Genomic DNA, 288,358 nt, shown 5'->3' on the forward strand with positions numbered 1-288,358 from the left:
TGATTATCTGTGGGAGGGAAGAACGGAGTGGAGAGGTAGAAAGAGTTAAAAAAAAAAAAAGTAAAGATAGTATTTTTTTTATGTTAACAATAAAAACTGCATCTATAATATGGTGCTGTTTGTATGAAATGTGCATTTATATCCCCATGCATAAAAAATGTACAAGAGGATGTTTTCCAAAATACTAGCCATTTTAGTGACTTTTGCTTTTTTCCATTTGTGTCTGCGTTGCTCAGATTTTTACAATGGACATGGATTATTTATAGAGTCAGAAAAAAAATACAAAGGAAAACAAATAGCTCTTTTCAGCTGGGAATCATGTCAGATACGGAGGTGTGTTGCCAAGATCCCCCTTCTAGAAAGGAGCTGCTGCCCAGCTGCAAGACAGGAGGTTACCTGACAGCCTCTGGCTGTTAATTCCTTCAGGGACCACCTCAGCCTTTGAGTCAAGGTCATGTTCTTCTGCAGGTGGCCCCAGCCAATGGCTGAGTGTTAGAGGGGTAGGAGGGCCTGGCCATTTCTGCCCAAGGGGGAGTTTCTAATGGGCGTCTTTGCTCCAGAGCTCTCTGTTGGGCTGGTAGAGGTGGTGTCAGGTCTGTGTTGCAATCTGACACCTTCCTATGTCCAATCCTGCTTCCTTTCCTTTGCCTTAACAGGTTTTTCTCCCCAACAAACCTTTTACACTTTATCTCAGCATCTGTTCCCTAAAGAACGTGACCGACAAAGAAAAAAAGAAGGGTGTGTCAAGGAGCTGGAAAGCAAAGACTCAGACATTGGTACACCAATATTCATTGCAGTGCTATTCACAATAGCCAAGGTGGGAACAACCCAAGTGTCCATCAACAGGCGAATGGATAAACAAAATGTGGTATATCCATACCGTGGAATACTACTCAGCCATAAAGACAAATGAAGTTCTAATGGATGCTTACTGTTGTTAGGTGCCATCAAGTTGGTACCGACTCCTAGTGACCCTATGCACAACAGAATGAAATACTGCCCAGTCCTGCGCCATCCTCACAATTGTTGCTATGCTTGAGCCCATTGTTGCAGCCACTGTGTCAGTCCATCTCATTGAGGATCTTCCTCTTTTTCATTGACCCTCTACTTCACCAAGCATGATGTCCTTCTCTAGGGACTGATCCCTCCTGATAACATGTCCAAAGTATGTGAGAAGTAGTGCCGCCATCCTTGCTTCTAAGGAGCATTCTGGTTGTACTTCTTCCAAGACAGAATTGTTCATTCTTTTGGCAGTCCACGGTATATTCAATATTCTTCACCAACATCATAATTTGAAGGCATCAATTCTTCAGTTTTCCTTATTCATTATCCAGCTTTTGTAGGCATATGAGGTGGTTGAAAACGCCATGGCTTAGGTCAGGTGCATCTTAGGATAAACCTTGAAAATATAATGCCAAGTGAAATAAGTCAACAAACAGTGTTAGTCCCACTTATATGAAATACCTAGAAGAGGAAAATACACAGAGATGGTGTAACATGGTAACCAGTGTTTACCATGGGCTGGGGCAGGGGGAAATGGGGAATTATTGTTACAGAGTACTGAGTTTCTCTTTGCGGTGATGTAAAACTTTTAGAAATGGGATAGTAGTGATGGTAACACAGCGTGGTGAACGTCATCAACGTTACTGAATTGCACACTTACAACTAGTTAGGATAGCAAACTTTTTGTTATATACATTTTACCACAATAATTTTTTTAAATGAAGAACCCAAACCAAACTCATTGCCATTGAGTAAATGCCAACTCATAGTGACCCTATAGGACCGAGTAGAGCTGCCCACAGGGTTTCCAAGGCTATAAATCTTTATGGAAGCAGACTGCCAAATATTTCTCCTGTGGAGCTGGCTGGTGGATTTGAACCACTAACCGGTTGGTTAGCAGCCAAGTGCTTAACCACTGCTCCACCAGGGCTTCTTATTTTTAATGAAGGACTGTTGATAAAGAGTCTCAACCTGCATCAGGAGACCTGCCATTCAGTTTATTCTCTACCTCTTTCCTTCTTTCTAAGGACATATGTGAGTCTCAAATACCCTACATAAAATTCGAGAAGGTTGGACTGTATGGTCTCATTTTAATTTAGGGGACTTTATGAGATACAATCCCAAAGCAGGGCTGGGCCTTTTTGTGTGTGTATTTGTGTGAAATTTGACCTGAACTCCATTTCCTAACTACCTTCTTAGTTCAGACTTAACCTTTCAGACTCTGGACCTTCTGTGTGGTCTCTCAAGTTTTTTATCTTGGGCTGTCTCCCCCTCACGCAGTAGATGTCCCTGGAATGCTTCATTTGTACTAGGTTCTGAGACAAATGACTTGACCAAAATCATATAACTCATACATGGCAGAGCAGGACTTAAGCCCAGGTCTGCATGGCTCCTAGACCAGTGTTCCTTATACCGCCTCCAAGCTTGTTTTAGATTTAGTTTATGTGTCTTCAGAGAACGTTGGTGCAGCACAGAGAAGTGAAGTGACTTCCCAGAGTCTGAGAAAACAGGTGGAGGCAAGCACCCACTCCCTCCTTCAACTTGGCTCCAAGCGCTGGAGCAGACGAGCTTGCAGATCTGCAAAATTCAGCAGAGTCATGATTCAGGTCTCATGGAGTTTGTAATAATGGCCATCAAGGAACCCCCAACATGTTCCAGATGTTGTTGGGTGCCACTGAGTCAATTCTGACTCATAGCAATCCCATGTGACAGAGTAGAACTGCCCCCATAGGGTTTCCTAGGCTGCAGTCTTTACAGGAGCTGATTGCCATGTCTTTCTCCAGAGGAGCCACTAGGTGGGTTCGAACTGCTAACCTTTTGGTTAGCAGTTGAGTGCCTAAGTGTTTGTGCCATTAGGGCTCCTGAACATGTTCTAGGCAATATGCAAAAATATCGTGTCATTTAATTACATCTTGAAGACAGCCCCAGATGGCAACCCATTTCATGGGAGAAGAAACAGGCTCAGACACTAAGTCACTTGCCTAGAATTAAATACCACAAAGGCAGAGCTGGGGTATTTAAACCCAAATCCTTGCCATGAAAATGTGCAGCCTCCTTTTCTCTTGCTCCTGGGTTTGCAGTGAAAGGGAGTGCCAGCCACCATTTCAGCATGGCTGGGGCGGTAATTTGTCAGTCAGTGACGGCCTGGGGGAATCAGTTGGCTTTTATGGTCTGAGCTCAAGCTGGGGGAAGGAATCTCTGGAGCTCTGGGCCCCTTGGTTAGAGACAGCTCAAATCAGAGCAGCAAGGCTGCTCCTGAATAAGTTTTCTCGGAAACATCCCGGGTGGGCTGTGACTGCACAGCTGGGATAATTGGCTAGCCTGGGAACACCAAGAAAGACATTTATAGGTCCAGCTGCTGCTGTGAAATACTCTCCTGCAACCAGCTGGGCCAGATATCCTCAGCTTTTAAAAATCCCTGATCCCAGGAATTATTTTTGTTTAACTTGGTTGTTGGCGGGGGGGGGGGGGGGGGGGGGGCGGCGGCGGGGGAGGGGAGGGCAGTAGTAGAAGCGTCATTATGAGTTCAGGCAGAGACAGAAGCTGATTGGGGGGCTGTCCCCTTCTCCCTTCCTTGCCTTCCAAGCTCTGTGCTGGTATTTTCTACCTGTAGCCCCTTGCTGGGAAAAGTGATGCTTTAATTCAGAACAAGTGAAAAGGAGGCTACACTCGGCTTAATGAGAAGTGACCAGGGAACACACTGGATTAAGCAAGGGAGATTGTAAAGTGCTGTGTAAATATCAACTGCCAGACCGCTCGGGGTGGGAAAGCATGTGAGCTGGTAGGGAAGCAGCACCAGCTTCCCTGGGTGAGGCTGAGCTAGTGGCTTTGTGACCTGCTGAATTTAGAACTGTCCAGGGTTCTAGAAAAGAGGATAATTGGCCAGTGCTGACCTGCAGACCCACCTGGCAACCAGCAGCCAGATCTGGGGAGCTGCCACCCCCTTTAGATGGGGTGTGTGCTCTTGTGTTCCTCCAAAGCTTCGCCAATTTCAACTTCACTTAATGGTGTTTTCCTTCTGGCAAATAGAAGTATTTGAGTTTTGAACCCTGTATCTGGGATTCTTTTACAAGACCTTCAGTGTGGATGATTCTTACCCAGGTTTTTCAGTTCCTTACTTAAAGTTGAGCCTCCCTTCCAGCCTAAGAGAATGAGTCACTTAGGACCCTCCCGCATCTAACTCCAATGTCCCTTAGACTGTCTCACTCTTGAGAAGGAGCCAAGCAGAACTGTCTCCAAACTGTCATCTCATTTATGGGTGCTGTGCAAGCCTGAAACCCCAGGACCCCCATACTGTAGTCTGCCCCCATTCTTCTGCCCTGTGGACTCCCCCCATCCAATTTCCCCCAGTAAAACCAGAACTGGCAGTTTCTGAACAACCGTTTATCAGAAGTGAGGAAATAACAGCTTTTAAACATGGTTCTTATGCGTGAAGACTGTGATCAAATTCCGAACCATTTCCAGAAGTGCCCTTGGGGCCGGGGCAGGGGGGCGGGGGAGACGTGGTTTCCATGATAACAACTCCTTGCTGTCTCTTGTCTCCTATGTCTCAGAAGTGAAATGGATCTTCCCTCCCGATAGCACCGGAGGAAATTCAAGTACAAAAAACCAGCAATGACATCCACAGAGTCAACCGCACCACCTTGACGGGGACATGTAAGCAAATGTGTTGCCCAGTGACCATCACTACAATTGGGAGCCTTGCGACACTGTTCTTTTCAGATACTTTGTCCAGGCATTCCTGGGCCAGTGTAAAAATGGGGAGATGGGGGAACTGCCGGAGGGGAGGAAGACAGAAGTTCTTCCCTGACAGGGTTATAGTCTCTCTCTCTCACAGTATCTTGGGTCTTAAGTGCTTTCTTGGGAGTGATAAAAAACTAAATAGACAAAAGACAAACTATAAAATTAAAATAGGAAAGGCTGGGGAAGTTGGGGAGATGCTTCATGGATATAAAAAAGATAATATATACAAAGTACTTACAGGTCTCTGGTATGGAGAAAGCACTCCATATTAGTGATGACATTTATTATCATCTGATTGGCTCTGCCTCAGAGACTGCAATGCTGACCATACTGAACATCTGTTGTTGTTGTCGTTAAGTGTGGTCAACTTGGCTCCAACTTGTCGTGACCTTATGTAAAACAGAATGAAAGATTGCCAGGTAGCATGCCATTATCATAATTGTTTCTGTGTTTGAGCCCATTGCTGCAGCCACTGTGTAATCCCTCTGATTGAGGGTCTCCCTCTTTTTCACTGACCCTCTATTTTAATAAGCATGGTCTCTTTCTCCAGCAATTGTTCCTTCCTGCTGATGTGTCAAAAGTAAAGTAAGATGAAGTCTCACCATCCTGGCTTCTAAGGAGCATTCTGACTGTGCTTCCTCAAAGACTGATTTGATCATTCTTCTGGAAGTCCATAGTATATCCAGTGTTCTTCACCAATGCAAAACTTCAAATGTATCAATCCTTCTCCGGTCTTCCATTTTCATCGTCCAGCTTTCGTCTGCATATGAGGCAATTGAAAATACCGTAGCTTGGGCCAGGCACACCTTAGTCATCCAAATGACAGCTTGGCTTTTTAAGATTTTAATGCGGGCATCATTTGATTTGCTGACTGATGCTTCCATAGGTGTTGACTGTTGATCCAAGTAGAATGAAATTCTTGGCAACCTCAATTTCTTCACTACTTATCATGATATTGTTTATGGGCCTGGTTGTGAGATTCTGTTTTCCTTCACATTCAAGTGCAAGCCATACTGAAGGCCGTAGTCTTTGATCTTCATCAGTAAATGCTTCGAGTCTTCATTTTCAGCGAACAAGATTGTGTCATATGCATATCGCAGGTTTTTAATGAATCGTCTTCCAGTCCTGATGCTGTGTTCTTCTTCATATAGTGTAGCTTCCCAGATTATTTGCTCAGCATACAGACTGCATAAGTAAGGTGAAAGGGTACAACCCTGCTGTACACCTTTTCCAATTTTAAACTATGCACTATCCCCTTGTTCTTTTCAAATGACTGCCTCTTGATGTATGTACAGGTACTTATTTTGATTTATGTCCATGGTATTTTAAAAATTTCACAACAATCATAACTGGATATTGTTATTGCCATTTTAGAGATAAACTGAAGATCAGACTGGTTAAATAGCTTACCCCAGGGGACACAGCCTATTAGTGACAGAGCTTGGGTACAAACTTGGTTGTGTCTGACTCCAATGTCCATGATCTTATCTACCATCCTAAACCGTACCATCTTATTTGACTTGGGTAGAGAACAATGTTATGTCTGTAAGGAGGAGTAGGGAAGCTTGTGAATTCAAAAAGCAGGGGATATATCTGCTTACCTGTAATTTACCCCAAGTGCCTTTATATCACCAGGAATAGAGTAGATGCTCAGTATTTGTCAAATTGATGAAAGAGCAACGATTAACACAAATGAATGTATCTTTCTTGGTGGACTTTCAGGCAAGAGACATGTTTATATTGCAATTGTCTGATTTTCCTTCCGTGTCTCTGAAATGTGAACGCCTTAAGCACAGTGATAATGTTTGTTTTGTTAACTGTTGTATCTGCAGAGCTTCAGAGAGGGTCTAGCACGGAGCTGGCTAAGTAGATTTGATAAATAAATCAAGGAAGGAAGGAACAAGGAAGGACAGGTCAATGGATGGATGAATAGATAATAGATGAGTGGATGGATAGATTGTTGTATAGCTGGGTAGATCTGAAATGAAATGGTTCACCATGGTGGGAAGCCTCCCTCGAAGATCTGACCACCAAACAGGTAGCCAGGCTTATACAACATCATTTTACACGGAGACTTGAAACATGCTTCTACCAAAGATATCTGCTTTGTTTTTCTCTGCAGTGCTTATCACCGTCTCAACGCTTAATGCTTTACTCACATATTTTGTTTATTGTTTGCTATTCCAACTAGAGGAAACCCTGGTGGTGCAGTGGTTAAGAGCTATGGCTGCTAACCAAAAGCTTGGCAGTTTGAATCCACCAGGTGCTCCTTGGAAACTCTATGGGGCAGTACTACTCCATCCTATAGGGTCGCTATGAGTTGGAATCGACTCAACGGCAGTGGGTTTGGTTTTTGGTTATCCCAACTAGATACATGAAGATGGAGGTTTTGCCTGTTTTGTTCACTGTTTTATGCTCAGAGCCTAGAACAAAGCTGGCACATATTAGGTGTTCTATAAGTGTTTGGCATATGACTGCATGGACCAATTAACCTCCTTCTATGGACTTGTCCATAATCTTCAAGACTCATCAGAAGGCTGACCCCTAAGAAGCATTCCCTGACCACTAACATTTGCTGTGGTTCCCACCCTTCCCCAGAGGTGGTTGACGGATAGATGGATTGAGCCATTATCACCAACTATGCTTCCCCATACTCTTCTGCCTTGATTAAATGAGTCACATAAGTAAAACAGCTTGCACATCTAAAAAATACAGACTCCTTAGCCCCACCCACAAATGGACAAAATCCAAGATCTGGAGGCAGGACCCTAGAATCTGGATTTCAGCATCCCTCTGCCAGAAAATTCTGAGTTGCATAGTCCTTGAATCAACTTTGAGAAACTATGCAGAGTTTAACACTGGAACCTGGGGTCGTAATTGTTCAAGAATTTAGTCAAGTTCTCTTTCCTGAATTTATTTCTCACAACTTGAATTTGCATATGAGCAATTGATGATCTGTTCTGCAGTCAGCCCCAGCCTTGTTCTGACTGGTGATTTTGAACTTCTCCATCATCTCTTTCCACGTATGTAGTTGATTTGATTCTTGCGGATTTCATCTGGTGAGGTGCACGTGTATAGTTGCCATTTATGTTGTTGAAAGAAGGTATTTCCAACTAATAATACGTTGGTCTTGCAAAACTCTTTCATGTATCCCCAGCATCATTTCTATCACCAAGCAGTGTTTTCAAAATCCTGATCCTTCGTCTTTGTTTCCGGCTTTCCCATTCCAATCCACCAGTAATTACCAATGCATCTTAATCACATGGTTGATCAGTTTCAGACATTTGAATCATAGTGGTATTAACTGGTCTGCCTTACGGGCATATGGATATTATCCTATCACTGACAGAGTTGTATTTCAGGATAAATCTTGAAATGTTCTTTTTGACAATGAATGCCAGGCAGTTCCTCTTCAATTTGTCATTCCCGGCCTAGTAGACCATATGATTGTCTGATTCAGAATGGCCAGTACGGGTCCATTTCAGCTCACTAATGCCTAGGATATCAATCTTCAAGTGTTCCATTTTATTTTTGACAACTTCCAATTTTCCTTGATTCATATTACATACATTCTGTGTTCTGATTTTTAATGAATATTTGTAGATTTCTTCTCATTTTGAGTCATGCCACCTCAGCAAACGAAGGTCCTGAAAGCAGTAATCCATCCATGTCATTCAGGTCCACTCCACTTTGAGGAGGCAGCTCTTCCCCAGTGTTATTTTGAGTGCCTTCCAACCTGAGGGGCTCATCTGCCAGCACGGTATCAGACAATGTATGGCTGCTATCCATAAGGTTTTCACTGGCCAATTTTTTCAAAACTACATCGCCATGTTCTTCTTCCAGTCTGTTTTAGTCTGGAAGCTCTGCTGAAACGTGCCACCACAGTTGACCCTGCTGGTATTTGAAATACCAGTAGCATAACTTCCAGCATCACAGCAGCATGCGTACCACCACGGTACTACAAACTGACAGACAAGTGGTGAAGCTGAAGAAAATGTAAATAAGTCCATGACAGCCAAAGTACAACCTTGAGTTTATCCCACCTGAATTTAGAGACCATCTCAAGAACAGATTTGACACATTGGACACCAATGATTGAAGACCAGGATGTTGTGGGATGACATCAACAAGGATATCATACCTGAAGAAAACAAGAGGCCATTAAAAAGACAGAAAAGGAAAAAAAGACCAAAATAAATGTCAGAAGAGACTCTAAAACTTGCTCTTGAATGTAGAGTAGCTAAAGTGAAAGGAGTAAATGATGAAGTGAAAGAGCTGACCTCAAGATTTCAAAGGGCGGCTCAAGAAGGCAAAGTATTGTAATGAAATGTTCAAAGGCCTGAAGTTAGAAAACCAAAAGGGAAGAACGCACTTGGTGTTTCTCAAGCTGAAAGAACTGAAGAAAAATTTCAAGCCTCTAGTTGCAATATTAAAGAATTCTATAAGCAAAAAATTGAGCAATGCAGGAAGCATCAAAAGACGATGGAAGGAATACACAGAGTCACTGTACCAAAAAGAAGTGGTCAACGTTCAAGCATTTCAGAAGGTAACATATAATCAAGAACCGATGGTACTGAAGGAAGAGGTCCAAGCTGTGCTGAAGGCATTGACAAAAAACGAGGCTCTAGGAATTGACAGAATACCTTGTTGAGATGTTTCAGCAAGCAGATGCTGTGCTAAATGCTCACTCATCTATTCCAAGAAATTTGGAAGACAGCTATCTGGCCAACTGACTGGAAAAGGTCCATATTTGTGCTTATTCCAAAGGAAGGTGATTCACAGAATGCAGAAATTATCAAATAATATCATTAATATGAAACGCAAGTAGAATTATTCTGAAGATAATTTAAAAACGGTTCCAGGAGTATCTCAACAGGGAACTGCCAGAAATTCAAACCATATTCCAAGGAGAATGTGGAATGAGGGATATCAATGCTGATGTCAGATGGATCTTAGCTGAAAGCAGAGAATACCAGAAAGAGGTTTACCTGTGTTTTATTGACTGTACAAAGGCATTCGACTGTGTACATCATAACAAATTATGTCTCACATTACAAAGAATGGGAATTCCAGAGGGCTTGATTATGCTTATGTGGAACTGTACTTAGACCAAGAGGCAGTTGTTTGAACAGAACAAGGGGATACTGTATGGTTTGAAAGAAGGAAAGGTGTGTGTAAGAGTTGTGTCATTTCACCATACTTATTTAATCTGTATGCTGAGCAAATAATCTGAGAAGCTATACTATATGAAGGAGATCACATCATCAGGATTGGTGGGAGACTCATTAACAACCTGTGTTATGCACATGACACAACATTGCTTGCTGAAAGTGAAGAGGACTTTGAAGCACTTACTGATGAAGATCAAAGACCACAGCCTTCAGTATGGATTACACCTCAACATAAAGAAAACAAAAATCGTCGCACCTGGACCAATGAGCAACATCATGATAAATGGAGAAAAGATTGAAGTTGTCAAGGATTTCATTTTACTTGGATCCACAATCAACACCCATGGACGCAGCAGTCAAGCAGCAAATGACATATTGCATGGGGCATATTAACTGCAAAAGACCTCTTTAAAGGATTAAGGTATGCCTGACTCAAACCATGGTGTTTTTAATTGGCTCATATGCATGTGAAAGCTGGACAATCAATAAGGAAGACCGAAGAGTTGATGCCTTTAAATTATGGTGTTGATGAAGAATATTGGATATGACCATTCACTGCCAGAAGAAAGAACAAATCTTTCCTGGAAGAAGTACAACCAGAATGCACCTTAGAAGTGAGTATGGTGAGATTTCGTCTCACGTACTTTGGACACGTTATCAGGAGGGACCAGTCCCTGAAGAAGGACATCATGCTTGGAAAAGTAGAGGGTCAACAAAAAATAGGAAGACCCTCAAGGATTGCAGTGGCTGCAACAATTGGCTCAAACATAGCAATGATTGTGAAGATGGTGCGGAGCCAGGCAGCGCTTGTTTCTGTTGCACATAGGGTCACTGAGTTGAAACCATCTCTAAGGCACGTAACAACATTTCTCACAAACGGGCACCTGGCAACTTAGCCTCTATTTGTCATAGAATAGTTTGGTTTTCCTCTGATCAACAAGTACAAACTATGTCACGTGGATACCTTTTCTAATTACCAATGCCACACATGGAGGAGGGACCCACCAGGTTTTATGAAGCCCAGATCTCTTCTGTCATAAAGCTCTGAGTGCTCTCAAGGAGGGGGCCAGAGAGCTGGTTCTCAGAGTGGTGGTTTAAGATCCAAGGGCAAAGGTCCTGGGGGCCAGCTGATCTATTTTCTTGTGTTTGTTCATACACCGCCCCCCCGCCAAGTTGCCCCACCTTCAGTTTACGATGTGGGTGGTTGGGGTATTATGTTGGGAGGAAGCTAAATTTAGAATTAGGGCATCTTTCACTGGGGAAAGAATTTTTTTTCTTCTTTGTTGAGTTTTGTTTGGAAACTGAGTAGGATATCTTCTTCCCCCTCCTCTTCCCCTTCCTTCCCCACTTCCTCTTCTGTCTCTTCTCCTTCCCATCTTTCTCCTTTTCCTTCATCTCTTCTTCTGTCTCCTCATCAATCTTCCAGCCAAAATAAAAGAACCAAACCCACTCCTGTGGAGCCAATTCTGACTCAAGGCGACCCCATGTGTCACAGAGTAGAATTGCTCTGTAGGGCTGTAATCTTGGAAGGAGATCATCAGGCCTTTATCCACGGGGGTGGGCTTGAAATACCAACCCTTAGGTTAGTAAATCAATTAAAAAAAACAAAACCCATTGCGGTTGAGTCCATTCCGACTCATAGCTACCCTACAGGTCAGAGTAGAACTACCCCATAGGATTTCCGAGGAGCGGCTGGTAGATTCGAACTGCCAACCTTTTAGTTAGCAGCCAAACTCTTCACCACTGTGCCACCAGGGCTCCTTAGGTTAGTAATCAAGCACAAATCGTTTGCACCACTATTGAGCACTTACCAAGAGCCTTCTCTGTGTCGAGTTGTATAAGTATTGTCTCATTGAATCCTGACAGCAACCCTCTGTTACCATCCCCAGTGTACTTATAAGAAGGCTGAGGCTCTGAGAGGTGAAGTCAAGGTCACACAGCTTGTTAAGCAGCAGAAATGAGATCTGAACTCAGGTTGTCTGATACCAAACAAATCCTGTGCTTACAACCATGAAAAAAGGGCAAATAAACCCAAATGCCTACAGAGGCTCTTTAGACCACAGGGAGTGGGAATGGAGGGAGGGGGCTGTGTGAAATGGAATAGCCCCTGCCCTAGGTAAAAGAAGCCATGTTCCTCCTCCATCTTGAAGGTTGCCATGTGGGATCTCCTGCTTTTTCAAGAGAAGCTGGAAATCGTAATCTTTATGTGGAATCTCTTGATCTTTAAATGTCGGCAAAGAATTATTTTTTTTTAATTGTGTATCTGAAACATGTCTACAGGCTGTATTCAGCTTGCGGACCACCAATTTGTGACCTCTACATGAAGCAGTCACTAGCATGTAGCTCCCATGGGCGTAGAGTGTCATGATACTCATATATTGACCTGATTCTGCAAGTCAGATGGATCTTTGTCTTCTTCATGACTCAAAAAGAACCACAGTTGTATATAGGAGAGGTCCAGGTACCCCCAAAATGACATCTTTTAGAGCTACACTGACCAATGCAGTAGCCACTAGTTACATGTGCTTAATTAAATTTAAATTAATTAAAATAAATTTAATTAATCCATTAAAAATTAAATTAATTAAAATGATGTAATTATCCCCAGAACTTCAGAGAGGGTCTAGCATGGAGTTGGCTAAGTACAGTATTTTTACACAAATAACATGCACCTTCTATGTTTGTTTGGCAACCACTCTTCCCCACCCTCAAGAGGTATTTTCGTAAGCACATTATGCTAATTTTTTTACAGCAACATGTTAAAAAAATTGGCATCACGGAGCTTCTGAAAATACTTTGCAGGGGGGGCGGGTGTGGTTGGCAAACAAACATAGAAGGCATGCGTTATTTGGGTAAAAATGCAGTAGATTTGAGAAATGAAGAAAGAAGCAAGGTGGAAGAAAGAATTGATGATAGTTGAGTGGATGGATGGATGGGTGGATGGATGGATAGATGATGGGTGGATTCGGTTCTTCAGTGACACTAGCCACCTCTTAAGTGCTCAGTAGCCATGTATGGTTTGTATGTACTGTGTCAGGCAGCATATATATGGAACATTTCCATTATCACAGAATGTTGTATTGGATGGTGCTATTGAGGATCAGAGCCTTGCTTTCCCTTTTCCTCTGTGCCCTTCCTCCCCCAGTAAAACACCTTTCTGTGCCCTGTTCTCCTAGGGAACGCTTCTTTGTTGGCAAATGAGATAGTTCATGTGAAGGGAGAAAAGAAAATCATTTTATACGAGTTAAGAGTCTCTGGGTGGTGCAAAAGTTTAGGCATTTGACTACTGTGTGAAAGTTTGGCCATTTGAATGCACCTTGAGTCACCGTGGAAGAAAGACATGACAATCTCCTTCCAACAGGTCACAGCCTTAAAAACTGTATGGAGTGCAGTTCTCCTCCGAAACTCATGGGTGACCACAAGTCAGAATTCACTGGATAGCAGTTGGCTACTGGTTGGTCATGTGAGTTAATGGGAGAAGGCTGGCTAACCACCCCACCTTCTTCACTTAGTAAATATACCCTTTCAGAGACTTTTGCTGACCTCTGGTTTGTTCAGAAAAGTCATCCTTGGAAAGTGTCTCTGAACAGACAGAGGAGCAGCAAGCCCTTGGACAAGATGCTTTGCGAGCTCTCGGTGCCACCTGTCCACACCTGGGAACACCCACCCTGATGCTCCTGCTCCTTCTGCAAGGACACTACTGGAGTAAGTTGCTCCAAGTGAGTCCTGGCTCAGTGATGGGAAAGAAAATTTAAATGGGGGTTTTCAAATGCATTGAAGAGGAAAGAGTTCTCAGTGGGAGCGGAGGACAGCTAATAAAGGAAGACAAGTTGAAATGAATGATGATTCAAAAATGCCAGAGTTACCCAGCTTGTTATTTTTTTTTTTAAGTCTTCAGTGAGAAAGACAAAGTGGAGAAGTTGGAACGGTTACCAGACATGAAGAAATTGCAAAGAACAGTTATCAGCCAAGAGGTAATTAGAAGAGACTTGGCTGAGCCGGGGCGTCTGCAGGGTTGGCAAAGGGTAAGGTGTGGGTATAAAGTGAATCTGCCAAATTGCTCCATGATTCAGGACCCTGGTGAGTGGGAGCCAGACTATATGGGGAGAAGAAAGCCAAAGGAAGAGCTATCTTTGCAGAAAGTTTGCTTAGGATAGCCATCTGGAGTTGTGATGAGGAGACTTAACAAAGAATTGGAATGAGCAAGATAAAGAGAGATGAGTGAACCTTTTTGGGGTGGTACAGAACTAACTGCAAGAGACACAAAAGAGTCGTTCAGATGGAGATCAAAGTCTCAGCTTTATTAATGATGAAAAGCTCTTTTGAAGGACTAAACCAAACCAAACCCATTGCTGTCAAGTCAATTCCAACTCACGGCAACCCCATGAGATTTTCTTGTCTGTAAGCTTTATGGAAGCAGATTGCCAGGTCTTTCTTCCGATGTGCCTCTGAGTGGGTTTGAACTACTAACCTATAGGTTAGCAGTTGAGCACTAATTGTTTGTGCCACCTAGGGATCTTCTTTTGGAGAAGACAGCTTGCTAATACTCTTATGAGTTGAGCTTGCCGTCCATACCAACTTCAGACAAACCAATGATAGATACAAAGCTTGCTCTGCTCAGCCCAGAATGCACCTTCTCTGCAGTTGAGCAGATCCCAAGAGAAGGGGAAGACTGAGCTGAGCATGCTCAAATTCTTCTTCTAGATGCACTGATGAGGTGGGACAACAGGCCAGGAGTGTCACTCGCCTAGAGGTCTACCTATAGGAAAACATGAAAAGTGGAGAATAAGTGTTCCGCTCCCCTACCACCATCATTAGGATGTGTCAAGAAAATGGGGTGTTGGTTTTAAGGATATGAGGGAATCTGAACTGCAAAGTCATCAGAACCTGAAGAAGTCTTATGGGACTGCCTGGTCTTTGTTTCTCAGCTTTCTCATTACTAGATCCTTACTTACATGGACGGACTTACTGAGACCCTGATTTCGTCAACATCATGGTACCCTTTCACCGTAACCGATTTTTCCCGTGGACCCTGTGAGTTGGGTGATATCATTATTTATTTTATTTTATTTATTTTTGTTGTTGTTGAGAATATACACAGCAAAGCATATAACAATTCAACAGTTTCTACACGTCCCATTCAGTGACACTGATTACATTCTTCAAGTTGTGCAGACATTCTCACCCTCCTTTTCTGAGTCATTCCTCCCTCATCAACAAATTCGCTGCTCCTTGAGGTTCCTGTCTAACCTTTCAAGTTGTGGTTCTTAATTTGATCCCGTATAGATAGTTCTTAAAAGAGCATAATGCTCAAGGCAGACTTTTTTTTTTTTTTACTAGTTAAGCTAAACTATGGTTTGGTTTTGAAAAGACTTCAGGGGATATTTTTGGTTTGAAGTTTAAAAATTATCTCAAGGCAGTAGATTCAGGGGTTCAGCCAGCCTCTATGGCTCCAGAAAGTCTGGAGTCAGGTAATATTATTGTACTCATTTTTCAGATGTGGAAACGGATGCTCTGGGCTCTTAAACACCTTGCCCACTCAGTTCTGTGGAGAAGTTATGATTTGAACCCAGTCCTGTGCCCTTATCCACTAAAAAAAAAAACCAAACCCAAAGCCATCGAGTCGATTCCGACTCATAGCGACCCTACAGGACAGAGTAGAACTGCCCCATAGAGTTTCCAAGGAGCGCCTGGTGGACCTGAACTGCCGACCTCTTGGTTAGCAGCTGTAGCACTTAACAACTACACCACTAGGGTTTCCCCTTATCCACCACACTCTAGTATTTCCCCAGGACGGACAGATAGCCTGATTGCCCAGACTCTTTCCTTTTCTTCATATTAGGCTGTAAGAGAAGACTGTGGGTCTATAGGCATGTAGAGACTTGTCCTATCCAGCAGAAACTGAAACCCCACCCCCTTTTTTAGATTTGCCCGTTGCAGAAGTGACACAGGCACTGGGTGTTTGGGAGAGCAGCTCTGGAGTTGGCGAGAGCAATGTTCAAATCCCAGCCCAGCCAGTTACTTTCTCTGAGGCCTTGAGACAGTCATTTCTACTCTCAGACTCAGTTTTCTCACTTATAGATGGAGATTTTCCATTTCATAGGAATAGTGTAAGGATTCAATGAGATACTAAGAGTTAAACCCTTGAGAGTGAAGATTAAATAAATGTAAGAGGGAGTCAATAGGGAATGCTGAACTTTTTTTTTTTAACTTTTCATTTATTGTGCTTTAAGTGAAAGTTTACAAATCAAGTCAGTCTCAGTCTCTCATACAAAAATTTATATACACCTTGCTATGTACTCTCCTAGTTGCTCTCCCCCTAATGAGACAGCACACTCCTCCTCTCCACCATCTATTTTCATGTCCATTCAGCCAGCTTCTGTCTCCTTCTGTCTTATCTCGCCTGCAGACAGGAGCTGCCCACATAGTCTCATGTGACTACTTGAACCAAGAAGCTCACTCCTCGCCAGTATCATTTTCTATCTTATAGTCCAATCCAATCCCTGTCTGGCTTTGGGAATGGTTCTAGTCTTGGGCTAACAGAAGGTCCAGGGACCAAGAACTCTGGGGTCCATCTAGTCTCAGTCATATCATTAAGCCTGGTCTTACGAGAATTTGAGGTCCGCATCCCACTGTTCTCCTTCGCCCTCAGGGGTTCTCTGTTGTGTTCCCTGTCAGGGCAGTCATCGGTTGTAGCCAGGCACCATCTAGTTCTTCTGGTCTCAGGCTGATGTAGTCTCTGGTTTATGTGGCCCGTTCTGTCTCTTGGAAACCCTGGTGGCGTAGTGGCTAAGTGCTATGGCTGCTAACCCAAGGGTTGGCAGTTTGAATTTGCCAGGCGTTCCCTGGAGACTCTATGGGGCGGTTCTACTCTGTCCTATAGGGTCGCTATGAGTAGGAATCGACTCGACAGCAATGGGTTTGGTTTGGTCTTGGTTACTCTGACACATGTGGGCTTGCCCAGAGTTGGAGTCGACTCTCCAGCAACTTGTTTTTTCCTTTCCCTGTTAGAGCTCTTAACATATGTTATTGTAATGATCTGATAACTTGTCTGTCTTCCCAACTCCCAGCTAAGCTAGAGCTTTTCAAAACTAGGGAGCCACTCATCCAAGTGTCCCCTCACTTGACATGTACACCAGCACATAATAGGTGCTCCAGAAATGTTTCAGGAAATGAATACGTAATGTATTCATCGTCCATTTCTTTGTAACAAATGACCCTAAAACTTAGCCGCTTAAAACAGCACACGTTTATTATCTCAAAGTTTCTGTGGGTCAGGAGTCTGGGCTCAGCTTGGCTGTGTTCCCTGCCTCTGGGTCTCTCGCAGTCTACAATCAAGGGATTGGTTGGGGCTGCAGTCATTTCAAGGTTCAACTAGAAAGGATCCACTTCCAAGTTTACTCACATGGTCCCTGGCAGGATTCAGTTCCTTGCGGGTTGTTGGACTGAGGCCTCAGTTCTTCATGAGCTGTTGGCTGGACGCCTTGTTTGATTCTCTACCATGAGGGTCTCTCCACAGAGCATTTCACAACATGGATGCTGCCTTCATCAGAGTGATAAAGAGAGAACGAGAAGGAGTGCCAACAAGAGAATGCTAGCAAGAGGGAGCCAGTCTGTTGTAACCTAATCATGGGAAGGGGCATACCATTAACTTTGCTGTATGCTGCTCATTAGAACCGAGTCACTGGGTCCAGCCCACACTCAAATTGGGGGTAAGGTGGGGGTTGATACAAGGCTGTGACTATCGGGAGTCAGGGATCACTGGGAGCCAAGTCAGAAGTGTACTGCACTTAAAAATGGAGAGGATGGGGAGGGAACAGAGAAGAAGAAATAAGAAGGCATAAAAAAAAAAGGAAGAGGAGAGAAGGGGGTCAGTCAGCAAACACTGATTGGGTATCTATCTACTATGTTCCCAAACCCATTGCTGTTGACCCAATTCTGACTCATAGCAACACTATAGGACAGAGTAGAACTGTCCCATAGGGTTTCCAAGGCTGTAAATCTTCATAGAAGCAGACTGCTACATCTGTCTCCTGCAGAGTGGCTGGGGGTTTTAACCACTGACCTTTTGGTTAGCAGCTGAGCATTTTAACCACTGTGCCACCGGGGCCCTTAAGTAGGGTTAAGCACAGAAGTTTAGAATTAGAACACTGGCTTACCAATCCCCAGCTCTGCCGCTTACTAGCTATGTGAAACTTCTTGGGCAAGTGACTTAATGTCTCTGAGCCTCAGCTTCCTCATCTGTAAAATAACATCTCCTGCTGGGTTTGTTATGAAGATTAATTGAAATAGTACATGTGAAGTGCCTGTTATATGGCGAGCTGTCAGTAAGTAGCTAAATGTGTTCTTGTTGCTGTCGATTCGACTCCAATTCATGGTGATTTTATATACGACAGAATGAAATGGTACTCAGTCCTGTGCCATCTTCACGATCATTGGTATGTCTGAGTCCACTGCTGTGACTCTTGTGTGGTAACTTCTGACTTTGGGCTCATCTTTCAACACCACATTGGACAAGATTCTGTTATGTTCCATAGGGTTTTCATTGGCTAATTTTTCAAAGCAGATTGCCAGGTCTTTCTCCCTTGTCTTTCTTAGTCTGGACACTGAAACCTGTCCACCATGGGTGACCTGCCAGTGTTTGAATACCAGTGGCATAGCAACATGCAAGCTGCAACAGTATAACAAACAGGTGTAGTTAAATAATTGCTGTTTTTACTATCATTATTATTTCTGGTTTGGAGTAGGGGACATTACGGTTACCCTGAGAGATGGAGGATTTTTTAAATGTCAAAGTCATCTTCTTGGTGGCAAACTATGCATTCTGGCTCCTTTCCCTGGACTCTGACAGATGAGCAACGAGGACCTAAAAGTGACAGATGTGGCCATCTAGAATAGAATGAAAAGGAGAGGAACAGAGGGAGGCAGGGCTGAGGGATGGCCTGACAACACAGGGCATCGTGGTCAGTGGAGCCCCAGAGGTTTAAGGAGCTGTCTTTACAGAAATGTAACTCTGAGGCCAAGGTCAGGGCGGGTTCCCAGAATCTGCTTGGGGCATTGGTATAGCAGCTCTCATTCAGAAGGACAGGCTGACTTGGATCCCAAAGACAGGGGGGTCGTTGGAGGTCAGTGGAGTGTACATTCCTCCTTGTACCTTATTGTTATTCTCTGAAGAAGATGGTTGACCTGAGCAGCTGAGGGAGGAATAGGGCAGTTGGACCTCATGACTCCAGTGAATTGAGATCCTAAATGCTGGGATGATGTGGTCATGTCTTAGGTAAATTGGGAAGTAGGGGAAATTTGTTTTACTCATCTCTTACTTTACTTCCCTAAGCTCCTTTAGGCATTTCTATTCAGATAAAATGTAACTTCTTGGAGATTGGCTGCTAAATAAAAGGTGAGCAGTTCGAATCTACCAGCTGCTCCTTGGAAGCCCTAGGGGGCAGTTCTACTCTATGTTATGGGTTCGAAATTGACTCGACGGCAATGGGATTGGTTTTGGGTTCTTTTTTTTTTGGCAGTGTCTGATGTTCTTTCCTTTCTACTGCCTCACATCAAAACTTACCAGTCCTGGGTTACAGCCCTTCCCACGGATTCTGCTTTTTACACTGTTATCTTTTTTTTTTTTTTTTTTTTATCTCTTAAAGCAGCGGTTCTCAAGGAACAGTGCATTTTCAGTATCGACATTTCGTTGTTGATGTGTGTGTGTAAGTAAGTGTGTGTATATGCACACACACACATGCACACGCACACAAATATATGCGAACTCTATTTTGTCAGTTGAATATGTTTAACAAATTTTTAAATGAGATTAAAAAAAAACAAATAAAGAGGAAAAAGAGTTTAAAAAAAAAAAAGAGGCACAGACTACCATTTGAAAGTTGCAGTCATAGATAATTCATGCTTAGGTGTAAACGGCTTGCTAACATGTGCGTTTAGGAAATACCAAGCTCCTTCTATGTGTCAAGCCCTGCAAAACACTGGACCGGTGGAGATGAAGAAAACTTGATTTCTGACCTCAAAAAACTCACAGGCAAACAAACCGTGGTATGTCCACACAAAACCAAACCAAACCCACTGCCATCAACTCAATTCTGACTCACACCAACCCTATAGGACAGGGTAGAACTGCCCTCGTAGGGTTTCCAAGGCTGTAGTCTTCAAGGAAGCAGACTGCTACGTCTTTCTCCCATTGAGCAGCTGGTGGGTTCAAACGACTGACCTTTCAGTTAGCAGCCGAGCACTTAATCACTGCACCACCAGGGCTCCTTGCATATTACTAAGGGAAAGAAAAAAACCAAACCCATTGCCATCTAGTCGATCCTGAGTCATGGCAATTCCTTGTGAAACCAGTCTGTAAGTTATATACTGTATGGTTCCAGCTATGTGACATCCTGGAAAAGACGGAACTATAGAGAGAGTGAAAATATCAGTGGTTGCAAGGGGAGGAAAAGGGAGATGAAAAGGTGGAGCAGAGGACATTTTTAGGCCAGTGAGAAACTCTTCTGTATGATGTTGTAGTGGTGGACACAGGACATCAGGCATTTGTCAAGACCCATAAAAAGCCCATTGCCCTCCAGTCGATTCCAAGTTATAGAGACCCTATAGGACAGAGTAGGACTGCCCCACTGGGTTTCCAAGGCTGTAATCTTTATAGAAGCAGACTCCCGTGGCATGGCTGGTGGGGTTGAACTGCTGACCTTTTGTTTAGCAGCTGAACGCTTTAGCCACTGTGCCACCAGGGTTCCTTCAATACCCATGTTGTTGTGGTTGTTGTTGTGTGCCATTGAGTCTCTCCAACTCATAGAACTTCCCCACAGGGTTTTCTTTACGGGAGCAGATTGCCAGGTCTTTTCTCCCAAGGAGTCACTGGTGGGTTTGAACCACCGATCACTGTGCCATCCAGGCTCTTTCAAGACCCATAGACCAGGACAATACAAAGAGTGAACCCTAACATAAACTAGGGACTTTAGTTAATAATAACATATCAGTGTTGGTTCATCAATTATATCAAGTGTATCACACCAGTGTAAGATGTTAATAATAGGAGACACTTGCAGGAGGAAGAGGTGGTATTCGGGAACTCTCTGTACCGCCGCTTTCACATGGATGTCAGAGTAAAACTGTGCTCCATAGGGCTTTCAGTGGCTGAATTTTTGGAAGTAGGTCACCAGGCCTTTCTTCCAAGGCATCTCTGGGTGAACTTGAACTTCCAACCTTTGGTTAGAAGCCAAGCTCATTAACTATTTGCATTACCCGGGGACTCTGATAATGATCACAAGAGCTTCTATTTATTCAGGATCTCTAGTGTGCTAGTTGCTTTCATGCCATCTCATTTTAATCTTCACAACAACCGTGTAAGGTAGACACTATGATTCTCATTTTACATTAAAGAACGGAGGCTCAAGAGAGGAAGTAACTTGCTGGAGATCACACAGTAAGATGCAGACATGGGATTTGAATTTAGCCCTGCCTGACACCAAAACACATAGACTCAACCACTCTATGCCTTCTTCAGAGAGCTGTTAATGGCTCCCCACTCTTACCCATACACCCCCATACTGCTCGTAAGTGGAAGAGACAAGGAATATGACGGGAAACACAGCTGGGATCAAGTTGTCAACAGGTAGGGTTGCCAGAAAAAATATAAGATGCCCTGTTAAATTTGAATTCTCAGGTAAATAATGAATACTTTATTAGTTTAAATATGTCCCCTAAATCGCATGGGACATACTTATACTATGAATTTATTTGTTAACTGAAAGTCCTATATTTTGATTTGCTACATTATCAATAGCTCAGTGCATTTCTTTTTCCATTCCAACTGAAACTCTCAGAACCTCAGAGTGATTTGAAGCTCTTGGCTCCCAAGAAAACCCAAGTTGTCGCATTACGGAGCTGAAATTGGATTTCAGTGAGGCAGGTTGGGTTTGGGTTCATCTCCTCCCCTTCTGGCCCCTCCCCCAAGAAACCTTTCTGAGCAATCTATTCTGCATAAGAATATGATTCCTTGTACAGAGAATGTCATGAAACAGACCCCCACCTGGGCTGGATCCAACTGCCACAGCCTCCCTAAAAGAAGGAGGAGCAATAAGCATTCTAGATCACCCCAACTTAAGGATTCTACAATCGTGTGGGGTCTTTCAGACCCCTCTACTTCATCCCCAACTTCTCACTTCTTCCAGGCAGCTGAACCCCAGCTTTGCCTCCCATCCTGAGAATTCCTTTGTCTGCCTTGGCTGCACCTAAACCACTGGGAACTGGGAGGGAGTGTACCTTTACAGCACTTAACAGTCATAAGAGCTCCCCTTTCTTCTCTTCTCCCTGCTATTTATTTGACAAACAAGAGGGTTGTTTAATCACAGAAAGCAGGCCGAAGTGGAGTTTTTATCTTCAGCCATTCACTAAAGGGATCAAATCTGGGTTGCCTTTGAAAAAATGAAAAAGAGTGACTTCTTTTCCTTCTTCTCTCCTGTTCAATCAGCTTTAAAAAATAAAAATAAAATAGGCTTAAAGGGAAAATGCTTACAGCTTGGAAAAAACATTGACTGTTCTCTGTTGGTTAAAGGTGCACGATCAGAGCTTCGGGGCTAATGAAACCCTAATGCTGTTCTACAGAAGTTCTCTCTCTTTTGTTCCACCGTTTTTGTTTCTTTCCATTTTGCCCTCTGCATTGCTGGGCTGCTGAGAATTTGGGGCCTGACAGGCTAACTGAAATGTCCCTTGGAAGCATGGGCTAGTGTACAAGGAGAAAGAAACTATAGAGACACTTTCCATACATTGTCTATTTACATACATTTTCTCATATAATTCCCCCTAATTCTATCAGATAAATGGTGTTGTCCCCATTTTACAGATAAGAAAACTGAGGCTCAGGGATATCTATTTATATACATTATCTCGTGTAACCCCCTTAATTCTATCCGATAAACACTGTTCTTCTCCCCATTTTACAGATAAAGAAACTGAGGTTAACTGATACCTATTTACATACATTATTTTCATGAAATCCCAGTTCCATCAGATAAATTCTGTTCTTCCCACTTTACAGATAAGGAAACTGAGGCTCACGGAGAATAAGGCTAGATGAGGTCACCTTGGGGAGTCATGGCCAATGGGTAGAAGTTAGAACAAGGAGACTGGTGCTGCTGCTAACTTGAGTGACACTGACTGAAAGGCTTTGTTGACTCACCCTAGTTGCACTTTTTGCCTTCAGAATGACTCATCCTTACTCTAACACTATTAAAACCGAAGCTGCTATTGTAATGTGGATTTTTTTTCTTCTCTTTACGTGGGATGATGTAGAACAAATGGAAATCTTCCCACCTTCCTGACAGCTCAGAAGCAATGAGCTGAATAAGGCAACGTACTCATTGGAAAACAGATACCGGGTTCCTCCATACACAAGAGTGAATGACCTGCTGATGCTGGTCAATGCTGGAGTTGACTGACCCGACTTTGGAAAGATCTTGAGTCTTTGGATGGCAAAAATGGTTAAGTGCTCAACTACTAACCATAAGGTAGGTGGTTGGAACTCAACCCGGGAGCGCCTCTGCTTCCCAAAGGTCACAGTCTTCAAAAGCCACTGGGCAGCATGTGGGGTCACCATGAATCAGGATCAACTCTATAGCAACTGGTTTGGCTTTTGTTTTTTAGGAAGGCCCTAGGATTATAGCACATAGGCTACCCCGGCTCATCGAGTGATTAAAAACATCCACAGGAAACTGCTGGGGCAGGCTCTGAACCCTGCCTGGTGCAGTCGTTTCTCTGTCACAGATCTTTTCCATCATGATGATGATGTCGTTGTTAGGTGCCATTAAGTCAGTTCCGACTTATAGCAACCGTAGGTACAACAGAACGAAGCACTGCCTGGTCCTGCACCATCCTCACAATTGTTGCTGTGTTTGAGCCCACTGTTGCAGCCACTGTGTCAGTCCATCTTGTTGAGGGTCTTCCTCTTTTTCACTGACCCTCTACTTTACCAAGCATGGTGTCCTTCTCCAGGAACCGGTCCTTTCTCATACCATGTCCAAAGTACATAAGATGAAATCTCGCCATCCTCGCTTCAAAGGAGCATTCTGGCTGTACTTCTTCCAAGATGGATTTGTTTGTTCTTCTGGAAGTCCATGGTATATTGAATATTCTATGCAAATGCCATAATACGAGGGCATCTATTCTTGTCCCATTTTCCTTATTCATTGTCCAGCTTTCGTATGCATATGAGGAGATTGAAAATACTTTGGCTTGGGCCAGGTGCACCTTAGTCCTCAAAGTAACATCTTTGCTTTTTAACACTTTAAAGAGGTTTTTTGCAGAAGATTTGCCCAATGCAATATGTCTTTTGATTTCTTGACTGCTGCTTCCATGGATGTTGATTGTGGATCCAAGTAAAATGAAACCCTTGACAGCTTCAAACTTTTCTCTGTTTATCATGATGTTGCTTATTGGTCCAATTGTGAAGATTTTTTTTTATTGTGCTTTAAGTGAAAGTTTACAAATCAAGTCAGTCTCTCACACAAAAACTTATATACACCTTGCTACATACTCCCAATTACTCTCCCCCTAATAAGACAGCCCGCTCCCACCACTCTCTCTTTTCATGTCCGTTTCACCAGCTTCTAACCCCTCTACCTTCTCAACTCCCCTCCAGGCAGGAGATGCCAACAAAGTCTCAAGTGTCCACCTGATCCAAGAAGCTCACTCCTCACCAGCTTCCCTCTCAAACCCATCGTCCAGTCCAATCCACGTCTGAGGAGTTGCCTTCGGGAATTTTTCCTGTCCCGCGCCAACAGAAGGTCTGGGGGCCATGACAACTGGGGTCCTTCTAGTCTCAGTCAGACCGTTAATTCTGGTCTTTTTATGAGAACTTGGGGTCTGCATCCCACTGCTCTCCTGCTCCCTCAGGGGTTCTCTGTTTTGTTCCCTGTCAGGGCAGTCATGGGTTGTAGCCGGGCACCATCTAGCCCTTCTGGTCTCAGGATGATGTAGTCGCTGGTTCATGTGGCCTTTCTGTCTCTTGGGCTCATAATTACCTTGTGTCCTTGATGTTCTTCATTTTCCTTTGATCTGGGGGGGTTGAGACCAATTGATGCATCTTCGATGGCCACTTGCTAGCATTTAAGACCCTGGATGCCACTCTTCAAAGTGGGATGCAGAATGTTTTCTTAATAGATTTTATTATGCCAATTGACTTAGATATCACCTGAAACCATGGTCTCCAAACCCCTGCCCCTGCTATGCTGGCCTTCAAAGCTTTTGGTTTTGGTTTAGTCCAGTTGTGCTGACCTCCCCTGTATTGAGTGTTGAGATTTTTGTTTTCTTTATGTTGAGGTGCAATCTCTACTGAAGGCTGTAGTGTTTGACCTTCATCAATAAGTGCTTCAAGTCTTCTTGGCTTTCAGCAAGAAAGGTTGTGTCATCCGCATATGGCAGGTTGTGAATGAGTCTTCCACCAATCCTGATGCCACATTCTTCTTCGTAGAGTCCAGCTTCTCAGTTTGTTTGCTCAACATACAGATTGAATAAGTATCCATCACACTATGGATAATGACCTTGTCTGCAAGGGTCATAGCTTAAACTATAAAATGAAGAGTTGGATGGGGGACATGGATGAGTAGGAGAGAATTCAAGTGGTATGATCAGCTGTGTGAATCCATTCATTCATTCAAATATTCATGCAATCATTTAGTAATATTTATTGAGTCCCTACTATGTTCCAGGCCCCATGGGGGGTGTTGGAATTATAGCTATGAACAAAACAGATGCTATCTGGCTGCTCTGACAGATGGGTGGGAGGGTGAGTCAGGTGCGATGCAGGAAAGAAGAGTCAGGAAGGCCATGAAAAGTAAGCAGTTTCATTATGCTCACAGGTCCCAGAGATAGAAAGGCACAGCAGGCCATGATGCAGGGCCACTCGGAGGTGTACCAGGGACAAGGTAACAACAAGCTGGAATTGTAGGAGACAACTTATGTATGGCAAGCAATGTGGGGTTGGCTAGGTTGTGGGGACACCCTGGGGATTGGGCATTTTGAATAATTCTGCAGGTTCAAGGGACATAGGGACTGCCCCTAATTGTTGGGTAACTGGCCCTGAAGCAATTAGGATGAGTGGTCCAGGAGCCTGAGAACTGTACTGATAAGGGGAGTGATTGGAGGGTGGACTTAGTCAGCTGCTCAAGAAGGGGAATGGACCAGCTTCCAGCCAGAGCCTCAGAATTGTGTCAGGATGGCATTTTAAGAAAATGGTATTGTACTGCCCACAGGAGTATTTATCCTAACAGATGGGAGATGTGCAGATAGATTTGAGTGATAAATTACATTATTCATTATGTAATTACAGTGTGTGTCAACTGTTTTGAGAAGGGGTTATAGATGTGTGTAACGGGAGGGAGCTGACTTCATAGGAGAAGTCAGGCAAGTTTTCCCCAAGGAAAAGATGTTTTGAGTTCACACCTAAAGTACAGATGTAAGTATTAACTAGGTAAGGTGTGGATGGCTGTGGGGGTGAGAAAGAAAATCCCAGGCAGAGAGAACTGATGCGGAAAGATCAAGGGATCCACAGTGGTGGGTCCCCCTTCTATCACCACACACTCCACCACTGTGTTTGTGACAATCCCTTTCTTGCACAGAATGAGCCCCAATCAGTGGAAGGCTTAGATCCCACCCATAGCTCCTAGGGATTCCTACCTATCTGGGGATCCGGAATCCCTTTGAGAATCTGATGGAAACTCAATGTTTTTATCCCAAGATAATGCACATAGACATATAAACACAAGTTTTTGTTCCCCTCTTGGTTTCAGGGTGTCCATTGACTCACTTGATCAAGCTCCCTCTATGTCCTTATGTTTTGATGGTCAGTGTGGAAATTTTATCATGGGAGTTGCCATGGGTTCCATGCTTCTTTCAATGACTCTGTCTACTTATTGAAAGCACCTGCTATGTTCTGGGTACTTCACTGGGCAGTGGAGATGTACAGAGATAAACAAGGTGTCTTAGTCATGGAGTGCTGTAACAGAAATACCACAAGTGGATGGCTTTAACAAAGAGAGGTTTATTCTCTCACAGTCCAGTAGGTTGGAAGTCCAAATTCAGGCCACTGGCTCTAGGGGATGCTTTCTCTCTCTGTCAGCTCTGGAGGAAGCTCCTTTGATGGATCGGTCTTCCCTTGGTCTGGGAGTGTCTCTGTTCAGGAACCTCAGGTACAAAGGATGTGCTCTGCGCTCAGCACTGCTTTCTTGGTGGTTAAGACCGAGAAACACTGGAGTGCAAGATATGGTGGCTGAGTGGTAAGAAACATGGTTAGAGAAAACTATTGGCCTCTACTAGACAGGAGCAAAAGAGAAAGAAGGAAACCAAAGTCTCAGAGAAGAAACTAGTCTACAGAGCTGACAGTCTGCATGAGCCATGGCCTCATCTACCTTGAGACCAGAAGAACCAGATGGTGCCTGTCTACCACTATCGACTGTTCTGATCAGGGCCACGATAGATGCACCCTAATAGAATGGAAGAAAAGAACATGGAAATGAACTCGAATTCTTAAAAAGTCCGGATCTACTGGACCAGTTGAGACCAGAGGAATCTCTGAGACTATCGCCCTGAGATATTCTTTAAACATTGACCCAAAACCATCCCCTGAGATCACCTTTTAGTGAAATAACAGACTCACATACAAAATAAAAGATATTACCCATAAGTACGGTACTCCTTTAAAAAGCCAGCTACACGAAACCACAAGGTTAACAATTACTCTAAACCAAAGATGAGAAGAAAGTAGAGCACTGGAAACGGAACAACCAGAAGCAATTAAAGAGAATGCTGACCCATTGTGAAAAATGTAACTAATGTCACTGAACGATGTGTGTAGACATTGTCAAATGGGAACTGAATTTGCTGTGTAAACTTTCACTGAAAACACAATAAAATAGTCATGCACCGCATAACGTCCATTCCGGCAATGTTTGACTACATAAGCATCTGACTTACATATAACCCATAATTATGAACCAACCCCCGTAAAGCCTATTATATTAAAAATCCAAGGTACACACAATGGTTTGTAATAGCAAACTGGTGCTACTTTGCAATGTGCATAAAAACGTTATTATTATTAAAAAATTTATAATAATCTACTACTACCGTATTATTCCGTTAAAGAAATTTTAGAGAATCTGAAAGTGTTTCCTTAATGTTTTCTCTGCATGTAAAGATACACTACATACTAAGACAAACGTTTGACTAACTGACGTTAGACACAAACCATACCTGACTGTTCCAACTTACGTACAAATTCTACTTAAAGACAGACTTCGAGATGGAATTTCGGACCGCCTGTATATAATATGGTATTCACACACGGCCCAAATCACATAAAGTCCTATTTCACAGAACATGTCATGAACATTTAGTGATGCATGACTGTATTATTTAAAAAAAAAGGAAGAAAGATGGTTAGAGATAAATGTGGGAACCAGGTCTTAAAAAAAAAAAAAAGAAAGATGGCTTGAGATAAGTGTGGGAACCAGGTCAGGAGATGCCTTATGTGATCAGGTTGTCATGAGCAGACTTTGAGGAACTTTAAGAAGAGTAGTGACATGACATGTGTTATATCTTCATAAACGTTCCTCAGAAATGCTGAGCTATTCCTATTTCTAAGCCTTTGTAGTTGCTGCTCCCTTTTTATGGAACATTTTACCCCCAGATTCTTTAAATGCTAACTCCTTCACATTATTCTGATCTCAGTTCAAATGCTACTTCCTCTGACTGCCCCATAAAAAGTGGACCTTCTGGTCCCCTCTCCCCCATCAACTTGTTTTATTGTCTTATATCTCTTATCACTACCTGCAATCACCTTGTTTATTATGTGCTTGATATTGTCTCCCTCTACTAAAATGTAGCTCCATAAAGGCGGGAGACCAGTATGCCTTGTGTCATGGATTGAATTGTGTCCCCCCAAAAATGTGTGTATTAACTTAGTTAGGCCATGATTTTCAGTATTCTGTGGTTGCGCTCCATTTTGCGATTGTAATTTTATGTTAAAGAGGATTAGGGTGGGATTGTAACATCCTTACCAGGTCACATCCCTGATCCAACATAAAGGGAGTTTCCCTGGGGTGTGGTCTGCACCACTTTTCTCTCTCAAGAGATAAAAAGGAAAGGGAAAGAAGCAGAGAGTGGGGACCTCATACCACCATATCTTGCACTCCAGTGTTTCTCGGTCTTAACTGGGAATCAGAATCACCTGGAGGGGCTGTTAAACCAGAGTGCTGGGTCCCATCTCCACTGTGTCCAATTCAGTAAGTCTAGGGTGGGGCCTGAGAATCTGCATGTCTAACAAATTCCCAGGAGAGGCCGACAATGCTGGTCTGGGGACTTCACTTTGAGAACCACTGTTACACTCTAAGCAGGCTAAGTTCTGTCTTACCTCTGGGTCTTTGTACATGTAGAGTTCTTTCCCTGGAGTATTCTCTCCCTCCCCCTCCTCCTTGGCCTGGAAACCTCATATCTCAGGTCTCATTTTTCTCCAATTGGCCCAACACAGAGAAAAGCGCTCCTTCCACGTGTACCATCAGCCCTCTGAGCTTAAGCCATGACATCACTAAGCACAGCACAGAGTTGGTGCCAGTTTACTTGTCTGTCTCCCTCCAGTGCTAGACCCTATCAAGGGCAGAGATATTTCCTTACTGCTTGTTGAAACTTCAGCACTTGGCACAATCCATGGCACATAGTTTGTGCCCAATAAGTTTTGCAAATGTGCTATGATAATTAGAAAGGGTGGGTGACCGGAGTCACTTGTCTAGGAGTCGGGTATGCTTTCCATGGTTTGGGGCTAGAACAATATTAAGTGGGCCACTTATTATGAACTGTGGCCTCATTAATCTCATATTGACACTCACGGAGTGAGGGGTTATGGTGTTCTGTGTTGCCAGGTTCATTTCACCTCCCTTCCTTATTTACAAGTTTCTGAAAGCAGGGAGTCTGGCTATCATTTCTGAGTTCCCCTTCCTCATGTCTCAGAAGGCCATGCCTACTCCCAGAATCACTCAGCCTTGCTGCCAGCTGATTAGCACCATGTTCTTTGCATTTGAAGAGCTCTGGTGGTACCGTGGTTAAGTGCTTGGCTCCTAACCAAAGCGTTGGTGGTTTGAACCAACCAGCTGCTCTGTGGGAGTACGGTGTGGTAGTCTACTTCTGTAAAGATTCACAGCCTTGGAAACCCTATGGGGAAGTTCTACCCTGTCCTGTAGGGTCGCTACTCGTAGGAATCCACTCAATGGCAGTGGGTTTGGTTTTTCGATGCTTTGTGTTTGCTCAAACAAAATTCTACAGACTGCTCAAGTGCCTTGGACGCAGCATACCACAGGGTGAGTGGAGTGGGTAAGAGCTGGACTGCCTTTCAGCCAGAGCACAGTCACAGTCACACTGGGCACTTAATGGTGGGTTGCTTCCATCCCACTTGGCAAGTAGCTGCTCCTTTGAGCCTCGTCTGGTGCCCACCCTCTGCACTGACCTGATCGCTACAGCCATGTCCCTGAGACCCCCACTAACCTATGCCCGGCATCCATCTGATTGGCCAGCTCCATGCCATGCTAGCTGTTAAGCATTTTGGATATCACTCCTGGCTGAGAGCATGGACTCTGGGCTCAGAAAGATGAAGCTCTAGATCCAGCTCTTCCACTTACCCCCTCAGTGACCTTGGAAGGATACTTCCCAAGCCTCAGCTTCCTCAAAGGCAAAAGGTAGCCACCTCCTTGGGTAGTTATGAGGATGGAACAAGCTAACGCAATTGAAGTGCTTAGACCAAGGCAAGGCAGATAGTCATCACTCAACAAATGTTAATTTCTGCTATTATTATTATAAATATCACAAAGGCAGAAAAACATAGAGAAATTATAGAATGTCCACCCTGGGAGGACCCTTCATGATTCACGTGGCCAGGAGCTGCCTACCTAAATACCCATAGGATCCAGGGAGGCAATGTGTATGCATGAGAAAGCTGGAGGGGATACAGTTAGGAGTGGTGGGGTCTGTGGCAAAAGGGAGAACCTTTGCCTTAGTATAGCCATCCAAAGGAGGCCTGGTGGTGCAGTGGTAAGCTCTCGGCCGCTAACTGAAAGCTTGGAGGTTTGAACCCACCAACCACTACACAGGAGAAAGATGTGGCAGTCTGCTTCCATAAAGATTTGCCACCTTGGAAACCCTGTGGGCAGTTCTACTTTGTCATATAGAGTTGCTGTGAGTCAGAATTGACTCGAAGGCAAAGGGTTTGGGGGTGTGTGTGTGTAGTCATTCAAATTCACTACTATTAGGTACATTGTGGGCATCAAACAAAACACATCTGTAGGCCAGATTCATCCTGTGGAAAGCCTGTTTGAGACCTCCGAAAGCCTAACTCCTTCATTTCACAGGTGGGGAAACTGAGGCCCAGAGTTAGGACTGAGAGTTACTCAAGTTCAGTGAGAAGCAGGAATCTAATCCTTCAAACCCTTGGTGCATTGCCTAGCCTCATCAGAAGTTCTCTTTGAAAGAGATGCTGGGAGCCATGAGCTTACTGCTCAAGTTCCTGAATAATAAAACCCGTTGTCAGCGAGTTGCTTCTGACTCATGGCAGTCCCAGGTGTTTCTGGATAGAACTGTGCTCGTAGGGTTTTTAATGGTTGATTTTTTTGGAAGAAGATCTTCCAAGGTGCCTCTGGGTAGACTTGAACCTCCAACATTTCAGATAGAAAGTGAGCATGTTAACTGGACCACCCAGGGTCTCCTCCTAAATAATAATTGTAAGCCAAACCTATTGCTGTCAACCCAATCCGGACTCCTAGTAACCCTATAGGACAGAGTAGAACTGCCCCACAGAGTTTCCAAGGAGTTGCTGATGGATTTGAATTACCAATATTTTGGATAGCAGCCTGAGCTCCTAGGGAATTCTCCATAAAGTCTAATTGAGAGAGAATTTTTTAAAATAACATTTATCCTTTTTCTAATGACAAAATTCTATGACAAGTGTATTTTAAGGACTCCCTCCCCGCCCAAAAAAGTAAAAGAGAAATGTACCCGAGACGTGTAGTTGCATGACCTCAAACGAGTCCCTTCACTTCCTTCGCTTCAGAGAGCCACGGTGAAGATTAAATGTGAAAACATTCATAAAGCACTTGTAGAGATAGGGAAGACCAAGTGCTCCAGAAGTTATCCCGAGCTTAGGGGTTGTCAGCAGCTTGCATAGAATCCCGCTGCCTGTAAGGCAAACTGAGTTTCCAGGAGGAAAATGATGCATTAACAACTGCGGTCACATCACAACATTGACTATCGATTTGTTTGGTAATTATTTCTGCAGCATCCAATCCAGGGGCATGGTGGAAGGGAGAGTGCTGCTGCAGAGAGCTTTCCCCAAAGCCTCCAGCAGTAGGAGATGCCTGGCTTTCTCCTGCCTCCAGATCTGCTGTGTACCAGGGAGAATGAACAGCCTTGGTTTTCTCTCTCTTCTCTTTCCAAACCAAAGGTCAATTGCCTTTGTCTTCTGCTTCACAGCATCCCAGGAGAGAATTCTGTATTCCATTCAATAGAAAAGAAGTACCAGACAAGACAAAGCAAGCCACACTCAGGAGTTGCAATCTATCTTTAACAGCAAAAGGCACTTGAGGAGGCCTATAATGTATCCACACAAACATCCAACACAGGTACACACACACGCACACACGAGTAAATAAGGTTGGATACAACCAAAGAAGGGATGCTTTCAGATGCTTTGTCTTCTTGAGAAAATTACTTTACCTCTCTGTGCTTCCCTTTCCTTTTATGTAAAATGTGGCTGTTAATAGGACCTGACTCATAGTGTTGTTATAAGCATTAAATGAGTTAACGTTTGTAAAGTACTTAGACTAGAGCCTGGCACCACATAAGAACTGTATAAGCATTAGCTATTATTATTATTATGCATAATATATTGTTCTGTATAATACGTACATAGTTACATAACATATAGTCCTTTTCCCTCATCACTTGGCAGTTAATATACACAGTACCAGTAAGTGTGGTGTGAATGTTAAATTGTCATGTGTAAAATCAAGCCTTATTGCCTAGACGTCAGGGTAATATGAGCATGGCTATATACTGTATACAGAGTCTACTTACTACATCAACACTTACTGAGCACCTACTGTCTTCCAGCCCTGCCCTAGACAGTGAAGACCCAAATAAAAAGTAGACATAAACTGGGGTCTCAAATGCTAGCAATTAGCCACCTCAGATGCATCAATTGGTCTCAACCCACCTGGAGCAAAGGAGAATGAAGAACACCAAAGACACAAGGTAATTATGAGCCCAAGAGACAAAAAGGACCACATAAGTCAGAGATTACATCAGCCTGAGACCAGAAGAACTAGATGGTGCCTAGCTACAAACAATGGCTGCCCTGACAGGGAACACAACAGAGAACCCATGATGGAGCAGGAGAGCAGTGGGATGCAGACTTCAAATGCTCGTAAAAAGGCCAGACTTAATGGTCTGACTGAGAGCAGAAGGGCCCCAGAGGTCATGGTCTGCAGACCTTCTGTTAGCCCAAGACTCAAGCCATTCCCAAAGCCAACTCTTCACACAGGGATTGGACTGGAGTATGGGATAGAAAATGATACTGGTGAGGAGTGAGCTTCTTGTCTCAAGTAGACACATGAGACTATGTGGGCAGCTCCTATCTGGAGGGCAGATGAGAAGGCAGAGGGGGACAGAAGCAGGCTGAATGGACAGGGAGAATACAGGGTAGAGTGAAGGAATGTGATGTCTCATTAGGGGGAGAGCAACTAGGAGTGCATAACAAGGTGTATATAAATTTTTGTATGAGAGATTGACTTGATTTGTCAACTTTCACTTTAAGCACAATAAAAATAAAAATAGACATAAACTGTGTTTTCAAGGATATCACAGCCCATATTATGAAAAATAACTTTAAATAAATTAGAAATTACACCCATGGCTCAGAGGAGGCCCAAGGGAGGAAGTTTTCATTATGGATATGGAAGGGTAGGGATCAATCAAAAAGGACTTCTCAGATGATATGATTATGGAGTTCTGAGGGATGAATAGGAGTTTCTAAAGTGTAGAGAGAGGTCAGAAGGCACAGTGTTCAATGATTCAGGCAGCCAAGGAACAGCCTGGAGTTTATGGGAATATTATGAGTAGCTTGGAATGGATGGAAGGTGATGTTCAAGGACAGAAACGGGACAGAGTGGAAGGCAGGGACTAAATCACAGGAGTCTTGTGGGTGATGTGAAGGAGTTTGACGCTGTACCCACCAGGTTTGGGGAGTCAGTGAAGGGTTTCCAGCAGACGAAAGTCATGAGCAAGCCCACAGTTTGGGACAAATGCCCCAGAGGGAGTGTGAAGGATGGGTAAGCAGAAGTAGAATGCCAGTAGCAAAGAAGCCAGTTGGCTGGTGCCGTTGTTTTGGGCATCTCTTTTTTCAGAACCTGATGTTGGATAGCTCCCTTCCTAGCCCCTGAGATCCTGAGATTCTTTGAGTACGTTTTCATCAATGAAATCAATATGGTGGCCTTGGAAGTTCATGTCCTACCCTGCCAACTACCTACAAAATACCAAGGTGCCTATATTAAGGAAATACCTGAGATGTAGTCTTTGCCATTCCTTCAGGACAAGGCTGAAGGCTCTGAAAATAGCATGATTTATAGATGTGCGTCTATTTCACAGGCAGCTGTAGAGATGGACACAACCTGTCGACAGGATAGATGTGTGCGCACATTCACCTAACGTTACATGTTTTTTTTAGCCTGTTGCAAGAAGTTGGGGTAGCATAGAATTAGGAGTCTGGACTTCAGAGACCGGGCAGCACCACTTGCTAACCGTGCAACTCTGAGCAAGCAATTCTACCATTCTCCAGCCTTAGTCTCCTTATCTGTGAAATTCAGTCAATGCTAGTTCCTTTCTCATAGAGTTTTTGCAAGGATTAGATGAAGTAATGTTTTTCCAAGAGTTTACCACACATGGTGACTAGAATATACCTGCTAAGTCTAGCTATTATTATCTGGACGGTAATGCATGTATTTCTCTTGTAGAATCTTGGAATCCTCCAGTGAAACTTGGTTACTATGTAATCAGAGCATGGTTCTTTGTGAATTATCTGTGTCAGTCCAGGGGCATTTGAAACAGTGTATGTCAATGCTCTGAAAGAGGAACCGGAGTGAACACTAAATGGCAGAAAGTGAGATTCAGATTAGACATAAGGTAGGACATCCAAGACATGAGGACTGGTGAACCCCAACTGGTACCATCACTTTCTTTCCTCACGTTTCTACATGAAGATTCTACATGGAATGGCTTAGGATGATCCCATTTAAAGAAACAAGGGCAGGTGAATAGATCTCATTATCAAATTTCCCATTATCTCAATTATTATTTGAATCTTTTACTGTTCACTGGACTTTTGGAAGTAGGTATAAACCGTGAAGTTCCACTGATGTCCCTTGATGCTGGTAGATAATGGCTAGCCCTATGGTGCTCAGAGGAGTCCTGGGCACAGAGAGATGAAGGTGCTTACCTAAGGTAACAAAGTAAGGCCAGTGAGGTAGAATTTGAATGCCTTTAGGCGGAGGGGTAGCTGCTTCTCTGAGCTGAAGTTGCTGTCTCTGGATGCATAAGAATCTCTTCAGCTCTGGCTTTGGAGTGCCTCAGTTTGCAAATCTTGTAATCCCTCTTCGCTGGCCTCCCCTTTGTTCAAATGAAAGAGCAATGCCAATCAGGTAATGAAACACCCTCTATACATGGATGGTAAATTGATTTTATCTGGAATGCTGACTCCAGCCTTTAACTAGAAGACTGTACTGAGAAGGAGTCTGAGGCCATGTCCCAGAAACAGTGTCTTGATGGATTAGTGATGTCTGTCATCAGCATAGTAGAGGCTAAGAAGCAATTGTGGCACACATTTGCGTTTGCTTGCCAGCATATTGATAGGTCTGAGTTTATGGGGTAGGCTGACTTGCGCTGGGAAAAGAGAGAGCAATAGCCTCGGGGAATGAGACACAAGATGGTTATATTTTGATAAAGTGATGGAGCAACTGTAGTTAGAGTCATATTGGGGAAGTCAGACCTAAAGCCTAAGCCACTTTGATAAGTGGAGAGGGAACAAACATTAGGTAATGGGGACCCAGAAGGTGAACTAGTCTGAGTTCCTTCAGGGGAGGGACTGTCTTGTTCTTCTTTGGACCCTGCAATCAGTGAATGATTATATTGTACATGAACATGAACATGACCTGACTTAAGGTATTAACAGGTGATGACAGTAACAGTAATAAGAGCTACTATTTAATGGGCACTCACTATGAGCTGGACAGCATGCTAAGCCCTGTATAGGTAATATTCCATTTAATCCTCACTACATTTTTACAACACTATGAAGTGTGCACTAATATCTTCATTTTGCAGATAGGGAAACTGAGGCAAAGATTACTCACTAGCCCAAGGTCATTGAGTAAAAATGTGGTAGAGCTGGGCTTCATACCCTGCTGTGCTCCTAACCACTCAAAAATTGTGTGTGTGTAGAGAGAGAGACCCAGAGTGGTACAAACAGTTAATGTGCTCAGCTGCTAACTGAAAGCCTGGAATTCAAGTCCACCCAGAGGTGCTGTGGAAGAAAGGCCTGGCAACCTACTTCTGAAAAATCAGCCATTGAAAACTCTATGGGGCACAGTTCTACTCTGACACACATGGAATCGCCATGAGTCAGAACTGACTTGAGGGCAACTGCATATATGTATATACACATGCATATTTTTTTTTATGTATATATCTCCCTCTTAACCACTCGAATAATGATATTTTTAGTGACGTATGTCTCAGATGCTGTGCTATGACCTATGCATACATTCATTCCTTTAATCCTCCTAGCTAATCTTTTTAGCCATACAATTTTCAATCTTTATAGTACCTCCATGTTACTGATGAAGAAACTAAGGCATAGAGAATGGAAGTCGCTCCTTCAGCATCACATAGCTAGGAAATGACAGAGCTGGAACTTGAACCAGGCAGTCTGATTCTAAAGCCCTGAACTCTTTATCTAAACCATTGTGGGAGAGTTGATTCTGACTCATAGCAACCCAATAGCCTAGAGTAGAACGCTCCATAGGGTTTCTGAGGCTGTAATCTTTACAAAAGCAGACTGCTACATCTTTCTCTCACTGAGTGGCTGTCGGATTTGAACCCCTGACCTTTTGGTTGGCAGCCAAGCAGTTAACCACTGTGCCACCAGAGCTCTCTGAACTTTTTACTTGGGACTCCAATTAGAAGCCTCACCACCATGTGCTGCTCAGGATGTGACTGGTGGATACCAACCTCATGGATTTCACGTTCTGAACCTGGTAGCTCTAGTATCCCAAGGACCTCTGCCCTCCAAGAAAAGCAGAAATATTGTTTCTCAGAGACCTCCTTTGCTCCTTTACAGGATGACCTTAGGCAAGCCTCTTTACCATCCTAGACCTCAACTTCCTTGCCTTTAAAAAGGTAAGGGCAGCTTCTCCTCCACCTCACCTGGATGATGTGGGGCTCAAAAGAGGCAGTGTCCGGAATGGGAGCTTTATCAGCATTCTAGGAATTAAGAACAGTATCTGGGAGAGGTTGATTGATCTCCCAGAATGAGAGCCCACCTACCTCTCCCCTGAAAGCGACTCTGTTCAGACCCGAGGTGTCATGACTAAGGATGGTTTTAAATATTCCAGCCTTCTTAAGAAACCAACTCTCAGCTGCGTTTAAAATGACATCAGCTTCAGAAGGAAGTAGGACCTGACAGCCTTGGAAGAGTGCAGAGAGTGAGCAAACCTAGTCTCCACTTCCCTGCACTTCCAAACTCCTCAATCCTGCCAGCCTACCTCCAGCTGCTGCCCGCTTAAGCCAGCAGATGCATCTCTAGTTGTTGGCCAGAAGGGGTCGCTGCGAGCGAGCAGCGCTCTCAGGCAGTCTTAAGCTGGCACACAAACATTGACATACATACCCAAACCTATGTACGCTTCTGGACCCATACTCGGTTATTCGAGGGTTCTTTCTTCCTTCTCCTCTTTCACCTTATTCTCTCTGCTTTCTTTCTACCGTTTGTTCCCCTCCTGCTCCTTTCAGGAATTTCTGAAGTTCATGTTAGTGCCCGGTCCCTTGGACCCCCATTGTTATCAGCGAGAAGCAAGGGATTAAGCCGGCTGTGGCTGGCCCCAGTGCCAGGTGCTGCAGGGCCTTTAAGACCCAGCCAAGGCTCCTTCCAGGAATTTACTGGCCAGGGTTGGGGGAGGGGGCAGCAACTCTGATGGGGTTAAAGGGCTCCAAGGAGAGATGGGCTGAGGGATTTCGAAACCCTCTCTTCCCTTTCTTAATGAAACCCCTGGAGAACCAAAAGTTCTGCCCACACTCTCTGTGTCTGGGGTTTATTTGTGATGCTATCTCTCCCCTCACTGGGATTAGGATTGAACTGGGAGGGGATAAAAGGTGGGGAGGAAAGACTAAAAAGTAGCTATTCCCCTTGTAAACCTCAGATTTCTCCTTCAAGCCCCTCTCCCTAATCTCTTTATTTTCCAAAACGGACTCCTTTCCAGAAACAAGCTGTGCTAAGAAAAGTGCCTGCAGCTGAATTCCCCAAGAGTGGATGTGGACGGAGTATGTGTGTGCGTGTGTGTGTGTGTGTGTGTGTGTGTGTGTGTGCGCGCGCGCGCGGGGGGGGGTGGGGCCCGCCTTCCTTGGGGCCAGTCTAGCAGCGGGGACATTGGGCAGGCTGGCTGCGAGGCACAAAAGAGATGTCCCTTACGGCGCCGCATGGACAGATGTAACCTGCGCCCTTCTGCGGGCGGGGCCGCTCGGCAGATGGCGAAAAGTGGAATAGGAAGTGGATTGTCCATCAAATGGCACTTTCTAGGTGGCGATGATCTTGCGGGCCACCGGGGTAAAGGGGAACCCGGGGGGGTCCCCTTTGCCAGCCCTAGGCAGTCCCTTCCAGAAGTGAAGGGGGTGGGCTGTCTGAGGAGGATAGGTTTTTTTTTTTTTTTTTCGCCTCCCCCCTCAATAGAAGACCCACCACAGACTTCTAAAGAGCCTGGGAGGATAGGTGGCTGGCCAAGGAAGGCGGAAGGGGTGGGGGAGAACCGCAAGGGTAGGGGAGGAGAGCAGGCTGGGAAGCAGGATCCCCAGTCTCCAGCCTGGTTCAGTTCAGGGTGCCAGGATTGCTTCTTTGAGGGGTCAGCCCTGCAACTCCACCGCCGCAGCCCGGGTGACTGGCGCACGCCCCGCCCTTTCTCCTCCCAAGACCTGCGGGCTTTTGTTATGCAGATGGAAGCAGGAGGCTGAGCCGAGGGAGGAGGGGTTTGGGGAAGGAGGAGACACTGAGGGGGGGAGCAAAGTACAGCTCGCGCGACCAGCCTCCCCTTCCAACGTCACATTGTGCGAGAGACAAAACCCGGGCACGCCGGAGCTCACACGCGCACGCACACACACACAGACGACCCTGTCGCCTCTTTCCTCCCGGCGCGGCCAAGAAAGCCAGCCCTCCCTCCCTTTCCTAGGCGCAGTAAGCTCGGAGCGCAGGCTAGAGTCAGCCCAGAAGACCAAGCAAGGCGGAGGACAAGCCTTTTTCCACTACCAGTCTGGGCTGAAGTGTCCCATCCCCCGCCTTGAGCCCCGATCTCTCCTACACTTCCCCTTTGGGTTTCGCACGAGCTGAGCTGGGTGCGCCCCGTTTGGAATCCACGTTTCAGCACTTCGGACAGCGCCCGGGCTCCCGGGCCCCTTTGGGCTGGTTATGGCGAGCCTTCAGCAAGGCGAGAAGCAGCTTTTTGAGAAGTTCTGGCGAGGAACCTTCAAAGCGGTGGCCACCCCGCGTCCTGAGAGCATCATTGTCGCCAGTATTACAGCCCGCAAGCCTCTGCCAAGGTAATGATCTCCTTCCCAAGAGGGAAGACCTTGGTGGACCCCCTTTCTGGCCTGTACCCCAGAGCCCTGAGAGGTAAATGCTGGTGGCTGGGCCAGGGCGCCTGCCTTTTCCCGTCACTACTTGGTATCTCCCACGGGAACATGGGAACTAACTGCTTGTATGAGGTAGAAGCTGTAGACGAAGGACTGGTTCTTTGGAGAGGGGGACATTTAATAGAGAAGCAGCCTTTATTCAAGAGATTTCGTCTTCTTGGGTTAGGCGGTGCAGGTGTGGTATGACTTTGACTCTGAGAAACTTTTCTTGGTATTGGGGGGTGTTTTGAAAGAATGGTGGATTTGGGGTGGTGGTGGGGATCATACAAGGGAAGATGAGTGTTGAAGCATCTCAAACAGTGTTCAGAGATAGCAGCCCAGTTCTATACTCAGCTCAGGAGCTAGCGAGCTCTGAACGTTTTGACAAAAGCCCATATGCTGTTCCCTCAAATACACCCAAAACAGCACCCTCCTCCACGCCTTTCTGGCTGCTGCTGCGGCTGAATTCTCTCCAGCATCCAAAACCAGGACTCTGAGCTGGAGTCAGGGAGGGATCTTCCAAGACTGTAAAGATGATCTCGAAAGAGTTTTACTTGATTTTTCAAAACGGTCTGATTGCTTTGAACTCAGTGGTAAGAGACAAAAAAAAAAAAAAATCCTTGGCTAGTGGTGGAAATGGTGTAGGGGGAGGAGGGTCAGGGAAAAAATGAAAGGCTGACAAAAAGAGGGAGAACAGGATGTGGGGTGAAAAGGAAGAGAGGAGGTTGGGGAAAACGGAAGCGTTCCGAGATAGAGAAAACCCAATTCTTTTCATAAATCATTCCATTTAGAGGAGTTTGAAAGGGAGAAGGTTGTGCCCTCTGTCAGGGAAAATCAAGGCAGTATGAAAACTCACCGTTTGCTGGTATTGGATGAGTGGTTCAGCAAGAAGAAAAGAGAGAAGTGGGCCGGGGGGACTACTTGGGGAATTTATTAATCCTGGCAGGTTGCATTAGGGAGTCAATTGAAAACCTGTCTCAAAAAGTGCTTCAGACAGAATGCTTGTTCCGGCACAACTGAGTGTGAACTTTGCAGCAGGTGAGGCGTGGAGGACCGCTGGGGAATCACATCTAAAAAATTGGACGCAGGCTGGAGAACTCCCTTCACAGTTTGGGAGAGACCTGGCTCATACAGGTTTCTAGGAAAAAAAAAGGTGCCTCATATTGGGAATGGATGGGCTGAAAACAGGGTGGACCACTGGGGTGTAGCAGGCTGCACACATCAGCGGCAGGAAAGGCAGCCAGTAGTTATGGATGGGAGGGAGGGGCATTCACTGACAGACCAGAGAATGAGAACAATAATACCAAGTGCCATCAAAAGCTGATGTTTCTTTGCTGGCAATGAGGTTCTCTGTGGAGAGTCTTGACATCAGCAGTTTTATCTTCCTGGGCTTCAGCCATCCGTTCCACCTTTGGAGACCACAGACTGTTGGCAAATCAGGTGCTGTGTTTGGCCAATGACAATGCCCTTGCGGAAGGGTCTAGAGGAAATCTCAGTGGAAACTAGAAGTGTGGCAGTTAGTCCAGTCTTCTGTCTATTTCAGGGGTGCAGAGAGAGATCAGACTTTGGTGGTGTTTTTATGCCCAGTGCCCACGTTGCTTGGCACCTTCGCCCTTTGCCCATCAGTCAGTTACCTTCATGCCTTTTTCTTGCTCCGGTCCTCAACCATATGAATTGCTGACAAGGTCTTCCAACTCTCATGCCTTCTGTAGCTTTGTGCATATCTCCGTGGAATCCATGGGAGACTCTCAAAATATCTGCTTTTCCCCTCTCTACAGCTATCATCTCTCTCTTGGTGTGTGTTAATATCCTGGGTCTCCTTGCTGCTGGAAACTACCCCATCAGCCCCTGGTTCATGTCATGCTGGAAGGATCCTCTTCAATACTTCTGCAGCAGGTGTGGCCTTTCTGTAGAACAGATCCCAGTTTTACAGCTTTTACTCCTGGTTTGAGGTTGAAAGTGAGCAGAGAGCATTTGTATCAAAGTCCTCAGGAAAGGCTATACAAGGTTTGAGTGGCCTTTAAACAGACTGGCTATACAACCTGAATCATCCCTATCTCATCCAAGCCAGCCACATCCAGTGATGGTCAATTCCCATCTCCTTCCTAAGGTTCCATTTACTTAAGGGTGAAATTGCTATGTTTCCAAAGCTGAGCTCTCAGGAGGGAAAAGAATAGAAACACTGGCGTAGAATCACCTGGGCCCCATTTGCTTCCTCTGTAGGCAATCTGGAGACTTGGTCTGATCAGAAATGTTTAGTTCTGTGAGCAAGCCCAGCTCACAGTCAGCAGATCTGCCCAAGTAGTTGTCTGCAGGGAGGTGGAGGAGTGTCAGATGAACCACCAGCCAGTTCTACTGGTTACACGCTTAATATTTGCTTATAGATGAGGGCCACTCCCTGAAAGAACTTCTCCAGGACATTTTAAGTCTATCTCTGAAGATAATTTGGTACCAGAATAGAAGGATACTTTCAATGCCTTGATTTCTTAGAAATATGCATGCCCACTCCAGCAAAACCTCCCCTAGCCCATCTCCTCCTCCCCACCCCAGGCATACTTGATGAGGCAGTAGCTTTATAATGTATCAAATTGCAAGCAGATGCCTGACTCAAATGTCAGAACAGTATAGCAGAGTGGGAGGCAGTATATCACAGTGGCTAAGAGCTCAGACTTGCGCATCAGACAAACCTGAAGTCTTGTCCTGGCTCAACTAGCTGAGTGTCTTGGGCAAGCCTGCTTTATCTTCGAAATAGGAATAATAACAGTACCCACCTTGACAGTGGGTTGTGAGGACTGAGTTAGGTACAGCACTTGGCACAGTGTGTGGCATGGCAAATGTTCTTAATAAATGTTGGTTCTGAAACAAATAGCTCGGAGCTCCTCGTGGCCAAAAGGAAATCAACAATTCCTCCCAGGATTGGGTTCTCTATGCCATTTCTCCCTCAAATAATTCTGAGGATAAAAGTTTCAGGATTCCAACTTCTAACAGGCGTTGGATTCCATTGGCATTTGCACAACGCTATGGAATTAACATACATGAGGTAGAATTAGGGACGGAGATGGTCACATAATTCCTCTCCCTGAGAGAGGGTTAGCAGCTTTCTGATCTGGGGGTGGTGAGTGGTGGGGTGTGTGAATTCAGAGTTGATTAATATGCTCACCTTCTGGGGCATTCTTTTGGTTTGCATAGAGGTGATGGGGTAGAGCCAGCCTAGAGAAGGCGCAAACCCTTCAACAATCACAATTTTAATTCCTTGATTCTATCAAATCTAGACTGACTCTACGATTTTTGGACTGAACTAGGACACATTTGAGAGTGAAAGGGATTACTCTTAGTAATTATTCCAGAACGGAAGCCCTAACAGGGGCTATCTCAGGCTAACTAGAACACAGGATCGCCATATACCCTGTACCTGCTGGCAGAAAGCCAGCATGAATCAGTAAGACACCCAAAGTTGCAGCGAGATCCCGCACTTCCGCCCTTATTTTGTCCCTACCAAAGAAATGTAGTCATTTTGCCTGGCAGCCAATTAATTCTCACTGTTAATTGCTTAATCCAGAAAAGTTTGTACCCAAGAAGTTTCTGTTCAAAGTGAACCCTAGCGTCTGAAGCCACCTCTATCCACGATAAAGATATCATATTAATGAATAGTAGCTGAGGATTTAATTAACATGTAAAAATCATTTGAAATTAGCATACCAATTGTTTGTAGATACATGAGCATGAGTAAAGGGTTAGAAAAGTAGGCCCCTTGAATAAGCATTCTCTTTACAATTCATTTGGCAAGCTACTAATTTTCTTTGAAAATCCTTTTTATGCAGAATAGTCCAGAAGCCAGCTTCAGCCCCATCCCTGTCCAAAGGCTCATAAATTCCAAACTATTGGAGATTTTACTGCATAAAGGGAAAGGTGGCCAAACTATAAGGCAGGAAAAATGCCTTTGAACCATTTAATTCCAGACTCCCCTTAGTGCCAAGAAATCAGTTAGCACATTTGTGCTGACTCCATCCTCAGGAACAGGGTGAGGGGCTGCTGGGAGCCGATTTCCTGACAGCCTGTGGCTAAGAGCCAGTGGACCAAGGGTCATGGAAAATGCTTGCCCTGAAGATGAATGAGTGTTTTTCTCTGGGAAGGGTGTGTTGTTGTTTGGGTCAAACCTTTGTCCTTCCGAAGGGTGAGATTTGTTGAATGGGGCACAAGGGTCAGTGGGGGACCTTATCTGATACTCTGCTGTGTTCACGTGGCAAAAATGGTATCTTAGAAGACTAGGGTGTGGTAGATATTCAAAGCATGTTGGGTGCATTAATTTAATGAGAACCTGTGGTCCAAAACCAGCAACAGATTCCCATTTTCCCAGCTCCACCTCCAATCCTGACACACTGGGATTCTGATCAACGCCATCTGAGAGACACTCAAACTGCAAACAGATTTGACTCATGCTAGTGTAAGGGTGAAGCTCCCTAGAAACAGATATCTCTCTGGCTGGGAGAGTAGACATGTGAGCTGCTATGGAGCAGGGGCATGGATTAAGTGCCACCTGGAAATGCCTTGGAGACCCAGAGTCTCTGCTAACTCTACCTTGACTTCAGGTCAACAAAAGGGGGAAATCCATAGAAGCCTACTTAATGTAATGAGGAAAGAAGCCCGAGTCATGGGCCTTCTGCTCCATGAGCAGCTCAGGAACGCTACAGCAGCACAATAAATTTTAAAAATATCCTTTCTTCCACAGTAGCTGGATTTACCTTTCGGAGAGGCCAAAGAATGGACAGGGGCTTAACAAAACCAGAGTTCTTTAATTGCTTGTTACTAAGACTTTCTCTAATGTGTGAGGGGATGTTTCTCAGATGGAGGTAGCGGAGTGTGATGGTTAAGAGTTTGAGCTCTGAAGTCAGATCTATCCCATTGCTGTCAAGTCGATTCTAACTCATAGTGACCCTGTAGGACAGAGTAGAGCTGCCCCATAGAATTTCCAAGGGTGTAATCTTTACAGAAGCAGACTGCCACCTCTTTCTCCCTGGAAGAGGCTGGTTGGTTGAACTGCTGACCTTTCAGTTAGCAGCCAAGTGCCTTAACCACAACACCACCAGGACTCCTTCAAGTCAGATCTACCCAGGCTCAAGTCCAGCTTTGTCCCTTCTTAACCACGAAACCTGCAAGTTACTTCATATCTCTATGCCTCAGCTTCCCTACCTGTAAACCTCGTGTCGTGGGGTTGTAGTAAGCGGTACATGAGATAACTGATACAAAAAGCATAGCTTGATGGCTGGCACCAAGAAAAACCCAAAACCAAAACCCACTGCCATCAAGTCGGTTCCAACTCATGGCGACCCCATGTGTTACAACGTAGAACTGCTCCACAGGGTTTTCTTGGCTGGAATCTTTTTAAAAGCAGATCTCCAGGCCTTTTTTCTGCAGTACCACTGGGTGGGTTCAAATGGCCAAGCTTTGGGTTAGTAGTTGAGCACAAACTGTTTGCGCCACCCAGGGACCAGACCTCCATAAACGGGTTCATATGGTATGAGCTACCTAAGAGATCCAGAGAGAGAGGGTGCTGAAGCCCTCACCACTGGAGCCTTTGGGATGCTTGGGGTGGGGGTGGGGGCCCTTGGCCTTGCCACTTGACCATCCCAGTGCTCTGTACACATTGTTTGTTTTTTTTTTTTTAATTTTTATTTTATGGCAAAATACATATAACATAAAATTTGCCATTTTAACCATTTTTAAGTGTACAGTTCGGTGACATTAATTACATTCATAATATTGTACAATCCTTGCCACCATCTCTTTCCAAAATTTTTCATCACCCCAAACAGAAGTTCACTCATTAAGCAGTAACTCCCCAGTCTCCCTTTCCCCTAGTCCCTGGAAACTCCTCATCTTCTTTCTGTGTCTCTGAATTAACCTATTCTAGATATTTCATGTAACCCATTGCTGTCAAGTCAATTCTGACTCATAGCAACCCAATGAGACAGGATAGAACTGCCCCATTGGGTTTCTAAGGAGTGCCTGGTGGATTCAAACTGCTGACCTCTTGGTTAGCAGCTGAACTTTTAACCACTACACCACCAGGTCACTCAGCATGTTTTCAAGGTTCATCCATGTTGGAGCATGTACTGTATTAGAATTTCATTCCTTTTACGACTAAATAGTATTCTGTTGTATGTATATGCCACAATTTTTTTTATCCATTTATCTGTTGGTGGGCACTTAGGTTGGTTCCACCTTGTATTCATTCTTCAGTGTGATCTTAGCATTCCCTATAGGGCCACTGAGCCCTGGTGGTACAGTGGTTAAGTGCTTGGCTGATAACTGAAAGGTCAGCAGTTCAAACCCACCAGCCATTCTACAGAAGAAAGATGTGGCAGTCTATGTCTGCAAAGATTTATAGCCTTGGAAACCCTATGGGGCAGTTCTACCCTGTCCTATAGGGTCACTATGAGTCAGAATCAACTTGACAGCAATGGCTTTGGTTTGGTAAAGGACCACTGGGGATATGCGTTGCTGTTGTTAGGTGCCATTGAGTCGGTTCCGGCTCATAGCGACTCTACATACAACAGAATGAAACACCGCCTGGTCCTGCACCGTCCTCACATCGTTGCTATGTTTGAGCCCACTGTTGCAGTCACAGTGGCAATCTATCTTGTTGAGGATCTTTCTCTTTTTCCGTTTCTACTTTACCAAGCATAGTATCCTTTTCCAGAGATTGGTACCTCCTGGCATAGACAAGGTTTAAAAATTCTGACAGACCCTAACAGAAAGAGAATTAAAAAAAAAATGTTTCTTTTTACTGTTTGCAAACGGTTACTGGCTCTGCGACTTCTGGCAAGCATCTTGATCTTCTCAGGCTCAGTTTCCTCATCCACACAATGGGGCTAATAATAGCAGCCACCTCCAAGAGCTGTCATGAAGATTCAATGAGCTAATTTATAGAAAGTGCACTTTGGTACACAGTAAGGACTCCATCAGTCTGAGCTCTTACTATTAATAATAAATTATAGTTTTTACTATTACTGTGTGCCTGGCCCATCAGGGAGAAAAAGATGAATGAAATGCGTTCTCTCCCTTGGAGAGAGTTTATAGCAGTAAAGGTAGACACAAACACGAGTATGGACGACATGAGGCAGACAGTCTTTAGGTGCTATAACATAGGTAGGAATATTAAGAAAAGCAAGCGTGGAATAACATAGGAGGAAGAGACTCCCACTGAGGCATGATGTCCCTTGCTCTTAGTCACACATGATTCTGACTGGTAGTGATGCTATAGGACAGAGTAGAAATGCCCCATAGGGTTTCCAAGAAGCAGCTGGTGGATTCGAACTGCCAATCTTTTGGTTAGCAGCCATAGCTGTTAACCACTGAGCCACCAGGGATCCACTCCTACTCACACAGTTGTGCTCAGTTATGTGATCTGTAAAATGGGGATGATCTTACCTACAAATGCAAGGAATAATCAGAATGAATAAGGCCTCTCTCCCCAGAAGGGTCTCTAGAAGGGAGAAAAAGCATGTTAAACTTGCTGGAGGGGACTTTTTCTGGTGGACGACCACACAGTGCTGATGAAGGGAGGTCCGGAAAGGAACTTCCCAAAGTTAGCTCAGAAATAGAGACTCTGGTAAGGGGCCACAGGTTTCTTATCCTAACCCAGTCTGCATTCTCTGAGCAACCACTGATGATGGGGAGCGGGATTGGAGTGTACCCATAAAGGTTGAAAGATAAAAGCAGAGGGCAATGAATTCACAAAGTGGAAGAAGCCGCACGTGGCTGTAAAAAACCAGTTGTGCTTTCATTCATTCAGTACATTTATTGAACTCCTACTTGATGCAGGAAGAAGCCCTGGTGGTGCAGCGGTTAAGCGCTCCACTGCTAACCAAAAGGCTGGCAGTTTGAACCCACCAGCTGCTCTGCAGGAGAAAGATATGGCGGTCTGACTCCACAAAGATTTACAGCCTTGGAAACCCTATGGGGCAGTTTTACTTTGTCCTATATGGTCGCTCTAAGCTGGAATCGACTTGATAGCAGTGGGGTTGGGTACTCAAGGCAGCAGCGAACAAAGCAAAGCCCCACTGTCACGAAGGAGAAGGACAATGAATAAAGACAGGAACAAATCAGAAATACAATGTCAGGTAGTAATGAGGGCTTTAAAGAAGAATAGAGCAGGTGAAAGGGATAGAGGGTGAGGGAAGAGGCTGTTTTCTTAGATGGGGTATTTGGGGACCAGAATGAAGTTAGGAGGGAGCCATGGAATAACTGAGGGAAGAGCATTCCAGCCAGAGGGAACGGTAGCTAAGAGGCCCCTCAGGTGGACCTGTGCTTGTACTTGAAGAACAGCAAGGAAATCAGTGTGGCTGGAGCAGAGAGAGTGAGGAAGACAGCTACAGGAGACAGCCCCCAAGATGAAGGCTGGAGGCTGATTAAGCAGGGTGTCCCTGGGTGGTGCAAATGGTTAACACGCTCAGCTGCTAACCAAAAGGCTGGAGGTTTGAGTCCACCTAGAGGCGCTTCAGAAGAAAGGTCTGGCGACCTGCTTCTGGAAAAGTCACTTAAAATCCTATGGCACACACTTCTAGTCTGACGAATGTGGGATTGACATAGTTGGGGATGACTGGATGGCAACTGATTTGTAAGCCAGTTAAGGATTTCCCGGAGCCTCAGTTCCTAGGCTGGGAGTGGGGGGTGCTTCCAGGGTAGCAGGCAGGGTCTCGGCTCTGACCCTTGGCTCCTCTCCCTTTGCTCTGATTCGGCCAGAGAGGACTTTGAACAGCAGTGTCGGAAGCCTGGCTTGGCCCCTCCGTGTGTAAGAACAAGCATGAAATTTACAATCTCTCTGATGGTGATCAATCAGATTAGGAAATTGAAAAAAAAAAAGTGTTTAGACTTCTAAATAGCAGTGGCAAATCTCGTTTCCACGGCAGCAAAGGTTTGGTCTATCTCTCATATCCATGCATGCAAGCCTAGCCTTCCTCCTCAGCAGCCCCCCTTCACCGTACATCCTTGAAGCTGTAGTCAGCTTGCACTCTCTCTCTCTCTCTCTTTCCGTTCGAGATTTTACTGAAGGAGCTCCCATATGCCATAGCCTGCGTGCGATGCTCCGTGAAATAAAACACTGAATTAAGATGTCATAGAGACAAAGCCAAACCAGATACAGGAAAAATGCCGAACCCTAAAACAGTCATTAAGTAATTCATGTCTACATGTGTCTGTTCAAAACAAATATTAAGATCCTCTGGACGCAAATGTTCCTTATCAGGAGAATCCCCTAGCTGCCGGATTCCCAGGGCTTACATCCTGCCAACAACTTCGCTGAGCAGAAACGCCAATGGATCGCTATTTTCTGGCTTCATTAAAAGTTAAGCTTAGGCAAGTGAGCTGGAATTTTACAAGACTGTTACTACTCCTGTGCGAAGAGTGGTGCTGTCTGGGCCTGAAGTATGTGTATTCATGGTGTGTGTGTACTTATTCATGGTGGGAAGGTGTGTTGAGCTCCTGAAATTACTATGTGCCCAGCCTCATGCTAAGCACGTTACATCTGTTATCTAACTCCATCCTCATAATAACTCTGTAATTGTTAGTTGCCATTGAGTTGGGTCCGACTCATGGTGACCCCTTGTACGACAGAGTAAAACATTGCCCAGTCCTGCACGATCTTCACGATAGTTGGTATGCTCCAATCCATTGTTGAGGCCGCTGTGTGTTTTGAGCACCTTCCAGCCTAGGGGGTTCATCTTGCAGAACTATATCAGACACTATACTATTGTTACCCATAAGATTTTCACTAGCTAATTTTTGTAAATAGATTACCAGGCCTTTCTTCCTGGTCTTAGTCTGGAAGCTCTTCTGGAAATTGTCCACCATGGGTGACCCTGCCGGTATTTGAAATACTGATGGCATAGCTTTCAATGTCATAGCAACATGCAAGCCACCACAGTGTGACAAACTGACAGGTGGTGGCATAATAACTCTAAGAAAAAGGTATTTTTACAGATGAGGAAACTGGGGCTTAGAGAGGGGAAGTGACCTGTTCAAAGACACATGGCTGGTAAGAGTCAGAAATGGAATAAGAATCCAGAGTTCTTAACTGATACTTTTACAGTATAGTAATACATTTTGCAGAGTAGGAAATTGAGGTCAGGGAGATGAGGTATGGCTTATCCAGCATCACACTGTAAATGACAGGGCCAGGGTCTAAAATCAGGTTTGCTGATTTCAAATATGTTCTTCTCTACCTGCTACACTTCCCTTTGTTGTGGCTTGGAGTATAAGATGGTAGGTGTTTTTGTTTTGTTTTGCTCATCTTATTTTATGGAGACTTGTCCAATCATTTCAGGAAACTGTCCTTGCTGTAATCCTTTCTCACACCACTCACAGTAATCCTGCCTTCCACTACCCTTGCCCCACTTATCCACTCTCCACATACACCAAGAAGAACCTCTTTGAAAAGTAAGTCAGTAAGGTCTTAAACGCTAGCAAGTGGCCCAAAAGACAGAAAGGGCCACATAAACCAGAGACTACATCAGCCTGAGACCAGAAGAACTAGATGGTCCCCGGCTATAACCGATGACAGCCCTGACAGAGAACACAACAGAGAACCCCTGAGGGAGCAGGAAAGCAGTGGGATGCAGATCCCAAATTCTCATAAAAAGACCAGACTTAATGATCTGACTGAGAGTAGAAGGACCCCGGAGGTCATGGTCCCTGGACCTTCTATTAGCCCAAGACTGGAACCATTCCCAAAGCCAGCTCTTCACACAGGGAATGGACTGGACTATAAGACAGAAGAAAATCAGAGCAAGTCCACGAGAGCCAAAATATGACCTTGAGTATATCCCACCTGAATTTAGAGACCATCTGAAGAATAGATTTCACGCATTGAACACTAGTGACCAAAGACCAGACGAGTTGTGGAAAGACATCATCCATGAAGAAAGCAAGAGGTCACTGAAAAGACAGGAAAGAAAGAAAAGACCAAGATGGATGTCAGAGGAGACTCTGAAACTTGCTATTGAGCGTCAAGCAGCTAAAGCAAAAGGAAGAATTCATGAAGTAAAAGAACTGAACAGAAGATTTCAAAGGGCATCTCGAGAAGACAAAATATTATAATGACAGGTGCAAAGAGGTGGAGATGGAAAACCAAAAGGGAAGATCAAGCTTGGCGTTTCTCAAGCTGAAAGAACTGAAGAAAAAATTCAAGCCTCAAGTTGCAATAATGAGGGATTCCATGGGGAAAATATTAAATGACGCAGGAAGCATCAAAAGAAGATGGAAGGAATACACAGAGTCATTATACCAAAAAGAATTAGTCGATGTTCAACCATTTCAAGAGGTGGCATATGATTGGGAACTGATGATACTGAAGGAAAAAGTCCAAGCTGCTCTGAAGGCATTGGCAAAAAACAAGCCTCCAGGTTTTCATGGAATATCAATTGAGATGTTTCAACAAGCAGATGCAGCGCTGGAGGTGCTCACTCGTCTATGCCAAGAAATATGGAAGACAGCTTCCTGGCCAGCTGACTGAAAGAGATCCATATTTATGCCCATCCCCAAGAAAGGTGATCCAACCGAATGTGGAAATTATGGAACAATATCATTAGTATCACACGCAAGCAAAATTTTGCTGAAGATCATTCAAAACTGGCTGCAGCAGTGTATTGACAGGGAACTACCAGAAATTCAGGCTGGCTTCAGAAGAGGATGTGGAACCAGGGATATCATTGCTGATGTCAGATGGATCCTGGCCGAAAGCAGAGAATACCAGAAGGATGTTTACCCGTGTTTTATTGACTTTGCAAAGCATTCAACTGTGTGAATTATAACAAACTATGGGTAACATTGCGAAGAATGGGAATTCCAGAACACTTAATTGTGCTCATGAGGAACCTTTACATAGATCAAGAGGCAGTTGTTAGGACAGAACAAGGGGATACTGATTGGTTTAAAGTCAGGGAAAGTATGCATCAGGGTTGTATTCTTTTACAATACCTATTCAATCTGTATGCTGAGCAGATAATACAAGAAGCTGGACTATATGAAGAAGAACGGGGCATCAGGATTGGAGGAAGACTTATTAACAACCTGCGTTATACAGATGACACAACCTTGCTTGCTGAAAGTGAAGAGGACTTGATGCACTTACTAATGAAGATCAAAGACCACAGCCTTCAGTATGGATCACACCTCAACATAAAGTAAACAAAAATCCTCACAACTGGACCAATGAGTAACATCATGATAAACAAAGAAAAGACTGAAGTTGTCAAGGATTTCATTTTACTTGGATCCACAATCAACAGCCATGGAAGCAGCAGTCAAGAAATCAAAAGACGCATTGCACTGGGCAAATCTGGTGCAAAGGACCTCTTCAAAGTGTTGAAGAACAAAGATGTCACCTTGAAGACTAAGGTGCACCTGATCCAAGCCATGGTATTTTCAATTACATGCATGTGAAAGCTGGACAATGACTAAGGAAGACCGAAGAATTGACTCCTTTGAATTGTGGTGTTGGCGAAGAATACTGAATATACCATGCCAAAAGAACGAACAAATCTGTCTTGGAGGAAGTACAGCCAGAATGCTCCTTAAAGGCAAGGATGGCGAGACTGCGTCTTACATATTTTGGACATGTTGTCAGGAAGGATCAGTCCCTGGAGAAGGACATCATGCTTGGCAGAGTACAGGGTCAGCAGAAAAGAGGAAGACCCTCATCGAGGTGGACTGACACAGTGGCTGCAACAATGAGCTCAAGCATAACAACGATTGTAAGGATGGCTCAGGACTGGGCAGTGTTTCGTTCTGTTGTGCATAGTGTCGCTATGAGTTGGAACCAACTCGACGGCACATAACAACAACAAGAAGAATGTGACAGAAAATGATACTGGTAAGGAATGAGTTTCTTGGCTCAAGTAGACTCCTGAGACTATATGGGCAGCTCCTGTCTGGAGGCAAGATGAGAAGACAGAGGGGGACAGGACCTGGCTGAATGGACACGGAAACACAGGGTGGAGTGGAGGAATGTGATGTCTCATTAGGGGGAGAGCAACTAGGAGTACCTAGCAAGGTATATATAAGTTTTTGTATGAGAGACTGACTTGATTTGTAAACTTTCGCTTAAAGCACAATAAAAAAAAAAAAAAAAGGAGGAAAAAAAAAGTCAGACCATGCCAACCTCTCTCCCCCATCTAAAGCTCTCTATTGCTTCCCAGTAGAATACAGACCCACTTCCCAAGGAGGCCTATAAATCCCTGCATGGTCCAGCCCCTGCCCACCTCCCCAGGACCATTTCTAAGATGATTCCTCTCACCCCTAGTCCTTTTAGTTACTCAAATTTTTCATGCTCCTTCCTGGCACAGGGCCTTTGCACATGCTGTCAGGAAAGTTTTCCCTCTTCGCTGGTGCCTAATTTATACCTACTCCACTTTCAGATCCCAGCTTAAATGCTTTCTCCTCAGGGAATCCTTCTAAGATGTTCTACACTAGCCTACAATTCCCATTATAGACTTTCCTATCACTATAGTATCTCTCCATGGTATTCAACACGTTTGTAATTTTATATTGATTTGCATGATCATTGATTAAAGGGTACCTCCTGCAATAGACTGTAAGTATCATGAGGACAAGGAGTATGTCTGTGTACTGTTTTACCAGATACATGGCAAGGAACAAATTGTTGGTTGAAGGCATGAATATAGTACTTTCCTCTCCTCTAACCACTTTTATGGCTAATAGTTTGAACCATGTGGAATTGCCAGTATTAGACCTCTTGGACTCACAGAAACAGCAATGTTATTTCCTTTGATTCGTAGGAGCACTGTTTGAACCACTGAGAGTGTCTGTCTTGTTCCTTACTGTATTCCTGGAGCCATGGTCCAACGTTGGTCATCTTTAAACATTTGTTGCATGAATAATTAATGAGGTCAAAACAAGTATAAAGTACATCAGTACATTGAATGGATGAAGAAACCCGGAAGTCTGTGGAAGGTATAACGACAATCTTAGAGGTTAAAGGACTCGAGGTCATCCAAAGTGCCCGATTTACATGTGGAGGTAGAGTGGATGGGACTGAAGAACATGTTTTATGAGATGCATAATATATCAGAGCAATAGTGTGTGTGTATAATTTATAAACAAATACACATATATTGGGGTTTTATTCTTGGAAGTTTTTACTGAGGGAGATAAGAGATCAAAAAACTTTGGGGCCCTTGAAGAGGCAACCTATAGAATAGGAGAAAATATTTTGGGAACCATATGTCTGATAAGGGTTTAATATTGAGAATATATAAAGAGCTCCTTCAACTCAATAATAAAAGGGCAAACAACCCAATTAAAAAATGGGTGAAGGATCGAATAGAAGTTTCTCCAAAGAAGACACATAATTAACCAATAAACAATATGAAAAGATGCTCAATGCTTAGTCATTATTAGGGGAATGCAAATCAAAACCACGAGATATCACCTTATAGCCCACTAGAATGGCTATTGTCAGAAAGCAAGTGTTGTGAGGACAAGGAGAAATTGAAACCATTGTACATTGCTGGTGGGAATTTAAAATGGTGTTGCCATTGTGGGGAACTGGCAGTTCATCTAAAACTTAAACACAGAATTACCAGTTACCAGCAACTCCCAGGTATGTACCCAAGAGGCTTGAAATCAAGGATTCAAACAGATACTTGTACACCAGTATTCATTGCAGCGCTATTCACAATAGCCAGAAGGTAGAACCAATCCAAGCGTCCATCAACAGAGGAATGGATAAGAAAAATGTGGTATATCCATCCAATGGAATACTACTCAGCCATCAAGAGAGATGAAGTCCTTGTACATGTTTCAACATGGAGGAATGTTGAAAACATGCCGAGTGAAATAAGTCAGTCACAAAAGGACAAATATTGCATAATTTCACTTATATGAAATATCTAGAATAGGCAAATGTATGGAGACAAAAGTTTATTAGTGGTTAACGGGCTGGGGGGCAAGGCAATGGGCGTTATTGCTGAAGGGCTAATGAGTTTCTGTTTGGGGTGATGAGAAATTTTTTGAAATGGATAATGGTGATGGTAGCACAGCCTGGTAAGAATGTAATCAATGGTACTGAATTGTACACTTAAAAATTGTTTTAAAATGGCAAACTTATATTTTAATTGTGGTAAAAATATATACGCTAAAACCTGTAAGAGCCGGAACTTGGCAGAACTGCTTTGTTTTGCCAGGTCTCAAAGGTTTTCTACCTTTGACAGGGTGTGATCTTACCACTTTTCTATCCTCTCTGTTAGGAAAATATTTGAGTTTTCCTTCTCTGACAGGTTTCTACCTTATACACATTCCAGCTTTCTCAGGTTTTACTGTATAACAACAAAATTTATGAAACAGCACACTTTTTGATAGATATATTTTGCCACAATAAACATTTAAAAGCAAAAGAACAGACAAAAACTTTGGGGCCCAGTGATGTAGTACAGCTCCTCATTTTATTGGAAGAATGAGGCCCAGGAAGGGGGAAGGACTTGCCCAGATTCTGCAGTCCATTGGCGTCAGCCTGGGGAGAACTCTGGGTTCCATGTAGTGGTATTTGCTTAACATCATGGTTCCTGTTTGAACTTCCCTGCTGCCCCTGGCAGGTGACACGACACGCTCCCTCTTCCCAGCCCCCACCTTGAGACATCACTTCCTGCCCCACTAGGGCCCCTGGCATATGCCGTTGTAGCCTGGGCCGGGATGGGGCTGTCCTTCTGTACGAGGCCTGGGTTGAGTGGAGCAGGTGAACAGTTCTGACTGTCCCATGGATCAGATTTCAGAGCTACTAGCTGATAAGGGCTGGGGCTTTTGTCTGGCCAGCCATGGCCAGGTGACAGGTGATTCTGGGGCCCAGTCCACTCCTGGACAGGTAGGTCAGCTCAGTGGTGCAGTGTGTGCTCGGGGCCGCTATTTACCATGTGGGCATGTTTCCTGCAGGACCAGTGAGAGGTCGCCATCAGAATAGCACTGGTCAGCCCTTTATAAACCATCATTACCTCACTGTGATGTTTAATCTACAGCCTTAAGATGGCAGGCCAGAGGAGACCTTGTTGTTGTTGAGTGCTGTGGAGTCAGTTTTCGACTATAGCAACACTATAGGACAGAGTAGAACTGCCCTGTAGGGTTTCCTAGGCTGTAATATTTACTGGAGCAGATTGTCAGGTCTTTTCTCCCACAGAGCAGCTGGTGGGTTTGAACCACCGACCTTTTGGTTAGCAGCCGAGTACTTAACCATTGCACCAATGGGCTCCTTAGTGGGGACCTTAGAGGAACTCAATACAGCTTCTTCGTTTTGCAGATGGGGTGATTGAGGCACAGAGAGAGCATAGGGCCTCACAGTACACTAGTGGGCTAATGCCAGAGCCATAGCTGGAATGCGGGCTACCTGATTCCCAGTCCCCAGACACTACACTGCTCACAGTCCCTTGGGGAACCAGGCAGGAAAATGGACTTATTCCCATTTTACAGATGGGCAGATTACTTAAGTACTCTGGGCTGGATTCCTTTCTTAAAATGAAGTTAGAGAGGGTGAAACTAGAATATTCTCTTTTTTAAATTTTTGTTGTTGAGAATATACATTGCAGAACATACTCCATTTCAACAGCTTCTACATGTACAGCGACAGTGATTACATTCTTTGAGTTGTGTACCCATTCTCACTCTTCTTTTCTGAATTGTTCCTCCACCATTAACATATACTCATTGCCTCCTAAGGTTCCTGTCTAACCTTTTGAGTTGTGGCTATCAATCTGATGCCATATAGATAGTTCTTAAAAGAGTACAATGCTTAAGGCAAACTTTTTTTTTTTTTTTTTACTGTTTTTGTTATGTTGTTAGGTGCCATCAAGTCATTTCTGACTCATAGTGACCCTGTGTACAGCAGAATGAAACACTGCCTGATCCTGTGCCATTCTCACAATCGTTCTTATGCTTGAGCCCATTGCCGCAGCCACTGTGTCAACCTATCTCATTGAGGGTCTTCCTCTTTTTTTTGATGATTTCTCATTTTTTTTCTTTATTGTATTTTAGATGAAAGTTTACACAGCCAATTAGTTTCTCATTAAACAACACACATGCTGTTTTGTGACATTGGTGGCCACCCCCAAGACATGTCAACACTCTCCTCTTCTTGAGCTTGGATTCCCCATTACCAGCTTTCCTGTCTCCCTCCTTCCTTCTTGTCCTTGCCCTTGAACTGGTATGCCCATTCAATCTAATTTTGTTTTATGGTCCTGTCTAATCTTTGGCTAAAGGGTGAAACTTAGGAGTGACTTTAGTACTGAGTAAAAAGGGAGACCAGGGGCCATACTCTTGGGTTTTCTCCAGCCTCTATTAGACTAGTAAGTCTTTTTTTTTTTTGCATGTGTGTATGAGTTAGAATTTTATTATGCATTTTTCTCCAGCCCTGTCTGGGACCCTCTGACCTTGTCAGAGCTATCAGTGGTGGTAGCCAGACATTGTCCAGTTGTGCTGGACTCAGTCTGGCGGAGGCTGTGGTAGTTGTAGTCCATTAGTCCTTTGGACTAATCTTTCCCTTGTGTCTTTGGTTTCATTCTCTCTTGCTCCAGATGGGGTGAGACCAGTGGAGTATCTTTGATGGGCACTTGCAAGCTTTTAAGACCCCAGATGCTACTCACCAAAGTAGGATGTAGAACATTTTCTTTATAAACTGTGTTATGTCAATTGAACTAGATGTTCCCTAAACCAAGGTCCCCAGCCCTCAGCCCAGTAATTCAGTCCCTCAGGCAGTTTGGATGTGTCTGTGGAACAACCATGGCCTTGCCTTGGTCAAGTTGTACTGGCTTCCTCAGTATTGTGTACTGTCTTAGAAGGTCTTCCTGTTTTTCTTTGACTCTCTGCTAAGCATGATGTTTTTCTCCAGGGATTGGTCTCTCCTGATAACATGTCCTAAGTATGTGAGATGAAGTCTTGCCATCCTTGCTTCTAATTAGCATTCTGGCTGTGCTTTTTCCAAGACAAATTTGTTCGTTCTTCTGGCAGTCCATGATATATTCAATACTTTTCACCAGCGCCATAATTCAAAGGCATCATTCTTCTTTGGCCTTCCTTATTCACTGCCCAGTGCTCACATGCATATGAGGCGATTGAAAACACCACGGCTTGGGTCAGGTGCACCTTAGTCCTTAAAGTGACATCTTTGCTTTTTAACACTTTAAAGAGATCTTTTGCAGCACATTTGCCCAGTGCAGTGCATCATTTGATTTCTTGACTGAGGGAGATAACAGATGAAAAAACTTTCGGGCCCTTGAAGAGGAAGCAACCTATAGAATAAAAAAAAAAAAAAATAGGAGAAAATATTTGGGAACCATGTATCTGATAAGCATTTAATATCCAGAATATATAAAGAGCTCCTACAACTCAATAACAAAAAAGACTTCCCAATTTTTTTTACTAGTTAAGCTAAACTATTTTTTAGTTTTAAGAAGACTTCAGGAGATATCTGTGTTTCGAGGTTTCAAGATTATCTCAGAGCAGTAGTTTCAGAGGGTCATCCAGCCTCCACAGCTCCAGAAAGTCTAGAGTCTGTGAGAATTTGAAATTCTGAAACTATAATATTATAAGCCCCTCCTCCACTCTCCTAATTGCCAAGATATCCTTTCTTTTCAGGTTGTACGTAATCAGGGCCCCCCATTTCCCATGAAAGGAAGGTTTCCTGACCCAAATCCTCTCCATTGCAGTTTGGGTCTGTTTTCCCTCAATTTGGCCTCTGAAGTGATGAGGTGCAATGGTATTTCTACTTAGGCTTCTAAACTCTGGGTTCCCCTATCAGTTTTGAGGGCCCATCCTAATCCCTCTACCTTCATACCACCCATTAAAAGGGATGTCATCTAAGAGACTATCCACTCAGGAAAGCAGTACTACATACACGGGGCAGTTGAAAAGGGCATAATGCTGGTGCACTCAGAGGGTGCACAGGGAAAAGGAATGCCTAGTAGGGGTCAGAACTCTGGGCATTGGCTGTTAGCCCGCACATGCTACCATGAAGACATCCATCATTCCTGCCCATATGGCCCCTTTCTAGTCTTGTGTTTCTCTTTTGCACCACTGTCCAGCTTGGAGACCATCTTTTTCTACTCTGGGGACATCTTTCTTTTGATTTTCTTGAAGACTTTACAATGTCCATAAATCCCCTTTCTCTAAGGGCTTTGGCTTTTCCAAAAAGCAAAAGCTAAAAACATTCTCATATTCTTCCTATTTTCAGCCTTGACACATGCCCCCCCGGGGCAATTAGGGTAGAACCCACGACCTGCTTAAACTGTAAAGAGAAAAGGAGAAAATAGAGGGAGGAAGAAACACATAGATCAGTGTCTCAAAATACTGTCCTACTGCACATGCAGTATCTCCTTCAAGTTCTTCACCTTTTGACATGGGTGCTGTTATTATTTTCCATTTACAGATGAGAAAGATGAAGTGCAGGAAAGTTATGTGACTTCCCCAAGGTAATACAGCTAGGTAATAGAGCCAGAATTCCCCAATAGCCAAGGTCTTAACCACCATGTCCTACTGACACATTATCTATGGGGGGGAAAAATGTATATATGTATGTGTATGTATATGTGTGTGTGTATATATGTATGTATATATATAAATTGTTCAGAGAAGAAAAGGGACTTCAGCAAGTCAGCTGAATGGGAGCCACACTTGCTGAGTAGAGGTACATCAATCAGCACCTACACTTAATGGGCACCACCTGCATGCATCTGGGCCTAAGGCAGGTGTAGCTCAGCCTCTGGGGAGGTTACTCTCAATGCCTAAGGAAAGAAAATCAGATGGGAGAGACACATTCTTTAGAGTGTCAGCAAAGATAGAGAACTAGGCAACTGAGTGAGTCAGGGGAGGGTGGCCAAAAAATCCCATAGAGAGTGTCAACAGTTTCAATCAATTAACAGCTGAAACCACAGCTAGTAGTGGTTTCCTGGAGCACTGCATTGGGAAGACTTCTGGGACTATGTCTGGGATCAGTAGCAAAGAATGCTTTAATCAGTTAGTGATGCCTGTCGTTGGTGAAGGAAAGGGAGGTGGTAGCAGGCATGCTATGTGTTTGTCATTCCTGGGGAGCGGATGCTACAGCTTTTGGAAGAATCAGATCAAGCACCAACCATTGAGCACTTACTATGCTGTTGGTGCCATGTTCTTATATTATTTCAATTAACGTCCATCAGTTCTGTAAGTTAGACGTTGTTGTTGTTGTGTGCCATTGAGTCGATTCCAACTCATAGTGAACCCATGAGACAGAAGAACTGCCCAATAGGGTTTCTTGACTATAATCTTTACAGAAGCAGATTGCCAGGTCTTTTCTCTCTCAGAGCTGCTGGATGGGTTTGAACCGCCAGCCTTTTTAATTAATAGCCAAGTATTTAACCATTTGTACCACCAGGGAGGTAGCATTAGGACCTCTGTTTTGCAGATGAGAAAACAGAGCCTCAGGAAGGTGAAGCTACTTGCCCAAGGCTAAAGACGCTTGTTGTTAGGTGCCTTTGAGTTGCTTCCAATTCATAGTGACCCTAGAAGCTAGTCAGTGGCTAACCAGCTCTCATAATTACCATTAAAGATGTAAGCCATTAGGCTAATAAATAGAAATGTCAATAGAGGAGCAACCCCAGAACCAGTTAATTAGTGTGAGAATGTATGTATTTGGCCAGAGGGCCACGTTTTGTTTTTCTCTGTACTCCCAGCAACTAGCACAGAGCCCAGGACACAACTGGTGCCCAATATATATTTATTTAGAACTGTGAACAGGCACTGGAAACCCTGGTGGTGTACTGGTTAAAAGAGCTACAGCTGCTAACCAAAAGGTCAACAGTTCCAATCCACCAGGGGCTCCTTGGAAACCCTATGGGGCAGTTCTACTCTGTCCTTTAGGGTAGCTATGAGTTGGGATGAACTCGATAGCAACAGGTTTGTTTTTTTTATGAATAGGCACTATGCTAGGCACTCTGGAGGGGTGGTTTATGGATTAAAAAGATTTGGCTAATGCTTCACACAAACAAAGATCCACTGCTGTTGAGCTGATTTTGACTCAGGGCGACCCCATGTGTTACAGAGTTGAACTGAACTCCATAACGTTTTCCTGGCCGTGGTCTTTACAGAAGCTTGTGGTGTAGTGCTTAAGAGCTATGTCTGCTAACCAAAAGGTAAGCAGTTTGAAGCTACCAGGCGCTCCTTGCAAACTCTGTGGGGCAGTTCTACTCTGTCCTGTAGGGTCACTATGAGTAGGAATCACCTTGACGGGAACAGGTTTGGTTTTTCGGTATCACCAGGCCTTTCCTCTTCAGTGCCACCAGGTGGGTTCGAACTGCCAACCTTTAGGTTAGTGGTCAAGCACAAACCATTGCACCACCCACCAGCTAGGTGCATATTAAATATTTGTTGAATCAATGAACAAATATTAGAGGAACTGGCTCCTGAGTAAGACTTGGAAGACAAAGCAGAGATAACCTTGGTGAGGAAAGGGCAGGGGCATTTCTTATCCTATCTGGAGGCGGATGAGGGGCCCAGGGTGGTAGGTTCCACTAAAAAGGACCAGCCTGCCCATTGCTAAGTCCCGAGATGCCAAGTTAAGAAGGCACATTTCATGATCTCCCCATACAGGTGAGGGAGCTGAAGCAGGGCAAGGAGGAAGGAAGCATCCTGCACCCTAGGAGCTATTTCTGGCTTCATGTTCTGCCAGCGGGGTGCTGCGAGGCTGCCAAAGCCCGACCTGCTGCTGGGCTCTGGAACTCAGAGGCCAGACAATGCCAGCTTCGTCTTGCCACCAGCACCTGAATGTCTTGGCAGGAGGGGAAGGCAGCAGGGAGGGCAGCCTAAGCTGATAAGCCCAATCCTCTCCCACCAGTTTTTTCACAGCTAATGTCCAGCCTGTGTTAAATTTGGGGGCGATTTATCTTATTTGCAGAGTCGGCATATTGCATTTATAAAGAGGTTCAAATTATGAAATCACTCTGAGATGGGTAGATTTTTTTTTTTTCCATTTCATAGGTGAGAAAACTAATAGTCATTTATAATAATAACAATATAATGCCAGACACTATATTTTATGTGTAGTAGCTCATTTAAGCCTCATAAAGCTCATTTAAGCCTCATAAAAGCCTACGAGGTAGGGAGTATTCTTTTCTCTATTTTGCAGATGAGAAAACTGAGCCTCGGAGAGGTAAGAATTTGGTCAGTTCCAATCCCATCTGATTTCAGAGTGCATGCTTTTAACCTGCCAACAAATGCAGATTATTGCCTAGTATGTTAATTATCGTGATAATTAACATACTAGGCAATAATCTGCATTTTTATGGTGTTTTATCTTTCCCAAATATTTATAGGTATTTGTGCCCTTAAGCTCTGCTCTAAATCTAGAAAGTATAGGTGGAACGGGCATTATTTTTCCCTCTCATTCTTTGGAGATAGAAAATGATGCCTTGAGTTGGGAAGGCACTTTCTGCTCTGTATTTTGTACAGTACGGCAGAGTAACCACTGTACTGTAGTACTGTATTTCACTTTTCCAAGCCTCGATTTTCTCATCTAGGAAATGGGGGAATAACTCCCTTCTAAAGTGACTGTGAGAATTGAATATGATAAATTACAGAAGAGCCTAGCACAGACCCTGGAACAACAAAGAAGCACAAGATACTGTAGCTACCAAGTTACAGTAATGCCAAAGATAAAGAAATTGAAGATTGTTACTAATTTCTGTAGGCTGAAATTGATCAAACATGCAATCAAGATGCATTGATAATTACTGGTGATTGGAATGTGAAAGATGGGAATGAAGAAGAAGGATCAGTAGTGGAAAATATAGCTTTGGTGATAGAATTTTGCAAGACCAACGGCAAATACTTTTTTTCAACAACATAAACGGTGGCTATACATGTGGACCTGTATCAAATTGATTACATCTGTGGAAAGAAACAACGGAGAAGCTCAGTATCCTCGGTCAGAACAAGGCTGGGGCTGACTGTGGAATAGATCATCAATTGCTCATATGCAAGTTGGAGTTGAAGCTGAAGAAAATTAAAACAAGTCCACAAGAGCCAAAGTGTGACCTTGAGTATATCCCACCTGAATTTAGAGACCATCTCAAGAATGGATTTGACACATCAAACACTAATGACAAAGACCAGACGAGTTGTGGAATAACATCAAGGACATCATCCCTGAAGAAAGCAAGAGGTCATTAAACAGATAGGAAAGAAAGAAAGACCAAAACGGATATCAGAAGAGATTCTGAAACTTGGTCTTGAATGTAGAATAGCTAAAGCGAATGGAAGAAATGATAACGTAAAAAAGCCAAACAGAAGATTTCAAAGGATGGCTCTGGAAGACTAAAGTATCATAATGACATGTTTGAAGACTTCGAGTTAGAAAACCAAAAGGGAAGAATACACTTGGCATTTCTCAAGCTGAAAGAACTGAAGAAAAGATTCAAGCCTTGGGTTACAATATTGAAGGATTTTATGAGCAAAATATTGAACAAGCACTAAGTACCAAAAGCAGATGGAAGGAATACACTGAGTCACTGTACCAAAAAGAACTGGTCATCGTTCAACCATTTCAAGAGGTAGTATATGATCAGGAACCAATGGTTTTGAAGGAAGAAGTCCATGCTGTACTGAAGGCACTAGCGGAAAACAAGACTTCAGGAATTGACAGAATACCAATTGAGGTGTTTTGACAAACAGCTGCAACACGGGAACTGCTCATCTGTCTATGCCAAGAAATTTAGAAGACAGCTATCTGGCCGAATGACTGGAATAGGGCCATTTTTGTGCCTATTCCAAAGAAAGGTGATCCCATGGAATGCGGAAATTGTCGAACAATATCATTAATATCACACGCAAGCAAAATTTTGCTGAAGATTATTAAAAAATGTTTGCAGCAGTACATCAATAGGGAACTTCCAGAAATTCAAGCCAGATTCAGAAGAGGGTGTGGAACCAGGGATATCATTGCTGAGGTCAGATTGATCTTGACTGAAAGCAGAGGATACCAGAAAGATGTTTACCTGTGTTTTATTGACTATGCAAAAGCATTTGACTCTGTGGGTCATAACAAATTGTGGATAACATTACCAAGAATGGGAATTCCAGAACACTTAATTGTGCTCCCGAGGAACTTGTACATAGACCAAGAGGCAGTTGTTCGAACAGAACAAGGGGATACTGTGTAGTTGAAAATCAGGAAAGGTGTGTGTTAGGGTTGTATCCTTTCACCACACTGACTCAATCTGTATGCTGAGCAAATAATCTGAGAAGCTGGACTATACGAAGAAGAACGGAGCATCAGGCTTGGAGGAAGACTTATTAACAACCGCCAATATGCAGATGATATAACCTTGCTTGCTGAAAGTGAAGAGGACTTGAAGCACTTAGTGATGAAGATCAAAAACCACAGCCTTCAGTATGGATTACACCTTAACATAAAGAAAAGAAAAATCCTTACAAGTGGACCAATAAGCAACATCATGATAAATGGAGAAAAGATTGAAGTTACCGAGAGTTCCATTTTACTTGGATCCACGATCAACGCCCTTGGAAGCCGCAGTCTAGATATCAAACCACGTATCGCATTGGGAAATCTACTATAAAAGACCTCTTTAAATTGGTAAAAGCAGAGATGTCACTTTAAGGTCTAAGGTGCACCTAACCCAAGTCATGGTATTTTCAGTCGCCTCATATGCATGCAAAAGCTGGATAATGATTTAGGAAGACCAAAGAAGAATTGATGCCTTCGAGTTGTGGTGTTGGCAAAGAATACTGAAAATACCGTGGACTTCCAGAAGAACAAACATCTGCCTTGGAAGAAGTACAGCCAGGATGCTCTTGTCTTATGTACTTTGGACTGTTATGAGGAAGGACCAGTCCCTGCAGAAGGACATCAGGCTTGGTAAAATGAGGGTCAGTGAAAAAGAGGAAGACCTTCAACAAGATGGATCAACACAGTGGCTGCAACAATGGGCTCAAACGTAACAATGATTGTGAGAATGGCACAGGACCAGGCAGTGTTTCATTCTGTTGTATATAGCGCGGGTATTAGAACTGACTTGACAGCACCTAACAACAACAATAACCAAATTACACATCTTGATGTCTGTCATTTTATAGGAGTGAACCAATATGTTTCTTGCTGGTTCTCCTTAAGGATGAAAAAACCAGTTCCCATCGAGCTGATGCAACTCATGTTGACCCTGTGCATGCCAGAGTTGAACTGTGCTCCATAGGGTTTTCAATGGATGAATTTTTTTCAGAAGTAGATCTCCAGGCTTTTCTTCCAAGGTGCCCCTGGGTAGACTCGAACTACCAGCCTTTCAGTTAGCAACCAAGTATGTTAACCTAGGATCTCCTTCCTTAAGGACAGGAGTGGACAACTACAAGGTGACTAGCTGGCGTTAGCCCAGTCATCTGTAACTGAGAAGTAGCACCAAGTATGTTCTCAGCATCCCCTTTTCACCCCATGGGTAACCAGTCACTGGCAGAAACCTTCACTATGGCAGAGCCAAGAGCAATGACATCTCCAGCATATTTGACCCCAGTGAACCCTGTATTAAGGACCCCAGGTGTTACAGTGGTTAAGTGCTCAGCTGCTAAGCGGTCGGTGGTTAGAACTCATCCACATCTCCATGGGAGAAAGATGTGACAGGCTGCTTCTGTAAAGATTTACAGCTTTGGAAACTCTGTGGGGCAGCTCTACTCTGTCCTATAGGGTCTCGGAATCGACTTGAAGGCAATGAGTTAGGTTTTGGACCCTGTTTTTCCAGTGACTGGCCTGGCATTAAAGCAGCCATTTCATTGTTCCACTCCATATAGGAAAGGACTGCACAGGGCTTTAGCTGGGATTGGGTTAAACTGTTTCTAGGTACAAGAAGCCTCTCTGGAAAAATAGAGACAGGAAGAACACAGAAAATGTAGTTACCATTGGAAAATAGATTTTGTGCTTACAATTCATCTTGCCATGCACAGCCCTGTCCTTGGGCTGTAATTATGCTGCTTCTAAGTTTTCTCAAGAAACAGCTCGGGGTGGTGGCATTTTGCCAGAGTCTGTCCTAAGTGGAAGCTTAGCACTGTCCATAGTCATGGCATCATTTGGCCAATGTGTAATCTGGGAGAGTGTTCCAGTACAGAGCTGGGGATGGCTTTTTGCCTCTCCTTCTCTTGCTTATGAGTCCTTCAGTCCATTGGAATCGATTTCTAGCACTCCTTTTCTGCTAAAGAACATATGTTCTAATCATGGGGGAGTGCCTGCTGGTTATATAGACCATTTAGACTCAATAAGCAGAGTAGATGTTATCATGAGTTTTACAAGAAGGTCCTTGAATGATGGTAATGTAGTTAGGGCAGGTATGCTTAGCAGCTGTAACAGATAAATCTTGGAATCTCAATGGCTTAATATAATAAATTCATTTCTTGCTTGTTTCTTAGGAAGAAGAGGCTGGAAGAGAGCTTTCCTTCCTGTAGACATACAGGGACCCACCTTCAAAACATGGCTTCAGGGTTTTGTGGCATGATCTAGCTGGCAGATAGAGAAAGTGAACCAAGGTGGAGAAGTCCCAGTTGCTCTTAACTACCTCAGCCTGGAAGTGGCCCACTACTTCTATTTACATTACACTGGTGAAAACCAGTCACAAAGTCCCACCTCGGTGAAAAGAGAACTGGGAAGTGTAGTCTAGGTGAAAAGGAACTTAGTGAACACAAAGCCAGCCTCTCTCATAGGTAGGAATTGTCTTTTATCCCTAAAATCACATACGGGGTGGCGGGGATGTGGAGGTTCGAGGTAATCTGAGGTCTCTCTGATATGTTCTTTCTCCATACGAGTGGAAAAGGGCAGGGAAAATAATAATAGCTGCTATTTATTGAACATTTACTATGGGCACTGTGCTACATTTTTCACATGCATTGTCATGTTTACTGTATTAACTCCATCAAAAAATCCCATTGCTGTTGAATCAATTTCCACTCAGAGTGGCCCTATAGGACAGAGAAGAACTATCCCATAGGGTTTCCAAGGAGTGGCTGGTGGATTCGAAGTGCTGACCTTTTGGTTAGCAGCCAAGCTTTTAACCACTGCACCATCAGGGCCCCCACTGGGCTCTGGGGGTGAGAAAAGCCAGGCTGAGCAGGAAAAACAATAGTTGTGGTTATTGTTGAGTGCCGTTGAGCCAATTTTCGACCCATAATGACCCCATGGGACAGAGTAGAACTGCCGCATAGGGTTTTCTTGGCTGTAATCTTTATGGGAGCAGATCATCACCAGGTCTTTCTCTTGCAGAGCTGCGGGGTGGGTTCGAACCATTTACCTTTTGGTTGCAGCCAAGTGCTTAACCATTGTGGCCCCCAAGTCTCCTTATAACAATAGTGACACCCAGCATTTATTGCGTGCTAACTCCAGTGCCGTGCATTGTGCTAAACACTGTGTAGGTGTTATATTGCTTAATGCTTGCAACCAACTTATAAGGTGGGTACTCTTTTCATCATTCTCATTTTACAGTTGAGAAAGCTGGAGCTGACTCATTCAAGAGCACACAGCTAAAAAGGTGTGAAGCAGGGATTTGAATCCCAGGCCCTGTGCTTATAACACTATACCACATTCCAACGCATCCTCTCTGTGTAGCTATAACTGGGTTCCTGGGAGCAAGGGTATGTGGGAAGGCTTTCCTGGTTTCGAGGCACACTCTGTGGTCAAGGACCAGGAGAAAGTGGATTGAACTTATCTGCTAGGACTATGTTCCCCGACCTCTCCACTTCCCCCCAGCAATGTCACCTGATCAAAGCCCAGAACTGAACAGCTCTGTACCCTCAGAGTCTCCAGAAGGGTTTGACTTGATGTGGTGTGATGAAACTCATATGAAATTGTTTACTACTTATCAGTAAGTAAGAGCACAACTAAGCCCATGCTTACCTTGCTTTTTGAATCATCTGCCTCTGCCACCAGGGTTATGTGGCATCCTTGATTCTTGGTTCTCTCAGGGACTTGCTGCAAAAGATTGAAGTCAGCAATTGCACAGATCACTGGCTGTCAAAAATGAGGCCAATTTAATGTGTATTTTCTGTTCCTATTTCCCTTACGGGTTTGAGATTGTTAAGCAGACAAGCCTGGAAGAGGTCACCAAACAAAAACGAGGTGCTTGTCACACATGGATATCTAGATATGGCTAAGACACCACACCCCACATAGCTCCAAAAGGAAGCCCTCTGGACAGGCAGTAGGAAGGTCGGAGGGGCACCGGAAGGACCCCCACCCTCCCAAATCCCTTAGGGACTTGGTGCAGGGCTTGAAAATGTCAGTATCACTTCCTGTTCTTTGGGAGAGAGCACTGCTCCATGAATTCCCACTAAAACGCCCACGTGGTGTTGTCATTGTTAGGTACCAGTTGAGTTGGTTCCGGCTCATAGCAACCCTATGTACAACAGAACGAAATGCTGCCTAGTCCTGTGCCATTCTCACAGACGCTGCTGTGTTTGAGCCCATTGTTGCAGCCACCGTGTCAATGCACATAGAACCTGTGAAGGCAACACATTCACCCATGAGCACCCACTGTGTGGAGTAGCATAGCACAGATGCTGATCTCCTTGGAAAGGAGAGGGCAGGACCCTGGAAGGCAGGAACCCAGGAGAGGAAAATGTGTCTGGGATGGGAGAATGTCGACTGAGGGAAGATGGGGGGACTGGCCTGAGGTGACAGGTATGGGGGGGAAAGGGCAGGAGAGGCATGAGGGGGTTCTTGGAAGGCAGGGTACACGATAAGGGCAGCAGGCATCATTAAGACAAATTAACTTCGTATAATGCTACCAAGGGCAAACGCCAGACAAATGCCTGTCGCTTCCTCCTCCACCTCCCTCCCTCCTTCCCTTCCTCGTTTCTTCCTCTCTCCTGTATTCCCTTCTTTCCACAAACACATCCTCAAGTGCTTCTGAGTGTCAGACATATGTTCCTTGTGCCTTCTCAGAAGCAGACACGTGTGCACCCCTGGTCATGCTTACACAGGGCTGATGTTTTAGTTCAGGAGACTGTCGTATGGTTCTCTCCGATATATCCTACCTAGAGTGGGATTCCAAGAGGACACTGTGTTCCCTTTTGAGAGAAGGATTTCTCTGCCTTTCCTTCCTCTTCACAGACCCCTGCACCTTCTGGGTATGGACAGCAGTGCCATGCACGTGGGAGAAGGTTGACTGAGCAGATCTCTGTGACCCGTGTGCAACTTGGAGGTGATAAGATTCTGTATGATTTCAAGATTCTGTACTTCTGTGATTCCGTGGTTCCCTGATTCACCAAGAAGCTAAAGAAGTTCAAGCTTTGTGGCCTTTCACTTCCACGGGCCCCTTCTGAGGCCCTGGCAGCAGCTGTAGAAATGTGTTCTCATTGTCAGACATTCTCCTAAGATTTGCAGGTGTAAAGTATTTAAACTCAGTCAGTTAAGACTGCTGTCTCTTTGGCAACTTCCCTTACCTCCCACTTCTCTCACATTAGGTTGTGTTGTGTGGGCATGGACAGCTTGGGGACCTACTAAGGGACATTGAGGAAGAAAGGCCTGGTAATCTACTTCTGAAAATCAGCCAGTGAAAACCCTGCGGATCGAACGGTCTGATCTGCAACTGATCATGGGGATGGTGCAAGGGTGCAGGATGGGGCGGCGTTTTGTTCCATTTTGCAGGGAGCTACCATGAACCATGAATCTACTCTGTCCTGTAGGGTCGCTATGAGTCGGAATCGACTCGACGGCACTAGGTTTACCATGAATCTGGAACCGACTAGACCGCAGCTAACAACAACAAGGAAAGTTGAATTGGGGATACATTGGATTTAGGTTGTTCTGTGGGTCATGGTCACTTTCATGTAGCTCCTTTACTTTTGTATCTCAGTGAGACCTTTGGACTGCTCAGCCACATGCGCCGTCCTCTTCAAAGCCCTCCTAAGCCAATCATAGCAGAAACACAGAATTACCTAGCTTCTCTGGAGACAATGGCGTTACAAAGTTGTTGTCATATAAAGTGGTGATTAGAACATGGAGCCAAAAAGCATAGGGAATCGAGTATTACAGAGATGTTTCCAGCTGTTAATTAGTTAAAAAAAAAAAAAAAGTTATATTCTAGATTTTGTACATTTGAGCTTTTTTCCAGATTTTTTTTTAAAAAAATTGTAGCGTGTTATTTAGTCTCTCACTCTAAATAAACATTCAATTTTGTATGTAATTTTGTTTTTGAAATCTTGGATTTTTTTTTTTAAAGGTCTCAGAAATTGAATAAGCTTCAGGCCCCATGTACCCAGTTATGCCCCTGGTTTCAGCATTCTGAGTCCCTGAGATTCTCTGGTTTTCATGTTCAACTGAGTCCTTGGGGGTCACTCCCAGCCACTGGGTTACCTGCCAGGACACTGGTCATTAGAACATTTGATTCCTAGATTTCACAGTCCTAGAAGTACTGTGTACTCAGGACATTTGTGGTCCAGCGCTGTGAGTTCCAAGGAGTTCAACAAAGTACTGCAGTTTCCAGTGATGGCAGCTGCTCCAGAGAGGGGGAGGGAGGAGGCATAGCAGAGAGCCTTCAGGGGAGGCCTGGCTTTCTGGGGATTTCTATAATGATTTGGCTTTCTCCATCCTGTGGCTTACAGGTCTGATGGGAGAATGGGCCTCCTTCTAGCAAAAGGTAGGTCAGACCCAGAAGGGACTCCGACTCCTGTATTTTGTTGTTGTTGGCTGCCCACAACAGTTGTGATCTATAGGGTTTTCATTGACTGATTTTCAGAAGGTCGCCAGGCCTTTCTTCCTAGTCCATCGTAGTCTGGAAGCTCTACTGAAACCTGTCCAGCATCATAGTAACATACAAGCCTCCGCTGACAGATGGATGGTGGTTGCCTGTGAGGTGCCTTGCTGGGAATTGAACCCAGGTCTCCCACATGGAAAGTGAGAATTCTACTACTGAACCACCATGGCACCCCCTCCTTATTTTGTTGTTGTTACCGTTAGGTGCTGTGGAGTTGATTCTCACTCATGGCGACCCCACGTGTGCAGATTTGACTGCTCAGTAGGGTTTTCAAGGCCGTGACCTTTCAGAAGCAGATCTCCAGGCCTTTCTTCCAAGGAGCTTCCGGGTGAGTCCGAACCTCCAACCCTTCTGCAGGTGGTTGGGTGGTTAACCATTTGCACCACCCAGGGACCACTGCCTTTATTTTATAGGCAAGGAAACTGGCCAGTGTGCAGCAGAAGCTGGTCCCAGCCCATTCAGCAAGTCAGCCCACAGCCAGGACGAGATTCTGTTTCCTCCGTGTTCTGCTTACCCAGGCTCAGAAAGGAGGAGAAGCAGAGAAGGCCCGTTGCTTCCCGCTAAGGAAGAAGCGGGGATGATTTCCAGAGCCTCGGAAATAAAAAAGTCCCTGTTCCCACCAAGCCACAGACTCTTCTTCCAGGCTCCACTTTGTTCCCTTGGTATCACTCCAGGCTCCCCTGCCCGTTATTATTTCACTGTATTTCAGGGCACCCGACTGGTTCACCCAGAGAAGATGAAAATGCTGCTAGCAGCATCCCAGTCCCCGTGGCTGCCAGGAAATAAACATAATAAACATAATAAAAGTTTTACAACGGGCTCCCTATAGGTTTCCCAAACTCAGGCTGCCACTGGGGAGAGGAGATGAGGGCAGCTGGGAGCAGACAGCCTTCTAGAACCCTCAGCTCAAAGTGCTGGGGGGTTAATACTTTCTTGTCCAGACCCTGGAGAGAATGGAGCCTAGTCTGTGCAAGCCCAGGAGGCCCCACTTTACAGATGGGAAACTGAGAGAAGCTCAGCTGCTCCCCTCTACCCCCACCCCAGTTCTTCTGAGATGATAAAGGGAACAGTCCCCAGGGGGAGCCTAGTGCAGTGTTCTCAAACTAGCTGCAGATTGCAGTCACTTGGGGTTCTTTAACAAATGCCGACGCCTGGGCCCCACCCTCAAGTAGCCCTGGTGACACAGTGGTTAAGAGCTTGACTGCTAACCAAAGGGCTGGCGGTTCGAATTCACCAGCCACTCCTTGGAAACCCTGTGGGGGGCAGTTCTACTCTGTCCTAGAGTCGCTGTGAGTCAGAATCTACTCAATGGCAGCGGGTTTTGGTTTGGGTCCCACCCCTAGACATCCTGACTTAATTGATTTGAAGTGTACCCTGGGCATCAGGACTTGGTAAAGCCTCTCAGGTGATTGCAATGTGTGGCGAAGTTTGGGGACCAGGTTAAGAGCTTGGCTTCTAATAAAAAGGTCGGCAGTTCGAATCCACCAGCTGCTCCTCCGAAACCCAATGGGGCAGTTCTACTCTGTCCTATAGGTTTGTTAGGAGTCAGAATCCAGTCGAGAACAAGAGGTTGGTTTGTTTGTTTTGTGGGGGGTTGTGGTGGTGAAGAGACAAAGACATCTGTGTTTGAGTTTCAGTTTGAGTAAGTGATTTCAATCATGTGAGCCTCAGTCTCTTTAACCGTGAATTGGGGCTCATGTATACCTAGTCATATAGGGTTGAGGTGAGAATTAAGTAAGATAATATACATTAAGTACTTAAAACAGTACCAAAAAAACCAAACCAATTGCTATCAAGTTGACCCCTACTCAGGGAGAGCCCATGTGTGTCAGAGTAGAACTGTGCTCCGTAGCATTTTCAACGGTTGATTTTTTGGAAGTAGATTGCCAGGTCTTTCTTCCGAGGGGCCTTTGGGTGGACTCAAACCTCCAGCCTTTTGGTTAGTAGCAAGCACTTTAACTGTTTGTACTACCCAGGAACTCTAGAACATTGCCTATCACATAGTAAATGATCAATATGTGTTGGTTTTATTGTTTTATTACTAATGTATATCTTCGCTCCAAGCCCCCAAGGTGGGAAATGGGGGAAAGAATCACAAATGCACTGATGAATGAATGAGGATTCAAGAGACCTGATTCTTATTTCTAGTCTCTGATAGTCACTGAGCTGTGTGACCTTGGGCAAAACTCTTAACTTCTCTGACTTCAGTGGCCTCATCCTGCCAGATGGCCCCACAGCCCCTGGATGTCTATCGTCCAGAGGAGTTGCAAGGCTCCAGGAAGATAATGGATTTGAACGAGCTTTGAAAACAGGAAGGCACCAGAGGAATTTGCGTATTATGATTATGATGGCCATTCCATCCCCTCGTGCCGGGCTGGCCCATCTGTTCTGTGTGCTTTCTGTTCTCGCTCTGCCTCCTTTGGCTTCCAGTCCATGACTGCTCGGTCTGACATTTGGGCCAGTTCCAGAGAGGACTCTGTCCTTCCTCCATCTGCCCCTCAGGTTAACTCTTCTCTCTCCCCTCTTTCGGGAGACCAGTCTGACATCTGACAGCAGGGTGTGTGGTGATGATGTGGGAGGAGAGATACCAGACAGTCATTGTTGTTAGCCGTCATTGAGTCAACCAGACTCATGGTGACCCCATGCACAATGGAAGGAAATGTTGCCTGGGTCTGCACCATCCCAGTGATCCACTGTGGATTGGACCACTGTGATCCACAGGGTTTTCATTGGCCAATTTTCAGAAGTAGGTTGCCAGGCCTTTCTTCCTAGTCCATCTTACCTTGGAGCTCCAATGAAACCTGTTCAGCATCATAGCAACATGCAAGCCTTCACTGACGGATGGGTGGGAGCTGCCTATGATGTGCATTGGCTGGGAATTGAACCCAGGTCTGCTGCATAGAAGGTGAGAACTCTACCACTGAACTACCAATGCTTCACTGGGAAGGCAGTACTCATCTTTTATTCTTTTCTTGGGGGCAGGAAGTCGGCAGAGATCACGGGATTTCCCACAGTAGAAGAGTTGGAGGTTCCTAAGAAATCTCTAGATAGGCTCCCAGATGAGGCCCTGTGCGGAGGTAGAGCCGGGATTCAAGCCCAGTTTCCTGGACTCCCATCTAGTGCTGTTCTGCTTTGGCACCACCCCAATGCCATGAGCTCCGGGGTTGGGCTCTAGAATGGGCCCCCTTTCTAGCTCCTCACTATCTCTTGGAATATTAGTGCCTGTGATAGAATATCAGGGCACAGGGGTTTCTTTCTTCCTCTAGGGGCCTGGACTGTGTCCCAAGGAGAACTAGTATCTTTGGTCAGTCCTTTAGCTTCTCTGAGACTCAGTTTTCTCACCTATAAAATGGGAAAACCATCACCTTGTCTATTCTCAGACAAGCAAGAAAGATTGTAACCTCCATTGCCACCGATACTAGTGCCACTGATAGGGAGGAAATGTGAGATTCTGCCAGGTCAGAACCCCTGGCTGAGACAGAGGCAAAGCCTGAGGTCTGGGCTGCTCTGTGTGGCTGGGAGGAGACGGGGCGAGGGCAGGGCCTGCCTGGGATCAGGGCAGCTGCGGGGCCTGCTGGCAGATGGTCCCCTAAGTGGGCCACCCCGGGGTCAGCCTACGGATTTACACATTAACCCTTCCCTCTCCAGCAGCCTCTCAGCTGTTGATTCTTCCTTTTTGATTTCGGCCTGACACCCAGAGGTTGCTGGGTAGATTGGACTCCAGCTTACATCTTATCACTTCCCATCCTGCCCCAAGCCATTCCTCACATGTGGAGGGCACTTACAGTCTGGACAACCACAGACTCTGGGTCTGCACAAAATTCCTCAGGCAAACTGATGATAAGGCACCCTTTGAACTTTTATTAATATTAATTTTTATAAATACTGATGTACAAAAAAGAAATTATCATTCCAGATGATAACCACCATTAATATTATGGAGTTTACCTTTCTAGACTCATAATTCACTCTTACTCTTTCTCTCTCTTCTTCCCAATCGCCTTCTCTCTCTTTCTTTACCAATGTGGGATAAAACCAAGCATGTTGTTTTATTGCAGACTTTAAAAAATTGAACAATGCAGCCTAAATATTTTCCCATGTCAGTAAAATATCCATCCATCTTACGAGTTTTAATGTCTGCATAGTATTCCATGGTAGGCAGGTATCAAAGTTAACTTACCAGTTCCCCATTGCTGGATGACGCCCATATGATAGAGGAGGAAACGAATTTAGGGAGTGACTTGCCCAAGGTCATAGCTTATAACTAACTGAGTCTGAACTTGATTTTGGTCTTGACACTTGAAATTCAGATCTCTTTTTTGAAGGCAAAAGGAGTGAGGGTTTAGGGGCATCGCACTTCTAAACCAATATGGGCCCAAACCCACTCCAAGGTAGAGGGCCTCCAGGAAAGACTTGCTTGTTTGTTGTTAGGCTGTCTCAGTGCTTGGTTAGAATCTCAGCCCCATGTTTACCAGATGCATGGCTTTGGGCAGCCTGCTTCCCTTCTCTGAGCCTCAGTTTCTTCATCCATAAAACAGATCTCATCTGGGGGTCTGTCTTCATAGCTAGGGTGTTAAGATCAAGCTAATCAGGCCATGGGGATGGAAGAAGGATTGGATCAAACGAGACAGTGTCCACCAAGGGTTTGGCACACAGCAAATGTTCAGAACGTAAAGTTAACATGAATATTCCCTTGCTACTGGAATTCTTGGTATTAGTAGAGCTATAAGAGAGTGTAGTCTAGTTAGAAAGTTGCTTGTGTGGTGCAAGCAGTTTGCGCTCGACTACTAACCTAAAGGTCGGCAGTCCAGACCCACCGAGCGGTGCCACGGAAGAAAGGTCTGGAGACCTGCTTCCATAACAATTCCAGCCAAGAGAACCCTATGGAGCAGTTCTACTCTATAACACATGGGGTCACCATGGGTAGGAATTGACTCAATGGCAATGGGTGTTTTTAGTCTAATTAGCCTCAGTGCAGGACAGGCTGTGATCCAGTCCCTTCTCCTCCCTGGGGCTTAGTTTAAAACCCAAAACCAAACCCAATACTGTGAAGTCTATTCTGACTCATAGCGACCCTATAGGACAGAGTACAACTGCTCCATAGGGTTTCCAAGGAGTGGCCTCAGTTTACCCATTTATAAATGCAGAGTGTTGCCCTTGATGATTTCTGAGGTGATTCTGTCCCTCATTCCCAGTCCCCTAGGAGGATGCCTGTTAACCCTTGTAGGCTGCAGACGTGGCCTTGGCTCCCCTCCTCCGTCAGTAGTTTCTCCTCCCCTCCCCCACCAGCCAGAGCCTACTGCCTGCCCCTCCCCACTCCCCCCCCCCCGCCAGCTCTCCGGGCCTTTGACACTAATTGATACGGAGTTCCCCCCTCTAATCCTGCCTCTGCCTCCAGGCCCCTTGTTCCTGGGGCATCTGCTTGGTGAGAGGAGGAGGAGGCAGGGCTGGCCGCCACCCGCCTGTCTGCCATCTGGTCGCCTTCCCCTCCCCTCCTCCCAGGCCACCAAGAAAAATCTGTAATGAATCCATGGCCCCCACCCAAGGGGGTGGGGTGAGATTGGCACATGTTGTTGGCTTTGCTCGTGCGTGTGCACAGGCACGCGCACACACACGCAGTTTGTAGACACAATTAATAGCAAAGCTTTTGTGAGGCTCCCAGGCCAGCTCCAGCTGAACAGCTGCTGGGAGGGCTCCAAGCGAGATGCTAACGGGAGGGGAACTTTAATTATCTGGCCGAATGGCATCTCTGGCAGCCCCCAGGGACTGGACTAGATGGGGAAGAGGGAGGCAGGCAGGGGAGAGAAGGCAATTAAACAGGAAAAAAGGGAGATAGAAAGGAATGGGATGTCCTAGCTGATGGGAGAAGCTACAGAGATTCAGACCACTGCAGGCCTCAAAGTGGCTGAAAACTTAGAAAAGTGACAGTTTTCTTTCCTGAGTCCCTCTCCCTGACACCGCCTTCATGACCTTCTTTCACTGGGCAGTCAGGGCTGCCTCAGAGAGCCTCGCATTGAGAGCAGGACTCTGGAATCTGCCCAAGTGGCTTCTAATTTCTTCACTGCTCCTTGCTGGCTGTGTGACCTTGGGCCAGCTACTTCACCTCTCTGAGCCTGTCATTCTTCTGCGTCAAAAGAAACGGCAGTGATACTGACTCACAGGGTTGTTGGATCGGATAAGACCATTGGTTCAAACAGCAAATGTTTACTTAGTGCCTGCTGCATACCAGGCACTGTGCTAGGAGTTGGAGACTCAACAGGCAGATGGAGGATGGGGAAGGGAGCAATGCAGACAACCAACAAGGGAGACATCTAATAATAATAATAACAAATTGTGAACAGGGCCCAAACAGCAATTGCTTCAAGGAGCTTTCCTGGATTCTTCCCCGTCTGCTCCCATCAGTTGGTTTTTCCCTCTTTGTTCCTGAGCTGCTGCTCCTTGCTGCCACAACCCTGTGCTCCACTGTTTTGTGAGTGTTTGCCAGGGGCAGCATATTTTCTCTGACTCAGAACAGCTTCAAGCACAGTGCCTGGCACATAGTAAGCGTTCAGGGAATGTTTTCTGAAATGAGTTGCTTACAGATTCTGTGTGTATTAAGTGGTTAGGGGGAAAAATTACCAGCTGTTACACTGGAGGCCAAGGAAGGCCTTGTCCACTTCAAAAGCTTTCTTTGTTTTTTCAGCACTAAAGACAGATATTTTCACCTTCCAGACTGGCAGAAACAAAAAAGTATCTTAATATTCCACACTGGTGAACCCTGGTAGCATAGTGGTTAAGAGCTACGGCTGCTAACCAAAAGGTCAGCGGTTCGAATCCAGAAGGCGCTGCTTGGAAACCGTATGGGGCAGTTCTACTCTGTCCTATAGGGTTGCTATGAGTCAGAATCGACTCGATGGCAATGGGTTATGGAATGAAGATGTGGGAAGATGGGTATGCCCATACATTGCTGGGCAGTGAATAAGCAGGACCACAGGAGAACTGACACCTTTGAATTGTGGTGTTGGTGAAGAATATTGAATATACTATGGGCTGCAAAAAGAACAAACAAATCTGTGTTGGAGGAAGTACGGCCAGAATGCTCCCTGGAAGTGACGATGGCGAGACATTGTCTCACATACTCTGGACATGTTATCAGGAGGGACCACTCCCTGGAAAAGAACATCATGCTTGGTAAAGTAGAGTGTCAGCAAAAAAGAGGAAGACCCTCAACAAGATGGATTGACACAGTGGCTGTAACAATGGGCTCAAGCATAGCAACAATTGTGAGGATGGTGCAGGACGGGGCCGTGTTTTGTTCTGTTGTACACAGGGTCGCTAGGAGTCAGAACTGACTCTACGGCACCTAATAACAACCTACGTTGCTGGTGAGAGTATAAACCAGTACAGTCTTTTGAGAGTACAGTATTTCAGCATTTATCAAAATTAGAAATAAATTTTGCACATGACCTGTTCTTGTGAAATTCTAGCGAAAAAGGGAGGAGAATGTCTAAATAAACTATGAAACATGTCTAACTATGAAATATATGAAACATGTATAACTATGGGATACAAAGCAACAGTTGAAAAGAATGTGGTAGATTCCTGTGTATTGACATAGGTCTCTAAGAGAGTGTGAGAGAATTAAGCAAGCTTCAGAATGATATACAGATTATAATATTATTTCATATATATGCATACACAAAAACTTTGATTATGCTGTACTTACAATACAGAAAAGAACACCATATACTGTTTATAAATATATCTGCATAGGTAAATGTCTTAAAGGATATACACCAAACTGTTGAGGATAGCATCACCAGCAAAGAAGGGGTGGTGAATATTTTAGTTTTATGTCTGTGGCTGACATGCTTTATGAGAATGTTTTTATAAGTTAAAAGGTTTTTTCCTATATTGGTTATTAAATGAATAATTTCTTTTATAAGGAGCAGCATAAACCTGATTCCTACGAGATGGAGGTTAAGATGTTCCAAACGTCCAACTTTTCCAAACTGCTCTACCACTCCACCATCTCTAACACCAACTACTCCTCCTCCCCTTGGTACTCTTCCTCCTGGCTTTGGGTTCTGTAATTTGCTGCAACATCTCACAGAACTCACGAACTGTTATCTAGGAAATGGCTCACGCAGTTTTAGAGGCTGGGAAGTCCCAAATCTGTGGTCAGGCATAGGCTTCTCCTGACCCACGTGGCTTCAGCGGCTGACGAACCCAAACCTGCAGGTCAGGCCGCTGGCTGCTGGCTAACAAGGCTGTGGAAGCTGGTAAATCAGGTCAGATGAGAGATCACCAGCCCACAGGGCTGTGGAGGTTGGTGAATCCCAGAATCAGCAGGTCAGATGGCAGGCCTCTGCCTCAAGTCCCAACAACAGGAGGTTAGATGATCAGGAACTAGATGCGGGATCCAGGTGCAGAGAGAGAAAGAGACTTTCGGGGGACCTACATATATACCTTGGAGGCAGGCCACACCCCAAGGAAAGGCATAACTTGAGTAACAGTGGGAGTTGAGTCACTCCCGCCTCCAAGACTGTGACTCAGGATACGCCGCACACCAATCTTGCCTCACTAACATGTAGAGGTTAGGATTTACAACACACAAAATAACCAGGAATCGTGGCCTAGCCAAGTTGACACATAACCCAGCCATCACAGGTTCCATATACCTTATTTGCACAGTCCCAACTCAATCATTATGTGTGAGTCACAAAGACCATGGCTAGAAGGGCTATATTAATTCATCGCACTGAAGTTATGTATATAAATATTAACTAAAAAAAAAGGTAAGTGGAGAACACGTAACACTGATAAACCGACTGATTACTGTAAAGAAGCTTATTAGAATTTCTGCAGGTTTTTCAACCTCTGCAGTATTGACATGTGGAACCAGAAAATTCCTTGTTGTAGGGGGCTGTCCTGTGCATTATAGGATGTTTGGCAGCATCCCTGCCTCCTGCCCACTAGGTGCCATTATCACTCCCCCTCTCCGGTTGTGACATCCAGACATTGTGAAATGTCCTATGGGTAGGGGTGGGGGGAGAGGAGGTGAAAATCACCACTGATTGAGAACCACTGATGTAGAGAGAGTTTTCTACCTACCCCACATGACCTAGTCAGGAAAATCCGAAATAGCTGAAAACTCAGAACTAAATAAACGACTTTTGCAAATCAAGAGATATCTGAAGGCTTTGGGGTGGGGGTGGGGGTGAAGGCACATTGAATCATGTCCCCTACCTTCTCTTGCGGCTGGGGGAGGGGCAGAGTTGCACAGCAGACCAGTAGACAGAGCACATGATTGTCAGCAGTGTTGAGCCTGGACTTTAGTTCTCTGGTTCTCAGTCTTCTCATCTACAAAATAGGTTAGACTAGTGCCTTCTCTGAAGGGGTCAATGTCGGTCGTGGGCATCTTGGTGCAAATAACTTGGCCTTTGTAGTTAACAGTCCTGGTTTCTAATCCCAACTGGGCAAGCTTGGGCAGGTCACATCACCTTTCTAAGCTCTTTCCTCGTCTGTAAAATGGGGGTGATGTTACTTACCTCATAGGCTGGATTTGAGGATCAAATAAGGTAATGTCTGCAAGCGTTTATCAGTTTATCTGTGTCCTCATGTCTAGTTAAGTGCTCAGTAAATGGTAACTATGTTGCTTTTGGTAGTGACATTTTGCAAATTGTACGTTAGTCAATGTCCTCATATAAGTCAGTCGTATTGACATGGGGATCATATAAGTCAGTCATATTGACGTGGGAAAGAAGGCCAGGGTTTTCTTTCTCACCTTCTTTGGATCATAGTCTTGGAAGGTCAGATGTCTCCTGTAAAGTGAATGGGTACCCTTTGTTCATCTGATGAACAAGCGTTCACCATTGATGATAGAGATGGTGAGACCCTGAGTCCCACCCACGGGGTGCTCCAAACTCCTCCTGGCGTCTGAGCTGGTACTTGCCTGGGTGACTTTCCAATCAAGGTTTCCATGATACAATTCCCAGGAGGATGCTCCCTGACTTAGCAACATCCCTTGGAGGCAAAGCTTTCTGTGAACTCTAATGCTCACATACGTTCCTTGCCTCCCTACTCAGCCTTTTCCACCAGCCTCTTTTTCCTTCTTTGAAATTGTAGGACCAATTGACACCAGTCTCAAGAACACAGTCTTCTTTTGTTTTCAACATGTCTGTCCCCTTCTTTATCAATCAGTGAAATTCCTCAAGATGATCTTTGTCTGCTATTGCAGCCCTTCCTCTTTCTTCAGCTGCACTCCTTCTTTCTCTGCCAACTTCTTCCTTCAACCCCACTGGGGCCTCCATCTTGACTCTCTAACCCATGATCCTTTGCTGTTTCTCTGTAAGAACCCTGTAAAGTTCCTTTATTTTTTGTTGTCATTTAACTCTACTTAAGCAGTTCCAGTTTTCTTGTTCCGATTGATAATACCTCGCCTGCTTAATGCTTTCCTCTGTTGGCATTTCCTGTGTCTCTGTTTACTCCTACCCAAGGCACAGACTGACCCAATTACCTTTTCAACTTCAGAGAAGGCGCCAAAGAAGAATCTCACCAGGTGTTTGTCATCAACCTGGGAGGTAATGCTGTTTACTCCCAGGATGCACTAGGCTACGGGTGAAATTAACAGAAAGATAGGTGAAAATTGGATTACCCTCTGGCATCTCCCCATAGGCTTTCATGGTGGGAAAATGTCAGTATTGTTTCCTTAACTAAGTAAGTGGCATGAACTCCAGGGATTCCAGATCAGTGTTTCCACATGAGTAACAAACAAAACAAATTTTGGAGTCAAACAATAAGGATGTTTACTCCTCCCTACCAGCTTGCCCCTCTAGTAGTGTAAAGACCACCACCACCACCGATAACACCAACAAACGGATTGCTGTGATGAGAAAGTCAAGCCTAGAGAGTTGAGCAATTAACCCAGTGTAACATAGATAAAAAAATAGAACATGAATTGGGGTTAGGGCTTCTGTGTTCTAATTTCCAGATTTTGAGTCCAGGGTGAAATAATTTGCTTTCTGCTAAATATTTTTTAAAGAAGTTTTAATCATAAAAGTAACACATGGTCATGGTTTGTAAAAAGCACTGCAGAAGTATAAAAAACCTGAAGCCCCTTCATCTTAATTTTCTACTTGCTATTTTTTTTTATTGTTATGTATGCTGTAGAGGCAACTGTTATTAATTGCCATCAAGTCAGCTCTGACCATGGCAACCCCATGTACAACAGAACAAAACTTTGCCCAGTCCCATGTCATCTTCACCATCATTGGTATGTTCAAGTCCATTGTTGCAGCTCCTGTGTGTTTTGAGTGCCTTGCAACCTAAGGGGCTTATTATCTTCTAGCACTATGTCAGACAATATTCTGTTGTGATTCATTGCTTTTCATTGGCCAATTTTCAGATGTAGATCACCTGGCCTTTCTTCCTAGTCTGTCTTAGTCTGGAAGCTCTGCTGAAACCTGTCCACCATGGGTGGCCCTGCTGGTATTTGAAATACTGATGGCATAGCTTCTAGCATCACAGTATGAAATACTGACAGACGGATGGTAGACAGCCAGCTACTCTTCTGTTTTCTTATGCTCCCTTCCAGAAATGTCGCATATGAAAATGCAATGCATTGTATTGGGAAACTTGCTTTTTCCACTTAACTTTGTATCTTGGCTTTTTTAATTTTTTGGTATATCACTACATTCAGAGTTGCCCTGTTCTTTATAATGTCTGCATAGTATTCTATTGTAGAGATATATCATTATTTATTTAATCATCGTCCCATTGATTCACAATCAGGTTGTTAGGATTTTTGCTGTAACACATAATGCTACAATGAGTGTTTTTGGTATATTTAACTTTACCTACTTTGTGTGTGCAGGATATCTGTACTATAAATTCATAGAAGCAGAATTGCTAGAAATTTATGGAAGATATTGCCCAGTTGCCTTCCACAAAGCCTACACCCCCCATCACAGCGTATGAGAGTTCTTTTTCTGACCTTTATAAGACAGGAGATTATCAATGTCTTCCATCTATGTCATTCATAGAGTTGGAAAATAGTATATAATTGTTTTAATTTATTTTTCTTTTAATAATGAGTGAGAACATGTATCTTCGTATGTCAGTTGCCACTTTGTATTCTTCTGTGATCACTTACCTCTTCATGTCCTTTATCCATTTAGTAGAATTGGATTGTTCATCTTTTTTAAGAACTCTTTGCATATTAAGGAAATTATCATTCTATCTGTCATATTGCTGCCTCCTTAGCTTTTTTGTTTCCTAAAAAAAATTTTATTGTGCTTTAGGTGAAAGTTTACAGCACAAATTAGTTTCTCATTCAAAAATTTATACACAAATTGTTTTGTGACATTGGTTGCAATCAGTGCAAAGTGTCAGCACTCCCCCCCTTTCCACCCCGGGTCCCCCGTGTCCATTCATCCAGGTTTCTTGTCCCTTCCTGCCTTCTTGTTTTTGCTTTGGGGCAGGTATTGTCCATTTAGTCTTGTATACTTGATTGAACAAAGAAGCACAATCCTCGTGTGTGTTATTGTTTGTTTTGCAGGACTGTCTAATCTTTGGCTGAAAGGTAGACTTCAGGAATAGCTTCAGTTCTGAGTTAGAAGGGTTTCTGGGGCCATAGTCTCAGGTGTTCCTCCAGTCTCTGTGAGACCAGTAAGTCTGGTCTTTTTTTTGTAAATTTGAATTTTTTCCTACATTTTTCTCCTGCTCTGTCCAGGACCCTCTTTTGTGATCCCTGTCAGAGCCATTGGTGGTGGTAGTCGGGTATCATCTAGTTCTTCTGGGGTCAGACTGGTGGAGGCTGTGGTTTATGATGTCCATTCATCCTTTGGACTACTATTTACCTTGTGTCTTTGGTATTCTTTGTCCTCCTTCGCTCCAGATGGGATGGGACTAATAGATGTATCTTAGATGGCCGCTTGCAAGCTTTTAAGACCCCAGACGTTACTCACCAAAGTAGGAGGTAGAACATTTTCTTTACAAACTATGTTAAGCCAATTGACCTAGATGTCCCCAGCCTTCAGCCTCAGTACCTCAGTCCCTCAAGGTGTCTAGGAAGTTTCTGTGACTTTGTCTTGGTCTACTTGTGCTGACTTCCCCTATGTTGTGTGTTGTCTTACCCTTCACCAAAGTTAACACTTGTCTACTGTCTAGTTACTGATTTCCCCTCTCTACCCTCCCCTTCCTCGTAAACATGAAAGATTATATTTTTCTGTGTATAAACCTTTTCTTGAATTTTTATAATAGTGGTCTCATATAGTATTTGCCCTTTTGTGATTGACTTATTTCACTCAGCATAATGCCTTCCAGATTCATCCATATTGTGAGATGTTTCCTGGATTCATCATTGTTTTTTTTAATTATTGCATAGTATTCCATTGTATGTATGTACCACAATTTGTTTATCGATTCATTTGTTGATGGGCACTTACATTGTTAGCTTTTTTCTTTCTAATGAGCATAGAGATTCACCAGGAGTCAAAACACAGTAGCTTTTGGACAACGGATAGGAAGTAAAGTCAGATTCTGTCCTTCGATGCCATCTCCCATTTTCTCTCTCCACCAAGAATGACTTGCTGTAACAGATGGAGAGCTATGAGTCAAAATAGGTATGAGCCTCTAACTTCCCCCCTTCCTGCTGGGCCTGCATTCAAAGAAGGGCATGTAGTAGAGGAAAGAAAAATTGTCTGCAAGAAGGATTGAGCTATTTCCTAGATCCAAGCTGCAGTTGGCATCCCGGCCCTCATTCCCAAAATGCCACTCCATGGCACATGGGCCACAGGAACCCTGGAATTTTTAACTTTAGCAAGGCACCGGAAATGAGGAGTTGGGCATGGAGGCAGGGGGTTCTGGGACTACTTAGCTTCAGAGGATGGAGATGGGATAGGCTTTCTCTGCTCAGGGAGGGCCCAGCCTATCTAGGTCACTGAAACCATGAAATCCATTACTATCAAGTTGATTCTGACTCGTCTGGGGAGGGGGTAGACTTTACCAATATATACAATTCCATTATAGTGAGAGTACCCTACATCCCAGTCACACCCCTTTTACCCCAGAGAAACCTTCAGACATGTGCCCAAATTCCATTCAAGACATTTGTTGAAGACATCAGGAATTGAATTAATATTTATTGTAGCACTGCTGCCACTGTGAGAAATTAGAAATAACCTAAGTGTCCAGTAACAGGAGGATTGATAAATCATAGATTGCGATCTACCCAACACATGGAATGCTGTGACGGGAGTGAAAATGAATGAGGCTGAACTCTAAGGACATGGAAAGAGGACCAAGGCATTTGTTGAGTGAAAAATGCAAGCCGCAGGTAGATATATGGACAGTTATAATGCCGTTGTTCTGCCATTGAGTCGGCTCCAACTGAGAGTGACCTTTCAGATAACAGAACAAAACGTTGCCCAGACCTGTGCCAGCTTCGTGGCTGTGTTTGAATCCATTGTTTTAGCTATTGTATCAGTCCATCTCCTTGGGAATTTTCCTCCTTTTTGCTGACTCTCCACTCTACCAAACATAATGTCCTTTTCTAATGACTGGATTTTCTCGATGACATGTCCAAATTAAGCAAGCCAAAGTCTCACCATCCTCACTTCTATTGAACAGTATAACCTTAGGACTAAAGGATCATCCCTTGTCCCCCCAACTGCTAGTCTATTAGTCATAAATATAAATTGAATCTACCCTTTTTTGTCCATCTGAGCCCATATTTCCTCAACTGTAACATGAACGACTGGGGAATAGTCACTGTGGTGCTAGCCAAAAGGTTGGAGGTTCAACTCTACTCAGAGGCACTGCAGAAGAAAGGTCTGGCAATCTACTTCCAAAAAATTAGCCACTGAATACTCTACGGAGCACAGTTCTACTCTAACATGCATGGGGTCAACTTGATGGCAACTGTTTTTTGTTTTGTTTTGTTTTTTAACACGGAGGAGAGTAACTTAGCAGGGTTGTAAATGTTAACTGAGATAATGACAATAAAAGACTTAGCACAGTGCTAGAACGTAGTATGAGCTCAACATATGGTGGCCATTATAGCTATTGTGAGAAAAAGAGAAGCAGAGAGAGATGGAGGGAGAGAGAAATGAATTTGCTCAGGTACCTGAAGAACAAGAACTGGAATAAATGGGTAACATGAAAATACTGTGTGGACTGGGTGGCCACTAGTATTGACAATGGATCCTATGGCCAACACAGTTGTAATGGAAAGAATTACTCTACCTAACTCGCTTTGTTGTAAACTGGAATTTCCCTATACTGAATTTATTTAAAGTGGGACCTACCTGTTCTCAGGTACCCTAGGAGTCCTGAAGTCCCTGCTGAAGATCCTAGGGCATTGATCCTGCCATCCCCTCCCCGAGCAGTGGCTAAAGTCTGTGTGTCTTCTTTAGGCTGGTTTGGTTGTAAGAATCCAAAACTTATTCATTGAAGCTCCAATTGTTATTGTTGTTAGCTGTGGTCGAATCAGCCCTCAATCATGGTGATCCCACGTACGACAGAAGGAAATGCAGCCCAGACTTGTGATCCACAAGGTTTTCACTGGCTGATTTTTTGGAAGTAGATCATCAGGCCTTTCTTCCTAGTCCATCTTACTCTGGAAGTTCCACTGAAACCTGTTTAGCGTCAGAGCAACACACAAGCTTCCACTGACAGAAGGGAGCTCAAGTAGAAAGGGGTTTATTACCGGGCAATTTCCCAGTATCCACCTGCCTGCTTCAAAATGGCAGATTCAGCTCCCAGGTTTCCAGTTTTTCTCATTTGCTCACCAGAGCTGATAGATGAAATCTCCTCCCCCAATTCCACATTCCCTACAGAGAGGCTTTTATTAGCAAAGGTGATGTTTAAATCAATTTGACATAAATCAAGTCCTAATTTAAATGCCCTAGGGGCCAGACACTCAAGTATTTCATGCAGGCTTTAAAAAAGTTGGGCACAAAATCCTTTGTGCAAAGGGAATGGTCAAACCCTAGCCGAAGACACAGTGACCATTCCTGGGTTGAAATGATGGGTTTTCTGCAGGTGGGACCTGCTGTCTCCTTTTCCCCAGTCAGCATGGGTCAAAAGGGCATTCAGCCACTTCTCGGAAGTGTCCCAGGGTTGGGATTCTCCCAAACATTTCTCCACCACTCACCCACCTCTGTTGAATTTGTTAATTTTTCATCCTCAGCCAGAAATTTCAAACACCAGGGATTCCTGGCCTTTTCTGGCAGCAACTGCCTTTTCAACTTGTTACCTTCCCCAAATAACACATTTTATTAATTTCTCACCCCACCCTTCATGACAGTTCCTTTCCATGCCTCCGTCTCCCCGGGGTCAATGTGGTTCGCTAAGAATTGAAACCATGTCCATGCAGCCTGGTCACCCAGCCAGACATCTCCTTTTCCAGCTATTTGATTCGAAAAGGAGGGCTGTGTGGTTCTTGATGATTCCAGAGCTAGAAGGGGGTGGCTGGAAGGGAAAGAAAAGGCCAACCAACTCACAGAATGGCAGGGAAGCTAGGGGCCTAAGAGACCATGCCCAAGGGGACCTGGATCCTTTGAGAAACTGGAAAACCACAGACACTTCCCAGAAAAATCATGTGCACGCAAAATTTGCTGCCAATTTCAGGGTCTTAGAGAATTCCTTGAAACCCATCACTCGTCCGAGGGCTAAACCGTAAGTGGCTTTGTGTGAATTAGGAAAACAGGTCCCTTCCTCTGGATGACCAAAAAAGAAAACCAAACCAGTTGCTGTCGAGTCGATTCCGACTCGTGGTGACCCCATGTGTGGCAGCATAGACCTGCGCTCCACAGGGTTTTCATGGCTGTGACCTTTCGGCTAGAGGCGGACCCGTTAACTATTTGCACCACCCAGGGACCAGCATGGTAGATGGAATAGGGCTGGACTTCCAACCCACTTCCCCTCAACAGGGTATCTCTTTGCAGATCACAACTGGCACAACTGATAGTGGCCACCATGTGTGATTCTGCTAAGATTAACTGCTCCCTGGTTTAGTGCACACCCTCTTTATTTTACTGATGAGACTCTGAGGCTCAAAGTGGGGAGGGGGTGACATTCTCAAGGTCACACCATGAGTCCTTTACCAGCCTGGGATTAGAGTCTTGACTCTCGAGTCCTTCTTATCGTATACCAAACGCTCCCCACACACAGACACTCCCACCTATCTCCTGATTAAAGAGCCAATTGATTATCCTCACTTGACTCAGAGGCAAAGCAACCCTCAGATAAAAATCTGTTGTCTAAATATCTAAATTAAATCCTTGTAGAAGATGCTTACATTGAAGTGTTGATAAACCCAGTGGCCCCGGGCAGGGAAGAGCTATTCATCTTATCAGTACAGTCTGGGTTGAATGATCCATTTCCAACAGTGCAAGGAATGAAATCATGAAAAGGATAAGAGTCTGGATGGAGGGGGAGGGAGTCGGAGCTGGTGGCGTTGAAAAGGTGCAGCTCAGAGGGGGCAGGCCAGCCTGAAGTGGATCATTCAGGTGTGTTAAAGACAGGCTCCTTGTGAGAGCGCAAACGAATCGCCCAAAATAGATGAGATTTCTCTTGGTGGTAATTGCAAGCAGAGCTGGAGAAAGGCTCTATGTCGAGAGCACAGGAAGGGAAGAACTGGGAAAATAAAGAACATTTTCTTTTAGAACCAAAAACGAGCAAGGTTCTCAAAAAAGAAAAAGGGAAGGTGCTCTCCTTTCCAAGGGGGGGGAAAAACGGCCCTATTGGGTAGAAAAGCGAGTCCCTGGATAATGCAAATGGCTAATGCACACAGCTACTAAGCGAAAAGTTGGAGGTTCGGGTCCACCCAGAGGCTCCTTGGAAGAAAGACCTGGTAATCTACTTCCAAAAGATCAGTCACTGAAAACCCTTTGCAGCACAGTTCTGCTCTGTCACATGTGGGGTCCCCATGAGTTGGAGTTGACTCGATGGCAACTGGGTTTTTCTTTTTTTTTGTAGTCTAGTAGAAATTCATTGAGCTCTACCTTTATGACTTGGGAACTTTTCTGTGAGTATGTTATATTTTGCTTAAAAGTTTACTTAATGGGAACCCAGGGTGGAAAGAGAAAGGGGGATCACGCTGACACGTTGCGGGGATTGCAACTCACATCACAAAACAATTTGTGTAAAAAATTTTTGAATGAAAAACTAATTTGTGCTGTAAACTCTCACTTAAAACACAATTAAAAAAAATTTTTTTTTAAAAGTTTACTTAAAAAAAAAAGTACTGACGCTGTGCTCAGAGTGTCTCAGAGGAAATGAAATTTGTAGGCAAATTGACCACCTATCATTCAAGGCAGAACATAGAAGAATCCTGGAAGTTGAGGCGCCAACTCCCAGGAGAGATCAGCTGACTTGTAGTGTGGGAGGGGTGTGCTTTCATGAGGTTGTGGATTCAGGGAGTGGGGTCTTCTGGGCCACCCTGGGTCAGCTGGGCAGGCAGGAGCCTGGGCAAACCGGAATGTCTCCAAGACCAGGGACTGTGTGTGCACACCACTGCCCCCCAGTGGCCATGGAAGGAGACTTCCTCCCTGGGAAATCGTTAATGGTGCATGCAAACGGTTAGTGCTCTTGCTGCTAATTGAAAGGTGGTAATTTCAAGTCCACTCAGAGGTGCTCAGAAGAAAGGCCTGGCAATCTACTTCCAAAAAATCAACCACTGAGTCACAGTACTTATCATAGTTGTTCTAATTTATTTATGAGATCATTTGTTTGGTGCCTGTTTTTTCTATTTGGGCACTTCAAGAGGGCTGTTTGTCTTTCTGTCTTGTCCTCAGCAGCCTTCCCAGTACTGAACCCAGTGCCTGGCCCATGGTGGGGGCTCAAAACCCCATGGTGACGGTAGCTTGCCCAGGGTCGCCCAGCAAGTTGGGGACTGACTAGGGACAGAACCCAAGGCTGCTGGCCTCTAGCCCAAGGTCTTTTCCAGGAGTGTGGTCCCTCCTCACCCAGTCTGCTACTGGCTCTGGTGCGTCTCTGCACACTTAACAAAGATGCCCTCTCTCGGAGGTTGAATTCTGGCTGATGCAGCCTCGCAGCCAGGCACACAGCTCGGTAGAAGGAAGGTGGGCTAGGGTGTAGCCCCTATAAGCCCCCCTAGGCTAGGTGCCTTTGTGCAATGCATAAAATGCTCTCGTATAGAAGCCCTGCTCTTCACGAGCCCCTTCTTTGTTTGTGTTCCTGCTCCAAACAGCTCCATGTATGTCCTAGCTGACCCTGCCGTGGCCTGGCCCCTCCCCTGACAGGCAGTTTGTCAGCTTTGATCTTTTAATCCAGGATTTGCCAGAGCGTGATTGGCATGCATTTACATGACCTCCTTGGGGCGGAGACCTGCTCTTGTCTAAGCCCAGGGACAGGCAGACCGGCCACTCTCTAAGCTTGATCCCTGGGCCTTAGGAACTTTTCCAGATCCAAACCAGGCAGATGTTGGAGGGTGCAACATGCATCTTTTTCCCATTTCTTCCCCAGCCGTGTATCTCAGCTACAGGAGGAAGGAGAAGGGGGTCACTGGTCAATGCATTAGATTCCTAGAGCTGCCATGACAAAGGTCTACAAAGTTGGCAACTTTAAACAACAGAAATTTATTGTCTCACATTTCCGGTGTTGCCAGATGGGAAGCCCAGGCTCGCTGCTCGGCGCGACTCATCTCAGCTAATAAACAAGATCAGAAAGGCACTTTTATTTCATTGTGCAAGGAAAGGAACAGTTGGGGCTGCTGCTGCCAAGACTGCTCAGCGAGGGCAAAGGGGAAGGTTACTTTTTTGGGGTTTATGAGCAGGAAATTCATACAAGTTATATCAGCAACATCCTTGATCATCCTAGGCAGGCACAATGGGGTTTACACATAACTTTATGCGTCGCATGTTCAGAAAATGGCAGTTAAACTCCACCCAGAGGCAGGGAAGTTACTATGTATGAGGAACTTAATGAGCTAAAAGGTTATCCAGAATGTCAACATGGTGCCTAAAACTGGTTTCCACTGATTTCCTCTAGTTCTGGGCAGCAGTTAAGGAAAGGAGAACCAGGCTGTTAATGTAAAGCTACGGGCTATGCCAAGAAAGCTGCTTGAGGCAGTGGAATTTTCCAAAGCCTGGGGACCTCTGTCTTACTGTAGGCCAGAAGTCCAAATTCAAGGTGTCAGCAGGGCTGTGCACCCTCTGAAGTCTCTAGGGAACTTCTGGTAGCCTTAGGCATTCACTGGCCTGCAGCTGCATCTTCGCATGGCAATCTCTGCTTGTGTCTTTGTGTCTGTTCCCTTTTATAGGACATCCCTCAGATGGGATTAGGATCGACCCTAAGCAGGTATGACTTCATGTTAACCAATAACATTTTCAAAGACTCTTTCCAAGCAAAGTCACCTTCAAAGATACCAGGGGTTAGAACTTCAACATAAATGTTGGGGGACACAATTCAATCCATAACAGTCACCAAGCACTTACTATGTGTCCTCTTCTGGGCACTAGAGAGACAGGAGAAATGAGACCCTCACGGTCCTGCCTCACTTGGAGTCCACATCCTATGTGGAAAGCACCTGAGCAAAAAATGACAAATATAGTGATAATAGAGTGCTTTGATGGAGTCTGGGAAGAGTGTCCTGGGTGTCAGAGTAGAGGCATATAACCCTGGTGTATGTGTGTGCATGTATGTGTGTGTGTGCGTGTGTGTGTGTATGTGCGTGTGTGTGTGTGTATGAATGTGTGTAGGGGGAGAACAGGTAAAGGTTTTCAGAAGAAATAACACTTAGACACCCAGACTTTAGCCAAACAGGGAGCATAGGGGTGAGAGTGGTATTGGGGCAGAGAAATAGCCAGACAGTGAGAGGGAGCTGTGTGTATTTCATGGCGGTTAGAGTATCTAGTGGAATCACTGGGTGGTGGAAATGGTTAAGTGTTCAACTACTCTCTGAAAGTTTGGCAGTTCAAACCCACCCAGAGGTGCTTTGGAAGAAAGGCCTGGTGGTCTGCTTCTGAAAGATCACAGCCATGAAAACCATACAGAGAACAGTTCTGCTTTGCACACACGGGGTCGCCATGGTCAGAACTGACTCAATGGCAACTGGTCTGGAGTACCTAGTGTGAGGGGTGAGCAGTAAGAGATGCGGCTGGACAAGCAGGCTAAGTCCAAATCACAGAGGGCCTTTTATACCTCGCTGGTGTGTTAGTCCAGGTCCTCCTAGAAGCAGATGCCAACTGCCTGAGAGAAAAATGGGGAGGGAGCCAGGGAAGGCTGGGAGAACATTAGATTACTGTACAAAGAGCAAAGGAGAGAGGGGAGGAAGGATGGAAGCATCTTAGCCTGCCATACAGTGTAAGAAAGGTTCCAGAAGGCTGACGAGGAGCCCTCAAACCGAAGTCGGCCACTAGAGGAGTCCGTGTTTCCCTGCCTTCATATCCCTGCCACCCAGCCACTGGCTGGAAGCAGCCCATGGGAAGTGTGGCCCTGACAAAAATATCCGAGCTCAGTATTTGAAGTTCTCAGTCTGTTATGCTGACTGAAGTGGCTGAAGGTCACTGCCTTGGAAGAACATAACTGAGGAGAAATGAGTAACACTGGAGCCTAGAATAATAGATGACTTTTGGGTGGGCATTTCTTACATACTAGATAAACCAAAAAACCCAAACCTGTTGCTGCCAAGTTGATTCCAACTCATAGCAACCCTACAGGACAGAGTGGAACTGCTCCATAGGGTTTCCAAGGAGCAGCTGGTGGATTCGAACTGTCAACCCTTTGGTTAGCAGCCATAGCACTTAACCACTACGCCACCATACTAGATAGCAGGGTAAATATTCTACATGTCTTACCACAACAACAAACAACAAAGTATTTACTATTATTATCATGATTATCATGGTCATGGTGACCCTATATGTCAGAATACAACTGTACTCCATTGGGTTTTCATTGGCTGGTTTTTCAGAAATAGATCACCAGGACTGTCTTCCAAGGCACCTCTGGATGGACTCGAAAAACTTTTGGTTAGCTGCTGAGCACATTAATTGTGGCAACACTCAGGGACTCCTACCATAATACAGATAAGGACGCACGCTTCTTGTTTTTAGTTGCCATCAAGTTGATTCCAACTCAGGGTGACCCCATGTGTGCAGAGTAGAGCTGCTCCATAGGATTTCAAGGCTGTGACCCTTCAGAAGCAGATCACCAGGACGGTTTTCCAAAGAGCTTCTGGGTGGGTTCGAACCAGCAACCTTTTGGCTAGTAGTGGAGTGCTCAACCTTTTGTGCAGAAGGTACCAACTCACCCAAAATCACAAAGCTGGTGTAGATGGAATTTAGGGCAGTCTGACTCCAAAGCCTATACTCCAAACCACTGTACCGTCATGCGCCTCGTAACATCCGCTCAGGCAATGTTCAACCATGTATATGTCTGTGGTCCCACAAGGTTATAATAACCTGTTGCCGTCAAGTCAATTCCAACTCATAGAGACCCTATACAACAGAGAAGAACTGCCCCATAGGGTTTCTAAGGGGCAGCTGGTAGATTCGAACTGCCAGCCTTTTGGTTAACAGCCTGAGCTCTTAACCATTGTGCCATCAGTGTTCCAAACGGTTATAATAGAGTTCAGAAATCCTGATCACAGAATGGGTTGTAGTGGATTTAGGCATGTTGCACTTGACAATCACCACGATCCTCAAAAACAAAGAAAAAAAGTTCCAAGCTGTTAAAGGATAGGCTCCAGTGATAGCTACAAGGCTAATGAAAATGCGAGAGGGACCTATATCGATACGGAGAAACTGCTAATGATGTGGATTGAGGAGAAAATGCAAAAGCGAATCCCTCTCAGCAGGCTGATGATCACTGCTAAGGCACGAAGCTGTTTTTCACACATAATGTGAAAGTGAGTGGGGAGTCTGCCAGTGTTGATGTGAAGGCAGCAGAAAAATTTGTTGAAACCTTAGATAGACTAATTGTAAACCAAAAACGAAATCCTTTGCCATGGAGTCCCTTCCGATTCCTAGCAACCCTATAAGACAGAGTAGAACTGCCCCATAGGGTTTCCAAGGAGCAGCTGGTAGATTCAAACTGGCAACCTTTTGGTTAGCAGCCGAGCTCTTAACCACTGTGCCACCAGGGCTCCAAAGCTAATTGTAGAGGACAATTATTTGCCCCAGTAAATATTTAATGTGGACGAAACCTCCTTATTCTGGAAGCCAATGCCTGAAAGGACCTTCATCCATAATATCGTGTTCACACAACATCCAGATCTCTTAATATTTTATTTCACAGAATGTGGTATCATGGATGTTAAGCAGCGCATGACTGTACCATACTACCTCACGTAACAGAGATTAATTAATGCAAGACAACATCAAGCCAAGTAGAATACATTCAGGATAATAATAGCTAAGACCTTAAACACATATGTGCAGGTGGTATGTTATACCTATTCCTTTCCTCATTGCAGAGATGATTCCGACTCGTGGGCTTCAAACCATCATCCTTTCAGTTAGCAGCTGAGCACTTAACCGCCACACCACCAGGGCTCCTCTCCCTAGTCTTTCAACAAAGACCAAACCATCGAGTTGATTCCAACTCATAGGACCCTGCAGGACAGAGTAGCACTGCCCCATAGGGTTTCCAAGGCTATAAATCTTTATAGAAGCAGACTGACACATTTTTCTCCCATGGAGTGGCTGGTGGGTTCAAACTGCCAACCTTTCGGTTAGCAGCTGAGCACTTAACCACTGTGACACCAGGGCTCCTCCCTAGTTCTTGTGCATTTCAAGCTTGAGCATGTGTTGGAATCATCTGGAAGGCTTGTTAGAGCACAGATTGCTGGGCCCCACCCCCAGAGTTCCTGATTTGGTTTTTGTTTGGCGTGAGGCGCAAGGATTTGCATTTCTAACCAGTTCCCAGGTGATACTGATAAGTGAAAATTCCAAGCTTTCCAAAGAGTGAGGCCTGAGGATCACACTTTGAAAAACACTGCCTTAGAATAGCTCTGTAAGGGAGGGATTACTATCCCCATTTTACAGATGGAGAAACTTCTGGAATGGGCAAGTCATTTACCTACCACCTGGCAGTGGGTAAGTGTCAGACCCATGATTTGAACCTGGGTCAGCCTGGCTTAGGTCCATGCTCTGTCCGTAGCACCACACTGCCCCAGATATAAATGTATACAAATACGCAGATATAAATACACGAAAGGAGAGAAAAGAGTAGGCTTGCATGCTCAGGGAAGACTTCCTGGGAGAGGAGGAGAACTTGAAGGAAAATGAATTTGAACCAGCCATCCAGGTGTCTTTGCTAGTTAGTGCTGTGATAACAAAAATATCACTCATGAAATTGACTTTCTCACAGTTCAGGAAGCTGGAAGTCAATTTAGGGCACGACTCTAAGAGAAGATTTTTCTTTGTCTATTTCCGTTTCTAGTAGCCAGAAATCCTTGGCATTCCTGGGCTTGTTGACACATCTGCTGTGTGTGTCTGCCTTCGTACAATGTCTTCCTCCTATGTGTGTCTGTGTGTCTATTCCACTCTTTTATTAACTCAGAATTGATTAGGTTTAGGACCCACGCTACTCTGGTGTAGCCTCATTAACATGACAAAGGAAAACTCCTATTTCCAAACAGGATCACATCCACAGGTATAGGGGTATATATATCCAATACATATTTTGGGGGATACAATCCAATCCACAACACCAGACTATCCGTAATGACCAAATGAACTGGACTTGCCAAGTTATAGCTGTGTGTCTTAGGCTGGGTTCTCTAGAGAAGCAAAAACAGTAAAGCATATAAGTGTATATGTATATATATAGAGAGAGATTTATACCAAGGAAACAGCTCATGCGATTGTAGAGGCTGGAACATCCCAAATCCGTGGATCAGGATAGAGGCTTCTGATTCATGTAGCCACGGGGGCTGCTGAACCCAAGATCAGCAGGTCGAAGAGCAGGGCTCTTGCTCACAGGCTGTGAAGGTAGATGAGTCCCAAGATCGGCCGGCAAAACCACAAGGCTTCTCCTGATTCATGCAGCTGCAGGGGCTGGTGAACTCAAGATTGGCAGGTCAGAGAGCAGGACTCTTGCTCACAGGCCGTGAAGATCTACAAATCCCAAGATCAGCAGGTAAGCTGCTAGCCCAAGTCCCAAGAACCAGAGGTCAGACAAACAAAAGGCAGATGCAGGATCCAGAGAGGGCAAAAGCCAGGATGTCCACTTACATTCGGGTGCAGGCTACACGGCCAAGGAAATTCTTTTTCAACTGACTGGGTATTCACAGCAGATCCCATCATGGGGGTGATCACATATAAACACTGAGAATCATGGCCCAGCCAAGTTGACACACAATCATAACCATCACACTGTGTAAACACCTTTGCCTCAGGGTTCCTACTTAGTGGGAGAGATTGTAGTGAGGATACACAGTCAGGAGCTGTACCCTCAAAGGGAGCCTGGGCAGAATACATATCCTGGACTGTAGGAAATTAGCAAGGGTCTCAAGGGCGGAAAGGGACCGGTTAAGGTGTCCACAATTGTAAAAGGTAAACTCAGGTGGGAAAATATTATGCCTCCATACACAAAGGTGAAGAACAACCTAAGATGTCTTTTTCCCTCAAGTGAGAATCAGGAACACGTCTTGGATATACTCCGAGCAAACCCTGCTCCCTTATTCCCATTCTAATTTCCTTAAAGCAAAGGATAAGGACAATGGTTTTCTCCTTTGTCAGTGAGTGAAAATGTATTTTAAGAGTAATTGAAGGCATTGGGAATGTTAGACCTCAAGGAAACACTGAACGAAGACATGAAGAAACAAGCACTGTCAGCGAACATTTGAGAAACTGTATGCAGAAGAAGGGTTTATCCTGTGTGGTTGCCAAAATTAGAAGTTGGACCAACCCATTGCCATTGAGTCCATTCCGACTCATAGCAACCCTATAGGACAGAATAGAACTGGCTTATATGAGTCGGAATCAACTTGTTGGCAGTGGGTTTTTTTTTTTTTTTAACAGGGTTTCCAAGGTAGATTCAAACTGCTGACCTTTTGGTTAGCAGCACCGTCCCACTGGGGCTCCAGAAGTTGGACTAAGAGGTGAAAATTCCAAACTTTCCAAAGAGCATGCTAGTAATTCTTCACGTCATTCATTCATTGAGTTATTGATTCATTCAGCAACCATTCGTGAGGAGCCAAACTGTGGGCCTAGATGCTCAAACAGAAATGGTTCTTGAGTTCATAGTTCTAAATCCATTTTATTACAATTTAGGCTTGGGAAGCGTGGGTTGTGCAAGGTGTCTGTGATCAGCTGCTAACCTAAGGTAAGCAGCTCAACTCCACCCAGCAGCACTACAGGTGAAAGGTCTGGTGATCTGCTTTCGAAAAGATTACAGCCAAAAAAAACTTTATAGAGCCGTCCTCCTCTGTAACACATGGGGTTGCCCCAAGTCGGGGGCCGACTCAATGGCAGCTGGTTAGACAACACAGTTTAAGCTTAGTTTTGAAGTTAAAATATTCTTTCTCAGTGAGAAAAAGGTGCATAGTCACCAGCTCACCTTTCTCCTATATCCCCTCGGTTCCTCCTGCGGTGATAACACAGGCTTTGATTGTAATGCAACTTGCCGAATACACCAAAATTATGTGACTCAGCGTCCTTTCTCCTTCAGGGAGTGGGTGCCTTGGATTAAATGCAGAAATGACATAGCTGGGAAAACGGTGAATAGATTCTACCAGGTAAATGCAGCAGGAAGGCATTCTGATGTCGGGGATGTGTTTCTCCAGGAGGACGACCTCCTAGCTAATGGCCCATCCCTCAGGGACCCACACAGTTGTCCCAAGGCATTTCTTGGGTCTGAGAGAGAAAATCCATCAGCCATTCACGATGGAACTGGGGAGCCGTTCAGCTTTCTAATAGGGTTATTAGCTGGGTAACAGATGAAACTGAACAGTGACAGAAGTGCAAGATAACGGAAACACGAGCAGAGAAAAATACATGATGATTTCCCACATTCTCCTGGACACATTTTTTCCTCCAGATTCCCTCTACTGCTAGGTACCATGGAATGGCAGAAGCCAAGGGAGTTGGAGAGAGTGACTTGAAAAACCAGGGGTATGCTACGGGATGAGAAAGAACCTACCCACGGGAGGGCTGACAGGTTTCCAGAAAAGCTAATCCTGTAGAGCTGCTGATGATATCACAGGACACTTAGAAACACACTCTCCATGATTCTGTAAGCCCAGGAAATCCGGCAGAACGATTTTGGAGAAACAAGCGACTGTGTTCTAAACAGACAGTTTAGTGCTGACTTACAAACTTATTCCATTGCTGACTTTCATTAATTAACTTTGCTTTCTGAGAACCAAAAAAAAAAAAAATGCAGGGGAAAAAAAAAGAAAAATCACCTGAAATCCCATAATTCAAAGATAAACACTATTAACTTTTTATTGATATATCTGCAGCCTTTTTTTTCTATACACATTTGTACCTCTCTGTTCTGCAAAATCTAAACTATATTTTCATAGTTTTATAAGTTGTTTTTCTCACAGATCTATCGTGAAAATTTCTCGAGGTTTCCCCCATACTGTAAAGAATTTTTTGCGAATCTTATTTTAATGTCTATATGGCCTGAATGCATTTGGTCAAAACATGTAAAATAAGTGATATTTGACCTTTATTAAACTGCAAAGCCAGCAATTTCATATGGTTCACCTGTATTGTAATTGATTTCTCCAGCCTTCTATTCATTGACATTTAGGGTATTTTTCAAAGACCTCCAATTATAGAAATGTTGCAGTGAACTTCTTTATGTCCCGAGTTTTTTGAGCTCCATGATTATTTCCTTATGGTAAATTCCTATGCGGTAGCCACCCAGAGGCTCCTTGGAAGAAAAGCCTGGTGATCTATTTCCGAAAAGTAATCAGCCATTGAAAATGCTACGGAGCACAGTTCTACTCTGACACACGGGGAGTTGCCATAGTTGGAATCAACTCCACAGCATCTGGTTTCGTTTGGTTTTTGCTTATCTATTGCCACATAATAAATTTCTGCACAAATGTAACACACATTTGTTTTCTCACAGTTTCTATGGATCAGGCTTAGTGGGGTCCTTTGCTTCCAGATCTCTCACAAGGCTACAAGGTAGGCATAGACGAGCCCTGAGGTCTTATCTGAAGACTCAACTGGGGAAGGATGTGCTTCCATTCTCGTTTATGTGGTTGGTGTCAGGAGTCAGGTCCTTGTAGGCTGTCAGACTGAGGGCCTCAGCTCCTCTCCGGCTGTTGGCTGGAGACCTCTCTCAATTCCTTGCCATGTGGGTCTCTCCATAGGCGAGCTCACAACATGGTGTCTTTATCAAAGCCAGCAAGGGAAAGTCTGCTAGCAAGATGGAAGTTACACTCTTAAGTAACTTAAGCATGGAGGTGACATCCCATCACCTTTGCCATAGTCCGTTGGTTAGAATCAAGTCACAGGTCCAGCCCACACTCAAGGGGACGAATTTCCACAGGGACGTGAACACCAGGAAGTGAGGATCCTTGGGGAGCATCTTAGAGTCTGTTCACTGCACCGTGTTCTAGAAGTGAAATTGCGAGGTAAAACAATATGAACCACTTGTAGGCTTTTGAGATCAATGATGATTTATTCCCTACAACGATTACATGAGTTTGTCTTCCCACTAGCAGTAACGCTCCCTAGCATCATTTTTAAAAAAGTCTTTTCAGTTTGGTGGGGATGAAATGGTACCTTGTTTTTATTTACATTTTTTGGAGAACTAATTTATTTTTAAATGCATTAAACGGTCATTCTATTTCTTCTTTTATAAATTGCCAATTCATGTTCTATGCCCGTTTTTTTTTAAGTCTATTATATAATAAGGGTTTTATCAACCATATTTTAGATATTTTTTCTGATTTTATCATTTTTAAAAATCTTGGTTAAAAAATTTACAGAAATATTAATTTTTACATCATCAAATCCAACAATATTTTACTTCATGATTTTTTTCTTTTGTTTTTATTGATAAAAGTTCCCACCCCCAAATCAGGTTATCATCTGAAATTTTTTTTTTTTAATAATTATTTCACAGTTTCATTATGTATCTTTAATTCTTCAATCCAGTGCTTCATCTTTTCCCCACCTATCTCACCTGAGTGATGGTGTAATAGGGTCCCACTAGTGTGAATTCCTGACTGGGAACAAGGGGCCCACCTCCTGAGAAGGGGTATCAGAGTCGCCCTTGTTGATATGGAGGGTAAGGATGGAAAGTAGAAACACTAATTCTGTTATTTCTGTCTTTTTCTTCATTGCATTGGTTAGAGCTTCTAAGGGAAACTATGAAATAAAAAGGATGGTAGTTCTTAGTTGCCATTGAGTCAGGTCAAGCTCATGGGGACCCCTGTACAACAGAAGGAAATGTTGCTGGGTCCTGTGCCATATTCATCATCATTGGTATGTTCAAGTCCATTGTTTCGGCCACTGTATATTTTGAGTGCCTTTTTTCAACTTAGGGGTACATCTTCTAGCACTATACCAGACAATCTTCTGTTATGATCCATAGGGTTTTCCTTGATGAATTTTTGGAATTAGGTCACCAGGCCTTTCTTCCTAGTCTGTCGTAGTCTGGACAGTGCTGAAACCCGTCTACCATGGGTGCCCCTCCTGGTATTTGAAATACTGGCGGGCTATCTTCCAGCATCATAGCAACACACAGCCACTGCAATACAACAAACTGATAGACGAATGGTGGAAAGGGATAGTCGTTCGTGTCTTTGTCAAGATTGTCCCTGGAGTTTCACCATTAAGCATGGTATCCTCTGTCGGTTTGAAATAAACCTTGTCTGTTACATTTATTCCTCGTGCATGAAAATTTAAAATAAACCTGTAATGGGTGTTGGCTTCAGGGAGAGGGGTATTAATTTAAACAATCCCAGTATTTGTTCTTACTCAACTTACTGGGATAAATCTCATGGACCTTGGCACATTTTCTCTTAGTAAACTTCTGGTTTCCATTTGCTAATATTTTATTAAGGATCTTGGCATTTATAATTAAAGTGCAATTGTTGATTATTTTCTTTTTTTGTACCAAGGTTTTGCTAATCTCATTAAACACTTTGGGAAACATCCTCCTTTTTCTATATTTTGGTATAATTCATAATGTATGGCATGGCTGGTTTTTGGAAGTTTTCAAGATTTTAACTCTAGAGTGGCCTGTGAGCCCAAGGCTTTTAGCAGAGTTAACTCTGTAATAACTGTTCAGATTTTCTGCAGTCAATAATCTAGTCAATTTTTCTCCCTTTTATGCTAATATGCTAATTTATATTTTTCCACAAATTGGGCAATTCATTGAGAGTTCACAATTTATCAGCTAAGTGTTATAATAATTGTTCTATAATATTTAAATCTAATTTTTAATCTAATTATATTCCTAATTATATATATTCATTTATTCTCTTTTATCCTTGATTAGTATGAATCATCTACTGTTGATTTTTCCAAGAGCCGATTTTTGTATCTATATATCAATTCTATTAGCTTTTCATTTTTTTCTAATTCATTAATGTCTTCATTTATGTTTATTACTCCTTTCTCCTCTTTTCTGTTTTAATTTATTTTTTTTTAATTATGAAAGCATTCAACCCCCAATAGTGGCAACTTTAGTTTTATTTTTTAATATTGTATTGAAAATTATTTTAATCTATTTATTATCCTCAGAGAGAAAACCATTTTTAAAAAATCCTCTTTACATAATATACAAAGTTAAGCGTTGTTTTCGTCTGCCTTCTCATTTTCCTGATTTTATTTATTGTATCTTTTTCTGGGTTTTATGATTATATATATATATATTAATAAGTTTTTGTTGTTGAGAATATACACTGCAGAACATACACTAATTCAACAATATCTACATATACAATTCATTGACATTGATTACATTCTTCAAGTTGTACAACCATTCTCACCCTCCTTTTCTGAATTATTCCTCCTTCATTAACATAAACTCACTCATATTTTTTTATTACTTATCTTTCATTTTTCATTTGCTTTGTTTTATGACTATAGTAAGTTAGATTGAAATAGCGTTTACTGTTTCATTCTTTATTTTCAATTACTTCACACTACAAGCTCCCCATTCACAACTTCTTTTTTGTGATTAATCTCTTATTTGGCTGCAGTATCTCTTTGAATAATTTTTTAGAGGGCACAACTTTTTTTTTTTTAATTTAACCCGTTCACTTTGAAAGATGTATTCGTTTTTTTCTCTTCAGTTGGAATGTTAGCTTCATTGAGCATATAATTCTTGAGTCACAATTTTTTGCAAAATTATGTTTCATGTTGTAGAGGAGAAGTTTGAGGCTTGTCTGTTTTTTTTTAATTTCTTTTTTATTTTGTAGTAGTAAGCTTTCTCCCCTGCTTTATTTATAGCATTGCTTTTTATCACTAAAATTCAATAATTTCACCAAGATATTTAGGTGTTTGTCTCTTCTTATTATTTTTCCCTGAAACTTGCTAAGCCTATTTAATTTGCAGGTAGAATTCATTCTTTAGCTCAGCAAAGTTCCCCCCGCCCCACCCCGTTATTTCTTGGTACTCTTTTCCTTCTCATTCTTTAATATTCTTTAATAATTTCTTTTTGATCCTCCATAATATTAAATCTACTGCTTAATGCTTCTCTTTCCATTTTATTTAGAATTTGGCCAACATCTTTTTTGTTTCCATGGCATTTTCCAGATTTCATAATTACTTCTCTCTAGTTATCAATTCCAGTTACATAGATGCAATGCCTTCTTTAATCTCATCAAGAAAACTTCTAAAGTTTTCTCCTTATATTTGTGTTGATCCTATACTGTGAAGTCCTCCTTTTTATCCCCTTCTTTTAAACTTTGAGTATTTTCCCACGGTCAGACATTTTTCTGTGGTTGCTTTATGAGGTCTATGCTTATCGTAAACGGAACACCTATATGGGTTCTAAGAGGGATTTAGTAGATTTTTGATTGCGTATTTCAGGCCAGATGAAGGGAAAAAGGAATCAGTTAGATGTATTGTAATTTTCCTTTTCCTTTTAAAAGATTCAGCTGCTTGGAGAGATAAAGAGAGGTTGCTACAGCCAAAGACATCTTAGGCAAGGAGCTTTGCCTTTGGGTGAATTTCTTTGGCCCCGGTATTGGTCAGCAAGATCATAGCAGTGCCCCCACTTTACTTCATGTTCTGAGCACTCCATAAATCATTGTCATGTGGGCTCTATCTGGTGTGGCCATCAGCTCTGCCTTACTTTCCAAAGGTACTGGTGAGTTCCAAAATTGTCCCTCAATGACTTCGTGGTCTGCCTTGGCCTCTACCCAGGTGTTTGTTACATTCTCCCAGGGTCTCTTCTACTTGCCTCCAGGCTCCATACAGTGGCTTGTAGCTGAGTTTGGATCTTCTTCCATGCTTGCCCTCTCAACGCTATACCCTGCTGATATTTTTCAATGTTCCTCTGGCTTGGGAGAGTTGCCCTGGTTTCTAGCACAAACACAGAGTATCTTGTGGTTAAATAAAGGGATGACATGGTTTTTCCTCTGTGCTTATATTCTATTGGTCATCTCAATGGCAATTTGAGGGGGCATAAGGGGGGAGTAGATGGGCAGTACATCTGGCAAGTTCTTGATTGCCAGTTTTAGTCTAAGCAGTGCCCAAGAGAATAATTGTCCAGGCTTAAGAGAGAATGAGGAGCCCTGGTGGTGCAGTGGTTAAGCGTTCGGCTGCTAACCATAAGGTCCACAGTTTGAATCCACCAGCTGCTCCTTGGAGACCCTACAGGGCAGTTTTACTCTGTCCTGTAGGGTCGCTATGAGTTGGAATCAAGTCAGCAGTAATAGGTGGGGGTATTAAGAGAGGATGGAAGGGGAAAAGAAGCAGTTGAGTAAAGAGAAGATAAGAGGGGGAAAGAAGGAAGACACAGGAAGAGAGGAGAGTGTTCCTACAAGATTGTCTACGATGCCCACTTGTGCCTTATGATACCCCCACTGCTCTAGGCAACCTGGCCCAGGGTTCCTAGGATATTCTCACGTGTTCCGGTGGGCCTTGAAGAACGTGATTGTGCTACAGGTGCAGATCTGGGTAACTTCCTTGACAGTCCTCCTCACGTCTGCCACCCACTCCTCTGGGGAAAGAGGGCACCCCAAAAATTTTTGTCTCATTTCTGAAAGATCTTAGAAATGAGTTGTTGTGGGAGGATTAGGGTGGAGCAAATGGTTTGTTCTCCGCTACTAACTTATTGTCGGTTCGAAAAACCCAGCAGTGCCATGGAAGAAGGGTCTGGTGAACTGCCTCCATAAAGATTACAGCCAGAAAAACCCCAGGGAGCAGTTCCACTCTGTAACACATGGAGTCACCATGAGTCCAATGAGGCTAGAGAGCAGTATGTTTGGTTTGTTTTTGGAGCACCATGGGGTTTGCAGAGGGAAGTTAGAGATGAGTGCCCCTTTCTGGTGAAAACAAGAGGTTCTGTTTCCTCCTTTCTGATTTCTTTCTCTTCTAGTTCTCTGGTAGATCACTGGTTTGGCCTTTCTTTCTTAAGCCGAGAGAGAGAGAGAGGTCTGAGAATGAATGCCCCCCAGACTGCAAAATGCCTCGCCATGTGAGGTCAAAAGCATTCCAGAAGTTAAAAACCATTACAGAGAATAGATTTTCCTGTCCAGAACATGAAACAGACAGTGGGGCCTTGTGGGTGTGGCTGGAGGAGCGGCTGCGAGGCAGGGAGAGAGACAGAGCCCCGCTAGCACTTCAGGATAAGGATTGGATTTCTGCTGAATTTTTTATGGATGTCTGTGTGCCTCCCCATTACATTACTGTCCAGGTGAAAAATTATCTCAGGCCCACCAAGGAAAACAGATCTGCGCGAATCAAGATTCTGTTGCCAAGGGCTGCATTATCACTTGGAATTTCTTTATGGGTCAACATGGCTGATTTATTTATATGTGTGCCCTGTGGGTATCTATTAGGCCTCCTGGACTGTGAGCTCCATGGGACAGCTGGCTTATGTATGTGTTGCCCAGGCACGTGACAAAACGCCTGGAACACATCCGCTGAAAGGAAGGGTAAGAAAGGCATGAAAATGTATCTGGACTGCTTCTGAGCACTCCAGATGTGAGGCCAGGGTTCGGAGTTGAGAGATCTGGGTTTCTATTCTAGCTCCACCACTTTCCAGATACATAAACTTAGATGGCACCCTGGGAGGATTCTTGATTACCAGTTTTATTCTGAGTAGTGTCACATGGATGAATCTCAGTTTCCTCAGCTGTAAAAGGAGGGCAGTAAGATTCCCTGCTGGTTCGGCACATCAGTGAAGTATGATTGTGGCTGAAATAGCTAACCAAGAGGTCTGCAGTTTGAATCCACCAGCTGCTCCTTGGAAACACTATGGGGCAGTTCTGCTGTGTCCTGTAGGGTCTCTGTGAGTTGGAATCGACTCGACGGCAACAGGTTTTTTTTTTTTTTTTTTAGCACAAGTGGGAATTATTAATGCTATTATATTCACCCATTTATCTACTCAACGAACACTTATTGAGCAGCCACTAGGTGCCAGGCAGTTTGGCAGGTACTGGGGACACAGCAAAGACCAAGGGAGCGCTGTCACCGTCTTCACTGTGCTCAGAATTCAGTGGGGAGTAGATAAGTAAACTTTCTCCTCTGCCTTGATGGTAGATTTGTTTCTTTATCCTTGATGTTCAAAACTGTAATCACGATTTTTGGGTGTCAGTCTCTACTCATGACTTGTTCCTGGAACTTGCTAACTCTGACTGATTTGCAGACAGAAGTCATTCTTCAACTCAGCAAAGTTCACTTTATTTCTGCACGCTCTTTTCTTTCCTTCCTATTAGACAATATTGAGGGTCCCGGACTCCTTCTCCATGTCTCATGTTTTCCTCTTCATTTTCACGTCTTAATGGAATGCTACAAGGGGTGGTGGCCCAGGAATTTGCTAGTAGGTATTCCTGTTGCCCAGTTAGTCCCTGCGTATTGCCAGCTCTTCATTCAAAGTCATTGCAGTCCTCCCTTGCTGCCCAGTAGCCTCCAAAGACCTACTATTCAGACAGGAGCCAAGAGCGTGCAAAAGAGGAGCTGAGCTGGCCTTTGGATGCTCAGCTGCTGTCTGATGTCTGTGGATGCTGAGTGTGAAAGAAGCTGTCATCCAACTCACATCCACATCCCAACACTTTCTAAAGGCAGGTGTCTTAGCCACCTAGTGCTGCTGTAAGAGAAACATTACAAGTGGGTAGCTTTAATGAGCAGAAGCTTATTTTCTCACAGTTTAGGAGGCTAGAAGTCCAAAATCAGGGTGCTGGCTCTAGGGGAAGGGTCTCTGTTTGTCCTCGCTGGGGGAAAGTCCATGTCTCTTTTCAGCTTCTCTTCCTAGGTTGCTTGGTGATCATTCATGTGGCAAGTATCTTCCCCTCAGTTTCTGCTTGCTTGCTTAATCTGCTTTTCTATATCTCAAAAGAAATGGATTTAAGACACACCCTATGCTAATACGGCCTCACTAACATAATAAAGAATACCCATTCCCAAATGGGATTATAACTACAGGTATAAAACCAAACCAAACCCAATTCATAGTGACCCTAGGGGACAGAGTAGGACTGTTCCACAGGATTTCTAAGGAGCGGCTGGTGGATTCGAACTGCTGACCTTTTGGTAAGCAGCTGAACGCTTAACCACGGCACCACCAGGGCTCCAACCACCGGTAGAAACTTAAAACCTAGTGCCGTTGAGTCGATTCCGACTCATAGCAACCCTATAAGACAGAGTAGAACTGCCCCACAGAGTTTCCAAGGAGCGCCTGGCAGATTTGAACTGCCGACCCTTTGGTTTGCAGCTGTAGCACCACAGGTATAGGGATTAGGATTCACTATACATATTTTTGGGGGGACACAATTCAATACATAACAACAGGGCACTGAACAAAAGCTAAAGAAATCCAAGAAGTCAGGAATGAATCTGAGCCCAAACATAACTGGCATCTTCTCAGTTCTTACCTTCTGGAATATTCTAGAAGTTGAACCAAATCAATTCTCATTTCCAGCCAGCTGCACCAACTCCCTATGTTCTGCCACAGAGCTTGCTCCTGCCTCCCGCAGAGAACAGGGCTAAAGATTTCTGATGCTGTGGTCAGGGTTGACATACTGCTCAGTGCCAAGACGGTACCATTTACCTTATAGTCTATGTAAATAGTGAGCTTGAGCACACAGAAGGGTGTCTCCTGGCAGGCCTTACAGGGGTGGTCCCTGGGTGATAGAATTACGGGCAACTTCAATTTTCTTCTCTGTGATCTTCTGCACGTTTCAAAAGTCCTATAGTTTTCATGCCTCCCACTATTATTATTTGCATGAGGTGTTTAGGATATCGCTTTCCACTTCAAACTTTTGACCAATGTGTAGGGCGACCAAATTGTTCCAGTTTTTCTGGAATTTTCCTGGTTTTAGCACTGAAAATCCTGGATCTTAGAAACCCCCTCAGTCCTGGACAAACTGCGATGATTAGACACCTTGCTAATGTAAGTAAACAATGTGGCAGACCAATGTTGTTGTTGTTAGGTGCTATTGAGTTAATTTTGACTCATAGCAACACCACTTTAGAAAGTAGAACTGCCCCATAGGATTTTCTAGGCTGTAATCTTTACGGGAGCATGCAGCTACTGTGTGGGTTTGAACTGTCAGCCTTTCAGTTAGCAGCCGAGCATTTAACCGTTGTAACACCAGGGCTCCTTGGCAGACTAATAACCAAATGAAAAACAAAGTGCTGACTTATAAATACCCAGTGGGAAAGCTGCAGTAGAAAACAAGACTTGGCTCTGAGTCTGAATGAGGACATTCCCCTTTGATATCTGAACTAAATTCTGCAACTTGAGATCCACATTTTCTCATGTGGCTGGAGAGTCACCCAGACATGGGGCATGAGACAGCGTGTGGAGCACCTTTGTATCCAGTGGCCCCGCTTACCAGCAAAACATGACCTAGTTAATTCCACACTTTGACCAGCTAGACTGACCACTTTCCCATAGAAAAGAATGAATATAGAGGTGGAGGGGAGGCCATGAACGTTCTTTATAACCTTCTCCCAGTGGAGAGAGAGTGGGTAGAAGTCACTCCCCTAAGGCATAAATGTTAGGAAAGGCATCTGTAGCAGTAAGAATCAAAACCAAACCCAACCCAACCCAGTGCTGTCGAGTCGACTCAACTCATAGCGACCCTATAGGACAGAGTAGAACCGCCCCATAGAGTTTCCAAGGAGCGCCTGGTGGATTCAAACTGCCAACCCTTTGGTTAGCAGCCATAGCACTTAACCACTACACCATTAGGATTTCCAGCAGTTAAGAATAGCAAGAGTAAAGCCAAGAGACTACCCTTTATTGACTGTTCACTGTGATCCAGGCATCTTATTAAGCTTCTTACATGCATTATGGTATTTGATCCCCATAATAACGTTATGAGAGGTACTAATGTTAGCCCCATTCTATATATGAGCAAACTGAGGCATAGAGAAGTGAAGCTACTTCCCCAGGGCATCCAGCTAGTCATGCAGAGCTGGGTGTCAAATTCAGCTCTATTTGGGTCTAATTGGGTGACCTTGGTTCTAGTCACAAATCTACATCTCTGTGACTTTGGTGGAGCCCCTTAATTTGTCTATGCTTCAGTTTCCTCATCTGCCAAGTGGGGATGCTATCCCTCCATAAATCTTACGGCGATATCATGAAGATCCAGTAACACTGAGATATGAAATACTTTAATCATCATATCCTTATAAATTATCTTAATATAATATTAATATTTTAGTTTCAAGACGATGAACTAACTATACCGGTTCAAAGCACAGCTCTGTGGCATGGAGCCCATAACATTTCTAAGTTGTATTCTTTATTGACAAGGAGAGTGAAGTGGTAGAGTAAGGCCTGTCCCCAGACCAACACCCCCGGCTTCTCTAGCCTTCGTGTTTTTAGAGAGATCTGGGTACAATGGATACAACTGGAGCCCCACCAATGCCTCATTTGACTCTTGATTGAAAACAATCTGGCATCGATATTCCCATCTGTAAAATGGGGATAACTGGATAGAGGTGGCTAGATGTTCTGGAGGGTGGTCAGAGGGTGTAGAGTGTTCTCAGTGAAAGGAGAGAGGACAATGAACAATGTCGGTCAATGATAAGGTCTCAATCTGATCAACATGGCTTGCTCCTACTGAGAAGGGGGGCCTGCTTTAAGGCAAGTCAAGGGAACGATTCTTTTCAGGGCTTTCAAACTCTTGGAACCACAGACTTCAGGAGCTACCAATGACCTTGGAAATCACTTTGTCCAGTGCCTTCATTTGGCAGGTGAAAAAAGCTGTAGAAAAACTTCAGGATTTTCCTAAGAACATACAGCCAGTCAATGGCAGAGCCCAAAACTAGACCTCAGGTCTCCTGACTCCCAAATTGGTACTCTTCCCGTCCAATCAACAGCTTATCATGTAGTTTGAATCCCAAGGTGGGGAAGCAGGCTGTGTGGCAGAGTGGGCAGGCTAAAGAGAGCTGGAGGCAGGCCTGGTGGGAGAGGGCAGGAGAAAGGGGCAGGAAGTGGAGAAGAAAGAAGGAGAGAAGAGTGAGAAAGAGAGAGAAAGAGGAGAGACAGGAGCGAACAAGGGAAAGAAAGCAGCATGGTAGAGAAACAAGATTTTAAATAAATATGAAGATGCTATGGAAATTACTCTTTGAATGGCATTTAATTGGTTTATTAGTGTAATTCAGTTGCAGTTTGACTTGATTCAGAGCTCTGATGTGTGTGATCTATCGCCCACTAAGTACTCTGCCAGACTTTACAACGAACAACAGATAGCTGATCTGAGAGCAGGAGGTGTGGGTAATGGAAGATGAGAGGGGAAAGAAGGATGGGAGAGAGAGGGTGGACAGAGGAGAAAAGGAGATAGGGAGAGAGAGAGAGGGGGAAGGAGAAGAGAGAAGGGTGGAAGAGAGAGAGAGGGAGAGAAAGAGATGCCAGAGGGAGATAGGAGTTGAAGAGAAGAGAATGGAGAGAAAGGCAATAAAGAATAAGAAAGAGAGCTGAAGACAGAGGGGAGAGAAGGAGGGAGGACAGTCAAGAGGCAGGGAGAGATTAGAAAGATGAGAAAAAAAAGAGGCAGTTAGAAGACTTGAGAGACCAAGAAGTCAGAAGGGGACAGAGTGATGGATGCTGAGAGACAGAGAAAGGCACAAAGAAAGAAAGAGCAAACCAGACCTAAGGCAACATGGGGAGAGAAGAAAAAAGTATAGAGGAACAGTGAGTTGCAAACACACACACACAGTCACACAAATACACTCATTCACTCACAAACACATACAATACACACTCACACACACTCAAAACACACACACATGCATATTTGCACATATACACTCACCCAGTCACTCGCACACATGCATACACACTCACAATACACACACACAGCTATGTCTGGGGCATGTCCCATTGCCCCCAAGGACCCACTGATTGGACACTCCCCAGACTACTGGCCCTATTGACACCCTCCAAGTTATCTTCCAGCCCCTGGCAAGGAAGTACCCCTATGTCAGGTGTGTGGCTCCAACCCAGTGACAATGCTTAGATGAGCAGCACCTGTGGCTCCGTTGGAGGATGAGGAGGGCAGCCCAGGGAGCCAGGGACTGACAGCATCTCAGAGCTGCAAAGACCCGGGGTTTTTATTGAGGTTGACCCTCATCTTTTCACAGAAGGGGAGACTGGGGCCCAAGGAGAAGAATGGAGTCGGAGGCCCAGCCGGGTCTGGACACAGCTCCTCCTGCCTTCCATGTCAGGAAGGCTGTGAGCACTGTCATGCTGTGGTTACTGCATGGGCTTCAAATCCGAGCAGACCCGGCTGTGTGGCCCTTACCAAGTCCTCTCACCTCTTTCAGCCTCACTGTCTGCACCTGCAAAATGTGCATCAAGGTAGTCTCTACCCACAGGGCTGCTGTGAGGGAGGAGGGAGGTAAAAATAAACGGAAAGTATCTGGGGAAAGCCTGGCATATGCAAAGCACTCGCTATGTGATGACTTTCATTATTAATAAAGAGGGCACCTGAGGCACCCGGCAGAATTGGGGTCTCCTTAGCTGGAATTCAAGAAGGGCAATATGGTGTCATGATTATGAACACGAACCTGGTAGATCAGAGTCCTTGGATCTGATGCCCAGCTCCACCTTGTGTGATCTTGGGCAAGTTAATCCAGTTTGTTGTATCCCATTTTCTTCACCTGTAAAATGGGGATGATGCTGGTTCCTACCTTATTGGACTGTTTACAAGTATCAAATGAGATAATACAGAGGAGATTCTTAGAACAGGGCCTGGTACAGAGTGGAGAGACAGATAGCTGCCAGTGAATCAATGCTGACTCATGGCAACCTCATGTGTAACAACAAACTGTTGCCCAGTCCTGCTTCATCCTCACAATCACTGGTATGTTTGAGTCCATCGTTGGGCAGTTGTCCCACTGAGGGTCACCCTCACTCTCACTGGCCCTCTACTTCACTTCCAGTAATTGATCCCTCCTGATGACATGTCCAAAGCAAGTGAGTCTGACAATGTTCTGTTGTGATCCATAAGGTTTTCATTGGCTAATTTTTGGAAGTAGATCACCAGGCCTTTATTCCTATTCTCTTAGTTGGGAAACTCTGCTAAAACCTGTCTACTATGGGTGACTCTTCTGGTATTTGAAATACTGATGGCATAGTGTCCATCATCATAGCAACATGCAAGCCACCACAGTACGACACACTGACAGACAGGTGGTGGTGATACATAGTAGGTGTTAGATAAATGCTAGCTCATGTTATTAGTGTCACTGTGTTCAGCCAAATGGATGTGGAGACTGAGGACCAAAAAGGTGGGCACATCTCAAAATCACGTGCAGTTTGTGCAGACAGAACCGGGATTCGAACCCAGACCTACCTGCTGTCTCAGGACTTCCCAAGACTTCCTGAGCCCCTATCCCAGCCCACCGCAATGCTAGCACTGCATGGCTTGTGCCTTCTGACTTAACTTCCTGCTGTTTCCCTTTGAGAAGGAGAAAGGGCAGAGTGTGTTGTGGTCCAGACTCTGTAACACACACACACACACACACACACACCCACCCACCCACCCTCCCTCCCTCCCTCCCTCCCTCCCTCCCTCCCCAGCTGTAATTACAGACATCAAGTCAACGTGGCTGATGGTAATTGGCTGGGAACACAGGCTGGAGGTGTCTCTAACACTGATTCAAGGACCCGTAATTTTCATCTGTGCCACATGACTTTTCAGAGACCTGAAAAATGCGTGCACGGCTACTGAGCTGTAATTCTGAAGAGCTTCTGCCTTGATTGGGACTAATTATTTTTATAAAGAAAATAATTAACCATCCCGGCGACCTACGGATGGGGAAAAGAGGCCTGCTTGGGCACATTCATTATTGCAGGGCTGGTGTTCAGGACTCCTTTATCTCTTCTTAGCCCAGCCAGAGCAGAGCAAGAGGGAAGTGGAGGTGTTGTCATTACTCTTATGGAGGACCCCTTGCCACGGACCTGAGGGGGCAGGAGAGCAGAAGTCTGACCCCTTCACCAGGGAAAGGAGGTCTGTCAGCCTCTGTCCACGTGGAAGCCTACCCAGAGAATCTCGGTGCTGGAAGGAACCCCAGAGCCCTGGAAAAAGCCTAGAAGTCTGGACTTGAATTCTAGCTGTTTAACCTTGGACAGCTTACTTAAGCTCTCAGCCTCAGGCTGTCAGCTGACCCCGGAAGGATCACTGTATGAATTAAATGAGACAACCTATGAAACATTCTAGAGCTCAGTGGGCGCTTTGTAAAGATTTTCATAAATGACTCTGAGTTCAGCCTCAGGATTGTGCAGCTTAAACCCAGAGAAGGGAGAGAACTTGACCAAGGACACGTGGCCAATTTGTGTCAAAACCAGGATTAGAACCTAGCTCTATTTTGGACCTGCGTGTTACTGTTTTTGGTTTATTTTTAGCTTTGCTATGTTGCCTGAAAGGACACCCAATCTCTTGTGAAAATCCAGAACACTGAGGACATATACAGTAGTCCTGTAGCCTGAATTATTGGGAGACAATTGGGTCTTCTATTACAGGCATCAGGGGGCAGCACAGCCTGTATAAGAATGTGTAGACTCTATAGTCACATGGATCAGAGTTTTGTGGCTCAGTGATGCCATTTCCTTGCTAGGTGACCTTGGGCAAATATCTGAAACTCTCTGTTCACAGCTTCTTCATCTGTAAAATGTGGATAAGAATAGAACCTACCACCTATTTCAGGAGCCCTGATGGCACAGGGGTTACACGCTTGGTTGCTAAATGAAAGTCAGGCGATTTGAACCTACCAGCTGCCCCACAGAAGAAAAATGTGGCAGTTCGCTTCCATAAAGATTACAGCCTTGGAAACCCTATGGGGCAGTTCTTCTCTGTCCTATAGGGTTGCTATGAGTCAGAATTGCCTCAACAGCATACAACAACAACCACGTATTTCATGAGATACCAGTAACAGTTGCTGTGACGTTCACTCCGACTCATTGCAACGCTATGTGTGTCAGAGCAGAACTGTGCTAGATAGGGTTTTTAGTGGCTGATTTTTCAGTAGATCACCAGGCGTTTCTCCCAAGGTGCCTCCAGGTAGACTTGTACCTCCAATCTTTCGGTTAGTAGCCAAGTGTGTTAACCATTTGCACCATATTGCCCATAAATGGCACTTACCTAGCAAGTGTATCAGTCAGCCATTGCCAGGATAGTGCTGTGTAACAAAACACCTTGGAACTGAGTGTCTTAAGACATTAATCATCCATTCTCACTCACACATCGATAGGTTAGCTGGGGGTTAGCTTATCTGGGCTGAGCCTTGCTGTGCTTGGGTTCAGATCTGCTTCACATGCACCCGTTTCCTTGAACCAGTGGCTACTCTGGGCAAGTTCTCAGGTGATGGCAGAACTACGAATGTGACAAGCAGAAATACACAATGCCTCTTAAGGCCCAGGCTTGGGACTGACATGATGTCACTTCTACCCATGCTCTATTGGCCAAAGCAAGTCATGTGAACGAGCCCAACACCAATAAATCAATCACTGTTGAGTTGATTCTAACTCACAGTGACCAATAGAGTGGGGAAATAAATCCGCTCCTGGTGGGAGGAACTTCAAAGTCACATACATGGCAAAGAGTGTGGATAAAAGTAAGGGGAAGAATGGCGAAGAACAATACAATCTGCCACAGAAAATGCAATAAATGCTGACAGTTCTTAAAAGAAACATGCTTGACACCCATAACTCACAAAATAGCACTGCCCTATGTGTGCGTGGCACTTTACAGGTTTCAAAATCCCTTCCTAGATGTGTTTGGTGTCACCCTCACTAAAACCCTGTGGAGCAAAAATTACAAACCCTACTTTACAGCTGGAGACACTGGGGCTCAGCGTAGCAGTGGAACTTGCAAAGATGTGGTTGTGCTCACTACCTTCCCACAGTTGTTGCTGCTGTTGTTAGTCACTGTGGAGTCGGCTCTGAGTCACGGTGACCCCATGTACAACAGAACAAAATGTTACCTGGTTCTGTACCATCTTCCTGATCCTTGGTGTGCTTGAGTCAATGGCCACTGTGTATTTATAGTGCCTTCCAACCTAGGGGCTCATCTTCCAGCAGTATATTGATCAATATATTGTTATAATCTATGGGGTTTTCATTGGCTAATTTTTGGAAGTAGATCACCGGGCCTTTCTTCCTAGTTTGTCTTAATCTGGAAGCTCTGCTGAAACCTATGTGCCATGGGTGACCCTGCTTGTATTTGAAATACTGTTTGCATAGCTTCCAGCAACACAGAAGCCTCCACACTATGACAAACTGACAGACAAATGATGGGCCTTCCCACAGTTGTTCTGATGTTGTTAGGTGCCCTTGAGTCAGTTCTGACTCACTGCAGCCCTATGTACAACAGAACCGAACACTATGCCACCCTCACCATTGTTGTTATGCTTGAGCCCATTGTTGCAGCCACTGTGTCAATCCATCTCCTTGGGTTCTACAAATCCCCCCCAGTGTTTAAGAGAAAAGAGAACTGGGCTTGAATCCCACCTCTACCTCTTGTTTGCTATTTGATCTTGCATGGATGAATTAAGTTGGGTCTTGGCTTCCTTTTCTGTGAAACAAGGATAGTAACAACAGCTATTGTATAGAGGTTGGGAAGGTCCTTCCATCCATTCAAGAAAAATTTACTGAGTGCTTACTTGGAGTCCTGGTGGCATAATGGTTAAGAGCTTGGCTGCTAAACAAAAGGTCAGCAGTTCGAATCCACCAGGTGCTCCTTGGAAACCCTATGGGAAAGTTTCCTGTTCTGTAGAGTCACTGTGAGTCGGAATTGACTCGATGGCAACCTATGTGGCAGATGGCGTTCACGGTGATGAAGATATAGCAGTAGATATAAGAAAGCCTTTGCCCCGTGGAGCTTAAATTTTAGTGGCAAGAGAGAGGCAAATACACACTATGACAAGTGGTAAACTTGAAGGAGAAAAATCAAACAGGTAAGTGGACTAGGGTGAGCCTGGCATTGGACAGAGGCCCCATTTTACACCTGGTGTTTAACGAAAGCCTCATTGAGCAAAGACTTGAAAAACTGTGCAACAAGCCAGGTGACATCTGGGGAAAGAGAATCCCAGGCAGGGGGTACAGCAAGTACAAAAGCCCAGAGGTGGGTACATACCTGATTGGAGCAAATGGAGGGAAGAGCGATAAACGAGATGACAGGAGGCCAATTTGCACAGCGATGTTTTTGGTGACTACAAGGACTTTGAGAAGAAGAGTGACATGATGTGATTTTTATTAAAAGGATCACTCTGGGTCCAAGAGATAGAAAGGGCCACATAAACCAGAGGCTACATCAGCCTGAGACCAGAAGAACCAGATGGTGCTCAGCTACAAACGATGACTGCCCTGACAGGGAACACAACAGAGAATCCCTGATGGAGCAGGAAAACAGTGGGATAAACCAAACCAAGCCCAGTGCTGTCGAGTCGACTCCGACTCATAGCGACCCTATAGGACAGAGTAGAACTGCCCCACAGAGTTTCCAAGGAGCACCTGGTGGATTTGAACTGCCGACCCTTTGGTTAGCAGCCATAGCACTTAACCACTATGCCACCAGAGCTTCCAACAGTGGGATGCAGACCTCAAATTCTCATAAAAAGACCAGACTTAATGGTCTGACTGAGACTAGAAGGACCCCGGAGGTCATGGTCCCCAGACCTTCTGTTAGCCCAAGGCTGGAAACATTCCCGAAGTTCGAAACCAAAATGATACTGGTGAGGAGGTGACGAGTGAGCTTCTTGGCTCAAGTAGACACATGAAACTATACGGGCAGTTCCTGTCTGGAGGCGAGATGAGGAGGCAGAGGGGGAACAGGAGCTGGCTGAATGGACACGGGGAATACAGGGTGGAGAAGAGGAGTGTGTTGTCTCATTAGGGGGAAAGCAGCTAGGACTACATAAAAAAAAAAAAAAAAAAAAACCCAAACCCGTTGCCATCAAGTCGATTCTGACTCATAGCGACCCTACAGGACAGAGTAGAACTGCCCCATAGAGTTTCCAAGGAGCGCCTGGTGGATTCGAACTGCTGACCTCTTGGTTAGCAGCTGTAGCACTTAACCACTACGCCACCAGGGTTTCCAGGAGTACATAGCAAGGTGTATATAAGTTTTTGTATGAGATGCTGACTTGATTTGTAAGCTTTCACTTAAAGAACAATTTTAAAAAATAATCACTCTGGCTGCTGGGTGGTCAAAAGACTTCAGGAGACCGGAACAAGGATTTAACAAGATAATATCTATGGAGCACTTAATACAGAGCCTGCTGTGTTTAACGGATCAATAGTAGCAGTAGCTGCTGTTGTTGCCACCGATTCAGCTCCAGCTCGTGGTGACCTAATGTATAATGGCACGAAACATTGCCCGGTCCTGCTCCATCATCACAGCTGTTGGTATGTCTGAGCCTATTGTTTAGGCTGTTGTGTCAGTCCATCTCACTGAGGGTTTCCCTCATTTTCACTGACCCTCTGCTTTACTAACTGTCTTAGTCGTGTAGCGCTGCTATAACAGAAATACCACGAGTGGATGGCTTTAACAAAGAGAAGTTTATTTCCCTACAGTAGTAGTCTAAAAGTCCAAATTCAGGGTGTCAGCTCCAGGCGAAGGTTTTCTCTGTCAGCCTTCTCATCAATCTTCCCCCAGACTAGGAGCTTCTCCGCACAGGGACCCTGAGTCCAAAGGACATGCTGTGCTCCTGGCTCTGCTTTCCTGGTGGTATAAGGTCCCCAGTTTTCTGCTTGCTTCCCTTTCCTTTCTACCTCTTAAGAGATAAAAGGTGCTGCAGACCACACCCCAGGGAAACTCCCTTTCCACTGGATCAGGGATGTGACCTGGGTAATGATGGTGTTACAACCCCACCCTAATCCTTTTTAACATAAAATTATAACCACAAAAAGGAGGACAACCACACAATGCTGGAAATCATGGCCCTGCCAAATTGATACACACATTTTGAGGGGACATAAGTCAATCCATGACACCAACCGTGATGTCCTTTTCTTAGGATTGGTTTTTATTGATGTTGTGTCCAAAGTAAGCAAGACAAAGTCTCACCATCCTTGCTTCTAAGGAACATTCTGGCTATGCTTCCTCCAAGATTGATTTGTTTTTCTGGTATTCAGTATTCTTCACCAACATCGCAACTCAAATACATCAATTCTTCTTTGCTCTTCCTTTCCATTATCCAGCTTTTGCATGCATAGGAGGTGATGGAAAGGACCATGCCTTTGGTCAGGCACATCTTAATCATAGTAGTAGTAGTAATATAACAATTATTATTGTCCTCATGCCCCATTTGGGAATGCTCTTATCTACATCAATCATACTCTCTTCATACCTGGGCCACACCTCCCAGAAAATGACACTTGCTCCTTTCGTAGCCCCCTCCATCACACTCTAGTGAACAAATAATAATCGACCACATACCGTGTGCCAGGTACTCAGACACAGCACTGAGAGAGTACAGTTGGACCATTCAGTTCTTCTTGAAATAACATGGTTTTCAGAGCCTTCTCCATCTTCAGTAAACTGTTCTGAGTCTATTCTGGATCTCCTTTCAGCAAACACTTGCTGTGCCAGGCACTGGGCCAGGCTCTGGTGGTGGTAACAATGAGTAAGAAGGGACCTGTCTTCAAGGAACTCTCGGGGTTCTGTTCATGCAGCTAATCACATAAGCGAACCCATTCTAATGCATCAGTGGGTATTAATAAATATTTCTCCTGAGATAACGTGTCTTTTGGAGACCTTGCAATTCGCTGGAGTGCATATGGTGGAATTGTAGGCAGAGTGGAAAGATGGTAGAGGAGATATCTTTCAGCATACAAGCTCAAAGCACACATTGTCTTCTAACTAGCTTAACTGTTAGTACCTACTGGTAGTACAAATGGTAAATCATTCGGCTGGTATCTGAAAGTTCGGTGGTTCAAATCCACCCAGTGGCTCTGTCAGAGAAAGATCTGGGTATCTGCTTCCATAAAGATTACAGCCTAGGAAATCTTATGGGGCAGTTCTCTGTCATATGGGGTCACTATGAGTCGAAATCAACTTGACAGCACCTAACAACAACAACAACAAGTAGTTCAGTGAGAACAGGAGACAAGCCTGTCATTTAACATTATATACCCAGTGTGTGGCATCGTGACTGACACATGGTCAGCGCTCAACAAGTATTGTGGAATGAATAGATGGACTTAAGCTATCTTATCTACAACTGCATTTTCCAATATGGTAGCTACTAGCCACCTGTGACTATTTAATTTTAAATCTAATCACACAAAATTTTTTTTTAAATAATTTTTATTGTGCTTTAAGTGAAAGTTTACAAATCAAGTCAGTCTGTTACATATAAGCTTATATACACCTTACTACATACTCCCATTTACTCTCCCCCTGGTGAGTCAGCCTGCTTCCTTCTTCCAGTCTCTCCTTTCATGACCGTTTTGCCAGCTTCTAACTCTCTCTACCCTCCCATCTCCCCTCCAGACAGGAGATGCCAATACAGTCTCAAGTGTCCACCTGATACAAGTAGCTCACTCTTCATCAGCATCTCTCTCCTACCCACTGTCCAGTCCCTTCCATGTCTGATAAGTAGTCTTCGGGAATGGTTCCTGTCCTGGGCCAACAGAAGGTTTGGGGACCATGACCGCTCGGATTCTTCTAGTCTCAGTCGGACCATTAAGTCTGGTCTTTTTATGAGAATTTGGGGTCTGCATCCCACTGATCTCCTGCTCCCTCAGGAGTTCTCTGTTGTGTTCCCTGTCAGGGCAGTCATCGATTGTGGCTGGGCACCATCTAGTTCTTCTGGTCTCAGGATGATGTAAGTCTCTAGTTCATGTGGCCCTTTCTGTCTCAGGCTCTTAGTTATCATGTGACCTTGGTGTTCTTCATTCTCCTTTGATCCAGATGGGTTGAGACCAATTGATGCATCTTAGATGGCCGCTTGTTAGCATTTAAGACCCGAGACGCCACACTTCAAAGTGGGATGCAGAATGTCAAACAAAATTTTTATTGTTAAATTCATTGATTTATCACATGTTAAATTTATTATTAAAATTTAAAATCCATTTCTTTAGTCACAGTAGTCTCATTGCAATTTGACAGCACAGACTTGAAAAGTTTCCATCGTTAGACATGTTGCTTATCTAGGACAGTGGTTCTCAATGGTAGGGGAGCAATTTTGTCAATGGGTATGGGAGAAACTCAGACTGACGTTGCTCCATGAAGCTGTTTCTCAAAGTGCTTCCTGGAATACTCATCCACTAGACCACAAAACAAACACTCTGTGACCAAAAATTTTTGAGAAAGACTGCGTAACATATCTCCTCCCTAGGACTTCACATTGCACTGAGCATATTAAGGGCTTTGATAAGTCCTACAGTAATAAAACCTGCTTCTTCTTGTTCAACCCAGTGGTTCTCAAAGCCCATTTGAGTATACAATCCCTTCTTCACTTCAACTTGAAATTTTGTCCTACAAACAACTATTAACAGATTGCAGAACCAGTGTTTCATGGAGCACATTGTGGGGAATGCTGCTTTATGGGATAGTAGGACATGGAATGTAATATTGAAGGATCCCTCCGACCCTTGGGTCTCTCTTTACTTCTGTCACTATCTGTGTGACATCTGGCAAGTCCTGGTGTCTTGGGAGAGGCATTTTGAGTGTCTGGACCTGGGCTAAATGACTTACCTGAGGCCACACGTCTAGAGCATACCATTTCCAAGCTTGGTCAGCATGTATTTATCACTGCCTCTGTCTGCCTCTTGGGAGTCCATTTGGTTCAGTGTGAAGTCTTTCTCCCCAAGAGCTTGAATCAGATGCCATGCACCCAATCATCTGCCGGATGCCACATTCCCAAGGAGAAAGGCATTACCTGCCTCCTTGCAAATATATCACCGTAGCAACCATGGCTGCTCTTGTTATGTGGCTGTAGATGGGTTCGGTGTAGCAGTGGGTGGGTGCTGGCTCATCGAAAAGAGAAGACAGGGCAGTGAGTTTCCACTGATGGAGACCAATGGCTTTCATGTGTGTCTCTCTGACAGTAATTGGGTGGGTGTATATGTCAGCCTTCAGTACAGTCTTTCCAAGCCTTACCTGGAAAAAGACCCATGTGAATTGAAGACTTTCTGTTTTTCACTTTTTTAGCTTAGCTTAATTCCAACTGAGTACCAACACAGAGATGAATGAGGATGCCCAACTGTTGAGAAGGAGTGAGCAAGCAAGCAAGAGGGAGAGAGAGGGGGAGGGAAAGAGGAGAGAGTAAAACACGGTGGAGACATTAGACAGGGAGGGTTCTTGGTGAATAGATTAATTAGAGTTTGGGCTGCTGTGTTTTCTAAAGTTTTGGACCCATATTATATTATTCATCTGAGATATTTTAGGTGGCTTGATGGACACAGCATGACATAGCAGCGAATCGCGTGGTGAGAAAGCAATGCCTTTTCAATTCACTTTCTAGCCTTCCTCTTGTCAAAGAATTGTCTCCATCTGGGGCGCCTGTGTTTTTAACACCTCTCAATACTTGCTAATATTCCTTTCTTAACAAAAGAGGGAGCAGGTGTCAGGCTCAGAGCCTGGGGCAGGTAACAGTGTCTAGCTGGAATTTAATAGTGTTTTCATCACATCTATTTTTAAGACTGTCTTCTATTTCTGAACAGGACACTTCTTTTTTCCCTTTGCAATTTTTGTGACGTGAGGTTTACTCCTTTTTTCCCTTTGCAATTTTTGTGACGTGAGGTTTCATTTTTAACTAAGTGTATGAAGTCAAAATGCAAGTCAATCTGAAGAACAATATTAAGTAAATAATAGTATGGCAGACATACACAAAAGGGCACAAATTGTGATTGGTGTTGTGTGAGCAGCTGAGGGTTAGGAAACATGTTTGGTGGGAAATGTGGCTTTGGCAAGCCTGGGTTAAATGCCAGCTTCATCACTTACCAGCTGTATTATCTTGAGCAAGCCTTTTTGACTCTCTGAGTCTCAGTTTTGTAGCCAATTAAATGGGATAATAAATGATCTATCTTACATGGTTAATGTGAAATAACTATAAATCACATAGTACTTGCTGTCATCGAGTCAACTGTGACTCACAGTGACTCAACAGCAGCCCTATAGGACAGAGTACAACTGCCCCATAGGGTTTCTAAGGCTGCCACCTCTTTCTTCCACAGAGCACCTGGTGGGTTCAATCTTCTGACCTTTGGTTAGCAGCTGGCTGCTTAACCACTGCACCACCAGGGCTTCTAAAACCCACAGCCATCGAGTCACTTCCGAGTCATAGGGACACTAAAGGATAGAGTAGAACTGGCCCATAGGGGTTCCAAGGCTGTAATCTTTATGGAAGCAGAGTGCCACATCTTTCTCCCGTGGAGTGGCCGGTAGGTTTAAGTCACCGACCTTTCGGTTAGCAGCAGAGTGCCTTAACCACCGGGCTACCAGGTTAGCCACGAGTCAGAATCGTCTTGACAGCAACAGGAACCACATAGTAAAGGCCTAATAAATGGTAGCTCTCACTGTGGGTATTTTGTGACTAGCACATCCGTTTGTACATATGGTGCCTCTGAGGGTTCCAGGTTTAGGGGAAAAATTCCTTACTTTTGATCAGCAATCCCAGCAATAACATCTGTGGAACACTCATTATGTGCCAGGCACTGTTCTAAGCCTTGGGGATGTAATAGCTCATTCCTAGTAATTCAGTGGACTTCTGTTCCCACTTTACAGATGGGGCGCAGGGTGATAAAGTCACTTACCAAAAGTTACACAACTAGAAATTGTCAGAGGCAGGCCTCAAACCAGGCATCCTGAATCCAGTGCACCTGCTCCTTACCACTCTTATAGGTACTGTTGTCGTTGTGGTTAGGTGCCATCTCACAGAGACCCTATAGGACAGACTAGAGCTGCCCCATAGGGTTTCCAAGGAGCTGCTGGTAGATTTGAACTGCCGACCTTTTGGTTAGCAGCCAAACTCTTAACCACTCTGCCACTAGGGCTAAGCACCACTCATAGGTCCCAGAAGCTCCTATACCTCTGTTATGGAAGCTCCCAAACTTGGTTATTGAAGACGCAGGGGATTGTATTAGTTGGGAGTCCTTTGGTTACAGGGGACAGGCAGAAACTCACGCCACGTAAAAAGCATATAGCACCGTGTAATATAGCTCACAAGCTGATTCTAAAGAGCACATTTATCTACAAATGTTATTATCATTTTGGGTTTTTTCCCTCCATAGCTTGCATAAAAAACACAAGATTTTTCCAATAGCCCAAAATATTGGCAATCCAACCTCACTCACAGGTGCCTTAGAAGGCAGGCCTGGGGAACTGTTTCCAGAAGGTCACAGCCTTGAAATCCTACGGACCAGTTCTCCTCTGCACACATGGGGTCGCCAGGAGTCAGAATTCACTCCAAGGTAACGAACAACAACAACGACTAATGATCTTAAGCATCTTTCCATGTGCTTTCTGGCCACTTAGGATCCCCTGGGTGGTACAAATAGTTAAGCACTTGACTACTATCTGAAAGGTTGGCAGTTCAAACCCACCCAGGGGTGCCTCGGAAGACAGGCCAGGCGATCTGCTTCTGAAAGGTCACAGCCATTGAGAGCCCTATGGGGGCAGTTCTACTCTGCACACATGGGGTCGCTATGAGTCTGAATCAAATCGACAGCAACTAACAACAGTAAAAAAGAAAAAAAAATTCAATACACCTCTCAAAATCCCAGTTTAGCCAGTTCCTCTTGGATTAGTAAGACCTGTCTCTATCCCTCCTCAAGAGTAAGCACTGTGTATTTTGTGTGCGCTCTATAAACCGCTTCAAGGAGGGCATACTGTGTGCCAGACGTTGTGCTGAGCAGTCTGTGTGCACTGTCTCACTCAGCTGTCCCGATGCCCCTGTCCTGGGCTGGGTAATAGGGAGGGAGAATGACACAGGGCAAACAAGTTGGGATCTGGAGAGCCGGGTTCAAATCCTTATTCTGCCTTTAATAGCAGTGGGACAATGGTAAGTCATTTAATCTCTCTGAGCTTCAGTTTGCTCATCTGTAAAATGGGAACAAGACAGAGGCCTTGTCAGAAAGTTGTTGAGAGAGGTTCAACAAGCTAGTGCATGTAAGGTGCTTGGCATCATGACTGGCACTCAGTAGGCACCTGGCCAAGGTCGCACAGCAGGTGTCAGTCTCAGCCCTGTCTGCTGCCTGGACCCCTGCTGGACTGCCTTAATAGAAGCACGTCTCTTCTGGGGCCATCTAGGGATGTCCTTTAGTTTCCAGCAATCGTGTTGCTGGGCCCCTCCAGTCTATCCAGATTTGCTCTGTACACCCAGGCTACAAATTGCCTGCTGCAATGTCCTAAAATAACTCTGCTCTTCTGGCCAGCCCCCACCCAGCCTCCCTCCCACCAGGCCCAGAATAGCCACATACATCATGGGTCCAAAAAAGGCTGCAGGCTACTCCCTCCCCTTTGACAGCAGCTCAGCCTTGTCTAAATGCCAGCATCAGCAGGGCCAGGGGGCCTGGTGCAGCCACAGGGAGGCTAGGAGCTATGCTGATGCAAAGAAATGCCACTTGATTTCACTTGCAAGGAGATGTCACACCCATTATTATACCTTGAGGTGAGGGAGGACCGATGGTGTTATCCTACTTTGCCAGTGGAGAAACCAAAAGACTATGGCAGGTGATGGCCTCATATGACATTTATGCACAGGTTTTCCAGACCTAGTCCCTGCCCACCTGTCTGATTTCTCTTCTGCTCTTTACCTTTCCAATTTTTCTCAAGCCCTTTTCACTTCTTTTCAGTTCTTCATACCCTCTAAGCTCTCTCCTCTGCCTCAGGGACTTTGCACATGCTGTTCCCTCTGCCAGGTACGCTCTTCCCCAGCCCATTTGTGCATAGCTATTTCCTTCTTACACTTCAGATTCCAAGCAAGTCTTTCTGAGTTGTGTATCTCTACTTCCTTTGTCACACATATCACAAATTATAACTGCATATATCTTTCAGGGCATTTATTTCTTTAATATTTATCCCCCAGGCTAAATCATGAATTCCATTCTAGCAGAGACTTTGCCTGTCCTGTTCACTAAGCTATCTCCAGAGCCTGGTATAGTGCCTGGCCCATAAAAAAGGAGGTTAATAAATATTTCTGAAGGAGAGGCATGTTTGCAACAATCTTACATGTGTGGTAAGCATTGTTATCCCCATTCAACAGATAGTAAGGTAGAGGCACAAATCATCAAGGGATTTTCCAAGGTCCCTTTCACAGCTAGGAACAGAACCGAAATGAAAACCCAGGTCCTCTGACTCTAAGCCCAGGGTAATACCAGGAAGGACTCCTGGAAATAGACACTCTGAACTGAATCGTGCCCTGTGGGTAGATAATCACTGGCTAAGAAGTTGGGGAAGCGTGTTCCAAGTGAGGAACAGCATACAACCGCCTTATAACAAACACTGGATGTATAATAACCAATTCCTTGATTCACATATTTATTCATTCATTTTTTTACACATTTGTTTGAGATCTAGTGTGTGCCAGATAGAGTCCCTAGGTGGTACAGTTAATGCAGTAGGCTGCTAACTGAAAGGTTGGAGGTTCGAGTCTGCCCAGAGGCACCCTGGAAGAAAGGCCTGGAAATCTACGTCTGAAAAATCAGCCATTGAAAACCCTGTGGAGCAGATGTCTACTCTGACACACATGGGGTTGCCATGAGACAGAATCGATTCGGGGGCAATTGATACTGGTACCATGTGCCAGATGTTGTTTGGGCACTGGGAACACATAGGTAAATAATAACAGTATATACACTTGGAAATCCTGGTGGCATAACGGTTAAGTGCTATGGCTGCTGACCAAAGGGTTGGCAGTTTGAATCCACCAGGTGCTCCTTGGAAGCTCTATGGGGCAGTTCTGCTCTGTCACTATGAGTCAGAACTGACTCGACCGCACTGGGTTTGGTTTTTTTTTTTTTTTGGTATACACTAGTAATAATACTTGGTGTGTACTGAGCCCATATAGTATGGCAGACACTGTTTTTAGTGCCTTATGTGGACTATCTCATTTTTAATCCTCATAGCTATGAAATAGGGATCCTCTGAGACTGGAACTGTTGTCCCCATTTTACAGAGGGGTAGGCTGAGGCTTACAGAGGTTCAGTAACTTACCCAGGTCACTCAGCCCACAGGTGGCAAAGCTGGAATTGGGATCTGGGCAGCTGGAAGCAAAAGCCAAGTTCACACCCCAATGGTTACCTCACGCCTCTTTAACAATTCTGATGGAAGAGGGTCCTTCAGAATGTAGAAGGTCTTCAGGGATAAAGACATGAGCGTCCTTCAGAAGTATGAGCTGCTGTTAGAGATCTCTCCTCTTCCCCAACTCTTCCAGTGGTCCCTGGGGTTAGAGACCAGCCAGCCCCTCTGTCTTATCCCTGAAGCATAGCCTCCAGGCCCATCACCCTGCCTCTCCCTCCCTCTTCTTTTCCAGTTTTTTCTTTAAGGGTATTAAGAGGCTTTGTCCTCTTAATACCCTTCACCTTCTCTTTTAGGTTATCCCAGCCCATGGCTGCCAAATTTGGTGTTGTCTGTCCCACCATGTAGCTCTGTCTCATACTTGGTTGAGCTCTCTGGTTGAGAGGTCTGTGATCACTTCCCCCACCAGCAAATCCAGACATGGAAAAAGTTGCCTTCAGATCCTACAATTACCTCTCACTAGATTGCAGCTATTTAGTCGGAGACGCCTCCGCCCAGCCCTCCTCCGTGCCCAGCAAGCACAAGGTCTTTGAACAGCGGAGCAGCAATTCAGGGCCTCATGGACAGTCCTCAGCCCCACATATGCTTCTGTTTAGGTCTTGGCTTAGGAAACACTGATTCTGCCAATTAAGTGTCCCCTTCTGCACTCATGCCCCATTGTATACGTCACACTCAACCCCTTGCCAACGGTGTTGAAGGGACTCTGAGTTGTGTTCCTTCATTTGTTTATTCATTCATTCATTCATTTTTGACAGGCACTGAGCTAAACTCTGGGGCTACAACACTAAGCCAACCAGATCTAGATATCAGATAAGAGCCTACCTGTTTGTCTCTCTATGGGTGACGGGGCACAGAGGCGAGACAATTATCAAGGACTTGGGGAAGCAGGAAAAGCTCCCAGAAGTGCTGATTAGTATTAAAATTGGAGTATAAGCAAGAGTGGGTTGGCCAGAAAAGAAAAAAATAACAGTGGGGGGACTGCTCCAATCTGTACAAAGACTGGAGATGAGAGAGGGCCTGGGCCACTTAGGGAGATTCTGTTCTGGCTAGAGTAGAACAGGAATCTGGAGTGGAAAGAGAGGGAGCTAGGGAGGAAGGAAGGGGTCTGAACATCCTAAGCACCATAAGCCAGGCTAAGGGGCATGACCTTATCTTGAAGGCAGTGAGGAGCTACAGAAGGTTTTAGGCAGTTCCATCTTCTCTGTGTCTGACATCAATGCTAGCCCGTCTCTTGACCTCTCCCTTATATCTTTCTCCCAGATGATCTTTATCCATCCCAGGTCAGAAGCTGTCAGCCCAGGACCATCTATTCCTAGAACAATGCAGATCATAAGACTACAGTGTCCACCATCTCTGGGAAAGGAGAGAGAATGCAGGGTCCCATCATGTTGGGGTCAGAGAGAGCTTTGTGATGGCTGGGTCATCAGTCAGTTCTCTGCTTGAGAAACCAGTGCCCTGGGTGCTGAGGAACCATGATTAGTAGGGTAGCAGTAGCTCTAGGGTGGGATTCTCAAAGTCTGGTCCAGGTACTGCCCCTGACTGGCTATGTGGCCTTATATGGATTAAACTCACTTTTGCATACCTCAGTTTCTCCACATATAAAATGAAATGCTTGAAGGCCCTTTCAGCTTTGATATTCTATGTACGTAATAGGTATTCAAGCAGAATAAAACGGTGTCTGAGAAGACTGAAATCCTTTCATCTCAGTTCGTAATACAAAAACCCTTGTCTCTTGGAATTAGCCACTTTGGTTGACAGATGAGCAAAAGAGAGGGAAAAAAAAAAAAAAAAAGCTCAGGAGAACTATGGACCCAAAGGAGAAACAGCTATTGACAGGACAATTCTATTCCACACTTTCAAACACCCATGGGCATTTTCACATGTATCCATGGGAGCATTCGCCAACATTTACATGACACAGATAACACTCACATGCATGCACATACATGCACACTCATAAACACCCTTACCCATTTACTCAGAGTCCCTAAGGATCTTTCTGTACCTTGAACGTTCTTTACAGGGGTAAGATCTCTGTGAGCATTCTGCAGCTGTATGTGGGATTGGCTGACACACACACGTATGCACATACAGAAATAGCAAAACCAGGCCTTGTGTTTCATGGAGCCTACAAAAGGGAGAATATTCCAGGCTTTCAGATGTTCAAGTGGAGACCACCAAGGTGAGGTATGAGTTAGCACATTGGGGCTTAGTAGACTTCCTACGTCCATTATCTGTAAGTTGTTTGACAAGACCCTTTGCCATGCATGGCCCAAAGAAATATGCAAATGGGGACAGGGACTTCACTTCTGTAACATTCCCCCCTCCCATCCCATTGTAAGCCACAGAGCATTACCTCCATATACTGGGTCTACCACATTTCACACTCCAAGTCTTCCAGTTTCCCGAAGGAAACCTTCAAAGACAGGCTTTTGGGAAGAGAGAAGTTCATTCCCACTTGTATCAAACCTTTTATCAGCCTAGTCTGAGATGGAGGGAGGGAATATAATTCCCACTTGCCAACCCAATCCTGGTTGTTGGCTAGTTTGCTTTCAGAATAAAATATTCCATGACTTCCCTCCCACCTTTCCCTTCAGAACACTCTATTTCCTGGTCTCATCTGAAAACGCCTTTTTCCTTTCCCGCACCTCTTGGTGTATGTGAGTGTGTGCGTGTGTGCACATACATGTACACGTGCACCAGCATGTCTGTCAGGGCTGTGTACTCCATGGCAGAAAAGTCCTCGAAGGCTGAAGGAATGACTAACGGAAGGAAAACAATTGCTACCCTGTTAAGCTTCAGACTGGAAATCCTTCAAGATGGACTCAAAAATGCAATGTTTCCCGCATATCAATTGATGTGTTCCAAGGGTGGGATAGAATGTCCTTGAGATGTGGAGGCACTTGGTACTTGGGAGCGTGAGCAGAACTTCCACTCAATCCCAGGGTCTTTGCTGATTCAAGTCCCTGAGAGTCTGAGAGTGGTTCAGCACCAAAGACAGCGGCCACTGCTTTAAAAATTAAAGGCTGTGGTGAATCCAACCAGGAGAGCACTGCCTGGCTGCAATTCCAGCCAACCCTACCTACTGAGCCCACTAGCTCCCTCACCCTTCAGGTGTCCCTCACTTTGTGGCATATATATATTCCGGCAAAGTGGTATTTAAATCATTATTTTAAAATGTGATTAATTCAAAAAGTACATTTGTTTATTTCCAATGAGTCTTCCAGAGGATTTGGGCGGGGGGGGGGGGTATTTTGAAACTTTTGTCTCCATGATTGGTGGAAAGACAGATGTGTCCAAAGACAGTGTAGCTTAGTTGCTGTAAATATTATAGGAGATTGGGGTTTCTTGGCACTATTGGCATTTTGGGCTGGATAATTCTTCGTTTGGGGGCTGCCCTGTGATTAAGTTTTCAGTGTCCCTAGTCTCTCCCTGCTAGATGTGTGTTGATATCTCCTAGTTGTGACAACCAAAAAATACCTCCGAAATCCAAAAAAAAAAAAAAAAATCCAAACCCATTGCTGTCAAGTCAATTCCAACTCAAAGCGATCCTCTAGGACAAGGTAGAACTGCCCCATAGGGTTTCCAAGTCTATAAATCTTTACAGAAATAGACTGCCACATCATCTGCAGAGTGGCTGGTGAGTTCAAACCACTGACCTTTCAGTTAGCTGCTGAGCATTTAACCAGTACACCACCAGGGCTCCTAAAATATCTCCAGACAGTAGCAAATGTCCCCAGGGTGCAAAATTTCCCTTTCTCCATTGAGAATCTATGGAGTGAGATGTACTTGGATTTGAATCCTGGCTCTGGGCAATTGGCTTACCTGCTCTATGGCTCTGCTTTCTCATATGCAAATGAGGAGACTGGTATTTATAAGGTTACTGTAAGGACGGAAAAATGTATTGCTTGTCACCTTAGGCATGTAATAAGACTTCAGTAAATGCTAGTATCATCAGTAGCGTTGTTGTCATCATTACCATCATCATCATCTCAGCCATTTAACTCTGCAAATTAGGCAATCATATTTCGCAATAATTCATCCAGAAAATATTATTGATGTCCAGTAATTAATTGACACTGTGCTACACGATGCACATTCAAAGATGAACAAGCCATGGTCTGTTTCACCAAAGACCTAAACGTCCCAGATTTGATCTCACGGCCATAAATACAACTCCCATGGTAATGTATGCATGCACGTGTCTCTATCCTGCATGTATCAGTAAGGGTAGGCTTGTTTGTGCTGCAGTAACAACCAGCCCTGAAACGTCAGAGGCTTAAAACAACAAAAGTTTCTTTTGATGCTCACACTACACGTTCAACTTAGGTTGCCAGGAAGCTCTGCTCGGTGTTGCCCTCTCTCAGGCGCCTAGACTGAGTGAATCTCCACCATCTGGAATGTCTGTAGTTACTGGGGGCAGGGCCGAAGAGAAAATGGTGAATCATATATTTGCCTTTAAAGGTTTCTATCCAGAAGTTACACATATCCGTTCTACTCATCCCTCATTAGTCAAAGGAAGTCATGTGACCATGCCTAAATTCAAGGGGATGGGCAAGTGCAATCTTACCATGTGCTTAGAAGGAGAACTGTGATGTTGCTTAACAGCCTCTAGTAACTACCATGCAACAATTTCACTAAAACTCTTCCCACTAAGGAAATAATGACTCAGTAATTCCATCTTCCTAGTGATGAGTAAGAAGTATTGTCACATATAAAATATGACATCATGTTCTCTTGAGAATAAAGATCAGACAGAGAGAGACAGAGATGATGGAAAGCGCGGATCTGGCCTCCCTTCTCCATTCCTAAGCCAACATGAAATCCCTAGGCTCAAACGCACTATGCCTTTGGACTGCATGCTTACAACATCATAAGAAGAGCTCATGCTTTTCAGAAGACCACAAGAAACAAAACAATACCTCCATGTGGAGTTGTTCTTATTAGCTTCCTAAAATAATTAACAAGGAAACTTTAATGGGAGCAGGGAGAGACCAACTCCATTGATTTACAGCTCAAATAGGGATAATCCACATCCAGGCTCCACTGGCCATTTCATTTTGGCTTCTTAAGGCCCTATTATTAATTCATTTCTAAAGTGATAATTCCCAAGGGGTATATCCCACCAACTACGGGCTTACGATACTGTTTGATTAAAATTTAACAAGCTACGTTATTGGCAAATAAACTATTTATTTCACTGCTGCTGCTGATGCCAAAAGGAATGTCTCGAACAAAGGGATGGAACTGACACACTAGAGAGATTGTCATTAATAATTCACAATAGCCAAAAATGCACTCATATACATATTTTCTCAGTGATGGCATTAGAGCATAAAAAGCCAGTGGAACCAGCCAAAGACTTCTGGTTTTCTATTTATTAAAAGGGGAAGAACCCAAAATTGAATTTAGGCTGTCATGTGGTATAGTAGGAACAGTATTTAAGAAAACTAGCGATAACCTTGCTTCTGACTTGGTGTGTGACCCTGGGCAAGCCACTTACCCTTCTTGGCGTCTTTCCTTCTTTCAAAATGTGGCTGAGAACGGGGGAAGTCAGCACAACTGGACTAAACCAAAAACTAAGGAGTTTCCTGAGCATAATCAAACACTTTGAGGGACAGAGTAGCAGGGGCACGGGTCTGGGGACCTTGGTTTTCGGGGACATCTAGGTCAACTGGCATAACAAACTTAAGAAAACGTTCTGCATCCCACTTTGGTGAGTGGCATCTGTGGTCTTAAAAGGCAGCAAGATGCATCAATTGATCCCAGCCCACCTGGAGCAAAGAAGAGTGAAGAACTCCAAAGACACAAGGAAAATATTAGTCCAAGAGACAAAAAGGGCCACGTAAACCACAGACTCCATCAGCCTGAGGCCAGAAGAACTAGATGGTGCCTGGCTACTACCAATGACTGCCCTAACAAGCAACACAACAGAGAGTACCTGATGGATCAGGAGAAAAGTGGGGTCCAGAACTCGAATTCTAGTAAAAAGATCAGACTTACGGTATGTCTGAGACTAGAGGAACCACAGAAGACATGACCCCGGACTCTCTGTTAATGCAGAACTAAAACCATTCCCGAAGCCAACTCTTCAGACAAAGATCAGACTGGACTATAAGACATAAAATGATACTCGTGAAGAGTGTGCTTCTTAGTTGAAGTAGATACATGAGACTAAATGGGCAGCTCCTGTCTGGAGGCGAGAGAAGGCGGAAGGGGACAGGAGCTGGTTGAATGGACATGGGAAATCTGGGGTGGAAAGGCAGAGTGCGCTGTCACATCACAGGGAGAGCAACTACTGTCACATAACAATGTGTACAAATTTTTGTATGAGAAACTAACTAAAGCTGTAAACTTTCACTTAAAGGACAATTTTTTAAAAAAATGTGGCTGAGAAAAGCTTGGTTATTTAAAGCATAGTGTTTTGTCAGGATAAAATGAGAAAAAGGTACAAACATGCTTTAGAAATGTACAAAGTGCTTTACAAATGTAAGTATTACTATTTTGATAAGTGCTTCTCTTCCCTGCTCAAATCAGATACCACTTTACTGGGCAGAAATTTGTGAGGGAAATAAAACAGGCTTTCGTCTCTTCTCTTGGGTTCGTATTCTCCGGGGGAACCTGAAACAAAATGGTTGTATAAAAGGAAGGTTTGGCTTCTGCTGATAATGACATTGATCTTCTGAGCAAATTGCCTCACAGACTCTTCTGTCCCCTGCTGCACTGATAACAATAATAGGTATGATTTGTTTAGCATTTAATTAATCAGGCTAGCCTCTTGATTAGATAGATGGTTGATAGGTAGGTAGGTAGATAAAAAAAAAAAAAAAGTTGCTGTTGAGTCCATTCCGACTCATAGTGACCCTATAGGACAGGGTAGAACTGCCCCGTAGGGTTTCCAAGGAGTGCGTGTTGGATTCAAACTGCTGACCTTTTGGTTAGCAGCCATAGCTCTTAACCACTATGCCACCAGGGTAGATAAATGGCTAGATACATACATACATACATAATCTACCTCTGGGTAGATTCAAACCACCAACCTTTTGGTTAGTAGCCAAGCACTTAACAATTTCCACTACCCCGGAACTCCTTCCTGTCTGTCTGCCCATCTTCCTGTCTATCTCTCTCTATCTGCTTTAGTCATCTAGTGCTGCTATAACAGAAATACCACAAGTGGATGGCTTTAACAAAGAGAAATTTATTTTCTCACAGTCTAGTTGGCTAAAAGTCTAAATTCAGGGTGTCAGCTCCAGGGGAAGGCTTTCTCTCTCTGTTGGCTCTGGAGGAAGGTCCTTGTCCTCAATCTTCCCCCGGACTAGGAGCTTCTCCGCACAGGAACCCGGGGTCCAGAGGACGTGCTCTGCTTCTGGTGCTTCTTTCTTGGTGGTATGAGGTCCCCAGCTCTCTGCTTGCTTCTCTTTCCTTTTATCTCTTCAGAGATAAAATGTGGTACAAGGCCACACCCCAGGGAAACTCCCTTTACATTGGATCAGGGATGTGACCCGATAAGAGTGGTACAATCCCGCCCTAATTCTTTTAACATAAAATTACAATCACAAAATGGAGGACCACCACAGAATACTGGAAATCATGGCTTAACCAAGTTGATACACACATTTTTTGGCAGACAGAATTCAATCCATGACATTATCTACATATCATCTCACAACCACCCAGTGAGGTGGGTACCCCCTGCCACACACACACACATACACACATATGTTGTTGTTAGGTGCCCTCAAGTTGGTTCCAACTCATAGTGACCTTATGTACAACAGAATGAAACAGTGCCCAGTCCTGTGCCATCCTCACAATCGTTGCTATGTTTGAGCCCATTGTTGCAGCCACTGTGTCAATCCATCTCCTTGAGGGTCTTCCTCTTTTTTGCTGACCTTCTACTTTACCAAGTGTAATGGATTGAATTGTGCTCCCCAAAAATATGTGTTACCTTGGTTAGGCCATGATTCCCAGTATGTGTGGTTGCCTTCCATTTTATGATTTTCCTATGTGTTATAAATCATGATCTCTGCCTGTGGTTAAAGAGGATTAGGGTGGGATGTAACGCCCTTGCTCAGGTCACATCCCTGATCCAATGTAAAGGGAGTTGCCCTGGGGTGTGGCCTGCACCACCTTTTATCTTACAACTGATAAAAGGGAAGCAAGCGGAGGGTTGGGGACCTCATACCACCAAGAAGCAAAATCCAGGAGAACAGCACATCCTTTGGACCTGGGGTCCCTGCACTGAGAAGCTCCTGGCCCGGGGGAAGATTGATAACAGGGACCTTCCACCAGAGCTGACAGAGAGAAAGCCTTTCTCTGGAGCTGATGCCTTGAATTTGGACTTTTAGCCTACTAGACTGTGAGAGAACAAATTTCTCTTTGTTAAAGCCATCCACTTGTGGTATTTCTGGTATAGCAGCACTAGATGACTAGGACACAAAGCATTATGTCCTTTTCCAGGGACTGGTCCCTCCTGATAACACATCTAAAGTAAGTGAGATGAAGTCTCACCATCCTTGCTTCTAAGGAACATCCTGACTGTGATGTTTTCCAAGACAGATTTGTTCATTTTTCTGGCAGTCCATTCTTCACCACCACCATGAGTCAAATGAATCAATTTTATGTATATTATTATGTATTTATATATATATGTATTATGTTTATGTGTGTGTGTATATATTATATATATAAAACCAAAAAACCAAACCCACTACCGTCGAGTCGATTCCAACTCACAGAGACCCTGTAGGACAGAGTAGAACTGCCCCATAGGGTTTCCAAGGAGTAGCTGGTGGATTTGAACTGCTGAACTTTTAGTTAGCAACTGTAGCACTTAACCACTATGGCACCAGGGTTTCCATTATATGTGTATGTATATATATATATATATATATATATGTATAAACATATACATATATATATACATACACAAAATCCCACAACTGCCCAATGAAGTGGGTACTGTTAACATCTCCATTTTCTAGGGAAGAAAACTGAGGCTCACAGGAGTAAGAAGTAATTCCAAAGCCACCTAGCTCATAAGTGGTAGGGCCAGGAATCTACCTCACATTGGGCTGGCTCCAGAGCCTCAACTCTCAACCAGCTCTCTCCTGCGGTTTTCACGTTGGTTGAGGACACACTTCTCGGAGTTGTTCCTTTTCTCCCCTGCCAAGGATGTAACCAGCTCTGTATGAGTTATATATCATCTGAAAAAATCATCTGAAGCATGGAACTATCAGCCAATCGGGAATCCCGGAAGGGGCGCAAACACCAGGTTTACTTGACTGAGGGTTTTGAACTTCATAGCACAGCTTTTAGCCTGGAGTAGGGGTACAAGAAATCCATGCTTAGGCGATTGGATGGATGGACGGATGGACGGACAGACGGACGGACAGATGGATGATGGATGAAGGGATCAAAAAATGGTGGACAGACAAGTAAATTAATGAATTAATGAAGGGATTGCCCTAATTAATGGATGAATAAATACCAGTTGCCATGGAGATGTTTCCAACTCATAGTGATCCCGTGTGTGTCAGAGTAGAACTGTGCTCCAAAGGGTTTTCAATGGCCAATTTTTTGGAAGTAGATCGCCAGGCCTTCTGAGGTGTCTCTGGGTCAACTTGAACCTCCAACCTTTCAGGTAGCAGTCCAGCGTGTTAACTGTTAGCACCACTGAGCCATAAAGGAATAGCCTCCAATTCCTGCCTTTTAAGTCTTGTTTGACCAAGAGTAAGCCCTAAAGCTGTGTTATGGAGTTTTGTTATTACTCACCAGTGTCAGTAATTGTCACTTTAGTGGCCCCAGGCTTTGGTTGCTTGATTTTTGGTCTCCTTCTCAATGTTTTTTTTTTTTTTTTTTTCAATGTGTCATGGTCACCATCAGGAAAACAAGTGCTGGTTTATACTTTTTGCTTTTGTTAATGACGATAACAATGGCTATTATTTATTGAGCCTTTTTCATGTGCCAGGTACTTTAATAGGCCTTTTACTGGACTGACTGTAAGTACATGACAGATGTAAAAACTAAATGTCATAACTGGTTCTCAAAATGCTGTCCCCATATCAGCAGAATCAGCATCACTGGAGAGCTCGTTAGACATGCAAATTCTTGGGTCCCAGCCCAGACCTACTGATTCAGAATCCCTGGGGGGTGAGGCCAGCAGTCTGTGCTCTAACAAGCCATCAGCTGAGCCTGATGCTCCAGCTTGAGAACCACAGCTCTGGTCTGCTCACAGGACTTCCTTGGGTAGCAGGGTTGCATTTACAATGGAACATCCACAGCCCTTCACCTGAAGCTGCCATGACCAGCAGCAGTGACTACAGGTAGGGAAGGAGCTTGGGCTGGGGAAGGAGTTACATAGTCCCTCCCTCTTTCCTCAAGCCACCACCTTTCTCTCTCGTCAGAACCCCTGCAAAGCCCTCTTCCCTGCCTTCCCACTACTTACCCTGACCCCTTATTCCACACTATTCTGAACACTGAAGCCAGAGACGTCTTTTCCAAAGAGCACTCCCCTGCCTAAAACCATCAATAGCTCCCCACTGCTCTTCGGATAAAGTCCTAACGCCTACCCATGGCCTACCAGATTGTGCAAAGTCTGCTCCTGCCCACATTCCCAGGCTCATTTCGTACCATTCTCTCACTAGCTCTTCTCTGCTCCAGCCACACCTAGTCATGTCCACCCAGTACTGTGCACTTTCCTTCTAAGTTATTCTATTTCAGTATATACCTTTTCTGTCTTCCCCTGGACAGTAAGCACCATGAAGGCAAGAACTATACCTGTTTTTCTCAACATTATATCCCCAGGGTCTAGTACAGTGTCTGGGACATAGTAGGTGCTCAATAAACATTTGGACAAATAAGACCTGGAAGCCCAGTACTTTTTATCAGGTTTATACCTTATTTAAATGCCGTGGTATGGTTTCTTACCTTTCATGAATCTACGGGTGTGCAGTTTGACTCCAGATGTTACCAGGGCTGGAGTTGAGTCACAGCTCCTCCACCAGTGCCCTGTGTGACCTTGGGCAGGTGATTTAATCTCTCTGAGCCTCATTTTCCTCACTTGTGATAATAATGCCTACGTTGAGTCGATTCCAACTCATGGTGACTCACTCCATGTGTTCTGGAGTAGAACTGCTCCTTAGGGTTTTCTTGGCTGTAATCTTTATGGAAGTAGATTACCAAGGCTTTCTTCCATGGCATCAACGGGTAGGTTCGAACCACCAACCTTTAGGTTAGTAGTCGAGCACAGACTGCTCCACTCAGGGACTTGCCTACCTCAGAAAAAAAAAAAACCTCAGAGGGTAGGTTAAATGTGATAATGCACATAGCGTTCTTTGCAACATGCCTGCCATATTAGGGCTAACAACTTTTTTATTATTATTATTTTCAAAAGAACTACTTTATAACTATTATTTTCATCCCTTTTTTATTGTGCTTTAGATGAAGGTTTACAGAGAAAATTAGTTTCTCACTAAACAATCAATACACATATTGTTTTGTGACATTGGTTGCCAACCCCACGACATGTCAACACCCTCCCCTTCTTGACCTTGGGTTCCCCGTTACCAGCTTTCCTGTCCCCTCCTGCCTTCTAGTCCTTGCCCCTGGGCTAGTATGCCCATTTAGGCTCATTTTGTTTTATGGGCCTGTCTAATCTTTGGCTGTAGGGTGAACCTCAGGAGTGACTTCATTACTAAGTTAAAGGGGTGTCTGAGGGCCATACTCTTGGGGTTTCTCCAGTCTGTGTCAGACCAGTAAGTCTGGTCTTTTTTTGTGAGTTAGAATTTTGTTCTACGTTTTCCTCCAGCTCTGTCTCTGACCCTCTGTTGTGATCCCTGTCAGAGAAGTTGGTGGTGGTAGCCAGACACCATTTAGCTGTACTGGACTCAGTTTGGCAGAGGCTGTGGTAGTTGTGGTCCATTAGTCCTTTGGACTAATGTTTCCCTTGTATCTTTGGTTTTCTTCATTTTCCCTTGCTCCAGACAGGGTGGGACCAGTGGAGTATCTCAGATGGCCACTCACAAGCTTTTAAGACCCTAGATCGTTCACATGCTTTTAAGACCCTAGACGCTACTCACCCAAGTAGGGTGTAGAACATTTTCTTTATAAACTACGTTATATTATTGAACTAGATGTATCCCAAGATCATGGTCCTCAGTAATTTGGTACCTCAGGGATAATAACTGTTTCCCTTAAGACTGGCCTCCCAAGCTGTGTCACAAGTTCTTCACATGGCTCATGGCAATGCCTTACCTAGCAGATGTTCAAAATATACAAGTCCACTGAGGATGTACAAGAGGGGAGAGAGCCCAGGACAAAGGCAACCTAACCCAGTATGTAAGTGCCAGGCTCCACATTCAGACTGTGTTCAGATCCTGGCTCTTCTACCCCTGGTGGCACGAGCTTGGGCACATTTCTGAACCTTTCCATCTATAAACCAGGGATGGAAACACAGAACCCACATCATAGACAGGGCTGTTGTATAGCTTGAACCCACGCAGAGCACGCAGAATGGTGCCTGGCTTGAGCCAGCACGCAGTAAGCCCTGAAGACCTGTTTGCTGTCATCATCATCATCACAGCCATCACCATCACTATGGTGACCCAGCCTGGGAGATGGAGCACAAAAAGGGAGAGAAAGCAGGCTTTGTGCAGACTGCTTACGCCACAGCCAAATCCTCTGTGTTCTGTCCCTTTCTCCTTCCCTCCCTTTCTAAAACTGGGCGCTTCAGCACAGAGAACTTCTGGGTAGCCGCTGTGGAGGTGGGGCCCTCAGCTAAACACCACTTTCTTTTCCTTTTGTGTGCGTGCAAAATCACCTTGAAGAGCTGCTGTTTCCATGGCTTTGGGAGTTTTAGATATTTATCTCCCATGTGCGGTGGACCCCTGGGCGCAACAATCCACACAGCAGCCTTGGAGCGTCTATCGCTCCTGCTCAGGACGGACTTCATCCAAACGCCTGTTATCCCCGCCGTTGAGGGGTCCGGACCGCTGATGGATTTCCAAGGCAGCGAGATAAAACGACACTTGTTCCCGTTAATTGATCCTAAAAGGAAGGCGAGGCTTAGAAATGGAGAGGAGGTGGGTGGTAGGGCTAAGGGGAGAAGAAGGGCTGGAGTCTGGGAGAAATCCCCACACAGGGCTTGGGGGAAGAGGAAGCAATGAGCTATGATTTTATGTTTCTCTGGTTCTTATTTTAAACTTGTACCCCAAAGATACTGTTCTGGGGTATCTTTCTTCCTGCCTGTGTAGCACTGGGAACCCCGGAATTTGAGGATCTGTGCTAAGCCCAAAGGGTATAATTCAAGGTGGCTGAGGGAGAAAATCAGGGAAAGAATGGCCGTGCTTAGGGAGAAATCCTTGGCGGAAGTTCAAGGTGAGGCAAAAGTAGAAACAGGAAAGCCCCAAATAGTAAAGTCAACATTTACGGGAACTGAAGGCAGAGTAGGTGGAACTAAGTGAGTGGTGGAGCCTCTTATCTGTGGTTCCCACCCCAAGTGGGGCACTGGAATTGCCTCGAGAGCTTTCTATAAATAGACATGCTGAAGTCCACCCCTCTACCACCCCCCCCCAAACCAGTTGCTGTGGCATTGCTGCCAACTCATGGTGACCCCACGAGTGTCAGAGTAGAACTGTGCTCCATAGGGTTTTCGGTGGCTGATTTTTCAGAAGTAGATCTCCAGGCCTTTCTTCCAAGGTGTCTCTGGGTGCACTCCAACATTCTGGTTAATAGCTGAGCTCCTAACCCTTTGTACCACCCAGGGACACCCCTCTCACACCATGATGAATTAAATCTGAATCCTCAAGGGTGTGCCCAGGAATCTATTTTGCAGAAGTGTCTTCCATGGTTCTGAAGTCTCCCGATCAGCACAGGTTGTGGACACACATATGGGGACCATGGATTTAGGTGACTGAAATTGAATCCCTGCAGCTAGAGAGAGACCAGTGTGTCTGCTTCATGATCCTTTCCAAATCTGACTTGAGCTGACTCTCTCTGAGGGTATGACTGAGTCATCATTTCCAAACCTGGGAATGAAGAGCCCTACATGAGAAAGGAGAAAGTGGGTGGCTGGGTGTCTTCTCCCTACATGGGAGACAGGAAGACAATTCCTGGAGCACCCCTAGCCAATGAGCTATAAATCTGCCTCCTTGCTTCCCTCCTGAAAGAGACATGGATGGACTTTGGTTTTCTGGGCCAGCCTCGTCGTTGTCAGCTGCTGTGAAGCTGGTCCCTGACTCATGGCGACCCAACAGAACAAAAGGCTGCCTGATCTTGTGCCATCCCCACGACTGATTGCAGATTGGACCGTAGTGATCCATAGAGTTTTCACTGGCTGATTTTCAGAAGTAGATTGCCAGGCCTTTCTTACTAGTCTGTCTTGGTTTGGAAGCTCCATTGAAACCTATCCATCATGGATGACCCTGCTGGTATTTGAAATACTGGTGGCATAGTTTCCAGCATCACAGCAACACAAGCGGCTGCCATATGACAAACTGACAGATGGGTGGTGGTCTGAATCATAGATTACAGGGTATGATATGATCAGTTGCTTGCACGTCTCCTCTCCCACAAGTCTAGTACCTCTTTCAGGTTAGAGACTGGGATGTGTTTCAATTACGTAATTCCAAACCTGACCCCAGAACAGGGCACCTCAAGCACCTATTGGTCGGGGAATAAATAAGTAAATATAAATGAATCTGAATGTGAGAACTATGATAGAGGCGGGGCAGGAGCAAATAGTGATTGGGGGTACAGATTTTGGTGTCCAGAAACAGATCTGGGTTGGAAGCCTGGCTCTGGCATTTTCTAGCTGTGTAATCTTGGGCAAGTCGCTTGACCTCTCTGAATCACAATAATGCTGTTTCGAGAACTGAATTGATTGGTGCTTGTAAAGTCTCGGCACATACTACTCCCACAATAAATAGCTGCCTCCACTGTTATTTAGTTTATTTTTTGAATATTTGCCGCATTTTTTTAGGGAACATTTACAGACAGTGAAATGCACACATGGTTAAGTGCAGGACTCATAAAGAGGTTTGACAAATGCGTTCGGTCCTGTAACCCACACCCCACTGAGATGTAAAACCTCAGAAAGTTCCTTCAGGTCTGTTGTCAGTCAATCCACAGACCCCAGAGGTCATGAATGACTGTTCTGATGAGAAGTCATGATAGGTTAGATTTGCCTGTTCTAAAACGGCATAAAAATGGAATGACGTGACATCTGGGACATTCGTCCATGTTGTCGCCACTGTTATTATTTTTCAATGAAGGCCTTGGCATGAATCCTCCCCTATAGAGTTAGAACTTCCTGCGAGTGGGCCCCAGGTCTTTAGATCTTTGCATTCTTAGCACCTAGCCAGTGTCTGGCACGTAGTGAGTGCTCATGAATTATTTGATGAGTGGATGGCTACTTCTTATGTCTTAGGTGAGAAATAACGGGTTGGGGTGGTTGAGGTAGGCTCTTCATGAGAAAAGCGAGGAGCTGCAAGTCCTCTGTGAAGACCCAGCTCTTCTGGTTGAGAAGAGGAGCAGAGTCTGAGAGCTCGGGTTTCAGAGCTGGACTCAGCAGCATCTGATCATCGGTTCTGCCACTTATCAACTACAGGCAGCCTTCACATCCCCAAACCTCAGTTTGCTTATCTGTACAATGGGTGGTAATAATAGTACCTCATAGGGTTGTCACGAGGACAGAACGAGATAACACTTTGCTTGCACAATAGTAAGGATTCAATAGAAGATAATGGAGATGATTCATTATTACTGTTCCGTCCAACCATCCTTTAGAAAAAAAAAAACAAAATGGGCGTTCCTTCTCCCCTGCTTATTTCCTCTAAAATTTATTCCTTCTAAACTCAAGCAGTGACTGGGCTTATAAGGGTGGTGGCAGCTGTCAGAGAGCCTGAGATGCAGGTGAGCTAACCTAACATGAGGCTCCCTTCTCTCACCACCCTCCCCTCCCTGCTAGCCCTGCTCTTGCCTTTAAGGGAAGCAGGAGGGAGGTGGAGGGAGGGGAAAGGGAGGAAAGACATGTTGTTTTTTTTTTTCCCCCTAAGCTGTTAGGAAGGGAGGGTGAAGCTGCCCTCTCTGAGTTGATTGATGTTGCGCTTGGGGATCTGAATTCTCTGATGTAATTACACTGTGTGCTCCGTGCGATAAGGAGATTAATCAGTCCATTACACAGGGGCTGTTTTACCCGCAGATGGAGGTAATTGAACAGAGATGTTGGATACCACCAGGTCCCAGCCAACCAGCCAGTCTGCTTTGGTTACAGGCAGGTGGCTGGCCTCTGGGCAGTTAGGCCATCTTCTCCAAATAAGGACAACCACCACTGTTACTACCACTTACCAGCAGGACTTAGGTTCAAGGCACTTAGCATGCATTGGCGTATCTCGTCCTCATGGTTAGTTGCCTGGTGAGTTGGCCACTATTCTTGGCGCCATTGTACAGAAGGAATAACTGAAGCTTAGATACTTCAAGACATTTACCCAAAGGTCACAGAGCCTGGCAAGGGTCAGGTTCGAATCTGACTCAGGTGGATTCAAAAGTACCCACAATCATTACTGCCTCCTAAAGAGATCAAAAAAATAAGATGGGGCCAAAAGCTGACTTGTCCATTCTTTGGCGATGTGAGTGAGCAGGTAAGATAAGAGGCACGTGTGTCATCTCAGCTGGACACACAAAGAAGGAAAGACTGTGACACTCCCAAGGAAAGAACTGAATCAGAGGCTAGTTTGCAAAATTCAAAGTGCCTGCCCCTGAAAAAATGAGGAGTGTTGTATACGAAGGAAGTGGTTAAACACACAGGCTTAGGAATCAAACAAGGCTGGCTCTGACCCTGGCATTACCACTTAATAGCTGTGTGACCTTGAACAAGTTACGGAACTTCTCGGACTCTCCATTTTCTCATCTGAAGACCGGCTTCGTAATGTCCACCTGACAGAATTGTCACTGGCTTAAAGAAGATGATATATGGAAAGTGCTTCAAAAAGAGCCTGGGTTCAGTATCCATAAGGCTGCTCTCGGTGGTGGTGGTGTTGATGGCAAGGGTGTGGTAGTTCCAGGTATTGTGAAAATATCCCCCTTTGATGAAGCACTGCTTTTTACCTCCCCTATGCCTGGCTGTTTGCCGTGTTGTTGTTAGCTGCTGTCAAGTCGACTCCAACTCATGGCGATTGTCTTAGAAAAACCAGAAAAACCACCAGTGGACGGCTTTGATAAACAGAAGTTTATTCTCTCACAGTTTAGGAGGCTAGAATCCGAATTCAGGATGCCAGCTCCCAGGAAAGGCTTTCTCTCTGTGTCATTTCTGGGGGACAGTCCTTGTCATCAGTCTTCCCCTGGTCTAGGAGCTTAGCACAGGGACCCTCGGTCCAAAGGATGTATGCCATTCCCGGCACTTTTTTCTTGGTCGTATGAGGTCCCTATCCTTTATGCTTCCTTCTCTCTTTTATATCTCAAAAGAGATTGACTCAAGATAGAACCTAACACTGTAGATTGTGTCCTGCCTTATAACATAACTGCCTCTAATCCTACCTCATTAACATCATCGAGGTTAAGATTTACAACACATAGGATAATCATGTCAGATCACAAAATGGTGGACAATCACACAATACTGGGAATCATGACCTAGCCAAGTGGACTCACATTTTTGGGGGACACAAATCAATCTGTAATAGTGACCTTATGTGCAAGAGAAAGAAACATTGCCTAGTCCTGTGTCATCCTCACAATCACAGCGTGTTTGAGTCCATCATTGTGGCTATCATGCCAGTCCACGTCACTGAGTGTCTCTCTTGCCCTTGCTGGCCCTCTATTTCACCAAACATGATGTCCTCCTCTAGCGATTCGTTCCTGATGACGTGTCCAAAGTAAGCTAGTTGGACAATGTTCTACTGTTTGCCATGGGACTTAGTAAGTGGAAAAGAAAACAAAACATTTACTGGGAATTCTGATGTTCTTAGCTCTGTCTAGGCTCCCCCCTTGTCTACACCATCTCAGTCAGCGCTCACAATAGCTCCAAGAGATGGAAGTTATTCTCACCCTTGATGTAAAGATGGGAAAACTAAGACTGAGACTCTGAGAGGCTAAATAGATCAGAAGCACCATCTTCATAAGCCAATGAAGGTTATGATGTTTAGTATAAAAGATAAATGCCACCCAACTCAATAAACATTTATTAAGTGCCTATTAATCTGTATGTTGAGCCTGCAGATACAAAGATGAATAAAATATGCTCCCAAAGGGCTCCCAGTCAGGTGGGTAGAAAATCATATATATTTATTTCTTACTTAATGGTCTAACGCCCTAGTTGTTGGGTTCCAACAATAGCATTTTTATTTATTTTTTATTGTACTTTAGATGATGATTTACAGAGCAAACTAGCTTCTCATTAAACAATTAATACACATATTGTTTTGTGTCATTGGTTGCCACCCCCAAGACATGTCAACATTTTCCCCTTCTTAAAAAAAAAAAAAATTTTTTTTTTTTTTTTTTAACCCTGGGTTCCCCATTGCCAGCTTTCCTGTCCCCTCCTGCCTCCCATCCTTATAACAATGACATTTTTAAAAAGCTCCCCCGGTGATTCTTATATGAAGCCACTGATCTAGAGGCCTTGCAGGTGATTTAAAAGCCCTAAATAATGCTACAGATAAGCCAATTAATTCACCTCACAAATGCATGCCGCACACCGACTACAAGCAAAGTCGTAGTCCTTGCTCTCTCCACATATTGGACACTGATGTGAGAACAACGAACTCCCTGGGAGAGGAAATTTTCCCCAAGGCCAAGCAGTGTGGGAGAAGCTGAGAGGGAGGTGGGATTGAGAAGAGTCTGGGAGGCAGTGTTGGAGTGATTGTAGAAGGATGAGTAGCAATGGAGGCCAGTGTCTGTGGGGGCTGATGGGTTGTGTGAAGACTAAAAGAGCCATTGGTCACCATCCCTCATCTCCAAATGAAAGGAGTGTCAAGTTGGTCAAAGCCTCAATTGAGGTTTATAATTTTGGATCTTTCTCATTCATTCATAAAACATCCAACAAATACTTACTGAGCAATTATTATGAGTCAGTCATTGTTTCATCTTATTTAAAAAAACTAAGTAGGTTAGAAACTAATAAAAAATTTCTGGTGTTAATAATTACTCAAGGCATTAACATGTGTTCTAGACTACAGAATGATGATGATGATAATGATGGTGATAACGATGACAACAATGATACCAGTACTGGTTGCCCTTGAGTTGACCTCAACTCACGGTGATCCTGTGTGTATCAAAGTAGAGCTATGCTCCATAGGATTTTCAGTGGTTTATTATTTATTTATTTATTGTGCTTTAAGTGAAAGTTTACAAATCAAGTCAGTCTCTCATACAAAAAGTTATATACACCTTGCTGTGTACTCCTAGCTGCTGTCCCCCTAATGAGACAGCACATTCCTCCTCTCCTCCCTGTACTCCCCGTGTCCATTCAGCCAGCTCCTGTCCCCCTCTTCTTCCTCATCTTGCCTCCAGACAGGAGTTGCCCACATAGTCTCATGTGTCTACTTGAGCCAAGAAGCTCACTCCTTGCCAGTATCATTTTCTGTCTCATAGTCCAGTCCAATCCCTGTCTGAAGAGTTGGTTTTGGGCATGGTTCCAGTCTTGGGTAACAAAGGGTCCAGGGACCATGACTTCCAAGGTCTCTCTAATCTCAGTCAGACCATTAAGCCTGGACTTTTTATAAGAATTTGAGATCTGCATCCCACTGTTCTCCTGCTCCATCAGGCATTCTCTGTTGTGTTCCCTGTCAGGGCAGTGATCAGTGGTAGCCAGGTACTGTTTAGTTCTTCTGGTCTCAGGCTGATGTAGTCTCTGGTTTATGTGGCCCTTTCTGTCTTTTGGGCTCATCTTTACCTTATGTCTTTGGTGTTCTTCAGTCTCTTTTGTTCCAGGTGGGTTGAGACCAATTGATGCATCTTAGATGGCCACTTGCTAGTATTTAAGCAGTGGCTTATTTATTTATTTATTTGAAAGTAGATCACTAGACCTTTCTTGAAGAGCCTCTGGGTGGACTTGAACCTCCAATCTTCTGGTTAACAGCCAAGCACATTAACCATATGCACTGCTATTTATCGAGGGTTTGCTAAATATGGCACAGGACCAGGCATTGTTTAGTTCTGTTGTACACAGGGTTGCTATGAGTCGGAGCAAGCTTGATAGCACCTAACAACAACATGCTTAGTACTTTCCATGAATTAGCTCATTCTATCCTCACAGTTTTGGGGAAGGAAGTGGGGGCTGGTCCCACTGGATGAAAGACTTATCTTGGAAGGTTGTTGAGGTCTGGTATTCAATCACCCCAAGGCAGCCGACGATGCAGCTGGCACTTCGCTGAGTCAGAGGAACAGCCGGGAGGGAGACAGGAGCCCCACTCTCAGAGAATCTGTGCAATCAGAGAAAATGACTTCGTGATTTGCCATTATAATTCTCGATAACAAACTCTGGGGCTCCAGCATCAATAATAATAGCTGGTTGAAGGAGGTATGGGTTATGAATGAATTAAAATTTTTTTAAAACACTGCCTTTTGGTAAAGTGTGAGATGTTCTGAGCTCCTAAATTTAAAGGGGTATTTTTAGCACCTGTAATCAAACCGACTTGCGTAAACACATCTGCTGGAGTGTTGACATCAAAATGTCTTTGCCGTCTTCATTTTCTCTCTCTTGCAGCCCTCCCGGGACCTGGGGGAGAGTGTCACTGATTTCCTTCCTTCCGTTATGTGTTTCCAAATCAGCTGAGTGAGAAAGTCCAATGGGATATTTTCTTTTTCGGTGGAAAGCTGCCAGGTCCCGACCTAGTGGGGAGCAACAAGATTCTCAAATCTGCGTGTGAGAATCATCCAGAGACTTTGTATAAAATACAGATTCCTGATTCGGGAGGGCTGGTAGGGGCCCAGGAATCTGCATTTTATGCAAACTTCCCAGGGAACTCTGATGTACGTGATCTGTGGACCACGTTGAGAAATACTCAACTTGGAAATCAAGGAGTCCTAGATTCTGGCTCCATCACATACCAGCTGCTGACCCTGGGCAAGTTACTTCATCATTTTGAACATCAATCATTTCAGCTGAAAAATGGGGTATTAAAAGTACCTATCGACTCGACGGCAGTAGGTTGGCTGGTTTGGGTTTTTATCATAAAACATTGTTGCGAGGATTCAATTTGACATATTAGGTTAGCACAGGTACAGTCATGTAATAAGTGATCTGTAAATGTTAGCTACTGTCATTATTATAACAAGCTGGATACAAAGACCAAGAGGCAGTCATCTGAACAGAACAAGGGGATATTGTGTGGTTTAAAGTCAGGAAAGGTGTGTGTCAGGGTTGTATCCTTTCACCACACTTATTCAATCTGTATGCTGAACAAATAATCCAAGAAGCTGGATTACATGAAGAAGAATGGGGCAGCAGGATTAGAGGAAGACTCATTAACAACCTGCGTTACGCAGATGATACAACCTTAACTTGCTGAAAGTGAAGAGGTCTTGAAGCACTTACTGATGAAGATCAAAGACTACAGCCTTCAGTATGGATTACACCTCAACATAAAGAAAACAAAAATCCTCACGACTAGACCAATAAGCAACATCATGATAAACAGAGAAAAGATTGAAGTTGTCAAGGATTTCATTTTACTTGGATCTATAGTTAATGCCCCGGAAGCGGCAGTCAGGAAATCAAAAAATGTATTGTGCCTGGCGCATATGCTGCAAAAGACCTCTTTAAAGTGTTAAAAAGTAAAGATGTCACTTTGAGGACTAAGGAGCACCTGACCAAGCCATGGTATTTTCAGTAGCCTCACATGCATGCGAAAGCTGGACAATGAGTAAGGAAGACCAAAGAGGAATTGGCATCTGTGAATTATGGTGTTGGCCAAGAGTATTAAATATGCCATGGACTGCCAGAAGAATGAACAAAATCTGTATAGCCAGGATGCTCCTTAGAAACAAGGATGGTGAGACTTAGTCTTATGTATTTTGGACATGTTATCAGGAGGGACCAGTCCTTGGAAAAGGACATCATGCTTGGTAAAGTGGACGGTCAGCAAGAAAGAGGAAGACCCTCAACAAGATGGGTTGACACAGTGGCTCCAACAGTGGGCTCAAGCACAACAATTGTGAGGATGGTGAAGGACAGGGCAGTGTTTTGTTCTGTTGTACACACGGTCACTATGAGTCAGAACCGGCTCGACGGCACCTAACAACAACAAAATAACAAAAGCTGGGAAAGTTATTTTCCTTTCTGACCCCCACTTCCATACTGCAAAATGGGAATAATCATAATAACACCTTAAAATCAGATTTAATTCAGGAGTTGGGTATTAAATGAGAAAATGTCTGCAAAACTCTTAGCACACTGTCTGGCATACCGTAGTTTCTCATAAATATTTGTTCAATGAATGAACGAACACAGTAAGTGGTTCAATGCTTATCCTCCACAAGTTACAGACAATGAGAGTGATTCTGGGAGAATGTCCCCTCACCAATGCCATGATATGGACCTTTAGCAGTCGCCCAATGAGTAGAATTCTTGGTCTCTGGACCCTTACTTCTTGGAGTCGTTGTGCCTTCACTACCCCTGAGCCCGATGTTCCCTGGAACCTCGCCCACTCCCAGTTGCACCCTCATTTACCCAGAGAAGGAAGGACTCCACTGGATATGCCTTATCTGGCAGCTTGGAAGCCCCCTCCCCACCCAAAGATGGCATGGACATCTTGAATGGAAAAAGGCTGGGACATAAGATACTCACAGGTCTATTGGTCATCCTCTTTGTGACTTTGGGAAAGACAAAGCACATTTCTGTAAAAGGGGCCACTGAGGAAATCGGTGATCCTTCATAGCCCAGGAGTGTAAGCATCTATTTGCACACCCATTTACCCCACTGGACTCTGAGGTCTTACGCAATTGCAGGTATGCGATCATGTACAGTAAATGGTGGCTGGCTGACTGAATGACTGAATGAATGATGTCCATTTCCAAGAGCTCAGCTCACTGCTGCCCGCATCCTATGAGAGCCAAAAGAACAAGCAAACAGTAAGCCTTATCATGCTTGCTTGCTCGTTGTCAGAAAGGCAGGAAAGCATCGTAGGAGAGAGATGGGGTTTCTGACGCCTGACCTTGTAAGAAGGGGCCTGCATCTCACCTAAGTTACCACAAGCTTTGCTGGCAAATCTGTTGTTTGTTGCTGTTGTTAGCTGCTGTCAAGTTGGCTCCCGACTCGGCCCCTGACTCATGGCGACTCTGGCCAGTCCCGTGCCATCCCCACGATCAGTTGTGGATCGGACTGTTGTGCTCCATAGGGTTTTCACTGGCTGATTTTTGGAAGTAGATCACCAGGCCTTTCTTTCTAGTCTGTCTTAGTCCAGAAGCTCCACTGAAAGCTGTTCAGCATCATAGCAACATGCAAGCCTCCACTGACAGATGGGTGGTGGCTGCATAGGAAGTGCATTGGCCAGGAATTGAACCTGGGTCTCTTGCCTGGAAGGTGAAGATTCTACCCCTGAGGCACCAATGCCTCATACTGAGAAATCTACACTTACTCACTCAACAAGATCTTTAAGCATCTACTCTGGACCACACACAGCGTCAGGTTCTAGGGACAAATCGGTCCCTGTCCTCACTGAGTCCACAAACGACTACTACTCAGAGTAGTGTATGCCATGGTAGGAGAAAACACAGGCTGCATGGAAGCATGGAAGACAGGCTGCAAACCCAGCAGGTGAGGGAGGATATGATGCAGGAGTGAGCCAGGTGGGAAAAGCAGGGAAGGGCGTCCCAGGTCAAGGGAGATGCATATGCAAAGACAGGAAATCGTGAGGACATGAAAAGTTCAGGGAGAACTCCATGTGGTTCAGATGCTTGGAACAAAAGATGCAGGTGGAGGAAGAAAGGGCTGGAGGAGTGATGGACTGGGACCAGTTTGTGGAGGACCTCCTAAGCTATGGTCAGGTGCTACCATCTGTCAGCTTGTTGTACTGTGGTGGCTTGCCTGTTGCAATGATGCTGGAACCGATACCAGTGGTGTTTCAAATACCAGCAGGGTTACCCATGGTGGACAGGCTTCAGTGGAGCTTCTAGACTAAGACAGACTAGGAAGAAAGACCTGGTGATGTACATTCAAAAATTAGCCAATAAAAACCCTATGAATCACAACAGAATGCTGCCTGATATAGTGCCGGAAGTTGTGCCCCCTAGGTTGGAAGACACTCAAAATACACAGTGGCCACAACAATGGACTTGAACATGGCAGTGATTGTGATGATGGCCCAGGATCAGCATTTTATTCTGTTACATATGTGGTTGCCATGCGTTGGCACCAACTCAACAACAACAACAAGCTACGTTAGGGTGTCTAGACTGCTCTAATCTCCATGGGAATCAAATGAAGGGTTTCAAGCAAGGTGGTCACTCACTGAGATAGGGCTTCATAAAGATGCCCCTAGCTGCTGTAGAGTAGAAAGATTGGATGGGGAGAGATGGAAAACAGGGAGGCCAATTAGAAGGCTATAATCCAGACTCTGAATGGCAGGGCTACTTGTCAGAGTAATTCTTTGAGGCGTTTGGTCGCTGATTGCCGGCAATCTTCCCCAGCCTTCGTGTGTTTGCAATGACTACGAACTGTGCAGAGAAAAGCCACTTAATCACGCTGGCCTGCTGCACGGTACACTTAGCTCTGCCCAATGGCTGCGTTCTTTGTTGGGAGAATTGTGAGTTGTACTGTAGGGAGAAGGGGGCTTGGGGTCAGCTGCCCCCAAAGCATCCTGTGTTGTTGCAGCCTTAAAAAGCTCCGGCTGTTATGCCTGATCATTTCCACCCAGGAAAGTGTCAGGATCGCCTAGTCAATTACTAGTCGAGTGGGGTAATACGCATTTCATTAGAAGCCTCTCATTTCAGATCTACAAGGCCGTATATGAAATGAAATGTTCTGGAGCTGTTTTTTTTTTTTTTGTCAAGCCAGTGATTAGTGCTGTAATTAAGGAGGCATTGTGCCTGATTTCCAATCTTCTTTCTTTATTTAAATTTAATTGAGTTTCTCCTTGATTTAATCAACCTGAATTCAGCTACCTGGTGCCCCTCTCCACCAGGATGCTCAGGAGAACTCTGATTTTTAAAGAGGGAGGGCTAGGCTTGGACAACGTGAGGTGTCAGCAGGTCCTAAGGCTGGACTCGTTAGGCAGTGTGAGAGGTGTTTGGGTATCAGGAAGATACCCAGAGGAGGGATAGGGAGGGAGAAGAGCAAGGGCTGGTTTTAGACCTCTGAAACTTGGTTCTGCTGTGTGACTGTGTGAGTTATTTAACCGCTCTGTGCCTCAGTTTTCTCATCTGTAAAATAGGAAGAATAATAATGCCCTCATAGCACTGTGATGAGGATTAAATGATTTATATGCATAAAGCACTTAGAACCATGACTGAGATACAAGTGCTAAAAATAGACTCTATTATCATTTTCCTCCCATTGTCTAGCTGATAACCCATTTCACCCTCACAACATGCCTTAAAACCCACTGCTGTCCAGTCAATTCCAACTCATAGCAACCCTATATGACAGAGTAGAACTGCCCCATAGGGTTTCCAAGGAGTGGCTGCTGGATTTCAACTGCTGATCTTCTGGTTAGCAGCTGTAGCTCTTAACCCCCATGCCACCAGGGCTCCCACAGCATCCGTTGGGACTGGGTTAGTCACATTTAAGGTGAAGAAACTGAAGCTCATGGCTAGTAAGTGGCTGAGCCACGATTCAACTCCTGGTCTACTCAGCTCCAAAGCCCATGCTCATGCATGGTGTTTCTCCTACCCTTGCTGAACACGAGGAAACAGAGGCTTCTCGAATGAAGCTCCTTCCTCAAGGTCACTCAGCTAGCGGTAGCAGAGCTGGGACCTGAGTCAGCATCATCTGGGTACAGTGAGCATTCCATTGTACCACAGCTATCTTTCAGAGAGGGCAGGCAAGTTCTTCAAAGCCACACAGCAATTAAGAGCTATGTGATACTCCAGATCCTCCCATTCTCCTGCTCATAAACCCCGTTGTTCTCAATCTCATCTTTCAAGAGTCCAGACGTGCGACAGAAGATGTTCACGTACACAGTATAGCCCCCCTGCATAAACCCAAGTTCATTAACATTCTCGCCACACACACTTAATTCCACACCTTTCCTTCCTGCTCAGGAAAGCTTATCAGGATACAGCCAAGGGTGAAGACCTCTATAAGAGAAGTAATCCTGAGTCCATTCACTTATTCATTTAACAGATATTAATTGGGCATTAACTGTACACCAGGCACTGTTCAGGGCACTGGGGAGATAGCCAGTAACCAAACAGACAAAAATCCCTGCCCTCTAGAGCAGGAGAAAAATGTAGAACAAAATTCAAATTCACACACACAAAGAAAAGACCAGACTTACTGGTCTGACAGACTAGAGGAACCCCTGAGACTATGGCCCCCAGACAGCCTTTTCAGTCAGTACTGAAGCCATTCCCAAAGTTTACTCTTTAGCCAAAGATTAGGCAGGTCTACAAAACAAAAAAACAATATCACACATGAGGAATGTGCTTTTTATTTCAAATCAACTATACCAGACCAAATGGGCAACATCTCTTCAAAAGCAATGGCGAGAAGGTAGGAAGAGATGCAAAGAGTGAATGGATGGAAATGGGAACCTGGGGTGGGGAAGAGGAGAGTGTTGATACATTGTGAGTATTGTAACCAATGTCACAAAACAATTTGTGTATTAATTTTTGAATGAGAAACTAATTTGCTCTGAAAACTTTTACCTAAAGCATAATAAAAAAACCCTGCCCTCATGGGACTTACATTATAGTCAGGAACTCATACGACAACCACAAAACAACAAAATAAAGCTGTAAACGATTATATTAGAAGATAATAAGTACGATAAAGAGAAATAAAGTAGGATAAAAACCCAGTGGAGAGGGGTTGTGATTTTCAGTAGGGTTCGGGGAAGATCACACTGAGAAGGTGACATGTGAGCAAAGACTTGAAGGAGGTGAGGGAGGAAGTCACGGGAAAGAGTGTTTCAGGCAGGGGGAGCAGCATGTGCAAAGGCCCTGAGGAAGGAGTATAACTGGCAAGTCAGAGGAACAGCAAGGAGACCAGTGAGGCCGGAGTGAAGAGAGCAAGAAGTGGGGTCAAAGTAGTAACAAGGGCTAGATTGCGTAGGCTGTGTAATTACTTGGGCTTCAGGGAGACCATCACAGGGGTTTGAAGAGAGAAGAGCCACGGTCTGGGTTAAGTTTGAGCAGGATCTGTCCAGCTGCCTTGTGGGGAGTAGACTGCAGGGGAGTAGGGGGTAGAGGCAGGGAGATCTAATAGGTAGGACCGGGGTGGTAGCCATCCGAGAAGAGGAGTGAGTGGAATCTGGATGCGTTTTGAAGGTAGCATCTAGATTTGCTGGTAGGTTGGATCTGGGCTGTGAGAGAGAGAAGTCAAGGACGACTCCAAGGTCACCGCCTGAGCAGCTGAAAGGAGCTGCCATTAACTGAGATGATGAAGGTTCATATATTTATACACTTATTTGAATTGGAAACCATTCCCAAACTTTGGTCTTTAATAATCATTAGTAACAAGCACACGGCAGGGCTTACAATTGATCCCGACGGATCAGCATGTCACACGGAGGCTGACAACCGCTGAGATGTACTGCAGGGAGATTGTCCTCATGAGTTTGTAGCATCCCTAGCTCTGGGTTTTTGGGGTCTCAGCATCAGCTCATTATTCTGCAAGAGTTGTTGGGAGCAGGCTGACTCCCAGCGGGGGTCTCTGAAGGGCTCTGCAGTTCCTTTGAACAGGGGCCGAGACCCTCCACCAACAAAAGGAGCCCACAGCCTGTCGGGCATCTGTTCCTCCTCTGTTAGGTGTGACACGAGACAGGGCAGGACTCCCCCTTCTGTTGTGGATAATCCCACTACCACCCGGCCACCTTACCCCTTTCTCAGGCTCTCCCATCTTCCTTTCAGCTGATGTAATTTGGGAAAAAATGTGGACCTGCAGGGGCCTCGGCTGAAAACATCTGATTGATCTTCTCAAATGGGCCTCTCTCTGGCCAGAGGGAGAATGTGTTTGTGATTTTCCCCCTTCCTTTAAATTGCAACAAAAGGCAAAATCCTGTTTTCTGCCCGAGAATGTTCCAGTGCATAAGGGTGCTTTCCAAAGGCTGAGCCAACCAGCTGGTGGTTCAGCCTGGGGCCGGGGTGGATAAAGGCTTCTCGCACTGCCAGTCTTGGACCCCAGCAGCCCAGCTTGGCCTCCTCATCCTCAGGCCAGTGCCCGTACCCCCACCCCACCCCCAGTCCTGGAGCCTCCAGCCAGAGGACACAGTGCTGGCAGAAGGGGGTGTCTGGGAAGAGCCCTGTGGATGGGGTAACCTAAAGCACATGGTGTCAGGAGACCAGGGTTCTGCTTAGGGCTCTGCCACTTAGTGACTGCATGACTCTGTTTCCCCTCTGGGCCTTGCAGAAAGAGGGGTTTAGACTGGGGGACTTTAGGGTCCTGCCCAGTCTTTATGTGCTAAGAGTGCTTAGCAGAGCAGAGACTCAAGAACTGCCTGAGGAAGGAAAGAAAGGCAAAAGGAAGCAAGGAGTTGATGATGGGAATATAAGATGTGGCAGTCTGCTTCCGCAGAGGTTTACACCGTTGGAAGCCCTATGGGGTCAACTAGGAGTCGGAATCAACTTAGTGACAGTGGGTTTGGGTTTTCTGAGGTTAGATGTAAGGGATTGGTCCCATTCCTAAGACTGCCAGGGGCATTTGCCGGTCAGCTGATGATTCAGAGAAGGGGCTAGTCTGACTGCTTAGAGCTGAGCTGACCATGCAGCTGCCCAGGAAAGTACTGAGTGTCTACCATAGGCCTGGATCTATGCTGGAGGCGCTAAGCAGCCAGGCTTCTAGATACATAGAGGAGATCCAACCAGTAACACTTGGCCATGCAGAGACAAAGGAGAAGGCAACAAGACATGGAATTTGAGATAATTATTTTTAAAATGTCTTGAAAAGCATTTATTGGGCCTTGGTATGTTCTTCACAAAATGCATCACCTCATTGAATCCTCACCAGAGCCCCATGAAGTAGGAGCCATTACACTCTCCATTTTGCAGGTGAGGAACCTGACACACAGGAAGTGAATTGGTTTACCAAAGGTCACATAACTAGTACGTGGCAAAGTTGGGACTTGAACCCAGGCCTCTGGGTTTGGAGATGGCCTGATGGTAAAGGAAGAAACATCTGGAGGGGGGAAGGGGCAGGCTCGTGGGGCTGGGGGTCCTGGGGGGGCTATAGAACTCCAAGCAGAGGGATTCAGTTTGTCACCCTGAAGCTGAGTCCTCTGGAAGCTGGGAGGGGAAGGGCCAGGCAGTGGCAGTAGAAACTCAGGGGAGCATCACGTGCCATTTCTGTATGCAGCATCCTCGGGGGAAGCCTGCCTGCCCTTCAATGCCAGCCCATCTCGTGAAAACATCCATTACAAATGCTAGTGTCCTGGGGTGCAGAAATTGCCCAAGCAGGCTGCAGTGATCTGCAGTCACATTGACAGAGGGACACACTGCCATCCGCTGTCTGGCCCCTCAGTTAACCTCTCCCTTGCTGGCTTGATTGGGGTATTTAGTTGGTCAGCTCTCTCATTCATCAAATATTACTCAACACCCACCATGGGTCTGGCACCTTTCTAGATACTGAGGATACAATGGGGAAGAAGACTCGGGCTCTGCCTCAAGGGCTCACAGTGTGATGGGGCGGCGGGGGGGGGGGGGCGGGGGGAAGAGAGGGTTAATAGACAATTGCAATGGAGGCAGATCGTGAGCATAGAAAAGGAACACAACAGGCCTGGTGGTTAAGGGAAGGCTTCCTGGAGGAGGCAACATCAAAGTTGAGATGTGAAGAATGGACAGTTCGTCACCAGGCTGAAGGATAATCAGGTGATTAATGCCACTTGTTTATTTAATAAACACAGAGAGCCAGGTGTTCTATGAGCTTTATTTATGTTCACTATAAATGCTCACAATAACTCTGTGGGGTAGATACTATTATTATCCTCATCTTACAGATGAGGAACTGAGGCTCAGAGAGGGGAAGTCAGTTGGCCAAGGTCACAAAGTAGCAGGGCCAGGGTTTCAACCCAGACACTCCAGCTCCAGGCCGTACCCTTAAACGCCATGCTTTGCTGCATCTCAGCAGAGAACAACACGAGCCAAGACGCGGTGGCTGTTCAGGGTGCTGCAAGGACTTCCAGGCAGTGCGAACACAGGGAGGGAGGAGCAGCAGAGGTGGATGAAGATGGCAAGGTCAGCCAGGCCAGACCTTGAAGGCCCATGGGAGCCACGTGGAGAAGCTTGGACTTATTTCCCAGAGCTCTGCAGAGGGAGAGACATGATCCGGTCTGTGCTTTGGGAAGATCACTCTGCCTGCTGCAAGGACAGTGGGCTGGGGTGGGGTCAGAGTGAAAGCAGGAAGCTGTTCAGGGCCCACTGCAGTCCTCTGGATGAGATGATGGTAGCTCGGGCCAGGGAAGTGGCAGTAGAGACGGAGAGAAGGAGACAGACACAGAGACGATTTGGAGTTAGAATTGTCAAGATTGGCGGGCAGGCTGGATTTTTTTTTTTTTTAATAATTTTTATTGTGCTTTAAGTGAAAGTTTACAAATCAAGTCAGTCTCTCACACAAAAACCCATACACACCTTGCTACACACTCCCAATTACTCTCGCCCTAATGAGACAGCCCGCTCTCTCCCTCTACTCTCTCTTTTTGTGTCCTTTTTGCCAGCTTCTAACCCCCTCCACCCTCTCATCTCCCCTCCAGGCAGGAGATGCCAACATAGTCTCAAGTGTCCACCTGATCCAAGAAGCTCACTCCTCACCAGCATCCCTCTCCACCCCATTGTCCAGCCCAATCCATGTCTGAAGAGTTGGCTTCGGGAATGCTTCCTGTCCTGGGGCAACAGAAGGCCTGGGGGCCATGACCACCGGGGTCCTTCCAGTCTCAGTCAGACCATTAAGTCTAGTCTTATGAGAATTTGGGGTCTGCATCCCACGGCTCTCCTGCTCCCTCAGGGGTTCTCTGTTGTGTTCCTTGTCAGGGCAGTCATCGGTTGTGGCCAGGCACCACCTAGTTCTTCTGGTCTCAGGATGATGTAGTCTCTGGTTCATGTGGCCTTTTCTGTCTCTTGGGCTCATAATCACCTTCTGTCCTTGGTGTTCTTCATTCTCCTTTGATCCAGGTGGGTTGAGACCAATTGATGCATCTTAGATGGCTGCTTGCTAGCGTTTAAGACCCCAGACGCCACTCTTCAAAGTGGGATGCAGAATGTTTTGTTAATAGATTTTACTATGCCAATTGACTTCGATGTCCCCTGAAACCATGGTCCCCGGACCCCTGCCCCTGCTATGCTGGCCTTTGAAGCATTCAGTTTATTCAGGAAACTTCTTTGCTTTTGGTTTAGTCCCATTGTGCTGACCTCCCCTGTACTGTGTGCTGTCTTTCCCTTCACCTAAAGTAGTTCTTATCTACTGTCTAATTAGTGTATACCCCTCTCCCACCCTCCCTCCCTCCCCCCTCTCGTAACCACAAAAGAATGTTTTCTTCTCAGTTTAAACTACTTCTCAAGTTCTTATAATAGTGGTCTTATACAATATTTGTCCTTTTGCAACTAATTTCACTCAGCATAATGCCTTCCAGATTCCTCCATGTTACGAAATGTTTCACAGATTCCTCACTGTTCTTTGTTGATGCGTAGTATTCCATTGTGTGAATATACCATAATTTATTTATCCATTCATCCGTCAATGGGCACCTTGGTTGCTTCCATCTTTTTGCTATTGTAAACAGTGCTGCAATAAACATGGGTGTGCATATATCTGTTCGTGTAAAGGCTCTTATTTCTCTAGGATATATTCCAAGGAGTGGGATTGCTGGATCGTATGGTAGTTCTATTTCTAACTTTTTAAGGAAGTGCCAAATAGATTTCCAAAGTGGTTGTACCATCTGACATTCCCACTAGCAGTGTAGAAGTGTTCCAATCTCTCCACAGCCTCTCCAACATTTATTATTTTGTGTTTTTTGGATTAATGCCAGCCTTGTTGGAGTGAGATGAAATCTCATTGTAGTTTTGATCTGCATTTCTCTAATGGCTAATGATCGTGAACATTTCCTCATATATCTGTTAGCTACCTGACTGTCTTCTTTAGTGAAGTGTCTATTCATATCTTTTGCCCATTTTTTAAATTGGGTTGGTTGAGTTTTTGCAGTATCACGTAGATTTTAGAGATCAGGCGCTGATCAGAAATGTCACAGCTAAAAACTTTTTCCCAGTCTGTAGGTAGTCTTTTTACTCTTTTGGTGAAGTCTTTGGATGAGCATAAGTGTTTGATTTTAGGAGCTCCCTGTTATCTGGTTTTTCTTCTGCGTTCTTTGTAATGTTTTCTATACTGTTTATGCCAAGTATTAGGGCTCCTAACATTGTCCCTATTTTTTCTTCCATGATCTTTATCATTTTAAACTTTATATTTAGGTCTTTGATCCATTTTGAGTTCGTTTTTGTGCATGGAGTGAGGTATGGGTCTTGTTTCATTTTTTTGCAGATGGATATCCAGTTATGCCAGCACCATTTGTTAAAAAGACTGTCTTTTCCCCATTTAACTGTTTTGGGGCCTTTGTCAAATATCAGCCACTCATATGTGGATGGATTTATGTCTGGATTCTCAATTCTGTTCCATTGGTCCGTGTATCTGTTGTTGTACCAGTACCAGGCTGTTTTGACTACTGTGGCGGTATAATAGATTCTAAAATCAGGTAAAGTAAGGCCTTCCACTTTGTTCTTCTTTTTCAGTAATGCCTTATTTATCTGGGGCCTCTTTCCCTTCCATATGAAATTGGTGATTTGTTTCTCCATCTCATTGAAGAATGTTATTGGGATTTGGATCAGAGTTGCATTAAATGTATAGATCGCTTTTGGTAGAATAGACATTTTTATAATGTGAAGTCTTCCTATCTATGAGCAAGGTATGTTCTTCCACTTATGTAAGTCTCTTTTGGTTTCTTGCAGAAGTGTACCGTAGTTTTCTTTGTATAAGTCTTTTACATCTCTGGTAAGATTTATTCCTAAGTATTTTATCTTCTTGGGGACTACTGTGAATGGCATTGATTTGGTGATTTCCTCTTCGATGTTCTTTTTGTTGGTGCAGAGGAATTGCAGGCTGGATTTGAGTAAGAGAAAGATAGGATGACAGGCAAAGGCCAGGTTGCCGCTTGGATAAGTGGGTAGAAGGTGCAGCTAGAGAACAGGTTGTGATGCGTTAAGGTTTGGACATGTTAAGTTTGAGGCGCTTATGGAACTTCCAAAGAAGCCCTGATGGCGCAGTGGTTAAGCGCTCAGCTGCTAACTGAAAGGTCAGTGGTTCAAACCCACCAGCTACTCCATGGGAAAAAGATCTGGCAGTCTGCTTCCATAAAGATTACAGCCTTGGAAACCCTATGGGGCAGTTCTACTCTAAGTTATAAGGTTACCATGAGTTGGAATCAACTCAACAGCAATGGGATGGGACTTCCATGAAGAGAGGTGAAGGAGACGGTTGGACACTGCAGTCTCAGGGTTAGGAAGGAGAGATGACCAGGGTGACCGTACATGCCTGTGTACTCGTTGTTAAAAAAAAATTTTTTTCTTTTTTTTTAATTGTTAGGACCCCCAAAATATCCCAGTTTGGACGCTGAATTTTATGGCCACTCTAGACCATACAGACGCTAAACCCTGCTGCAATGACACATCTGGGTATGGACAACATCTGGGTCCAGTTACATTCTCATACGCACATCAGGACACATCATATATGTTCACGTAGAGATTTTCAGCAGGACACAGTCAAAATATGGCCACAAATACGCAGGACCTAGGGAGGCTTTTTCATTTTGATTGAGGGAGTGTTTGACCCATCTAAAGGTTTTTGCTTAAAACCCACCTTCACACTTGTCTCAATCCTCAATTCTTACCACCAGTGGTTAAAAGAGTTTTAAAGGGAATGAAGGCTTTGTCTATGCCCCACCAGCCAACTGAGTAATTGTTGAAATTGAGCCATATCAATCAATTTTTACGAATAGTATGACCTTTCTTATCCTCCCCAACCATGGCCCAAAGCAACTCAAGAGGTCAATTTTTCCCTCTATGAAAAGAGGATTGCAAACGCACAAAGGCAAGACTACTCTGGGATTTTGCAAAAGGATGCCACAGAGCCTTTTCATGAGGAAGGGGTGAATGGGACAGTGTATGGATTTTTGGTTGTGTGTTTCTAATCTCTGCCATCAACATATAGCAAAATAGCTTTAGGAAGGAATGGGAATGGTGGCTAGCTGGTTGCTCCCTAAGGGCAGCCAACACTCCCAAAAGGTATTCTGAAGCCAGGAAAGAGCCTTCTCAAACTTCTTGCCTCTGGTTTCTTTTGAATGCTTTGTGCCTCTCTCTCAGCAATGTCCACGGTGACTCAAATCTAAGGCAGCTTTTCCACCAATTTCCAATCCCTTGCTCTACACACTAATCAAACAACTTTCTTGTGACATTGTGTGATACTTTCAGAAACCTAGAAGGGAGGCACCACTGACACTCAGAGGGTCCACAGGTGGCCCCCATCATGTCCAGCCCAAGAGGCACCACGATGTAGGGGTTAAGATCATGACCTCTGGAGCCAGAATACCTGGGTTCAAAGCGCATCTCCATCACCTACTACCAGGGTCTCCTCTTGCCTCAGTTTCATTTATCAAATGGGATTGATAACTGTACCAGCCTCAAATGACTGTGATGAGGATCATGAGGCCAAACACAGGCGAAGCACTTAGAAGAGTAGCAGGCACCCAGCTAGCACTCAGTGAATATTCACTGTTATTATTAGTAGTATTTATGATGGTGCTGCCAGTTAAAATCCAACATAGAAATGGGTGCAAGTGGAAAAAATCAGGAGAAGGAGCAAAGAGAAGAAGAGTGGAGGTAGGGCTTTTGGCTGCCAGGGCCTTGCTCTGAAGGAATCCCAAGGGATCCATGTGATAACATTTCATTCAGACTTTTTTACCAGAATGAGAAATGCAGGTTCTGTGTCAGAAATCATTGCAAATTCCAAATTAGTGAAGTTTCATAGTCCTTGGAAAGGCGCTGGAGGGAAAATTGGTCGACGGGGTGTTTTTTAGCTGTCGGACCAAGCTGGCGGATTGATTGAGTGTCTCGGTCGATAGACTGTGCAGACAGCAGCCAGGGAACTGGGCGCAGGTGAGGGAGGTGGGGGGGCAGTACCCATCAGCGTGGGGAGGTATGGATGTGGTCAGCACTGGAAAGGGTCATAATTAGATCAAAACCTGTGTGGACACAGCCTGTCTGAACTGTGTAGCCATACTCAGTCTAGCGGCCAGGTATACCCACTCACAGTCCCTTGAGAACTCTGAATAGTCTTACTTGCCAACTGTGTGTCCTCACGCAAGTCACTATACCTCTCTGAGCTTCTGTTTTCAAATCTAAAACAACCCTTACGACATCCAGCTCAAGGGCTCATGATGGGACTTAAATGAAATCATGGGTTTTAAATGTCTGATGAAGTGCTTGGCACATAGTAGGTGCTATGTAAATGTGACATCCCCTTCCTCTGACATAGTAAGGTTGAGAGGCTGGCAAGTTCATGCTTTAGATTATGAACTTGGACACTGGGTTTGAGGAGCTAATAGACCATGTCTGCAGTCTCTGGGCCCTAATGTGCCATGCCTCAATGTGTTCAGAAAGAGGTAAGAAGATGGAGGTGACTTAGACACCAAGAAGAGTCTGACTCATAAAATCTTGGATTTAGGCTCTTTCTTTAGGGGTTGTTGCAGAATATTATACGACAGAGTGCTAGAAGATGAACCTTCTAGGTTGGAAGGTACAACAGCCACATAAATGGATTCAAAAATACTAACCATCATGAAGATGGTGTAGGACTGGGCAATGTTTTGTTCTGTTCTACGTGGGGTCTCCATGAGTTAGAGCTGCAACTGCAACTAACAACATCAGGACAAGTCCCCTGTATTCAGGCTCCTCAAGTTCTTCCAGGCAGATTGGAAGCCATGCATGTACTCCTCCAAGGTAACTGGGAAAGGATAATCTGTAAAGCTCCTCAACAAGCAGAAATTCTTTCTTATATCAGAGCCACCACCAAGCCCCTTTCAATAGTACTGGTTGCAATTACTGTTACAGTTAGACATTGTGCTTAATCTTAATGAAAATACATCTCCTACAAACATCCCATACATAAAGTATTATTATCCCCACTTTAAAAATGAGACAATTGAGGCTTAAATAGGTGAAGGACTTTGTCCAAAGTCATGCAACAATGTCTTGGAGGGATTTTTAAGGAGATGCTGGAGCATGGTGGAGTAAAGAATTTATTCTGGGGTGGAAGGGGTAAACAATGGGGGATCAGAAAAGGAAGATGTGTGATGAGTTGAGCCTTGAAGGATGAATGAGAAGGGAAGATAGGGCACTCCCGGCAGAGGGACCATCTTGAACAAAAACAATGAGGTTGGAAAACTCAGTCCCAAAGGCTATTTACAACAAATAATTACAATAATAGTGACAGCTAACATTAAGCTCTTACTCTGTACCAGGAACAGTGCTAAGTGTGTCAGGTGCATCACCTCTATGAGCTGGACACTGTTGTTATCCCTGTTTTGTGGAACAGAGATGAGGCTACTTGCCCAAAATCACAGCTTGAACACAAGATGGCAGAACCAACTTTCAGCTTGAGTCTGCCTGATTCCAAAGTCCCATCCTGGTGGCCCCTCATCATTCAGTCCTTGGCTATTGTCAACAGAGAAATCATGCAGCTTAAAGAGACCAAAACCTTTGTCCATGTGGTAGAGGTCACTGGCTGGTGCAGTTTGTGCTCGACTGCTAACCTAAAAGTTGGTGGTTCAAACCCACCCTGTAGTAATGCAGAAGAAAAGGCCTGGTGATCTGCTTCCATAAAGATTACAGCCAAGATAGAACCGTATGCAGCGGTTCTACTTTGTAACACATGGGGTCTCCACAGGCTGGAATTGACTCAATGGCAACTAACAACAACAGCCCATGTGGTGGGGGGGGGGCTGTTCTGAAACCTTCTAGTCTGTTCCTGCAACCGCCCCTCCCCCCAAGTCCTCCTGGAGCCAAGGGGAACCCATCAAAGTTGGTGGAAGATAATCATGAAGGTAACTGCCTAATAAAGATAAAGCTCTCTAATAAACCTGCAATCCTGAGGTAATGGGTTTGACTTTTAAAAGGCAGATAAAAGTCCCAGCAGAGGGACAGACCTTTTCCATCAACTTCATAATGAGAATTGCTGTGGAGGGGCCATTTCCTACAGGTGGAACAGCTGGCTGCTTGGGCTAGCCTTGAGAGATGGCCACTTCTACGTAAAGACAGACCATCTCCTCTCCCCAAGGCTCACTCTCTTCTGCAGGGAGTCCTTTGACAGAGAAGAATGACAAAGCCAAAAGACGGAGCTCTGGGATAGACCTAAGGAAGGGTGGCCAAACCTTCTGAATGGAAAAGGTGTGATTTCAGAACTCAACTTGAGTATAATCAGTACAGAAGCTACAGAGGCAGTTTTTTTTTTTTTTTTTTTAACTGTACTTTAGATGAAGGTTTACAGAACAAACTAGCTTCTCATTGAACAGTTAGTACACATATTGTTTTATGACATTGGCCTTGGGTTCCCTATTACCAGCTTTCCTGTTCCCTCCTGCCTTTGAGTCCTTGCCCCAGGGCTGGTGTGCCCCTTTAGTCTTGTTTTGCTTTATGGGCCTGTCTAATCTTTGGCTGAAGGGTGAACCTCAGGAGTGACTTCATCACTGAGCTAAAAGGGTGTCTGGGAGCTATACTCTGTCTGGTCCAAGCTCTGTCAAGCCAGTAAGTCTGGTCTTTCTTTTTGAGTTAGAATTTTGTTCTACATTTTTCTCCAGCTCTGTCCAGGACCCTCTATTGTGACCCCTGTCAGAGCAGTCAGTGATGGTAGCCTGGAACCATCTAGTTGTACTGGACTCAATCTGGTGGAAGCTGTGGTAATTGTGGTCCGTTAATCCTTTGAACTAATCTTTCCCTTATGTCTTTAGTATTTTTCATTCTCCCATGCTCCCAACAGGGTGAGACCAGTGGAGTATCTTAGATGGCTGCTCACAGGCTTTTAAGACCCCCGACATTACTCATCAAAGTAGAATGCAGACAAGGGTTCAAATCTCAGCTTAGCTACTTCCTGGCTGTGTGACTCATGGGATGTTATTTAATATCATTGAACCTCAGTTTTCTCATCTGTGTAATAGAGATGTTAATATTACCTGCCTTATAAGGTCGTTTGGTGATTAAATGTAAAATGCGTAGCACAGTTCCCTGACACGTACATAGTAAGTGCTTAATACGTGCCACTTGATGACGATGATGATGCCGGTGGTGGTGGTGACAGTGGTGATGATGATGGTGATGGTGACGGTGATGATGATAATAGTGGTGTTTTGTGTTTAGTTTGATAGAGGAAAACTTGGTGTAGGCCTCTGTCTTTGATGGAATTCACTAGAAGTAGAGCCTGAGGCAGGGATTTGGGGGTATATGTCTACTTAAAGTTATGCTTTCAGGAGAATGGGAGTGAGGGAAGCAGGAGAAGAAAGGTAAGTAAAGATGTGATTTCGGCTGGAGTCTAGCCTCACTCAGCCTATCCCACGGGGAGCTCTGCAGTGTGAATTACACCTCAGAATTGGTCCCACCTAGAGGTAAAGGGGAAACCCTGGAGGTGTAGTGGTTAAGATCTACTGCTGCTAACCAAAAGGTCGACAGTTCCAATCCACCAGGCGCTCCTTGGAAACCCTATGGGGCAGTTCTACTCTGTCCTATAGGGTCGCTATGAGTCAGAATCGACTTGACAGCAATGGGTTTGGTTTGGTTTTCTTGGCAGGGGTAAAGGGGCAGGTCTTTTGTACTCCTCTATCATTTTTTTTTATCATTCAGTGATTGGCTATGCGACGCCCCTGAGAATAGCCTGCTAGAATGGAAATCCATGGGGCAATAATAGCCAACACTCAGATCAACCTGGTAAAGGGGATCCAGGATCTGACCAACAGCCAATGGAGTCACTAGGGTTGGTTTCACCCAGTGCAGTAACTCATGGTGTCACCCTCCCCCACGGACATCCTCCCATACCAGACCATACAGAATCCCTAGCAATGTTTTTTGTACTAATGTTATTCATAAATTGAAATCCCTATATGTTACTCTTCCTATATGTTACTCCTTCTTTTCCTTCAATTACTACTTCATTCTCAAAAAAGTTATTGGTATAGGTTCATAAATACTAATTATCACAATATTGTAGCTAAAACACCAGAAAATTTGACAAACTCAGTGACTATAAAAATACTGGCAGCAACGAAAACAACAGTGTGTGCTTGTAGCATGTGCAGAAGAAACCTCGTGATTCAAAGCATCCCTGCAATTGGGTAATAATGACAGCTCTGACTGGAGGGCATTAGAAGGTTCAAAAAGTAAATTAGCATGGAGTTTTAGCCTTGTAGGTATATTGATACATGTAAGCTAGGCTTAGAAAAAATGTTTTTGTTGTTATAACTAACTACAGGGATATTTTTTATAAAAAAAAATAATAAATTTCTGCTGACAGTCATTACGGTATCACCCAGTCTGACAGTGCCACCCAGTGTGGTCCATGCCCTGCAGTAACACCACTGTTAACAGCCTCCACTTCAGCTGCAGAAAAACTGAGTGATGGTCTCTACTCAGCCCCTAACTTGCTGTGTGTCCTTGAGTCTGTCACTTGGCCCCTCTGGGCCTCAGCTTATACTCAACTGTCCTCTAAGGGCTAGCCTCATTCTGACATGTTCTGACTCCGTGATTAGGCAACACAACCACTGCCCAAGTGGGCAGTCTCGGCTTCTGGAACCTGGGAGGAGAGGCAAGAGGGCCCCTTTGGTGCCTCCAACAGTGTGAGGCGAAGTATCTGACAACTTCCCCTGCTGAAGCCCTTTATCTCACTCCTCTGCTGTGTTATTTTAAAACTAACGAGCCCAGACCTCAGGAGCTTGCCGCCTGCCATCGAGATTTGTGGCTTGTCTGTTCTGTCCTCTCTGCAGATTTCAGTGGCAGCTTACTCTCTGCTTGTTAGAAATTTCCTTCCAGACTTCAGCCTCGAGAAGGAGGGCTGTACGTGTGCGTGTCTCCAGGAACACAAAAGTTCAACTCTGCCATCTCTCAGAAGACCATGACTGTAGTTCTAGCTGAGGAAAGAGTTCAGTGGGTGACTCTGTGGGGGAGGAAAAACAAATTAATCATGAATGACTGAGAGAAGAGATGCTGAGATGCAGCAGGAATGGGAAAGAGCCATTTCTAGATTCTGAAGTAGCTACTCAGCTTGGCCATGGTGAGAAACCAAGGTCCCAGTCCAGGGAAGATCTCATGGGACACTAAAGGACACTCCAACCTCCCTCCCCTCCCCCTTTCCAGGATTCCTGGCCTTGGGCTGTTTGGGGAAAGTGGATCAGAATCAGCAAGCTTTGCAGATGAGGCTGGAGACCATCGTGCCTTGTCCCTGGAAAGCATGGCTGAAGTTTAAAATGCCACCATGTGCCACCACAGGCCATTGGGACTACATCATCTCACTTCATCCTCACAGCTGTCCTATAAGGTGAATGGGACTCATGATTTCACCACATAGGTGAAGAGACTTGCCTGACACCACCAAGCTGGTGAGTGAGTAACCAAGCAGACCTACCTGATGGGTTGAATCAGTGTGCCCTGCCAACCCTCCTGGACCAATCATTGGTGCCCCCTCCATGCAGCTGCCTCATTTCTTCCAGGCACATGTGACCTTTCCCCAGTCAGGGCTTCTCTTCTCTCAGGGTCCTTGTCACTTTAACCCCTATATGAGAGGTTCTTATGTCCTCTGGACTGGGTACTCCGTGAAGGAAGGCCTCAGTCTGAGTCATATTGAAATGACCCTCCCCCAGAAGTAACACCCCTCAGAAGTAACATGTGCTCAGCAGATGAGTGAATGGATGAAGGAATGAATGCATAAAGAAGACATGAATCACTGTGTCAAAATGAATGAACTGGAGGAGTTGGCCACTCCATGGGTATATTTTAAGAGCCAGTCCATCAGCTGGGACACTTCTATTAAGCCATCTTGATATCCTGAAGCCCCTCTGGCATAGGGCCACCAGAGCTTACCTACCTCCCTAGCTTCCCACCTCACTGTAGCCAGAAGCTCCACCTTACCCCGTAATAAATCCAATGTCCTGACTTTAAATACCTTCTAAACGCTAACGACTCTTACATGTATCTCCCCAGTGCTCATTTCTTCTCTGAACTTGTACATTCAGCTGTCTGCTGACATCTCCATATGGATCCTAATTGGCAGCTCAAAGCTAACATGTCCAAACTGAGCTCCAGAGATCTCTTCCAGAACACCCTCCCCCATCTGCAGTTGTCCCCTACTCAGTAGTTGGCAGCTCCATCCAGCTGCTCTAGCCAGAAACCTTGGAGTTGTCCTTGACCTCTCTCTTTCACACTCCATATCCAATTCATCAGCAAAGTGTTGACTTGACTTCCAGTGTATGTCCAGAATCCAACCACTTCTCACTACAACTTGGAGCTATCACACTGACCCCAGTCACCATCTCCTCTCACATGGGTTTTTGCAATGATCTCCTCACTCGCCTGCCTTCTTCTGATTCAGCTCCCTTACTGTCTACGTTCAGCAAGCTGCCAGAGGGAGCCTTGAAAATCTGTGTCAGATCAGGGTCCTCCAGTGGCTTAGAACCCTCCAAAATGGCTGCTCAACTCACTCAGAAGAAAAGCCAAGTGGAACAGACCATCCATGATCTGGTCACCCATTACCTTTTCAACTTCACCTCCTACTCTGCTCCCCCTTGCTCACTCCACTCCAGCCACACCAGCCTCCCTGCTGTTCCTCAGATACATCTAGCATTCCCACCTCAGGACTTTTGCACTGGTTGTGCCCTCTATTTCCTCCCAGGCATCTGCAAGTCTCACTCCCTCACCGCCTTCAAGTCGTTCCTGAAAAGTCATCTTCTCAGTGAACCATTCCTTGATCATCCCATCTAAAACTGGAACCCCTTCCCAGTAGCATTCCCATATTCCCTCATCCTGCCCTATTTCCTTTTTGTAGAGCTTACCACCAAAAAACCCAATACGGTTGAGTTGATTCTGACTCATAGCGACCTCACAGGGTTTCCAAGGCTGTAAATCTCTACGGAGGCAGACTGCCACATCTTTCTCCCGAGGCTAACAGTCCACATAAACCAGTTATCATTGAGCCAATTCTGACTTACGGGTAGTCCATGTGTGTCAGAGTAGAAATGTGCTCCTTAGGGTTTTCAATGGCTGATTTTTCAGAAACACATTGCCAGGCCTTTCTTTGGCGGCACCTCTGGGTGGGTCTGAACCACCAACCTTTTGGTTGGTAGCTGAGCACTTAACCGTTTGCACCACCCAGGGACTCCTTAGTAGTGTACTTATTTACTACTTAATTATGTTTATTTTCTGCACTCCTCCTCTCTCCCCCCACCCCTCATAGAACGGAAGCTTCATTAGGGCAGGGGGTTTTCTCTCTTGTTTCCTGTTGTGTCCCCAGTGCCTAGAACATAGCCTGCACATAGTAGGTTCTCAGTAAATATTTGCTGACTGAGTGACTTAATGAAGAATAAGTGAATGAATGGTCCCCGGCAGCACCTCTTGGGCCTAGTTTTCACTCTCCAAGGTCTTGTCCCAAGACTCCTCCTGCCTTGGGCTGAGCATTTCCTCTTAGGCTGGGGGCTGCTTCCCTCTTCCTAGAAGACTCTTGCTTCTTTGGTCCCTGCTCCAGCAGCGGCTGTGGTGCCCAAAAGGAACTCACTTGGCCCAGTCCCTTCCAAGGCTGGGAAATATGATCAACTCACCCTTCCCCAGAAAAATCCAAGCCTGTCTGCAATTCCAGCTGATAAAAAGGTTCTGCACGTGCCTTGGGCTGAAACAAATGTTATTCTTGCCCATGGTGGTACAGCTTGCCGAAACCAGGGTGTGAACCTACGTCAGCTGGATTCCAGGACGTGTGCACTTTCCCAGCATCACCTAATTACCCTTCTTAACCTGTTCAAGTGGATAACCACGAACCTTGGAATTTAGCCCACTCCTAGTTGGAGGTAGCCTGCATTTCCTTCCGGCAGTCCCAGCAATCCAATCCAGTCCTCCTCTCTGCTTTCTGATCCGTCACCACGCAGATGGACAACCAGCTGGCAGGCTTGTGGAGGGAGAAATGACTGGTTGGATTTGGGGTTGATTGGAGGGCAGCAAATAGATGTGCTCTGCAGTGAGAGTTCGAACCCCAGGCAGGCTGGGGGCCTGACCTGCTTGGCTGAGCTGGGTAGGAAATGCTGAGCTGATTTTTTCTCCATATGGTTCCTTTGTCCTTTGACCTGAACTTTGGAACCAGGCAATTTTGGATGTATGAGCATGTTTACCACACACACACATATACGTGCCCACACACTCAGCTCTGAGCACTAAATTAAATCACATGCACCAGTCACAGGAGGAGAGTCCTTGTAGAAGGCTGTGCTTGTCTGTGCAAGCCAAGCCTCAAACCCTTTATAGAATCTACAGTCTTGCTATTCCAAGTGTGGTCCTGGACCAGCAGTATCAGTATCACCTGGCATTGGCTGGAAGCACAGAAGCTCAGGCTCTAGTCCAGACCTACTGAATCAGCACCTACTTTCTAACAAGCTTCCCAGGTGATTCATGAGCACCTGTCTACCTGACCCTGCAGGAGCCAACCACTGTCTTCCTCCTGCTCTCATCTCTTGTCCTCCGCAGCCTCAACCTTTTCTGTATCTTCTGCAGTTACATGAAGGCCCAGTGCCATGTCTTAATGCTGGGCTTTCGCACATGCTGTGGCTTCTTGCCCCATTCTCCTGGCCAATTCCCGTTCATCTTCTAGGAAGCTGTCCAAGGCTACCTGCCCACATTGCCCACACTGGGTTAGGTGCCCCCTCTGCGCTTTCACGGCCCTCTGAGCTTCTCCATCTATGACAGTTTACTATCGTTGTTGATAGTTGTCATCAAGTTGGCGCCAACTCACGGTGACCCTTTGTACAACAAAAAGAAATGTTGCCTGGTTCTGCGCCACCTTCATGATTCTTCGGAGCTAGGGGGCTCAACTTCCAGGACTCTCTCAGGCAACCTTCTGTTGTGAGCCATGTGGTTTAAAGTTTTCATTGGCTGATTTCTGGAAATAGATCACCAGGCCTTGCTTCCTAGTCTCTCTTAGCCTGGATGCTCTGCTGAAACCTGCCCACCATGGGTGACCCTGCTGGTATCCGAAATACCGGTGGCATGGTTTCCAGCATCATAGCAACACACAAGCCACCAGAGTACAACTACCCGACAGATGGGTGGTGGGAACTTACTATGCCACATTATAATCTCCAGCTCAGGGATCTGTCTCCCCTTCTAGACTGAGAACTTCTTGAGAGCAGGGATTATCTCTTAGTTATTTTGGGGTCCTTGAAATCTGATACTAAGTAGGTGTTCAGTAAGCAAGCACTGAATAAAGGAATGAAATAACAAGGGAGATGCCGGCATCATAAACCTTCCTCCTATTTCCCATCCAGTCTCTACTAAGATGAACATATCCCTCCCCTTCCTTCCAAGTGATGTGGTTCCACAGAAGCTCCCCAGAATCCACAGTTTCTCCTCAAGTGCCTGTGCTTTTTCCGGTGGCGACGTCAAAACCCAAAGTATCAGAGCTCCAGCAGATTACCCCCACACCAGGCTGAAGTAACCGAGTTAACTTTGTAACAGACCTGGAGACCCCAGACCTCAGGCCAGGATATGAACACAGCCCAGGTTGAAGTACCAGGAGCCACAGTACACATTAACCAAATCCAGCCTGTCCCTGGGCTGGGTCAGCCCCATGATGGGCCTTGGGCTTTCTGGCTGACTCAGAAGCATGAGTCCTGCATCTTCGTTTGCTGCTGAAACAGGCAGATTGCAGATGTCTGGCCAAGTGTGGATCATTCATAACTCTGGGTGTAAGTGTAGAGTAAGTACCTGGGGTGTGTGTTCTGGATGGGAGGCAGGTCCCTTTGCCTCTCGGACCTCAGTGTCTTATTTTGTGCAATGGGGATAGATTCACCACACTGTGTACCTTAAAGAGGGCTGTCAGCATCAATTGAGGTACTGGATTAGAAATTGCTGTACACATGGGAGGAACTATTAGTAGGATGGAAGCAGTAAGTGCCAGGGATGCCCTGAATCTAATGGCCAAATGCCACTTCTATTCAGGCCACACCTTGAGATACATATAAAACCCATTTACACTGAGTTGATTCCGACTCATGGCAACCCTATGTATTATAGAGTAGATCTGGCCCATACGGCTTCCTTGGGTGTAGTTTTTATGGAAAGAGATTCTTGGGACCTCTGGGTGGGTTCAAATCACCAACCTTTAGATTAGTAGTCAAGCGCAAACTGTCTGTGCCACATATAAGTATCCATATCTCCAAACATAATAAGACAATTTCCTGTATTAGAGGGAAGGACAGAGCTTCACCCAGTGCCCCTACCTGTTACCTCCTTATGGTTACAGCTTTCCAGATTGCCCCCCTTTTTTCTCCATTGATTTTTCTAAAAAGACAGAGTGGCTGGTGTGTTTGCCGCTTAGTACCTCTGGGTCTCAGTCTCTTCATGTGCATAGTAGAGGTGACAATGCCTCCTTCGGGGTTTCTTTGTAGCTCAAATGAGACAATGCATGTTGAATGCTTACCACTGTGTCTGCCACATACCAAAAACCAAACCTGTTGCCTTCGAGTTGATTCTGACTCATAGCAACCATATAGGACAGAGTAGAACTGCCCCATAGAGTTTCCAAGGAACGCCTGGTGGATTCGAACTGCCGACCTTTTGGTTAGCAGCCGTAGCTCTCAACCACTACACCGCCCGGGTTTCCGCCTGCCACACAGTAGGTACTTAATAAATGGTAGCTTTGCTCTTATGATCGAGTGACGTGGAGAGAGCACGGGACTGGGAGTCAAAAGGCCACAGTTATAGCCACAGCTCTGATGTGTAACAGACCTGGAGACCCCAGACCTCAGGCCAGGATATGAACACAGCCCAGGTTGAAGTACCAGGAGCCACAGTACACATTAACCAAATCCAGCCTGTCCCTGGGCTGGGTCAGCCCCATGACGGGCCTTGGGCTTTCTGGCTGACTCAGAAGCATGAATCCTGCACCTTCGTTTGCTGCTGAAACAGGCAGATTGCAGATGTCTGGCCAAGTGTGGATCATTCATAACTCTGGGTGTAAGTGTAGAGTAAGTACCTGAGGCGTGTGTTCTGGATGGGAATCAAGTCCCTTTGCCTTGGGAAGTCCCCTTTCTTCTTGGGGCCTCTGTTTCCCCACTCTTTACAGAGGTAGGCTAGGGATGGGCCCTTACTGCTAGCTCGGGCACAGTTTGAGCCCCCAAACTGTGTTGAACTCAACCTAGCGCTTGAAAAATGAGGATTTGCACCTAACCCTGGGCCAAATGAGCACTTTGAGGGAGTGACTCGTAGACTGGCTCGGTGAGCAAGGCGCTTTGCTGGGGGAAGTAGGGAAGTGGCTGGGAGCCAGGCATCTTGGAGAGTTTTGCAGAAAGTTCAGCTCTGACTCTTATCGGAGGCTCTGAATCAGCTGGTTGCCATGACTACAGAGAGCCGCATCTAAGCTTCAGGTCGCTGATGAGCAGGAACACAGGGAGGAGGCCTTGAGGAGTCTGGCACTCGTGCTAGCTCCCTCCTCTGTGAAGTGGAGTGTGCGGGCCCTTGACTTCACTGTTTTAGCTGTCCCCTGAAGATCTCGCCTTCTTTTAAGTAATTTTTTATGCAGCATCGTAGGGCCGTGTGCTGAACACGACACAGCTACTGGTACTCCTCAGCAAAGACAGAACACAGAATTTGTCTTAAGGCCCTGCAAGGAGGCAAAGCTGGAGGCAGGGAAGGAAGTTGGTGGGGGCTAGAATGCGGAGGGGTGCCCAAGGCTGAGGTCCCATCTGCTGCAGCGCTTTGTGACCCAGACTGGTCCCCTCCCTGGACCTCTGCTTCTTTGTCTGAAAGAAGAGATGGGACCTGATCCGTAGTTTCCAAATTAGGATGACCGTCAGAATGTATGTGTCAATCTATTCGTTCATTCACTGAACGAGTATTTATAGAGCAACGTTACTCTGTGGAAGACATCGTTACTGGCAGCGATGGATGAGGCACGGTCCTCCCCCTCAGCCTTGTCCTCCGTTGCTCTGGGAGCAGCATCCACTAGCCTTCCCTACACTGGAGATAACCCACGTCTCTGCTCCCTCCATTCACACAAATCATGGAGGACCTTCCATTCAATGTCAGTGCTGCTTAGCAAGTGTTTATCTAGTGTCAAACGTCTCACATCAGTTCTCAGTTTTTGCCTACCGCGATAAAGATTTGTCCCTTGGTTTTTCTATAATGCCCTACAGAGTTCAAAAGTCTGTTCTTGTGTGTGTCCAACTCAAGGCTCTGCTGGGCAATAGGCATATGTCAGTAAGCTCGATGATGACTTTTCTACAAGAAATATGGGGTGAATAGAAAAGACATTGATTGAGCAGACAGTGGCATTGGCTGGGTCATTTACCCTCTCTGGACGTTAGTCTTCACCAGTTATACCAGGAAGAAGTTAATCTAGATCATCTCAAAACTCCATTTTTTTTTTAAACAAATGGATGTTCTTTTTAGCCAGTGCCTTTGCTCCTGCATTTATTCATTCAGCAAATATTGTTGAGTGTTTACCAAGCAGCAGATGCTTGGGGAGTAAGACATGGTCCCACTCTCAGGGAGCTCTTAGTCTACTGTGTGAGAAGACGATTAAATGGCAACAACACCACATATCATGAAGGCTGCAGGAAGGGTACTGTCAGAGTTTGCTAGTGCTGCTATAACAGAAGTACCACAAAAGGGTAGCTTTGAAGAACAGAAATTTATTTTCTCACAATTTAGGAGGCTTTTTTTTTTTTTTTTTTTAAGGAGGCTAGAAGTCTGAATTCAAAGTACTGGTTATAGGGGGAGCTCTCTGTTGGCTCTGGGGAGAGATCCTTGTCTTTGATTTTTTAGCCCCGGTGTTCCTGGATTCCTTGGTGATCTCCAGGTGGCATATATCTCCCTCCTCCCCCAACCCTGTGTGTTTTCTTCTCTCTATGTCTATGCTGCTCCTTATAACTCAGAAGTGATTAGGTTTAGGGCATACCCTCATTAATGTAACAAAGAAAATCTTCTTCCCAAATTGGATTACAGTACAGGTATAAGGGTCAGGATTCCAACTCCTATGGCAAGGGGCAGGGGGTGGGGGGCAGGGTGGGGGGCAGGGCGGGGAGGGGAGACACAATTCAACATAACAGGTAGCAAAGGGACTATGAGATTCTAGAGAAGGGATTAGGTCGCCCCCAAAATCTGCTCCCTGCGCTACCTTCTCCATCTAGTCAATGGTGACTCTAATCTTCCATCATTCAGACTCAAAACCTTGGCATCATCCCTGATTCCTCTCCCTCTTTCTGTTCTCCACATCTAACCAATATTGAATACCATTTGTCCTACTTCCACAGTGCATCAGAATCTGACCACATCTCCTTGCTACCACCCTGGTCTGAGTCACTATCCTCTCCTGCCTGGACTACTGCAATGGTCTTCCTTTCTCTTCCCTTTTCTCCCTTCAGTCTTGTGTTCATCATGGCCAGAATGATTCTTCGTAAGCCAGACCATATCGTTCCTCTGTTCAAAAGGCTTCCCATCTCACCTACAGAAAACACAAAGGTCGTTCCATGACCTACAAAGATTTCTATGACTGTCTCTGTCCACTTCTTCTCTGATCTCTCACCTCTTACCACTGTAGCCCTTGCCTGCTATTTCTTTAACATGCCAAGTATGTTCCCTCTTTGGGGTCTTTGAATTTGCTATTTCCTCAGCCTGGAACATACTTCCCACAGATACCTGTGTAGTCATTATATATTACTGTGTGACAAATCATCATGGCATAAAACAACAATAAAGTTACTATGTCTCTCACAGTTTGAGTCAAGAATTCAGCTATGTGGTTCTGGACCATGAGCAGTCAAGATGTCAGCCAGATGCAGTCATCTGAAGGCTTGACTGGGGCTGGAGGATTCATGTCCAACATGGTTCACTCACGTGGCTGTTGGCTGGAGGCCTCAGTTCCTCATCACGTGGGCCTTTCCACAGGGCTGCTTGAGTGTCCTCATGACATGGCAACTGGCTTCCCCCAGAGTGATCAAACCAAGACAGCATAGCAGAGCTGCCTTTTGTGACCTAATTTTGGAGGTCACAATTTATCATTTATATTTATCACTTTGTATTCATTAAAAGTCAGTTACTGAATCCATCCTACATTCACAGGGAGGAGGATTAGGCTCCCAGGAGTATCAAGAAATCTGTGAACACCTTTTAAAACCACCACAGACTATAAGGTCGATTCCTACTTCCTTCATGTCACCACTTCCTTGCTACCTCCTCAGGAAGGCCTCCCCTGATGACTGTATACAACACAACAGTCACCTTCTCTCATTTCCTAGCCCAGTTACGCTGCTTTATTTTCTCCATAAAATATTACCATCCAACAAGCCATACTTTTCTTGCTGTGCTTACTGTCTGCTCTCCAGCTGGAATGTCAATTATTTCGGGGGCATTTCCATCTTGTTCACTGTATCCTCACACCCAAACTGGCCTGGACACTACAGGTATTCAACGAGTTGGAACTAATGAATGGGGTCAGCTCAGGCAAGGACAAGTATGAGAAGACACAAACCTTGCTGGGGCTGACAGGAATCGCAAGCATTGAGTTGGCTGAGAAGAACTGAGATAGCATTCCACATGGAGCAGGGACACGGAGAGGGAATCCTCATAGCAGAAGAAATGGAGCAGGGAGTTTGTAGGGAAACTGAGGCTGAACAGGATGCAGGGGAGTTCTGGCAGTATGGAGCTGGCAGTGAGGAGGGCTGGGAGACCTGACTAGAACCTCCATCCCTTCTGGGCCTGCAGTTTCTCCTGGCTCTGCGTCTAAAGATGCACCGGTAAATGCCTGACAGAGATGGATGTGTTTTGCTGTCTTTCCTTCAATACTGACTGGGCCTGGCCTGCTCTCCTGCAGCCCTAAGGAGCAGGAAGCTTATCAGATAGATTTATCCAGAGTCATAAAACCAATCTTGATGCACTGGCTGCAGGGACTGCAGGGACCTGGTGCATAAGAAATGATAATTCCTTCGATCCATGCTTGACCTGCTGTCTGAAGGCAGGATGAGTACTCGCTGGAGGCTGCCAAACACACCTGTGACCTGCCTTCTCCTGGTTGTTATCGCTGACTCTGACTCATGGAAACTCCATGTACAACAGAACAAAACATTGCCCGGCCCTACGTCACCTTCACAATCATTGGTATGCTCGAGTCCGTAATTGAGGCCCCTGTGTATTTTGGGTGCCTTTCAACCTAGGAGGCTCATCTTCCAGCACTATATTGGGCAATATTCTGTTGTGATAGAGTTTTCAAAAGTAAATTGCTAGGTGTTTCTCCCTAGTCTGTCTTAGTCTGGAAGCTCCACTAAAACCTGTCCACCACGGGTGACCCTACTGGTATTGGAAATATTGGTGGCATAGCTTCCAGCATCATAGAAACACACAAGCCACCACAGTACGACAGACTGACAGACAGATGGCGATCCTCCCGGTTGGGCGCCAGGAAATCCGGGGGACAGAATCTTCAAAAGCTGATGCAACTAGGCAACTTCCTTTTCCTCAGGGCCTCAAATAAAGAGGTAGAAGTCACAGGGAACTTCCCAGTGTTGTTTGGAGCCCATGTCAGCTGCACAGAAGAGAACTCCAGACCTTCATGGGAAAGTAGGTGACCTCATATCTGCTAAGGACACCTAATTGGAGGTCTGGTTCACAAGGAAGTAAAGGGAAGGACAACTGACACTTCTTAGGCATTTCTGTTTACATGTTGCATATATTATCTCATTTTATCTTCCCAATAACTCAACAATATAGGGACTGCTATTATTCCATACTTTATAATTGAGGAAACTGAGACAAAAAGATTAAGCAACTGGCTCAAGGTCCTATAGCTACTAAATGGCGAAGATAGGGTTTGAATCCAGGTATATCTGTTCCATATACAAATAAGGCAGAGAAATGGAATAGTAATGGCTAAGGGAAGTTTGAATGAATTCTGTCATCCTTTAACTCCCAATTATACTTTAAAAAATTGTGTTTTAGGTGAAAGTTCACAGAGCAAATTAGTTTCCCATTTAACATACGGTATACACAGTGTTCCATAACATTGGTTGCAATCCCCACACTGTGTCAACACTCTCCTCATTTCTGCCCTGGGTTCCCCATTTCTTTTTGTCTGGTTTTCCTACCCCTTCCTGCTTTCTCATCTTTACTTTTGAGCAAATGCTGTCCTTTTGGTCTTGTATGATTGTTTGACCTCCAATCGTACTTTGAGAAAGCAAGTGGAGCGCTGGTCTCCAGCCTCTCCCTCTGGTTTAGTCAGGATGGGACAGGCTATGCTACAGTAACAAATAAACTCCAAAGTCTCAGTGCCTTAGTCTGATGTGCTTCAGGTACCTTTCCTCCATCTAGTAGCTTCACCTTTGAGAATATGTGGCCTCCAAAGTCAAAGTGACAGAGGAAGAGAGCTAGAGAAGGCACACTGATTGTCTTGAACTGGAAATGACATGGAGCAATGGTTACGTGCTTGGCTGCTAACTGAAAGTTTGGCAGTTAGAACCCACCCAACGGCTCTGTAGGAGAAAAGATCTGGTGATCTGAAACCATAAAGATTAGAGTTTAGAAAACCCTTTGGGAAAGCTCTACTCTATCACATGGGGTAGCTATGAGTTGGAGTTGATGGCATCTAGCAACAACTCCCACTCAGAGACTACTGGTCAAAGATAATCTCATGACCCCAATCTACTTGTCTTAGTTATCTAGTGTTACTCTAACAGAAATACCACAAGTGGATGGCTTTAACAAACAAATTTATTCCTTCATAATCTAGTAGGCTAGAAGTCTGAATTCAGTGTGCCAGCTCCAGGGGGAGATTTTCACTCTCTGTTGGTCTCGGGGAAGGTCCTTGTCATCAACCTTCCCCTGGTCTAGGAGCTTCTCAGTGAAGGGCCCCCAGGTCCAAAGGATGCCCTGTTTTCCTGGCTCTTGTTTCTTGGTAGTATGAGGTCGTCCTGTCTCTCTGCTGGTTTCTCTCTTTTGTATGTCAAAAGGGATTTACTTAAAACAAAACCTAATCTTGTACATTGAGTCCTGCCTCATTAACATAACTGCCTCTAATCCCACCTCATTAACATCATAGAGGTAGGATTTACAACACATAGGAAAATCACATCAGGTGACATAATGGTGGACCATGACACAATACTGGGAACCATGGCCTAGCCAAGTTGACACATTTTTTGTGGGGACACAATTCAACCCCTAACGTTACCGTAAGGGAAACTAGGAAATACTGGGAAGTCTTTGGAATGTTTGGTGAGCATTAAGTGTCTCTGCCACATCCTAACACTTTTGTTTCCTTATTTCTTCTCCTGCAGGGCAGAGCCCCAGAGCAGTCCCGTGGTCCCAGCTCAGGATGGCCCCTCAGAAAAGCTGGGTCAACTTCTGGCCGATGAGGCCCTGGGCACCAACAGCTGGGAGAGAGACAAGGCCTGCTGGGAGCTGAGTCCTGCTAGAGCACACAGGTGAGGCCCTGCCCCTCTCTTCCCTTCAACCCAATGGGATGTCCAAATTGAGGACACAGAAAGGAAGTCTGCCTCTCTGGCCACCTCTCCCTACTCTCTTTTCAAAATTCCTCTTACTGTCATTTAAATTATGGGCCAGCAAATTTCTTTCTATAAACAACCAGATAATAAAATTTTAGGTTTGTGGGCCATACGGTCTCCCTTTTATACAGAGAAATGGAGTAGAAATGGCAAAGTGAAGTTTGAAGTAATTCTATCATACTTTGTCCTCCAATTATGCCTTGAGAAAGCAAGCTAAATACTGGGCTCCAGTCTCTCCCTGTGGTTCATTCAGCATAGATCTCTGTCATAACTACTCAAGTCTGCTCTTATAGGTTGAAAGCAGCCGTAGACAATATATAAATAGATGGGCATAGCTGTGTTCCAATAAAACTTTATTTACAAAAACAGGAGGTGGGCCTGATTTGGCCTGTGGGCCATAGTTTGTTGACTCCTCCCTCAAATGATAGAGTTCCTTTGGTCTCCATTTTAATGACTGTGTATGAGCCATTGACTCTCAAATCATGATTCAGCCCAGGGCTGTTTCCTGAGTTCCAGCTCTTTGTATTCATTGCTTAATTCAATTATTCAACCAATATTTTTTTAGCTTTTTTTTTACTTTGTGAAAGGCACTGTACTCAGATCAGAGGGTACAGTGTTGTACTGAGTCTTGAAGAGATGAAGTGATTGCCCAAAATACGGCAGCCAGTAAGTGGCAAAGTGAAACTGAGTTCCAGTCTCTCTGATCTTAAATTCTACACTAAAAGCCACCATATTATACTCTTGATGTAATGAAAAAGCCAATCTATTCTCTGCCTTCCATTTTTCTATTTTGTTCCATACACAAATAAAGCCTGACCCATCTTTGGCTTCTACAGACTCTGATTCTGTTTGCAAAGCTGTCTTTATAATTCAGCATCACTTGCTGTCCTAGAAGCCTTATTCGTACTCCTCAAATGAACTCACCACTCTCTCTCTACCATGGGCCTACATCTATCCCCTGGTGACAGGTGAAATACAAATCTGATATCCTTATAGCAAAATTCCCCAGATACAACCCCTGCTTCCTTCTGCTAAATTAGAGTAACAAAGGCATTTTACAGATGAGGAAACTCAGGCCAGTTGGTAGCAGGACTAGGATGAGGCTTGAATACCCCTGATTCTGGTCCAAATTCTCTCCTTACATTCTGGGGCTTGTTTACTAAGGTAGAGGTTCTAAGCCATATTGGGGACCAAGTAAGAATTGTATAGAAGCTGTGAGTTCTGCCCCATGAAAAATGTATACGTAAGCTTCCAGTACACTCCCCAAAGCCTGTGTACCATTTTGTGGAGTTCATAGACCCTGAGGTTCATTAATAGTTAAGAACCCCATTTCTAGCAGATGTGGTTATGGGATTTTGTGAAAGGGAACTGGGAAGCCAGACAGCTTTCACGTCCCAAGTCTGTCCCTCCATCCAAGCTGCCGTCTTGGCTATGGGCTTTAATTAGGCTGTGAGTTCAATGAGGGAGAGACAATGAAGTCTTATCAGCTTGGAGAAGTGAGGTTCAACATCAAATTTAGAGACATTATCTCCAGGAAATAGGAAAGGGGTTGCTTCTACAAGAGGCTGAGGGAGATGGAGAGAAAAGGGAAGAGGAAGGGAACTTCTGTACTTTCAAAACATTGTCTCCCAGACTGTCAGGGGAGAGTCAATGTGTTGTAGAGACTTGTGTTCAAACCCGAGGCTGCTGCTTACTAAGTGACCTTGGACATGTTACTTTTCCTCCCTGGGCCTCAGTTTTCATAACTATAAAATCGGGATACTAAGATCTAATTCTCAAGGTTGGGGTCAGGCGTGTCCAGACCCTGGCTTCAAGCCTAGAACACAAGAGGTGCTCAAAAATGTTTGCTGGAAACCCAAGGAACCAGAAAAGAAGGTTCTGGACATGAAAGCCGAGAAATGGTGCCATGTGGTCAACCTGATTTGGAATGTCTGGGCCTCTTGTTCCCTCCTCCTACCTGTGACTGATTCTCTGACACGATAATAACAACAATAATAATCACGGTATGATGATGATAGTGATAGCAGAGGTCATAATAATAACAGAACCCCATTTAATGTGAACTTACTGTGTCAGACCGGGGCACATGACGTGAGCGAGTGCCTTCACTCATCACAACAGATTCATGGCAGAGGCACTGTATTTTAGTCCCATCTTATAGAAGATGAAAATGAGGCTCAGAGAGGTCTCCCAGCTAGAGGTAATGGAGCTGGAATTTATGCCAGGTTTGTCAGCTTCCAGAGCCATCATTCTTTAGTGCTACAGGCTCAACTGCCGCAGGCTTACCCACTGCCTACGCACCCACTGCATACTTCACCATTACCTTTGTAACCATGGCATACGTAATCACGGCAAATGAAATCACTACATACTTAACCATTACATATAACCATGGGACACTTAATCACTGCATACCTGACAACTACATATGTAATCATGGGATATTTAACCACTGCATTTAACACTTTATTCAACTTCTGCATACCTGACCCGTGAGTACTTCATTTCTGCAGACTTTCCTACTACTTAAGAAACCTCTGTATAGGTAGCCACTGCGGACTTCACCACTATGTACTTAACCATTAGATGCGTGACCACAGAATCCTTAACCAACCACTATGTACTTAACTATTGCATACTTAATCACTGTACTTAATCATGGCATGTGTAACTGCTACGCTACGTGTTCAACCACTGCATAGTTCACCACTATGAACTTAACCGCCGCTTACATAACCACTGTGTGCTCACCCGCTGTTTCCTCTGTGCTGGCCCACGTAGGAGAGCTGGGGCAAGGGAAGAAGGGGGTGGAGGAAATGCAGACCTACCTGGGTGAAGACATTTGGGTATTTATGCAGGAGGCTGCTTATTCCTACCTCACAGACCTCAGCATTATCCTATCACTTAAATCTGAGGCTGAGACAGTGGTTCTCAAAATGCTCTTCTGGGACCCTGGGGTTCCCAAAGTTAAGAGTGGTCACCTAAATAGTGGGATCTTTTCCTATTTTTCAAGACAGACTTTTAAAAGATTTTTTAAGAGGTATTTCTCTCAAACGCTTTTTCTCCTCCAATTTCTGCCAGCTGTTACACCGGGAAGTGTTTGTAGGAAACTAGATGATTTAACAAGAGGCTCCATCATTTCATCCATTCATCCCTCATTTGATCATTCCACAAAGGTTTATTAGGCTCTTGCTTTCCATCAAGCACTTGTTGGAGGGAAGGCTCTGAAGTGGCCCACCATGTTCATACTAACAGCCTGTTTGCTTCCTAATATGTGTACTGTGCTTTGTGCTCCATGTCATGTAACTGTAGCCTTGTTGGCACCGTGGTTAAGCATTCGGCTGCTAACCAAAAGGTCAGTAGTTCAAATCAACCAGCCACTCCTTGGAAACCCTACGGGGCAGTTCTACTCTGTCCTATAGAGTGACTATGAGTTGGAATTGACTCGATGGCAATGAGTTTGCTTTCGGGTTTTATGGGTAAGTAGCCAGGTATTGAATGCCTATATTTGTTTTTAATCTGCTAAAAGTGACTGTCCTGAAAGTATCAGATAAATGATTTGTAAAGAATATTTTATTGCGCTTTCGGTGATGGTTTTTTACACAGCAGCTTAGGTTCCCATTCAACAGTTTCTACACAAGTTGTTCAGTGACACTGGTTACATTCTTCATAGCGCATGAACATTCTCTTTATTTCCATTCCGGTTGTTCCGTTTCCACTAATCTAGTACTTTCCCTGTCCGCTTACATTCTCATCTTTGTTTTAAGTGATTTTGACTGTTTGATTTCATGTAAGTGATTTTTTAAAGGAGTACAGTACTTATGGGTGATATTCATTCTTTTTTAAACCGATTTGTTATTTAGCTTCAAGGTGACCTTGGGTTAGTTTTGGTTCAGAATTTGAAGAGTATCTCAGGGCAGCAATCTCAGGGAGTACTCCAGTCTCAACCAGCCCAGTAGGTCTGGTTTTTTGTTTTATTTTCCTAAGAATTTATGGTTCTGTTCCACATTTTTCTCCCATTCCCTCAGGGTCCATTATTGTGGCCCTGATTAGAACAATTAGTAGAGGTAGCTGGGTACCATCGAGTTCTTCTGGTCTCAAGGTAGATGAGGCTACGGTTTGTATAGACTATTTGTCCCGTAGTCTAGTTTCTTCTTTGAGTCTTCGGTTTTCTTCTTTATCTCCGGATGAGTAGAGTCCAACAGATGGCTGCTCGCAAGCTTTTAAGACCTCAAACACAAGTCACCAAACTAGGATGTAGAACATAACTTTATGGACTCTATTATGCCAGTTGAGTGAGATATTCCACAAGACTGTGATCCCAGTCCTTCAAACCCAGAAATTCAATCCCACAAGGTATTTGGTTATGTCTAAGAAGTATCCATAACTGTGACCCTTATGTGCTTTATTATATATATGAATATATGTGTATATAGTCACACAGATACGTGTACATATGCATACACTTCTACACACACATACATACTACCTATACGCATATATGCCTACATACATACATATATACACACATTTTTTTTTTCAAAATTGTATATGCCATAGCAATTACCAACAGGTCCTTTTTTCTTAGTACTTTTCAGTGACATCGTTTACCTTCATCAAGCTGCGTATGCTTCACCCTCATTCAGTGTTACCTAGTGTCTCAGTCATCTAGGGCTGCTGTAACAGAAATACCACAAGTGGATGGCTTTAACAAAGAGAAGTTTATTCTCTCACAGTCCAGTAGGCTACACGTCCGAATTTAGGATGTCAGCTCCAGGGGTAGGCTTTCCTCTATCGACTCTGGAGGAAGGTCCTTGTCATCAGTCTTCCCTTGGTCTGGGAACATCTCAGCTCAGGGACCTCAGGTCCAAAGGACTTGCTCTGCTCCCAGTGCTGCCTTCTTGGTGGTATGACGTTCCTATGTTTCTCTGCTCACTTCTCTCTCTTATATTTCAAAAGAGTTTGGCTTAAGACACTATCTAATCTTATAGACCTCATCAGTATAACTGCCGCTAATCCATCTTATTACATCATAGTGATGGGATTTACAACACATAGGGAAATCACATCGGAAGATAAAATGGTAGATAATCATACAATCATATAATGGAATCATGACCTAGCCAAAGTGACAGATATTTTTGGAGGACACAATTCAAGCCATGATACCTAGATAGATGATTTTTATTTATGGAAGACACAGAGATCTCATTATATATTCTTACCATTCTTTCTATTAGTCATAATGATCTAGATTCTTAGAATAAGATTAAATATCACAACATTTTATGATGTTCTGTAAAGAGCTGAGTAATTACCAGGAGATAGCCACACAAGCAAGTTTGAGAAGGCTACTGGTTTTGTGGTAAAGCTCTCAGGATAGAAATCACACAGGCCTAGGTTCAAATCCCAGCTCAGATACTTCCTACCTGTGCAGCCATGGGCAAGTCAGCTCAACTTTCTGAACCTCATTTTCTTCACCTGTAAAATAAGAACAAAGATACACCACCCTTTTAAGTGTTTTTTTTGAATCTCAAAATATAGAAAACACTTGGCACATAATAGGTGCTGAGTAAATGGTAGTTGTTATTAATAACGGAGCCCTGCTGGCGCACTGGTTAAGAACTTGGCTGCTGACCAAGAGGTTGGTAGTTTGAATCCACTAGCTGGTCCTTGGAAACCCTATGGGGCACTTCTACTCTGTCCTATAGGGTTGCTATAAGTCAGAATGGATTTGACAGCAATGGGTTTGGTTTTTTTGTTTTTTTGGTTATTAATAATGACTTTTTTTTATTGTATTTTAGATGAAGTTTTACAGAACAAACTAGTTTCTTACTATAGTACACAAATTGTTTTGTGACACTGGTTACCAACCCCACAACATGTCAACACTCTCCCCTCCTCTACCTTGGGTTCCCTGTTACCAGCTTTCCTGTCCCCTCCTGCCTTCGAGTCCTTGCCCCTGGGCTGGTGTGCCCCTTAAGTCTCTTCTTGTTTTATGGTCCTATCTAATCTTTGGCTGAAGGGTGAACCACAGGAGTGATTTCATCACTGAGCTAAAAGGGTGTCCAGGGGCCATACTCTTGTGGTTTCTCCAGTCTGTGTCAGACCAGTAAGTCTGGTCTTTTTTGTGAGTTAGAATTTTGTTCTATATTTTTCTCCAGCTCTGTTTGGGACCCTCTATTGTGATCCCTGTCAGAGCAGTCAGTAGTACTATCTGGGCACCATCTAGTTGTACTGGACTCAGTTTCTGGTGGAGGCTGTGTTACTTGTGATCTATTAGTCTTTTGGACTAATCTTTCCCTTATGTCTTCAGTTTTCTTCATTCTCCCTTGCTCCCAATTGGGTGAGACAAGTGGAGATTCTTAGATGGCTGCTTACAAGCTTTTAAGACCCCAGACATTACTCATCAAAGTAGAATGTAGAACATTTTCTTTATAAACTATGTTATGCCAACTGAGCTAGAGGTTCCCCGAGACCATGGTCTCCACAGCCCTTAGCCCAGCAATTCGGTCCCTCAGGGAGTTTGCACGTGTCTATGGAGTTTCCATGACCTTGCCTTGTATAAGTTGTGCTGGCTTCCCCAGTATCGTGTACTGTCTTACCCTTCACTAAAGTTATCATTTACCTATCGTCTATTTAGCATTTTTCCATCCCTACTCCTTCCCTCCCTGGTAATCATCAAAGATTGTTTCTTAATGTGTATAAACCTTTTCATGAGTTTTTATAGTAGTCTCATACAATATTTGTCCTTTTGTGATTGACTTATGTCACTCAGCATAATACCCCCCAGATTCATCCTTGCTTTGAGATGCTTTGTAGATTCGTCATTGTTCTTTATCATTGTGTAAGTACTCCATTGTGTGTATGTATCATAGTTTATCCATTCATCTGTTGACGAGCATCTAGGTTGTTTCCATCTTTTTGCTATTGTGAACAATGCAGCAATGAACATGGGTGTGTGTGTGTCTATTTGTGTGATGGCTCTTATTTCTCTAGGATATATTCCTAGGAGTAGGATTGCTGGATCATATGGTATCTTTATTTCTAGCTTTCTAAGAAAGTGCCATATCCTTTTCCAAAATGGTTGTACAATTTTGCATTCCCATCAGCAGTGTGTAAGAGTTCTAATCTCCCTGCAGCCTCTCCCACATTTGTTATTTTCTGGTTTTTTGATTTGTGCCAGTAATGCTGGGGTGAGATGGTATCTCATTATGGTTTTGATTTGCATTTCTCTAATGGCTTGTGATAGCGAGCATTTCCTCATGTGTCTGTGGTTGCTTGAATGTGTTCTTTGGTGAAGTGCCTGTTCATTTCCTTTGCTCATTTTTTAATTGGATTATTTGTCTTTTCATTTTAGAGGTGTTGGATTTTCCTGTAGATTTTAGAGATTAGACCTGTTGGATTTGTCATAGCCAAATTTTTTTCCCCAGTCTGTAGGTTCTCTTTTTACTCCTTTGGTGACATCTTTTGATGAGCATAAGTATTTGACTTTTAGAAGATCCATTATTTAGCTTATCTTCTGGGGTTTGTGTGTTGTTAGTTATGGTTTGTATACTGTTAATATCGTGTATAGGGCCTCTAGAGTTGATCCTATTTTTTCTTCTATGATCTTTATAGTTTTTTTTAATATATATTTAGGTCTTTGATCTGTTTTGAATTAATTTTTGTGTATAGTGTGAGGTATGAGTCCTATTTCATTTTTTTGCAGACAGACATCCAGTTTTGCCAGCACCATTTGTTAAAAAGACTGTCTTTTCCCCCATTTGATGGATGTTGGGCCCTTGTGGAAAATCAGGTGACTGTAGGTGGATGGATTTATCTCTGGGTTCTCAATTCTGTTCCATTGGTCAATGTGTCTGTTGTTGTACCAGTACCAGGCTGTTTTGACTACCATAGCTGTATGGAAGGTTCTGAGGTCAGGTAGTGAGAGTCCTCCTGCTTTATTCTTCTTCAATAGTGCTTTACTTATCTGGGGCCTCTTTGCTTTCAACAATAATATTATTATTCATATTATATTTCAGCAGTAAGGTTCAACTAATTTGGCATGTTTCAATTCTCAATTGGTTTTTCATCCAAAACAATCTCACTTTGCTGTGGGATAGCATTAAAAAAAAAAAAAAAAAAAAGTCCCTGGCGTTAGCCCCAGTTATAAAAGGAGATAACTTGACTTCATTCAACTGCAGCCTGACAATTTGAATTTAATTGAACAGGAAATAATTATTCCTGAAGAGCTGAGGTTTTTGAGGTTCTGTGAGGTGATATAAGACATGTACCTTGTTACATTAGATCTTGGCAAATATACTTTTAATAATCAGCTGCCAGTTAACATACCTTACGTCTCTGATTAGATTTCCAGCAGGAAATACAGACACCATGTGTTGGGGAGCTGGGAGGGGGGGCCGAACTGCCGATTAATTATTTAAAAAGTGATTTATTTACCAAGGTGAGCCATTTGCAAATTCAATAACCTATTAAGGAGCAGTTAACCTCTATAACTGTTTTAAATAATCAATTGGTGTTTGGGTAATATAGAACGTCTGTCTCATTAGGTCGGCATTAACTCCTTATTTGAGGCACTTAATCTCGAGTGTGACCAAATCATTCATGAGGTGGTAACTAGCTATTCGCTATGGGTTCTCTATCCTCCTAGAAACTGGGGTCCTTCCCGGACTACAACTACCCTGGCTTAGGGGTTGGAGAACCCTCAGATCTCAACATCTGAATTTGTTTTCCTTACAGCGTCTCCCGTGACAGAGACTTAACGCCACCGCCTTCCTCCAGGGGTAAGAAGAAAAAAAAGAAATCCACCCGGAAGAAGAGAAGGAGGTGAGGGCACCAAGGAGAGATGCAACTTTAAAGATTGGAGTAAGGGGGAAAAAATGGGAGTAATACGGGTTTTGGAGTTAGACAACACTGGATTCAAATCCATCTCTGCATTTTACCTAGCTGTGTGACCTTGGTCAAGTCACTTCCCTCTGGGTGCCTTTTTCTATTTGTATGAAATGGAGATAATACCCACCTCTTGAGGTTCTGTGAGAATTAGAGGAGAAAATGAATGTGGAAGCAGCTGTCAGGGTATCTGGCACAAAGTAAACGGCCAATTCACAGGAAGCAGTCATTACCATTCAGTAATACATTTGTTACTGTTGTTCAGAGCTTACTCTGTGCCAAGTGCTTTGGATTCCATTATCTCTTTTACACTTGGCCTCGTTATTACAAGGCAAGCATTACTGTACCCATTTTGTTATTGTTAGGTGCCATCGAGTTGATTTTCAACTTATAGTGACCCCATGTGACAGAGCAAAACTGCCCCTTAAGGTTTTCTAGGCTGTAATCTTTATGGGAGCCATAAAGAACACCAGGTCTTTCTCCAGTTGGGTGGGTTTGAACCATCAACCTTTTCAGTTAGCAGCTGAGCACTTAACCATTGCATGACCAGGGCTCCTTGTACCCATTCGAGAGATGAGAAAAGAAAGGCTCAGAGAGGGGGTGACAGAACCTATAGGACTGTATCCCAGCCTTCTCAGCTGGTCCCATTACACTCACATACCAGGTTAAATACCAAGGATAATAGACTTTATATTTTTTGCCAACTATAATTTTTTAAACTTTGATTTTTTTTCTATGTGAAATTTCTCTGAAATTTTTTTTAGTATTTCAAAAGATTGCCAGGTTTACTTCTAGGCTTCCACTAAGTAGACTAAAAGCATGCCCAGTGTTTGCAGGCCCACACAGGTGGGCTGAACTCCCGAAGAGGTGAGTTGAGAGGCACACCAAACCTCCTTTCTGAGGCAGTGTTTACAGAAGTCTGCAGGGGGCAGCAGAGAGGAGTTTCTGGATGACACTCCCCAACCCGAGGTTTTCTGGCACCTGTCCTCTCAAAGGAGCCCTGTGTGGTGTAGCGGTTAAGGGCTTGGCTGCTAACCAAAAGGTCAGCAGTTTGAATTCTCCAGCTGCTCCTTTGAAACCCTGTGGGGCAGTTCTACTCTGTCCTTATAGGGTTGCTATGAGTTGGGGTCAACTCAAAGGCAGTAGGTTGGGTTTGGTACTCGTGGTAACGACGATCCGAGGCTGCTTCTTTTTCTTGAGTAACAGTTTGGTGGCACCAGCCGTGCTGAGCACAGCCTGGCAGAAGCTGCTCTGGGCGTTCAGCTTTACCAGGGAAACAACAGGTGTAGGGCAGAGGATGGGGCTAAAGAATAAGAAAAGGGGGCATAGTAACCAAAAAGAAATCTTTAGGGCCTGACCAGGAGGGCAGCTATGGGGTACCTCAGTAATTGAGAGCAAAGTCGTTGGAATCAGAGAGACCTCAATTTACTTTTTTCTTTTTATTATCTTTTTGGTTGTTGTTGAAAATGTACACAGCAGAACATATACCAATTCAACAATTTCTACATGTACAATTCAGTGACAGACTGCATTCTTTAAGTTCCTCCTTTTCCAAACTGTTTCTCCTCCATTAACATAAACTCACTGCCCCCTAAGCTTCCTATCTAACCTTTCAAGTGGCTGTTATAAATTTGATCCCATACAGAGAATTCTTTAAAAGTGCACAACGTTCAAGACAGACTTTTTTTGGTTTTGTTTTTGAGCTGTAATTCACATATCACCCTTTTAAGGTATACAGTGCAGTGGTTTTAGTATATTCGGAGTTTACAATCATCACCTCCATTTAAATTTAGACCATTTTCATCACCTAAAAGTGGAAAAAAAGAAAAAAAACCACTACCAGTCACCCTCCATCCTCTCTTGTCCCTAGCCCCTGGCAACCTCTAATCTACTTTCTGCTGCTGTGGATTTATTTATTCTGGGTATTTCATATAAATGGAGTCGTAACACATGAACTGTTTTTAATGGTGGAGGAAACCAATTCCTTCATCTCCACCCCAGCCACCATGGCTTGATGGGGTGGATTTCAGCTTCCCGGAGTGATGACCGATATATAAGTCTGTAAGCCCTTATTACATACAGCATGAATTCCCTTAGGGGAATAACATCTTGGCTAAAAAATAGTCACATTGAAGGGGAACTGGTTTCACTCAGGACAAAAGTGCCTGAAATTAATCACCTTCTGGAATCATTACTTTGTGATAAGTACATTCTGCAAAAATGTAGAGTCTCTGTTGGTACAGTATTTGTGTCTATTATCTTACATTCTGAGGTAGGATACAAGGAAAATTAACTACAAGCCTCCGCTAGTCTTTTTTTTTTATTGTACTTTTTTTTTTAGATGAAGGTTTATAGAACAAACTAGCTTCTTATTAAGCCATACATGTATTTTTTTATGACATTGGTTAACAACCCCACGACACGTCAACACTCTCCCTTCTCGACCTTGGGTTTCCTGTTATCCCTGCCTTCTAGTCCTTGCCCCTGGGCTGGTGTGCCCCTTCAGTATCATTGTGTTTTATGGGCCTGTCTAATCTTTGGCTAAAGGGTGAGCCTCAGGAGTGACTTCCTTACTCAGCTATAAGGGTGTCCAGGGGCCATACTCTTAGGGCTTTTCCAGTCTGTGTCAGACCAGTAAGTCTGGTCTGTTTTTGTGAGTTAGAATTTTGTCCTATATTTTTCTCCAGCTCTGTCCAGGACCCTCTATTGTGACGCCGGTCAGAGCAGTCAGTGGTGGTAGCCGGACACCATCTAGTTGTACTGATTCAGTTAGCGTAGGCTGTGGTAGTTGTGGTCTATTAGTCCTTTGGACTAATCTCTCCCTTGTGTCTTTAGTTTTCTTCATTCTCCCTTGCTCCCAAAGGGGTGAGACCAGTGGAGTATTTTAGATGTCCCCTCACAGGCTTTTAAGACCCCAGACGCTACTCACCAAAGTAGAACGTAGAACATTTTTTTTATCAACTATGTTATGCCAGTTAAGCTAGATGTTCCCCAAGACCATGGTTCCCACAACCCTCAGCCCACTAATTTGGTCCCTCAGGGAGTTTGCATGCGTCTATGGAGCTTCCATGACATTGCCTTGGACAAGTTGTGCTGGCTTCCCCAGTACTGCGTACTGTCTTACCCTTCACCAAAGTTACCACTTATCTACTGTTTAGTTAGTGTTTTTCCGTCCCCACCCCTCCTCTCCCTCATAACATCAAAGACGGTTTCTTTTTGTGTGTAAACCTTTTCATGAGTTTTTATGGAGTGGTCTCATACAATATTTGTCCTTTTGTGATTGGCTTATTTCACTCAGCATAATGCCCTCCAGATTCATCCATGTTGTGAGATGCTTTGCAGATTCATCATCGTTCTTTATCGTTGTGTAGTACTCCATTGTGCGTATTTACCACAGTTTGTTTATCCATTCATCTGTTGATGGGCGTCTAGATTGTTTCCATCTTTTTGCTATTGTGAACAATGCTGCAGTGAACATGGGTGTGCGTGCGTCTATTTGTGTGATGGCTCTTATTTCTGTAGGATACATTCCTAGGAGTGGGATTCCTGAATCATACGATATTTCTATATCTAGCTAAGGAAGCCCTATATCTTTTTCCAAAATGATTGTACCATTTTGCATTCCCGCCAGCAGTGCATAAGAGTTCTAATCTCTGCGGAGCCTCTCCAACATGTTATTTATTTATTTATTTTTTTATTCGTGCAATTAATGCTGGGGTGAGATGGTATCTCATTATTGTTTTGATTTACATTTCTCTAATGGCTAGTGATGGTGAGCATTTCTTCATGTGTCTGTTGGTCCCTTGCATATTTTATTCGGTGAAGTGTCTGTTCATTTCCTTTGCCCATTTTTTAATTGGATTATTTGTCTTTTTGTTGTAGCGGTGCTGGATTTTCCTGTAGATTTTAGAGATTAGAACTTTGTCATAGCCGAAATTTTTCCCAGCCTGTAGGTTCTCTTTTTACTCTTCTGGTGGAATCTTTTGATGATCATCATTATTTAATTTTTAGAAGATCCCAGTTATCCAGCTTATCTTCTAGAGTTTGTGTATTATTAGTTATGGTTTGTTCTTGTTAATGGTGTGTATTAGGGCCTCTAGGATTGATCCTATTTTTTCTTCTATGATCCTTATAGTTTTCGGTTTTATATTTAGGTCTTTGATGCATTTTGAATTAGTTTTTGTGTATGGTGTAAGGTTTGGGTTCTGTTTCATTTTTTTGCAGATGGACATCCCGTTTTGCCGGCACCGTTTGTTAAAAATACTGTCTTTTCCCCTATTTGATGGACTTTGGGTCCTTATCAAAGATCAGGTGACCATAGGTGGATGGATTTGTATCTGGGTTCTCAATTCTGTTCCAGGGTGTTTTGACTGCCATAGCTGTATGAATAGGCTCTGAGTTCAGGTAGGGCAAGTCCTCCAACTTTCTTCTTCAGTACTGCTTTATTATCCAGGGCCTCTTCCCTTTCCATATAAACTTAATGATTACTTTTTCCATCTCTTTAAAGAGTATGGTTGGTATTTAGATCAGGATTACATTGTATTTGTAGATGGCTTTGGGTTGAAATTGTCATTTTCCCAATGTTGACTCTACTATCCAGGTGCATGTTGTTTTGCCGTTTATGTAGATCTCTTTTGGGTTCTGGCAGTAGAGTTTTTTAGTTTTCTTTGTACAGGTCTTTTACACCCCTGGGTAGATTTATTTCTAAGTATTTTATTTTTTAGGGGCTATAATAAATGGTATTATTTTCTTGATTTTCCTTTTGACATTTTCTTTATTGTTATATGGGAATCCAAATGATTTTTGTATGTTTATCTTCTATCCTGCTATTCTGCTGAATCTTTCTATTAGTTCCAGTAGTTTTCTCGTGGAGTCTTTTGGCTTTTTTATGTCTAGTATCATATCATCCACAAACAGGGACAGTTTTACTTCTTCATTACCAATTTGGATGCCCTTTATTTCTTTTTCTTGCCCTGTTGCTCTAGCTAGGACTTCCAGGACAATGTTAAATAGGACTGATGATAAAGGGTATCCTCGTCTAGTTCCTGTTCTCAAGGGGAAGGTTTTTAGTGTCTCTCCATTAAGAATGATGTTGGCTGTTGGTTTTGTATAGATGCTTTTTATTATCTTGAGGAATTTCCCTTCTATACCTATTTTATTGAGAGTTTTTATCAGGAATGGTTGTTGGACTTTGTCAAATGTCTTTTCTGCTTCGATTGAGCTGATCATGTGATTCTTTTCTTTCATTTATGTGGTGGATTACACTGATTGATCTTCTAATGTTGAACCATCCTTGCATACCTGGTATGAGTCCCACTTGTTTATGGTGTATTATTTTTTTGATATGATGCTGAATTCTATTGGCTAGAATCTTGAGAATTTTTGTATCTATGTTCATGAGAGGTATTGGTCTGTAATTTTTTTTTTTTTTTTTTGTGGTATCTTTGCCTGGTTTTGGTATCAGGGTTATACTGGCTTCATAGAATGAATTTGGAAGTATCCCTTCCTTTTCCATGTTCTGAAATAGTTTGAATAGTACTGGTGTAAGCTCTTCCCTGAATGTTTGGTAGAATTCTCCAGTGAAGCCATCTGGGCCAGGGTTTTTTGTTGTTGTTGTTGGGAGGTTTTTTTTTTTAACCTTTTCAATCTCTTCTCTTGTTATGGGTCTGTTCAGATTTTCAATATCATTTTGTGTTAGTTTGTGTAGGTAGTGTGTTTCTAGAAATTTGTCCATTTCCTCTAGGTTTTCAAATTTGTTGGGAGTGTAGGTTTTCGTAATACTCTGTTATGATCCTTTTTATTTCAGTTGGGTCTGTTGTAATGTCTCCCATTTCATGTCTTGTTCGGGTTATTTGCATCCTTTCCTGTTTTTCTTTTGTCAGTTTGGCCAGTGGTTTGTCCATTTTGTTGATCCTTTCAAAGAATCAACTTTTGGTTTTGTTGATTCTTTCTATTGTTTTTTTTTTCTGTTCTCTGTTTCATTTATTTCTGCTCTGATCTTTATTATTTCCTTTCTTCTGGTGGCTGTGGGCTTCTTTTGCTGTTCCCTTTTTATTAGAGTTGTGTAGCAAATGTTTTGATTTTGTCCCTTCTTTTTTGATGTGTACATCTATTGCTATAAATTGACTTCTGAGCACTGCCTTTGCTATGTCTCAAAGGTTTTGGTGTGGTGTGTTTTCATTCTGATTTGATTCTAGGAATTTTTTTATTCTATCTTTGATTTCATCTATTACCCAGTGATTTTTAAGTGGGGTGTTATTCAGTTTCCATGTAATTGATTTTTTTCCTTGCTCTTCCTCTTAATTTCTACTTTGATGGCATTGTGATCAGAGAAGATACTTTGTATTATCTCAGTGTTCTGGATTTTGTTGAAGGTTGCTTTGTGGCCTAAGATGCGGTCTATTCTGGAGAATGTTCCATGTATGTTGGATAAGAATATGTACTTTGCAGCTGTTGGGTGGAGTGTTCTATTTATGTCTATGAATTCACTTTGGCTGATTATGGCCTTTAGATATTCTGTATCTTTGTTAAGTTTTTCTAGATGTTCTGTCCTTTACTGAGAGTGGTATTTTGAAGTCTCCTACTATTATTGTGGAACTATTAATTTCTCTTTTGAGTGCTGTTAGCACTTGTTTTATGTATTTTGGAGTGGTGTCACTGGGTGCACAGACATTTATTATGGTTATGTTTTCATGATGGATCATCCCTTTAATCATTATCTAATGCCCTTTTATTGTCTTTTGTGGTGGATTTCGTTTTAAAGTCTATTTTATCTGGAATTAGTATTACCACTCCTGCTCTTTTTTGGTAGCTGTTTGCTTGATATAATTTTTTCCATCCTTTGATTTTAAATAAATTTACGTCTTTGTTTCTAAGGTGTGTCTCTTGTAGACAGCACACTGATGAATCCTGGTGTTTTTTTTTTAATCCATTCTGTCACTGTTTCTTTATGGGTACATTTAGACCATTTACATTCAGTGTAATTACGATAGGTGTGAGTTCATTGCAATCATTTTGTAGTGCTGACATTTTCTTTGTTCCTCTTACTCACCTGTAGTGAATTCCTTTTGTTTGTGGATTTTTTTTTCATTTATTTGTTTTTATAGATTTTTGTTTTTCCTGAGACTTTTTCTTCTTTATTTTGATGAGTAGGTTGGTTAACTTTCTTTGTGGTTACCTTGAAATTTTCCCTTATCTTCCTAGGTTTGAACCAGTCTTTTATTACTTGGTGTCACCTTGCCTTCCTCTCCATTTGAAATTTCTGTACCTTTACCATTTATTCCCTCTTTTATTGTTCTGACGTTCTTGTCATTTACAGATTAACCTCTCTGGTTCCCTGTTGTGTATCTTTTAGTTTTGAATAGTCCTTGAGAGTTCATTTCCTAGGTTGGTATATGGCTTGTGTAATCTTGCGTCCTAGATTCAGGCTGTTGTCTGACATTGTTTTTTCTCAAACTGAACGACTCCATTTAATAATTCTTGTAAGTTTGGTTTGGCTTTTACACATTCGTTTTTTTTTTTAATTTCTGTTCATCTGGAAATGTCCTAATTTCACCATCATATCTGAACTAGAGTTTTGCAGGATATATTTTTCTTGGTTAGCAATTTTTTTTTTCCCAAGGCTTTTTGCCTTCTTCCCTGCAAGATTTCTGCCGAGTCATCAAAGCTTAGTCTTGTTTCCCCTTTGTATGAGACTTTTTGTTTTTCTCTAGCTGCTCTCAGAATTCTTTGTCTTTGGTTTTAGTGAGTATGATTACGCTATGCGTTGGTGATTTTCTTTTGGGGTGTATCCTATATGGGGTTCATTTAGCTTCATTGATGGTCAGCTTTTCCTCTTTCATGATATTAGGGAAGTTTTCTGTCAGCAATTCTTCAGTGATTCTGTGTTTTCCATTTTCTCCCCCTGTTCTGGAGCTCTGATCACACCACATTTTTGCTTTTGATTGTATCCCACATTATTCTCAGGGTTTCTTCATTTTTCTTTGTTCTTTTTTTTTCTGCTTTTCCTCAAAGTGGTATCCAAGTATTTGTCTTCAATTTCACTGATCCTGTCTTCCATTGTTTCATATCTGCTCTTCAGCCCTTCTAAGACACTGTCCATTTCTGAAGTCTTGTTGTTTATCTTTTGGATTCCTAATTGTTGTTTTTGTATGATTTCTAGTTGTGAACTGATTTTGACATTTTGTTCCTGTATTATTTTTCTGAATTCTTCCATTGTTTTGTCCATATTTTCCATGATTTTGTCTGCCTTCTCCATGAATTTGTCTATTTTTTCCTCATTGTCTGCTTTTTGCTTCATTTCTTAGATAGCTCTGAATATAAGAGATTAGAATTTCCTATCAGGTAGTTCCAGTGCCTTTTCTTCCACTGGAAAATCATCTAGTGTTTTATTTTGGATGCCTACTGGAACCATCTTGTCCTGTTTTTTAATATGTTTTGATATTGGAGAGAACTCAGTTTAAATCCCAGCTTGTCTTTTCCCTAGCTGTGTGACTTTGGGCAAATTACTTCACCTCTCTGAACCTCCTTTCCTTGTCTTTAAAAGGAGAGTAGCGATTATCCCTACTGTGCGTGAACAAGTGTGTGGTTTGGTTTTTTTTGAACAAGTGTGTGAGATGATTAAATGAGAGAGTACACATAGAGATAGACAGAGAGCTGCCATCAAGTTGACTCTGACTCATGGCAACCTTATGTATAATAGAATGAAATGTTGCCTGGTCCTGTGTCATCCTCACAACTACCAGCATGTTCAAATCCATTGTTGCACCTGTTATGCCAATCCCTCTCACCGAGAGTCTCCCAAACCCTCATTGGCCCTCTACTTCACCCAACATGATGTTTACCTCCAGCAATTGACTCCTCCTGGTGGCATGTCTAAAGCAAGCAAGTCAGGTAGTGTTCTGTTGTGATCCATAGGGTTTTCACTGGTTGATTTTTAGGAAGTAGATCACCATGCCTTTCTTCCTGGTCTGTCATGGTCTGAGAGCTCTGCTGAAACCTGCCCACTATGGGTGACCCTGTGGGTATTGAAACACAAGTGGCATAGCTTCCAGCATCATAGCACCATGCAAGCCACCAGAGTACAGCATGCTGACAGATGGGTAGTGGTAATGTATATAAAGCACACGATAATGTTGAAAACAAATGCAAGTTAATGCCGGTACTAGATTTATCCTTGGTGTGTGTTACTGAAAGAGATGAGACTCTACATGGGGAAGGCCAAGTATCTCTTTGAAAACAGCCCTGACCTTTGAGAACCTCCCTCTGAAGCATGTCTCCCCTCCCCTGACAGGTCCCCATCATATAGCCCATCGCCTGTCAAGAAAAAGAAGAAGAAAAATTCCAAGAAGCATAAGCGACACAGGTATTGTTTTTCCTCTTCTTCAAATAGGGATACACCCAGGTAGGGTAGGCGGTGCCAAAATATCATTTGGAAGTATATCATCTCATTTATGTAAAATATTTGCCTATTTATTGTTATTTCTTTGTACTTTGTGTAAGTAAGGGCTCTAGTTGCAAGGACCAGAGGCTCACTGAGGCTAACTCAAGCCATGAGGAGGACTTTATTATAAGGAGACAGGACTGCTCAGGGACCAGCCAGGCCTCAGTGAGGTACTAGAACCAAGGAATGGAGAGTTTACGGAACCATGCAGGAGATGCAGTTCTCCGTTTCCTAGTCCAAGTGCCGGGACGTGGCTGCAGCCTGCTCCCATCTAACGTTGCAGGTCTTGCTACAAGGAGAACTGAATCTCTGCCTTGTTCTTTATTCCATATTCTCAAGGAAGGGATTCTCTTATTGGTCCAAGTATGCCTTAGAGGGCAGGGTCATGCTGTAATGCATGACCACTACAATTATCCACCCTTGTAGGCAGGGAGATGGGGACAGTATTAAAGGATTACTGTGAACTGGACACACATTCTAAAAGGGGTCCACCACACACACACACATATGCATGTTGACCAAAAAAAAAAAAAAAAACCTAGAAGGATATATACCAGAGGGCTCAAATTTGTGGAATATGGGCCAAGCCAACATTTTAAAAGTAGATTTTGCAGTATGAAACTCCTGCTTTCCAGTTCCTCTGTATAATCAAAAGCTCTGTCTTCACCGGGCCAATTTCCCCACCAGCAGCCATTTGGACACATTGGCCTACACCAAGGAATGGAGAGCTGATGGATCCTCATATTCCTCGAATCCTAAATGGAGAGGAGGATTGGCGAGGTGTCCCCACCTCCATGGAGCCTAATCACAATCACACTGATACATTCATCCCAGGAGAAGAAACGTCAAACTCATATTTCTCCCTTCCTCTCTTCCCTCCTTCCTTTCTCCCTTTTTGTTTCTTTAACCAGGTCATTCTCCAAGAAGAGAAGGCACAGGTAAGAATCTTGTTACCTCTGGCTGCTTGCTTCAGCTTTCTCAACCAGGCTTTTGGCAGCCTTTGGGCAGCTTACAGGGTCAGCTCTCAGTCTCCATCTCTGAAGATGTTTTTGGGTACACCCCTTCCTGAGCTTCAGTTTTACCACTTCCAAAATGAAGGTATGGTCTGGTTTCCCTGTAAGTTCCAGGCCAGCTTTCAACTTCTATCAGTTCAGGTGGTTGTTCCTGGACCAGTATGTGCCAGTGCCTCTCCTAGGAAGTCTCGCTACCCCTGCTACAGTCTGTTTGACCATTGACTGAAATCTTGGATTGAGTACCTTGAAGCATGTAGAGATGAACCAGCCCCACCCACCTTGTTGGTAAACATCCTCAGCCCCTCCAGCATTACATGACCCATATGTCTCTTGGCCAAAGCCTTCTTAAATCCTGGCCAAGGGACAGAGCCCAAGTCCTAGTATATTAGAAACACTGGGAGAACACAAATAAAGCCACCACCTATTGGGTACTCACCATAAGCCGAACCCTGCACTAAGCCTTTTCCATGCACGCATGTGTTCATTTAATCCCTGCTACCCAAAACCAAAAAACCAAACCTGTCACCGTTGAGTCAATTCTGACCCATAGTGACCCTACAGGACAGAGTAAAACTGCCCCATAGAGTTTCCAAGGAACGCCTGGTGGATTTGAACTGCCAACCTTTTGGTTAGCAGCCGTAGCTCTTAACCACTGTGCTATCCTGTGTCATTCCCACTTTACAGATGAAGAAACTGAGACCCAGATAGGAGATGAGACAGGTATGTCCATAGACATACTGCCAGAAGGAGGCAGAGCCACAATTCAAACCCAAGTCTGTCAGGCTGAGGGTCAGGGCAGCCCCAGAGGGTGACAGCAGCTTCTTAAATAACAATGGCTGCATCTAGAGCAGTGTGCAAAGCCCTTTCTTTTATTCACTTAACAAGCAGACATTGATCACCAATGTTATCCATTCACTTATCTCAGTAGCCTGAGCAGTGTCCCCACTTCACAGTTAAAGCAGCCAGGCCTCACCGAGTATAGGTAACTTGCCCATCATCATACAACCATTAAGCGTCAGAGCTGAGACTTGAACTCACGTCTTCTAGTGTGGTCTGAGCTCTTCCACTGCCCAGGTTGAGTCTCAAACAGGGAGACAGCATCTGTGGTCATGTCATGGTGTGACTGCAGTTTGATGAAATAAATTTTTGTTCCCAGGACTTCGGGCAGTAATGGGTTCTTAATGACTCACTGAGGCCAGTCTGGCTTGAATTACTAATTAGCGTTTGCCCACTGGGGCTCACCACGTAATCACGCTGGGACCCCGAATCATCGTTGTCCAGACCCTCTCACCAAAAACAAACAAAAAGACACTTGAATATTCACGGACAGAACGATTTCAGAATCTGCCAAGATTTGTGAAGCTTCAACATAGTTGCCAGGATATTCTATCCTCTTCTTTTATAAACTGATTGAGCAGTCAAAATCATGGGCTCCAGGGGCCTATCTCTGGGGCCACATCCCTGTTCTACCTGTGTGATGCTGGGCAAGTTACTTAACCCAGTTGAGGTTCAGTTTTCACATCTGTATAAGTGAGAGCTTATTCAAATGTACCTACACCCATAGAGGTAAAGTAGAGGGTGAGTGAAAAAGAGGAAGACTTGCGACAAGATGGATTGACACAGTGGCTGCAACAATGGGCTCAAACACAGCATCAATTGTGAGGTTGGTGCAGGACTGGGCAATGTTTTGTTCAATTGTACATACGGTAGCTATGAATTGGAACTGACTCAACAACAACAAATACCCGTAGGGAGAATAAAAGGAGATGGTTGACGTAAAGTATTTAGCAGTGTGCTCAGCACATAGTAGAGCCTCAAAACTAGCAGATAATATTTTTACCTTTATTCCTACTGTTATTATTAACCTACAAAGCCAAACTTGGCCTCATCAGCACCCCCATTCTCAGCATATGTTATGAGCTGGTGACCTGAACTGAACCAGCAGGGTGTAAAAGCTGGCAGTGACCTTTGTGGTCTTGGGCAATGATCAGTGTCCATGCCAAAACTGCCTGTATTTGGCCTGCAGTATGTTAAGCATTTAAGCTACTTGTTTATTTTGATCTTTAACTGGAATTTCGCATCTTTCAATTAATTGGCCATTTCTCGTTTAGCTCCTCTAGCCCCAAAAGCAAAAGAAAGGAAGAGAGGAGGCACAAAAAACAGTAAGTAGATACCACCCAGAGCGCACTATCCAGGTTGGGGAGGTTGGGGAGGTGGGGAATGTGGCCTCTTAAAAGCCAGAGTGTCGGAGTTGCCAAATAAACAGGGAAAAAGAGAAGTGGGCAGGTGAGTGGGAGAGAGAGAAGACAGAACTCTGTGTACTTGCAATTGTGGGCTTAGGTCTGCATGAGTGCACATGGCTGTATATCTGTGTGTTTGTGCATGCATATGGTTATACGTGCATGAAAGCTGTGTGCGTGTGTGTGCTGGCGTGCCTACGCGAATTCTGCGTATGTTGTGTGTGCATTGTATATATATGTATGGTGTACGTATGTGTAGCGTGCACATTATAAATTGTCCATTTCTACATCATGTAAACATTTATGTGCACTGTGTGTACAAATGTATACAACGTAGGCAGACACTGCATGTACGTGGTATATGTATTCACAGGAATGCACTGTGTATGCTTGTGCTTATGTGAGCATGAGTGTGAAGGGTGTGCACGTAGGTGTACTATATGGGCAGTGTGTGTGAATTCTGTACTCTGCGTGTGCACTGTTTGTCTGTGTGCAGCCTGTGTATAGGGCTCGTGTGCTGGTTTTTACAGTGCATATATGTGTGCTGTGTGTGCATGGAAGCTATGGTGGGTGCAATCCCACGCGTGCACATGTGTGGGCAAATGTATGAACCCATGCCCTGGCAACTAAGTCTTACAATGTGGAGATCTTGGTGAAGCTCCATCCCCAGTCTTGGGGCCCCAGCTGTTTCATGGTTTATAGCTGGTAGCAGAAATTTAAATCAGCTAGTGCTGCCTGTGGAGTTCAGTTCCCAACCAAATTAAAAGTAAATTTGGCTATAACCCACCTACTTTATACCCTGTAAATGTTAGTGCCTGTGTTTTCCAATCAGCTAATATTTTATCTCCCGCCAAGAAGCTTCTAAAGTGAGGATCAAAGGCAATGGGATAAAAAGCAGTCAGCTGCTGGGGAGAGATAAAAGGGAGGCCACCCAGCTCTGCTGCCCCAAAAGGTCTCTTTACCCAAGGTCAGTGTGAAGGAGGGCATTTCATCCACCAGCACAGGGGGCTGGTGAATGCTCCAGAACGAAGCAATGGAGCCTCGTGTCTGCTCAGAGAACTACTTCTGGGTCATCAGGCTTGTTCAATTCAAGCCAAGAGACAAATATTGATCATATCTATTGAATGTACTTTCACTCTAATCACAGACAGAGTACATCTTCCAGAGGTCTCAGCACCACTTGTCCGGCGTTATTGTTGGGTACTGTTGAGTCAATTCCAACTCACAGTGACCCATGTGACAGAAGAGAACTGCTCTATAGGGTTTTCTAGGCTGTAATCTTTAAGAGAGCAGATTGCTAGGTCTTCCTCCTATGGAGCTGCTGGGTGGGTTCAAACCACTGACCTTATAGTTACCAGCCAAGCATTTAACCATTTAGCCACCAGGGCTCCTACTTGTCCAGGAGGGCCCCGTATAGGCAACCACCAATGCAGGGAAGGGTCCACAACCAAGAGCATGAGGAAGGATAATCACTGAGACAAGGATTGCCTGTTTGAGTGTGAAGACAGCAAGGAGGGCCCCTCCCCGGTGCCAAGAGGTGGGTGTGTCCTAGAAATTTCTCACAGGGGATAAGAAAGGCTTAGGTGAGGCAGAGCCAACATGGCACCATAGACAGACCGACCATGCCGTCCCTCTGCAGCAAAGACCTGAAAAACCAAGTAAAACAAATACGAATGTCAATCGTGGAACCCGAAATTTCAGATGAAGGGATATAGAACTAGATCAAACACTGAATGGAAGAATTATTAAAGGAAGTCCTTTGGTTAGAGAACCAATAACATCAGACAACATCCAGAGTCTGGGACACAGGATAGCATCAGGCAGGTACCAACCTAGGTAAAGTACTTGAAATAATAAAACAAAGCTAAAACACTTGAAACAGGGAAACAGACATCAATCTGTAAAGAAGACAACATCACAACAATAAAGGAGGGAATAAACGGTGTAATTATAGAACTTTCAAATGAAGAGGAAGTCAAGGCGATATCAATTTCAAGGTAATCACAAAGAAAGTTAACAAACCTACTCATCAGAATAAGAACAAAGCCTCAGTAAACAAAAAATCTGTAAGAACAAAATCCACAAGCAAAAGGAACTCAGCACAGACAAGTAAGGGGAACAAAGAAAACATCAGCACCACAAAAAAAAAAAAAAAGCACAACAATATGACAGTAATAAACTCATACCTGTCGATAATCACACCAAATGTAAATGGCTTAAATGCACCCATAAAGAGACAGACAGTGGCAGAAGGATAAAAAACAAAAAACAAAACCATCAACATGCTGTCTACAAGAAACACATCTTAGACACAAAGACATAAATACATTAAAAATCAAAAGATGGAAAAATATCAGACAAACTGTAACCAAAAAAGGGCTGGAGTGGCAATACTAATCGCAGATAAAATAGACTGCAAGGCAAAATCAACCATAAAGACAAGGAAGGACATTATGTAATGATTGAAGGGGCAAGCCAACAAGACCCCACTGCCGTCAAGTCGATTCCGACTCACAGCAACCCTATAGGACAGAGCAGAACTACCTCATATGGTTTCCAAGGAGCACCTGGGGGATTTGAACTGCTGACCTTTCAGTTAGCAGCCAAACTCTTATGCCACCAGGGTTTCCCTGACAAGAAGATATAACCTTAATAAATATCTACGCGCCCAACAACAAGGCTCCAAAACACACACTCTAACAGCACTGAAAAGAGAAACAGTTCCACGGCAATAGTAGGAGACTTCAACACACCACCCTTGGTACAGGATAGAACTTCTAGAAGGAAATTTAACGAAGATACAAAAGATCTAAAGGCCAAAATCAACCAACTCAGCCTCACAGACATATATAGAACGCTCTATCCAACAGTATCAAAGTATATATTCTTTTCCAACACACATGGAACATTCTCCAGAATAGACTACATCTTAGGCCACAAAGCAACCCTCAATAAAATCCAAAACATCGAAATGATACAAAGCATTCTCTTTGATCACAACACCATGAAAGTAGAAATCAAAAACAGGAAGAACAAGGAAAAAAATAAAAATACATGGAAACTGAATAACACCTTACTTAAAAACCACTAGGTAATAGAAGAAATCAAAGAGGGAATAAAAAATTCCTAGTATTAAATAAGAATGAAAACAAAGCATAACAAAACCTTTATGACACAGCAAAGGCAGTGCTCAGAGGTCAATTTATAGCAATAAATGCACATATCAAAGAACAAACCAAAATAAAAATGTTAGCCCTATAACGTTAACAAATAGAGAACAGCAAAAGAGGCCCAGAGGCACCAGAAGAAAGGAAATAATAAAGATTACAGCAAAAATAAATGAAATAGTGAATAGAAAAACAATAGAAAGAATCAACAAGCCCAAAAGTTGGTCCTCTGAAAAGATCAACATAATAGACAAACTACTGGCCAGGCTGACAAAAGAAAAACAGGAGATGAAGCAAATAACCCAAATAAGAAATGAGATGGGGGACATTACAACAGACCCAACTGAAAGGGTCATCATAGAATACTATGAAAAATTATACACCAACAAGTGGGGAGCCCTGGTGGTGCAGTGGCTAAGAGTTTGGCTGCTAACCAAAAGGTTGGCAGTTTGAATCCACTAGCCACTCCTTGAAAACCCTATGGGACAGTTCTACTCTGTCCTATAGAGCCATTACAAGTCGGAATCAACTCGACAGCAACGGGTAGAAGAAATGGACAAATTTCTAGAAACACATTACCTACCTAAACTAACACAAACTAAGATAGAAAATCTGAACAGACCCGCAACAAGAGATTAAAGAGGTTAAAAAAAAAAAAAAAAAAAAACTTTCCACCAACAATAGCAAGAAAAAGCCCTGGCCCAGATGGCTTCACTGGAGAATTCTACCAGAGAAGAGCTTACACTAGTACTACCGAAACTATTTCAGAGCATAGAAAAGGAAGGAATACTTCCGAATTCATTCTATGAAGCCAGCATAACCATGACACCATAGCCAGGCAAAAACATCACACACGCAAAAATTACAGATCAGTCTCTCTCATGAATATAGATGCAAAAAATTCTTAACAGAATTCTAGCCAACAGAATTCAGCATCATATCAAAAAAAATAATACACCACAACCAAGTGGGATTCATACCAGGTATGCGCAATGGTTCAACATTAGAAAATCATATAATCACCTCAATCAACACAGAAGAGGCGTTTGGTAAAGTCCAACATCCATTCCTGACAAAAACTCTCAATAAAATAGGAACAGAAGTGAAATTCCTCATCATAATAAAGGGCTTCTGGGTGTACACAAACCCAACAGCTAACATCATTCACAATGGAGAGAAGCTGAAAGCATCCCCCCTGAGAATGGGAAAGAGACAAGGATTCCTTTTATCACCACTCCTATTTAATGTTGTGCTGAAAGTCCTTGCTAGAGCAATAGGGAAAAAGAAAGAAAGAAGGTGTCGGTATTGGAAAGGAAGAAGCAAAATTATCTCTATTCACACATGATTGGATCCTATACATTAGACAACCCTAAATATTACACAAGAAAACTACTAAAACCAGCAGATTCAGCAGAGTAGCAAGATATAATATCAACATACAAAACTCAGCTGGATTTCTATACATCCACAAAGAGAACTTTGAAAAGGAAATCAGGAAAATAGTACCATTTATAATAGGCCCTAAAAAGATAAAATACTTATGAATAAATCTAGCCAGGGACATAAAAGACCTATACAAAGAAAACTACAAAACACTATCACAAGGAACCAAGAGAGACCTATACAAATGGAAAAAAGTACTATGCTCATGGGTAGGAAGACTCAACATTGTGAAATAATTCTACTCAAAGTGATCTACAGATATGATGCAATCCTGATCCAAATACCAACAGCATTCCTTAACAAGGTGGAAAAACTAATCACCAATTCTACATGGAAAGGAAAGTAGCCCCAGATGAGCAAAGAATTAGTGAAGAAAAAGAACAAAGTAGGAGGAGTCACACTATCTGATCTCAGAACATACTATACAGCCACAGTAGTCAAAACAGCCTGATACTAGTACAGAGACCAATGGGACAGAATCTAGAACCCAAATGTAAATCTACCCACCTATCATGAGCTGCATCTTTGACAAAGGACCAAAGCCCATTAAATGGGGGAAAATACAGTCTTTTTAACAAATGGTGCTGACAAAACTGGATATCCATCTATACAAAAAAAATGAAACAGGACCCATAACTCACAACACACACACAAAAACTAACTCAAAATGGATCAAAGATGCAAATATAAAACCTAAAACAAAAAAGTTCATGGGAGAAAAAATAGGGACAATGCTAGGGGCCCTAATACATGGCATAAATAGAATAGAAACCATAACTAACAATACACAAATACCAGAAGATAAACTAGGTAACTGGGAGCTTCTAAAAATTAAACACTTATGCTTATCAAAAGACTTCACCAAAAGAGTAAAAAGAGAATTTACAGATAAGGAAAAAATTTTTGCCTACAACATATCGACACGGTCTAATCTCTGAAATCTATAGAATACTTCAACACCTCAACAACAAAAAGACAAATAATCCAATTAAAAATGGGCAAAGGATATGAACAAACACGTCACCAAAGAAGATATTCAGGTGGCTAACAGACACATGAGGAAAATCTCGCGATCATTAGCCATTAGAGAAACGCAAATCAAAACTACCATAAGATCATCTGGCCTCGAAGTTACTGGAACAAATAATAATAATAATAATCCCAGAAAATAACATTTTGGAGAGACTGCAGGGGAATTAGAACTCTTACACACTGCTGGTGGGAATGTAAAATACCACAACCACTATGGAAAATTACATGGCACTTCCTTAAAAAAAGCTAGAAGTAGAAACACCCTATGATCCAGCAATCCCACTCCTAGGAATGTATCCTAGAGAAATAAGAGTCATCACACTAATAGATATACGTACACCCATGTTCATTGCAGCATTATTCACAATAGCAAAAAATGGAAACAACCTCAACACCTATCAACAGATGAATGGATAAACAAATTATGGTACACATACACGATGGAATATTATGCAAGGATAAAGAACAATGACGAATCCTGGGAACATCTCACAACATGGATGAATCTGGAGGGCATTATGCTGACTGAAATAAGTCAACCATTAAAGGACAAATATTATATGAGACCATTATCATAAAAAAACCAAGAAAAGGTTTACACACAGAAAATAACAATCTTTGGTGGTTACACCTTGACCAAGGCAAAGTCATAGACACTTCCTAAACACATTCAAACACCTTGAGGGAGAGTTACTGGGGCTAAGCGCTGGGGACCATGGTCTCAGGGAACATCCAGGTCAACTGGCATAACTAACACAGCTCATAAAGAAAATGTTCTACATCCTACTTTGGTGAGTAGCATCTGGGGTCTTAAAAGCTTGTGAGTGGCCATCTAAGATGCATCTATTGGGGTCATCCTGTCCAAAGCAAAGGAGAATAAAGAAAACCAAAGTCGAAGAAAACAGTAGTCCAAAGGACTAATGGACTACATGAACCACAGCCTCCATCAGCCTGAGCCCAGAAGAACTAGATGGTGCCTGGGCTACCACCACTGACTGCTCTGACAAAGATCACAACAGAGGTCTCAGACACAGTGGGAGAAAACGTAGAACAAAATTCAAATTCACAAAAACAGACCGGACTTACTGGTCTGGCAGAGACTGGAGGAACCCTCGAGAATAGAGCCACCGGACACTCTGCTAACTCAGAACTGAAGCCACTCCTGAAGTCCACCTTTCAGCCAAAGATTAGACGGGCCCCTGGTGGCGTAGCGGTTAAGTGCTACGGCTGCTAACCCAAGGGTTGGCAGTTCGAATCCGCTAGGCACTCCTTGGAAACTCTATGGGGGCAGTCCTACCCTGTCCTATAGAGTCGCTGTGAGTCGGCAGTTCGAATCCGCTAGGCACTCCTTGGAAACTCTATGGGGGCAGTCCTACCCTGTCCTATAGAGTCGCTGTGAGTCGGAATCGACTCGATGGCACTGGGTTTGGTTTATGGCTTTTTATAAAACAAACAATAACACACCAGAGGAATGTGCTTCTTAGATCAATCAAGTATAGGAGACCAAATGGCAACACCTGCCCAAAAGCAAAGGCTAGAAGGCAGGAAGGGATAGGTAACCTGAATGAATGGACACGGGGAACCCAGGGTATAAAAGGGGGTGGGGGGAAGTGCTGACACATTGCAAGGATTGCAACCAATGTCACAAAACAATTCCTGTATAAATTTTTGAATGAGGAACGAATTTGCGGTATAAACTTTCACCTAAAGTACAATTAAAAAAAAAAAAGGCTTAGTTTAGGCAGGTTGCAGGTTAGGCAAGATGTACAAGCCAAAGGACAAGAGTCAGGAGAAGGAAAAGGAAGCAAAAGAAGGCATTTCTGAAATAAAGGATGGTTTTTGTTGTCAGGATGCCGAACAGGTTTCAGAAGAGCTTCTAGAATAAGATGGACTAGAAAGGTCTGGTGATCTTCTGACAATCAGCCAGTGAAAACCTATGGGTCACAAAGATCTGATCCACACCCCATCATGGGGATGACTCAGGACCAGGCAGCATTTTGTTCTATCGTGTCTGGGGTCACCGTGAGTCAGGGGCCGACTTAGACAGTAGCTAACAACAACGTTTTCGCCAAATCCTTTGATTTAGCCTCTTTTTTATTCAGCATCCCTCAGTGAGGCCCTAATATGTGGTAGACCCAGTCCTGGGCTCAGAGACTGAGATTAGCAGACGCTCTTTTGGTTTCAAGGAGCTCACAATGCCGAGGCACATAGGAAATGGACATGAGACAGGTCTCAGCACAGCAATGGCAGATGGAAGCCCAGGGCTTTATGGGAACTTGGTGCTGGAAAGATGGCTTGGTGGTGAGAAGAGGCTGCCTGCAGGAAGGGGTGGTGGGGGAGGTAACATTCTAAGCTGCAGGCTAGGCAAGTTGTTGAAACTCTGTGCCTCAATTTCTTCCTCTGTAAGATGGGAATGAAAACAGAATCTACTTCATAAGCTGTTGTAAGGAATACTGTTGGTTGTTAGCTGTCGCATTACGACCCCATACGCAATAGTAACACACAAGCTGCACTGACAGACAGGTGGTGACTGAGCATGAGGTGTATTGGCCGGGAATCGAACCTGGGTCTCTGGCATGGAAGACGAGAATTCTACCACTGAACCACCACTGCCCTCACCACACATGTAACCACTGCATATTTAATGCCACAGTGTACTTACTGACTGCTCACTTCACCGCTATGAATTTAACTGTTGCTTATGTAACTCTGGTGTACTCACCCACTGTTCCCTCTGTGCTGGCCCATGTAGGAGAACTGGGGCAAGGAAAGAACGGGGAGGAGGAAACGCAGACCTACCTGGATTTATGGAGGGGTTTGGTTATTCCCACCTCACGGGCCTCAGTATTATCCCATCACTTAAATTTGAGTCTAAGACAATGGTTCTCAAACTTTGCTCTTCTGGAACCCTGGGGATCCCAAAGTTAGAGTGGCCACCTGAAATAATGGGGTCTTCTCGTACTTTTCAGGACACATTTTATAAATGCTTAGAACCCAGGGCCTGGCACACAGTGTTAGATACTGGTTATCTGTCACCATCAGCATCATCAAGATGGCGTCTTGCGCTGGGAAACGTGTGAGGCAGAATAGAAACAGCTCAGTGTTGCAGAAGATGCGGCCATGTCAGGGCAGAAGCTGTCAAGCAATGAGGCTGGAGGGCAGTGTAGGGCTAGTGCCTTCAAGCTCAGTTTCCACTTGAGGCACCTGAGGACAATGGGGAGGTTTCAAGCAGGGGAGGGGATGATCTGATGATTATTACTTTAGAAGAATCCCTGAGTCCTTCACTGGGATAACCAGGCTTCCTCTTGACAGAGTTATCTCTAACTCTCACTGGCTTCCTGGCTTGGCCCAAGCCATTCACATCCCCTGCACATCCTTTCATCACCTCGCCTGCTGCTACTACTACTTCTGAATTATTATTACTTAGAGAGGTTTTTTTTTTTAGAGAGGTAGCGGTAGTAACCTGTAGTAACACCGTTATTACTGTTAACGGTAAAAAAAAAAAAAACAAAAAACTGTTGCCGTTGAGTTGATTCTGACTCATAGCAAAGTAGAACCGCCTCATAGGGTTTCCAAGGAGTACCTGGGGGATTCGAACTGCCGACCATTTGGTTAGCAGCCATAGCTCTTAAGCACTACACCACCAAGGTTTCCTCGTTAGAGGTTGTTGTTAGGTGTCCTCAAGTCAGTTCCAACTCATAGCAACCCTGTGCACAACAGAACAAAACACTGCCCGGTCCTGAGCCATCCTTAAAATTGTTGTTATGCTTGAGCTCATTGTTGCAGCCACTGTGTCAATCCACCTCGTTGAGGGTCTTCCTCTTTTCTACTGACCCTGTACTTTGCCAAGCATGATGTCCTTCTCCAGGGACTGATCCCTCCTGACAACATGTCCAAAGTATGAAAGACGCAGTCTCGCCATACTTGCTTCTAGGGAGCACTCTGGCTGTACTTCTTCTGAGACAGATTTGTTCGTTCTTTTGGCAGTCCATGGTATATTCAACATTCTTCGCCAGCACCACAATTCAAAGGCATCAATTCTTCTTCGGTCTTCCTTATTCATTGTCCAGCTTTCACATGCATATGATGCGATTGAAAATACCATGGCTTGTGTCAGGTGCACCTTAGTCCTCAAGGTGACATCTTTGCTCTTCAACACTTTAAAGAGGTCCTTTGCAGCAGATTTACCCAATGCAATGTGTCTTTTGATTTCTTGACTGCTGCTTCCATGGCTGTTGATTGTGGATCCAAGTAAAATGAAATCCTTGACAACTTCAATCTTTTCTCCATTTATCATGATATTGATCATTGGCCCAGCTGTGAGGATTTTTGTTTTCTTTATGTTTGTTTTTTTTTTTTATGTTGAGGTGCGATCCATACTGAAGGCTGTGATAGTAACTGTTATATTTGTAATTTTTATTGGTGATGATGTTTGTAGCCCATTCTGAAAAGCTTTTGACTCTGTGCTAAGAATCTTGACTTCATTTTCTAGGCCTGAGGTTACAAATTGGTGGCCCAAAGGCCTAATTTACTCTGAAAATGTGTTTTGTTTGCCCCACTTTTTTTTTTCCTCTAATGAGTTTCCATTTGAAATGCGAGTATTTCATTTAAAAAAATCTGAATTTCCACATTCACTTGAAAAATTTCAAGAGCCAGCAGCACCTCGATATTGTGGAGGCAAAGTACCCCTTCCTTTTGTATCTTTGAGCACCTGGCTGATTCCCACCTTTATGGTACTTGGCTGGCCCTGAAGCTGTCTGAAATTCACACTCCCATCACAGGTGAGGGAAGTGACATGTGGAGGTGGAGATCCTGCCCAGGGTATGGTCTGCACTGGGCCACTTCCAGCTGATGAAGAGGCCCAGAGTCACCCACACTTCCCCAGAAGGCCCCTCATCTGTGTTCACTGCACCTGTTTAGAGACCCCTGAATACTCAGGCAGGAAGCTGGGGTGATGCAGGGTGGGGGAGATAGCATAACTTTGGGGGGATGGTGACTTGGGTACAAGAGGAAAATGTGTGTCATGAGATGAAAATCTCTCTCTCTCCTCCTCTGACTCACTCCTTCCCACCCCCCTACCCCCCAAGATCTCGAAGCCGGCCCCGAAAATCTCACCGCCACCGCCATCACCGTTGCCACTCACGGTCCCAGAGCTCGGAGTCCCGGTCCTCGAGCTGTGAGAGCAGGTAACCTTCACTCCCCGGAGCCTCCTCCCCTAGCCACTGCCATTGGCTCTGCCTTCTGCTGTCCTGCCACTCCCCCAGCAGAGGGATGGTCCCGTTTCCACTGAGCATCTGTCACACTTCCCTGCAGAGAAAGGACTGCAGAAAACAAGGGGACTTGCTGTCTCCATGAATATAGGAACATGACCACCACAGGATGCTCATGAAGTGCCAATAAGCTCTGAGCTAAGGGCTCTACGTACATCAACTCACATTATCCTCTCTGCAACCCTCTGAAGTAGGTACCATTGATATCCCCATTTTAAAGACGAAAAAACTGAGGCACAGGGAGGTTAAGAAACTCGCTAAGTCACATAGCTACTAAGTGGTAGAACTGGGATTGGAACTGGGCAGTCTGGCTCTGGACTGAGGCTCTTCCCAGTCAGTTTTCTCCTAATCTGAACCCTCTCTGTGCAGATACATTGGCTCTCCCATCCTGAGAGAGGACAGTTCTCCCGTGGATGAGGATAATAAAAAGAAGAGTAGGTAATATTTATCCAAATTCTACCCTGTGCTGGGTACTCTGCTACAATTTCAAATATATTTTCTCTCTTAATATCACAATAACACCATGAGTTAGACCAGTGCTTCTCTTTGTCTGCACTTGGGGATCCCCTGGGAAGTCTTAAAAAATACCAATGCCTGGGTCCCACCCTCTAGACATTCCAATTTAATTGGGATGAGGTGGGACCAGGGCACTGAGATTTTTTAAATCTTCCTGTGTGATGTGAATGGGTAGCCAAGTGTGAAACGTACTCAAGAAAGAGAAAAGTGGCCCCTGACATCAGGAACTGGCCTGGTACTACCAGCAAGGCCTAAGTGGTCCTGCTGGGCATCAACGATTCCACAGAACATCACCATCAGACAACGCCACTCCGACCTGGATGGATCAAGACAAAAAACAAGACCACTTCATGATCACGTCTGAACACAGGCAAAAACAAGAATTTTGTCCAAAACACAAAAATGAACAAATAGCCTCCTACCCTAGCTAACCTCAGAGATTGCTGCTTCTTTACCAGTTACAGACTTGTTGTTAATTGCCATTGATTCGGCTCTGATTCTTGGCTATTTTATGTGTTACAGAATGACATGTTACCCAATTCTACACCATCTTCATAATTGTTGGTATCTTTGAGTCCATTACAGCCTTAGCCTCAGTCTATTCTTCCCTCTTTCTAGGTAAGATGTATCAAGATACCCAATCAAAAAATTATGCCCATTTTCTGATGGTATCCACTCCAGAACAAAGCCCCAATCTCTTAAAAACTTCCCCAAATCAGTTACACAAGCCCAGATCCTATAACACACCCTTACCCCCTCTTACAGAGATGCTCTACGGATCTCTACGGTGTGTGTTCTCCCTTGTTGCAACGGACAGTAAACATGCTTGTCTAACAATAGGCTTGCTGCTTGCGGTTTCTACCTGGAGGGCACTGACACACTAAACTGAATCATGGGCACGTTACAGCTAGAAAAACTGTCCTGGTGGGCAAAGGGATCCAACCAAGTTCACACAGCTAGTATGTGGGTGGCAGAAGTGGGATTGTGCCCCAGGTCTGTGTGACCCAGCCTGGGCCCTTCACCTCCACCCGAGGCTCTATCAGCTCCCGGCTGCTAAGCCCCTAATGGCCTGGGCCAGAGGACCATGCAGGGCCTATTTGCAGACATGCCTCATGGCACTGTGCTCTACTTTCCCCACAACTTATCTGTTAGAGAGATGGCTGGCATCACAGCCTCCTTCTGCTGCTATGTTTCCTGGTAGTGTTGCCACCTGAGCTCCCCAGGGTCTGTTGGGCTGCAGGACACTCCAGCAGACATGGGAGCAAACCGAGAGCTGGCACTCTGACCACAAACCCAGCACAGAGATGATCTGGAAGGGCTCAGAGCAGAGGACACTCCAGAGTAAGAATCAGAGGCACCGGTTCTTACAGAAGCAGAAAACTCTGCCTTGACCCAGGACCTACCACTTATAAGCCATGTGACCTCAGGCAGGTCCCTAAACATCTCTGAGCCTCAGCTCCCTCATCTGTGAAATGGGAAAGTAATACCTGCCCTGTCTGAGTTGTGGAGAGGACTGTGACAGCACCTTAAGAGAGGTTTATAAGTATTATACAAATCAATAAGGTGTTGTTTTTATTACTGCTGTGGCTCAGAGAGCTAACAGAATATACAGAGTCCAAATACACTCTTATCAAGGAGTCAGGCAGGCATTCCTTTGGCTTCCACAGCAGACAGAGAAGCCAGATCTAGAACTGACAAATTCGCAGAAGGCAGCTCTGTTGTTTTTGTCTGCCATTTTGTCAAAGTTTTCAGTGGCAATCAATAGGCTGCCTCTGTTTTGCAGATGTCAAAGTCATATATACAACACACAGCTATACACACTTATAGACACTCACAGATGGACACACCTAGACACACACAATCTCACAGGTACATACAGGACATTAAACTAAATTAGGGCAGAGACCTTGTTTGTCTTCTTCACAGCTGTGTCCCCAACTCCCAAAATAGTGCCAGGTACACAAATAAGCATTTGTGGAATAAACAAATGGAAGAATAGATGGATGTATAGGTGGGTGGACAGCTGGGTGGATGAATGGACAGATGGATAGATAGATGAAGGGAAGAAGGGAGGCAGGGAAGGAGGAAGGATACAGGGATGGCTGAATGGGTGGATGGATACATCTACAGCTTTCATACACACACAAACCTTCCCAGGGACACAGTCACATATGAACATATACAAACACACACTCTGTCATCCTCAGGTCCTGTTGGTCCCTCAGCCACCTCCCTGCCCTCAGGTGTCTCTCCCCTGCCCCCAGGCACCGCAACCGGTCCCCTGAGGAAGAGCGGAAATCGCGCAGGAGACACACTCGCCGCTGCTCCAAGACCCTCTGCAAGGCCAGCCCCAAAGCCCGTTCCAGCCATCCATCCAGCCAGCCTCTGCCGATGCTCAGCCTCCTGTCAGCCAGGGGTGTAGTAAGTATTCCACACAGCCTTCTCTGCCCGCCCTGGTCACGACCCTGGGGGGAGGTGGAAGCACCAGTTCAGGGCAGGGTATGATACATTTCAATGCCGTTTTGAGCAAAATTTACCACTGGCTTCAGACCTCAGTATTGATTAACCAAATGGTCACTTGCCAGTCTCTGGCAGCACTTGGCTTGGGGACTTGAGGTGGGAGGAAAAACGAAAATACCTGGGATTTTCATCAGGGACTGTTGAAAAATAAATACTGGTCTCCAGAGTGACATCACAGGGAATACATGTGTGAGACAGCACTGGAGGTTTCTTTGGGGAGGAAAGAAAAGAGGGGGTCTTTGGCATAACAGAGGTACTCTAGCTTTTAAAACTAGTCTGCATCTTTTATGCCAGCTGGCTACCAGCATTGATTGACAGCTGGGATTTGATTTTAGCCATAAGCACAACCTTGAATTTGAGTGAGGATTTTCCTCCAAGGAGCTCATAGCGTTTGACCTGTGTGTTCTCATGTGTCCACACAAGGTCTTGGGGAGTTGAGGGTCACAACTGCTCTCAGTAGTCCCTTCCACAGATGGGACAGAGAAATCAAGGCCCCAAGAGGTCAAGATCTATGTCAAAGCCACAGAGCACGGCAATCTGATTTAGCAACCTGGCATTGAAAAGAACCACGCAATGCTCCCCCAGATCAAAAGGAGGAGCTCAAATTTGACTTCATATGATTTCGCACCAGCAAGTTTCATGAGCAAGGGATTTGGAGTTGGATCTGAATTCAAATCCTAGCTTTGTCATTTCCTGGCTGTGTGACTTTGGGCAAGTTGCTTAACCTCTTTGAACCTTCGTTTTTCTCATTGATAGACTTGAAGTAATACCATTTCCATATGGGGATGCTGGAGATACCAAGTATGACAAAGTATGTGAAGGCCTTTTGTAGAGTCTAAAGGGACAGACAGACAAACAGGAAGCAATTCAATGCTGACATAGCCTACAGTTGCTGTCAATAGCTGTGAAAGGACCTGTCTCTAGCTATAAGTGAACTTGAAAACTTTAGGGAGCTGCTCTCTTAGAAAGGATGAGGTGAAAGCAAGCAAAAGCTCAGGGGTGCTTGGATGGAGGTCCAGGAAGGGAAGGCGATGATAAACAACAGTCAGACAGAGTTGACACAATGGTTATATCTGCAGTACATTCTGGGAAATTCTCCTTCGTCAATCAAAGCACACCTGTATCACTAAGGTCTAATTTTGCCCAAATCCTCTGCCTATCTGGAACCATCCACAACTCTCCCCAGACACCTCCTTTGTAGAGATGCCCATAGGTGCTGAGGACTGGCAGCTGGCAAATGCTCACTGCATTCTCCCTTGACAGAATGTCCTAAGAAGGGGTCTTCCCTGTGTGGCAGAGAGTCTAGAAGCCTGGGTTCAAGTCTTGGCTTAGATGGACAAATAATTTTCTCTCTCCCAGCCTCAGCTTCCTAATCTGGAAAATGGGCATAATTATCACACTTGTCTCCTAGGAAGATTGTTGCAAAGGTAAAAAGTAAACTTTTAAAATAAGCGATAAGAGGTGGAAGAATGTTTTTAAGTTAGTAAGGGTAGCCCAGTTTCTGTGGTCATGGTATTTGTGGCAGCCCATATGGCATCCCCAACTGACTTTTACTAAAAAGTGCCATTGGGAGTAACTGGCTTATACTTTCCTACCCACCTGGGATGGTTTCCTAACAAGGCCATATCTGTCAAGATGTTGCAAAAAGCTGGGTCTTTTCCTTCACACCAGCTGGTGAGGTTCCAAATTGGCTTTGGTAGTTTGCTTTCCTAAAACACACAGGTTCTTGCTGGCTTTGGTGTGAGATGCCTCAGTGTCCCCCATAGCCTTAGCTCCCATTAAAAGAGCTGCAAGGCAGGGGTTTATTCATACTTAGAAAGGAGTGGCCTTAAAAGCTCATCTGGGTTACTTAATGCCTTGATTATCAAAAAGAGATTCACAGAAGAGAAATGACTTACAAGGCAGCAGAGTTGTTAAAATCACAGGATGATGACAGAATTGCAGTCAAATTCTGGCACTGAGCTTGGGGTAAATCTTTTTGAGCCAGTTTCCTCAGATAATCATAATCCCTTCTTCAAAAGGCTTGTTCTTAGGACAAAAACAAAGTAATGTTGTAAACTTGAGCCCAGCACTTGGCATAGCGGCAAGACTCAGCAAGTGTTAGGAGGTGTTGTGAGGACAACATTCCAGATTATGGCTTGGGTTTTACGGGTGTGGAACCTTGGATCAAGTTATAGAAACTTTCTGTGTCTCAGTTTCCTTAAAATCTGCAAAATGGGGGTAGTAGTAGAACCTACCTTATAAGATTGTTATAAGGATTCAATGACTTAATGTAAGTAAAAATTTTAGAATATAACAAGCAATGTGCAATATATATATATATGTATATATACATATAATGTTCGCTGCTAGTAGTAGTAGCAGTAGAAATAACAGTGGTAATGGTAGTGATGTTAATGTTGTTAGCTGCCTTCAAGTTGGCCCTTGACTCATAGCGATGCCATACACAAAAGGATTGGACCAGTGTGATTGTAGGGTTCTCATTGGCTGATTTTTCAGAAGTAGATTGCCAGGCCTTTCTTCCTAGTCTGTCTTAGCCTGGAAGCTCCACTAAAACCAATTCAGCATTATGGCAACACCCAAGCCTCCACTAACAGATGAGGGTTGGCTGCACGTGGAGTGCATTGGCCAGGAATCGAACTGAAATCTCCCAGATGGAAGATAAGAATTCTACCACTGAGCCATGGTGATGATAATAGTAGTGGTAACGGTAGTAGCAGCAGTGGTAATAGTAGTGATACGAGTAGTAATAATAACATAGTTCCAGACGAAGTCAGTGGCTGAGCTGGGACTAGAGCTAGGGCCCCTGCTTCCCAGACCCACTGCTTTACATTCTAAAAGACAACTGTAACACAAATGGCTACCTGTACCCCACTCACGGTTGTCTGATTCTTGGAGGCATCCGATGCCCTAAAATCTGATCCTCTGAGTGCACACCACGCTAGGCTCTTTTTCATCTTCTCTCTCGCAAAGGCAGAGATGGAAGAAGGTGCCAGATTTTCCAAGAGTCCTGGCTCTGAGTCACTTCTGGGGCCCCAAGATTTTTCCAAGCTCTCTGTTAAAAATAATAGCAAAGTCATGTTCATTGAATCCGTCACTCAGTCATTGATTCAAGTCTACCAATATCGATTGAGCATCTATAACGGGTTCTGACTTGGCTCTCAGACCCCAGTGAATAAGAAATAGCCCTTGCCTTCCAATGGGGGAGTAAAATAATAATACAGCAATTGATGCTGAGATGTTGAGATAGATGCCAGGTAACCAAGTGGGAAATGATGTTAGGGTTAGGACAGAGACAGTGACAACTAACTGAGAAATTAAGGATGAGTCGGAGTCAGCCAATGAGAGGGAGAAATGACCAGCATATGTAAAGACTTGGAGGTGACAAAGAGCACAGCACTTCCAGACTGCACAGTCTGGCTAGGTGAGAGATGGGACTCTGGAGGTGACCAGGAGCCCGAGCGTGAAGGGTCTTTTCTGCAGAGCTCCTGCCATACTGGACTGCAGGAATTTCATATGCATAGCTCTTTAAAAAATCTAGCACAGCCATACTGCATCAAGGGAGTATATTTGCATATATGAATATGCAAACTTGGGTTGTAGCTTACTGAAATCCTAGTTGGTGAGCTCAAGGTAACCAGAAGCCCTCTCACTCTGTCAGAGCCCAAATCCAAATGGAGGGTCCTAAGGAGACAGTTTAGGGACCCTTCACAGCCCCACTCATGTTCCTCATCTTCTACCTCCCACCCCCCAGCTCCACCGTGGGGATAGGGAGATGAATAAAACACTCTTCCTGACGTCCAGGAGCTCAGTCTAGTAGTCAACAGCATGTTGCACTGCAGTGTGATAAGCTTTATATTTGGGGCTGGGATTCAGCTGATAAGTACCAGTGCCTCATACAGTTGTCAAAATATTCAAATACTTGAACATAAGTTGATAAATAAGCACGATCCCACCTACTTCCCAGCCTTCCCAGCCAACCCAGCCATCTGTCCCTCCTTGGGACCTCCTGGACGTTTTCGCAGTCCAGCAACTAAAGCGTAACACCTAACACCTCTTCAGTGCCAAGGTCAAGTGCACTTCTGATGGGGCAGTATCCACACTAAGCCAGTCGTTAAATATTTTGAATGTCACCCCTGGCAGTAATACAAGTAGGTACAATGTGTAGTGGAGCCACCGAGGAAGAGCCAGATAATGTTGTCTTGGTGTCTCAGAGGCTTTGTAAAGGAGGGAACATTTGAGCTGGGCTTTGGAGGATGGGTAGGAGTTCATCAGCTGACTGATGGAGAGGGAGAGGGGGAAAACACCACTAAAAGCCAAGCACTGACACTCGCTTTACACAGCTTTTTTTTTTTTTTTGTCCTCATTTGGTCTTCAAAATAGTTCTTTGAGGTGGATGCAATTATTATTACCATATTGCAATTGGGAAAACTGAGGCTCAGAGAGGAGAAGTGATTTATGAAGGCTACCCAATTAGAAAGCAGGGGAACTGGTATGAATGGTGGCTCCCTGTCTAGGAAGCTCACTCTGACAGCTGGAATTGAGGGTGGATTGGGTGAGGGAGAGGCTGGGGGCCCCACAGTTTAGCCATCGCCTCTCCGCATTGCATGGGGCTGTCAAGCCTGCCCTGACTGGAGAGGGAATCAGGGAGGTGCTAATTAAGGCTGAAGCTGCACCAAGGAGAAGGGTAGGCTCCTTTTCCCTTCTCCTGTCCCCAGCCTATACTTGTCACAAACCCCTGGCCAACACAAGCCTGCACAAAGCAAAACAGGGTCCGGAAAAGGTCTCATGAAATTGGCAAAATGAAGGAGGCAATAAAAGGTAGTTATTAAGACCTGGGTTTGGGGTAGATCTGGGTGCTTTGCAATTCTTGATTCCCTATTTATTACCTGTCTACCTGCAAAGATAATTAATACTGCACACCTACTATGTGCGAGGTGCTATGCTGAATTCTTTATGTGTATCATCTCATTGATTCCTTATAATAACTCTTCAAGGGAGCTTCCACTAACATCCCCACTTTACTATGAGGAAACTACAGCTCAGAAAAGACAGACGTTCAGTGAAAAAACTAGGATCTGAGCCCAGAAAGTCTGACCTCAGAGTCCACATGCTTACTTACATAACCTCCCTTACAACATTTCACGTCTCTGAGCCTCAGTTCTCATCTGTACCTTGGGCTAATAATCATACTGGCCTCACAGGGTTGTTGTGAGGATGAAATGAGATAAGGCATCCATTCATTCAAAAAACATTGATGTGCCAGGCACTGTTCCAGGCACTGGGCATACAGCAGTGGACAAACTTCACGAAGTTCTTACCCTCATGAAAGTTCGGCTTTATGTGAAGAATCAGCCAAATGCTTGGTACATAATCCTGAATATAGCATAGTTGCTAGGTTATTTGTCATCACAGTGGCTTTATTAAAATTATGCCAAATAAACTCAGGTGTAATGTTTTGGGAGTGTGTCTGGCCTGAAAAAGCTTAATTTTATCCAAGATCTCAGGTGAACTCACAATAACCCCAGGAAAAAGGCAGGATAGGGATCATGGTTCCCCTTTTACAGAGAAGGAACGTGAGGCTAAGGGACAGCCCATTGTGAGGACTGAGACCTTGGGCTTCAGACCTCTGACCTGGGCTCTAGCACAGTCCACAAAAGCCTTTGAGCTCTTGCTCAACTGGGAGGTTGAATGCCATTCCTTGCAGTTTAAAGGAAAGAAGAACCAAAGTGCAGGAAAAGGATGTGTGAGACTTGTCGATTTCAGGTGTCTTTTTTTTTTTTAATGGGAACTGACATAGTTTTATCAACATTTAATGTTGCCAAGAACAAAGGAAAAAAAAAAAACCCTCCATTTTCTGTCACTAAAGAGACATTTCACCATGCAAAGAGGTAGGGAGGACATGACCTTAGAGGAAAAGGATGAGCCTTTAAATCAAAAGCATTTAGCTGGATGTGAAACTCATTATGTTGAACTTATTTTTCTCATTTCACTTTGGGCTGGTGAAAATTTGTCTAACATGGGTCCACGTAAAAATCTTTGGGAACCAGGGAGCTATCAAGAGAGGCTTCAGAGAACGGGTGAGCCTGAAGGTGCCATTCCCCGCTTCCAAGTCCCACTGGAAGGAAATAAAGAGAAAGCCAGACCACCTCCCTTGACCCAAGGTTGACAGCTATGCACAACCCTGTGGGATGACCCCACCCGAAAAGACTTCCCACCATCCCCAGGGGGCCTCCCTCTCTTTCCCATCTTCCTCTCCTCTCAAATGAACTCTGAAAAGGTCAATCAATCTAATCTTTTCTGTTTTCCTAATTACTGTGCAAAGGAAGATGAACAACAGTGAGGAAAATAAACTTAATGTCTTTGTAAAACAAACTTTTTTTTTTTTTTTTTAAAGGAATAACCAGAACCCTCTGGCTAAAGCTCTGCCATGCGGCTCCATGCTCACACGAGAATTTCCAGTCCCCCATATGGCGGGAAGGAAAAAAAAAATTTATAGCAATCTCTCTCCATGGGGCCATTTGAAGCTCAGTAAATGGACTTGTTCAGTTTAATTGGAATTCTCTTCTTGATTGTATTTTTGTAACCTATTAGGCCGCGCTGCCTCTTGATCTCAGAATTCAGCTGAAATTAAATTTTGAAGTGTAAGTGAGAGGTTGCCTTTTTTTCCCCCCATTCTTGATTAAATAATGATTTGAAACAAAAACAATAAATAACAGTGCCGGCTTCCCTGGAGGGCTGAGAGGGCTTCCAGTGAAACACCAGGGAGCTGGAGTTCGTGGTGGGGGGATTTAATGACTTACTAGAAAAGCCAAGTGTTAACACTGAGTACATTAAGGAACAAGGAAACAAGGCAAGCTTAAAACACCAAAAACCAAACCCAGTGCCGTCAAGTTGATTCTGACTCATACCAACCCTATAGGACAGAGTAGAACTGCCCCATAGAGTTTCTAAGGAGTGCCTGGCAGATTTGAACTGCCGACCCTTTGGTTAGCAGCCGTAGCACTTAACCACTACACCACCAGGGTTTCCAAGGCAAGCTTACAAGGCCAAAAAATAAGAACATGGGAACTTCACAGAGTGGGCTAAGGGATTGAAGGCGAAGCGTTAGCTTCCCCCAATGGCCCTGAGTTTGTGAAACACAGTTTGTCTTAAAAAATAAATAAATAAAATAATCCGAGCTTGGCAAAAGGAGGGCTTGTAATGGCACTGCGGTCAGGTTAAGGTCTGGTGGGGCTGGTCTCTTGGTTCCTTTCATTGATAAGAGGCTGGAAATAATTAAAAGGGTGGAGATAGGGAAGATGGAGCAATCCACTTCATAGTTCTGGAAGGCAGAGATGGAAAATACAGGTGTGCTGTGTTTACAGTGTTCAGGGCTCCAGCAAACATTTAGAACAGAGGGTGGCAAACTTAGCTGCCCGTCTAAAAGGGGCAACTGCAGCTGCTCTCTGGCCGATGACTGCCAAGCAGGAATGTGCACCAAGGCTGCCAAATTTTTTGCAAGAGAAACTGGAAGTGGGATTTTTATGTGCAATTTCCCATTCTACAATGTTGGCAGTTAATTCATATTTATTTTCAAACATACTAAGTGGACTAAACGAAGCAGAGCTGAAGGCTTCGGCCTGTGATTTTTTGAATTTTGATATGGGGTGCTGAAGTACACCCTGCCTGTATGTACCCCCTTACCCTCACTGATTCAGGGCACACAGCCAACTTCCAGCCTCCGACAGCAGTGTTCTGTGGCCGCCAAAGCCCACTCCGCCCACCTGAGCGGCAGTAGGACATACCAGGAAACTGACACTCCCTGCGTGCAACCTTCAACTTGTAAGTGACAGGGAATTGCTGTATAAATACCCGGCATGGTCTACACTGGCTCCCAGAGTGTCCCCAGTGGGATTAAGTTCTAGCTGTCATGAGTGGTGCAAATGGTTTGCCCTTGACTACTAACCTAGGAAGTCAGTGGTCTGAACCCACCCAGTGGCACCGTGGAAGACAGGCCTGGCGATCTGCTTCTGTTAAGATTACGGCCAAGAAAACCCTATAGAGCAGTTCTACTCTGTAACACGTGGGGTCATCATGAGTTGGAATCAACTTAAAGGCAATGGGTTTAGTTTAGTTTTTTTTAGTCCTCTGGGGTAGCTGGTTAGATAATACAGCTTTTACTGGCTCTTTCTCCTCCCCATGTCATTTCCCCACTCCCTTACAGAGGTTCCTCCCCATCTCAAATAAGCTACTTACACTCACATTCCTGTTTAAATTCTTTGGGAATCTGGACTACAACAGGTGTATTTCACTTGGCTATCAAGCAGATGTTAAACCAAAAAAAAACCAGACCAAACCCATTGCCATTGATTCCAACTAATAACAACCCTATAGGACAGAACAGAACAGAACTGCCTCATAGGTTTTCCAAAGAGCTCCTGGTGGATTCGAACTGCTGATCTTTCGGTTAGCAGCCAAGCTCTTGACCACTGTACCAGCCATGCCCCAAAGGTCCTTTGTCATCAGACAAGGGTGGGTTTAAGATGACTCTTCCTGCCAAGTAGCTGGGGCACGGTTTTCTAGCCAAGCTGGGAGTTCAGGAGCAGAGAGCAGTTACATGCACAGAAGAGAAGTTCCCAGGGGATGAAGAAGAGCTTTTCAAAGGTGAATTCTGAGAAACCTGTTATCTAAATGTGACAGAGAAGAGCAAGGGGGCCATCCTGTCTTATCTGTGTCAATTGGGCAACCATTTGCATCTTGAGTGCCAGGGTCAGTGTCTGACTAGGAGGGAGACACCCAGAGACAGAGGGCAGAGGCAAGAGCATTGGGTGGCCTCCATTGTCTGCCTGTCCTAATGTCCATGGCTTGAAGGTCTCCTTTGCATTTTCATGGCCATCACTCTCATCCTGCCTGGGGCTCCCCTCAATTGTGTCCTCCCTCCTCTTTGTGTGGGGTGAATGGTGAGTTTTAGAGAAGGTGGAATCCGGGGGTAGGACTCCATGAGACTGTCTAGACATTTCTAACGATGAGTTTAATGAGAAGCTTCTACCGCCTGGAAGTATAAATTGAGCACGTTTTGTAAAGACAACACCAAATCGAGTTCAGAAGAAAGACACAGGAATGAATGTCTTTAGGTTACAGCTACCCAGCCCTACTTTCCCCCCAGAAAAAATCCTCAAAGCAGGTCCAAGACAGTGAGAAGATTTGTACTTTCAGTGCCTGCTAGGGATGTGACGTCATGCTGGCTGTGCCCCCTGTACAAGCGTGATTGCCTGAGAGGGTAAGTGGGGGGTTAAACCCCACCCACATCCTTCATTCACAGCCCCTGGCTGATGCCAACAATTAATGTGCTTGGCTACTAGCAGAAAGATTGGACATTCAAGTACACACAGAGGTGCCTCAGAAGAAATGCCTAGCAATCTACTTCCAAAAAATCTGTTTCCACAGAGCACAGGTCTACCCTGACACACACGAAGTCGCCCAGAGTCAGAGTCAACTCAATGGCAACTTTTTTTTACCCCTCCCGAAATCACCTAGCTGTGAATATTGAAGTGGGACTGCTTCAGCCCAGAGAGGTATATCTGCTTTCTAACCTGTCTGAACAGAGGGAGCGCCCTTTTCTAAACTTGATCCAGAAAGAGAAACTTTTCATAATCTCAACAAAGGCATTGTATGGACTAGCAGCTTTGTTGCATGTAAATGGCCAGAGCCAGTCCATCATTTAACCTTTTAACAGAATAACAGAGGGTGGAAAAGGAAGTGGTGGAGGGAGGGACCCAGCACAGCTTGTCCTATCTGGAAGGCTTTTCAGGTTGGGAACTTCTTACCCTAAGCTGGAGCTGACACTGTTGAGAATCTGTACACAGAGCCCCTGTGTGCTTTCTTTCAGGTTCTGGGTCTGAGAGAGTGTCAAGAGGAAGGGTACTCCTTTCCTCTACCTCGGGAGCCCTGGTGGCACAGTGGTTAAGCCCTGGGCTGCTAACTGAAAGGTCGGTGCTTTGAACCCACCGGCGCTCTGAGAGAGAAAGATGTGGCAGTCTGCTTCTATAAAGATTTCAGCCATGGAAGCTGTTATAGATTGAATTGTGTCCCTTAAAAATGCATGTCAATTTGGCTAGGCCATGATTCCCAGTATCGTGTGGCCGTCCACCATTTTGTGATCTCTTTTCTCTTTATGATTATCCTACGCGTTGTAAATTCTAGCCTCTATGATGTTACTGAGGCAGGATTAGAGGCAGTTATGTTAATGAGGTAGGACACAATCTACAGGATTAGGCTGTATCTTGAGTCAGTCTCTTTTGACATATAAAAGAGAGAAGTGAGTAGAGAGACAGAGGGACCTCATTACCACCAAGCAAGAAGAGCCAGGAGCAGAGCGCATGCTTTGTACCTAGGGTCCCTGCTCTGAGAAGCTCCTAGGCCAGGGGAAGACTGATGACAAGGACCTTTCCCAAGAGTGAAGAGAGAGAGAAAGCTTTCCCCTGGGGCTAGTGTCCTGAATTTGGACTTCTAGCTTTCTAAACTGTGAGAGAATAAATTTTTCTTAAAGCCATCTCCTTATGGTATTTCTGTTACAGCAGCACTAGATAACTAAGACAGAAACCCTATTGGGCAGTTCTACTCTGTCCTTTGGGGTCACTATGAATTGGAATCGACTTGACAGTAATGGGTTTGGTTTTTGGTTTTGGCCATAGACCTTGACCTGCAACTTAATTCTAGAAGTTCTCTCTAGCTCACCACACACCTAGCCCTGGGCTGAGATTTAGACCCCTACCTTTAGCCAGGGATCCACCTAGTTCTTTGAACTATTTTGAGTATGATGGTGCCAGTCCTTCCTGAAATATCTATCAAATCTTCAAGGCACACCCCACCAGGGTATGCTCACCAGCCATCTATACCAACGAATTAAGTTAGGACGGACACAAAGAGGCTTCCAAGGGACCATGGAGCAGCTCTGCTCATTTGGCAAGATTTGCTGACACATACTTTGTGCCAGACACTGGTGGATCCTTGGGTACCACATAGAACCAGCTGTGGCCCCTGCCCTCAACAAGCCCCCCACCCGGATGGAGAGGCAGGCACTAAAATAAGCAATGACCCCACTGAGTGACACAGAAGGCACTCATTTTTGAGTGAGCAGAAGGTTGAATGAATGAATGAAGTACTGAGTGTTGTGCTACTGTGGTCTGGGAAATCAGAGAAGGCTTCCTAGAGGAGGAGACATGAAAGATGAATTAATTCAGCCATGCAAAGTGGGGAAGAGTATTCTCGGCAGAGGGAACAGCATGTGTAGTAGCCTCGGAGTGGGAAAGGAAGACGTGGTGGTAGAACTAAAAAAACTCTTAAGCCATCTGCTTACATTTTAGGGGCAAGGCAGGGGTTATAAGGACGAGATGAGGTTTGTGAAGTAGACAGGACTGGGTTATAAAGGGCAACGTAATCCACATTAAAGACTTGAGATTCATCCAGAGAAATGGGAGTTTTAAACAAGCAGCAAAGATTGGTGTTTTCTGGCAGCAGGGTCAACACAATGAGAACATCTGAGCAGTACCTTCATCTCTGTTTCCCGGTGATGACGGAAAAGCATGACGCTCTGTAGAGTTCTCAGTTCCAACCGGACAAGTTACCTATGGATTATGATCACAGTCAGGTGGAGACACTCTGTAAGTGCCCCTGTGAGCTCAGGTATGAGGTTAAGAAGATGAACAAGGCAAGGCCCCCTTCTCCATACACTGTCCCTTCACTCTCCAGAAATCCTACCCATGGGGATCCATGATATAGCAGGGAGATACTTTCAAGTTAAGAATTAAGGCTGAGAAGAAGTATCTGGGGAGAGAGAGGCCCAGTCTGGATGTCCCCAGTGAGAAACCTGCCCCTTCCAGAAGCCAGTGACTGGCCCCACTGGCCCCTTTCTCACTTGAGTTATCTTCCAGCCTGGTTCCCTCCAAGGCAGTCTTTCCTGAGTTTCGCTTGTGATATATGCTGGCCAGCAAACATTCACCTATCTGGGGCAGATTCCAGGAGCCACCCCTGGACCAAGCCCCAGCCTGAGAGCTCAGGTTCCAGGGTCTGGGTGCATGACACTGTGTTTCCTCATTTGTGACAGAGGTTCTAGAAATACATTTGTTACCATACTGTGAAGGGGAGACAAGTAGCAGGTGAATGGGAACAGGACCTTGACATTATTTTTAAATAAGTCTCACTCTAGAACTTTCCACCTGGGCAACCTTATTTTGAGGTCCCTTCTCTCAAAGCAAAGCTAGCTAGATCACCAAGCAGGTAAATGACAGGTGTGCTGGGTAGAACTTGGTAAAATTGGACCATCACTTTGCCTGCGTGCAAAGCCTCCTAGGAGAATCTACAAAGGAAGTCCTGCCTCCCCAGCTCCAGATGCTGAACTCCTGAGCTGCTAGAATTATAGCCATTATTCTCGCAGTTCTGGTGTCTTTGTGTCTCACCCTCATGACCAATGGCTGAGAAGGCAGAAATGGTTCCCTAAGAAAGCCTAAAGTCCCACTCCTTTATGCCCAAGGTACCTGGAGTAAAGTGAGTAAAAAAGAGGCTCTTGCTGGTGAAGCTTGCCCGAACATTTGTGGGGCCTAAGACCCACATACTATAGGTCTAAGTATCTGTAAATCAAGTCGATAAACTTCAATAAAGTATGTCCTCCTGTCTTGACAAACATACCTTCATAATGATTTGGAAAGTCAGTTTTGAATTTAGAATCTTAGACCCGTCAGAGTGCCAGGTCTGAACGTGGTGGTATGGGAAAGCCTGCCCTAGGCCTCCGCCCCTCCCTTTCTCTTCCCACTTCTGGCACCATCCAACACCATGATGGGCCTCACAACATGCATGTAGACACCTCAGCCTGAATATCCACATTCTGTTCAAATAGCTACCGTCAAACTAGGAGTGTGCCCACTTGAGGTATGGCCCACCCTTGGGAGAACAGATCTATGAAAGACACCAATAGAAACCCTAGAAGGGGATGAGGGGACACTTAAACAGAGTATTCTGGGATCTCATGTATTCAGATAGCGGCCTGGGGGGAAGAAGTTTCCAGATGGGAATGCCCTCTTGGCCCCAGAGATTTCTCACCCCACAGGGAAAGTTATGACTGAAACCACTGTGTCATCGCAGCAGTGATACTGGTCTGAACGTTTAAAGAAACCCATCCATTGTGCTTCTAAACATGCCACTGCCTTCCAAAGTGCTGGCTCTCCCTCACTGCCTTCACGCCTTCATCTCCCCTAGACCATTCCCAAACGGAATTCTGAGGGCCCCTCCTCATTCTCCACACTCCAAAGCCAAATCTCCAAACCCTTTCCAAAGCCCTGTGTTACAAGCACTTCCTGCATCCTCTCAACATTAACGCCTAGGTAGATGCAAACTTTGGCCGCCATTTGCAATTCAGCAAGGGTTTCCCGATGCAACTTGGGCATTGAGGGACTAGGTTAGCATGGATGGCTTGAGGTCACCCAACGAGAAAACCAAACTTGGAATTGATGCCCCACCTGTCAAGAGCATAATAATCAAAGCTCAAAGTTCAGGGCCAAGTGTGAGGATGTGCAGAAAGGTGTGTGTTTTTTCTTGTCATTTGAGACTCTAACAATGGACTCACGTTGCCCGCTCTTCCCTTTCTCTTACACCTTACCTACCTACTAAAGGAGGAGTTCTTGCTTGGTAAGTGGATATGATCCGCAAAGACATGAGAGAATTTATTAGCAGCCACTTGAGAGCCTTCTCCAGGGGGAAAAGGACACACACAAATATCCGTAGAGATCTTTTTTTTGTTTGTTTTCAGTCAGACTATTTGACTTCCATTTTTTTTTTTGTCCTCCCTTTCTTTCCCCCTTTAGTTGAAAATTGCTAAAAATGTCAGTTTGCGACCTTGAATATTTTAAGAAACCAAAAACTCTCATCTTTATTTCATTTCTTTTCCCCATGTGATATTTGTTTAGGGTTCTATTCAGGCAACTTTTTCTTTACCAAAAAATAAAAAGAGTCAAATTCATTGAGGATTTGGTTGACGCTTAAATTTTTGGCTTTATCTCCTTTTTTTTTATTTCCAAGACGTATTTTTTTCAGGCCCAGAGCCCTGTTTCTTTTTCCCCTTTCCCTTCCTTTATTTTTATCACTATTTTTTTTTTTTTAGGTTGAGTTAAGGGTGTTTACACCCCCCCTTTCTACTGAGTTTTCTTTCTTTGAGTTAATTCATTAGAAATTAAATTCCATATAATTTCTCTTTTGTTTAATCTGGATCGCATGCTTTTTTATCTGCATGATACTAAATCTTCCAGTTATCCTAGCAGGGGGTAAACAAATATCTCCTTTCTGTGGTATTCTTTCAGGAATTTGTGTTTTTGTTTTTTGGCGTCTCTTCTTCTTCTCCTCTCTCTCTTTCCTTTCGTTACAGTGCATCATGACGCTAAACATTTCTTGGTTATTTAGACACAGCCCACAGGCCCCAGGCTCAGCAGTGCCCAACGGGTCTTTTTGCTTTCAGATCACTCGGTCGGGGTCTGCTGCTGACCTCTTTACCAAAACAGCCAGCCCGCTCCCCACCTCCCGAGGACGCTCCCAGGAGTATGACTCAGGCAATGACACCTCCTCACCACCCTCCACGCAAACCAGCTCGGCCAGGTCGCGGGGTCAGGAGAAGGGGAGCCCCAGTGGGGGCCTGAGCAAAAGCCGGGAGCTCCACACTGGCAACACCTCTGATTCAGGGAACTCCTTCACCACCTCCTCCCCCCAGAACAAGGGGGCACCTTTGGAGAATCTCTCCCCCACCAGCAGGGGCAGAGAGTCAAGGTCAGTGCACCTCGGAGAGGGGAGGGGTCCCACTTGAGCTCTACCATCTCAGTCTCTCACCCCAGCTCCTCAGGACTTTTATTTGCAACAGAGAGAAAACCTAACTCCAACTCAGTCCACCTTCAGGCACAGCTGTATCCAGGGGGCTCAATATATGTCATTAGGAATCTGTCTCTCCCATTCAATCTCTTAATTCTGCTTCCCTTTCTCTTGGAGCCATATTCAAGTAGACCATCCCTAAGCCTTGACAAATATGTCAACCAGCTTACGTTCTGACAGTTTAGCAAGCCTCTTTTCCAATGATTTCAGAAAAATACCAGAGCAGGTGCTCGCTGGCTCTGCTTGGCCCAGGTTGGGTCATTTGCCCGCCCCTGGAACAAACCCTCTGGCCTGGGGGATGCTGTGCTCTCATTAGTCAGTGTGTGCCCCATGCTACCTTTCGCTCTAAAGAGTAGGGTCTTCCTACTTAAATAAAATTAGGGGAGGGCTGGTTCTCTGAAGGAAAAACCTGAATTTGTGCTATCAGGAAAAGGAATGGAGGAAGGCAGCAAAAACAGATGTCAATTTCCCCAATAATCACAGGAGAAAGTTTGCCGTTAAACTCATTTTAAGTCACGGTCATTTAAGCATATATATAAAAAAAGCATATACTAAAAAAAAAAACCAGAGGACAAATAGGTAAGAGAGATCACGCTCTCAAAACACTGAAACTTCCCAACTTTTTTGCCTATCTGTACACACTGACCAGATAGCAGTTTTCCTGCAGAAATTCCTTCCATCTACTTCCCCACAAGCCAGCTATAATTCCACCACCTCCTCACCCCTTATTCTGACACTCAAGAAAATCGCAGCAAAATGCTAATCACTGAGAGTAATCACAATAATAGCCACTAAAATCGACTGATCACTTACTCTGTACCATTCATTCAGCTAGTTCACCCTCCTCTTGTTTTCAGGCACCTTCTACGTGCCAGCCACTGGGCTTGGGACTGGAGCTAGAAAAATGGCCAAATGCGAACATGCAGGATGGGTGGGTGGAGGCTTGTTGGTAAAATCTGCCATTCTTGCAGTGGGGTCTCCTTCTTGGGGCAGGGGTCTGCCTTTATTCAAAGTGGCCAGGACTTCAGAAAGACGGTCAAAGCCATGGCACTGAAGCAGTGAACAGTTTTCTCAAGGACAAGCCACCCTTTGTCCCCAGGACATAGTCCACTTGAGTCCTGGGCTGGCAGCCTGGCACCCACACGCAGACCTGGCCTCTGGTTTGTCTGCTCCAGCACATCCCTAGCCTCCATTCACAGCCTAGCTTGACTAGGAGCCAGGCTGGGTCAGTGCAAATGTCACTGTCGCTAAGACCAGACAATGATATTCTGAGATGAGGGAGGGGGCAGAGGGAAGACACGTGTCTATTGATATACCGTAGTGCCATTATGCAGGAAACACTGAGCATAGCAATAACAATAACAACATTAATAAAAATTGTTGTTAGCTGCTGTCAAGTCAGTCCCATGCATGACTCATGGCAACCCCATTTACAACAAAACCCTGCCCAGTCCTGCACCATCCCCATGGTTGGTTGCAGATTGGACTGCTGTGATCCACAGGGTTTTCACTGGCTGATTTTCACAAGTAGATCGCCAGGCCTTTCTTCCTAGTCTCTTAGTCTGGAAGCTGTGTTGAAACCTGTTCAGCATCATAACAACCCGTAAGCCTCCATGACAGCTGATTGATGGCTCAGCAAGAGGTGCTCTGGCCAGGAATTGAACCCAGGTCTCACACATGGAAGGCAAGAATTCTACCACTGAACCACCACTGCCCTCAATAATAATAATGGAGCCCTAGCTACATGGTGGGTACTGTGTCAAGTGATTTCTATGTATAACCAAAAAAAAAAAAACCCCAAATCTGTTGCTGTTGAGTCGATTCTGACCCATAGTGACCCTACAGGACAGAGCAGAACTGCTCCATAGGGTTTCCAAGGAGCACCTGGTGGATCTGAACCGCCGACCTTTTGGTTAGCAGCCATAGCTCTTAACCACTATCCCACCAGGGTTTCCTTTCTATGCATAATCTCCCGTAATTCCTCATAAAATCTTTATGGGATAGGTAGTATTGTAACCTTGTTTGACTGGTGGGAAAACTGAGGCTCAGAGTGGTTAAGAAATTCATTTAATAAGTGGCAGCACCAGGATTCAAATGCAGGTCTGTCTCCAGAATCAGAGCTAAAGCCCAAGGGACATGGAGCATTACCTGCCTAATTTCATCTGTGTGGACAGCCAAATTAAGTAATTTAGACCTAGCCTCTCACTTTGAAATATAAGTGATCATTAAATCCACAGCTATTTATGTCATGCCAGCTATGAGCAGAGGGCTCAATAAATATGGGCTGAGTGGAAGAGACATCGACTCTAAATCAAGGGAAGCAGAGTCTGAAGGTGGAGGAGGTGGTGTGGTGGCGGGGACACAGGTTTTGGAGATGGAAACATCAGATTTGGGAATCTGAGAGGCCTTGAGCAAGTAGCTAACCTTCTGAGTGGTCTCAGTAAAGTGGGGATAATAACAGCACTGGCTTCATGAGGTTGTTGGAGGGATTCAATGAGATGATGCTTGTCAAGTGCCCAGGACAGTGAAGAGGTTCAAAGGATTTATTCTACAGCTATTTATTGTGGTCCTAGGATCTACACAAGGAGCCCTGATGGCGTAGTGGCTAACCACTCTGTTGCTAACTGAAAGGTTGGTGGTTCAAACCCACCAGCTGTTCCACTGGAAGACATGGCAGTCAGCTTCCTTTATCAGGCCCTGTCCTAGGTCCTGACGTACAGTGTTGGGGATACATGAGTCCCATCACAGAGCAGCTCACTGTCTGGTGGAGGAAGAGACAACTAACAATTATAAGACCAAGTGAGGTGTAAAGGGGTGGGGGGAGCATAGGGGCCAGGGGCTGAGGTGATACATCAGAAGTCATGCCACCCCGACTTGGAGAGGTATCAAAGAAGGCTTCTAGGAAAGATGAGGCCAAACTAAAGCCTGAACCATGAGTAGGAGTTATCAGGTGATGAGGGGAGGGAAGTCCATTCCAGGCACTGGGAACAGCATGTTCTAAGGCTAGGAGACAAGGGAGAGAACAGAGGGATTGCAGGAGGAACAAGCAGTCTAGTATGGCTGGACTCAATACAGGAAAGTGGTAAGAGCTGAGGCTGAATGGGTGAGCAGGGGCGTGGTCATAAAAGTCCTTGAAAAACGTATTAATATGATTTGAACTTGACCCTTGGCTCAATCCAAATGAACGTGCCCTTACTGGGAATCCAAGAGGTGCCCTGCATGACCCTAAATAGGGTGGGAACACAGAAGATAGGCCCCTGCCCTTTGGGTGATTTTGAACAAGCCTTCATCCATCTCTGGGTTTCAATTCCCCCATCCGCAAAATGGGCTACACCAGAATCTCCCAAACTTAAAACAATTACATGTCACCGTCAGGATACTGGTAATCCTATTTAATAAACTCTCTTTTTAGATAAATGAATTTAAAGGAAACTCATATCACTATCTTAAATATAAAAAATAGTATCACTTGTCCTAAATAGAAGACATGTGTAAAGATACATATTAAAACAATGTATTTAACTCTAGCTAGTTACAGTTGCCTGCCCAAGGCCCTGAGCCTGAAGCCTGTGCTCTTGGGTGTATTCCCTCGCTTTCTTTGGGAGATTACAAAGTGTAAGGAGCCCTGTTGGCCCAACCGTTAAGTGTTCAAACCCACCCAGCAGCTCCACGGGAGAAAGACCTGGTAGTCTGCTCAGTTCTACTCTGTCACATGGGGTTGCTATGAGTCTAAATCGACTCCACAGCACCCAACAACAGTAGCACCCAACTAAGGCTTTCTTATCAATGTAATGAGAAGGATTGAGAAAAGCTTGAAAGGGAATACATTTCTCACCATGTAACTTGATGTTATTTAATGTCATGCCCATCCCCAGTGACCTCCTAAAATATTCTTAAGAGCCGTGTGTGGCTGCATCCCACACTTTGCGAAACGCTGGACTAGACTGCCTATTCGTAAGGTATCTTCCAACTCTACCCCTTTAACATATATACCCTGGGAAATCCTTCTAGAAGTAGCAGGATGAGAAAAGGTGGGCAGAGGGTTCTGTGAGAGCACCACTGCCTAGGCACAGGTGTGGCGGTGTTAGCTGAAGATGCTCCCAGGCTACGAGCCAGTCCAGTGCTAACAGACCTTCTCCCCTTCACAGAGGATTCCAGTCGCCGTGTCTGGAATGCTCCAAGGTGAAGAAGTCCAATCTGGTCCCATCCATAGCTCGGAGCTCCCCTATGAGAGAGTGCTCCCGCAGCTCTTCCTATGCCAGCACCCGCTCCTCCCGCTCCCCAAACCCCAGGACCTCCCCCAGGTATACTCGGAGCCAGTCCACCTCCTCTGGGAAAAGGTGAGTGCAATTTTGGCTTTTGCTCTGCAGCACTTTCCTCCTCAAGGAGGTAGTTAAGGTAACTGGAGAGATCCTTTCACTCATGGGGGAGAGGAGTCAGACAGAGTTCAGTTTGAACATCCATTCTTCCCATGACTAGCTGGTAGCCTTGGGAAAGTCATTTAACCTCTCTGAGCCTCAGTTTCCTCCTCTGCAAAATGAAAACAGTAACAATACTTACACTGAAGGATTGTTTTGAACACTAAGATATGTATAAAGTACTCAGAGCAGTATTTGGTACATAATGTATACTAGTTACTATTGTTGCTATTGACATGGGGATGAGCTAATATGTATCAATTAGCTTCTGCTGTATAAAAAATTACCCCAAAACTTAGCACCCTGAAACAATAATTATTTACTTAGTTCACAATTCTGTGGATCAGCAGTTAGGACTGGGCTCAGCTGGGTGGTTCTTCTGAGCTTGCTGAACTCACTCACATAGTTTTGTCAGCTTGTGGGCTGACTGGAGCTGGCTGGAATAGGATGACCCTAGCAGATTCATCTCTGTTCCACGTGATCTTTCGTCCTCCAGTAGGCTAGTCTGAGCTTGTTCGCCGGGTGACAGCACCAGTCAATCAGAATCAGTATATATGAGATGAAGATTATTTGACTTTAGGGGGATGAGAAAGAAGAGCAGATGCTCCTGGGAAGCTGGTAGAGCAACCAAGGCAACAGTTTTCTGAAAGGAAGAGGCATCAGCAGAGAGCGGAGAACACTGGAAGTAGGATAGGGGTTAGTGTTTCGGATATACAACGATATAATAGTATCAAGTGCATTTGCTGGAGCCAAACAGACCTAGGTTCAAATCCCCTATCAGTTGAGCAAATTGTATCACCTCTGTGTGCTTCTGTTTCCTCATCTATAAAATGGAATTGATAACCGTACCTCCCTCCAAGGGCTGTGTTGACGATTAAATGAAATCATGCACACAAAGCATTTAGTTTTGTGCTTGGCACATAATAAAATGTGTAATAATCATAGCTAACATTACCCATGCCCGGCTATTTGCCAATGTGATTTACCCTAATTTACTTGTTTAATTTACAGCCCTGTTGGGTTGTTGTTGTTAGGTACTCACGAGTAGATTTTCAGCTTATAGCAGGACCCATGTGACAAAGTAGAACAGCCCCACAGGGTTTTCTAGGCTGTAATCTTTACCAAAGCAGATCGCCAGGTCTTTTCTCCCTCAGGGCCACGGAGTGGGTTCCAACCACAAATCTTTCAGTTAGCAGCTTGGCACTGAATTGTTGCCACCAGGGCTCCTTCTCTGTAAGGTAAATACTATTATTATTCCCATTTTACAAATGAGAAAACAGAGGCCCAGACAAGTTAAGTCACCTGCCAAGGTCACACAGCTAGAAAATGGCCAGGATAGTAAGCACTGAATAAGGGGAAGCTGTTGCCCATATTGCTATGTATGCTAAAACCCATGAAAGCCAGAACCTGTGGGAGGAGGAAACCTGTCAGAGACAGAAAATTTAAATATTTTCCACTAAAACGAGCCATAGAAAAGTGGTTTAAGACTGCACCCTGTCAAAGGCAGAAAATTTGTGAGACCTGGAAAAACAAGGCAGTCCCTTCAAGTTCCAGCTCTTGCAGGTTTCACTACATTAACCACATAAAGGGGAAGGGATTTCATTCCCTGCTAAGGGACCCCGTTTCTCCTTCTGGCTTCAAAGAAGAAAAAGCCTGCCGCCTAGGCACCAGTTAGTTGAATAGAGCTGGGTGTCCCTCGGCCGCTCAGCAGGCACCTCAGAGGCTGTTTTCTCTTCCCCAGGTCCTACTCTCGCTCTCCTAGCTATTCCTCTAAGTCAGGCAAGCGAAGTCCGCCTAGCCGAAGCTCTAGATCCCGCCGCAGCCCTAGCTACTCCCGCTACAGTCCCAACAGGTACCATCCCATCCTTGGCTGAGGGCACCGCCTCGTCCTGCCTCTAGGTCCCACTTCATTACATGGATCTGCCTCCCTGACCCTCCTCTCACAGGTGGGGATGGGGAGATGACTTAGCATTCTTGCAGTTCCTTTTGTCTTATTAGGAGAGACAAAACAAAGAACAAAAAAAACAAACTGTTGCCCTGGAGTCAATTCCGACTCAGCAACCCTGTAGGACAGAGTAGAACTGCCCCATAGGGTTTCCAAGGAGCAGCTGCTGGATTTGAACTGTCAGCCTTTTGGTTAGCAGGCCAAGCTTTTAATCACTGTGCCACCAGGGCTCCAGGAGTGGCAAAGTGGCCCCCAATATATCCATGTGTCCTAATGTCCCCACCCCAAACACCCAACTCACCCATAGCCAAGAATTCACATCCCCAAACCCATTTGCTCTTCCCATATCCATAATAGGATCCCTCATCCTTGTATTCAGATCTGTGTAATATTCACACCCTCACCCCTCTAGTGCCCACCCGAAAGGGCTGACACCCCTGCAACCCCTCAGTGTTGCCCCAGCAACCCCTCAGTGTTCACCCACTCTTCCTTCAGCCCTATCATCTTCCCTTCCAACCTCCCGGGGTCCTGTACAGACTCCACCCCCTGCCCCTGGTGGGATGGAGGCGGCAGGTACAGACAGAAGTGAGAAGGCTAGCCAGCTCCAGCTCCAAGTAATTTCCCCCTCCCTGCACCCCTTCAGGGAGCGGGACCCCAAATACAGTGAGAAGGACTCACAGCAGCGGGAGCGAGCGCGGAGGAGACGTCGGTCCTACTCACCCATGAGGAAGCGGCGGAGAGACTCCCCCAGCCATCTGGAGGCCCGGAGGATAACAAGGTGAGGCCAGGAGGGGCAGGGCTGTCCTAGCTGAGTCATCTCCCCCTTGCCCCACATTAAATGAAGGACCTTGGATATGGGGGGGGGGCGGAGCCAGCCTGAAGGTATGGTCAGAGTCTGAGGGGGGCCAAAGAAGGGGTGCGGCTAGGCTAGGAATGGGGGCCAAAGCAATGGGGCGGGCCCTCACCTGCAGACAGAGCCAGGGCAGTGGAGACAGACCACCCTCAGACCCACACACTCTTGATGTCAGGCTCAAATAGACCTGTACACATAAATACACCCTGAAGCAAATGTGGAGAGGTGCCGATGGGCCTTAGAGAGAGCCTGGTTGGTAAGAGGGAGAGCACTGGACTAGGAGTCACACCCTACCATGCTACTTTCTAAGGAACTCCAGGGAAGTCTCTTCACCCACTGGAGCCTCAGTTTTCTCACCCACCAGAGGATGGAGGAGAAAACTCCCAGGGCTCTGATGAGAATTAGATGGTAGGGGGCAAAAAGACCGGAAGGGCTTTGTAAACCTAACTGCCGAACACCAGTGTGCTCTTTGTTACTAATCGCATGGCCAGGATAGGTACGTAAGGTTTCCCATAACAAGTAGAGTCTCAGAAGAGAAAAGCCCTAGAAGAGAAGCTGGAGGTCTGAGTGGAAACATATTTCTCAGGCCTTGAAAACTGGGAGAATCACCAACACTGCCCTAAAATTGGCTCTTGAGGGTAGTCTCCTAGACTCTTCCTTCTGACCATACAAGGGTTAGCCACTCAGTCCAGTGACTCCCAGAGAGAGGGATACTGGCTGCCCAGTACCTCCTTCCTAGAGATGACATGGAGAAGAATAAAGAACACGGTCCCTAGCAAGTAAGACTTGGGGTGATGGCATCCCGTTCTCAAATATCACCCTACCTCAGCCAGGTACACAGTAGGCACTCCTACACCCATTGCCTTGACAAAAGGTGTACTTGGGGTCGACCAGGAGGACAAGGCTGAGGTAAGGAGACCAGCATTTCCAAATGGCTATCTTAGCCAGCCCCATATAATCCATCTTGATTAGTCCATTCAGTCTTTTCCAAACTTCAGCCACCAACATCATCTTTACCATCTTTGCCTTGTCTGCTTCCTAACAGTACTATTTACTGACTCTTCTTTAAATAGATACATTCATTTATTTCAAAAGGGAACGTGATAGACTACAGTAAATGGAAAATCAGCCTCTCTCACCATAAATAGAAGGTTCTAGTAAAAATAAAGGAACCCTGGTGGTGCTGACTCCAAGGCAATGGGTTTTTTTTTTGTTTTTTTTAGTAAAAGTAAAAATAGCAAGACAAAACTATGATGAAAACTTAGATGTAGATTCTGCTGTCAGCTGGAGGCTCTGAGCCCCAGGCTTGCCTTGTTAGAAAGGGAAATTATCAAGACATATTAGCGCTAAGCTGGGACTTCCGCCGCTGATGCTTTCAGGACTGCTGGGGAAATGGAGAAATACTGCTTTCCCTTGGGATGAGGGTGAGGCTCTCGGGCTGATCTGGGAGGAGTCTGGCCCTCATGCATCCCTCCTCTGGTCTCCACAGCGCCCGGAAACGCCCCATCCCCTACTACCGGCCCAGCCCCTCTTCGTCCAGCAGCCTCAGCAGCGCCTCCTCCTGGTACAGCAGTAGCAGCAGCAGCCGCTCCACCAGTCGCAGCTACTCCCGGAGCCGGAGTCGGAGTCGGAGCCGGACCCGCAGTAGCAGCAGTTCTGGCTCCCGGAGTCGGAGTCCGAGTCGGAGCCGGAGCCGGAGCCGGAGCCGGAGCCGGAGCCGGAGCCGGAGTCGGAGCCGGAGCCGGAGCCGGAGTCGGAGCTACAGCTCAGTGGACAGCTACTCCAGCACAAGGCGCTAAGCAAGGACCCTCCCTTGAGCCAGCTGCCCGTGGGGACCCCTTCAGTCTGCCAGCCTCCCCCACTATATGCCCACCCTGACTTCTCCTTGGTGACAGACATTGAAGGCTCCTAGACCCTGTCCTTCCTGCTCTCCTGGGAAGGAAAAAAAGGGTGTCCCGGGGAGAGGGTCCACCCTGTATGCTGAGCTGCTAGAAGTCTCTGCCAGCACCATCCTGGGGCTTAGCTCAGGCCTGGGCACATAAAACCACCCTCTTTTGACACAAAACCCTTAAGGTTTTGTAAAGCGCAATGAGTCCACAGCTCAAAAGTCAGGTCCTGGCCAGGAAACTGTTGAGACAGTTCTACTGAGCCCTGCTGACAGGATGCACACCGAAGGCCAGGGGTCATTTATCCCCACCTGTCCCCCACCCCCTTCTCTCCTCATTCAGTTCCACAGCTGCATGTTTACGGACCCCCATGCAGGGGAGAAGTGAGAGAGGAGGACAAGGGTAGTTCAGGCCCAAGAGAGGGGATCAGGCCTTTCCACCTCCCTAACCAGGCCAGAATAAAGGCTGAAAGACTCTTGGGTTCTAGAAGAGAGGACATACATGACGAGTAGGAGACATAGACATTTGAGTTGGCAGCAGGCGTTAGGAGACAGGAATGGGTCCCCTAGAGGCCCCTTGGTCTGAGTATAGAGGCAAAAGGAAGGGACAGTCTGCTGCTTCCAAATTTCAGCATGGTCAGGGGAAGGAGCCCAGCAGGGTCCAGCAATGGAAAGGCCACCAGGTGGCTTACACAAAACGTCTCTTGGCTGTTCACAGAGACCCTGCACACCACTGAGAAAGGGGACAGTGGAACAGTCGGGGCAGCTTGGTCTCCAGCCCCACTTCCCAAATTTGCCTCAGCCTCACTAGCTGGCACCAGCTTAATTCCACGGGACCATCTGCTGAACATTCCCCTGGTGCCATGGCCCACTGCCAGTCCCCAGCGCCAGCCAGTCTGGCCTTCCCCTGCAGTTGGCGCCTGCCCACCCCTTCCCCACTGCCCAGACTGCCACACCCTGGATTCCACCCAATGCAGCCAGGCACCCACCCACCCACCCACCCTTCACCTTAATCCAGCCCCCTTGCCTCTCAGGAATTTTGCCAGGTTGGGACACAGAAGCTCAGGTTTGGGGGGGGGCGGAGACCCAAATCCAGAGAGTCTGGGAAAGAGGGACTTGGATATTCCATGTTGTGGGCTCCCACGGGGTTCTGGGGTTTGTCAGCTTTGGGGAGCCCCACCTTCATTTCTGCCCCCACCCTACCTCCGCCCTGCCCAGGGCTCCACAGTGAGGGTAAGCTAATCCCTGACACACAAATACCACCAGCTGCCTCATCCACAGAAGGTGCTGAGAAGAAGGGGTGAGGGAGAAGAGCCTTAAAATAAACTCCTGGGCATCCCCCTCACCAGCTGACTGGCTTTCCGGAGCCCGGTGGGTGAGTTTCGAGTTTGTGGTGGCAACAGCAGCATGGCAGGGCACTGAGGGAGGAAGAGGTCAGTCCCAGTTTAGGGTCCTGGGGTTGTGGGGAAGCAGGAACCGGGCAGTCTTTATCCCGCTCACCCCAGGGAAACACTTGGAATGAAATTCTCTTTCTTGGAGGCAGTGCCTCTGCGCTCCCTAATTCTTCCCATCACATCAGGCTGTGGGGCCAGAAACTGCCATGCAACCACCTAACAAGTCGTTCCGTCCTCAGGAGTGAGGAGTGACGGGACCAGAGGAAGGGGAGGAGGACGTGGTCTTTCCCTGATACTCCTGGGCCAGGCCTAGGCTCCGCCCCTGCCTAAGCCCCACCCCAACACGGGCCCCACCTCTGCTTTAGGCCCCGCCCCCTACGATAAGCGCTGCCAATGCTGTCACCACAGAAGGCCGGCTGGCAGGTGCCTGGGACAACGGGCAGGTGCCCTGGGAGGGCATGTACAGCAACTGTAAATAACCCTCATCTCCGCCCAGGAATCCAGACTGGACTCCAGTCTCCCTTCATGAAGACAAAGGCCTCTGAGGCCAGGGAACCTATTCCACAGGACAGCAGTGAGAGGCACTCGGGCCTCGCGGCTCACGGGGCCAGTGCCGGAATGCCTTCATTCAAACAACCTAGGGGACCATCCTGCCTGGGGCGCCCAGCAAACCTTTATTTATGTTATTTATTTATCTATTTATTTATTTATGTGATGACTTCTTCCCTCCCACCCCCACTCTCTGAGACACTTTTTGCCACTCGCAGTATTTATTTATTTATTTATTTGTATGGAACGGTGGTGTGTGTATGTGTGTATTTGGGTGGGGGACTTCTAAATTATTTTTGTGCATCTGTTTTTTCTGGGTCTCTGTGGATGGGACTTGAGAGGCTGGGAGTAGGTGGGGTGTTGGCCTTTACCCTGAAGTTGAGACCCAAACCAAAAAACTCATAGCTGTTGATTTCAACTCATAGTGACCCAATAGGGCAGGGTAGAACTGACCCATAGGGTTTCCAAGGAGTGGCTGGTGGATTCAAACTGCCGACCTTTTGGTCAGCAGAGGAGTTCTTAACCACTGTGCCACCAGGGCTCCAGACAAGTCCCAGACAGCTGTAAACCCAGACTGTCCTGGAGTTTGCCCCAAAGCACATCAGGCCACAGATCTGTCGCTCAGCCTGATGTCAGTGACGGTCAGGCCTCTGCCCCAGCCGCCTGTCCACAAGCTACCTCACTGAGTTATCAGAGATGCAAACAGCCAAGAGGCCTGTGAGCTGAGGCACTGAATTGACACAGCAGAGCTGCAGCTTAAATGGGGACTGGAGTCTAAAAAGTTAGCATATAAGGGACCAACTGTATAAAGTCAAAATCACTTGTTAAAAGTCCCTCAGGGAGGCATCAGACTGGAGACAAATGTGCTATCTCTTGGCAAACGGGTGAGGCTTCAGTTGAGAACTTGCTGAAATAGTTGCCTTGTGTTTTGAGGGCCATGGACGTTGGAAAAGCTTTGACACTGGGATGGCACATGGAGTGGCGAGGTGCTCAGACCCTGGGAGGAAGGCAGGAGTTGAGTGGACTGAGGGGAGGGAATTTGCACATTTAATTACACCCTTACTCCAGGGTAAGCATCACTCACTAGCTTTTCTGAGCTTTTCTGAGAGCACCTAGTTGGTTTCATGGCAGTTAAATACGATTCGACTTCACTGTACCTAATTTCTCCCCATCCCCTGGGATTTGGAGGCCCTCGTGGCACAGTGGTTATGAGTTTGGCTGCTAACCCAAAAGTTGGCAGTTCGAATCAACCAGCTGCTCCTCGGAAAACCTATGGGGCAGTTCTACTCCACCCTATAGTGTTGCTACAAGTCGGAACCAGCTTGACGGCATATAACAACAACGACATTGTTTGGTCTGAAGTGGAGTCAAGCTGCCTTGTGAAGAGGTATCAGCCATCCTGGAAGAGACCCACAAATTCAAGGCAAAAGGCTTTTTTCTATAATCTCTAGCTGCTCCATCTGGGGAATTAGGAAAAAAATGAAATTCTGAAATTAGGAAAAACAAGATGACAGGAATGCCAAATGTTCTTACTTCCCCCTTCCCCCCACCCCAAGAAGGTCATTTTGGAGCCCATCCTGGGAACTGAGATCCAGAGCCGCATCTCTGCCCAGCTGGTAGTGCTTTCTGGTTGCTGGCTAGAGAGGACCTGGCCCTTTCCAAAGTTACTGTACACTGCCATGGAATTGCCAGCTTGCCTGGTCCAGCCTTGGACTTGGTGAGGTTTTTGCAAGATCCCTGGTTGTTTCCCTGGCAATGTGACTACCCTACCCTAACCCAAGCAAAGGGGTACCCCTTCTCTGGGGGGAGTTTGTAAGAAGGCTGCTTAAAATGCATCCTGGGGTGGGGGTGGGTAATCTCAGCTTCTCCATCACTTGGTGTGTTGCTCTAGTTTCCTTTACACTCTTTTTCTATCCAAAACTAAAACTCTTGCTGGGACACTGGAAACCTTGATTAACCAGAGCTCTCAAGCCCTGGCTTGCTGTTTCCATGCCCACTTCACCCTCATTACTTCCAGGGTGTGAGACAGATCACCTGAAACCTGCTCATAGTGAGGCTGGATCTTATAAACCAACATCCAAAATGGGCGAGGGATGGGGCTTGAGGTCAAGCACCATGCATCCCAAGCCCTTTGACCTTCTCGATATTGCTAACACTTGCTGGGTGAACGTGGGCAAATTCCTCCTTTTCTCTAGGCCAAAGTTTCCACCTCTATAAAGTGGAGGGGTTTTTGAGATCCAATCCAAGATGTTGACACTAGGCCTGGGAGAGTCTCCAAAGACTCAGCCTCACTGAGACTCAGAGGGAGAAGAAATACAGCCTAAAGGATTTTTAGGACGTTCATTAAAAGGAGTCTTGGTGGCACAATCGTTAAGCACTTGGCTGCTAACTGAAAAGTTCGAACCCACGCAGCAGCTACATGGGAGAAAGAACCAGCAATCTGTTCCTGTAAAGATTATAGCCTACAAAAACCCTACAGGGCAGTTCTACTCTGTCACATGGGATCACTATGAGTGGGAATTGACTTGTCAGCACCTAACTACTCAGTCATGAGAGTGAAAACTCAGAGCAAGACCCGAATCCCCTTCGGCTAGTCAGGAGAGGCTAACAAACCCAAGGCCTCCATCCAGAAACATTCTAGTTAATTGAGGGTTGACTACGTTCCTAAATCTGTTTGGGCTTTGAAAGGAAGTTAATCTTCCAAAAGCAAAATTAGAAAGTACACTGGGGTCTCAGTCAGAGGGAGCCCCCACGCTCCATTTCCTCAGACCCATCCTCTTTCCCAAAAGGCTTTGCTTGAAGAGGCCAAAATTCAGGGTGCTCCCAAAGATACAAAAAGCACTTTTTTTCCTTCTCTACTGTATTCTTTTCATCTCTTCATTTCTCCCCAAATATTCAAAATAGTCTCATGTGCACGTGTCTTGCCTTTCTTTCCTCTCCAGATGAATAGAAATTTTTCTCTGATAAAAAGCTCCTCCCCCCAAAATAAAACCTTTGCCCTTTGATTCCGACTTGTAGTGACCCTATAGGACAGAGCGGAACTGCCCCACAGGGTTTCCAAGGAGCGGCTGGTGGATTCGAACTGCTAACCATTTGGTTAGCAGCTGAATGCTTAACTACTGAGTCACCAGGGCTCCATAAAAGCTCCCAGGATTCCTCAAAACAACCCCCACTCCAATTGGCCAGCTGAGTCCAGCTGAGGGACTTGTGCTAGAGACTGTCACCAAGCAATGCTCTATTGCAACCTTTTCCTTCTGACTTCTGGGCCGATGGTGTTGAGACAGTTGCTATCTCTCCTCTGTCTGTGGGTGATTTTTTTGTTTGTTTTTGTTTGCTGTTGTTCTGCATTGTAAATACCATGACAGGGCCCCCTCGCCAGGACGTGGCTTATTTAATAATTTATTTCCTATTTATTGAGTGGTATAGGGAAAGGACAGGGCTACCTCTTCCCTTGAACTGCTATTGGCGATCAGTCCGTCTCAGCTCTGGGTGCGGCTGTCTGCAGCAGGGGCATTATCTCCCACGTAATGAGTGCTAGAATCACCCAGCAAATTGGAATTGGCAGAAACGGAGGCTTCAGTCATACAAATTAAGTGCAAATGGAACTAAAACACTGGTTATCTCCAGGAAAACTTCATTTGGATGGAAATTAATTGAGGAAGAAAATGCCTGTGCACGAACCAACTTCTATTAAAAAGTCACAACACCTTGGGAAAAAATAAAAAAGAGAAAATTTTCAGTTGTTTTCTCTGGCCAATAAAAGCTAGGCCTCATCTTCTAATGAGCTGAGGCAAAGAGACTTGAACAGTGTTCTGTTGTGGTTCTCTTGCCTGTGTCTCTGTATCTGGATGAAATGCAGTGAGTCTCTGGCCTTAGTTTTATCGTGTGGAAAATGGGGCTCGGCCTAAGTATTCTTGGAAGGTAGGGGCAGGGAGGTGTAACTATGATGCTATGGACTCCATCCTGTGAGATATATGGTCTCCTGTGTCTTCTACTCACCACAGGTTGAAGGGTGTCTCCCAAGGAGGAGAGAGAAAAAGTAGGGCATGGACTTCAGTTGTAGGGTTATGTTGGGTACCCGAGTCCTACAATCAGATATGGGAGCCCTCAAGGTGCCACCACTTTAATGACGCTTGTGGCCTGTGGTACAACCGTTCACATTTAACTTGAACTTCTCTCCAAGCCCTGTGGTCCAGAGTCATCAAAGGAGAGACCAAGATGGCTTTGCTCTGCTCTTGATTTAAGCACTGAGTGTTGTGTCTGGCCGTATTTTGTACAATTGTTCAAACAACCCAGAAACACAGGTCATATTGCCATTTTTCAGTTGAGAAAACTGAGGCCCAGAAAGGGGGAGCTGACATGCCCCTGATCTCACAGTGAGTGAGTGGTAGAGGCGGGACTTGAACTCAGATCTCTCAGACTCCACGTCCTACACTCCTTCAATAGCTAACTCTCTTGTAGGGTCTATGCCGTGAAGAGTTCTCTCTATCCTGTGTCTTTTCTCCTCCAATTCGGAGCTATTTCCTCAAGTGGAAATTGGCCAAGGACTTAGCAGAACTCCCCACACTGGCCCAGGGGACTTGGTTCACCCCAAGGCCATTTCACCATGTCGGGGACTGGAAAACACAAACTAGAAAACCTACCACCAGTCTGGCGTAGCCTGATCAGCCGGCCGGCCTGGAGTGGCCCCATCCTACCCTGGGGCCGCCAACTTGGAGGTGGTGGGGAGAAGCTGCTGTGTCCTCCAGGGTCCTGGAGCCCTACCCTCTGCTCATTGACACGGCGAGTGTGGCTTGTTTGATTTCTGGTCCCCACAGCTCAGTGTAAACTTCCCGGGGTTTCCAATTTTTCAGCCTGTATGAAACGTGTCTCTATTCTAATAAAAGGCCCCACGGTATGGTGTTCTTATACATGGCCCAGTGTCTTCTGTCTGCATGGGGTCCCCAGAAGCAGAGAGGAGGGAGAGTGGGAGGCAGAAGACAGGAAACAATTAAGCAGCACTTACTGCAGGCCACACATGTTGACACTGTTCACCTTGTTCCTTTAATCTTCAAGAAGAACCTGTTTTTGGTTTTATATATCCATTAATAGCATCCATGGAGTGTCTTATGAGGCAATAGTAGTTCAATGATAGAACTCTTGTCTTCCATTGGCTCAATTCCTGGCCAAAGCACTTCATGTGCAGCCACCACCCATCTGTTGGTGGAGCCCTGAATATTGCTATCATGTTAAACAGGTTTCAGGGGAGCTTCCGGACTAAGGAGGACTAAGAAGATAGGTCTCATGATCTACTTCTGAAAATCAGCCAGTGAAAACCCTATGGATCACAAGGGCACACTGTCCAACCCCCAGCCAATCATGGGGATGGTACAGAACCAGGCAGTGTTTCATTCTGTTGTGCATGGGGTCACTACGAGTCCGGGGCAACTCGACAGCAACTAACGACAACATGGAGTGTCTCAGGAAATCTTTCTCTAAGCATTTCATGTGCATTATCTTGCTCAGTCTTTACCACAGCCCTGTGAGGTAAGTATTAAACCAGAAACCAAACCTGCTGCCATCAAGTCGATTCCGACTCATAGCGACCCTATACACAACACAGTAGAACTGCCACATGGTTTCCAAGGAGCGCCTGGTGGATTCCGACTGCCAACTTTTTGGTTAGCAGCCATGATACTTAACCACTACGCCACCAGGGTTTCTAGGTAGGTATTAGGATCTCCTTACTACAAAGAAGCAAAAGCAAAGTCAGTTGCCCAAGGTCATAGAGGTCACTGAATCCAGGCAGGCTGATTCCAAACTCCAGACTGTTAACTGCTCTGTTATGCAGCACTTTAGTTCGTGCAACAAGTAACCAGTTTTCTTTGATAGAATTTTCCTTTTCTCTGGCACCTTATGATCAGAGAGGGAGTTCAGCTTAGGGCTCAGATTTTAGAGTCCTAAGTCCTGGGTTCAAACCCAGGTCCTGCCATTGACCAGTGGTGTGACGCTGGGCAAGGACTACCCTCCTTGGTACACGGTTTGTTCATCTGTAAACAGAGAGAACGGTTACCCCCGGGGCTGCTGTAGGAACTAAATGAGATGGCGGCTCTAAAACAAAATGGCGCACGGTAAGCACTCAACGAATGTCAGTGAGCACCATTACTATCTCCTAAACTGAGACCAAGCCAACAGTGGCCAAGCTGCAACAGCGAGACCTGCAAGACCTCCGGAAATGTTGGCAGCATGGAATTGAAAAGTTTCTTGGCCTAGAGCAGAGTGGCTAGAAACACCTGAGGGGCCGGCAGGTGAGGGAAGTGAGGGCAGAGGGCAGGTTAGGGCTGTGAGAGACTGGGGAGCACGGTGCAGCGGCCAGGTGTAAACTCGGCTCAATGTTGCCAAAGTTCTCAATTTTTCAAGAGAACTTGAATTTTTAGATAAAATCCCCTGATTTTTAAAATGTTCCTAACTCATTCTTTTTTCAAATATTACATGAGTCAAAGTATATATATATGTGTATATATACATGTGTGTGTCTGTATACATGCATACATACATATGGAGTCCCTGGGTGGTGCAAACAGTTAATGTGCTCGGCTGCTAACCAAAAGGTTGGAGTCCAAGTCCACCCAGAGGCACCTCCAAATAAAGGCCTGGTAACTTACTTCTAAAAACTCAGCCATTTAAAACCCTATGGAGCACAATTATATTCTGACACACATGGGGTCACCATGAGTTAGAACTGACTCAATAACTGGTTTTATATATATGTACATGTGTGTGTGTACATACACACACACAGAGACAGCAAGCGAAAGAGAGAAAAAATATATAATCCCAGTGACCAGGCAGGAGAAGACGCCTCAGTTCTACCTCCTCAGCTCCTGGGAGGTTCTTTAAATCAAAAGCATAGCATGTCTACACCTGAGTTAGGTTATCAACTGTGGCAGCGGGGGGTGCGGTGGGTGCATGGAGGAGAAGATGAAACAAAACAGGTTACCATGGTAGGCCTCCCTGTGTCCTACGCCTCTGGAAATGTCCCTTGGGAATTGTTTGGAGTAAGTTAACCTCCCTGGGGTAAACCCACTGCAATCTGTTCCTCCCCGCACCCCCCCGCCGCCCACGCCCCCCAACACACACACAGATTTCTTTCTTTCCATTAGGTTTGGTTAAAGGAACAACCTGTGTTCTCTTTCGAGGCTTCATCAATAAACAATAATAATCTTTCATGGAGCAGTTACCACATGCCAGGCAATTTGCATGCACTACCGTATTCCATTTTCATAAAAACTCTATTTACCCCACTTGACAGAGGAGAAAGTTGAGGTCCAGAGAGGAAAAGACTACATAGCTAGCAGGTATTTGAACCCAGGTCTGGACTCCAGAGCCGTTTCTGCTACACCTCTTTACCTCCATAAGGGGCTCTGATGGCTTGTTCCAGAAAACGTGGCTTCCAGGAGGTTGCCCCTGTGATGCCAGCCACCCCTCAGTGACTCACCAAAGGAGGCCTTCATCCTTTTATCTCCTGCACTGGCTCCCACTTACAGGAATCAGTATGTTTGTCCTGCCAGCGACTGGTCTGAACAGGTACCCCACCTGCTCTGGGTGCCAGCTTTCCTGGCTGGGGAGAAGAGAGGACCATTTTCAGAGATGTCTCTCTTTCAGGCCAGAAATGGTGTGGAAGCAGCATGCAACACCCCACCCTCAGCAGCCCCGGAAACACATACAGTCCTTCCACTGGGTGCATGCAACTGAAGAAGCAGAGGGAGACATGGGAAAATAGAAATTTCTAGGAGTCAGGGGCTAAGACCCCTGTCGCTAGCTTGCTGTGTGACCCTAAACAAGTTAAGCTCTTCTCTGGGTCCTACTTACCCCACCCGAGAACTTTAAAATACCACCCATGCTGGGGTCCCATCCCTGAGTCCCATCCCACCCAAATAATAAGACTCTCTGAGTGTGGGGGCCAATTGAATTTTTTTAAAAGGTTTTTTAAATCATTTTAATGGGAAGCCAGAACTGAGACCCTTTGAAGTAGATGGCACAATGGTCCCTAGGGGCACAAATGGTTTGTTCTCTGCTACCAACCTCAAGGTTGGCAGTCTGAACTCACCTAGTGATGTTGTGAAAGAGGGGCCTGGCAATCTGTTTCCGTAAAAATTCTAGCCAAGAAAACCCTATGGAGCACTTTTCCTCTGTAACACAAGGGGTCACCACAAGTTGGAATCAGCTCAATGGCAATGGGTTTGGTTTTTTTTTTTGCTTTTCCTTTTAAAATGCTGTCTGGATCTGATATCCTACAGCATGCTACTAGCTACCATGATGGTGATAATAACACCAGCAACCACAGCACCTAACACTTACGTAGGGCCTACTATTTGCCAGGCACGGTTCTAAGTGCTTTACACATTTTAACATAACTTACTTACATATTTCATCTCTACAACATCCTTAAAGGTAGGTCCTGTTTCCACTCCCATTTTACAGATACAGAATCTGAGGCACAGGCAGGTTGCACAAGGTCGCACAGCTAGTACGTCGCACAGCTGGATGCGAGAGCACAGCTGGATGCGAGAATGAGGCTGGGTCCAAAGGGGTACCTGAGGCAGCCATGGAAATTCAAGGAAGGCTTCACAGAAGAAGGGACAATTGGGCTGGTGCCTGGGAAGTGAGTAGGAGTTGGCCAAGCAAAGAAAAGGGCTTAGGACGAGGGGTCTAGTCCAATCCTGCTGTCGTCGAGTTGATTCTGACTCACTGTGATCCCATGTGTGTCAGAGTAGAATTTTACTGTGCTCCATAGGGTTGTTTTCAGTGGCTGAGTTTTTGGAAGTAAATCGCCAGCCCTTTCTTCCAAGATGCCTCTGGGTGGACTCGAACTACCAACTGTTCTGTTAGCAACAAGTATGTTAACCGTTTGTGCCACCCAGGGAGAAAATCTCAGGCAGGAGCAATTGCTTGTGTACAAGATGAGCTGCAATGACACCTCCCTACCTAAAGGAGCTCTCCGTTCCCCACCCACCCAGTGCATTTCTTCCATAGCACCTATCCCCGTCTGTAATTCCATTGCTTATGTGTTTATGCCCCATCTCCATGAGGACAGGGGCCCTGTCTGCAGCATTCACCCCCATATACCCAGCAGGTAGGGCAATGCCTGGCAGGGAAAGCATCTGCCTGAGGTTGCCAGCTCTGCTGCCTCCCAACGCCCATGCATTTCTGAGCTGGTAAATTTTTAGTTTATGTGGGGGTGGGGAGCGTGACTAGGACAACTGTGGCAAAGCAGAGACATGCCCCACGCAGGGACTCTAATAACCTCTCACCCACACCCTGAGAATGAGAGAAGGCAGTGTGGGGGCTGGGGTGGACATGAGCACGTACTATGCGCCCCGCAAAGGAGCCCTGGTGGCACAATGGTTGAAGCACTCCGCTGCTAACCAAAAGGCAGGCGGTTCAAACCCACCAGTGGCTCTGTCGGGGAAAAGACCTGGCGATTGCTTCCATAAGATTTCAGCCTAGGAAATGCTTTGGGGCAGTTCTACGTGTCATACGGAGTCACTATGAGTCTGAACTGACTTGCTGGCACTCAACAACAAACAACATGTGTCCAGCACTGTGCCAGGCAATGGTGGGTATATCAGATTAGAGATACCCCATGCATGAGATTAGAGATCAGCATGATTTCAAAAGATGGTAGTTGAGAGCAAGGACTTGGGAGTCAGAAAGACCAGGGTTTGAGCCTGGCTCTGCTGATTTCCTAGCTGTGTGTCTACACCTAACTGAATTCTCTAGAGCGACAGTCCCAGCTGCCAGCCTCCATAAGTATGTCTTCCACTCAGAAGAATCTGGAGTCTCCTAATAACTTCATTATGTCATGTACATCCCCTCCCTGACATTTCATTGACGTTTTATACCACAGCAATTCTAACATCAATCCACCAGTGGAAAGACAGGAACCCTGTTCATGCATTTCTATTCTGAGCAATACAGGTGTGCCGCTCCCTCTAATTCCATTTCCAAGCCATTCTATAGCCATGGCCAACCAATAGTCAGATGACTCATGCGGCTTTCTTTTTATGTTTTAATGATCTTTGCCATGAAAACCTGTCAAATGCTTTCTCAAGGTATAAGACTGGGTCCCTTTGACAATCTACTTTCAAACCTAAACCCAAAATAAACAATACCAACCACATCCACTTAGGCATATTGCCAAATGGAAAGAGGTCAGAACCTGTGTTCTCTCTGTCTCTCTCTCTCTCACACACACATACACACAGAGTTGTTTTCTTTCCTTCAGTCTCCCACACCTCAAACCTTATTTCTAGATCATGGAAACCTAACCCAGGGGAATCCATGGACTGTCTATGCTTGGGCTTCATAAAAAAAGTCTGTGAATTCCTTGAAATTCTAGCAAAGGTGTTTTTTGTTTTTTGTTTTTTTAATGTATGAAAATATCAGCCTTTGAGGGCAGGGAGTACATAGTTCCTATCCGTTTTTTTTAAAGGAATTCAACTTAAAGAAGCCTTTAGGATATATGCTTCTGCAAAATCTGTCTTCACCCCCTCCAAATACGACGAAGTTTCTAGTTGTCTCCTGTCATGGATTGAATTGTGTCCCCCAGAAATATGTGTCAATTTGGCTAGGCCATGATTCCCAGTATTGGGTGACTCTACCATTTTGTCATCTGATGTGAATTTCCTATTTGTTGTAAATCCTAACCTCTGTGATGTTAATGAGGTGGGATTAGCTGCAGTTATGTTAATGAGGCAGAACTCAATCTACAAGATTAGGTTGTGTTTTAAACCAATCTTTTTTGATTTATAAAAGAGAGAGTGAGCAGAGAGACATGGGGGACCTCATAACACCAAGAAACAAAAGCCAGGAGAATAGCCTGTCCTTTGGACCCACAGTCTCTGCGCTGAAAACTCCTCGACCAGGGAAGATTGATGACAATGACCTTCCCCCAAGGCTGACAGAGAAAGATTTCCATGGAGCTGGTGCACTGAATTCGGACTTCTAGCGTACTAGACTGTGAGAGAATAAACTTCTGTTTGTTAAAGCCATCTACTTGTGGTATTTGTTATAGCAGCACTAGATAACTAAGCCACCTCCCAACAGCCATTCTCCCCTTCATCCGTAGTAATAACCGCCCCCCAATTTTTAATGGGGTTCATAGCCACCCATAATGAGGACTATATTTCCCAGCCTTCCTTGAAGCTAAGTGTGGTCATGTGACTAACTTGTGCCAATGAGATATAGGCAGAATTGTTGTATGGTAGCTTCCAGAAACTTCTATAGAAGACAGTTGTCATGTGCCCGTTCCTACTTCATCATCCCCTCCTTGTTCTTGTTGGAATATGGACATGATAGCTAGAGCTCAAGTGGATTACTGGTTCATGAGATGGCTTTGGGAAATGGAGCCCATATAGATAGAGGAGTAAGACAGAAGTCTTAGTCCCCAAGGATTTTGTGGTACAGGGTCACCACACCAGCAATGGGCATAATATCTCTGGACTTTAACATTGGGAAGAAATAAACTTCCCTCTTGTTCAAGCCATTGTTATTCTGACTATCTGTTGCTTGCAACTAAAGCTAATCCTAAATAATATTCTTGGCAAAACTAAGACAGTCCCCAAAAGGAGATATCTTATTTCTGTCTCTCCATCTCCATCTCTATACACCCTCCTCAGCTCCTCCAGCTTTCCTCCCCCTCCAACACAAACCTTGAGAGCCCTCTCAGGCCAAACTCTCCCAAGAGTTTGCACTCTCATCTCTAAAATAGCTTTCCAAAGCAGTTGCCTGGTGTCATCGTCACCAACTCGTCAAACCAGTTCTTACTCTAACCTCAGAAGTATCTGGGAGGGGAGCTTTCAGGATGGTGGCCCTTCCAGATCTCCCTCTCCAGAAGATCCCAGAACCACCCTCTGCATCAGAGGCTCATAATGTAATTCTACATAAATATGGCAAACTAAGAAACCCAGGTATGACTTTCCCAGCTAGATGTCTTAGCACAGAAGAAGTTAAAACGATTTATCCCTCAGGATGATATCAGCACTGAGAAAGTTCTTTTGAAGCAAAACCAACCACCACCAAAAGACAAAATTAGGAATATCAATCAGAATAGGCTAGGTTATGCAGCAATGACAAGTAAGTCTGAAATTTCAGTGCCTTAAAAAAACAAAGGTTTACTTCTCATCTGTGCCTACTGTGGACCAGCCAGGGCACACTATACATCCTAATCATGCTCATGACTATGATGTTGATGATTATGGGGCAGAGAGAAAGAGAACTTTCTGGAGGGCCTCCCACAGGAATTTAAATGCTTCCAACTGAGAACGACAGAGATTAGTTCCACTCACAACTCGCTGGCCACAACAAGTAACATGGCTCCTCCCAACCATAATAGGGTCAGAAAGTATAGTGCTACCTACCATATGCCCAAAAAGTGGGGCAGGAGGGAGGAGAACCTGAAATGTTTGGTAAACAATACTAATGACAACCACAAATAACATATTTTCTTGAACACCAACTATGTACCAGGGACTGCTCGAGGTGCCTGTGATACAGCCATGAAGAACCAGACCAAAGCTCATCGGGCTTGCATTCTAACAGAAGAGGCAGATAATGAACAAATTAAGTAGCAGTTATTGACAAACACTATGACAAAAAAATAAACCAGCTGATGTGAGAGAACATGACTTCTCTACCATGGTTAGAGATGGCTTCTCTGAGTAGATGATATTTAAGAAAAGATGCAAATGGTGAGAGAAGCAGCCATGTGGCCATCTGGGGGAAGAACATTCCAGGCAGTGGGAAGAGCAGGTGGAAAGGCCCTCAGACTGGAATAAGCTTGGCTCTTGTGTTTGAGGAACAGAAAGGAGGCCACTGTGTCTAAAGCACAGAGTCTCTACGTGGTAAAACTAGTTAACACGCTGGGCTGCCAACCGAGGGCCCCTTGGAAGAAAGACCTGGAGATCTACTTCCAAAACACCAGCTATTGAAAACCCTGTGCAGCAAGGGGTGGACAGTAGCAGGGAATCAGAACAGAACGGTAGACAGGACTCTATTTTCTTCATAAAGCTTTTCAGTATCTGAAAGTATTTTGTTTATTTGATTATTTGTTTATTGATAGATAGGAAAGTAGGAACTTTGGCCCTGTTCACTGTTTCATTTCAAGTCCCTAGGCTAGGGCTTTGCACATAAGACTCAATAATATGTAATGAATGCATAAATGAATAAATGAACAAGGTGGGTCTTCCCACTCCACCACACCTGCTTCTCTTCATATGTTCTCGGACTCACTGAACGGCACCACCATCTACCCGGTTGTTTGGATCTAAAAACTAGTCGACACATTTGATGCAACCTTCTCTCCTCTCATCCAATCACCCAGTCAGAATGCTTCTGCTTCTTCAGATAACACGATTCCTCTCACCTTTGACTCTTCTCAGCCAACAACCGAGCCCAGGCTGCTATCTTACCTGGACCACTGCAACAGAGCCCTTGCTGGTTTCCCTGAAGTCCTGTCCCCACAATACACTCTCCACAAGCAGCCAGTGATTATACTAGAACTCATACCTCTTCACATCACTCTCCTCCATACACTTCAGTGGTTTCTCAACATGCTTAGGACATTGCCTAACTCCTTAACAGGGTCTACACAGTTCTATATGATCTTGCGCAAGCCCACCTTCCTCACTGTTCCCCCTCACACTCCATGCTCATGAATATCCAGTGATATAAATACTATTACGACCCCCATTTTACAGATGACAAGAAAGAGGCTCAGAGAGGCTGTTACTTGCCCAGAACAGCCTAACAGGATTAAATCCAGATCTGTTCTGACCTAAGAGCTCAAGTTCTTACCCACCACGTTTTACTGTTTTTCTTAAGCAGTGAATGTCAGTATTGCCACTTCCCAAAAACTCTAATTAGTTGAGATGTTAGTTCCCTGGATGCAAAATAGGCATTTGAGCCATGAAAAGCGGTCTCAGGAGCCTGGATAATGGTTCAGGAATAAGGAGCAGGGCCCTGGAAGCCCTTGGTTGGGGCATCCATCCTTGAAGATGGGCAGAGAGAGGGTGGGACGAACCTCTCGGCTCCACAGCTGACCCCTGACTCCTTTCTCTTGGGGCACGTGCAGCAGAGAGGAAGCCCCACTGAGCCGACAGAGCCCCAGTCCTTACTCCAGCTCTGAGCTGCCTTCACATTAATAACATGTAAGTGTTCCTGCGGTTGATGCAGTGATAGCTTGTCCCAGGCAGCCTCCCCAGGCTCCCACAAGCCAACACATTCCTGGAGTCAGTTGTTCCATTGAAATGGTCTGGAAGGGCTGGGAGAAGGTTCCAGAGAAGGAGGCCCAGTGACAAGGTGGACGAAGAGGTGGGCTGGTGACCGGAAGTTTGGCTGTGGTCCGTAGAGTCAGTCGGGTTTACAGAAACACAGGAAGATCTGGTGATCTGGCTGGGCATACGGCGGGGCCAAGGGCACAGCCTCACTGGGCAGCTAAGAGTACTAGCTTTGGAGCTGACAGTGCCTTAGATGTTTCAACTGTAAAATGGAGTTAACAACAGTACTATATTGCCTTATAGAGTTGGTATGCGGTTAAAAGAGATAAAGCAGATAGAGCATTTAGCAGAGCTTAACATATAATAGGTCTCAAATAATGGTGGATATCACTCTTTGGAAACCCTACGGGGCAGTTCTACTCTGTCCTATAGGGTTGCTATGAGTCAGAATTGAATTGACAGCAATGGTTTGGTCTGGGTTCATTACTTTTATTGTTGTTTACAGAATCGCAGGGTGGTTAAGAGCACAGACTCTAGACCCAGATGGCCTGGGTTTGAATCCCACTTCTGCCCATTGGTAGCTGTGTTGTCTTGGGCAAGTTATTTAACCTCTCTGTGTCTCTGTGAATAGGATAATATCTTAGAGAAATTTTGGAAGAGGATTAAATAAGTTGACATATGCCAAGAACTTATAATGGTACAAAATGTTAAATAAGTGTTTGGTGCTATTATTCACAGAAGTAGTCAGAGGAAAAGGAATCAATGGGACAGCAACAAGTTTGGTTCTTTCTTTTTTTTGGAGAAAATAATAGAAGGAAGTTAGTTCCATAAGCAAACATTATCTCCAGAGGCCTGCGAGGGCTCAGCCTTGTTTAGGGAAGGACCGTGTGGATGGTTTATTTTATTTACACCTTTGTTTTTTAGGGGAACGTGGACCCAGTGTGTGGCAGAGGAAAGAGCACTAGGTCTGAGGTTAAGACAGACCTGGAGTCAGAACCCACAAGCTAGTGGCCTTGGACAAGTTATTTCACGCCTCTGAGTCTCAGTTTCATCATCTGTAAAATGGGGACAATGACTGCACTGAACTTCTGGGGGGTTGTTGTGAACATTAAATGACAGGATGCTTGGAAAGCCTTTAGCTTGGTGCCCAGCCCCTTCTAAGCCCTCTGGAAATTTCAGTTAATATTCAAATGCCATTACCGTGTGTGGAGTCCTTCACTTCTGAGCTGGGCAGTTCAGGCACGGGATTGCTGAGAAGACATCTTCTGCTCAGCCAAGACTTGCCAAGCTCCTCCAATGCACCAGGCACTCTTTTGGGCACTGGGGATGCTGCTGCAGAAGAGATGCCCAAGGGTCTTGCCCTCATGGAGCTCCATGTACTGGAAATTCCATTAGTGTCATCTGTACGGGGTCTGAAAAAAGGAAGGAAGGAAGGAAAAGACATAAGCGTAACTTGCTGGAGGATGTGCTGTGCTCCTAGAAGTCCCTGGGTAGCACAAATGGCTAAGTGCCTGCCTACTAAATAAAAGGTTGGTGGTTCAAATTTGCCCACAGGCACCTTGGAAGAAAGGCCTGGCAATCTACTTCTGAAAAACCAGCCACTGAAAACCCTATGGAGCACAGTTGTACTCTGAAACACATGGAATTGCCCTGAGTCAGAATCCATTGGATGGTAACTGGTTTGGTTTGGTTTTGGCACTGGGCTCTGGGGGCATCTGAGATGGGTCTTCTTGGACCTGGAGGCTGAGCGAGTGTAGGAGACCACCAGTATCTACCACCACCCAGAGACAAGAATTCCAAGTGCCTGGAATGGTAGGTGAACATTTGGCCAAGATGGCTTCTAGAAAACTCAGCCTTTGAGAGATTCACAGAGACACTCCCTCCATCCTTACAGACCCTATGCAATGGCAGATGGAAGGGCAGATTAAGGGGTGAGGCTGAGGGTGGGAAATACTCCAGGAGAGGGGGCGAGCTTCAGTTTCTCACGGCAGTGGAAAGAAGCAGCACAGAATCTGACAGCTGACAAACCTGTGTCCTTGCCCTGGGTCTACCTGTGTGACTTCAAGCCACCGCTTCCCGCCTCTGGGCCCCAGCTTCGGGAATGTGGGTGATGTCACCGTCTCCCTGGGTTGTCTGCCTTGAAGATTAATTATGGCACTTCCCGTGTGAAAATTCAAAGGGGATGGATGCCATGACAGTCTTTGTTCTGTGACCTGGGACCTACCATTCATCCCTACGCACATTATTGCTCCCCCCTGCCCCCTGCCATCTTTTCTTCCCTGGGAGAGCAGCTGGAGGCACGCCTTCCCCTCCTGGACTTATCCCAGGCCTGGTCCCTATTTTCACTGGGCCGGTGACAGCCCATGGGATTTATTGAGCACTTTCTGCCTGAGTGAGCTGAGCTCCTCACCAGGTTGCTGGGTCAGCAGGACAAGCAGCTGCCTCCCTCCTCAGCTTCCCAAAACAGAAGGCCAGCCTGACCCAGAAACACAGTGAGAGCCCAGGAGGGAACAAGACACCAGGCAGCATGGCAGATCACAGGACAAGCCTCGGGCCATCAAGTCCCATTCTGGTGATCACCGTGGGCTCCCAAGTCCCAGCTGTGTGGCCTGGGGCAGGTGGCTTTACCTGTCTGAACCATGAGGATTCAATGAAGTCATGAATATAAAGTGCTGAGCACAGGTCCTGGTATACAGTAAGTGCTTAATAAATGTGAGCCATTACTATTACATAAGAGACAGGGTAACAAGAGGTTAAGAGCCAAACTGCCTAGGTTCGAATCCCAGCTCTGCCACTCCACCAGGTGTGTAAACATCGACAGCTCACATGACGTCTCTGTGCCTCAATATTCTCATCCGTAAAATGGGGATGATAATGGTGTCTTCCATCTAAGGTTTTGTGGGGGATTCGATGAGTTACTTACTACACATAAATTTTTTTTTTCTTTTTTTTTTTCAGAGCGGGATGGGAAGGTCCACCCTATCCACCTTTTCCTGGCGATGGGCAACGTGTTGAGGCAGCCCAGCTGCAAACCAGTATCTTTCCTACTTCCCATCCTCCTGATCTCTGCCTCACCGTGTGTGTAACAGAGACCCATGGCCCACTGTTGAGGGACTCCATTTACCTGATATCCTAAGATGGTTAAACAAATTTAAAGTGCTCAGACAGTGTCGGGCATACAGCAACTGCCCAGTAAATGCTAATGATGGCTATTTCTATTTTCTAGCTGCACATCCTTCCTCCCCTCCGCGCCTCAATGCCAGCCTCCTTGAAATGAGGAGGTGGATTAGGTCATCTAGTTCCATCCCCACCTCTACCCTGGGTGTCCCCTTTGCCCTGTCTCTGGAATTCTTGCAACACAATGAGATGTCCCAACTCAGGATGCTTGTGGACAGGAACATTTGAACCTTGTTCTAGGCAGAGGGGTCTTTTGGAGGGTGGGGCTGTGGAAGGGAGGCCTGGGGAGGGAGGATGAGGTTCTTTTAGGCAAACACACTCCACAGCTCATAAATAAACATAGCCCATCTACATATGAACACACTCACCACTCCACCCACGAAAATCCACACAGAGACTCACCAAGGGCCATGCCACCCCCACCCAGTCCCACCCACTCAGAAACCTCACCCCCACCCAGGTCCCAGGCAAGGTGAGATTTCTCCAGTGTATTTAGCAGTGATTCTTCCCACCCCTGGCTCCAGGCCTGGAAGGCCCTGCCCCGGCTGTAATTACAGAGAGAGCTGAGGCTCCCGTGCCCAGCCATGACGTCATCCTAAAGCTTCTATCCTGCTGAGCTCACCCTGATCAAGGGGAGGCCCAATCACTTGGATGTGAAGTGGGACCTCAACGCATTCCCTCAGTCTTTGGATAGGGAGGGTGGGAGTAGTCACAGACCTGGGATCCAGAACAACTCATCCCCCTCCAGCCAGGTCCTGCCACCCCACAGCTGCATGCAAGTACCACTTAATCAGGTGCATAGACATGAGCAAGTCATGTGACCTCTCTGTGCCTTGATATCCTCTTCTGTAAAATGGGGACAATAAGCCCTTTCCTTATAGGGTTGTGGGGAGGATACCCCGAGTTAATATACCTAACGCCTGTTTCCTTGCCTACAGAATGAGATAACGGTAATAGTGATGGAGTCCCTTGGTAGTGCAAATGGTTAACCTAAAGACTGGAGTTTGAGTCCGCCCAGAAGCACCTCAAAAGAAAGGCCTGGCAGTCTATTTACAACAAGTCAGCCATGGAAAACCCTACGGAGCACAGTTCTACTGTGACACACACGGGGTCACCATGAGTCAGAACTGACTCAACGGCAACTGGTGGTTGGTAACGTGATAATGTCCGCCCCGTGCTCGCTGCAGTGGCAGATGTAGGACGCGGTTATGATGCTGATCGTGGTTGTTGTCCATATTATTATCTTTAGCATATCATTTATTATCTTTAGCAAACTGCCTCATGTGGGTACTGCTTAACCATCAAAATGACTTCTCAGCCAGTGACTCAATGGATTCCTTAGTACCCTCAGCCCGCCCTCAGCACATGGAGAAGACAGGGCCAAGACCCTGAGGCTCACAGGGGGGAAGGGATGTGCCCAAGGTGCTCCACCCACTGGGGACACAACGAAGGTTGAAACCCATGCCCAAGGGGCCTTTAGGGAGTTGTGCAAACTCATCCTCCAAGCAGGGAACAGCAGGGAAGTCTAGAAAATGGATGCTCTCTGAACTTGGAGTTTCAGACCAGACACCCTGTCTAGGTATAGCACCTTCTGATAACTATCGTTGCTAACAGTCATAGTCATAATAACCCAAAACCCAGTGCCGTCGAGTCGATTCCGACTCATAGCGACCCTATAGGACAGAGGAGAACTGCCCCATAGTTTCCAAGGAGCACCTGGCAGATTCGAATTGCTGACCCTTTGGTTGGCAGCCGTAGCACTTAACCGCTACGCCACCAGGGTTGTTAACACTTTCCATGTCAGTTTCTGCATCAGTAAAATGGAGATAACAACAGTACCCTGGCTCGGTTGTTCCACTCCACGTCTGTTAGTTTGTCACACTGTGGTGGCTTGAGCGTTGCTATGATGCTAGAAGCCATGCCGCTGGGTATTTCAAATACCAGCAGAATCACCCATGGTGGGCAGCTTTCAGCAGAGCTTCCTGACTAACACAGACTACTCCCAAAAACTAGCCAATGAAACCCACGATATTGTCCAATATAGTGTTCAAAGATGAGTTGATCACCATGAGTTGGAGCTGACTTGCCAGCAACTAACAACTGTGTTGCTGATGAGGGTTACACCAGGTAATGTTTGTAAAGCACTCAGATCAGTACCAAGCATTCAGCAAAAAAAAAAAAAAAGCATTATATAATTGATAACTCAAAATTAAAAATATATATAAAAGCGCTAATCAGTCTGCTAGATGCTTAATGAGCAGGGCCTCATGTATTCCTCGTGACACATCCATGAAGAAAAAAAAATAATATTATTATACCCATTTTATAGGTGGGAAAACTGAAAGCTGTCAGGGATACCTGGGAATAATATTATTGCCCTTGGAGGACACTGAGGCCCTGAGAGTTTGAACAAGGAGCCTAGGTTATAGGTGGGGATTCCAACCCAGGGCCACCTGCCTTCAAGTCCACTGGACTCCCGTGACTCTCTTCTCCTTCTGCATATCCCCAGGGAGAGGCAGGGTGCCACATGCTCTGGGGAAGGTATTTCCAGAAGGTGACCTGAGCCCTGGGCCAGGCAGGAGGGTTATTAATAGCCAGGATTTAGGGCCCAGCTTCCAGGGAGGGCGGGCTCCGGGAGAGGGAGTGGGAGTGGGAGGGCGGAGCTGGCAACCCTCGGGAGGGGAGAGTGTCCGGAGGACGCTGGCTAAACTTGGGCGCCAAGGCCCCTCCCAGCTGTTCCCTCAGCGGATTCTCGGGGGCTGGTTCATCACCTCCGAATACTCCTGTGACAGGAGGCACTTGCAAAACCCGCCTCCAGCCCCCAGCAGCAAATAAATAGGAGGCTCCCAACCCAGGAGAAGCGAGGAGAAATTTCTAGGCGCGGCGCCGGGGTTTATTAAGCTCCCGGCTCCACTCTAGACCTCAGCAGCTCTGGCTGCAAGCCTGGGCAGCCTGGAGGACGGCTGGTGGCTTGCTGATTTCTGGTGAGGTCGTGGGCGAGGGGCCCTCTGGGATTCTGCGGGACCGGCAGGGTCATCCCTGATACTGGAGTGTCTTTGGGGGCTCAGACCCCGGCTGGGTGGGTGCTTCAGTACTTGGTAGTGGATGGTTCTGCTTTAGGCGCCCCTGACAGAAGATCAGTATTTTTTGTGGCTGAAGAATACGCGTTGAAGACCAGCCCAGCACATCACCTTGCTGAGTGACCTTGGCAGTGGCCCCCTCTCTCTGAGACTCGGTTTCCCCTCCAAGATCAGAGCCGCCATGGCTGATGGTCAGATGCCCTTCTCCTGCCACTATCCAACCCGTCTCCGCCGAGACCCCTTCCGGGACTCGCCCCTCTCCTCACGCCTGCTGGATGATGGCTTTGGCATGGACCCCTTCCCCGACGACTTGACCACCTCTTGGCCTGACTGGGCCCTGCCCCGGCTCTCCTCGGCCTGGCCAGGGACCCTGAGGTCGGGCATAGTGCCCCGGGGGCCCACCACCACGGCTAGGTTCGGGGTACCTGCGGAGGGCAGGAGCCCCCCACCCTTCCCTGGAGAGCCCTGGAAAGTGTGTGTCAACGTGCACAGCTTCAAGCCAGAGGAGCTGATGGTGAAGACCAAGGATGGATACGTGGAGGTGTCTGGTGAGTCGGACAGGGGGGAAGGGGGCAAGAACTGGGGGGAGGGGGAGGGAGAACAATACGCCTCACCCTGGAATAGCCAAGAGAGCCATTTCCTTAGAGGGGAAGCTGTGACACCATGCCACAGGTGACTTCAGGGCTCAGGAATGCAGCCTGAAAAGTTATCTTATGGAAAAGCTCTCCTTCCCCAGTTTCCAGAAGAAATTCTAACCTGACCCCGCTATGGGGGTCTTCGGGTGTGTGTGTGTCGATCAGAAGCCAGGCAGGAAAATAGAAACCACGTCAGATATTACGACAGAGAGAATGAAACATAAAGAACAGGTTGAACAGCTATAGGAGGACTAAAAAGACAAGGGGAAAGGGGGTTTACTGCACCCCAGCAGCATAGAGCAGGGTCTGGAAGGGTCAGTTTGAAGCTGAGAGATGACAGTGTTAATAACCATCACAGGTTGTAGTGAAGTGCCTCCCCTTGTCACAGATAAGGAAACTGAGGCTTACTAGTAATTATGATGGTAATAATTGGGAACCTTGGCTGAGTGCTCACTATCTGGGAGGCACCATGCTGAGCCTTTACCTGTAGCATCTCGGTTAATGCAACAGTCCTAAGAGGTGAGTCTGCTTGTCTCCTCTTCTTACAGATGAGGAAACTGGCACAGAGAGGTTAAAGTTACTTGCTCAAAGCCACCCAGGATTGAAACCTAGGCCGTCCGGGAATTAAGGGCCCAGAAGAGTACTAAGGATTTATGAAACATCCACTAGGTGCCAAGGGCTGGGCTACAATTCTTATATTCCTTATCCCAAGACGTCATCACCCCAGCCCCAAGAGGCAGGGTGCCTAGTCCCATTGTGCAGCTGAGGAAGCCGAGGCCCTGGCGGACTGTCCAAGGTCACGCCATGAGTCAGCAGCAGGATCGAGTCGAGTCTGGGCCTGTCCAGCCCAGGAGAGGGAAAGCTCTGGGGAGAGGAAAGAGGGAATACAGAGACTCCACTTGGGCTCGTGAAAGCAGCCCAAAAAGCTTTCTGTTGCTTCCCTTCCAATTAACTCTCCATTAAAAAGAGTGTGTCCCTGGCAGAAGCCTGCCAGCCAGGCAATCAATAAAAGCCACTGCAAGCACAGGCCAGGCAGGGACAAGCCCCAGCAACGCTCGGGGGAGTTTCAAAGCTGCACAGTCAGAATCATAAACATCAGAGGCCCCGGCAGGCGTGGTGGGCCCAGAGATGCACCCTGAGGGCCGCAGGCTGAAGGGGGGTCAGCCAGGGCTCTCCAAGCTGGGTAGGAGCCAAGGACAAGTTCTGAAACTGGCATCACCACAAGCCAGCACGATGTACAGATGACTTACCTTCTCTAAGCCTCAGTTTCCTTATCTGGAAAATGTGATTCAAAATAGCTATGCCTCACTAGGATTGCTGTGAGGGAAAGTGCATCAAGGGTACACAGCGTGCCTCGCACCCAAGGAGCCTGTATTGTTATTGCCACTGTTGTTGTTATCAAAGTGCCAGATGCGTAGTGCAGCCCTGTCGTTGTTGTGTGCCATCGAGTCTATTCCAACTCATAGTGACCCTACAGCACAGAGTAGAACTGCCCCATAGAGTTTCCAAGGAGCACCTGGTGGATTCCAAATGTCAACCTTTTGGTTAGCAGCTGTAGCTCTTAACCACTTTGCCACCAGGGCTCCAGTACAGCCCCAGTACATAATGAATGGTAGATGCTGGGTTGAGACCTGGGTTGAAATCCTGGCACCTCTGTTCATGAGCTGAATGGCTATGGACAAGAAAGTCTTTTTATCTGCTCTGAGCCTCGGTGTTCTCATCTGCAGAATGGCAGACCATAATACTATCCATCCTGTAAGGCTGCAAGGATGACTAAAGACATAATTTATAATACATGCAGAGTGTCTGTAAAATGGAGCTAATAACAGTGCCCTGCCTACACTCTTCCTACCTCCCTGTAATTAGGACCCCAGAGGCTTTCCAGCCCAGGGCCAAGGGTCTCCCATGTCGCATGGCCCCTCCAGGAGACCCTCTGTCCTGCCTGGAGGGCTTTTCCTCCATCCTTCTTTGTAGGTGCTTCTTAACACATGGGGTCTAGTGGCCCCAGGCCAAGATCTCAGCTTTGGGTGAGTCATGGAGCCCCAATTTCTACATCTATAAAATAGGGAGATTAGGGGCTTAAATAAGGCAAACACTGGCAAAACTTTTTTATGTTGTAAAATGCCTCACAGATGTACAATCAGCAACCCCAGCTTGACAGAATCTAAATTCTCCGAGAGTACACCCAGGGACTTTCATAAAAGGAGTTTTAAAAAGTCACATCCAAGGACTTTGAGGGGAAATCTACACTGCATGATGGCAACTCTGTTCTTCAGCAGCACTTTGTGCTGGGCACTGTGCTAAATGCCTACATATATTGGCTCGCTCGTTCTTCACAAGGGCCTCTGAGGATGTAGGGGTACGGTTGTCACCCTCATTTCACAGATGCGGAAACTGAGGCCTAGAGGAAGTATCTCACCTGAGATTACCCAATTCTCCAGGGCAGTGTCTGAGATTCAAAGGTAGGCCTGCCTAGACCATTCTGAGTCAGCATGGCTGGACCTGTTCCTAACTGTGTGGGCCTGGGCAAACCCTACCACCTCTTGGGCCTTGGCTTTACCACTGATCTTACAGGGAAGTGGACAAATTGATATTTGTCAAACGATAGAATCCAAGGTGTTAGGAGGCATCTGAGAAATGGGAGGGAGAGGAAGTTTTGTTCCCTCCCTAGGCCTCAGCCTCCACAGTTGCAGCTGGAGTTTTAGAAGGTACCAGATGAAAGAAATCTGTGAACAGGTCTCCTCACTGCAGGACTTATCAGAGCCTTTAATTGGCTAATGTAGTTGATGAATCCCGGACAGGTGGGTCTATTTTATCTAAGCATATATGAGTGTCTAGTTCCAGGGAAGCGTTTGGAAAATGCCAGGCTAGACAACCTCCACCATGCCTCATCCCCCCTCCCACCCCACCCTGCAGCCACTAGCCAAGAAACGTTCCCTTCATGGGCCACTAGGCCAGTCCTGGCCAGGGAAGGGACTGGAAAGCCCCGAGGCTTATTCCTGTTCCTTCTCCTTAATCCCTGGGCCTCTGCCTCCCCTGGAAACAGCACCTTCTTTCTTTAGCTGGGCCAGTAGCTTTCTCGAAGGGCTGGTGCCTGCTCCTTAGCACGTATGTTTCTCTGAGGCATGCTGAGAAAATGTCGGCTGCAAAGGGCCTCTGGCTTCCCCTGGCCTCCAGATGATTTCTTTTTACAAAGAAATGATAATAATTACTTGTTTCTGTTTATAAAGATATTTTCATGGCAGAAAAGGCAGATAGGAAAACAAAATTAAAAATTACTCATAATCTTTAAACTGCCCCCCAAACAATCTGAGTACACAAATGATACGCAAATAAAGCTTCAAGAGGACCCACCTAGTAACACCCCCTTTCCACAAGATGAATCCCTCCCCAGGACCCTTCTTACGGAACCTCAGAGCTGCCCCTCGTCAGAGATCCTCCCTTCCCTAACCCCAAACATCCCATTTTCAGAACAAGGACAGAGATGTTTAGCCTCTGAGGGCTAGTCCTTTTTATCCAGTATCAAAATAAACCACATGTGCTCGCCTTCAAACAGTATTTTTACAACTTACAGAGTCATTCTGTGACTCCCTCTCATATGACTTAGTGGGTTCCTCATAACAACCCACTAAGGTAGGTACTGTCACCCCCATTCTAGAGAAGAATAAACTGAGGCTCAGAGGAGGGTAGATGTCCTAGGAAAAGCGGAGCCCATCTGCCTGCTTTTGAATCTTTGCTCCGTCCCTTCAAAGCTGTGTGACCTTGGCAAGTCACTTAACCTCTCTGAACTTCTGTTTCCCGGTCCCCGAAATGGTTAATGACAAAAGTACCTACTTTCTAAGGTGTTGTGAGAATTAAAGGAGTGGATAAAGATAAGGTGCTAGAACAGTGGCTAACACCAACAGCAAGAGTTTGCTATTATTATTCTTATCATCGTCATCACTGTTTATTACTTCCAGGGCACCGAGTATTTATGAGGATTCCAGGATGCAGAAGGGCTGAGTCAGAGGCACTGGCCTCTCCCCAGGGGAAGCAGGCCTCTGGAGGCCCAGGCTTTGGGGAGGAGACAGGGGAAGGAACAAATGGAGCTCCTCTGGCCACAGGCCTGTGCTAGAGCTGGGCAGCTGGTGGTCATGGACTTGGCAGCACAGAACAAACTCTCATTCACAGGATAGCATGTTCTGGTTAGGCAGATTTTCCAGGCTAAAAACTGAGTTTCTATAAATGTACCCCTTTTCTGCCCTGCTACCAAAAACCAAAAAAACCCCACTGCCGTCGAGTTGATTCCAACTCATAGCAACCCTACAGGACAGAATAGAACTACCCCATGAGTTTCCAGGGAGCGCCTGGTAGGTTCGAACTGTTGACCTTTTGGTTAGCAGACATAGCTGTTAACCACTGTGCCACCAGGGTTAAGGAGAATAAGGTACGGCCTTTCCTGGGGTCACTTCGGCAATACAGAGCAAACCTTAGAAATCCTAGACCTTGGAATTTATCCTAAAGAAATCATTGGTCTATTGAGAAGATCTGGCTACAAGAATGTTAAGTGCAGTGAGGTTTGTTCCAGTGGTGGAAACCATCTCAATGCTCAAAAGTAGGGAACTTTCTAGAAGAACTATTATGTATTTGATCAATGTGCTGGGCAGCCATTAAGTATCACGTCAACAGTATTTAGTGTAATGTGGGGAAATAATTATAATGTGTTAGCAATTTGAAAACAAAATCTACATTATGATCCCATTTGATAAAACACGGAATATATGTCTATATATACCAAAAAACCAAACCTCTTGATGTCGAGTTGATTCCGACTCATAGGGACCCTACGGGACACAGTAGAACTGCCCTATAGGGTTTCCAAGGACTGGCTGGTGGGTTAGAGCTACTGATCTTTTGGTTACCAGCTGAGGTCTTAACTACTGTGCCAGCAGGGCTCCATCTGTATATATACATAACTAAGTAACATAGAAAAGTCTGGAAGGACCTATACAAAAACATGATTAGTGGTTTCTTTAGGGTGATAGAATTATGGGTGGTTTTGATTTTTTTTTTCCTTTGGTGTCTACATTTTCTAACAAAACATGCATTACTTTATAATCAGAAAAAAGTTATTAACAAAGGAATAATAATAAAAAAAAGTTACTGGTAATGTAATCACCTATAAATTGACAGTTTAAAAAAAAAAAAACTAGACCACAAAAAGACACTACTGCCCAGAAAGTTATTTACAGTCTACATTCTGAAGCCCTCAGAGGGGCCTTCCTTGTGTAAATGACAGGTTTGGGCTCTGAAATAAGACCTGACAGATGAGGAGGAAAAAGTGATAGATAGCTCAGGTGTGCCCTGATTCAGTTTGTTTAAAGAGAAATAAGAGATACTCTGTCCATAAAAGAAAAAAAAAGTGGGGAGGAGATAAGAGGATCAGAATTTGTCATATAAATTTGCAGGATAAAAGCCAGTTTGGGCCCACCCCTTCTTGGAATTCCAACTCTCTCTTCCTAAGGGTAAAAAGCCCTTCTGTTACCGGGTAGGAGCTGGGGCAGGTAGAATTTCACGTCCATAGTGTTTAATGTGACCTTTCCTAAGGAGGGAGCTCCTGGGTAGTACAAATGGCTAATGCCCCTGGCTGCTGCTAACCGAAAATTTGCAGATTCGAGTCCATCTAGAAGCACCTCAGAAAAAAGGCCTAGTGATCTACTACCAAAAATCAGCCACTGGAAACCCTATGGAGCACAGTTCTACTCTGACATGCATGGGGTCACCATGTGTTGGAATCAATTCGACAGCCACAGTACTGGTAAAATAAGCTGGGTTTGCCTCCAGCCCTCAGGATCCAAACCCAAAACCAAACCCACTGCCGTCAAGTCGACTCCAGCTCACAGCAACCCTATAGAACAGAGTAGAACTGCCCCATAGAGTTTCCAAGGAGCACCTGGTGGATTCAAACTGCTGACCTCTTGGTTAGCAGCCGTAGCACTTAACCATTATGCCACCAGGATTTCCGCCCTCAGGATATACAACCCCAAATCTGCCCTACTATCCCTTCTGGTCTGGGATGTTAGCCTTAGGGTTCTGCTGCAGGTTGGGGGACCAAGGAGGCAGATTCGAAACTTGGAAGATACGGTGCAAGATGTGGTCCAGTTTCTGTGATTTCCTATGTATGATTCATGGCCTTGATGGTGTACTGGTTACTTATCAGCTGCTAATTGAAACATTGGCAGTCTGAAACCATCCAGCTGCTCCACAGGAAAAAAGACCTGCCAATCTGCTCTTGAAAAGATTACAGCCTAGAAAACCTTATGGAGCAGTCATATAGGGTCACGATAAATCAAAAATCGACTCGACAACACACAACAACGATATGGATAATTGCCTCCAAACCATGCTCAAGGTCTACTTTCCTATCCTTTATCTTAATCCATCTTCACCACCAGCTTGGGAGGTGGGCTTAAGTGGGTCCATTTAACAGATGAGGGATCTAAGGCTTGGGCAACTGGCCTCTCTAGTCCAAGCTACACAGCAAGGCCAGGGCAGAGTCAGGAGTTGGATCTGAGCCTGAGTCCCGAATGATGTTCAAGGGACATGGATACTGACATGTGACTTATTTCTCTCCCTTCCAGGCAAACACGAAGAGAAACAGCAAGAAGGCGGCATCGTCTCCAAGAACTTCACAAAGAAAATCCAGTAAGTAACCTCCAAATGGAGTCTCTGGGTGGTGCGACTGGTTAAGTGCTCGACTACTAACTGAAAGCTTGGAGTTTGGAACCCATCCAGAGGAGGCACCTTGGAAGAAAGGCCTGGTGACCTGCTTTCCAAAGATCACAGCCTGGGAAACCCTATGGACCAGTTCTACTCTGTACACATGGGGTCACCATGAGTTGAGATCAACTTGACAGCAATTGGTTTTCTTTTTTTTAATAATATTTTACTGTGTTTCCAGTGAAGGTTTACATAGCAGTTCAGGCTTCCATTCAACAATTTCAACACAAGTTGTCCAGGGACAGTGGGTATATTCTTCACAATACGTGAACATTCTCAATACTTCCATTCTGGCTGTACCGTTCAACTGGTTTGGTTTTGGTTTTTAACTTTCAAGTGTGGATCTCGGGGCGGGGGTGCAGGAGGTGGAGTGCCTGAGACCCAAGATCTGTGGCCTTTCCCTCTTGGGCATCCCTCCCTTGAGACACGCCCAGAGGCAAAGAATTGACCCTCACAACTAAAGGGGAGAAAGTGTTAAGCAAAAATGCAAGAGGATCCCAGAAGGAGATGGCGGAGTACATAGATGGAGTCATCTCATCTGCTCATTGCCCTGTGAAGTGGGTGTTCACGACCTCATAATACAGGTGAGGAACCTGAGAGTAAGAGGTGAGATGGCTTCTCCATAATCACGTATAGAACCAGGACATTCACCTACCAACATGGTATAAGGCCAAGGGAGGCTCCCCATTCCCACCAAGGAAGAACTCTGATGCCCAAAATGCCCCGATAGAATCACTTTGGAAGACTGCCTGCTCTAACTCTCCTGTAGCCTGGGACACCGAACACCTTTCCTGTAGCATCCGCAAAGATTAAGCTGCAAGGTGTCCTGATCTCAACGCTAGGGGTCTTGAGGCTGAGAGACTGGGACAAAGAAAGGGCAGGCTGTGTTGAGGGGGGTGAGTAAAAAGAGCTAATCGGGTTTAACAGGAAGGGTTAGGCTTGCGAGAATCATGGGCACAGCAGGATGGCCGGGAGAGCCACATGGAACCCCTACCTGGTAATACCTACAGGGAGAACATGGCTGCATTTGTGGGACAGCTGCTAGACACTTCACCAAAAAAAAAAAAGGAAAAACAGGTGCCAATAAGTCGACTGACTCTGGTGACTCCCTGTATGTCAGAGGAGAACTACGCTTCATAGAGTTTTCAGTGGCTGACTTTTCTAAGTAGATTGCCATGACCTTCTTCTGAGTGCCTCTGGGTGGACTCAAACCACCAATCTTTCAGTTAGCAGCCGAGCGCATTAACCGGTTCCACCATCCAGGAGCTTTGTAGACATGACTTATTGCTACCAAGCACCACTCGACTGCAGGCATATCTGTTCCAAAGTGTTTCCCAGTCATCACTGCATTTACCTTAGCAGCAAAGCTGTGCAGCGGCAAGAAGAGACACTGCCCTCCTTGGGTCGTGGAGATTATGTTCCCCAGAGGAGAAAGGACCTATCCGAGGTCCTTACAATTAGAATTTAGGGCAGCTCCAAACAGTTCTCCCAACCTCTGAGCTCAGTGCTCAGTCTTTGTGCAAGCAATGCCATTTCCTCACCCATGAAATGGATGCTGACTGAGGCCAGCTTTCCAGAGTTGAAAACGAACAAAACTAGTTGCCGTCAAGTTGATTCCAACTCATAGTGACCCTACGTGCGCAGAGGGGAACAGCTTCGTGAGATTTTCGAGGCTGTCACCTTTCAAAAGCAGATTGCCAGGCCTTTCTTCTGAGGCACCTCTAGGTGGGTTTGAACTGCCAACCTTTCAGTTAGTAGTCAAGTGCTTAACCAATTGCACCACCTGGGGACTCTGCAGAGTTACTAATTGAAAATTAAATGAGTTAACAGCACAGTGACCAGCACCCAGTAGCCCCTCATAAGTGGCAGTGTGTGGTAGCTGTCACGGTTATTATAATTATTGAATCTTAACTCCACCACCAACCCTGGCAAACATGCCCCAGGCCTGTGTAGCCTGTGATTCTGCAGCCCTGACTCTCCCCCTACGTGCCCATTCCTGACCCTCCCAGGGCCTCTAAGGTTCTTGGAAGCCCGTAGATACTTCCTGATAAGGGAAATGTCAAACCAATTTCCTCCTTGATCACTGGCTTGCCTGTCATTCCATGTTGGCACCTCTCCCTAGCATGGCCAGTCCATCTAATGGTGAAAAGGGAGCAGGAGGGAGCCAATGATTCCAAAAGACTCACACAAGGTATCAGGATGGAGTTACGGGCAGGGCAGAACTGTGAAAGGGACCAAGCTGGACAGAAGTGGGTGATAACCATCTTAAAGAGACAGCCATTTGGGGGGGCCTCTGAGGCCTCTGGGGAAACAAGGGGCTGGGAGTTACCTGACCAGACAGAAATGCCTAACTTTGCAGAAAGGCTATTCAGCCAGTGCCCAGCAGCTGAGCTGGGCTAGTTGTTAAAACAGGGAGCTAGCCATTGACTAGTGTGACCTGGGTGGCACAAACAGTTAAGTGCTGGACTACTAACTGAAAGGTTGGTGGTTCAAAGCCACCAAAAGTGCCTCGGAAGTACGGCCTGGTGATCTGCACCTGAAAGGTCACAGCCTTGAAAACCCAATGGGGCAGTTCTGTTCTGCACACATGGGGTCACCATGAGTCAGAACTGACTTGATGACCCACAACAAGCCACTGATTGCCCTGACACCCCCAAGTGCCCACTCTAGCCAATTCGCCATCCTGGTCCTGTCCCCAGGACCCTCCAATCCTTGTCATACTCCAACAACTAAAGGTTAACACCTGGTCCAGCTGGGGGTCCCTAGGGCCCTCTTCTAGCACTACAACATGCATCTGTCACTTCCGATTCAGTGCTCGGCTGGGCCAGATGTTAAGTATTTCTATCTTACCGCCTAGTGTAGGGAGTCCTGGTTGCACAATAACGTAAGCGGGTAACTTTGTGCAACTTTGTGCAACTGCTCTGAGCTTCTGGTCCTCATTCCCTCATGGATGGGGTTGTGGTGGGGAGTGCGAAGATGTGTGTAAAACTTTGAACACGTGGGACAGAGTCAGTGCTCAGCCACGGAGCTCACACAAGAGCCGCTGGGACAAGGAAAGGCTCTGCCCAAACTCAGACACCAGGGAGTCAGACTGCAGCCTGGGATGGCCCTGGGCAAGTCTCAGGAGGTCTCGTTGCCTCTCTCAGAAAAAACCATGTCATCAGAGGACAGGGAAGCCCCTTAAAACCAAGCTGGGATCCTTGGAGATTTCCACCCAGCCAGGAAACCAGGGAGGCATGAGCTATATGTCCTATCCATGGCTAGGACAGTCACCCCAACACATCCATCCCCATGTGAAAGGCCCCATTTTGACTAGGGAGAAAGACAGTCTTGGAATTCGTCCATCAGGTTGGGGGCAGGGCAACAATGACTGCAGATAGGCTATTTTCCACGTCCAACTTGGACAAGAGAACAGGAAGCGGGGGGTGCAGGAAGCCATCGGTGGAGAACACATAGAGCCAAAGTAAACTTTCTCCCCCTTGCTCCACATCTTCCCAGACATCTGTTCTGCCATTTATTGACACTTACGGTGTACCAGTAGCCATGCTGAGCTTAATCAGTTTAACGTAATTTAACCCTTACAAAAATCCCATAGCATAGAGTAAGTATGACAAAACCCATTTTATGGACTCAGGAAACTGAGGCTCAGAGGGGTGACAAAACTCAGCCAGTCACACAGCAGGTAGCAAGCTGATCTGGGATGTGAGCACGGGTCTCCCTACCTTCAAAGTCCATGATCCTCCTGTTTGTTTGGGGGAGACCTACCTACACAGTCATTCACATACCATCTTAGTATTTTTGCCTTATGCGCTTACGGTCCTGTATTATTATTTGCTTACTTTTTTTTCTTTTAGATCACCTCACTTTGATTAAATTCTCAGTACTAAAGTCTTCACTGAAGGAGGCAACCATGAAAATACATCAAATGAAAGTAAAACGTGGTTAAATTCTAACAAAATCATGTTGCCTTCCCAGGGGCTTAAGCCTTAGGTCAGCTCTTATTTTTTGTGAAAAAAGGAAATTAGCAAGTAATGGAGACTAGAAAACAAACCAGTTGCCATCTAGTCAACACTGTCTCATGACATCCCCATGTGTGTCAGAGTAGAACTGGCTGATTGGGGGGGGGCGGAATAGATTGCCAGGCCTTTCTTCCTGGGTGCCTCTGGATGGACTCAAACCTTCAACCTTCCAGTCAGTCGCAAGAGCATTAACCATTTGCACTGCGCACCCAAGGAATCCCAAAGGGATGTAGTGGTGACCGTTTCTGCCTGCAGCCCATCAATTGTAGGTGCTAAGATGAGGAGGCCTTGACCTAGGACCTAGACACCTGAACCACAAATCCCTTTTAAGTTAAGAACTGCTGTTCAAGCAACATCTTCCCATTTGCAAAGCATTTTCAGACTCTATCTTACATCTCATTTTACAGATGAGGAAACAAGCTCAGAGCAATGGAGTGGCCTTCCCAAGATCACACACCAGAAGGGGCAGAGCTAGGATTCAAACTCAACATTGTATCCAAAGCCCAAGCTCTTATCAAAAATATTTTCCTTCAAGTGAATACTAAAAATAAATAAAATCTTGTGCTTTTCCTAGGCTTCCTGCAGAAGTGGATCCCGTGACAGTATTTGCCTCACTGTCCCCAGAGGGCCTGCTGATCATCGAAGCTCCCCAAGTCCCCCCTTATTCACCATTTGGAGAGAGCAGTTTCAACAATGAGCTTCCCCAAGACAGCCAGGAAGTCACCTGTACCTGAGACGCCAGCCTTGGCCCATCCTTGTTCCCTCCCCAACCCCAGGGCTTCCCTGATTCCAGGGTGCATCACCTTAGCTGAATTGATAGACTTAGTGTGATTAACATGTTGGGGAGAGGTGGACGGGATCTGACCACAGATTCCCTGGATAGTGTAGTAACAGGTTTCTCCATAAGATGGCGCAATTGACAAGTCATGCTCAGTTGCGTTAGGCCAAAATGCTAGTTTTTCTGTCTTTACCTTTTCTATTGCCATGAAAATGTTGCACATTCTATAGCTGCAAACAAACATAAAGGGGACTTACCATTTCACATTGTATCTTACCTTATGGCTTAATGCAAGGGTTGCTTTTCTCTGGGGACCGCCCCATCACCTGGATTCCTGTTCTGGACTCCCAGTTTCTATGCCTGCCCTGTGGTTTGGTTGATGGGGCCCATTGGCTCATCCCACTGTGTTCCTGAAGCTCAGGCCTCCAAAGGGTTATTAGACAGGTCTTACATCTCTGCCCAGGCGTTCACAGCACGCTCCCAAACTTGCACTCCCCAAGGACTCTGGAAGCCCCTCCGTTTATTCTCTGGCTCAAGTCCCCACTTTCTTGTGTCCCCTGTGTCTAAGTTGGGATTTTTACAGAGGGGGCTATCTCTAGACAGCCCCACCAGGAACCAAGCAAAGGCCAGACAGCCTGACAGGCAGGCTAGTGGTACTGTGTATATGGGTGGGATGTGTGTGTTACTGATATTTGAGTTGTGCCATTGTTTAGGGGAAAATAACAGTTAATAATAATTATAATAATAATAATAATAAAGGAGTTGATGTTCTTAGTTTTGTGTGCTTCTTTTGAGGAGGAACTAAATCCTGTACTTCTTAGATATTGCTGTATCAGTTCGGAATGCTTGTGGCTGCAAGTAGTGATGCCCAATAAATAATGGCCCAAATGACATGGGCATCTATTATCTAACTTCACAAGAAGTCTAGAGATGAATGGCTCCAGAGTTGTTTTTTAGCTGTTATGCCACCAAGAACCCAGAATATTTCTGTATTTTTCTTCTTCTATCTCTGCCAAGTCTACCTTCATGGTTACAAGATGGCTATGGCAGTTCTAAGCATCTTGTCCTCATATGACAATTTATAGGAAGAGAAGGCAGGGGCAAAAAAAGCCTTCTCATACGGTTTCCTTTTTTATCAGTGAGCAAAATCTTTTCCAGAAGACTTATTTCATTGGCCAAAACTGGGTCACACGTCTATCCTTAGACCAATCCTTGGCAAAAAGGAAAGAGGTGGCCATGACTGGCTTAGATCAATACTGATTTATTCCCTGGGACCATAAACATCTTTTGGCCTTGCAGTGTTAGCTCCATTCCCAGTCTTCCTGTTGCCGCCTAGCCCCCTCCCTTCTGTTCCTTCCAGCTCTCCATAACTCTAGGTTTCCTCATTGTGGTCACAACATGGCTACAGTCACTATGGCCCCACATCCACCCACATTCCAGTCCCAAAATGAAAAAGCAAGTCTTTTCCAGTAATTTCTGTATATTCCTGAGAGTCATTCCTACTGGGCCAGCGTGGGTCACATGATCATCCCAGAAGCAAGTCCAAGAAATCAATGCTTTGATTGGCCAGAGCTGAGTCACATGCTCTATCCCTGGAACCAATCTCATTTAAGCCCCATGACACCCTAGGAAGTAGATATGAATTTTTCAGTGAAGAAAGTGAAGCTAACAGAGAAGGGCAAGTCACATGGTGACAGAGCAGAACTCGAACCTAGGTGCTTGCTTTCAGGAAGAATTGATGAGGAGCTGCTGGGCTACTTCTCAAGGGTACCTCCAAACCTTCACATGACAGAATAATTCAGTGAGTATTTCCTGTCTTAGTCATCTAGTGCTGCTATAACAGAAATACCACAAGTGGATGGCTTTAACAAAGAGAAATTTATTCTCTCACAGTCCAGTAGGCTCAAAGTCCAAATTCAGGGTGCTAGCTCTAGGGGAAGCCCTTCTGTCTCTGCCAGTTCTGGGGAAAAGTCCTTGTCATCAATTTTTCCCTTGTCTAGGAGCTTCTCAGCATAGGAGTGGCAGGTCTAAAGGACACACTCTGCTCTGCTCCTGATGCTACTTTCTTGGTGGTATGAGGTCCCCATGTCTCTCTGCTCCCTTCTCTCTTTTATATCTCAAAAGAGACTGGCTTAAAACACAGCCTAATCTTGTAGATTGAGTTCTGCCTCATTAACATAACTGTCTCTAATCCCACCTCATTGACATCGTAGAGACAGGATTTATAACACACAGGAAAATCATATCAGATGACTAAATAGTGGACAGTCACACAATACTGGTAATCATGGCCTAGCCACATTGACACACATTTTGGGGGGACACAATTCAATCCATGACATTTCCTGAGCACCTAACCTCGGTGCCTTGTGCTGGGTGCCAGGATACAGGGAACAACGAGCCACAATCCTTGCCTACAAGGAGCTCCCAGTCCAGTAACTGAGGCAGGCAGATAAGAATATCTGGCCCTCATTGAGTCCTTACTGTGTGCCAGGCACTGTGCTAAACACTTTATATGCATTTATACATTTCACCCACTACAGTCCTATGAGGTGGGTCCAACCAACTGTTATCTCCAGTTTACTGACAGGAAACTGAGGCATGGAAGGATTATGGACACTGTCCCCAAATCACACAGCTGGTATGTGGCAGACCCAGGCAGCCTGACTCTAGAACCTTTATTCTTAACTATTACTCTATTCTGCCTTTCTCCCAACAAAGCAAAATAGGACTGTGTCTTAAGTAAATTGGTCCAAGTTGTAGGAAGAGGTGATATTTCAAATTTGGACTGTTGGGCTGGCAGGGAAGGCTCAGGGATGGATCATCACAGGAGGGGGGCACTCCTGCCAGGTATTGACGATTAACCCCCCCAGACAGAAAACGCATGAGTCAAGGGAAAAGGTATGTCCCCATTAAAATCCATTGATGGTTCCCCATTGTTTACAAGTTTCTCTGAAGGGCTTACAAGGCACTGCAGGCTCTGTCCCCAGGTTACGTCTCTCCATCCCAGTCCCAACACTCCACCTTCTGTCCTCCAGCCCCACCTGACTTCCCCCTGTTCTTCCAAAGACAGGCCCTTTCTTGCTACCAGAACTTTGAACACAAAGAATTATTCTCCTGCCCTCTTCTCTGGCTAATTCTTTAGGGTCTCAGCTCAGGCTCCTACCAGGCTGGCCAGGGCTCCCCTTGCTTACCCTTGTCCCAACATAACACATCGCATTATAGCTTGGGTATTTGTGTAGCAAAATAAATAATAATAATAATAACCCAAGGAGGAATCATTCAAGCCATGGAGAAAATCCCCACTTACTGGATATTTGTTCAACAAATATTTACTGGGTACCTGCCATGGGCCAGGCACTCTGGGTATTGTTGGGTATTGTTCTTTTCCACTTCAAGAGCCTGAGAGGAGAAGGGGGAGCATAAGGCTGTTATCACCAAATCTGCCAGCTCTGGGTCACTCAGTGGTGACACTCATGAGCAGACAGCATGGATAGCCTACCCATGAGATGGTGCCCACGCCAAGGCCATGAAGGACCACATGAATCTGCACAAGCAAGTGAGCAGAGTCTCCAAGGTGAGAGAGTCTGCTAACATGGTAGGGGGCTGGTCTGTACCATATCAATGAAATGGTACACTAGATTCAATTTGAAATTCTTTGTATTGTGATATCAAACTCATATGCCAATTCTAGCCTTTGGGGGAGCCTGATGCACCCACAAATGCTTGGGGAGTGGCTTTTGGCAGAGGGTATATGCAGAATGGTCTTTGGGTAGAGACTGAGGACAACCCAGAACCAAATGAACAGAGAAGATAATTCCTCAGGGGCAGAAACTTGAAGCTAGAAGGGACTATGAGATCATAGTTCTTGAGATGTCAAAGATCTCTTGGGGCAGGCACTAGGTAGCGGGTATGAGCTAGTTTTATATAAATCTCACAAGACGCCACGACTTCCCCGATACCCAATCTCATGAAAGCAGAGGCCGCATCTCAATACTTCTCCACTGTACCCCTAACTCCTAACACAGTACCTGGAACCCAGGAGGCATTTAGTACTTGCTGACTGCTTGGATGAATGGTTGAAGCAATAAAACCCAAACTCCTTTCCATGGTTCCAAAGTCCTGCATGATCTGGCCTCAGTCACCTCCCCAACTTCACCTCCTGCAGCTTCCTCCATGTTCACTACACACAATCCTCCTTTCTGTCCCTAAAACACATCATGCTCGGTCTTACCACAGGACCTTTGCGCCTTCTATTCCTTTGGTCACAGACACTCAGCTCCCAGCTCTTTGGCTGGCTGCCTCCTTCATATCCTCATGTCCTTGGGTGTCCCCTCAAATTCTACCTCTGTGGAGAGGCCTCACAATCCACAGGAGCCCCCATCTGATCCTTGGTGAATAAATACCATCATACTATTTCATTTACTTCAAAGCGCTTCTCAGAATTTTGTTTGCTTGGTTACAAACACACCTGCATATCAAAGTGGAAGCTGCCCTCAACACACATCACATAGACACACCCTAGAATGCAAACTCCGAAAGGGTGGGAATTCTTTCCCCTCTCTTGTCCACTACGGTGTCCTCTATGCCAAGTGCAGTGCTTGGTACCTCATAAGAAATGATTACTGAATGAATGAATGAATGAATGAATGAATGGTGAGTCAGTTACTTGGGAAATTAAACTTCCTGTCAATGTCAGAAAGCTGACTCATTTCAGTTCTGAGAACTTCTGGCCCAGAGATATATGGCTTCACAGCAAAATGTATCACTCGACCCTTCCTCAGAAATGCCCAACCCAATGAAAGAGGAATATTGTTCCTGGACCCTTGCTGGGATGACGCTGGCACAGAAGTACTTGCTTCCCCACCCCCCCTCCCATGCCCTGCCTCCCCAGAGTTTTGTCCAAGGCCCATTCTCCTAACTGCCTGCCAACCAGCCGGCTGCCACGGGTGATCTATGGAGATGACTTGATTTGACCTTGAAGGGAAGAAACAAACTAATGTGCCTTGAAATAAATTCCGGGAATCAGTGCCTGGTTTCTCCTCCTCCCCTGGCTCCTTGGTGCCTCACAGTTGTGCATAATAATGTGAAAATCAATACTGCCTCCTAAATGAGCCAACACCTGGAGCTGGTGGGAGGTGGAGCTGGCTGTTTTAGGTCCCCTCCCACCCAATGTCTTGGGCACAGGAGTCCTTTAGAAGGTGGGGAAGCTCAAGAAGGAGGTAGGGGATAGGGCTAAAGTTGAATTTTCCAAGACAACCTGACAGCTTTCTAATCCAGCTTTGCCACTTGAGCCAGTCAATGTGTGGCTTTGGGCCAGCAGTGTTCCCCGGATCTGGGAAAAGGGGGTGTTATGGAGACTCAAGGAGGTGATGCGTGTACAGTGCTCAGCCCAGTGCCAGGCACAGCAAATCTGCTCTACAAATGTTAAGCCAAACCAGTGGTTGTCGAGTTGATTCCTACTCTTGGCAGCCCCATGTGTGTCAGCACAGAACTACGCTCAACAGGGCTTTCAATACTTAATTTTTTGGAAGTAGATGGCCAGGCCTTTCTTCTGAGGTACCTCTGGGTAGACTTGAACCTCTAACTTTTTGGTTAGTAGCCAAACATGTTAACTGCACCACCGGGGATTCCCTGTAAATGTCAGTGCCTATTATTTATTTATTTATTTATTATTATTGTTAGTTAGCTCAGAAGGGGAAAAGAGGGGAGCAATGGGGTTCCTGGTTGCCAACAAGACCAGCACTGGTTAGTTGCATCCTCACAGTTTGTCTTTTTTGATTGTACCTGATCCTGTGCTTGGAGCTGTGGGTTCAAAGATGAGGCGAGTCTATCCCTACCTTCAGGGGGCTCACAGTCTACTTAAAAAGACTGGCTGACTTCTAATTCCTAATAAAGCCCAACAGGGGCAATGCTTTCCAATAAATGCCATCAATAATCTAGTTTAAGTTATCAATAATAACATTAATATTAATTAATATTAATTGGGTGCAGTGGTTAAGAGGTCAGGCTGCTAACCAAAAGCTCAGCAGTTTGAATCCACCAGCCACTCCTTGGGAATACTATGGGGCAGTTCTACGCTATCCTATAGGGTGGCTATGCGTTGGAACTGACTCGACGGTAACAGGTCTGGGGTTTTTGGAATATTAATTAACATACCAAAAATGAGTTACCATTGAGTCAATTCTAATTCATGGCAACCCCATGTGTGTCAGAGTAGAACTGTGCGTCACAGGGTTTTCAATGGTACTAATTATTCATTGATACGTTGATAATTAGATAATCACAGATTAACAACAGAACTAATAGGAATCGTTTTCAGTTCCTCTCATATGCCAAGCTCTGCGCTAATTGCTTTACAAGTATTGTCCCTTCTAACCCTCACAATTTTCCTACAAAGTTGGGGCTACTCTTATTCCCAGTTGGCAGATGAGGAAGTTGAGGCTTATAATGGCAAAAGGACTTGTCCAAGGACAGCATTCTATAGATAGGAGAGTTGAGTCTTGAATCCACCTTCCTTGATTCTAAACCCAGCTCCCTTTATCAAACCACACCGGCTTCCTGGGCATTGAAGGGGGATCCTCAGGTCCTTTCTGTACACATGATGGTAGAAGGAGTGCTTTCCCACCTTTCACATTGAACAACTCCAACTGGCTTAGGGAGCCCCAATCCCTGAGCCCAGTCCCACAGGGATGCCTCAGTTCTCTCCTGAGCACAGGTCAGACACTGGGGCTGGTGCCCGCCAGAGTTCTACCCCACCTGGCTGCAGAGCCCACACATGACCACGATTCTTCAAAGTGTGATGTCTCCAGATGAAGGGAACTTGGGACCCAGGTTGAATTTCAAGGATGAGGCAGTCATCCATTGCTTCCTGGCTCTTCCCAGTGTTCATTCATTCATTTATGCATGCATTTATCCGATCACTCAACAAATGTTTTTTGAGCACCTACTCTATTTCAGACCCTCTGCTAGGCATCAGTGAGGTGGAATTTGTGTTGAGGGGGAGCATTTGTGAAAAAGTCAGGCAAAAATCTCTGCCCTCCACCAAAGACACAAGGAAAATATTAGCCCAAGGGACAGAAGGGCCACATAAACCAGAGACTCTATCAGCCCGAGACCAGAAGAACTAGGTGGTGCCTGGCTACCACCAATGACTGCCCTGACAGGGAATACAACTGAGAGTCTCTGACAGAGTAGGAGAAAAGTGTGGTGTCGAACTCAAATTCACATAAAAAGACCAGACTTAATGGTCTGACTGAGACTGAAGGAACCCCCGAAGCCATGGCCCACGAACGCTCTGTTAACCCAGCACTAAAACCATTTCTGAAGCCCACTCTTCAGACAAAGATTAGACTGGACTATAACACATAAAATAATACTCATGAAGAGTGTGCCTCTTAGTTAAAGCAGATACATGAGACCAAATGAGCAGCTCCCATCCGGAGGCAGGATGAAAAGGCAGGAAGGGACAGGAACTGGTTGGATGCCCTTGGAGACTGGCAAAGTAGCTGAGCCAATTTTGAACTCTGGCAGGCTGGTTCCAGACCACTGTGTTAGTTGGGCCGGGGAGGCGGTAAGGTGAGAGGAAAGATTAAGAGTTTCTGGCAGAGGGAATAACGCCTGAGTTTAATAGGTGTGTGTCTGTAAAACAAAAGAAACCTTTAATGCTCACTCAGGGCCTCAGTTTCTTCATCTGTTAAATGGGAATAATTCATCACCAAGCTAAATATCCTCTAGAGAGCTACTTGATCACAGAAAAGAGTCTGCAAACTAAACAGCACTATTGCTTACTTATTATCACGCCCCAGCAGTTCAGGGAAGGGAAATAGGGCAGGGGAAGGAATGGCGAGGATCAGCTGTCTTGGAAACGCTGCCTAGTAACCTGATAAAAAAAAAAAAAAAAGTAACCTGATATCATGGGTTAATTCCAATTTTCCTGTACCTGTTTGTGCTCCATCAGAGCTGTGTGACAGACTGACTTGTTCTGCTTCCACCTGTGATGGCTTATAAAATCCACAGCAGGCATGACAACAGAGCTTCCTGCAAACAGGGATACACATGCACAAACACACACACACACACGTGTGCACACACAAACACACATACTCTTCATATCTAAGCCAGTGCAGACACCATAGTTGGAGGAAAAAGAATGTCTCTGCGGAAGTGACAGAAATTGAGAATCTCTGGGTGTGCCCAAGATTTCATGCTAGGTCAGCAGTCCCCAGGGTAGAGTCCGTGAAAAGGAAAGGGGGTAAGGAGGTTTCTGCAGCCAAGTCTGTGAAGTTCTGGGTTAGACAAGGTAAACCTTCTTCTTTAGTCTGGTGATATGCATTGTGAATCTACAAGAGGAAGACGTAGTAGGTAGCTCTATTAGTTATCTATTGTTGTACAGCAAACAGCCCTAACACTCAGTGGCTTTTAACAGTAACATTTATAGTCTCACAGTTTCTGAGGTTCAGGAATTCAGCTGAGGCTTACCTGGGTGGTTCTGGCTCAGGGTCTCACAAGAGGTTGCAATTACGATGTGAGCCAGAGCTGCGGTCATCTGGAAGCCTGACTGGTACTGGAGGATCTGCTTCTAAGCTCACGTCCCTGTCTCTTGGTGGGGAGTCTCACTTCCTCACTGGATGTTAGCTAGTGGCCTCAGTCCCTGTCATGTGGGCCCCTCCACCAAGCTGCTTGAGTGTCCTCATAATATGGCGGCTGGCTTCCCCAGGACGAGTGATCCAACAGAAAGCATGAGGCAGAAGTTATGTCTTTTATGATCTCTCCTTGAAAGTGGTGTAACACCATTTCTGTCATATGCTTTTGGTCACACAGACCAGTTCCAGAAAAATTAATTTCACTTGCCTCTTTCTACTTTTTTTTAATGTGGCTACTAGGAAATTCCACCACCCATTTGTCACTCTGTCATATGTTGGTGGTTTGCTTGCTGTTGTGATGCTGGAAGCTATGCCACTGGTACTTGAAATACCAGCAGGGTCATCCATGGTGGACAGGTTTCAGTGGAACTTCCAAACTAAGACAGACCAGGAAGAAAGGTCTGGTGATCTAGCTCAAAAAATTAGCCAATGAAAACCCTATGGATTATAACAGAACACTGTCTGACTCCCTTGCTTTGGGCACGTCATCAAGATGGATCAATCGTTAGAGAAGCGCATAATGTTTGGTGAAGCAGAGGGCCAGTGAGGACACAGGAGGCCCTGGATGAGATGGACTGGGACAATAGCTGCAAAGATGGCTTCGAACTTGGGAGCATGTGAGGCTGACGCAGGACTGGTCGATATTTTGTTCCACTGTACATAAGGTTGCCATGAGTTGGAGTCGACTCAACAGCAGCTAAATACAACTAGCCAATTTGAAATTACATGTGTGGCTCATGTTATCCTTCTATTGGACAGAGCTGCCACGAAGGAACCGCAGAGTGGCGCAGAATTTTTTTCTGATCTGAACTAAGGGAGCTGGGCTTTCCTATTCCCACACCCAACAATCATTGGCTGAGGTCTGCCCTAGGGACAGCAGGTGGAAGATGGAAGCTTCCAGCTCTTTGACCTACAAGCAAGGCGGCTCCAGCAGTCCCAGGCCAGTCCTTCAAAGAAGAGTCACAGGTACAAGACCTTGGAAATAAGAGCCCTCCAAAGCCAGAGGAGCAGTGCAAAGAGGTAGTAACAGAGATCTGCAGGGTCTGGGCAGAGCCCTGGCAGTTGTCCACTGCCTTTACACTTAGAGATAACTGGAAGTGACCTAATGGTTCCACTATTGGGGATTAGTTAGACAAATGATGGTCCATCCACGCCATGGGAAATATGACACAGCCACTAAATATGCTCTTGAAGATGATTTATTGTCACAGTTAATGGTTCATGGGAAAAAGAGGCTTCAAATAATCGGTATGGTATGATGTCCCCGTTTCAAATAAATAAATATAAATTTCTGTTGATATTTTGGTTGTTTTTAAAATACCATTATACCTTTTAAAGAAGGTGGAAGTTCAAGTCCTTTGTTCTTTTCTGTATTTTCCCAATATTCTGCTTTGAGAATGTACTACATTTACAATTAGAAAAGCAACCAGTTGCCATCGAGTTGATTCCAACTCATGGTGACCTCATGTGTGCCAGAGTAGAACTGTGCCCCATAGGGTTTTTGATAGCTGATTTTTTGGCAGTACTTCTCCAGGCCTTTCTTCCGGGGCAACTCTGGGTGGACTCAAACATCTAGCCTTTTGGTTAGCAGCTGAGCACATTAACTGTCTGCACCACCCAGGGACTCCTAGAAAAGTAAATCTAGCTGTTAAGCCTAAGATTGGATTCTCATACCGGAACCTTTGAAGTAATATATTACCTGATGCAAATTTCACTTCCCGTCCTAGAACATGACATCCACGTAGCCACATTATGTAACAGTTATATACAGTCTCTGGAAGTGGACTGCCTGGGTTTGAATTCTGCCCCACCACTTATTAGCTGGATGACCCTGGGCAAATTTCTTAACTTCTCTGTGCCTCGTCAGTCTCCTTGTCAGTACACGTGGGTGATGCTAGAGTGCCTCACTGAGTTGTGGTGAGGAATAAACGAGTTACGATACATAAAATGCTTAGAGCTATTCCTGCCATATGAAGAGCACTTTGGTGGCACAGACCTACCTTCCCCACCCTACCTCACCCCTAATTAGTCTGGATGGCTAAGGCCTTTTTTTCTCTTTCCCTGCTCATTAATGCTATCCTGTTCCATCTTCTGTCCCATCCCTTTTGGATCCTGCCAGGTGTACGTGGGTAATGATGAGTCAATCAGACTGGCCAATCACATACATCCACGCTGGGGTCTGACCTCCTTTGGGAATGCACCTGAACCTCATTATGGAGGCTCCGGCTCTGTATGGCCTGGGGAAGCAACACCTGGGGCTTCTGGCTGACAGCATCTGTGTCCCTTTCCTCTGGTCAGAGCCTCTCAGTTTCTCTTTGGGGTATCACTTCTCCCCATTTTGTGCAGTTTTACTGGGACTTTCCATCAAGGGGCCTTGTCCTTCCTTCACCAAGGTCAAAGCTAATCCAAGCCAAGCCAATCAGGGCCTCTCTCTGAGGGAACTTGAACCTTGTTGCAGTTGGACTGGAGGATGGGAGACAGTTAAGTTTGAGTCACCCCAGTGATGGTGCCCTGAAGAGATATCCTTTCCTCTTGTTCCCTAGATCCCAAGTAACTCTATTCCTGTCCTTGTCTGTTCAGCTTTAATTTCAATTTAATTCCAGTGCTCTTCCCCTTAAATTAGCTTGAGTCCATTTCTTTGGCTTGAAAACAAAGAACACCAGCTGCTAGACAGGGGAGGAGGGAGACAGAGACAGGGGAGGGCTTGGGTTCAGCAGCATCTCCCGCACCACCTGTAAGGTGACAGCTGAGTTCTAACCCAGCTCAATCACTAACTTCTCTGCGACCCTGGACAAGTCCTGCCACCTCTATCCCAGCTTCTCAGTATCCTTTGCAGGGCCTCTTTCTGGAACCATCTCATACATGCAGTGGTGCCTGCGGTCCTCTGCTTCTCCCTGGAACCATCATTACCCATTCCACAGCCCCAACAGCCATCTCTACGCTAACATACCTACATCCCTATTTCCGGTTCAGATCAGATCTCTGGAGCTCCAAATATCTACTGGATGTCTCCACCCATGGGCTCCTTTAACGCCACACGTCCAAACAGAACTCAATAGTGCCCCCCAAATCTGCTCCCCTGCCCCCCAGTTTACTACATGGTATCAGCCAGACCAAAACCTATTGCTGTTGAATTGATTCCTACTCATGGTGACCCATGCGTCACAGAGGAGAACTGCTCCATAGGGTTTTCTTGGCTATAATCTTTACGGAAACAGATCGCCAGGCCTTTCTTATGCTTGGTGGGTTCAAGCCACCAACCCTTAGGTTAGTAACCAAATACAAATCCCTGCCACCCAGGGATACCCAGGGCATCAACACACCCCCTCAAAACCCAGATTCCCCTCTGTCCTTGTCAGCCTGTCACCAGGTACTGTCCATTCTCTCTGATGTCCTTGTCATATGAATTCTATATGTCCAATAGCTGTGACTTTACAATGACACCTCGTCTTTTATCATTCGTCCTTCACAACAAGCCCACAAAGTGGGTGGTATCATCCCCACTGGAGGAAATGGGAGCTCAGAGAAGAAAAGCAATCTGCCCAAGGTCACGCGGGGAGTAGGAGGCAGAATCAGGATTTGAACCCAGAAGTGTCTGAGCCCAAAGCCCACACTCATTCCTCCAGAACCTCCTCTGTCCATGGTGCCCAGCTGCAGGAGGAACAAGATTTGGGCCAGTGGCTCTCTGGCCCGTTACTAAGGTCCACAATGCAAACAGTGACAGTGTTGTTCATAAGCTCATGTGCTCCACCTCATTCCACCCAGTTCCTAATCTGGGAGCATGACCTGGGAACTCATCTCCCTGACAACCAGAGTGATGCAACAAACAGAGGTGGAGCTGCCAAGTTAGAGCTGAGCTGCTCCGGCAGGATTGGTGGTGCAAGCCCGGGATGGGTGGCTGATATCCACCAGGGCTCTAGCCCAGCACCACCCCCTCCCTCAGGTTAGCACTACATACCCCTGATGAGCCAGAGGAATCCAACACCCAGTCCTGGCAGGCCCACCAGGAACTGGAAGCATGGGGAGGCTGGGAGGGTGGTAACCAGCAGTGATCACAAAACACAGGGCACTGGGAAGGCTCAGGAGACCTAGGTTCCACATTTAGCCCCATGACTTACTAGCTTTCCCTCCAATTCATCAGGAAATCCTGAACTCCCAAACATCTCCAGCCTTCAACCACTTCTCACCATGCCCCCACCCCCTGCCTCCACTGTGAACGGAGCCTGGTGCAGCAATAGCTCCCTGTGTCCACCCTTGTTCCCACAGTCAATTCTTAGCACAACAGCCAGAGGAATCCTGTTAAAATATAACTCAGATGATGATATGGTTTTGCTCAAGCCCCTCCTATGGCTCTTTGTTTCGTTCAGAGTAAAAACCATAGTCCTTATCATGGATACAAAGCCCTAAAGGATTCCCTCTACCCTAATACACACACCCCACCATCTCCCAGCTCCTCTGGCCTCGTCCCTTTCCACTCTCCCCAGTCCACCCTGCTCACTCCACTCCTTGCTGTTCCATGAATGCCGCAGCACACTCCCTCTTCAGGACCTTTGCATATGCTGATCCTTCTGCCAGGAATGCACTTCCCCCAGACATCTGTGTGGCCAAGCCCCTCCTCTCCTTCAAGTCTTTGCTCAAATGGGACCTTCTAAATGACACATGCCCTAAACAACCTATTTAAAGTTGCAAACTGCCCATTCTCCCTTTATCCATCCTTTTTGATTGTAAAAATGGCTTGGGAGCACTGTCTGATCTCCTCTAACTTCACAAGGGGGAAGGAGAATCAAGACGAACAGCCCAAGGCTGATTCCCATGAGATGGAGGTAAGACAAGCCTCCTCTCTCCGCCATCTTTACTAATTCTGACACCAGCCATCCCTCCCATGGCACTCTCTACTTCTCTGCTGGGTTCGATAATTCATTGCAATGGCCACACAGAACTTACAGACCATACTCACAGTGATGGAGTTTATTAGGAAAGTTAACAGGTTACAATTCACGTTCAGGAACGCTCAGGATACAGTTCTTCGATCAGGACAGCCGCTTCTCAGCCATGCCCACAGGCACACCTCTCTCTGGCCCTCAACTTCTCAAACAAGCCCCGGGCCCACCCTCTGCCCTGACTGGACCAGCGTTACAAAGCTCTTTTCGGTCTGCCGATAAGTGCCCAGAGGCACCCCACTCTGCCAGTAAGCCTTGACCCGAAGGCGTTCAGCTTTCTAGCTCTGTGGGCTGGCAAGCCCTGCTCCACTGACAAGCGCCTGGAGGCACCTCACTCTGTGAGCAAACCTCCTGCCTGAAGGTGCTCAGCTCTCTCGCTCCATGGATCTGCACACCCACTGCACCATCTCTTGCCAGTCTCCTGGTTCTGCTGCCTCTGCAGCCGCCATTTTCTACTGCCACTTCTCGCTATCTTGCACTGTCTCCGTTATTTCAGCTCTCTCTCTTAGATCTAGGAGGCTCCCAGCACAGGGACCCTGGGTCCAAAGGATGTGTTCCCCTCCTGGCTCTTCTTTCTTGATGGTCATGAGATCCCCTCTGTCCACCTCTGGGAGGGTTCATTTTAAGCCTAATGATATGGCAAAACTGACCAACCCCCTCATTAGGGTTCCCTACGCCTTATTTGCATGGTCCCACACCCACAAGGGTGCCACGTACCTTATGAGCATTCTTACCAAGCTATTCAATCCCCTTGGTAACCCACAAACACCTCACTTGCATAGTCCCATCCAGTCATTTGGAGGGAGCTACAAGTCCATGGTGAGAAAGGCCATATAAAAGCAATCCATTGGACCACACCGATTCCTTGTCATGATCTATTTTTCCATAGCACTTACCACTTTCTAACATAGTATATAATCTATTTATTATGTTGTTGTTGCTAGCTGCCCTCAAGTTAGCCCCTGACTCATGGTAACCCCATGCACAACAGTGGAATGAAACACTACCCAGTCCTGAGCCATCCCCATGATTAGTTGTGGATCAGACCATTGTGATCTATAGGGTTTCCATTGGCTGATTTTAGGAAGTAGGTCTCCAGGCTTAGTCTGCAAGCTCCACTGAAACTTGTTTAGCATCATAGCAACACACAGGTCTCCAGTGACAGATGGGTGGTGGCTCTACTAGAGGTACATGTGCCAGGAGCTGAGCCCTGGTCTCCTGCATGGAAGGTGAGAATTCTACCACTGAACCACCAATGGCCCCTAACTCCACTGTTTATTATCTGTACCTACGTGTAGAATGTAAGCTCTACAAGGACAGGAATTTTTTCTTTTCCTGTATCAGGAGTATCTACAACCGTTGCTGGTACGCAGGTGGCACACTCAGTAAGTATCTGTTGATTGAATGAATGAATATTGGCTAGAACGAGTTGCTGTACTTATCTGGGCTTCTGTTTCCATGAATTAAGGATTATGATCTATCACTGGTGGGGGGTGTGTCATGGTAGGAGTTGTGTCAGACAATGACTGTAACCATCCTTTGTAAATTGTAAGCACTGTACATGTGGGAGGAGGTGGAAGAAAACTGGCCTTCCCTGAGTACTCTCTGACTACCGGATACTTGCCATGGCATTATCTCATTTTATTACTCCCATTTTACAGGTGAGGAAACCGAGGGCCAGAAAGGTGAAGTCACTTGCCTGAAGATCACACAGCATTTAAATGTTAGTGTTAGAGCTTCAACCTAGCTGTCGGCTTTTCCTGTAAGTCACTTCCAGCTCTAGTATTTCACAAAGCCTGAGAGAAAATGCCTTCTCCAGGGACCAGATCTGAGCCCAGAAGAATAACAATAGTGATAAAGATCTGAATAATAGCTAATAAGTGCTTCCTACATGTCAGGCATACTTGACAGTGTGTCAGCTGCTTTAATAGGCTACCCTCACAGGAAAGCAGGAAACAGGTGCTTTTATTCCCACACAGCAGGTGAAAAATCTGAGTATCAGAGAGGTCAAGTCATTTGCTAGAGGCTACATAGCTAATAAAGAACAGGACAGAGTTTGAGTTCAGAGTAGTATGACTCCTAAGACTATGGGATATTGAGAACGTCAGTAATCACCAAGGTGCGGTTTCTCTAATGCTACATATGACCCTGTGCACATGACTACCCCACAGGGACCCCCTCACCTGAAGGAGACCCCAGAGGGCGCTTCCGTAGG

General features: G+C 45.2%; 2 protein-coding genes across 2 annotated transcripts; both read left to right on the plus strand.

The window, feature by feature from the left end:
* The first annotated feature begins 39,687 nt into the window (after nucleotides 1-39,687).
* On the plus strand, nucleotides 39,688-237,823 carry SRRM4 (serine/arginine repetitive matrix 4). The gene is made up of 13 exons (XM_003419268.4): nucleotides 39,688-39,818; nucleotides 178,154-178,300; nucleotides 187,124-187,210; nucleotides 196,566-196,637; nucleotides 197,627-197,653; nucleotides 199,840-199,890; nucleotides 210,698-210,796; nucleotides 213,661-213,817; nucleotides 228,405-228,709; nucleotides 232,957-233,148; nucleotides 234,968-235,078; nucleotides 235,815-235,949; nucleotides 237,514-237,823. The coding sequence occupies exons 1-13, from the start codon at nucleotides 39,688-39,690 to the stop codon at nucleotides 237,821-237,823; spliced, it is 1,824 nt and encodes a 607-aa protein (XP_003419316.2).
* Nucleotides 237,824-260,027: 22,204 nt separating this feature from the next.
* On the plus strand, nucleotides 260,028-273,332 carry HSPB8 (heat shock protein family B (small) member 8). The gene is made up of 3 exons (XM_003419267.4): nucleotides 260,028-260,915; nucleotides 267,623-267,686; nucleotides 272,355-273,332. Exons 1-3 carry the CDS (start codon nucleotides 260,549-260,551, stop codon nucleotides 272,512-272,514), a joined length of 591 nt encoding a protein of 196 aa, XP_003419315.1. The 5' UTR covers nucleotides 260,028-260,548; the 3' UTR covers nucleotides 272,515-273,332.
* The last annotated feature ends 15,026 nt before the right edge of the window (nucleotides 273,333-288,358 follow it).

Source organism: Loxodonta africana, chromosome 19, assembly GCF_030014295.1.
Source record: "Loxodonta africana isolate mLoxAfr1 chromosome 19, mLoxAfr1.hap2, whole genome shotgun sequence".
Taxonomy (NCBI): Eukaryota; Metazoa; Chordata; class Mammalia; order Proboscidea; family Elephantidae; genus Loxodonta; species Loxodonta africana.

Excerpts from the sequence above, each read along its gene's own strand:
- SRRM4 (XM_003419268.4), top strand. The coding sequence starts at position 39,688 with ATGGCGAGCCTTCAGCAAGGCGAGAAGCAGCTTTTTGAGAAGTTCTGG. Across the intron at positions 213,818-228,404 it reads TCCTGTCAGCCAGGGGTGTA|ATCACTCGGTCGGGGTCTGC; the intron begins GTAAGTATTCCA and ends TTTTGCTTTCAG. Across the intron at positions 228,710-232,956 it reads AGCAGGGGCAGAGAGTCAAG|AGGATTCCAGTCGCCGTGTC; the intron begins GTCAGTGCACCT and ends TCCCCTTCACAG.
- HSPB8 (XM_003419267.4), top strand. The coding sequence starts at position 260,549 with ATGGCTGATGGTCAGATGCCCTTCTCCTGCCACTATCCAACCCGTCTC. Across the intron at positions 260,916-267,622 it reads TGGATACGTGGAGGTGTCTG|GCAAACACGAAGAGAAACAG; the intron begins GTGAGTCGGACA and ends TCTCCCTTCCAG. Across the intron at positions 267,687-272,354 it reads AACTTCACAAAGAAAATCCA|GCTTCCTGCAGAAGTGGATC; the intron begins GTAAGTAACCTC and ends TGCTTTTCCTAG.